Below are 288,358 nucleotides of genomic sequence, written 5' to 3'. Positions count from 1 at the left end.
CCGCGAATTGGGGCCCCGATGGTGGCTTTGCAGAGCGCACAGAGGACACAGGAGGCTGTATTCCCGAGCTAGCCAGAAGAGAGGGGCCGGGAGCTCCACTGACTCTCTGCCCCCGCCCCGCTCCATGCAGCCTGTATGCTTGGAACAGCAGCTGTAGTAAGAGCAGTGATAGAAGTGGGAGCGTCAGTGGAGCTCCCGGCCCCACCCCCTCTATACTGGCTGGGGAATACAGAGGTTCGGGGTTGGGGCCGGGAGCTCCACTGATGCTCCCACTCCGATCACTGCTCTTACTACAGCTGCTCTGTTCCGAGCATACAGGCTGCATGGGGCGGGGTCAGAGCATCAGTAGAGCTCCTGTAAGTAGTGGAGACTCAGGCAGAATATTAGGGTGAAACCCATAGTTTGCATAAAAAGGGGAATAGCGAGTAGAAGAACTAGTTGAATTATTGTAGGAAAATTCAGCGAGAGGAAGGAGGGTAGTCCAATTATCCTGAAGATGAGTGCAGTAACATCTGGGATATTGTTCAAGACATTGATTTACACGTTCTGTTTGCCCATTTGTTTGTGGATGATATGCACTGGAGTATCTATGGTCTATTTGAAGGATATGACATAGCGCTTTCCAGAATTTTGAAACAAATTGGGAACCTCTATCAGAAATCAGACGTGAAGGAACACCATGTAATTTAATGACATGATCAAGTAGGGTTTGCGCTGTTTCTTTAGAAGAAGGTGGTTTTTTAAGGGGGACAAAATTAGTCATTTTTGTAAACATATCAACTGTTACCATGATGGTATTATAACCATTGGAAGGAGGTAATTCAACAATAAAATCTAGAGATAATGCTTCCCATGGTTTAGTAGGAATAGGTAAAGACACCAATAAGCCATAGGGTGGTCTTCTTTCATGTTTGGATCTTATACAGACCTCACAGGTCGATACGTATTCTTTTATGGTGGTTGTCATATTGGGCCACCAGAAATAACGTTGGATAAGATCAGTGTTTTTTTCTATTCCAGGATGACCAGCTAGGGGAGCATCATGTAGAACTTTTAATATGTGAATAACCATAGAAAGAGGAATATAAATTTGAGTATGCTTGTAAAAAAAACGTCTTCATCTTGCGTCAAGCCCTGAGGAATGGTAGTATTTTGCGTATTCAAACTTTGTTTAAAGCGGGGGTTCACCCTTAGAGGGCACTTTTTCCCCTTAGATTCCTGCTCGTTTTTACTAGGGGAATCGGCTATTTGTATTAAAATATGTGCAGTACTTACCCGTTTACGAGCTGCATCTTCTTCCGTCGCTTCCGGGTATGGGCTTCGGGAATGGGCGTTCCTTCTTGATTGACAGTCTTCCGAGAGGCTTTCCGACGGTCGCATCCATCGCGTCACGATTTTCCGAAAGAAGCCGAACGTCGGTGCGCAGGCGCAGTATAGAGCCGCACCGACGTTCGGCTTCTTTCGGCTACGAGTGACGCGATGGATGCGACCGTCGGAAGCCTCTCGGAAGAATGTCAATCAAGAAGGAACGCCCGCTCCCGAAGACCCATACCCGGAAGCGACGGAAGAAGATGCAGCTCGAAAACGGGTAAGTACTGCACATATTTTAATACAAATAGCCGATTCCCCTAGACCGAACGAGCAGGAATCTAGGGGAAGAAAAAAAATTTTTTTAGAAATGGGTGAACTCCCGCTTTAAGTAACTGTTTTAGATTGAGGTTAGCAAGCATGAACTTATGAGAAGGAATGAGAGGAGATGGAGAGGAAAGTTCTTCAGTGGGTTTTGAAAGTCTAGAAAGAGAATCCGCTTTACCATTCTTTGCACCTGGCCTATAGGTGATCAAAAAATCGAATCTATCAAAAAAAAAGACTCCAGCATACTTGTCTTGAGGAGAGGGTTTTGTTAGACTTAAGATATTGCAAATTGCGATGACCAGTATAAATTATTATTGGATTGTTTGATCCTTCTAGTAAGTGCCGCCAGTTCTCTAAGGCACATTTAAAGGGGTGGTTCCCCCTAAAACACATTTCTAACAATAGATTTGTAAGACCCGTTACACTGCGGGTAGGCTGGCTTTTTTTTTTTTTTTTTTTTTTTTTTTTTTTTTTTTTTTTTTTTAGTACATACCGACATCTCGGCGTTTCGTCCCTTGTCAGTGGGCGTTCCTAGTTGATTGACGTTCCTCGGACGGGCGCATACGTGACGTCACGACTTTCCGAAAGAAGCCGAACGTCGCTGCGCAGGTGCCGTATAGAGCCGACTCTATACGGCGCCTGCGCAATGACGTTCGGCTTCTGTCGGAAAGTCGTGACGTCACGTATGCGCCCGTCCGAGGAACGTCAATCAACTAGGAACGCCCACCGCCAAGGGACGAGACGCCGAGATCTCGGTATGTACGAAAAGAAAAAAAAAAAAAGCCAGCCTACCCGCAGTGTAACGGGTCTTACGAATCTATTGTTAGAAATGTGTTTTAGGGGGAACCACCGCTTTAATTGCAAGCAATTCTTTTTCACCAATAGGGTAGTTACATTTGGCTGGATTTAAGGTCTTTGAGAAAAATGCAACATGATGAAGTGGTGAATCGGAAGCAGGGCGTTGAGAGAGTATTGCGCCTAGGGCAGTTTGTAAAACATCAACTTCCAATACAAAATGATAATTAGAATTGGGAAGCTGGAGAATAGGAGCAGTAGTAAAACAATGTTTTAATTGTTCGAAGGCCGTCTGGGCAGCATTTGACCAGGTAAAGTTTACAGAGGAACTGGTAAGTTGGGTGAGGAATTTCACGAGTAAGGAATTTTTTTTTTATAAACTTTCTGTAGAAGTTAGCGAACCCCAAAAAATGTTGTTACCTTGGACTGGTCCATATGTATGCCTTTTGGAGAGATAACATAGCCAAGGAAAGAAATAGTGGTTTGTTCAAAGATACATTTCTCAAGTTTGGCGTAGAGGGAATGAGCTCTGAGTCTTGCAAGCATCCATCTGGCATGTTTTCGATGTTGCGTTAAGTCGTCTGAGTAAATAAGTATGTCATCTAGATACACCACTACGCATATGTCCAGAAGGTCTCTGAAGATATCATTCACAAAGCTTTGAAAGGTTGCTGAAGCATTGCACAGGCCGAAAGGCATGACAGTATATTCGAAAAGTCCGTAACGTGTGCGGAAGGCGGTCTTCCATTCATCGCCAGATTTAATACCAATCAAATTGTAAGCGCCTCTGAGGTCGAGTTTAGTGAATATGGTAGAAACCTGCAGTCTTTCAATCAATTCGGGAATGAGTGGAAGAGGGTACCGATTCTTCACTGTGACTTTATTTAAGGCGCGGTAGTCTATTATAGGTCTGAGACTAGCATCTTTGTTCCTGACAAAAAACATTCCAGCACTGGCAGGGGAAGTAAAGGGTTTAATAAAACACTTTTTTAGGTTGTCCTGTAAATATTTCTTTAAGTGTTGCAGTTCAGGTTGGGAAAGTGAGCAGATCCTGCCCGTAGGTATAGGGCTACCTGGCAATATTTCAATAGGACAGTCATATATCCTATGAGGGGGCAATCTCTCCGCATTCTTCTCACTGAACACATCAGTAAATTCATGATACTGAGATGGTATCTCCTGTGGAGCAAGATGAAGCAGAGGAGCAACTTGGTAACAAGTCTGTTTACAGTAAGGTGAATGTAGGGCTACAGTTGCTTGGTCCCAGAGAATAGTAGGCATATGCAGCTTAAGCCATGGTAGGCCCAATACAACAGGGAAAAGAGGAGATGGAATAACGTCAAAAGACAAAAATTCACTGTGATTATCGCCACAAGTTGTCAATAGAGGTTGAGTTTGATATAAGATAGGCCCTGATGCAGAAGTTGTTCCATCAATGAAACTCACAGATAAAGGAGATGATTTCTTCAAGTGTGGAATTTTTTCTGAGGAGACAAGGCCTGAATCAAAAAGTTACCACAAGCGCCTGCTTTAACAGGAATTCTAACATGGTCCCACTGTAAAATAAGAAGTAGAAAAATGTAAGGGGTGTGCTTGGAAACAAAGCGTGTCAACTTGCAAAGGTGAATTGGCTTACGTTTGTCCTTTTTTACAAGAGGACAAGAGGAGATTGCATGGTTCGGTGAGGCACAATAAAGACAAAGATTCAATGAGCGTCAACGGGCCCTCTCGGGTGAGGTGTAGGGACAGGTGCTGTGGAACTTGATTGACGTTCAGCTCGTCTCTCTCTTAACCTACGATCTATAGTGATAGAACATTGTATGATGTCATTAGGAGATTGGGGGAGATCTGCTCTAGCCAACTTATCCTTAAATTGGTTTGGAAAGGCAGAGACAAAATTGGTTACGGAGAGTAACATCGTTCCACTCAGTCTCGAGAGCCCACCTCTGAAATTCCGCTATGAATTCCTCAACTGGTCGCCTACCTTGTTTGAGATTACTAATAGCATTTTTAGCAGTGAGTTGCTTATTGAAGTCATCATAGAGCAAAGACATAGTTGTCAGAAATTGTGGACAAGAATTTAGGATTGGATCCTCTTTTTCTAGATAGGTATTTGCCCAAGCACGTGGTTCTCCACTTAAATAGGATATAAGGGTAAGGACCTTGACCCTATCATTGGGGAAGGTGCGAGGGCATAATTCAAACATTAATTTACATGCATTAATGAATTCTCTGTAGGTCTTTCGATCACCAGTGAAAGGTACAGGAGGATTGACAATAGGTTCAGGAGCATCACAAAGCACATTTGGATTCTGAACAACTAAGTCTTGCTGGGTTTGGTTTTCCAGTTGCAGAGTTTGTACAGTTTGAGCAAGAGTGTCTACCTTTTGAGTAAGGGTGACAACATGGTTAGCAAGTTCTGCTGGGTTCATGATGAGGTTCTATTATTCTGTCACAAACTACGGTGAACGAGAGTGAACCACAACTGCAGTTAGGGAAAAGATTTCAATGCACTTCTCTATGTAATGTGATTTTCAGTACTGGACCCTGTGCGTCACTCTAATCAGGGAAAAAGAGTTTGGGGGTTCACTACATCATATCTCTCACATATAGGAATGTATTGAGCTACTAAGGGAAAAGGAAACATAACATACCTTCAACCCCTAGCGTTAAAAATGTATAGCGAACATGTTCAGTAATTACAGCCAGGAGGGTGTATACCTTAAAGAACAAATGTCAAGCACGTAGCATATGAAAATACTGTATGCAGATCACTTACACTTCAGAGAGGCAACTGTAGCTTAAATGGTTTAAGAGTGTATGTCCCTTTAAGATATTCCACAACTGTTACATGAAGGCACAATAAGTAATCCCAAGCAGCAAGGTAGTATAAACTAGAGCCAGATTCAAATACAGTACCTAGTAATTCCGGGTAATTCTAGAGTAATAAGGATAACGTAGTAATGGTACTTATCCGTTTGCAGAGGATGAGTTCTTCAGTAAGCAGAGTATTGTAGTAGCAATGGGATTCTGTCATGGAGGGTCTCCTGGTGGAGGGTGTCCCCGGCAACTGCAGTGAGGATGGCAGCGTGGATGCAGGTAGTGGATAACTAAGGCCCCATACACACGATAGAATCCATCCGCTGAAAAATCCCAGCGAATGGGTTTCAGCGGATAGATCCTATGGTGTGTACACTCCAGCGGATCTGTTTCCGCGGATATATCTTCCCTGGGATGGATTCCAGCAGATTGAATATTCGCTGACATGCTAAACAAATCCATCTGCTGGAATCCATCCCAACGGATGGATCCGTTGGTCTGTATAGACTCACCGGATCCATCCGTCCGAAGGGATCCCCCGCATGCGTCGTAATGATTCGACGCATGCGTGGAATTCCTTATATGACAGCGTCGCGCACGTCGCCGCGCCATAATCGCGGCGACGGCGCGACACGTCATCGCCAGAGGATTTCAGCGCGGATTTCAATGCGATGGTGAGTACACTCCATCGCAGAGAAATCTGCTGAAATCCTCGAGAAACATGTTTATAGGTAAGAGGCATGTGTGCCGAATAGAGAGTTAATTACGCTCGGCACCTCCGCGTTCCACTCTGAAACACACGCGGCGCCGGGGTATACAGAACTCTGCAGTGTGGACCTTTTTTCATTTATTTGCTGTTGGAACAGAAGAAACGTATTTCCTTAAATCACCCCCATGTCCGGCAATCTCTGTTCACCAGCAGCATGCGGAATGTGATGTGTCTGTGTCATTGGACCACACTCTTAGTGAAAAGGTACACAAAACTAGGACAATTTGATCAGGAATGCAAAATTTCCTACACCGTACACTGGGTTAATCTTCTGGCAATACTATCACATGCATGGTCACCTGTAATCCCTCCTCCTTACTTGTCCTATACTCTGACTCTTTGGAAAATGTAGTCCCCAAGTACCCAGAGCTGGAATTTTAAACTCCATATTGCATGGCCGAAAGGTCTTAATAAGGAATTTGGTTATCAATTTTTTCTCTTATAATCCCTTCCCCAACTCACCTTTTATTTTTGCTCTATTCACTTTTATATGTATTATTAACACAATTTCTTCTCAGTGTCTGACTATGGCCATACATGGATGGAAATGCAATTGATTCAGCAGCGGTAGTCGATCTTCCGATTGACTTCTGTACAATCAGCCTGTTGAGCTTTTCCCAAATGATCAGTGCTGTCGGCTATAGCTGGCAACATTGATCAGTGTGTTCACAAAGCAGGACAGGCTTCCCGCTGTCAGAATACAATAGCTCAGTGGGAATGATTCCTACATCCACATAGAGTGTGTGGGTAGGGGGATCGGGTTGAATAAAATTATTAATCTATGGCCAGCTTCACAATAGTGAAATATTTTCTAAAGACAAGAACAGGGGAGGGCTGGCAGGGGGGGCAGGGTGGAAATCTCCCCCCGGGCTGGTGACAATATGCACAGCCACCGGCCGCCACTACCAAATGCTGTTTTTGCAGAGCAGGAATATGCTTGCTGGAGCTCTGTTAACACAGGTCACGGCCACTGCTCACCTCCCACTGTGCAGCCGTGCCTGTGTCGGCTCCAAGGTAGATGGCTGCAGAGCTGAGCCATGTCTCGTCTCACACATAGCTCAGCCTCAGCGCACATCAGCGCTGACATCCCCTTCTCTCTCTGCACAGACACGAGGAGAGATAGAGCTCATCTGCTCCTCCTCTTTCTAAGTATGTAAGGGGGGCCTCTGTGCAGACTCTGATGTAAGGGGGGCCTCTGTGAAGACTCTGATGTAAGGGGGGCCTCTGTGCGGACTCTGATGTAAGGGGGGCCACTGTGCGGACTCTGATGTAAGGGGGGCCACTGTGCTGACTCTGATGTAAGGGGGGCCTCTGTGCGGACTCTGATGTAAGGGGGGCCTCTGTGCGGACTCTGATGTAAGGGGGGCCACTGTACGGACTCTGATGTAAGGGGGGCCACTGTGCGGACTCTGATGTAAGGGGGGCCACTGTGCGGACCCTGATGTAAGGGGGGCCTCTGTGCGGACTCTGATGTAAGGGGGGCCACTGTGCGGACTCTGATGTAAGGGGGGCCTCTGTGCGGACTCTTCTGATCATGAAAAATGTTTTCCTCGATCCATCAATTTTCCACGCTCTATGGGCCACTTGACTGGACTTGCCCCCCAGGCCTAAGGCTGCCAGCCCTCCCCTGGACAAGAAGACGATGCAGTGAAAGAGAGCATTGTTTATTAAAAATAAAAAGAAAGTGATACAAATTATCCAGCAGCACACAGGCAAAAATATAAAAATGCTTTATTTTTTTTATTTTTATTTTTTTCCAGCAAGGAAAATGAAATAAACAGAACTACCACACATGAACATGATTGCATATCTCTTCAGCACAGACATGGCCAAAGGATGAATTTAAAACATGACTTTTGTATAATTTTATATACAATGATAATCAAATGTACTTTGATGTAAAAAAAAATAAGTACCGTATTTATCGGCGTATAACACACACTTTTTTCCCCTTAAAATCAGGGAAAAATCGTGGATGCGCGTTATACGCCGATCCGCGCTGTCTGAGCACCGCCGCCGACATATACCGAGCGCAGTACACTCGGGTACACTCGGCTAGGATCGCCACGCTCGGCTTCGCTCGCGGTCACACCCTGTGCCGTCTCCTAGCCTTTATGCGAGAGGAGCCGAGCCTAGCCGAGTGTACCCGAGTGTACTGCGCTCGGTATATGTCGGTGGCGGCGCTCAGAGACAGTGCACAAGATTCAAATGAAGGATGATTCGGCTCAGTCGAGGGGAGGGAGTTCTGTGCAGTACTTTTATAAAATGTTGATAGGCCATGAGAAAAGGCAAATTTAAGAGCCGGTAATGGTCGTGGCTGAGCGCTACAACTCCGTCATAGTCATTAGTCTATAGAGAACTCGTCTTCATCTCCAACACCTATCAATAGCCAGAACACGCGGGCCTCTGGTAAGCGATGTGGCAGCAGTCATCCCAGTCACCTCCTGACACCTCCATCTGCCCACAGTCAATGACACCGGGCAAGACAACGGCGAGGCAAACTGTAAGTACGGTAATTCATTTTTTTCCTGAAATTTCCCTTCTAGACTTGGGGTGCGCGCTATACGCCAGAACGCTTTTATACCCAGATAAATACGGTACATTCTCTCATCTCAAATAATTTTAGACTGTAGGGATAATCCACAAGGTGCTGACCCAAAACAAGTGAGATTGATGTCCTACCTTTTTTAGTTGCAGAAGAGAGTTTTCTGAATAACATGGGAGTTGATGAAAAAGACTGTAGAAAAAGAGCGCAAGCAATTGGAAAAAGGTAGAAAGGAAAATAGAGATTAAAGAGAGAAAGAAAAAGCAGTGTCCTCATGGAAAACAATAAGCTAATCAATTGATCTCTATCTAGTGCATCTAAAAATTCTAGGGTTTGGTAAATGATCTTTATCACGTGTTATACTTTGTTGTGGGTCATAACCAAGTCCATTTTTTATTTCACCTCTCCCACAAAAATCTACTTTTCCCCCAAAAAATGTGGCTATATCTATGAATTATGTTTATTTATAGCCTAAGGGGGGTTTTACTATCTAGAATGAATTTCAAAGTTTTTTGGTTCAGCATAAAAAATTAATTGAAAAACTGAAGGAGCAGGACATACAATTGTCAGACAAATAGTGGCTGCATCATATCAGATGCAGCTGAAGTTTGGGTATTCTGGTAGCTAATACTGTTGGCTATCAGGATACAATAGGCCAACACATTTTGTAGGTAAATAGATGCACCCCCCTTATCGGGCTACAATAAAAAAGAATAGTGTATACATAATGAGTGTGCCTTTATAAACCACTGACTGAAAACCAAAGTAAAACAAATCAGAGGTGCCCAGAATAATCTTTTCAAGGTAATAAATGTGACAGAAGTCATATTTTTCCTTAGGCAGAACTTATACTTTAAATGGAGCACAGATTAAATTTAAGATACAAATCTCCATAATTTATACAATATCAACAATACGGAAAAGCAAGCTCCTAATAATTCATCACATAAAAATATATTTAAGGTTAATTTTACAGTAATAATTTAAACTATTGGCTAAAAATACAACAGGAGGAGGCCAGTGCTAGTTGGCCACAGGCATAGTTTTATTTGAAAATATTGGAGGAAATCCCCCAACTTTCTCGGTTCTAAAAGCTTGACATTTTAAAGTATTGCACATAGAGTATTTTTTTTATACTGTATGTATTTCGTCTAAGGTTGGTTTCCCAAAGTTTTGTTTCTAATTTAATTAAGGTCATAATTTTTCATAATTTTCAATGTGTCAGTGCAACAACCTAAAAGCCATTATCACCTTATATTTTAGATAGGAAACAAGTAAATTCTAAATTTGATTCCTCAGATTTTTAGTTGTTTACAGGCATACCCCGCTTTACGGACACTCACTTTACGTACATTCGCGAGTACGGACATTCCCGCGAGTGTACGTTAAGTGTCTCACAAGTACAAATATTCCCACGCCGTGCACCCGCATTCGACGGAACTGAAGTTCTGAGCACTTAGCCTGCCTAGTTCCAGTGTGCTCTTTCTGTATCCTGACTGCCTCCCCACCTCCGGTGACATCACATCCCCTCCGGCTTCCCTGTCAGCCACAGAATGCCATCCAGCCTCTCAATAGCACTGTCCTTTGTGCACAGCGCGATGTCCGGGGGATGGATTGGAGCGGCCCCCCCTTGCATCAGATGAGCTTATTTACATGTGAGTGTTCCCCTGATGCCCCCAATAAAGCCCCTGGCACCCCCACTACATCCTAGAAGTGAAAAAAGGCATTGCTTCACTTTAAGTACATTTTCGTTTTACATCCATGCTCTGGTCCCGTTGTGTACTTAAAAGTGGGGTATGCCTGTAATTAATTAAAATATTTCAAGCTTAAATGGGTTGTAAAGGTTTGTTTTTATTTTCTAAATAGGTTCCTTTAAGCTAGTGCATTGTTGGTTCACTTACCTTTTCCTTCGATTTCCCTTCTAAATGTTTTTTTTTCTTTGTTTTCTTTGTCTGAATTTCTCACTTCCTGTTCCTCCTCAGTAAGCTGTTCTGGCTGTCTAACCACCGATCGGATGATGGTGGAAAGCTTACTGAAGTGAAACAGGAAGTGAGAAATTCAGACAAAGAAAAAAAAGGAAAATCGAAGGATAAGGTAAGTGAATCAACAATGCACTAGATTAAAGGAACCTATTTAGGGAAAAAAAAAACGAACCTTTACAATCCCTTTAATGTAATGTTGGTTCTGGCTAAACAAACCTTTAAAATAGCTTTATTAAAGAAATATTATTAGAAATTTGAATAGGTAGGCATTATAGTTTTTAATGTTGATTTTTACTCAATAAAGGTCACGTTATTGCTTACGTTCTTTATTACACTCTGATGTTTGAACAGTAAATTAAAGTGTGCATAAAGTCAAACATTTTAGTTTTTGGAATAATTGGGGAAGGATTAAAACCTCTGTCAGGTTTGTATTGCTTTCTAAATCCCTTCTGAACAGATTCACCGTCACTATTTCCTGTATTAAAATGTTCTTCTTTACTCCTTTTAAACATATTTTGGTATAGGCTTATGCTCCCACCTCAATACACCCCCCCCCCATTTATCTCCCAGTGTATGCTTTATGTTTTTTTATTCAATTTACCGTATTTTCCGGCATATAAGACGACTTTTTGGATGCAAAAAAATGCATCCAAAGTCGGGGGTCGTCTTATACGCCGGGTAAGGTCTCCGTGCAGCTGCGATCGTTCATGATTTCAAAGCCGCGCCGTCTTCTCTCCATGCCTTCTCATCCTCGGACGAGATGAGAAGGCATCCGTGATTGACGGAACACAGAACAGAGGCGCTACTGGGAAAATTTGTGTTCCGCCAATCACAGGACACGCTGAGAAGACGGCGCGGCTTTGAAATCATGGATGCTCGCAGCAGACGGAGACTGTCACCGGCCTGCAAAATGTGAGTGATGGCACAGTGGGGGGGAAAGTGGGGGCAAGTGATGGCAATGTGGGGGCAAGTGATGGCACTGTGGGGGCAAGTGATGGCACTGTGTGGGCATGTGATGGCACTGTGGGGGCAAGTAATGTGATGGCACTGTGGGGGCATGTAATGTGATGGCACTGTGGGGGCATGTAATGTGATGGCACTGTGGGGGCATGTAATGTGATGGCACTGTGGGGGCATGTAATGTGATGGCACTGTGGGGCATGTAATGGCACAGTGGGGGCATGTAATGGCACAGTGGGGGCATGTAATGGCACAGTGGGGCATGTAATGGCATAGTGAGGCTTGAAAAAAGCCTGTTTCTGTCAGCGGTTGTTCTGGCTAACCCTCAGCTTCCAGAAAGACTAGTAGGAAGGGGGTAGTCTTATACGTCGAGTATATCCCAAAATTTTTCCTGGAAAATTAGGGGGTCGTCTTATACGCCGAGTCGTCTTATATGCCGGAAAATACAGTATTTTTACAGATATCTTTGGGCTAGTTATATGATACAAGGGGCTTGCTTCCTCAAGGATGACCCTAATGATATAGAGAGTGGTGCTGATGTGATGACAACAGTGCTGCTATCTACATCATCTTTGCAAACCATGGGTATCATTCGAACCAGAACCAATCTTTTGGCTGCTGTTGGAGACAGTACTGAAGAGGGAGTAAATATTGCAGCAAGAGCTGTATTTTTTTTAAATTTGCTTTATGACTTTAAAAAAAATAATAACCCTATATTTAGTTTTAACTAGGTGCTAACTGAATAAAAAAAATGATAAAGCAACTGAAACTTATTGGAACCTTCGCAAAAATATTAACACTTAGGGTTTGATTTACTAAAACTGTTCAAGGTAGCCAATCAGCTTCTAACTTCATCTTGTTCAATTTAGCTTTGACAGGAATCCTGGAAGCCGATTGGTTTCTTTGCAGAGCTGCACCAGATTTTGCACTCTCCAGTTTTAGTAAATCAATCTCAATAGGTCCAAATGTTCATTTCAATATTTACATTTATCATTTTTAACTTTGTCATGTTGACTCTGAAGTTAAAAGTTTAAAGTTGAAAACCTTAAAGAATTTCTAATCTAAAATGAAAAGTGAGGACTTCAAATGCTACTATCCAGTTTATAATTTTTTTGCAATGGTTCAAACAAAGGACTTTCAAGAACCTCCTGGTACCCGTACCCAGTGTTGCCAATAGCTTTTGGGTATTGACCTTCCTGACATCCACAAATATTGCTATTTGCTCATTTTTAATGGTATGCTTGATGCTTTGCTCTAATTATTATGTATAATATTTCATAGCAAAAGGCACAGAATGTTCTAATAACTGATACTCATCCGGAACACCAATGAAATATTGGTAATAGTTTCCCCAATAATTCCACTGACATGTATTATATTTCCTATGCATCCCTTGTAATGCATGAATACAGCAGAAAAATATATCTTATTAAACACAATGCTGCTGGAGACGTGGAGACCAAACACTGTGCATGATGGGTTTTACTAATGAGAATATCATTCCACTCAGTTCTCTTTATGTCTATTCACTTCACTAATTATAAATCCATTAAATTACTTGGCTCACAAGCACAGCATGAAAAATGATGTATTGTGTACGCTGTATCTGTCTGCCCTGTTCTGCTTTCTCCAAATGTATTTTAAATTGTTTCAATGTTTTGGAAAATAAAATGATAAGCTGCTGTCATACTAAATCTACTAAATTAGATTTTTAGGACCAAAAGAAAGATGTAGGTAACTGTTATTGTAACAGTCACTTATTAGTATGGGTCCTTACATATTATGCCAAATATACATGGAATACTCTATGCAGATTGTAGTCTTTTATTAATAGTAATATAATAAATGGCAGTACTTTATTAAAGCAGAATAGTCTTCATCTGCTCCTGAGAAAATTAATTGCCTATAATACATTTTACCCCTTCTTAAATAGTACATTCAGCTGTCATTTTAAAATCTACACGTCTGATTCTACAGATCTACAACCAACTCATGCAACCTGTACTCTCAAGCTTACCTGCAACTACAATTTAAATCCATCTGTATCGGAAATTGACAACTCAGTAACCACAACTCACTACATACTGTAGAAGAAGAATAAACTACTACGTATATTACAGATATACTGCAAAGCAATGCCCAAGTTATGGAGAAACTATTAATGTCACAGACTACCCACAGTACAAAGAGACTGTCAAAGACCGTGCCAGAGATATTGTGCCAAAGACACTGCCAGGCTTCCAAAGAACCTGTCCTATGTAAAGAGAGAGTGGTAAGATACTGCCTAATAAGGAATCAAAAACCATCACATAACCAGCACATTGAGAGTTATACGCCATCCAGTGTCAACCCAGAGACCCCTTCCCTGCAACTCTGCCAAAGGTGTTGGAACCTGTGTGGCAGGCTTTGGGCTTGTGCCAATTGCATAAATTTGACATCAGTTTGATATGCTTCCGAGATAATTCAGAATTCATTGACACATGTATTTGACCTGCAGTTGCCTGCTTCTGATTTGCAGGTAATCTGTTTTAAGCAGGTTTCGCAATCCCACAGATTTGTTTAGGAATGCAAAACCACGTAAAGAGAGCAAAAGTCAATCAACACAGGCCTTAATTCACAAGAATGGGGTTCGGGTCAAACATGGGTGCTTCTTGGTTTGTGGACCCAGCAAACTAAAGCAGCTGTTTACCATACTAGCAGTTTACCAAAAATTCACTTCCTGGCCTCTTACACTTAGGTCAGGTGGCCAAAAAAGGGGGCCTTCTTATGTGCCAGTCCTTTAATATAAAAATACATGGTTTCCAGCAGTTATATTGACAATGTGCCTACCTAGGATAGGGAAAAAGCACAGAAGTTCTGCTGATAAATTTTAAAGTCGAAAGGCATAGATAGAGTAGAACTTGTAAGGGCTGGCTGATCTCCTAAAGTAGACATAAACCCAGAGGGGTAGATTCACAAAGGAGATACGACGGTGTATCTCCAGATACGCCGTCGTATCTCTGAGTCTGGCCGGTCGTATCTATGCGCCTGATTCATAGAATCAGTTACGCATAGATTTCTATTAGATCCGACCGGCGTAAGTCTTTTACGCCGTAGGATCTTAACTGCATATTTACGCTGGCCGCTAGGGGCGTGTACGCTGATTTACGCCTAGAATATGTAAATCAGCTAGATACGCAAATTCACGAACGTACGCCCGGCCGACGCAGTACAGTTACACCATTTACGTTAGGCTTTTTCCGGCGTAAAGTTACCCCTTCTATATGAGGCGTATATGCGGCATACCAATGTTAAGTATGGCCGTCGTTCCCGTGACGAAATTTGAAAAATTTACGTCGTTTGCGTAAGTCGTCCGTGAATGGGGCTGGACGTCATTTACGTTCACGTCAAAACCAATACGTCCTTGCGGCGTACTTTGGAGCAATGCACACTGGGAAATTCCACGGACGGCGCATGCGCCGTTCGTGAAAAACGTCAATCACGTCGGGTCAGGGTTAATTTACATAACACACGCCCACCTCTTCACAATTTGAATTAGGCGGGCTTACGCCGGCCTATTTACGCTACGCCGCCGCAACTTTCTTTTGAGAATACGGCACTTGCCTGTAAAAGTTGCGGAGGCGTAACGTAAATACAGTAGGTGTTTGTGATATTGTGTTTTTAGCACGACAGCATCGCGCTGATTCTCGGCGACATGTTGCCGAGATCTCGCCGACATCTCGCACTCACTGGAATAGTGACAGCACATCCCAGCAAGCGCGTCATAGAAGCGACGGGAGATCCGACTTGGATTTCCGCCAATTCTACACGTGTGCGGCGTTTGTTATGAATCCTGAGGGGGAAGTCCCCGCCGGATTTTAAATAAAAATCCGGCATGGGTTCCCCCCTCAGGAGCATACCGGGCCCTTAGGTCTGTTATGGGTTGTAAGGAGAGCCCCCACTATGCCGAAAAAAACGGCGTGGGAGGTCCCCCGCCGCTCTCCGCTGTTGACTCGGCGCACCCCGGTTCTTCCTCTCGCTGTCCGGTGCCTTCTTCCGTGCTGTACGTCTTCTTCTCCTTCCGTGCTGTGAGTTCTTCTTCCGTGCTGTGACGTCATGTTCTTCACTTCTCTCCTTCTCCCGATGTTGACACGTCGCCTTTCCTCGCTGCAATGACGGGTGCGCAGCTTGCATCGGACCTATATAGGCCTCACAGTCCCATCATGCTCTGTACCTACCCATGTGATACCTACCCACGTGGGTAGGTATACCATGATGGGATTGTGAGGTCTATATAAATCCGATGCAAGCCACGCACTTGTCATTGCAGCGAGGAAAGGCGACGTCAACATCGGGAGAAGGAGAGAAGTGAAGAACATGACGTCACAGCACGGAAGAAGAACTCACAGCACGGAAGGAGAAGAAGACGTACAGCACGGAAGAAGGCACCGGACAGCGAGAGGAAGAACCGGGGTGCGCCGAGTCAACAGCGGAGAGCGGCGAACATAGAAGGAGACCCCCGGAGAGTTGAGAAGACCCCCCGGATAGCGGAGAAGACCCGTCGGGATAGCGGAAGAAGAAGCCCCCCCGCCGAAGACGCCGGAGGAAACCCGCCGGGGGGTGGGGGCTTTTTTAAAAGCGACCCCCCCGGCGGTGAAAGAGAACCCCACCCACCCGAAGACGTCAAAGAAGAAGCCCCCCCTGGTAAACAGAGCTAATAAAGAAGACAGGGGGAGCCTCCGGAGCAGAAAAATAAATTATTTTAAAAACCCTTGTGTGGTGTGTTAATAATAACTTTGACATTTTTCCTACAGGTGAATGGTTAGGGGTACGATGTACCCCATATCCATTCACTTAGGGTGGGGGGCCGGTATCTGGGGGCCCCCTTATTAAAGGGGGCTCCCAGATTCCGATAAGCCTCCCGCCCGCATACCCCGACAACCAACGGCCAGGGTTGTCGGGAAGGGGCCCTGTCCTCATCAACATGGGGACAGGGTGCTTTGAGGTGGGGGGGCCGCAGTGCGCCCCCCTGCCCCAGAGCACCCAACCCCCCCATGTTGAGGGCATGCAGCCTGGTATGGCTCAGGAGGGGGGGCGCTCGCTCGTCCCCACTCCCTTCCTGGCCGGCCGGGTAGCGTGCTTTGGATACGGGTCTAGTATGGATTGTAGGGGGACCCCCTACGCCGTTTTTTTCGGCGTAGGGGGGCTCTCCTTACAACCCATAACAGACCTAAGGGCCCGGTATGCTCCTGAGGGGGGAACCCATGCCGGATTTTTATTTAAAATCCGGCGGGGACTTCCCCCTCAGGATTCACAACAAACGCCGCACACGTGTAGAATTGGCGGGAATCCAAGTCGGATCTCCCGTCGCTTCTATGACGGCTCTGTCTCCATCGCGGCAAGCCAGCTCGGCGCTGGCTCCCGTGATGGGGCTCGTAGGTGGTCAATCTCGCCAACATTTCTCTATTAAAAAGTCTTTTTTTTTCATTGGTCTTATGTAATATACAAATTTTCTGAGATACTGAATTTTGTGTTTTCACTAACTGTAAGCAATAATCCTCAAAATTAAAAGAAAGAAATGCTTGAAATATATCACTCTGTATGTGATGCATCTAGTTAAAATATACAGTATCTACATTTTTGTAAATATTTTATTATATCTTTTCATGTGACAACACTTAAGAAATGACACTTTGCTACAATGTAAAGTAGTGGATGTACAGCTTGTATAACAGTGTCAATTTGCTGTCCCCTCAAAATAACTCAATATGCAGACATTAATGTCTAAACCACTGGGAACAAAAGCATGTACACCCCTAGGTGAAAATTTCCAAATTGGGCCCAAAGTGTCAATATTTTGTGTGGCACCATTATTTTCCAGCTCTGCCTTAACCCTCTTGGGCATTAAGGTTCACCAGAGCCTCACAGGTTGACACTGGAGTCCTCTTAAACTCCTCCTTGACGACATCATGGAGCTGGTGAATGTTAGACCTCGCACACACGACCGAACATGTCTGCTGAAACTAGTCCGCGGACCAGTTTCCGCGGACATGTTCGGTCGTCTGTACGGCCGACCGGACCGGATTCCCGGCCTAGTGGACAGGTTTCCAGCGGACAAATGTTTCATAGCATGCTATGAAACATGTCCGCTGGAAGCCTGTCCGTCGGACAAGTTTGGTTGTCTGTACCACTCGGCCGAAAGCCCTCGCATGCGTCGAAGTGATTCGACGCATGCGTGGAAGCATTGACCTCCCAGGGTCGTGCACGTCGCCGCGTCATCATCGCGGCCACGTCGCGACCACGTCACCGCGTTCGCTGTCCGCGGGGATTTTGGTCTGATGGTGTGTACACACATCAGACCAAAATCCGGCAGTGGACATGTCCGATGAAAACGGTCCGGCTGACCGTTTTCATCGGATTGTCCGTCCGTGTGTACGCGGCCTCAGAGACCCTGTGCTCCTCCATCTTCCGTTTGAGGATGCCCCACAGATGCTCAACAGGGTTTAGGTCTGGAGACATGCTTGGCCAGTCCATCACCTTTACCCTCAGCTTCTTTAGCAAGGCAGTGGTCGTCATGGAGGTGTGTTTGGGGTCATTATCATGTTGGAATACTGTCCTGTGGCCCAGTCTCTGAAGGGAGGGGATCATGCTCTGCTTCAGTATGTCACAGTACATGTTGCTATTCATGGTCTCTTCAATGAACTGAAGCTCCCCAGTACCGGAAGCACTAATGCAGCCCCAGACCATGAGACTCCCACCCCCAATGCTTGATTGTAGGCAAGACTGTAGGCAAGACACATTTGTCTTTGTACTTAGTTCCCGCCTCACACGCTTGACACTATCTGGACCAAATAAGTTAATCTTGGTCTCATCAGACCAAAGGACATGGTTCCAGTAATCCATGTCCTTAGTCTGCTTGTCTTTAGCAAACTGTTTGCAGGCTTTATTGTGCATCATCTTTTGAAGAGGCTTCCTTCTGGGATGACAGCCATGCAGACCGATTTGATGCAGGGTGCAGCATATGGTCTAAGCACTGACAGGCTGACCCCCACCCCTTCAACTTCTGCAGCAATGCTGGCAGCACTCATTCATCTATTCCCCAAAGACAACCTCTGGATATGCTGCTGAGCACATGCACTCAACTTTTTTGGTTGATCATGGCGAGGCCTGTTCTGAGTGGAACCTGTCCTATTAAACTGCTGTATGGTCTTGGCCACCATGCTGCAGCTCAGTTTTGAGGGGTGTACTCACTTTTGTGAGATACTCTACAAGTTTCACTTTTTGAATTGAATTACTGAAATAAATTAACTTATTAAAGATATTATAATTTTATAAGGTGCACCTATATGTTCTTTAAAGATAAAACGCTGTGTATCTTGGGGAATTTGGAGGTGGCGGGAGTGATTTTTTTACATGTTAATGCGGATTATGTGTTTCCTGCAGCTTCTTTTTCTGCTTGCTGCAATTTTCTTTACAGCCAGTCACTGTCCACATACATTTCACTGCTAAGTGGCTGCATGTGTATCATCAGGTGGCAAATTTCCTAATTGTTGCTGATTGCAACTAAACCTTTTACTTAATAAAGTGCAATATTCCTGGGCAATGTGCATTGACACATAAGCTTATTTTTCCTTTGGGAAGATATGTAACCATCCAACCATTCTGATGTTAGGTGCGTGACAAAAGTGTCGGGTGCCTATGACCGTCCAGACGAAGCTACGCACCCTACGTTGCGAAATGCGTTGACGTCACGCGGTGCCGGACGCCACTCTAACTACTCCCCGCTCTAGCTGGATAATATCTGCAATAGCACAGCAGCGGTGCATGTTATTCAAATACAGCCTGACTCGGTGGAAAACACAAAGGCGAATCTCATATCGGAACGCGAGGCTTGGTCATCAATCAATATGCTGTCTACCTAGGCGCATCTATATGTTAACAGACGCCGTCAGCAGGGGTAGTAATCCCAGGAAAATGGATATTTATTATAAAAATATATATGTAATCCTTCCAGCAGAGTAGTTAAAAGGTTGTGTAATATAAAAAATATAAGAAAATTTAAAACAGGCTTGCTACCGTGCAAGCTGCGGCCAGAGTCCTTTGCCAATGGGAAAACTTCAAAGATAAAGAGATCGAGCCAGGTATAGCAGGATACAAGTAAGGAGCGTGGAGCGTGGTGTCCATTTGCGTTCCACCGCTCAGCGTTTCCTTACCCGGAAGCTGTCTCTGGCGTGATGCGTGTGACGTAATGGCGGCTGGTCAACTGACGCGTTTCGTCGAATGGACGTTATCAAAGGTGATCAATTTGTTCAGATTTAATGGCTTTAGTTTAATTTTGTTTAAGAGTAATCCTTTCTAAAACTTTTAAGATGTGTTGTAGTACCTACTGAAGTAAACCACCGTTTACTTCAGGCCTATTACCACTGGATAAAAAACACACATTGCTGCTAAAACAGCCCAATCATAAAAACGAATTCCATAAAGAACTGACATGCATAAATTTAAGAATATGTATGATTTCATATTGTAGATATATGATGGCATAAATAAGCAAATACATGGTAGATTTAGGTGGAGAATCAAACTTTGGTGACAAGAAAACACTCTACTCGTTTCGAGGATTCATCAGGAGTGTGATGTCAATGATATCTACAAATGATGTATTAATTAGGATTCTCTGTAATAAGGAAAAAAATATATATATATTAATTTATTTGTTTAAAAATGAAAAACAAGAGATCTATAAACGTACATGTCAGCTAAGGTGAGGGCATGCACATTAAACCTGGGGAACAGCTGAAAAACGAGACCAGATACCATATTTGATGATGTAGGTGAAGAATTTAAGAGGAGGGAACAGATATTTGGGCCCGCCTTCATGGGCTTGCGGTAGCCCCACCCCCTTCCCGCTCAAAAATTGTATAGGTTAGTGTTGAGGTAATATAAATAAATGATTGACAAAAACTCAAAAAGGGTTGGGATTGTGGAGGCAACAAATCGAAGCTTCAAAAATTTACAAAAAATACTAATTTATTACAAAATACAAATATTACAAAATTAGTTGATACAAAAATATAAATATACAGTGAAATTGAATGATAAATGTGATATGGATACTGTCCGTCATAGAGTACCATCACCAGATGATTGATGGCAAGTTGGGGCGGTTAACCGACGCGTTACGAAATTAAAACATTCTTCATCAAGATATTTAACAGTATCACATCTAGAACAGATCGAAATATGATTAAATATTAAACATATATACAACAGAAAAGAATGAACAATGCGTATAGTGAAACTCAATTATCGGTATGTGTCTCCCGATGTCACAGGATGCAGGTGCCTCCCCTTGTATAGAGCGCTCAAAAATAACTTCTTATCCCTACAACCCATAGGGTGGACGGAATTAATGAATATATTCAATGAATGGCGTTGAAATTCCTCACAATATCACTATATCAGGAGAGATAAAGAAAGATAACCCCCCAAAAAATGTATCAATAAATAAAAGTTTAAAATAGACAAACCGCAGTCTATATGTATGTAAGGAATGGAGAAGTCCAAAAAATCATCAAACTCACCACAAAAGGAACAGGAGAAAAGTTGTTATTAAGAAACCCTCATTTGGCCACAGATGCATTGGCTGTGGCATTAAGAGATACCGCCTCAATCTCCAAGGAATGGAGAGGGAATGACTCCAAACATCCCCCTTGGCGTTCCTTTTATACTCACCTGTCCTCGTTCCAGATGATGGACCCCTCCCACCCCTCACTGTCATGGAGTGCAGCGAGGTACAGGTGTGTGCACGCAATGCGCAACACACTACAAACAGCAATACGCCGCGTCATTCAGATGCGACGTAGATGCACCGCCACCATTGGGTGGCTGTCCGGAGACGTCACTCCCACGACCGGAAGCTCCGCCACAGCCATCTTGCTGAAGGGCTTTAGCAATGACTAGCCGCGAACGTCATCCCCGGAACCGGAAGTTTCGCCGCGGCCATCTTGCTGAAGGGCTTCAGCAACACTGGAGACCTGGCAAGACTCCCCCGGTGGTGAGCCAGGGGAGGTTGCCAGGACAACAGTGAGTTAGCCGAGAACCCATCTGAAGGGGGGCCATGAGGCACAACAATGGGATGGATGTAAAAAAAAACTGTGCTAGGGAACAGAGAAACCATTCAGAGAGGGGCAAAAAGAAGAAACCTAACCTCTCCAAAGTAACAACCATTCTCATGTTGCCCCCTGGTGGAAAAAATGGGACAAATCGAGAATAAAAAAAGGAAACAAAAACCACCGCTGACAGGGTTTACCCTAAGGATGTAAATTACATCCCAATGGATCAGAGACAACTGGGCACTAAGCCTCAGGAGTCCCCCCTGGCAGCGGATGGGAGGAGGGACAAAAAAGATAGCGCATACAGGGGAAGCATCTGTCATAACTGATTCAATCATGGAAGTGGCACAACCCTCAAACACTCATCGGCACAGATTAACAAACAAAATGAGGAACAAACCATATTCATGAGTTGCTCAATAACAAGAATAATAATACACACTCTCGTAGTATTCACTTGCGAGGGTGTACATTTAAACAAAGAAGTGTGTTGCGTTGCAACAAATATACAGTATACAATCATAATATACAAGAAAAACAAAAAACCCTATCTATGTGTGTCCTATATTTGTAAACAGTTCTAAGAAGGATTCCCCTTGTTTGGTTATATTCGTGGGGTACAAAACAAGGAAGAAGATGTTATAATTAAAACGGAACATCGGAATGCCAAGAGCCACAGATGGTCAGCCAAAAGGATGTCCATCTAATAATGAGAGAGGATGAGTGGAAAAATCTGAGGATAAATCAAGGAAATCTACAGTCCCTATATTCACCGAAGAGGGGGAAGAAAAGGGGAAAGGGAATTATCAATTAATCCGTTTTCCCAGAGCTGAAACCCTCCAAGAAGGGTCTATAGCTCTCTCTTTCATTTAGGCCAGGAGGTGTCGTGGCCCTCAGGTACCTAACCCAACACTTTTTACGCTGAAGCAGGACCTTGTTCCAGTCACCCCCTCTAAGTGGAATATGGATACGATCCAATACAGTAAAATTAACTACCGGCATGTGGTAACCATGGCATCTGGCTATATGTCTACCAAGAGGGAGATATAAATTGCAAATTTGCATAGAATGCATATGCTTGTCAACCCGCTTATGGAATTCCTGTTTGGTTTTCCCTACATAGAACGAACCACACTGACACTGCATGAGGTATACCACTTCCTGAGTTTTGCAATTAGCAAAATGTTTCAGGGAGAAAGTATCCCCATTGGGCAGTGGCAGTGTGGTTCTCCTACCTATCACAGTACATTGGGCACATGACCCACATGGGTAGGTACCATATGTTGTACAGGGATCTTTTTAACAATTGCCCTTATATTCACTTTGAACTAACATAGGACCAATGGAATCCGCTCTTTTGAAGGTGATCTGGGGTTTGTCTGTGATCAAGTTTTTAAGGATGGGGTCATCAGTTAGAATGGGACAAAATTTCGAAATTACTTTTCTTATTTTGAGATGTTCATTTGAATAGCCTATGATAATCCTATTAATTTGTCCCTCACTTTTCTTCTTCATTTTTGGCTTAAAGATCAAAGTTCATCTATTGGTGATCTTTACACTATTGAAGGCTTTTTTGAGGCTGGTCTTAGTGTATCCTCTTGCAAGGAGGCGTATTGTTAAGGAGTCACTTTCTTTCTGGAAATCCGCATTAGTGGAGCAATTCCTTCTTAAGCGAAGGAATTGGCTGTATGGAATATACTTTTTTAGAGCTTCAGGATGGAAGCTCTCTGCATGAAGCAGAGTGTTGCCAGCCATCTCTTTCCTAAACAAGGAAGTACTGATTTTGCCATCTGAGTCTTTGATGATACAAGTAATCCAGAAAGCTGACCTCTCTATCATTAAATGACATGGTGAAAAATAGATTAAAGCTATTAACATTCATTATCCTCAGTATCTCAATTAGATCGCTTTCTAGGCCATCCCATACGATGAACATGTCGTCTATGTAACGCTGCCAAACGAGAATGTTGGCAGCGCACAGACGCATTTTCCCCCAACAAAAACTCCCGCTCCCACTTCCCCAGGTACAGGTTAGCATATGAGGGTGCGCAGCACGTCCCCATAGCCACACCCTGTACCTGGAGGTAGTGGGAGCCATGGAAGAGAAAGGTGTTATGCTGAAGGATAAATTCCAGCATGGTCAAAATAAATCCATTAAACTTCCAATCAGTGGTAGGTCTTTGTTTGAGTACACGATAAATGGCCTCCAATCCCAGAATATGTGGAAAACTGTTGTATAATGACTCCACATCAATAGTTACTAGGATCGCATCGGAGGGAATTGTCAAATCCTCCAGCATTTGGAGGAGATGGATCGTGTCCCTAGTGTAGGACGGTAAATCCAGGACATGGGGTCTAAGATACTGGTTAATCACCTGACTCACCCCTTCTGATATGGATCCATTGCCTGATATGAGGGGCCTTCCAGGTGGATCCTGGAGGTTTTTATGCACCTTGGGCAATGCATACATTGTCGGTTGCCGTGGATGTTGGGTTCGAATGAAATCCCAAACATCTTTGATGATAATACCATTACCATAAAAATCATCCACAAGCTGGTAGAATTCACTGTTGAATCTATCAACAATCGCCGGAGTGATCTTACGATAGCATTGTTTGCTGTTAAGAATTTTAAGGCACATTCTCTCGTAGTCACTGTTGTTCATCAGAACAACATTGCCACCTTTGTCAGATGCCTTTATTGTTACTTCAGAGTTATTTTTTTGAGTTTTCTGCATTCAAATTACAGCGATTATTATCAGTTTTTAGAACTTCTAGTTCTCTAGATGTTTGTTTGACAAATAGTGAGATTGCAGGATTTAAACTTAAGACAGGAAATTTGTTTGATTTCCGTTTAAAGTTTTTGATTTTCACTGCACCTACTTCATCTTTCTCAAAATCGGTCTCTTCCAAAACATCCTCCTCCCATGCTCCACCTAGGGAACATTTTCCTGTAGGAGGAGGTTTAGATCTCTTAGGGCTTTGAAGTCTGCAGGTTTTAAATTAGGGGCCAACTCAGTTTCCTGGTTGGTATGTTTGACATAAAGACTTTTATAGAATAGTCTTCGAGCAAACAAATTTATGTCTTTGATCGCTTCGAAAGAATCAATACTGGTGTTAGGGCAGAAGGATAGGCCAAAACAAAGGACCTCGTGTTCTACCACTGTTAGAGTATGTGAGGACAGATTTATGATGTTATTCCATCCTCCTCCTGTATTGTCTTGGTTGGAGGTTCTGTTATTGTCTGTATTTGAGGGAGTGGGGATACCAAAGGCACCCCCTTCTTGTCCAAAAAATCGTCCAAAGGAGTACGTGGAATCTTCAGAATAGCTCCAGTCTCCTTACGAGGAAAAAGTTTACCTCTGTTGGAAGGGGAGCCTCTAATGCTCTCATTGGACGCCCTTCTTGTGGAACCTCCGCCTCTATCGCCCTGCGAAAAGTATACCTGCGAGTCAGTGGTCGATCTTTTACTTATTTGTTGGACCTCCCCTTCCATGCCCTGCTTGGAAAAGGGACCCTATCTCTTTTTTGGAAATTCTACCTGTGTTGGAAGAGACCGATGAAGAGGAATTAGATGGTGTATCAGATAAATAATCATTGATTTTTGTATCTTTACCTTGATTTAGGTTGTTTTCCTAATGTTTTTGTTCTTAAATTGTTTATTATCCTGATTCCATTTATAGGCCCTGCCTTCACAAAAAGCATTTTTGTCTCTCCAGTATTTTTTCTCCTTTTTGATAAGGATTTGTCTACTGAAGTTCTCTAGATGTTCTTTCAATTTTTTCTCGTGTCCCACATATTCATCCAGAATTTTTAGAGGTGTGAGACGGGCATATAATGATTCAATCTCTTTGTCTAGAACTTTGAATTGTTGTTTATATTCATTCTTTAGTAGTTGCATAACATTTTTGGAACATTCATTTAGTTTACTTTCCCAGATACTTTGAATCTCTTTGGTAATGTTATCCAATATTGGAAAGATTTGGATCCTCAATCCAATCGGATTGATGTGTTCACAAATATATCTTTCCATTGATTGGATATGCCAATGCATGGCAGACTTTTTCTCCAACGTCTTCATCAGATTAAAAAATAAGGAAACCAAATCTGATGCTAATTGTTCTTTTTCTTGATAACTCCTCTCAATCTGAGCCATAAGTTCCTCCCAATGCCCTCCCTGTAGATCCCCCATTGTGAAAAATCAAGAAAACCCAATTCAGAACTGAAAAACACTGAAGAGAAAAATGAACATATGCCAGTAAATAAAAAAAGTTACAGACAGATTCTTTCAGATCCACAATCTCCTCTCACTAGGGATCCCCAATAGAGAGAAGAAGCAAAAAAGATCCCATGGATCCGGAATATTTTATACATAGAAAATAGAGTCCATGCCTCAATACATGAGTTGTGAAGAGGTTAATGGGTGTATTATTCACCCTAATATTGTAGAAAAGGATCAACTCATGTAGGGTGGCATGTGGTTGCTATCATCCCTTGATTGCTAAACAATTGAAAAAAACTCAAAAAGGGTTGGGATTGTGGAGGCAACAAATAGAAGCTTCAAAAATGTACAAAAAATACAAATTTATTACAAAATACAAAATTAGGTAATATAGATTAGTTTTTTAGGTAACTGTCTCTTTAAAAGTTGTGAGGAGAGATTTTAGCCAATTAAAAGCAGTGGAAAGTTCTGGAAAACTCAGGACCCCTATAAATACTTCTGTCTGACAGGAATTTTAGTTGTTCAAGCCTTTAGCAAAAGAGCTACCCTCCCTTGTCTTTGGCACTTATGTGGTATGATAGTCACCCTGGATTTCTAGGGGGGACTTTAATGTTATTTTAATATTTTATGGCTCGAGTTCTAAAAGCTGAGCTTCTGGATAGATTTAATTTTACTTGAATATTTATGATTGAATACAATTTTACATCTTATTATTAATTTATTGCAAACCAATAAAGTGACACGGCCATTATTTATGCCAAAAGTTGTTCTGTGTGTTTTTTCTTATTTAAGTAATATCTTTGGGGAATAATTAAATGTATTCTTTTTTTTTTCATTCTGATTTTATTAAATGTATTCTTATAATATGATTAATGTCTTAGGGCGTGGGCTGCATGCAATCCCATGGAAAACATGAAAATATAATGACATGTGTCATAATGTGTGTATATGTCCTTTGACATCCGATCCACTCCACTAAATTCAGACGGCTGGAAACTCTATTTTCCATCCATCTGGCAGATCTGATCAGATGAAAATGGACAGGCATTCCGTTTTCATCCGATCCCCCATAATAGAGAGCAGAGCTCTGACAGGTCCATCTCTGCACGGACATGTGCAGAGACGGACCTGTCATCCGTCTGCTCAGCCGGGATCAAGGGAGTGATCCCCGCTGAGCCAAGCAGAGTCCGTACATGGACACGCCCGTGTGAAAGAGGCCTAAAGGTCTGAAATAACGTTTGATTAAATCATTGCATTGCACATAGCTCGCTTGACAAATATTTTTTCAAGAAATCTGGAGATTGACATTGAATGCTTTACAAAATCGAAATATCCATTGTTTTCTAGCATGTTTATAGCATGTTTTGAGTTAATAAAAAGTGATCAAATTAGCGTATGTCAAGCACTACAAAACCTTATTTCTATTTTTCGATGAAGTGGGGAAGGATTAGAAGTTCTGTTGGGCTTTTAAATGTATCCAGGGTTTCATTAGAGATGTTTACATTAAATTCCTGTTCTGTTGAAAACAGTTTTACTAGACAGGAGGTGGGGAAGAATATATAACAGAAATATAAATCTGACAGGGGTCCCCATCACTACAAAGGTACAGCATTTTATATGTCTAAAAAAAAGCAAACTGCACTAATGAACTGTTAAACTAAATGATTTACACACTTTGAAGAGCCATTCACAAAAATATTTCATTTGTATTTAATTGTGATGGTTTCATTTGAGAAGACTCAGAAGAGTGGTTCACGCACTTAGAAGAGTGATTCACAGAATTGTTTTTCTCTTCATCATTTTTATTAATTTTCATTCATTTACATTATCCTTGAATATTGCACATGTTTATTTACCACTAACTTATTGTCCACTTGAGGACACTGTAAAGTGATTCACACACTTAGGAGAGTGATTCACAGATTTTCATTTTTGCAAATTTGGTGTTTGACTATTAGCGCAGCTCATATACACTCCATTTTATATGGTTGTCTGTGTTGTTAATAGAAAGCTCCCCTGAATATCTTTTTTAGTAAAACCCTGACAGCAGGACAGGAAGTGGGATTACATTTCTCTAACGGATCCCCTGATAGCAGTAAAAGGAGTTCTAATCTTTCTCCACTATATCTAAAATGAAAAAAGAAAAAGTGTTGTCTGGACATACTGTACACTTTACATTTCACCCATCTTTCATGAAACCATGCTGATTCCCTGTTGTTAGATTATTCTCTACTTTGTATTTTTGTAATTCATCTCTTAGAATACCTTCATAATATTTGCATACAACAGTAACCGGGCTTAATGATTGGAACCAATGCAGATTCGACAATCATGATTTCTTGATGTTGGTCCCTGAAAGCTTAACGATCCGAGCTCAGGATATTGATGTTGGTCCCTGAAAGCTTGATTGTCGAATCTGCACTGTTGTACAATCCACATGCTGGTTTCTGTGATGTTAAAGACCCCATCCGTTTTGCTTGTCTGGCTCTCTGCTGCTGGCAGGTAGCCCACACCATTTGGTAAGAGTATCCCATTGTCTTCACAAACAAACTGAAAAAAAACACATCAATTGTAGCTACTGTGCCATCCAACGCAGCCACTGTGCCCATCAAACGCTGCCACTGTGCCATCAAATGCAGCCACTGTGCCATCAAATGCAGCCACTGTGCCCATCAAATGCAGCCACTGTGCCCATCAAATGCAGCCACTGTGCCCATCTATTGCTGCCAGTGTTCTAATCAATTACCGCTACTGTGCCCCATCAAATGCTGCCAGTGTGCCCATCAATTTCCGCTACTGTGCCCCATCAGATGCTGCCAGTTTTCCCCATCAGATGCCGCTACTGAGCCCCATCAATTTCTCTACTGTGCTCCATCAGATGTTGCCTGCACTTACGTATCACAGGGCAGGTCAGCGGCGGTCTCCTGCACATCCTCCATGTCTTCTTCCATCCTCTCTCAGACGTTGTGATCACAACGCCTGATGTTTCAGCCAACCAGGTGACCAGTAACAGACTCGGCAACCTAATTGGCTGAGAGGTAGATTCAGTGTTATCAAAGCGGATTCCTTTGCTTTGCTAACACACAGCTGAGTGAACAGCGAACGCCCAGCATGGATATCTAATATATATGTTATACTCTAGCTACTGCTCATTGCCGTAATAATCACATCCCAAAGCTCCTATGTGGGGAGAGCTGGTGGGTGTAACTGTGCTAGTGTGGAGCGGGCACTGTGACTTGCTGAGAATGCGTTATACAATTTCTCGTAATAAATTTAAATGCAGCTGTTTTTTAAATATAATATTATTAAAGATTGCATCCAAGTAATTTGTATATGCTTAATGTACTTGTGAAGCCGAATGGTACTGTGGCTGCAATCCAATTGGTGTTTTCCCCATTCGGATCCAATGAGAAGTCTCAACAGACTACAAATCCCGTGATCCTTTGTGACCAGGCACGCCCCTAAAGACGTTAACCAGCGAAATGTACGTCGGCGGCGGTAGCTGGTCACATAACAGCCCAAAGTCCTCTCCGACGCTGAGGAGCTAGCAGTACCCGGTGACCTGCACGGTTACCACGGAGGTGGGAGCAGACACAGCCGCACAAAGTGAAACCGCTGTGAGCGGTGACATACCTGCAGCCCCAGTGGCTTTTTTACGGTCTTTTCATATATCCTGCTGAGACGCTAAGAATGAGGTTCACAAAAGGAATTTTCCTGTCAGCATGTGTGCAGGCACAATCCTGCTAAAGCCTTATCTGACTTTCTTTTTCACTAAAGAAGTCAGATACTTCTGGTAAGCGCATCCATATGTTTGAGCACGTTTTGGGTGAAAGAAGATTTTAAATGTTTGGTGGCGGAAAGATATCACCTAAGCAAGAATGCAGTTGATAAGAAGATTATAATATCAGATTCACTGTAATGCACGTTATTGGGACTATTTAACAAGAGACATTAATTCAGCACTATATTGTGTTAATGCACTATTGTCATATATATTTGTCTATATATTATTTAATATTGTTGATGATTCCAACTAGATATTAATTCATATAATTATAGGGGGTTGTAGTGAGTTACCATCCTATAGTTCAGCGCCCTCTATATTCACATTCACTTATTGAAAAAAATATTTTGTCACTGAGGAGCAGCTTTTTTTATTTTTATTTAATTTATTTACACTAATTAATTATTTGGCGCTGAATATTCTCTACACATAAGACAGTGATACAGGTAGACTGGTAGAGGGTCTTTAAGCTGAATGCAGCGCACTGTATTTTGTAGAACTGCTGTCTTCTATAGCAACTGAACTTTCAACAGTCAATATAGATCTGCACATGTAACTCCCAGTATCCCAATGTAGATCTTCTCTCACATCTCAAATCTCACAGTATCCCACTGTAGCCGCCACTGGATCCCCTGAGCTCTTCCACAGCTAACCCACTGTATACTTCTCAAGCTTCACCCAAGCTACCTGCTGGGTCCCTGACTTGACTCTGCTGAAGCTTTCCCACTTCTTCACTGTCCCTGGCTAGTGAAAAAGGTTGCTCTGGTACTTCTTCAGACATCATGCACTGGCCTCTGATAACAGGAGTGGTTATCCCTTGGTGGCAACTGCTTCCCCTTTACCTCTGACCTTGATCCTCATTTGCTTCTGGTAACAGCAGTGGTCATCCCTTATGGCAACTGCTTCTCCTTCACCTCTGACAACATTTGGTTTCCCGTCTGGCTGAACCTCTGCAGATTGGTTAGGCTCCCAACCTGAAGTCCTAACCCCGCACTGCTTCTCACTGTCCTGGATAGGCCTCAGACAGCATAGCAGCTAGATGCTCCTGGATAGACCACAGGCTTCTGGCCTAGCAACAGGGAGCAATACAACACACATCCACCCAGACAGTTGTTCGGGTGGCACAGAGCCTCGATCACCTGGCTCCTCCCGAATAAATAGGCTCTCCTAGCAGTCTATGGGGCCAAAGAGACTCCTACCAATTGGCTAGGACAACCTATCCACTCCTAACTCTAAATCACTATGCCCATGTCATTCTAAAGCCACAGATGGCAATGCCACCTAGTGATAGAAGATAGAGGTGCACCAAATTCAGGTTTAGGGCAAAAGTCAGTAGATCACTGTAATGGAATGACCCGGGACACCCAGAGACTTTGTGAGGATGGGGGATACTCCTGTGTCAGCGTCACTGATAACTCTTGGGTCTGAGTCCACCCTGTGCCCTTTGGGCATGGGGTGGCAAGTGAATCATAATTCATGTATTACATGAGATGGGACATCACTGATAGTTCGTATTGCAGGATTTTGAGATACTGCAAGATGTTGGCCCAACCAGTCAATAGTGACTCATTCTATGATTAGCCCGGACTAGTGACATGCTAATTGAGTCAGGGCCTGGAAGACATTTCATTGTCCTTGTGTAAAGGTGTTGTAACGGACAGGTGTTAATCCAGGTCTGCTCCCAGACCTCTAATTATATATGCTAAATACTGCTTATGTGTGGAATGTACTATGCGGAGACGGAACGTCTGCCTAGGGAACTCAGTGTGTGATGGTGTTTTGTTTGTTATGCTGTTAATGAAGGAATGTTTAGTAATTAGCTCAAAGAATGTGATTGAAGCCCCCCAAGGTGTGATGTGTGGGTGGGGACAGTTTGATTGTTTCTGTAACCTGTGTACTAGGGGTGCAACGGATCGTGCCCAATCCGCAATCCGAACGGGTCGACCTGTTCGGATCGGAACAGTATGCGATCCGCGGAACGCACCGCCGCCGCGGCCTTAGGAAAGACCGCGGCTTCGGCCTAGCTCCGGAGCGGTCGGCCATCTTGGTACACTCGGCGGCGGTGAGCGCTGACGTCATCACCCCTCCCTCTGCTCGTGGATTTTTTCTATTTTGCAAGAGCGCGCTGCGCCGCTGACTCTGCATGTAAGCTGGAGACGGACCGAGTACATCAGTACAGTGAGTTGGCTAATGGCTTAATAGCCATTAGCCAACTCACTGTACTGATGTACTCGGTCTAGTAAAACAGTAACACTGTAATTACCATTTTTGCCACTGTAATAATAGTCATAGCCAACATTGCCCCCACCATAGTAAACAGTAACACTGTGTGTATAGCCATTTTCCCCACTGTAATCAGTGGGGAAAATGGCTATACACACAGTGTTACTGTTTACTAGTGTGGGGGCAATGTTGGCTATGACTATTATTACAGTGGCAAAAATGACAATTACAGTGTTATTGTTTTACCAGTGTGGGGGCATTGTTTTACTAGTGTGGGGGCAATGTTGGCTATGGCTATTAATAATATCCATAGCCAACATTGCCCCCACACTAGTAAAACAGTAACACTGTAATTGCCATTTTTCCCACTGTAATGGTCCCAAAATTGTCCGATGTGTCTGCCATAATGTCGCGGTCACGAAAAAAATCGCTAATCGCCGCCATTAGTAGTAAAAAAAATATATATTAATAAAAATGTAAAAAGACAAAACTTTTACTGATCCGAAAATGATCCGATCCGTGACTCCTGATCCGAGGATTGATCCGATCCGTGAGTTTTTTGATCCGTTGCACCCCTACTGTGTACTGTATATAAGCTGAGAAGAAACCATTAAAATTGTCTTCATTTGAAACAAGTACAGAGCTGCGTGTCTCGTCTTGATTCTGGGGAAATGGGAGGCCTGCTGGTTTGTCTGTGTGTCAGAGGAGCTGTCGTAGTTGATGGAAGGTCGTAAACGGTGGTGACCGTTACAATCACCCTAACAATTAGCCAGGCTAGTTACCACCTAGCAGACTAAATTAATGAGTGTCCCTGTTTAGGATCAGGGTGCTACATATGTTTTAGGATTGTGCAAGGATTTTCACTCCCCCAAATTTTAATTTAGCAGCAATTAACCATACAAGAAATTAGTAAATTTGCTTATGACAAGGCTGCTGTTTGTTGAACCGTCGGCAGAATTCACCTTGCACTTGAACAATGGATTTACAAACTGCAGCACACAAAACTACTTCTCCTGTAGCGTTGCCATTTTCCTATGAACAAGAAACAGAGGCACTCTGTGGCATTGAATATAACTTCTAGTTGGGCTTTTAACTTTGAACCTTCCTCTATCCAGTGATGTGTGTAATGTGCTTCTATCCCTTTTGCCGCGTACACACGGTCGTTTTTCGGCATGAAAAAAAATGAAATTTTTCAGCATGTCCAAAAAACGAAGTTTTTCCAACTTCATCATTAAAAATGATGTTGCCCCATCGTTTTTGAAAAATGATGAACACAGGGCGGTGACGTACAACACGTACGACGGCACTCTGAAGGGGAAGTTCTATTCGCCTTTGAGCTGCTTTTAGCTGATTCCGTGTTAGTAAAAGACGATTTGCGCTTTTTTGTCTGTTATGCCGCATACAGACGGTCGTTTTTTGTGATGAAAAAAAACGACGTTTTTGAAAACGTCATTTAAAATGATCGTGTGTGGGGGAAAACGTCGGTTTATGTCTTCTGAAAAACGACCAAAAAAAATTCGAACATGCTCGAATTTCTTGTGTCGTTTTTCAAAACGTCGTTTTTTGTTTCACAGAAATTGACCGTGTGTACCAAAAAACGACGTTTAAAACAACGTTTTTAAACCCGCGCATGCCCAGAAGCTAGTTTCAATGGAAAAAAGTGGTGAAACGTAACCTCGCTTTGCTAGAGCATTGTGAAAAAACGATGGTGTGTAGGCAATGTCGTTTTTGAAAATTATGTTTCAAAAACGTCGTTTTATTTCATGATTTAAAACGTCGTTTTTTTTTCCTCACAAAAAACGACCGTCTGTACGCGGCATTACAGCGTGATGAATGTGCTTACTCCATTATGAATGGTAGTTTTACCAGAACGAGCGCTCCCGTCTCATAACTCGCTTCTGGGCATGGGCGGGTTTAAAACGTTGTTTTAGCCCACACACGATCATTTTTTACAACCCGAAATACTACATTTTAAAAAACGACATTAAAAAATGCAGCATGTTCAAAAAAAAATGTTGTCGTTTTTCAGAAGATGAAAAACGATGTGAAGCCCACACACGATCATTTTAAATTACGTTTTTAAAAAATTTATTTTTTTTCATGCCGAAAAAACGACCGTGTGTACGCAGCATTACAGTTTGTTTGAAATAAAATTGAAATCTGCTCTATCTTTTTAAATAACCCTGTATGTCTTTTCACCTGCAAGTGTAACACAATGTATTTCCTGCATATCCTGAAAAAATATCACGAGTATCTGACAGGTCATTGTATAGGCATTACCTGTAGAAAAGGTGTCACAAATTTTCCCTGCCTAAGATAGACTGTTTATTCACAATTAATCTCACAAATTAGTATCCTGTGCCAAGGTTGCATCAGCTAGAATATAATCAAAGTGAACAATCCTTCCGGTGGAAGTTTTCAAAGATGCTGAGTACAGTACTCCTCCTGCTGATGATTACACGGTGTCCAGTCAAGGATCTCAGTGACATACAATGTAATTAAGAAGGCATCGGTAGAGCTTGTCTGGTTTTTGCAAACATACAGGATCACTTTGTTGAATTTGAAGTTTTCTCAATGTCAGGTTAGTTGTATCCCAATGTATTTAGAGCTATGACCTGAAATGACTTCTTGCAAGGATTTTGTGAGAGTTATTTAAAAAATTATATATCTACATGTCTAGCCCTACTGTAGTACACCGTATTAATGGGGCAGCCTGATACATCAAACGTACTGAGCATACTGTGTCGGACCTTCAGAGCACCATGCCGTAACTGATTATATATATATATATATATATATATATATACTGTACTATACTCTTTTACTGCATATTTCTGTACTATATCCACTTACTGCATATTTCTGTACTATACCCACTTACTGCATATTTCTGTACTATACCCACTTACTGCATATTTCTGTACTATACCCACTTACTGCTATTTCTGTACTATAGCTGTGTCCAGCACCCCCCCTTTATCAGACCAGCACAGGGCTCCAGAAATGTACACTTCTCTCACAGGGGTGTAAGTGGGTGGTGTGGCGACACCATGGCAACCCCTCTCCCCCCTCACCTAAGGCTATCACACCTCACCTCAGGCTGAGATCAGAGGCGGACACCCCCTCATCGCAAGCCGACACCCTCTCACGCGTTAGCACAAGCTAAAAAAAAAAATTATAAAAATTACAGCGATTTCTTCAGGGGTGTTGCTAGGTGTGAAAAAGACCAAGGGCTAATAATGCTAATAGGGATTATCGAGACTCTGGGCTTTTCGGGGGCACATTCGGGGCACACTCCCCCAGCCACCCCCTCCTGACGTCACTGGATTTCCTCAACCTCGGCAGAGTCAGGATGGTGTCCCCCCTCAAGCGGGTGTCACCCGGAGGCTGACCGCACCCCCTTAGTGACGCCACTGATCAGAACCTATTAAAATGCTAAATGCTCCTTTCCCACATTTAAAAGACAAATTAGAATGTATGCTGCTTTCACAAGAGTTGTTTTCCTCTTAATTCAAGTTATCATATGATTTTTGGCGTACATACAGTGATGAGGAAGCTATGGGCATAATATAAAAATACCACGTAATGTTTTAAAAAGGGGGCGGTGCCAGTATAAAGCAGCTTAGACAAACACCTTGATGGGGGGGCGGTAAAAAATACCTGTCACCAGCAGGCAAACTAAAACTAAAAAAGTTTGTGTGCTCGCTGTTTAGTAGGCTGTTTAGTAGGCTGCTGTCACTGAGAGAGAGCGCAGTAGGCAGGCAGGGCGGGGGGCATTTCCAGCTGTATCCGTCATATGGGCACCTTTGGGTCCCTATGCCCCAGATCTTGAACTCCTCGTGTTTACACAAAGGGATGTGTCTCAAGTACTTGTGGTAAAAGTCTTGGTTCAGCAGCGTCACCTGGGCTCCAGCATAAAGTAGAGCTTGAGTGTAGATACCCTCTACTTGTCTTGAGACTATAGGGGAGGGCCTATAGTGAAGGGACTATAGGGGAGGGCCCCACAAAGTTCTTTGGCAGGTTCCCAGCAGGTGACTCTATAGTTTGTGCTCTAATAAGCCTCTATAAAGGCAGTGGAGTTGGCCTAACTATTCGCTCAGTAAGGTGTGAATTGATTTCTTGCCCCGTCTTTCCTTCCCTGAGGGTTTTGTTTCTTTTTATTTTTTCAGTAACTGAGGGAAAAGGGTAGCAGGTGGCTTTTTTTCTTAGATCTTCAATTGACTTTGGAGCGCATTTTTCCCTCGGGACTCTCAATTAGCTCCTTCACTGAGGTCCCCTGAAATTTCACGCTGACTTTAGGAAGAGTAACTTCTGTAAGGCTTACAGAACCTCCGTGAGTAATTGAGGGCAGATGCTGGTCTTGGGACACTCAGCCCAAAAGTGTCCACCTTTTCCACACCCGTAATATTTATTTTCTCGCCCTTGATAACGTTTTGATTCCCATTGACAAGAACCCTTCTTCTTGAACCTTCGCTTGGGTCTCCATCACTCGCTATAAACCATGATACATCTGGTATAAACAAAGTAGGTAAATGATAAGCGCTTCAAATGTGTGATGTAAATCACAACCTAGGTATATACATAAACGTAATGTGCACAGAAAAAATAAGTGACTATACTCAGATATGCAAAGTGAGTCCCAACTTTAAATAATGCACAGGTGTGAACCTCTATGCACCTAAATGCTTCTGTGAGCCCATAAATGTGCACAAAATGGGAATGAAAGACCAAAAATCAAAATAAAGTGATGATGTGACAGTCTATAAGAGGATGATGAAATGATGTTCAGAACTTCTGACTTCTTCACTCAGACAATGGTGATATATCCACACAGGTACCGTAGTACCCTTACCTTAAAGGTGCTATATACAGGCATATAGTGCTGTCTCTCCAGGGCTGAGATCTCGCTTGTCCCAGGAGTGATCACTTAGGCTGCTGACACTGCTGTGTGCCTCCGATGGATCCAGGCTCCAGAATCAGGGATGCAATATGGTAGGAGAGAGAAGAACATATGCCTCCAATAGTGTAGTAGGTTAGGATCCAAAAAAGGTTTATTGCTCCAAAAATGATATTACAGAAAAATAGGGATAAAAAACGTACAAACAGTCGGTTTTGCAACGCGGGGATGGGGCGATCGTAATATCGCCTTACGTCCGATGGCCTCCGGCTTGTGTGGGTATTGCTCGGTCTCGACTCCCTACGGCGTTACGTCACGTACCTCGTGACTTCATCAGGGGAACCCTATTGGCTGTCGAGCCGCTGGTTAAATACGCCCAAACCGGAAGTAAACAAACTTCCATTTTCTTGAAGTCCATACATCTGGACATAATGGTATTCAAAGTGGCTGTTATAGGACGCGATTAAAACAAAACAAAGCAGAGTGAATGTGTCAGTCTTACAGGATATTATATTCCATGTGACTACTGAATCTTGGATGCCTAAATACTGGACCAGTATTCACAGAGGACACTATTAGCATAATGAGTGTGTCTCTCATTACAATCAATTGGCTAGAAACCCGGTCATGGGTATACATAAAAATAGCAGTATTCTGATGCAGACAATCTTAAAAAATGATTATAAAAAATTATAATATTCAAACGGGTAAAAACAGATAAAAACTTATTATAGATAATGGAATAGTACTAAAATAAGTTAAAGTGCAATTATGCTTAAATGGGATATTTCCCTCAGACCAAGACGGTAGGTATAAGTGATGACCTATATCCTTATTTAATTATTGTCAATCTTAAGATCAAACATGTTGGTGTCTGAAATTGACATAAAATGGTCATGTATAGTATCTATACACAAATACGTGTGTGCATCCACCTACACTAACACATGAAAAACATGTAAAAATGTCATGTGTTAAATAAACCTAAGAAATGTTATATATGACACTGATCCAGGGAAAAAAATCATGAATCGGGATGAAGGTGTAGTGTCCATGGACATAAGAGGCTGGGGGGGGGGAAGGATGGTGTTATGGGTGATGTCCTATGCCAACACCCCCACAAACCCGAGGCCACCAGACCATTATATACAATATAATAAATGTATTAACAATGGACACTGGACAGTAACTGATTGAAAATGAGTTCTATATGATACTGTTATCTCTAAAATGTACCATCTAAATATTAAAAATTGTTTAAAAAACAGTTCAAATCCAGTGTATTAAGTGTATGAATCCAGCGTGATTATTTCTGACTAATTACACGTATTTTGTGGCTGCCTCTCCAGGATGCTTTGTATTTTTCGATGCCCCAAAATTGTAGTGTGGTGGGATCTTGATTATGTACCTTCGCAAAGTGCCGTGATACGCTATGTTTGGGATAGCCATTGGTTATGTTACGTACATGTTCTTCTATTCTCAATTTAAGTTTCCTTTTTGTCCTGCCCACATACTCCAGGTTGCAGCTGCATAGTAGCACATAAATGACTCCTTCCGTGTGGCATCCAATAAAGTCTCTTATTGGGTGTGTATGTCCTGTATTAGTACTAATAAAATTTAGCCGTTTGCCTTGAAATAGTTTGACATGTCTGCAGGCAAAACAATTCCTACACGGATAGAATCCCTTTCCATTGAAGAAAGAAAACATAGGTTTTGGGGGTGAAGCAATCACAGACTTCACTAGCATATCCCTTAAGGTGGGAGCTCGTTTATAGATAATTTTAGGCTTACTAGGGAGTATTGTATTAAGATCTTTGTCACTGAGTAACACATGCCAATGTCGTTGGATGAGTTTATTTATTTCTTTATGTTGCACATTATAGTCTAGTATAAGACTAGGCACCACATCTCCTTGAGGTTCTTTGTTTACTATCTTGTTTTCCAACATCGGTCTTCTGTCTTTTATCCAGGATGTGTCGTAGCCTTTTTCTTCGAACCTTTTCCCGATGAATTGGGCCTGCTCCCTGAAGTCATCCTCCCTGGTGCTTATCAGGTTGAAAAGAAACTGCACCAGGGAGGATGACTTCAGGGAGCAGGCCCAATTCATCGGGAAAAGGTTCGAAGAAAAAGGCTACGACACATCCTGGATAAAAGAACAAATACGGAATGTACAGGAACTGGACAGAAGACCCAAACCTGGAACCAAACCGTTACAGTTACAAATAAAAGTGTAAAAGAAAAATAAACACCCAAGAATTTTTTTTATTGTTCTCTCTTTCTCTCTATTGTTCTGCTCTTTTTTTTACTGTATTCTATGCTTAACAGCAATGTTTTATTGTTATTATGTTTTATCATGTTTGCTTTTAAGGTATGTAATTATTTTGTACTTTACTGTTTACTGTGTTTTATTGTTAACCATTTTTTTGTTTTCAGGTACACCATTCAGCTGCAGAGCAGATTTATTTATCTTGACAGCAACAACGTTTGCTCCCACGATACATAAAGCCATGACTCCAGCACTCTAGGAGGTGATTTCACCACCACAGTTAAAAAAAGAGCATATATGCAGAAGCATGGGGGCAAGCAGGGGTGGGGGAGCGATTTGCTACTAACTTTTGGGGCGGACTGCCCCAATACTTCGGCATATATATATTTTAGGCACAGATTGCGTTAAAAATGTTTTTATTTTTTACATATGTTTTTTTTTATTTGCTTTGCAGGTATGGTATGTCTAAGGCCCCGTACACACGACCGAACATGTCTGCTGAAACTGGTCCGCGGACCAGTTTCAGCAGACATGTTCGGTCGTGTGTACGGCCGATCGGACAGGTTTCCAGCGTACATTTGTCCGCCCGACCGTTTTCGAGCGGACAAATGTTTCTTAGCATGCTAAGAAACATGCCCGCTGGAATCCTGTCCGTCGGACATGTTCGGTCGTCTGTACAGACTTACCGTACATGTCCGAGCGGCCGCCATCCCTCGCATGCGTCGAATCACTTTGACGCATTCGTGGAAGCATTGAACTTCCAGGGCCACGCACGTCGCCGCGTCATCTGCGCGGCGACGGCGCGGCCTCGTCACCGCGTATCGTGTACGCGTGGATTTCTGTATGATGGTGTGTACAGCCATCATACAGAAATCTCCGGGCGGACATGTCTGCTGAAAACAGTCCGGCGGACCGTTTTCATTGGACATGTTTGCCCGTGTGTACGAGGCCTTACTGTTATACTGTAATGTTACTTTATTTTATTGTTAACCATCATTTGCTTAGCAGGTACGCCATTTAGTTGCAGCACAAATTTATTTATTTTGACAGCAACAGTATTTGCTCTCACAATACGTAAATCATCGACTCCATCGCTGTAGGAGGTGATTTCACCACCACAGTTAAAAACAAAATGGTGCATGTATGCCCATCATTAGAAGTGGGTGGATAAAGGGAGGTATTCTAATGATGGGCATACCCACCGATCAATCTCTTTTTTTCATTCAGCCCACAGGCTGCATGAAAAAAAAAGATTACAATATATGCCCAACAAGGACCAGCAACGTACTGGTATGTTGCTGGACTGAGTGGTTATACCAGGTATCATCTTGGTATCATTCTTTTCAGCCAGCTTTCGGCTTTCATGTAAAAGCAATCCTAGCAGCTAATTAGCCTCTAGACTACTTTTACAAGCAGTGGGATGGAATGTCCCCCCCTCCCACCTTCTTCAATGGATTTCTCTGGCTCTCCTGTCCCAACAGGGAACCTGAGAATTCGGCCGATAGTTCCCCCAGCTGACCATAGAGCTGATCAGAATGGCTCCAATCATCTCTATGGAATAAGAAACCGGAAGCTACAAGCATTTCATGACTTAGATTTCGCCAGATATAAACAGCGACATTGGGAAATTGGGAAAAGCATTTTATCACACCGATCTTGGTATGGTCAGATGCTTTGAGGGCAGAGAAGAAATCTAGGGTCTAATAGACCCCAATTTTTTTTCAAAAAAGAGTACCTGTCACTACCTATTGCTATCATAGGGGATATTTACATTCCCTGAGATAACAATAAAAATGATAAAAAAGAATTAAAGGAACAGTTTAAAAATAAAATAAAAAAGCTAAATAAATAATAATTAAAAAAAAAACACCCCTGCCCCCCCTGCTCTTGCGCAAAGGTGAACTCAAGCGTCGGTCTGGCATCATATGTAAACAGCAATTGCACATGCATGAGAGGTATCACCGAGAAGTTTATATCGAGGGCAGTCATTTTAGCAGTAGACCTCCTCTGTAAATCTAAGTTGTAGCCTGTAAAGGCTTTTAAAAATATATGTAGTTTGTCACCACTGCACGTTTGTGTGCAATTTTAAAGCATGTCGTGTTTGGTATCCATGTACTCAGCCTAAGATCATCTTTTTTATTTCATCAAACATTTGGGAAATATAGTGTGTTTTAGTGCATTAAAATTAAAAAAGATTGTGTTTTTTTCCCAAAAAATGTGTTTGAAAAATCGCTGCACAAATACTGTGTGAAAAACAATGCAACTCCCACCATTATAGGGCCTTTGCTTTAAAAAAATATATGTTTGGGGGGTTCAAAGTAATTTTCTTGCAAAAACAAATATTTTTTCATGTAAACAAAAAGTGTCAGAAAGGGCTTTGTCTTCGAGTGGTTAGAAGAGTGGGTGATGTGTGACATAAGCTTTTAGACACCCCAAGCTATTTGCTGAGAGGCCATGGAATATTTTATATTTTGATACAAGTTTCGGGAAAAATACAATTGTTATTTTATTTTTGGCACAAGGTTGTCATTAAATGATATATTGCTCAAACATGCCATGGGCATATGTGTAATTACACCCCAAAATACATTCTGTTGCTTCTCCTGACTACGGGGATACCACATGTGTGAGACTTTTTGAGAACCTAGCCGTGTACAGGATCCCAAAAAACAATCACTGCCTTCAGGCTTTCTTAAGCCTCGTACACACGCACGTTTTTTTCAGCCAGAAACAGCAAGAAAACTGCTGGCAGAGCTTTCTTGCCAAGTAAACCGTGCGTGTGTACAAGGCTTTGAGGTTTCTCATCGAGAAAACTGCCCAGAATCTAGATGAGAAAAATAGAGAACCTGCTCTCTATTTTCTCGCTGTGATTCTCGGTAGTGTTTTCCTGCCGAGAAACCCAAGCGTGTGTATACTTACCTGCCTCCATGGAAACCCGTGCATGCTCTAAAATGACTTTGACGCATTTGCGGTAGCTTCCAAGTCATAGGTAGGGTGAAGCAAGATGGCGGCGACGGCATCGAATGTGACAAGCGCATGCTCGTCGTAGTCAATGACGTCACCGCGTTTTCAAATGAATGGCGGTTCTTTTGAATCATATGTGTGTACACTCGGCTGGCAAGAATATCTTGCCAGGAATCTCATCAGGAAAGACAACGGTTTTTTTTCTGACGAGAATCCCGGCTGTGTGTGTAGAGGGCTTAACGGTGTAAAATGGTGACTTCACTTCCTCACTACCTATCACAGTTACGGAGGCCATGAAATGTCAAGATAGAAACCCCCCCCAAATGACCCAATTTTGGAAAGAAGACACTTCAAAATATTTTCTGAGAGGCATGTTGAGTCCATGGAATATTTTATATTTTGCCACAAATTTCTGGAAAATTATTATAATTTTTTGTATTATTATTTCTTTACAGAACGTTGTCACTATATGATATATTGCTCAAACATGCCATGGGTATATGTGAAATTACACCCCAAAATACATTCTGTTGCTTCTCCTGAGTACAGGGATACCACATGTGTGAGACATTTTCTTTTCTTTCTTCATTTTCAAAAACAAATGAGAGCTACAAAATACTTTTGGGGGTTTTTGTGCTATCTTGGCATTTTATGGTCTTTTGAAACTGTGATAGGTAGTAAGGAGTGAAATCCTAAAGGCTGTGATTGGTTTTGGGGCCCCGTACGCGGCTAGGCTCCCAAAAAGTCCCACACATGCGTATCCCCATACTCAGGAGAAGCAACAGAATGTATTTTGGGGTGTAATTCCACATATGCCCATGGCATGTTTGAGCAATATATTATTTAATGACAACTAGTGACAATCCTCCAGATGAAGCCACGTGGGATGTGGTGAAACTAGTAGAGGTGGAGCCTGGCGGTGGACTACAATTACTACTACTACTACTGAATGAGATTGTCATGTAATTTTAATGCTTTTAAAACTTCAATAAATGTGAGTTCAATGCTAGCTGGGGTGGAGTGGTTTCATTTTTAACACCTCGGATACTGCACTATAGGAGGCACTTTCTCTCATTTTTTTTCATGTGTTGCTGAACTTACCGGTAGTCATTGTGGATTTAAAGTTTGAAGCAGTGCAGTGGAAGGAGTACCTACTTGCTTTTGATTACTTTCATCCTTTGAGCCACCAAGATTCTCAGACGATCCCTGGGAGGGAATGTTTCCACAGGGTGAAAGGCGTGTTTGACCCCTTGCAGGGTCCTTTAACCTCCCTGGCGGTCTTCCCGAGACTGACACGGGGTTAGATTTTCTTGCTACTATCGGTAACCCCGAGTCAGTCTCGGGCTTGCCTCGCTAGATCCACAGGCACTTTTTACTTACCTTGTCCCTGGATCCAGCGATGCCACCGCGCTGTGTGAGCGAGCGGGACCTCGCTCGATTCACATAGTGCCTCCGTGTGACGCCGATCTCCGTTCCCTGCGACGTTACGACGCACGGGGACGGAGAACGGCGCCAAATTCAAAAACGTAAACAAACACTATACACACAGTATACTGTAATCTTATAGATTACAGTACTGTATGTAAAAAAAACACACCCCCCCCTGTCCCTAGTGGTCTGCCCAGTGTCCTGCATGTCATTTTATATAATAAAAACCTTTTTTTCTCCCTGCAAACTGTAGATTGTCCATAGCAACCAAAAGTGTCCCTTTATGTCAAAAATAGTTTTAGATCAGCTAAAAAACAGCGATAATAAATTATAATCACTTGCAGAATTGTGCGATAGCGATTTGTGGGGAAATTCGTCATAAAAAAATAAAAGTAATGACAGCGACAATTCTGCAACTGAGCAAATTTCAGTGATTTTGATTTGATTACATTATTGAATAATTTTTATTATAATTATATTATTATTTGTTATAATTATTTATAATTATTTATTATATTATAATTTATAATTTTGTTTTTAAAAAAATGTAATACACGGGATGCCTATTAGAATCTTGTTTGGTCAGATTTAAGTGAGTTATTTCTAAAAATTACAGACCTACAATATAAAACGCCAAATTTCCTTGCAAATAATGGTACCGCTTTTAGCATGTTTTTTCTGAAAGAATCATACCGCCAGGGAGGTTAAAGGAGGTGAGCAAGCATTGCATGAGGTGGTGGGAGAACTCTGTTAATGGAGGTTGTTTGAAGACATCACACAAGTTTGTTTTTGTTTTGTGTTTGTTTGCACAACGTGGATTCATTCATTTTATGTTTTTGGACTTTTTTCATATTATTGCAATATCAGTGTTTATCACCATAATTGTTTATTTCACTTTTATTTGTTTTTTGTCATTATTCAATCACTTGGGACAAAAAAAATATTCAGTGGGCTCAACATGCCTCTCAGCAATTTCCTTGGGGTGTCTACTTTCCAAAATGGGGTCATTAGGAGGGGGGGTTTGTACTGCCCTGCCATTTTAGCACCTCAAGAAATGAGATAGGCAGTCATAAACTAAAAGCTGCGTAAATTCCAGAAAATGTATCCTAGTTTGCTCTAACTTTTGCGCAAACCAATAAATATACGCGTATTGACATTTTTGTTACCAAAGACATGTGGCTTAATACATTTTGGCTTAAATGTATGACTAAAATTGAGTTTACTGGATTCTTCTTATAACAAAAAGTAGAAAATATAATTTGTTTTACAAATTTTCGGTAATTTTCCATTTATATAGCAAAAAATAAAAAGTCGCAGAGGCAATCAAATACCATCAAAAGAAAGCTCTATTTGTGGGGAAAAAAGGACGCAAATTTTGTTTGGGTACAACATTGCATGACAGCGCTATTACCAGTTAAAGCAGCGCAGTGCCAAATTGTAAAAAGTCCTCTGGTCTTTAGGCAGCCAAATGGTCCGGGGCTTAAGTGGTTAAGCATTATTCAAATCAATGCTCCCGAAAAAACGGTAGTTTTTAAAACTTTTTTTTGCATTGATACATGTCCCCTGGGGAAGGACCCAGGTCTCTAAACACTTTTTATGACAATACCATGCATATTAGCCTTTAAAATTAGCACTTTTGATTTCTCCCATAGACTTTTAAAAGGTGTTCGTCGGCTTTCAATTTGCCGCGAACACCCCAAATTGTTCGCTGTTCGGCGAACAGGCAAACACTCGATGTTCGAGTCAAACTTACATTTGACTCGAACATCGGGCTCATCCCTAACCACGTGTTAGGCCACGACCTCACCCTCTCTGAACAGAGACGTCCGTCACACACCAGGCCCAGGAGTAAGAGAGTGTAGCACGTGTCAACATATTTTTCTGGTTACCTGCCCCTATCCTGACTGTCTAGTTGACACACCCCCTCCCCGAAATGCCTAGTGATGGTGCTTGTTTCTGACAAGTGCCTGGTGCTATGTGCTGTCAATCCAAATGTATTAACCTAGTCATCTCCTTGAAAGCAGCATGGTGAAACAGTAGAGGGGGGGGGGGGGTGCACTGAAGACCTTACTGACTACATAGAAAAAAAAGGACAAAGTGCTACATGCAATTAGTACCATGAGGGGGGGGGGGGCAGGTTATAGAATTCTTTTTAACACTATCCATTATCCTTTCAAAGCACGTCACATGAAAGAAATAAAAATTGAATTACAATACACGTACTTATAATAATAACAAACAACATAATATATAGTTAAAATTTACATTCAACAAAACATAATGATTGAATGATCTGAATATACCATTCAAACTGAAAAAAAAAATTTGTGAAGAAAGCTGCACATTTTTCAATTCGTTTCTATTGTGTCTATTGTGCTTTAACTGAAATCAGTCCGACTAATAACCAGGTATATATTATGCTAAGGTTTATTTGAAGTTAAACTATGGGATCTCTACTAAAACAGAAACCTCAACTCTTTCTAATATGCATTATGGGTTTAAAATATACTGAAACCCACAGAAAGTTCATTAAAGTAAACCATACCTCAGCATTTTAAAATGAGCATATGAGAACAAAAAAAAAAAGGTAAAACGTTGCCTTCTGTAAAAATGTTAAAACAAATCATTTATTCCTGTTGTATTACGGTACATAGAAACCTCACCTTTTTCTGTAACACCACTGAAGCCTCCCTTCCTGTCATATAATATGAATGGGAAGCCTTGCTACATGAAAGGGAGGTTCACAATGTGGAAGAGGCAGGGCAAATGTTGGCTGTTACAGAAGTTATTTTGTATACTGTAAGGCTTCATATACACGAGACGTTGTGCGTTGTTCAACTTTTTCTGAACGATTTAACTAGACAGCTAGAAACTAGTGTCTAAAAACAGCCCTTTAGCCATGTTTTTGTCTAGAAGCATTTAAAAATTATTTAGATTTTTTAAATGAACAAAAATAAAAACTCCTGTAAACGAAACACTGCTAAACGCGGGATACCGTTTAGACGCGCTTGGCTTCGGAAACTTTGGCGTCTGAACTAATTGTTTTGCCTTCAAAAAAAGGCCTATAAATGCAACTGCCTAAAAACGACAGTAAACAAACCTGTGTACATGTACACATAAGATAACATTGAATGAGTTCAGGGGCAGTTGAAAAACATGTCCAACTGCCTCTGAACTTCCGTTTAGCAGCAGCAGGGACAAAGCCGACTCCTAATGTATCAGGAGCGAGCCATCAACCATGTACGGTCACATCTGGCGCTCCCAGGACGCCGGCCCATTGTTTCGGAGCGTGGGCTTTTTTTAACGTGTCTGCTGCAGACAATAGTGTTGCCATCTGCAGCCTTTGCAGTCAACGCAGAAGTCGCGGTAAGCCCAACAGTTACCTAGGGACAACCGCCTTAAGAAGGCACCTGGCCTCCCATCACCGAGCCCAGTGGGAGCAACACCATCAGAACCCACAAAGCCACACTCCAGGCTCTCACTGTCCAGCCTCTTCTCCTTCTCCTTCCCCTCTATGCTCACAATTGTCCTCCACTCCACCTTCCATCATGCCTTCCTCACATTTTTCTGCAAAAAGGCATGCTTCCGTGGCCCAAATGTTCGATCGTAAAAAAAAGATGACGCCGGATAACCCTCTTGCCCAAGGGTTGACCTCTGGCTTGTCGGAAGTGATAGCCCGCCAACTACTGCCATATAAACTGGTGGAGTCGGAGGCCTTTCGAAAAATTGTGCCCATTGGAACACCACAATGGAAGGTCCCAGGGAGGAATTTTTTTCAGCGGCAAGTGAATGTATCTCTGGCACACAGTGTCGGTGCCAAGATACATCTGACCACAGACACGTGGTCTAGCAAACACGGGCAGGGAAGGTATATAACTTTTACTGCCCACTGGGTGAAGCTTCTGACGGCCGTCAAGCATGTAACCTGTGGCACCCATGTAGATTTGGTTTTACCGCCACGGATTACATGCAGGCCTACCTCTTCTTCTCCTCCTACTCCATCCTCCCTCTCCTTCTCGGCTGACTCCTCATTTTCCGATGCTACTGTCTCTTCCGCTGCGCCGCCCAAGATCCCCAGAACCTATTTGACATGCCAGGTGAGAGGTTGCCATGCTGTGCTGCACCTGTTGTGCCTGGAAGACAAGAGCCACACTGGTCCTGCACTCCTTTCAGCTTTGCGTTCACAGGCAGATCAGTGGCTAACACCGCTCAATTTGACAGTTGGTTAAGTGGTGTGCGACAACGGTGCCAATCTGCTGAGCAGGCGGAAACAGGGCAAAATTACCCATGTGCCATGCATGGCACACGTCCTGAACTTGGTCGTGCAGCGATTCGTTGCCAAATACCCTGGGCTCCAGGACGTCTTGCGGCAGGCCAGGAAAATCTCCGCCCATTTCAGAAGATCTTACATGGACATGGCTCGCCTTGCTGACATTCAGCGGCGACACAACCTGCCCATCAGACGTCTTATTTGTGACTGCCCGACGCGATGGAACTCAACATTGTATATGCTTGATAGGCTGCTCCAGCATAAAAATACATGCAGTTAACGACTACCTGTACGAACTCTGCGGCAGGACAGGTTCTGGGGAGCTTGGTTTTTTCGCACCGCGCCAGTGGCTGCTCATGCGCAACTCATGCAGACTTCTGCGGCCATTTGATGAGATCACCAAACTGGTCAGTCGCAGCCAGGGCGCCATCAGTGACATCGTACCTTACGCCTTCTTTCTGGAGCCTGCATTGCGTTGTGTCATTGATCAAGCCGTCGAGGAGCAGGAGCAGGAAGATGAGGAAGTCGCAATGCTGGATGAATTTCCAATCACAGAGAAACAGTTTCGGGTACCAATCCAACAACGCCTGCAAGAAGAGGGCGGTTGGAAGATGTCTTAGTCACTAATGATATGAGATCATTCTTTCAGCCGACCCATCGACAGCTGTCCTCCGGATTCAGCATCAGGGAAAGCCTAGACCGACAGGTGTCCGACTACATCGGTTTAACGGTCGATGTGGACGCACTGAGAAGTGATGAACCCCTGGGTGGGCAGGCTTGACCTCTGGCCAGAGCTTGCACAATTTGCAATGGAACTGTTGGCTTGCCCCTCATCCAGTGTCCTGTCCGAAAGAACATTCAGCGCAGCAGGGGGGGTCGTGACCGATAAGCGCACTCGCCTAGCTCACAACAGTGTTGACTACCTCACATTTATAAAAATTAATGAAGCATGGATCTCGGAGGAATTCAACACATGTAGACCATGATTTATTCAAATTCTGGTGAACGCCTGTGGGCTAATTTTTTGGGCCTGTACTGGCCGACACTTTATTCTGTATCTGGTGAATGCCTAATGTACCACCAGCCACAGAATAAAAAGTTGTTTGCTGTCCGGTGAACGCCTGTGGCCGTGGGCAAATTTTTGGGGCCTGTAATGGCCAACACTACTTACTTCTGTATCCGGTGAATGCCTAATGTACCACCAGCCACAGAATACAAGGTTGTTTGCTGTCAGGTGAACGCCTGTCGGCTAATTTTTGGGGCTTGTAATGGCCGACACTTACTTATGTATCCGGTTTTTCACTTAATACTTCTGGTAGGTCAGTGTCCATGTTGTGGGACTATTTGTGCACAGCTAGTTAGTATTTTGTGGCTGCAAATATGACCTGAAGGTTTTTAATATTCGCCTGCCATTAAAGTCAATGGGGCCTGCCGCGAACTTGTGGTTCGCGGACATTTGCGAACCGTCCCGTCGGATGTTCGTCCATCACTAGTCATGGTTCCTATTTCCTTACACCCCCACCAGCATAACTGCAAGGTCTCCCTTTGGCATTTGTGTGCCTTATCTGGGGTTATGTACCAGCGGGCCAAGCACTTGTAGTTCAATTCGTATTGCTATCTACAGATGTAGTGTGTGCCATTCTCAGTATTTTCCTGACCTCTAAATCGTTTACCCGTGTTCCCAATTCTTCTTCCCACTTCCCAATAAATGGTGGAATTTCCAACCCCTTCATGCCTATCAAAATGTTGTATATCCTAGAGATCACCCTCTTTTTTCCTGTAGCTATACATAATTGCTCCAGCAGATACTACACTTAATCTTAGCTGGGCAGGGTGACAATTGTTGCAGATAACAGTGCTATACTAATGAGAACAACAGATTTACAGGCATACAGCTTACAGGTTGTTGTAATAGCACAGTGTCTGCATCATGGGGAGGCCTTAGAATGCCTACACAGATGCACTGCAGTACCCCTCAGTCCATGTTTATTTATTTATTACAGATATATAGCGCTGTCAATTTACATAACACTTCACACATATATTGTACATTTACATGATCCTGCCTCCAAGAAGCTTACAATCTAAGGTCCCTAACTCACATTCATACATACACATACTAGTGGCAATTCAGTCAGGAGCCAATTAACTTATCAGCATATCTTTGGAGTGTGAGAGGAACCAAAGTACCCGGAGAAAACCCACACAGGCACAGGGAAAACATGCAAACTCCAGGCAAATAGTGTCGTGTTTGGGATCCAAACTGGCAACCTAAGTGCCGCTAGGCGGAAGTGCTAACCACTTAGCCACTGTGTTGTTCCAAGTGGGATCTATGGTCACAAACAGAGCTCCTGTCAGATGAATCACCCTGGTGAAGGGAGGTGCCTACAGAACACGTTCTATGACACTGAATGGGCAATGGTGTGCATCAACCTGTCATTAGACTGACAGTCTTTCCATACAAGCAGTCAATCAATGACAGTCTTTCCATACATGTCAGCTGTTTCTGTCATTCAGAGTTGATACATGTGAACAGTCTTTGACAGTATTTTACAACATGTGAGCAGTTAAACAAGATTGCAGTTAAGGGTTGACGCTACTAAAACAATGAATGGTGGCTTTCTTGATCAGAAAACACTTTTTACAAATTGGTCCTCCCATTCTATGCCAAAATGTATCTTTTGATCTTAAACCACTGCGTATGTAACCCCATCAATTCAGACTTAAGCCACTCCCATGTTTAGCTATGGCACTGGCCCAGGGTACCTCAGTTTAATACTTTGGCCACCTGCTTCACAATGCCATTATGCCAAGGTATTAGGAAAGAAAGATATCACCTAGAGCAGAAGTTTCAAGTCATGGAGAACCCCTACAAGATGTTATTAAAACAACAGCTCATGGTACATTAGTATAATCACTGAGTTGTAAATGTTTTAAAATAGAAGAATATGGGCTGCCTACTGTATTTTACACCCAAGACATTTTTTTTATTACACACCTGCTATATACATCAAAATAATTTTCATAATATCATAATCTTGAAATGAAAAACATTTTTTGGTGCCCCTTTACATTAGAAGCGTAGATGTGATTGCTTATATTGGTGGTAATGGGAACCCTCGAGTTCCATGGAACCCTGGTTGAGAAAGGCTAATCTAGAGTGCGTGGATGAATCCCTATCCACAATCCCTGTTTGACATTAGCCATACTTACCATATTAAAAATGGGGGGGGGGTGTAATGGCGCTTGCAAATAATATTAAAACTAGATAACACTAATAACAATTACCGTTGATGAAAAAAACGTGCGATCAAATAATATTTTCTTTGAAAAGTAAATCCACCACTTCCTATGTGTCTAAATGTGTTCCACTCCAGATGTAATCAAAGAACCGCCCAACATCAATAATAATAATGTGGAGGGGGATAAGAGTGAAATAATAATCAAAATTACCTATTCAGGTAAACATACATGCCAATAAAAGCACAGTGTTGATGAGGTGAAACCAAATAAAATAATCCTGAAAATTTCAGATAATACTTGGCAATAATTTATTCATAAAGTATATAAGAATATAAGATGATTAAATGTGAATAAGAAAAAATTCATAAAGTGATCCATTCACTAAAAGTGCAATAATATGTGCAATACATAATGAATAATATTCAATAAAAATACAATAAAAAATAAATGTAAGAAAAAATTATTTAAAAGGAATGTTCAATAACATGCATGGGTGAACACAACCCAGTCAATAGAATGTTTGCAGTGCAGGTGTCCCATAAAATCCACCACGGGATAAACCATAAAGAAGTGTCATAAACAAATAATGAAAAACAAAGTGAAAAAATATAATAACGTGTCCAGTGCACAATCGTGCAGAATAAATCAAATCCAATAATTAGAAAGAAATAATGATCATGGATTCATCCTGCTTGCAACCACCAGGCTATCCACAGTGTAGAGATACAAATGTATGTTTCCACCAGCCCCTTACCTTTAAGGCCTTGTACTCACGACCGGATCTGTCCGCTGAAAACTGTCTGACGGACAGTTTCCGGCGAACAAGGCTGATTTTTGTTTTGTTCCGCTGGCTTGTACACACCAGCGGACCAAATTCCCGTTGTACCGGAACGCGTGCACGTAAACCACGTACGACGTCACTATAAAGGGGAAGACCAAAGTTAATGGTGCCGCCCTCTGTTCCTCTTTTGCTAGTTACGGGTTTGCTCGTGTTAGTGAAGGTTTGGTTAGAGCTGATTCGCGCTTTTCGGTCTCCACGCTTTGACAGCGTGTATTCACGGGTTCAGTGCGTGTGCTTGCGGGATCGTAGTTGTCATTCGGCTATAGGCTTGCAGGTTGTTTCTGCTTTTGCAGTTGCATCCTGTGCGCTCGTATCTGTTTGTCACGCGTTCGTCGCAGGTAGTGCTGGATTTGCGAGTGCTTTCTGTTGGAGTGTGTTCTTGACTGACCAGCTGGCCGGTTTGAAGCCATGATGGAGCAGCAGCGTCAATTTTCGCGAGTTGGTGCTGTTTATGGGATGGCTGCTGGATATGTTCATCATTCCAGTACTTTGGCCAGAAACAGGGGGCGGAGGCGTTTCTGGACCAAGAATTGGTTGCGCCAGCGTGACCAGTTCTCACATATGCCTCTGCTTAGGGAACTCCAGGAGAATAATCCTAATGACTTTAGGAATTTTTCTCCGCATGACGGACCCCGTATTCAACAGTCTGCTGGATCTTCTGTCCCCCTATATCACGAGGCAGGACACTGTGATGCGCCAAGCCATCACGGCCGAGCAGAGGCTTATTGCCACGTTGCGGTACCTGGCGACTGGGAGGAGCCTGCAGGACCTCAAGTTCTCGACAGGCATCTCTCCGCAGGCGCTTGGGGTCATCATACCGGACACGTGTGCTGCCATCATCAAAGTTCTGCAGGAGGAGTATATTAAGGTAAGTTTCCTCATTATAACCTCACAATCTGGCTGTAATAATGTGGGCAACTAACTTTTGTTTTAAATTCCCAGATATGCTGTGTGTTTAACTAACGTTCCCTTTTCTCCCTATGCATGTTGATATAAGCTTTCCATGTTTTATTCTTGGCCTACCTGCATATTTGTCCCTTACCCAATATTAACCTGTCCAGCATGCTATCCTAGGGACAAACCCACCTTCCCAATTTTTCAAACAGGACTTTTTGGTTTTTGTGTCCCCCCCCTTAAAACTTTTTTAGTCCCCATCAGAGGGCTGTGGAGTCTCTTAATTAAGTGGCCCTATATATTTCATTACCCAAATTCTCCCTGCACATTTTTGAAATGCAATTTTAATACTGTGAATAGCACAAAGGATGCTTGTAGTATTATGTTTTGAATGTTTATGTGCCAAAGTACTAAATCTCTTTATTTGTTTGTCCCCACAGCTACCCTCCACACCACAGGAATGGCAGTCTGTGGCTTCCCAATTTGCCCAGCGGTGGGATTTCCCGAACTGCGGTGGAGCAATAGATGGGAAACACGTCCGCATAGTGCCCCCACCCCACTCGGGGTCCTACTATTGTAACTACGAGGGTTATCATAGTATTGTGTTGATGGCGGTGGTGTCGGCACAGTATGAGTTTCTATATGTGGACGTGGGGAAGAACGGCCGGATGTCTGATGGGGGAGTGTTCACACGGACTGATTTCTATGATCGTCTCCAAGCTGGTGGTCTGGCATTGCCACCAGATGAAGATAATGTGGAAGGACTTCCGTTTGTGTTCCTAGCGGACGAGGCTTTCGGGCTTGGTCCTCACCTCATGCGGCCTTTTCCCCAGAGGACCCTCACCTCAGAGAGGAGTGTGTTTAATTTTCGGTTGGCCAGGGCTCGGAGGGTAGTCGAGAATGCCTTTGGGATACTCACCAACCGGTTCCGCCTGTTCAGGACATCGATACATCTGGCGGAATATAAATTGAACACCGTTGTATTTGCCTGCTGCATTTTGCACAACTTTTTACGCAGGCACTCCCAGACGTACCTACCCGACATCGGTTCTGAGGCAAGACTACCCTCAGATCCCCTTCCCGGGCTGGACACTGGTCGCGCTGGCTTGGCCCCCCAATCAGCTCGTGAGGTACGCGACAAATATGTTGAGTACTTCATGGGTCGGGGGGCCATTGCTATGCCAGATCATATTTCTTTCTAATTCGGCCCCCAAAAGAAAGGAATATTCGCAGAACTAATAAATAATTAGACCATTGGACTTTATACAGTTGTTTGTCATTAATGCTTTTTCTCTTTTTATCTGTCTTCCTGGTTCTCAAACTAACTTCTGCACTTATAGTGCAAAATTTAGTTCTCCACTTTTAGTAAATAACCACATTTGCACAGTATTCACTCATCTACAAACAGGGTATTGAGTCTAGAAATAAGAAGCCACTCCATTTTCAAATTTTGAGGTCAAGCTTTTTAATTTCTGCTTGTTCATGACCACAACAATTTTTTTTTTTTTTTTTTCAGTACTCCCTGCTTTTGTACTTAGGAGTCTACAATATTTCTGGTCCTTTTTGTAGTATTTTTTTTATGTAATTTAACAAAAAATATTCTCAAGAATATACATTTTTTAACAAGTTCACAGTTTTGGTTATCAAATATAGTTCTATTTATTTTTTACATATATATATATATATATATATATATATATATATATATATATATATATATATATATATATATAGAATATTTTTGGTGGGGTGTTTACCGCCTTTTTTGTTTTCTTTTCGGCATATTTTTTGGGCAAAAAAAACTCTATTTGTTAGTTTTTCCTTTTGTTTCACGAAAATCTAAAATATTTTTGTTAAATATTTACAAATTATTAAATCGGAATTTTTGCTTTTTATATTTTTTAACAAATATATCGAATTTTTCTCTTTTTTTTATTTTTCTTTTTTTCTTGTTGAATTTCTCCAATTTTTTTTAGGTTTTTTAAATTCGATTATTTTTTTGGGAGATTTTGGTGTCAAATCTCGACTTCACTAAATTTAGTAATTTTAGAGATATATAATTCTATATATATATATTTTCTTTTTTTGGGTGTTTATTCTTTGATTGTTTATGGTATAAACTTTATAGTATACAAAAATGTAAAAAATGGACAAACAAAAGAACTTAAACCTTATAAAAAATATAAGAATTCACAACAGCAGTCAGTCATGGTGTGCTTTCACACTGGAACACGCCAAAATTTGAAGATACACACATTCAGTGCAAAATCGCCAAATGTCATTGGTTCAACAGACAAATGGCCACATGTGCTATCTGACATCATGGGTGATCAATGTCTGTGTTTTGTGGGATCAAACCCTTCCTCTCAACTACTTGAGGAGCGAGGAGGGGGTTGGACCCACAAAGCACAGACACTAGATATTCTGTGATGGCAGATAGCACATGTTGGCACACTGTGTGTGCATCTTCAAATTTTGGCGTATTCATTATTAAAACAGTCAAAATGGTTGTGGGGGCGGGGGATGGGCGGGGGGTGTTTCAGTCTTTGACACGGCCCATCATGTCAATAATATTTTTAAAATTTGCTTCGATGACCATCATTCTTTGCCGCATATTGTCCATTTCCGTGCTGCATTCCAAAAGGACATTTGTTACATTCTGTTCCATGACAACCATCCTTTCACGCATATTGTGCATTTCAGTGCTGCACTCCATTACCTGTTGAATAATTATAGCAGCACTTGCACGCGAAAATATTGCCACACCATCTTCCTCCCCTAAAAAAAAAAAAAAAATGGGCATTAAAAAATTAAATATTTGATGAGGCCTATCTACATATGTTTTTCCTAATCAAGCTGGGGTGACACTGACCTGATGGGCTTCTCCTTTCCACCTCTTCGCCATCTTCTATCACTCCTCCTTCTTCCACCACCTCCCATCATCTTCTATCACTCCTCCTTCTTCAACCACTTCCCCATCATCTTCAACTCCTCCTTCATCCATCAATCCACCTTCTTTCAATTCGCCAAATTCTTCTTCCGCCACTTGCCCTTCATCTGCTATAAATTCTAAGTCCAAAATTACTTCTTCCTCCTCTCTTCCTTCCTCCTTTCTTACTTCCTCCTCTCCTTCCACATCCTCCTCTCCTTCCACATCCTCCTCTCCTTCCACATCCTCTTCTCCTTCCACATCCTCTTCTCCTTCCACATCCTCCTCCTCCTCCACATGGCGAGATGGAAGATTTTGGCCTTGTCTGGCCCTCTCTGCCTCCTCCAAATGCTGGCGACTTCTTTCCCCTAAATAACACAAAACAAAAGGTATACTCATCAGCACACAGATATTGGAGAGCAGAAATCGCATACATTGCTTACAAGAGACTTTCATTTATTTTCTTTTATCTTTCACCAAACCTACATTTTTGAACGACTTCTATGGCAAGCTCTGATCCTGCCCCTTTTTAGCAAAGTGACACACATGGATGTCCCCCCTAAACTGTATTTCTGGGAGACCCTACCAAAAACGTAAATTTATTTTGGGAGACACAGGTGCTCTGTATTGCAGATGTTAAAACATCTGCTTTCTTAGCACTGTTTTAGAATGAATCCTGTTTGCCTTTCCCATTCTCTTAATTCGATTTTTAGAAACTAGCTTTTACACAATGTTTACAAACAAAGTTTTTGGACAGTGAGCCATGTCCAGGTGTGTTGTTCCTGGAATAACCGAGCCTTTCTGAGAAACGATGTGATGTTACGTGGTTTACTAAGAACAATATTTTTAAATAGGTAGGTATTCATGTAAGAAAAAATAAATGACAACATGTCTTCAAAAGTACAAGCAGGCCAAGGAGGCAGATGGTGAAATATACATGGCAACACATTCTTGCAGACTATCCCCCCCCCCCCAACCCCCAAAAATATTTACTTACTTTTACGCAGAATTTTAAGGAAATTCTTCATCTGATGTGGCTCCCTCAATTTTAAGTCGGACCAGCGTTTCCTCAGCTGTTCCTTGGACCTGGTGATCCCAAACATCCTCTGCATTCTCCTCGCCACCTTGTCCATAATATGTGCCTTTCGGCGGTTAGGGGTCTTGTATGGCCCTAATTCACCATCATAGTCCTTCCCCTGCATGATGGAAACTAACTCCACCATTTCCTCGAACCGCATATTAGTGGCTTTGTATCTTCTTTGCCTGGATCTGGACGTCCCTGCCTCTGTCCCTTCACTTGCGGCCTTAGAGCATCGTGCCCGCTCGTGTGACTTCGCCATCTTTCCTTTCCCACAGAGATGATGGGCGGGGAAAAGAGGAAATGTTCTGCCATGGGCGGAGACGAGGGCAGCGTTTCATACATACGCGGAGTGTAGAGAATGCAAACAACGTGTTTACGTAGGTTACGCGGAGAATATTCGAGCGCATCCAGAACATACACAGTTAACGCCATATTTCAGAAACACATTGATTAGGGGCATGGCAAAGCTGACGAGGGCGGCGTTTCATACATACGCGGAGTGTTTAAAAGGCGCACGCCGTGATTACGCAGCTTACGCGGTAATTAGGCGAGCGTGAGAAACGAGGAGCGAGAGACAGGAAGGTAAGGAAATTCAAAATGGGATCAACAGAGGCCTAGAAAATGGAGAGCCATGGGATGGGGGTTTGGTCTGTTGGTTGCACCCTTTTTAAGCTATTCTGTCTCTTGAGTACCACAATGTTATTTTGGTCTCCAAATGCTTTTGGCCACCTCACAAAATAGAGATGTGAACAATGCTGTACCTCATTGACAAGTTTTAGAATGGTGTATTCAGATCATGCAAAGTATTGTTCAGTGTTGGTTGTACAGAGGTCATTAGGAAGTGTCTTTTATGTCATCCATTGTCAGGGGCAGGAGATCTACACATGAAAGAGTGCCTAGATGAATGCTCTCATTTGTAAGCATTGTTTAGGTTTCTAATTTTAAATTAGTTACTGCAATGTTAACAATGGCTCTGCATGTAGCAAATCAATGTTTGGTACAACCAATGCGGCCGAGCTGCCAATCATTTTTACAACAAGAGAGACTGTGTTTGTAATTAGATATAGGTCATAAATTTGGAGACACATATTATATCAAGGTCAACGATGATCCTTTTTAATATCTATTTTTCTTTGGTTTATGTTTTGCTAATCTAGACTCAAAAAACAAATTAGAAAATAAGGCCGGGAAATGGACCTCCTCCAAACGAAGGAAGCAATAGAGGCCTTACTCGAAAAATTTCAGGACACGCCCATCCTGTGGAATTCTAAAAACTCTTTATATTGTAATAAAGATGTACGAGCGGCAGCACTAGAGGAGCTAGCAAACTATATGCAAACATGGGTGCCAGGATGCACTGCCAACATGGTGAAGGATAAACTTGCCAACCTGAGAAGCACATATAGAAGAGCATACAAAGCTAATAAAACCAAAAAATCGGGAGCAGCAGCAACACAAGCAAAGGAACCCAAACTGTGGTATTACAAACAGATGGCTTTTTTGCGTAACGAAATGGAGGGCAGGAAATCGATGTCTAGTCTTGCTTCCAACCTTCCCTCCACGCTACATTCCAGTGGACATTCCCCAGATGACCACAGCCCTGCAGAGTCGGAAGAAGAGGGCCTGGCTGACAGAGATGCAGATCTGCCACCCTTCGATGAGGAGGTATAGTAGTTTCCTCTATATTTCTTGCGAAAATAATTATTGGTGGATTAATGAGTTGATATTGTAAAAGAAAAGCCAAGCTGGGAAAAAGCCACAAAAAAGGTGGCCAGACAAATAGGTGTCAGGGATGACAACTGCAGGGGTCAGAAGGAGAGTCTATTCAAGTAATAATGAACCCAAAATACTAAACAAAAAACAGGAAAAGGAGTGTGGTTTTATTTGGCGAAATAGTAAAAAATGTCCCTTTTTTTGCACACAGGAAGAAGAGATCAGCCAGGAGGTGGCAGATCCTCACGTGTCTGTCAGCCAGGAGGAGCCCGGGGTCAGTGGCAGCCAGGAGGAGGCCGGGGTCAGTGGCAGCCAGGAGGAGGCCGGGCCCAGTGGCCTGCAGCAGGTCCCCCCGCCCAGGACAACCACCACCAGCCAGTCTTCTCCCCCCCAGGTGAGGCCATCAGGCCGAAGGAGGCAGTTGAGGCCTGTGGAGGAGGCAAGCCTCCGCATGATCCAGGAGGCAAGCGCCATCATGAGGGCCCCCCTCAACCCCACAGAGGCCTTCAGTGCCTCCTTGGCACACGATTTAAATGAAGGGGAGGAGGAGCAGAGAAGACTGGCAAAGGCCCTGATGAACCAGGTCCTTTGGTGGATGCAGAAGGGCCTGCTGACCCCAGACACTGGGCTATGTGACCCGGCCCGGCTTGCTGAACACCATCCTCCTGCTGCCACATCGTCCCCACCTGCAAGGGCCCGTGTAAGATCCGCTGGAAGGCTGCCTGGAGGGAAGGCTGGAAAGAGGAGGAAACGGTGATTCCCTGCCTTCCATTTCCTTCCACACAAAGGACATCTTGTTTGGACTACCACAGTTTGGGTTCCTTTGGTTCGGTGCTGCTGCTTCATATTTTTTTTGTTGGCCTCCTGAGGCTTGGTAGTTTATCCTTCACCATGTTGGAAATGCAAGTTTGCATATAGTTTGCTATCTGTTCTAGTGCTGCCGTTCTTTTTTTGTTTGGATGACATTTGCATAAATAAATGTCTTTTTGCTATCATTTGAAAACATGTCTATTGTTTGTTATACTGTGGGGATTATTAGGCAGCAAACCGTTAATAAATATACAATGGGTCATTTACAAAGGACACACTCCTTGGGGGGGGGGGTACATTTGGTGTGCCAACATGGTTAAATATTCTCAAATGAAACCAAAAAAAAAAATAAAACAAAAAAAAAAAATGTAAGAACAAAATGAAGAAAATGGTGACATAACTAGAAACACACACAAAAATAGTAAGATGAACATTCCTTTCCAAAAATTAATTTAAAAAAATATGGAGGACCACCAACAAAAACACACGTCTGGCCTAGAAAACATTTTTTTCTGATTACATCACAAGCAAGAAATGTGACATTTCAGTATGGGACAACTCTATTGAAATTGCATCAGCAAGAGAACGGGGTTATTCTAGCAAGAGAAGAATTAATAAAACGAGGCAATAAACTGTGGTTTAGTGCGCCGTTTTAAGACAATGGCCCAGATTTAAGAAGTACTTGCGCGGGAGCAAGTGTGATTTGCGCCGCGCAAGTACTGATTTGCTCCCATGCAAATTTGCGGCTGATTCTGTAAACCAGTTAAGCCTGAAATGCGGCCATTTTCCCGCGCACGCAGCCTAGCTGCTCCTGCGCAATTTTCGCGCAATTTTGCGCGGGGTGTAAGTTGCGCCTTCATGGAATTCCCTCAGCGAATATGCAAATTAGGTACTGCCGATGATTCAGAAACATGCGCGTGTGATGCGCATCTTGCGCTGGAAGCGCGCAAGCTTTTTTCCCTGGGCAAACTTGCTCCTGCTAAAAGCAGGGGCAAGTTAGCAAAAGATGGCCAAATGTCATCTGAAGGAGCGCGCAACTTCAGCAGCACCTAGACAGACGAGCTGAACAAGCAGAGCACCCACATTTTCGGGACCTCACATCTGTGCACCAACATGCCAGGGGCAGCTATGGTTCTTGATATTATATTGACTGAGCCGACTCGTAGGAGGGCACGGGAGAGGATTTACAGAGGGCGCTACAACCTTTTTCAGATGACTGATACTGAGGTGTATCGCATGTTTCGCTTTAGCCCTGAGGTCATCCTTGAGTTGGTAACAATCCTGCAGGATGACATCAGCAGCCCGACCCATCGGGGACAGGCAGTGCAGCCACTGGTGAAGGTAGTGGCAACCCTTCATTTTTTGGCAAGTGGCTCATTTCAGCGCACAGGTGGAGTGGTGGCGGGGATGTCCCAATCCAGCATGAGCAGGTGTGTGCACCAAGTGATCCCTGCAATACTCAGACGAATGGGCACACAATTTATCAAACCAACCACGGCTGACCTGCGGCAGAAGGCAATCAGTGATTTTTATGCATTAGCCAGATTTCCACGCACTGTGGGTGCAATAGATTGTACCCATGTGGCACTACGCCCCCCCCCCGGCTCCTCGAGCATATCTACTGCAACAGGAAACATTGGCATTCGATAAATGTGCAGATGATTGTGGATGCACATGGCCTCATATGGCATGTCCGTGCCAAACACCCAGGGTCAAGCCATGACAGTTTTATTTACCGACACAGCCCCATCCCAACCGAGTTTGACCAGAACATGTATGGAGACAGCTGGCTGATTGGTGAGTGACATGGGTGTCAGGTATGACTGCCCCTCCCCCCATGATGCACACATCACAAGGGGCACATGCACGACTAACATTCTCCTGTCTTTTCCCTTCCAGGTGACTCTGCATATGCCCTGGAACCTCACATGATGACCCCATTTCGTAACCCTCAAACACCAGGAGAGGAAAGATATAACGAAGCCCATGCACGTACCCGTGCGGTGGTGGAGCGCACATTTGGCATTCTTAAATCTCGATTCAGATGTCTGGATAAATCAGGGGGGACCCTATTGTATTCACCCAACTTTGTATGCCAAATCGTAGGGGCATGTAGTATTCTCCACAATTTAGCTCTAAGAAGGGGCATGCACATTGAGCTACGCAATGACCTTACCCCCGAACCACGCAACCCCCCCCCCAAGAAACACTACCGGATCTTCTGAGGGAAGAGCAATCCGGAATGGTCTTGTGGAACGTCTCTTTGCACATTAAACACACCCTGATCTTGTCACAAGTATAATGCATGTATGTACACCACTGTAGTCCCTAGCACACACACGACACATGCACCCCAAATTGGATTAGACCCAACAATACCCCATGGTATTAGGGAGCAGCAACGCCGCGTCAAGGCTCCAATTATGTTGCTGTCCATTCATACACCTTTCACATGGCAGAGGGTGACACCCCTTTTCCAGCAGGAGTGCCACCCCCCCCCCCATTCACACACCAGTCACACTGTAGTATACACTCCTCACCGTGTGTAGGGACTACAAATAAATATAAAAACTCATATCCTGAGCATATAAAAAAAATAGAAACTCATATCCTGAGCATATATAAAAAAATAGAAACTCATATCCTGAGCATATATAAAAATAATAAAAAAAATCATATTCTGTGGGGAAAAAAATGTAGACATTAAATTATTTTTTTGTTTTTTTCTTTGGGCCAAGGGTGCCCCGGCTCCGGCTCCTCAATCTCCGTGGTGCAGAGGAGGCATGGGGTGGGGATGGAGGGGGGGGAGGAGGGGGGGAGGAGCATCAACCCCTACTTCCACACTCCTTGCAGGTGGTGGCTGCATGCCCTCCATGGCGTTGGCCAGGCGGGCAAGGATGGTGTTGGTCTGGGCCAACATCCGCATTTGGCGGGTGGTGGTATCCCGCTGATGCCGGCGGGTAACTCTCGCCTCCTCCTGCACTGCAGCGGTGTTGGCCTGCATAGCAGCGGTATTGGCCTCCACCGCAGCTGTCATCCTGCTTAATAAAGCTGGTGTGGTCTCCTGAGCCACCAAGCAGGTGACTATGGCCTTAGAGTTGCCACTAATTTCCCCCAGGCTCTGTGCGACATGTTTGTCCCGGTCCGCATGCAGGGTGAGGGCATGCTGCATAGAGGTGGAGGTGGATGCCATGCTGTCCGCCAGACGACGCACCTCTCCCACCATGGCCCCTATATGGCGGGTCTGTAGGGCCTGCTCCTCCAGCAGACCGTCACGGAGGGTGGAGGGTATATGCCTCGTTTTGGACAGAGCCTTCCTGGGAGGAGAGGCTCGGCCACGGACAGAGGGAGAAGGGGAGGGGTCCACAAGGGAGGGGCTTGCCCTGGAGGGGCTTGCCCTGGAGGGGGATGACGTGCTGGGCGGGGGGGTGGTGGGTTGGTCAGGGATGGTGGTCTCCTCCTGGAGGGAGCCAGAGTCCTCCTGGATGAGGAAAAAGGTATCCTCCTCCAATACCACTTCCTCCTCCATACTTGTCCCCGGTATGATCTCCTCCTGGACCAGCATAGCCAGAATGTCCATGGGGCCTGACTGGACCCCTGGCTCTGGTCTGGATGGGCTGGGTCGAGCCGCAGCCGAAGACGGCCCAGCTTCTTCTTCCTCATCACCACCTGTGGATGACACCAAAACGAAATATTTTGCTGGTGCAACACACTTCTCACATGTTCACTTGTACCCCCTCCCATGATGCACAGCAGATATGAAAGAAAAATAATACTTACATCTTCACTTCTACCCACAAATATGTTCACTTGTACCCCCTCCCATGATGCACAGCAGATATGAAAGAAAAATAACTTACCAGTCCCCAAGTTCCCAAAAGTGGAGTCGTACCCTTCAAGTCCCTCCACCTGCTCCTGCACGAACGTTTGTGCAATAAGCTGCTCCTCCTGATTGAGCCGGATCATACATCGCGGCCCACCTCCCGTGCCACCAGTATGTTTCCTGATAAGGGCCAGTTTATCCCGGACCCTGCGCCTCATATCATTTAATTTCTTCTGGATGTCATCCCAGGTACGCACTTCATTACCCAGGGCATTGATGTCCAGGGCAATGGCTTCATATATAGCCCTCCTTTGGGCAATGGTGGTGTTTGCCCGCTGGGCACCATATAGGACTTCCTTATGCTGCTGGAGTGCAGCAATCAGGATGTCCATCTCCGCAGCCACAAAGTTGGCCTTCCTTTTTTTGGTCCCTTTGGGAGGTGCCATGTCTTGCAAATGGGCTGAATTTCCTTGCTCAGGGGGGGTAGGAAAAAGCAGGATGAAATTCAGCAAAGAACCTGCGCAAGTCTGCTCCTATTTATTTGCTCAGTGCAAGCAGCTGAGCAGGATTTGCCCTGAAATTATGCTAGGCGCAGTTTGACGCATGCGCAGACGGCAGCGCTCTAACTGCGCATGCGCGCGCCCGGCGCAAACCTCTGCTGAGCTGAAAATTCCTCATTTACATAGGGGCACACCCACTTTGACTTGCACGGCCTTGCGCCCTCAGCTTTGCCTTAAACAGGAGCAAATTAACTGAACAAACGATTCCTGAATCAGGTGGCAATTTGGCAAAATTGCTCCAGTGCAGAGAAATTCAGCTGAGCGGCTCAGGTGTAAGTAATGGGCAAATCTACCTGAATCTGGGCCATTGTTCTCTTGCTAGAATAAAAGCTTTCAAATGACGAATGTGCCATATCCCAAACAAACGCGAGTTTTACCTGAACGAGCGCTCCCGTCTCCTCATTTTGACTGAGCATGCGCGGGGTTTTTGTACGCTGCTTTTGTGTACAGACGACCGAACATGTCCGAGCGGACACGATTCCAGCGGACTGTTTTAAAGCAAGACCAGGAAACAGTTGTTCGTTGGGAAACGGTCTGGCCGACGAATGTTTGCTGGAATCCTGTCCGTTACTGCCTACACACGATCGAACATGTCCGCTGAAACTGGTCCGCGGACCAGTTTCAGCAGACATGTTTGGTCGTGAGTACGGGGCCTTAGAGGCTTGTATAAAGCCTATAGTATTGCTGGTACCAGCATATCCCACAGCTACCCTGCTGTTCCAATTCCACACAAGAAGGCTCACAAGGGTCCCAGCGATGGCACTCAAACAAAGAATAAAGAAGCCTCCATAGTGTAAAATCATTGACAATTTATTATTAAAAAAGAAAGGTAACACTTACAAAACAAAGCTGTAACAACAGCATTTGCATGTGCATTAGACAGAGTGTCACCGCTCTGCGCCCGCGAGCGGATGACGTCACCAGCAACCCTCCTACTTCCTGACGCGTATCGTGACACCAGACGTCACTTAATCATAGGATCCTATGATTAAGTGACATGTGGTGTCACGATACGAGAATTGTACAAAAATAACAAAGATTAGTTAAAACAACACATGCTTTTTTTCCCACTACTATTCCTTTATATTGACTTTTGGAATTTACAAATGCAACCATTTAGAAGTCAGATGAAAGGTTTAGTGCTGGAAAACACTTGTTGATAGATAAAAAGTGCATTTTATATACAACTATATAAATCAGACCAAAATGAGGGACAAATGAGGAGGAACGAGGGACAGAGGGACATTGCTCCAAATCAGGGACAGTCCCTCAAAATCAGGGACAGTTGGGAGCTATGGTTTTACAGATAAAGTAGTTCTGTTTAGCATTTCTGGCAGAGAAAGCAGACCAATCTGAAATACTGTATGCACAATCTGTAATCTACAGCCTCTTTACAGTTATATATATGCAGGTTCCATTTTCTGAGATTCATCGCTGCATCATTCCCAAAGTAAGCTGTCACAGCATCTGTCGGGAATGTTGTGTGGCCTTTGAAGTTATCATATTTCAAGTCTCGTGTTCTGAAAGCGAGTAGGAATAATTGCAGAGCCAACAAAACAAGCAGCATAAATCCCAGCTTTCTATGAAGCAAACATGCCTAGGAGAATAAACATAATATAAGGAGCAGGATGGTGTGCTGAGCTCTCGACACTTACTCTATTGATGTGTTTGTTATTGTATTCTGTATGTCACTCTGCTGTTGTCCCAGTGTGCTGCAGTATAAAACATTCATGATAACAGTGCTAATAAAATAAACCATGCCTGCTAAAATATTTGGGTTTCTTTTGCCAAGAAATGACTAATGGCTTTTTCTAAAGGGAAATCTTTGAAGTGTAAGGCAATTTTTTAGGCATTTTTATAAACATTTGGAGTTATTGTAAGGTTGGAATCCTTAGGAAAACGATTTCTTCATTACGGTACATCTCTTTCAAAGAACGACAATCACCTATGCACAGCGTACAGCTATCAATCTGTCAAGAACCAAGGGTTCACAAACACAGCTTGTAAACTGGTTTGGTTATTCTCAAGCTCTTACTGCTTCTTCTCAATGAATAGATGCAAAGTTTTACAATTACAGAATATCTAAACCAAAGGGCAAACATTTTACACATGGCACTGGCCAACGTCTGGCACTGCCAAGCAGAATATTTCTCTATGGTGGCCACTGAAAATGTCCCTTTTGAGGACAGATCACTGGGAGTGGGGAGGACACTGGAAGGACTTGGTTGGCTGCCACTATAGCCAAGGACAGAAGCCTGCCCCTGGCAATAGGGCAGGCAGATTCTGATTGACTGCAACCAGGTGATAGGCCCACCCACTACCCAAACAGAGTAAATGGTAAGCCTATCAGCAGGACTGGGAACGGGTGTGTGTCCAGAGATACCTTAGAAGTCCAAGGAGAGGGGTCAGGACTAGGATTGTGAGTTCAGGGCAGCCAGAAGCCTGTGTACAGTGCTCAAGCTACTCCTGCCAACTGCTGGTATCCAGTGAGCGAAAACTGCTAGGCAAAGTGAGTGTAGCTTGTCTGCAGAGAACAAGACCAGTATGACAGAAACATGTGTAGCGCCTGGTTAGGTATTGGTGCTATTGAAATTTAGAGGGAGATCAGAGTGTAGTTAAACTCTGATCCCAATTGTTATGTGCAAAGCAGGGTCTCTGTCTCAGCTTGGCTGTGCTGTGGGCTCATTTTGTTGTGCTGGGGTGTCCTTCCCACCCCTGTGCAGTAGATGGCAGCAGTGGAGTCAAGGTTTGGGTGCTCTTCCCCAGCAGCCAATCAGGAGGGTTGAGCCTCGCTGTGCATGTTAGGGGAGGGTATTTATGGGGCAGAAGCCATTGGTTCTGGGTTCTCCTTCGTCCAGTGTGCCACCCACCTTTAGGGTGGCCACATCACGGCGCCCCGGCATTATGGCCTACCTGGCCAGGGAATGCGTGCCACGCGGTGTTCCTGGTTCCGGGACCACATTGGCCCGGAACATCTGAGCAACGACGGGGACCCAGTGAGCGACTGGGTTCCCACCTTTTGAGGATCCCAAACTGTATTGCTGTTCGGTGGGGAGTTTGTCTGAGGAGCGCCATTGAGAGGCTGGTGATCCAAAAGAGCCTCGACAAACCACCAGGGATCAAGGTAGCTGAACACTGAAGGATTGATCACCTGTCAGTCGGTTCCTGGGCGACATTAAGAAGGAGATCCAGGCATAATTCACCAAAGGAGGATTGCCTCCGTGACTGCAGTCAGAGAGAGGGCCTGTGGCAGAAGTGTCTCCCTGAAGTTCATTTTAAGGAGGGTCTGTGGCAGAGGTGTCTCCCTGAAGTTCATTTTAAGGAGGGTCTGTGGCAGAGACTTTATCCTACAAAGGTTTGAGTAATACTCTGGCTGCCAGGTCAGTGAGAGAGGCCTGTCTGGGTACACTAATTCCACTCAAGCAGGAGTGGCGCAGAGAAGACCTCTTAGACTCTGAGGATAAGGGGTGCGCCCCAGAAACGTTAGCTGTTCTGTCGCTAAAAGGGTACCATTGAATCCTCGTCATCATAATCGGTATCATCATATCTTGCTGGCAGGGACTAAGATGACTGGTCTGAACAATTGATTATTAAAATAAAAATCTCTTATGATAAATGCACTAGGTCGGTGCGCCCTCCCTCTTTTGTTTTTTACGCTTGGGAGCAGGACTGTTTCCCTATTATTACACCTGAATTTGCTATTCTCCTTTCTTCCTTCAACTTTACTTTCCTCACCACAAGTTTTATTGTTTTAACCCGGGTGGTTAATAAAGAGCACAGCAAAGAGCACCTCTTGCGGACATTCCTTTACTTCTACTAAATGCACCATGCACCCCTAGGAATTCGGAAGCCACGAGGTAAATGTGCCACCCAAAACAACCAGCAGCTCCTCCGGGGGTAGTGCTACACATGTATTTGAGATTCCCACTATGCTCCAAGGAAAAATGCCATGCTGCCATGTGCCCAGAGTGTGTGAAGGCACAGCCTATGGAGAGAGTTGCTGGGCAGGCTGTGCCAGGAGCCCAGAGCTTTGTGAGATGAGTTGCTGTGTGAGGACCACATGCTGTGGTGCTGTGCTGCAGGTAAGGAGAGGGCTACTGATTGACCATGAAACTGCAATATAGGGCAGAATAAATTCGAGCATCTGAAAGGAGATGCAGACTTGAGAGGAAGGACCTTCGTCTAACGGGCTGACTTTTGCCAGACTTCACTCAGATTTTGTCCAAAGGATCATCTAAAGAGTAACCATATATGCCCAGAGGGACATCATCATGCCACCCATGGTCCTCCTGCCAGTGATGTCATGCTCCAGGGTGGCAATGCTGTCACTGTACTGTATCTATGGAAGAGCAACATTGTCAATCTAGAACAGTAAAATTTGTTAGGACTACATTTCTCCTCTCCTCATCTTTATAACATAGGTGAGAGGTGTTTTGTTGTCCACAGAAAGAGCTGGGAACAATGATAATAACTGATAAGCTAGCAGAGAGCACAGGAAGTTTTTAGCTCACAAGTTTTCTGGCAGGATCAAAACACTTCAATTGGTATACTTAACAGACCAACGGATGCTAGTAAGAAAAGTTAATTGTTAGGATTTGAATACAGTTTAATACCAATGCAGTCTAAAATATACTACCTTGCTGTGTGTGAAGGTAACATGTGCATTATATTACGCAAGAAACCAGACAAAAAAACAAAGAAAAAAATTGATTAATGAATTAATGGGGAATTTGATATTTAAACTTTAAACAGACCAAAATGTGATTTGTTTTTTATTTCTGCAAAATTGCAACAAACCTGTTATAGGTTTTAATTGTTCACATTAGCCTAGGTTCACACTAGTGCTGCTGCATAAATATGTGTGTTTTAATGTGTTTATGTAGCATGCTTTTGATGCATTTTGTTCATTGAGTGCCCCCACGGAGAGCCGCATTTCATGGCTACACCCCCTGGGCCGATGCTACCACTAGGCAAACTAAGCAGCCGCATAGAGGGCACTGCTGCCTAGGGGCACCCGGCCGCTGGTTTCCCTCCATGCTCTGCAGGCTGCAGCATGTAACTAACTCAGTCTGAGGCAGCTGCTCCGTCTGGCCGGTAGTGTAATTAGAGGCGCAGTGCAGCACTGGAGCCAGCGTTTGAGGAAGAAGAGCCGATGCTTCCTGTATAGCGCCACCTTCTGTCACATGGGCATGGCAAAGGGGGTGGAGTCAGGGTGGAGCCAATGGGGGCGGCAAAATTAGGTTTTGCCTAGGGTGTCAAAAATCCTTGCACTAGCCCTGCGTGCGGGCATGCTCCCAAGTCCTGCTGCTGCATTCATTGACACAGACAGCAGGACTCCAGTTTAACTGGATTTGATTGACAGCAGCGGGAGCCAATAGCTCCTGCTGCTATCAATGTATCCAATGAGGACCTGAGACAGCTGAAGCTCCTGGGCTTGTGCTTGTCACTGGAATGATCGGGTTCAGGTAAGAAAAAGGAGGGGGGGCTCTGGGGGCCAGCTGCAGCACAGAAGGTTTTTCACCCTAATGAATAGAATGCATTAAGGTGAAAAACCACAAGACTTTACAACCCCTTTAACGTCATCTTGCAGCCAAAGTCCATATTCCTTCAGGAGGCCTCACAACAGAAGTGTTTTCTCTCCATCCAGTGACAATGCTTTATCCCTACCAGCCCTGACACTAAACTACAGAGACATTTTGAGGTCAAGAGAGCAGTACCCCAGCACAGCGCTGGAAAGCCTCCATACCACTGTGGCCCTAGGATTAGGTCCCTCTGTTAGGATGGGCATTTTTTTAGTCAAGCACCAAACCAACCTTCTGACTGGATTCTTAGATCACCGGCCACCACTATCCCCATCCGAAACTGGCTGTTCTTCCTTCTATATGTAGATTTCACACTCTTATGCCCCGTACACATGCTCGGGATTTCCGACGGGAAAAAGTCTGTCAGGAATCCCGACGGGAAAAAAGAGAGCAGGTTCTCTTTTTTTTGACGGCGGGTTTGGCAGTTTTCCCGCCTGAAAAACTGCGAGGGAGCACACACACGGCCGGGATTCCGACAACAAAAGTCTGATGTGAGCTTTTGGCTTGAAATTCGGACCGTGTGTAGGCTCCATCAGATTTTTTTTGTCTGAAATTCCTGCCAAGAAAAATTTGAGAGCTGGTTTTCAAATTTTCAGACAGGAAAAGTTCTTGACGGAAATTCCGATCGTATGTATGCATTTCTGACGTGCAAAAAAACATGCATGCTCGGAATCATTGAATTTCATTCTTCTCGGCTCGTTGTAGTGTTGTACGTCACCGAGTTCTTGACGGTTGGAATTTGGTGTGACCGTGTGTATGCAAGACAAAGCCAAAATTCAGTCGGAAAAAAATCCACGGTTTTCTTGTCAGAATTTCCAATCGTGTGTACTGTTCAATATTGAGTTGGGCCACCCTTTGAAGCTATAACAGCTTAAACACTTCTTTCAGAAGTGCATTTGTGAGGTCAGGCACTGATGTTGGACGAGGAGGCTCCACACTAATTCATCCCAAAGGTGTTCTATCGGGTTGAGGTCAGGACTCTGTGCAAGCAGATTAAGTTCCTCCACCCCAAACTCGCTCATTGATGGCAAAATCAGGCTCACTTCTACATAGAAACTAATACGCTTCTAACCTCAGCTTGTTTGTTCAATTAGGCTTTGGCAATAAAACCTGGAAGCTGATTGGTTTCTATGCAGAAGTGAGCCTGATTTTGCACTCTCTAGCTTTAGGCTGGGTTCACACTGGTACAACGCAACAGTCGTACTACTTTGGATCCGACTTTGCCCTGTGTCTTGAAATCCGACATGCGTCCGACTTCGATCCCCGACAATACCAGGCACTGTATCTGGTATGAATCTTCAGGGGGAACTCCACGCCAAATGTAAAAAAAAATAGCATGGGTTCCCCCTCCAAGAGCATATCAGGCCCTTCGGTCTGGTATGGATTTTAAGTGGAACTCCCTATGCCGAAAAAACAGCATGGGGGTCCCCCCCAAAATCCATACCAGACCCTTATCTGAGTATGCAGCCCGGTTGGTCAGGAAAGGGGGTGGGGAAGAGCGAGCACCCCTCTCCTGTACTGTACCAGGTCACATGCCCTCAAAATAAGGGGGTGGGTGCTTTGGAGCAGGGGGCCCTGCACCCACCCACCCAAAAGCACCTTGTCCCCATGTTGATGAGGACAAGGGCCTCTTCCCAACAACCCTGGCCATTGGTTGCCGGGGTCTGTGGGCAGGGGGCTTATCGAAATCTGGCAGCCCCCTTTAATAAGAGGGCCCCCAGATCCCGGCCCCCCACCCTATGTGAGTAAGTATGGGGTACATTGTACCCCTACTCATTCACCTGGGAAAAAAGTGTCAATAAAAAAAACACAGTACAAATGTTTTTTAAAGTAATTTATTAGGCAACTCCGGGGGGGGGGGTCTTTTCTGACTTTGATCGTCTCTCTTCTGCCTTCTCCACTCTCTCCGGCCTCTTAATGGCATTCTCTAGTTCTCCTCCCGCTGTCCGGTCGTCTTCTGCCAGGTTCTTCTGCTCTTTTGCTAGCTCTTGACCGGTCTTCTCTGTCATCTTCTTCCCTCTTCTCTTCTTCCGATGTTGACGCAACGCTCTCTCCCGCTGTAATGCCATGTGCGCAGTGCGCAGTGTTACCTAACTAGTTACATGGGAATTAAAAAAAAAAAAAATTAGTTACTTTCAGAGTTGCTTGTAGGGGAAATCTTTTTATCTTGTATAATGGTTATGGTGTGAAACTTAAGATGTACTAAAAAAAAAGCAGTGTATCTGTTCATCTTTGAAAGTAAATCTACTTAATTGAGAAGGGCTGTTAAAAAAAAAAAGAAAGAAAAAAATGACTCAAATATTAAGACCCCTTTCACACTGGGGCCGTGGCTCCGTTTGCGGTAAAGTGCTTCTATTTTTAGCGGTGCTTTTTGGCAGCTAGCGGGGTGCTTTTAACCCCCAAAAAGTAAAAACTCTCTTGTTGCAGTGCTTTAAAAGAGCTTTTTAGGTGCTTTGGGAGCGCTTCCTATTCATTTCAATGAGCAGGGCTTTATGGGAGCACTAAATACAGCGCCCCAAAGATGCTGCTTGCAGGACTTTTTTGAACATCCCGCAATCGCACCGCCCCAGTGTGGAAAGTCACACTCTAATGAATGGGAGGCGGTTTTCAGGCACTTAGCAGAGGCTATTTCCGGCACTAAAGCACCTGAAAACTGCCCCAGTGTGAAAGGTGTCTTCATAAGCTTGTTGTTAAAGATAAGACATTCATGGTTCAGCTGTTACATGACCCCCCTGGGTGAATATAGAAATCAAATATCCAAGGTCCACTTAACAAAGTTCACATCTCAATGTGGTTTGCTGCTCTGGGCCTCAAAAATGTGTTTCTGAAATGAAAATGGTCTCTGCGCCATAGCTAAACTGGAAAATGACAGTTTGAAACTGACTGGTTGTTATGGAAACTGCTAACAGTTCTCATTTCCACAATTTACTAAATGAGTTCCACCGTGCAACATCAAACTGAACATGAAATAAATCTGTATTCCCACCAAGTACATGGTGTACAGCTACACTGACTACATAAATGAAAGAAACATCTAGAATGGCTTGGGAAAAACAAACAAAACAAAGCTGCCTGAATAAGGATTAATAGTAAAAACATGAAAAGCTGATGAATATGGACTTTGGAAACACTTCCAGATATCAGGGCTTTATGATGAGGGACACAGTGGTCTGCATCCTATATTTTAATGTGTGACATGTGTTGGTCACATATGTGTTGGCCAATTGGATGGAATCATGGAAGCCATGAATGATTGGTTATATAATGTGGGGAAGGATCTTTAACCTAACCTTGGGATTGGAGAAAGAAAAGATGAACGAGTTGCCTGCGGCAGTTTTAAAACCCAACTTTGGTTTGAGTAAAAAGATTAACGTTTGATTATTTCCGGCAGCAGTTAAAGCTGAACTCTGGCCAAAAGCCAAAATAAATGACCACTAATGCAGTCTGTCCTATGTCTGGCTCCTGCTTTGTTGTTTAAAACATACTTTTATTAACAGAGCTGCAATAGTTGAATTTCTGGTGCTCAAACTAAAGACAGTCATAGATGGTTCGAATTGCGGCTTGTTCAGCACGGACTGGCCGAGATTCCAACCATGTATGGGAAGGCTGATTGTACTTGATCAATCAATTACCTTGGGCACAACCAACCTGTCAGGTTTTTTCATGTGATTATTGCCAGAGGCCATGGCTACTAGCAATATTCACTATTAGGTAGATTCAGGTAGAGTTAGGCCGGCTTATCAGTAGATAAGCCGACCTAACCCAGAATCTACGCCGACCTATGTTTAAGCGTATGCTCAAACAGAGATACGCTTAAACATATCTAAGATACGACGGCTTGCGCCGTCCTATCTTAGATTGCAATATTTTGGATGTCCGCTAGGTGACGCTTCCATTGTGGTCGGCGTAGAATATGTAAATGAGGGGATACGCCGATTCACGAACATATGCTCGGCCGCCGCAGTCGATTTACGCTGTTTCCGTAAGGCATTAGCAGGCCTAAAGTTATTCCACCTATTAGGTGGAATAACAATGTTAAAGTATGGCCGCCGCGAGATTCAAATTTTTTACGTCGTTTGCGTAAGTCGTCCGCATATCGGGATTTACGTCCACGTCGAAATCAATAGGCCCGTGCGGCGTCCGCAATGCACACTGGGAAATGTAGGTGCCCGGTGCATGCGCAGTTCGAAAAAAACGTAAAAAACGTGAGGTCAAGCTTCTTTACCATCAAACACGCCCCCCCTCCAACACATTTGAATTCGGCGCCCTTACGCCCGCCCGATTTAGGCTACGCTGCCATATATTAGCAGGCAAGTATATTGAGAATCATTACTAGCCTAGCTAATTTACGGCGGCGTAGCCCAAACAGGCTAAGCTACGCCGCCGCAAGTTTAGGCAGATGTACTTGAATCTACCTATATGTGTTCTCCTGGCCGGGACAGCTCCCCCTGCCAGGAGAACACAATAAGTCTGCGGGAGGGATTCCCCCATCAACACTGATTGGGTTGTTGAAGGAATTGAACGATTTTCTTTCTTTTAAATCCATGGTTGCAGGAAATAAATCTACTCCTTCTATGGCCCTCATTACAGTCCTGCTCGAAGTACTGAGATCACTGCAAGTCCCTCACTCAGCATCCCCACCATTCACAAAATTACATCCATTCTTTTCAATGAAATTAAGATGCTCTTTGATTGGAGGAGGATAGATTATTATCTTCATCCACATCTCCTCCAATCACACATTTCCTTGCATTCATAGACTGCAAAGTTTTTTGTAAATAGCAGGGATGCGGAGCTAGCAACATGCAAAAATGTTGGTACTCTGGGTACAGGGGGACTTTAGGTCTTACCCTGGAAATGTGGTGTTTACAGTTCTATGCAGGTTTAATGAACAAAATGTTTTTAAGCAATGAAGCAGCAGCCAAACATCGAACAAAGTGCATTATTGGTCATTCACTTCTTGAAGTGCAAATGAAGAAAAATAGGTTTTGGCCAGACTTAAGCTTTAAAAACAACAAAAAAAATCAACTGCTGTACTCACATCTGGAAAGGGTACAAGTGCTCCATATGGCAGATGGACTTTAGACCTGAGTTAGGCTTTAAGCTCAGTGATTTGCAGAAGAGGAATCAACTGTTGGTACAGAGCCAACCTTACAGCGATGCAAGCATTAACAAGCCTCCCTTCCCGCATCACAGGTTCCTATGTAATTGATATCTACTCCATTCTAAGCCACTAGTGCCAATTCCAATTCATTGTAGAGGCAGCAGTCCACTATGTTTTTGTGTTGTTATCTAAAAGCAAATCATTATGGAATACTCACTCATTCACCTCAGTTGAACAGCTGGCATGGTCTGGATGCTCTAAAACTGAGCCAAAAACTACACACCAGTGGCGGTGAGTCCATAGTGGGCGCAGGAGCGCCGCCCCCTCTCTCCTGCACCCGTCACTCAACAATACATAGATTCATGCAATCTGGCGGTATTTTGGGGCAATCTGGTGGCATTTTACTGGGAAAACTGGCGACATTTTACGGGGCAAACTGGCGGCATTTTATGGGGCAATCTGGCGGCATTTTATGGGGCAATCTGGCGGTATTTTATGGGGCAATCTGGTGCCATTTTACGGGGGAAAATTGGGGCATTTTACAGGGCAAACTGGCGGCATTTTACAGGGCAATCTGGCGGAATTTTACGGGGGGAAACTGGTGGTATTTGAGGAAGCAAACTGGCAGCAATTGATGGGCACAGTGGCGACAATTGATGGCACAGTGGCAACAATTGATGGCACAGTCGCGACAATTGATGGCACAGTCGCGACAATTGATGGGCACAGTGAGGCTGCAATTGATGGGTTTTTTTTTTTGTTTGTTTGCGCCCCCCGAAAAATTTTGAGCACCAGCCACCACTGCTACACACTCTGCCATTCCACATTTCAATAAAGCACCTATCTTTTGGCTTGAGCCATCTCATTGGTCAATGGGCCAGCAGGGGAGAAATTTGTGCTCCAGAGTTAAAACTACAGTAAGTGTAGGCAAATACTGTTGCACCCCACAACCTACTTCATGGCTTTATTTTGACACCTAGGTCCTGTGGCTATCGGAGAAAAACAAAGATGTCAAGGAGCTCCCCCTGAAACCAAAATCACTCCACATGGCACATTTTGGTCATGTTGCTAAACACTTTTTATTAAGTATGAACAGTAAAAACAGAAACACAAATGGTTCTGCTTGGTGAGTTATGATCATAAGAGTTATTTGCAGAATTGGTATCTATAAGGCAACTCAACAGAATTGATCGAAATTATAATTTTGACTTGAGAACAAGAATTATGCCTCGTACACACGACTGCCATGACAGCTTTTGGCCGGGAAAACCGGCCGTGTGTATGCTCCATTGCAGTTTTTCCGACGAGAAAACTGCGAGAAAAAAAGAACATGTTTTCTTTTTTCCCGCTCGGTTCATTCTTATCGGACCAAACCGACCGTGTGTATGGGGCCTTAGGAGAAGAATTTTGGAGGATGGCCTGGTGTCAGGAAGGGTAGCAAAGAAGCCACTTCTCTCCAGAAAAAAACATCAGAGACAGACTGATATTATGCAAAGGGTAGATTGGACTGCTGTGCTTAGGACTGGGGTAAAGTAATTTTCTCTTTGGGGCATCTGGGAAAAATTAGTGAGTGCTACCATCTGTCCTGTGTCATACCAACAGTAAAGCATCCTGAGACCATTCATGTGTGGGGTGCTTCTCAGCCAAGAGTGTGGGCTCATTCACAGTTTTGTCTAAGAACACAGCCATGAATAAAGAATGGTACAACAACATCCTCAGAGAACAACTTCTTCCAATCACCCAAGAACAGTTTGGTGATGAAAAATGCCTTTTCCGGCATGATGAAGCACCTTGCCATAAGGCAAAGTGATAACTAAGTGGCTTGGGGAATAAAACATCAACATTTTGGGTTCATGGCTAGGAAACTTCCCAGACCTTAATCCCATTGAGAACTTGTGGTAAATCCTTAAGAGGCAGGTGAACAAAAGAAAAATCCCCACAAACTGTCAAACTTTAAGCATTGATTATGCAAGAATGGGATGCCATTAGTCAGGATGTGCCCTAGATCTTGATTGACAGCATGCCAGGGCAAATACTCAGGTCTTTAAAAAGAAGGGTCAACACTGCAAATGTTTTTAGCGCTACCCCCGCAGGAGCCGCTGATTTGTTATTAGGATCGGCATATTGAGTTACCTTAGTGTGGCGTATGGGTGCAGTTGGAGAACAAAGCAGTGAGCGAAGGTCCAGACAGTGAATACAAGGTTTTCCAATGCTTTATTCCAGGCCAAACACGGCCAACATAAACATTAAGTGGGAAGAGCAGGTTGATGAAGAAAAGGGAGAACCTTGCAGTGTCAGGCCCGGATAGTAATTGAGCAGTCTTAGCTCAATAGAGTACCAAATTATTATTCGTCGCCACTCTAGTTGAAGTGGGTAAAGTGCCCCCGGACAGACCCCTCTCACAAGCCTGGCAGCTGAAGTGTCACTTAGGATTTGCTGGGAGGAACAGATCTCTCTCACAGACCTGGCTCTAGAGCCTCTGCCACAGGCCAATTACTTTAGGTGAGCTAGATGGATAAATGGAGCGAATCCTCCCAGTAGGTTTTAGCATAGGTCACCGGATGACAGCAAAACGTACCTGTCAACATTCCGGTCACCAGATCCCTGATTGGTTCGTTCAAGCCCTGTTGGACAACCTGCCTCCGGGTTCTCCTCAAGCCGACCCCCCAATTAAACGGCACCCAGCCTGGGATCCTTTCAATAGAACTGGGGACCCAGTAAGTCACTGGAGTCCCCTTTTACCTCCGGATGAGGGTTTGTGTAGACTGCAATTCTGGCCTGGTGGGCCGCGCTGGCGGGGTCAATGGATGCGCGCACCCTGAAGGTGGATGCCGCACCTGGAACCGGGACCCCGCGAAACTTGCTTAGCACATGACACCTGTCACAGATATACCCCTCCCCAGCATGCCTTGCGAGGGAGAAACTTCTCTAATTGGCTGCTGGGGAAAGTTGCTCTGCCAGAACCCCTCTGGTGCCAACTGCTGCCCAGGGATGGTATTGCATCACTGGAGCACAGAGTGACAGAAGTCCCAATTTTAGCAAATTGTGAATGGGAGCAAAATAACTCTCCCATTCCCCACTAACTTTAGCGTAGTGCAAATACTGAAAGTAAGGGGGCGCTACATGTCGACTCTGCATACACTTATGTACAGTAATTGTCAAAAAAAGCCTTTGACACTTATAAAATGCTTGTAACTATACTTCAGTATACCATAGTAACCTCTGACAAAAAGATCTAAAAACACTGAAGCAGCAGACTTTGTGGAAATTAATATTTGTGTTATTCTCAAAACTTTTGGCCATGGCTGTACATGAAAATTGGTGTGTGCAGAGGATGGACATTGAACCACCTTCATGTCCATTGATGCTTCTTGTGTGCATAAACTGTAACTTTATTTTTCCTTTTACTATCCCTTAAAGAGGATTTACAAGGTCGTTTTATGCAACAATACCCAAATGGCTCGTTGTGCCATTGAAGCTATGTTTAAATTGACCTGTTCGAAAATCTTTGTAATAATTGGCAGATCCTTTTTGAGTGAGAAAAAAAAAGACAAAAAGTGCATGAACTGCTTCTATTCATAGACTGAGTTGCAAGCCACAGAACAGTGGGTCCCAGCAAGTTATTCTCAGCGACATGTCTGCCTGTCCCTGGCCATCCTAAGGATACCACACAACATTAATTCATTCACAGAAATATTAAATTCCAAATTCTGTGATTACTTTAGAACACAGGTGTCAAACACCAGGCCCGTGGGCCGAATCCGGCCCTCCAGGCCATTTCAGGTGGCCCTCGCACCTCTCCTGCAACTGCAGGAGAGCTCCAGCCCTCCTCTGGTCCTCCTTCAGACACTTACTTTCAAGCAATGCATCCAGCTTCTTCCCAGCAGCAGCATAAGGAAAGGGGGGTGCACTGTGATGTAAGGGAGAGTGGGGGACTCAACTTCTGATGGTGGGGTGGCTCTTGACATTTAATGTAAAGGGGAGGGGATGCGCTGGACATCTAATCTTACAGATACAACCGGCCCTTTTGAGGGCAATCATAATGCTGATGTGGCCCACGATGAAATTGAGTTTGACACCCCTGCTTTAGAACATAATTTAATCTAAATTGGAGCTTTGTTCTTAAACATAGGATGATTCCAATCACCAAGATACAACCTTTTAAAATTAAAAAATTACCGCACGCTAACTACCGATCGCCCCTGTAACTGTAATTAGCACTGAACACTAAAATGTATTCCCTTGATCCCTTTTGCACTCCGGTGTGTAATGGTTTATAAACAGATATAATTAATCTCTACAGCACCAATGCTACAATATACTAACAGGATTACAAACTTCAGAAAGATAATAAACATTTCTAATCTTACATGACGGAATTGCAAAAACCCTATAAACCATAGCTGCCTGGACACACCAGCCAGATTTGAGCTATAAATGTATATTGATTTATTTTTAATGAAAATAACATCACTGTGTTTGCTGTGTGCATCACATGCACTTCTAATGTTATTCTCATATTGTCCGTTACATATGCATGATTGCACTTAGAGGGTAATAAATTAAACATAAGAGTACCCAGCAGTCACTATGGTACCTTAGTGACATGGCAAACTCTATCCATGCTCAGCTTGTGATTTATAACAACACAATTCTAGAATGATCACTGCACAAATGTTTGCTTAAAGGAATTTAAATATATATATATATATATATATATATATATATATATATATATATATATATATATATATTTATGTAGCGCCCCCTTACTTTCAGTATGGGCACTACGCTAAAGTTAGTGGGGAATGGGAGAGTTACTTTGCTCCCATTCACAATTTGCTAAAATTGGGACTTCTGTCACTCCAGAAACGTCTACTGGGTCAGTCTGTGCTCCAGGGATGCAATACCATCCCTGGCCAGCAGTTGGCACCAGATTGGTTCTGGCAGAGCAACTTTCCCCAGCAGCCAATTAGAGTAGTTTCTCCCTCGCAAGGCATGCTGGGGAGGGGTATACCTGTGACTGGTGTCATGTGCTAAGCAAGTTTCGCGGGGTCCCGGTTCCAGGTGCGGCATCCACCTTCAGGGTGCGCGCATCCATGGACCCCGCCAGCGCGGCCCACCAGGCCAGAATTGCAGTCTACAGAAACCCTAATCCGGACGTAAGAGGGGACTCCAGTGACTTACTGGGTCCCCAGTTCTATTGAAAGGATCCCAGGCTGGGTGCCGTTCGATTGGGGGGTCGGCTTGAGGAGAACCCGGAGACAGGGCTTGAATGAACCAATCGGGGATCTGGTGACCGTAATGTTGACAGGTACGTTTGCTGTCATCCGGTGACCTATGCTAAAACCTACTGGGAGGATTCGCTCCATTTATCCATCTAGCTCACCTAAAGTAATTGGCCTGTGGCAGAGGCCCTAGAGCAGGCATGTCCAAAGTCAGGCCCGAGGGCCAAATGCGGCCCCCCTGTTGATTTAATATGGCCCCCTGGGGATTTGGATATATATATATATATATATTGTTTGTGGCCCCCAGGGCCACAAAAGATATATACTGTATTTATTGGCGCTGCCTTGGAGGGGACAGGGAGGGGGCAGGACGAGCGCCGTCAGATTACATGAAGAGAATCTCCTGTTTACTCAGCAGCGTCTCTATTGGAAGTCCCGTTTCCTGGGATGCCATTGGACGACTGTTCTGTCTATCATAGGAGGCAGGACTTTGTATTAAAGAGGCCACAGGGTAAACAAGACATTCTCCTGTTTGTAATCTGTCGGCACTCGTCCCACCCCCTCCCTCTGCCCTCCGAGGCTGCAGATGGGCATCGTTCAGGCTGCACTGATGGCAATGGTAAGGCTGCATTTATGGCACATGTGAGGCTGCATATATGGCACATGTGAGGCTGCATTGGTTGCAATTGTGAGGTTGCAATGGCAAGGCTGCATTCATGGCAATTGTAAGACTGCATTCATGGCAATGGTGAGGCTGCATTTATGGCAATGGTAAGCCTGTGCGTGTTATACGCCGATAAATACGGTATATCCAAATAACACGCCCAAGCTCATCCTTAGTCTTAAAGCGGTGGTTCACCCTAATTTGACACTTTCTGTCAATGCAACAGCTAGGCATTGACAGTAAACAAACCATTTTTTTTTTTTTTTTTTTAATCGCTCCTTACCCCCTCTTCAGCAGCCGTTCCTGCGCTGTCAATCAGAATCCCCCGCGGGGAATGGGCGTGTAAGTCCACTCTCTCCCCCGTCCTGTCAATCTATCTCCTGACACTCCCCAGGAGACGCGCTCTGCTCTAATCGCGCGACAACGGGCGTGAGCTTGTTACGCCGCCGTTGTTATGGCAACCGTGTAGTGTTGACGGCGACGCTCGCCGTCAACACTACACATTAGTGGGATCGAGCGGTGAATGCTGGGAGGCCAGCATTCACCATATCCCGGAAGAAGACCCTGTCGGCTTCAAAGTGCCCACAGGAAAGATGGAAACGTCCATCGCATCAGAATCTAAAATATCCTTTCCACGATTACACGGATTATGCGGGCTAAAGGAGTGGGACACCCGGGCAGTGCATTAGTACAGGTAAGCCCTCACGATTCATGCAAAAAAAAAAAAAAGGATATCCCGCGGAACCCCCGCTTTAAGCAGCGCTCTTTGTTGGGGCCACAAATAAAATATATACAGTATATGCAAATAACACGCCCAAGCTCATCACTTCACCACACACAGCCACAAAGGCAAGATAATTCTTGTTGGGCAGTGTATTAGTGCTCAGACGAACACACTTAGGCAGAATTTTAATGGTTCAAAGAATGTCAGGCAAAATAGTCGGCCCTCACGCATGTTCACTTAATCAAATCTGGCCCTCTTTGAAAAAAGTTTGGACACCCCTGCCCTAGAGCCAGGTCTGTGAGAGAGATCTGTTCCTCCCAGAAAGACCTAAGTGACACTTCAGCTGCCAGGCTTGTATTTTTGTACTGCAATTGATTTTACGTTTCTACTGTATAGATTATCAAATGTCTTTAATAAACAATACCTTCTAAATACTCACCTGGTCTGTTCTAAAAATCCTGAGGGGTTATGCTGTGCCTATGAGCACTAGGTTTGTTTTTTTGTTACAACCAAAAACGTAAATATGTTTTATTGGGATTTTATGTGATAGACCAACACAAAGTGGCACATAATTGTGAAGTGGAAAGAAAATTATAAATGGTTTTCAATATTTTTTACAAAGAGTATGGCACAACTGCAAACCTACCAAGACATGGCCGTCCATCTAAACTGACATTCTGGGCAAGTAGAGCATTATCAGAGAAGCAGCCAGGAGGCCCATGGTAACTCTGAGGCCTTGTACACACGACCGGATCCGCGGACCGTTTTCATCAGACATGTCCGCTGGGATCATTTGGTCTGATGGCTGTACACACCATCAGACCAAATTCCCCGCGGACAGGATACGCGGTGACGTGGCCGCGACAATGACGCGGTGACGTGCGCGACTCTGGAAGGTCAATGCTTCCACGCATGCGTCGAATCACTTCGACGCATGCGAGGGCTTTCGGCCGAGCGGACATGTCCGGTGAGTCAAACAGACGACCGAACATGTCCGACAGACAGGCTTCCAGCGGACATGTTTCTTAGCATGCTAAGAAACATTTGTCCGCTGGAAACCTGTCCACTCGGCCGGGAATCCTGTCCGGTCGGCTGTATAGACGACCGAACATGTCCGCGGAAACAGTTTCCGCGGACCAGTTTCATCAAACATGTTCGGTCGTGTGTACGAGGCCTGAAGGAGCTGCAGAGATCCATAGCTCAGATTCGCTAGCGGCCGAATCCGACGGTAGAGCGGCGCTATACCGCCACCGTGGCTCCCGCCCCAGTGTGAAAGGGGCCTAAATCTGCATCTACGGTGAGGACGCTAGGTGTCCAAATTGATGAGGGCCTAACCCTGGGACGACACGTGAATGAATGAATAAATGAATGAATGAATGACTTGTATAGCGCAACGCATGCGAACTGAATCGCCTCTGGGCGCTTTTTCCAGCCAGTATCTGCTTGGCTGGTGCGGTCATTTTTACCCCGTAGGATAATGACACGCTAGGGACACACAGTCATACACACATATATACATTTATTCTGGGCCAATTTGGACGAGATCCAATTTACCTACCAGCATGTCTTTTGGTGTGTGGGAGGAAACCGGAGTACCCGGAGGAAACCCACGCAGACACAGGGAGAACATGCAAACTCCAGGCAGATGGTGTCGTGGTCAAAACTTGCCACTTTAAAATGCGGCTGCTTCACCGCTTTCTGTCCTATCTGACTGATCAGGCCATGATCGCTGTTGCGCCCCCCTAGTGGTTAACCCCTTGCACAAAGTCAGATACCAGGCATTCCCTGCATAAAGAATGTCATTTTTGGTGAGATACTCACAATAGGAAATCATGTCTAAAGGGATGCAGGCCCTGCAATTTTCCTCATTAGAGCTTTGCAGGTGCAGCAGCAGATTGATTATTAAGAAACCACTCCCATTAGTTTAATTTACCACATGGACACAGACAAACAAACAGTGATTTCCTCAGAATAACAAAAGGTAGGAAGCTTCAACAAAGTTGTAATGTAAATTTATCACCCAAAGGGAAATGGGTTTTTTTCTTAACAAAAGTGGGGTCACTCTTTAAAGATGAAAATATGGGAGGCCTGTCTGCAATGTAATGGTAAAGCAGAAGGTTAAATATTTAGATTAAAATGAATAGCATTAAAAGATGTAACTATGTAAGCTTTAATAAGGAGTTGTCGTCTGCAGTACTTATTTTCCACTATTAATTTTCCCTTGTCAATCTGGCTAAATGGCAGCCAACATCATTCAACCAACTTCTTGTGATCCCAGACTGTCATGGGTCTGCTCTTAGCCTGAGACTGTATGGTGAAGGAGAAGCAGCACAAGCTCTGTCACTTTGCTTTATCTTTCTATCAGCACATGAATTGATGGGCTCCTTGTGCCTCTTCCTCCTCTACCACTCTGAGCTCTGCTGTAAGGCTGGGCTCACACTATTGTGAATTGGATGCCAGATCTCGGGATCCAATTCGCAATAGTAGGAGATTGTGACCAGCTCTCTATGGAGCCGGTTCACATATCTCCAAAGCGTCTCTGATACGAATTTGCACGGCAGCATGTGGGTCTTTTGGTCCAAATTCACCCCAAAATTCGGGCTGAAATCAGACCTGAAACGGTGAACCAGGACGCAAAGGACCCCTGCTGTGAGCTGCATCGGCATGCAGTGTGAACCCAGCCTAAAGGATCTGCAGCGGGCACAATGCTACAGGTACAGACAATGCTTGCATAAAATAAATAACTAATTTAATAATGTTATACTATATACAGAACTGCATTACGTTGTATCTGTGTAGATTTCAGCATGCAAAATACACTATATTACCAAAAGTATTGGGACACCTGCCTTTACACTCACATGAGCTTTAATGGCATCCCAGTTTTAGTCCGTAGGGTTCAATATTGAGTTGGCACACCCTTAGCACCTTTAACAGCTTCAACTCCTCTTCTGGGAAGGCTGCCCACAAGGTTTAGGAGTGTGTCTATTTGACCAATCCTTCCAGAAGTGCATTTGTGAGGTCAGGCACTGATGTTGGACGGGAAGGCCTGGCTCGCAGTCTCCACTCTAATTCATCCCAAAGGAGTTCTATCAGGTTGAGGTCAGGACTATGTTCAGGCCAGTCAAGTTCCTCCACCCCAAACTCGCTCATCCATGTCTTTATGGACCATTCTTTGTGCACTGATCCAAATCATTTGGTGGAGGAGGATTATGGTGTGGGGTTGTGTTTCAGGGGTTGGGCTTGACCCCTTAGTTACAGTGAAGGGAACTCTAATGCCCTGTACACACGAGCGGAATTTCTGCTAATTTTTCTGTTCTCAATTTTTCATCTGTATGGAAATCACGCATGCTCGGAAGCATTGAACTTATTTTTCTCACCTCGTCGTAGTGTTGTACGTCACTGCGTTCTTAATGCTCGAAAGTTCAGAGAACTTTTGTGTGACCGTGTGTATGCAAGCCAAGCTTGAGCGGAATTCCGTCGGAAAAAACATCCAAATTCCGCTTGAGTGTACAAAGCATTAAGGCGTCAGCATACCAAGGCATTTTGGGCAATTTCATACTCCCAGTTTTGTGGGAACAGTTTGGGGATGGACTCTTCCTGTTCCAAAATGACTTTGCACCAGTGCACAAATCAAGGTCCATAAACATATGGATGAGCGAGTTTGGGGTGGAGGAACTTGACTGGCCTGCACCTCTACCCAACACCTCAACTGGCCTGCACCTCCAATAGACACACTCCTAAACCTTGTGGACAGCCTCCCCAAAAGAGTTAAAGCTGTTGTAGATGTCAACAGTGGCGGCCCGTCCATAGGGACGCACGGGCGCCGCCCCCCCTCCCACAGTCACAAAAAACAAAAAAAAACAAAAAAAAAAACGGGCCCTTTAAGAACTTTTATTCGGCTAAAATGTCATTTTGACATTTTAGCCGCAGTTCTGGCAACCGTCTATAGAGGGCGCTGCAGCGCCACCCCCTCTCGCAAATAACACACATTCGTGCATAAATGCACAAATGTATGTTATTGTTGGTTGCCAGCGCTGCCTGGTCTATTCAGATAACCGGATGCGGGACGCCGGTTACCCGAATAGTGGCAGCTGGTTGGCTGAGGGGAACTGCCTATCAAAGCCAGCGGCTCTGATAGGCTTTTCTCCGGCTCTCAGCTGTCTATACTCTGAGCGCAGGCAATCTGCGCTCATTGTATAAGACAAACGGCCGTTTCAGCCAATCAGGTTCCCGGATTCTGGTTATCAGGAACCTGATTGGCTGAAGCTTCACCACAGCGGCAGAAGACATCGAGGGAGCACATGGAATCCTCAGGTAAGTGCTTTTTACAGGGAAAGGGGCACAGTGACATCATGGGGCACAGTGGTGACAAAGGGCACAGAGGTGACAATTGGCACAGTGGCATCATGGGGCACAGTGGTGACAAAGGGCACAGAGGTGACAATTGGCACAGTGGCATCATGGGGCACAGTGGTGACAAAGGGCACAGAGGTGACAATTGGCACAGTGGCATCATGGGGCACAGTGGTGACAATGGGCACAGTGGCATCATGGGGCACAGTGGCATCATGGGGCACAGTGGTGACAATGGGCACAGTGGCATCATGGGGCACAGTGGTGACAATTAAAGGGCACAGTGGTGACAATTGGCACAGTGGCAACAGTTGAGGGGCACAGTGACTGCGTTTGATGGCATGGCACAGTGGTGAAAATTGATGGCACAGTGACTGCGTTTGATGGTATGGCACAGTGGTGACAATTGATGGCACAGTGGCTGCGTTTGATGGCATGGCACAGTGGTGACAATTGATGGCACAGTTGCTGTGTTGCATGGCACAGTGGTGACAATTGATGGCACAGTGGCTGCGTTTGATGGCATGGCACAGTGGTGACAATTGATGGCACAGTGGCTGCGTTTGATGGTATTGCACAGTGGTGACAATTGATGGCACAGTGGCTGCGTTTGATGGCATGGCACAGTGGTGACAATTGATGGCACAGTTGCTGTTTGATGGCATGGCACAGTGGTGACAATTGATGGCACAGTTGCTGTGTTTGATGGCATGGCACAGTGGTGACAATTGATGGCACAGTTGCTGTGTTTGATGGCATGGCAAAGTGGTGACAATTGATGGCACAGTGGCTGCGTTTGATGGCATGGCACAGTGGTGACAATTGATGGCACAGTGGCTGCGTTTGATGGCATGGCACAGTGGTGACAATTGATGGCACAGTTGCTGTGTTTGATGGCACAGTGACTGCATTTGGTGGCATGGCACAGTGGCTGCGTTTGATGGCACAGTGGCTGCATGTGATGGGCACAGTGAGGCTGCAATTTTTTTTTTTTTCGTTTGCGCCCCCCCAAAAATTTTGAGCACCAGCCGCCACTGGATGTCAAGGGTGGGCCAACCCAACATTGAACCCTACGGACTAAGACTAGGATGCCATTAAAGTTCATGAGTGAGTAAGTGAGAAACTTACATAGCGCAACAAATGCGAACTTAATCGCCTCAAGGCGCTGGCATCCAGAGTTGTACAGGTCTTTCAGAAGAGGTGGGTCTTCAGTTTTTTCCTAAAAACCAGATGGTTTTCTTCCAAGCGGATGGTCGTGGGTAGAGCATTCCAGAGCCGTGGTCCTTGGACCGAGAATCTACGTTCTCCCTTAGATTTGTAGCGAGATTTGGGGATTTGGAGAAGGTTTTGGTTGGTTGATCGGAGCACGCGCTTGGTGACGTAGGGTTTTATTTTCTTGCTTAAGTATTGAGGAGCTTTACCCTGTGTACATTTGTGGGTGAGGCAGAGAGTCTTGAATGTCACCCCGGTCCTGTACGGGCAGCCAGTGGAGGGACCTCAAGGCCGGGAGGATTGGTTCCCACGGCTTTTTACCAGTTACCAGTCTGGCTGCCGTGTTCTGGACGACTTGTAGACGTGAAATCTGGTATTTCGGTAGACCTAAGTAGAGGGAATTTGCGTAGTCGAGTTGATGATTGTTCATGTGCGTGTAAAGGCAGGAGTCCCAATATTTTTGGTTAGATATGGGACCCTGTGACCTTCCATGTTCCATTTTAACTACAAAGATCAGCATCATTCTAAAACAATAATTTAAACTGTAGTATTGAAATACCTACATATAACAGAATTCAGTCAGACTGCGAGTGACTTTGAGACATGGTTTTCTTTAGGGGGTTGGTCATCCTGTGCAGCTGGGCACTATGGTAGCTGCTGGGCCTGCTAAGGCTCTCATTACATCTATGTAAATAGTTACAAAACTGGCAGCTAAAGGAAGCAATGTTTACTTACTACAAATTGCCAAACAGGACAACCAAGAACTGCAGCTGAATAAATTAGTGTAGTCACCGAACCGATATACTTTCCACAGGGGAATACAAAGTATGTATGGGGGGGGGGATGGTGATTGCAATGTATTGATTGCATTCACCTCCATGCCCCCAGTTCTCTGATCAGCAGCGTCAGCATTGTTGTGTGTTCCTGGTAACTGCGTCCTGTTCTGTGATCTTCCCAGAATCAAATTCAATTTTTTGTCTGGTGGGAAGCTGCAATGTTAGTTCTGTATCCTATTTAGCACAGTAGAGTAGATGGTATAATAGAGATGCACTTGTTTCCTGCTTAGGGGCTTTCAAGGAAGCAAAGCAATAACTTTTAATATCCCCGTAACAAATCCCAAGAATGGGAAATCAAAATGAAAGCTCTTACCCAGTGGCAATACAGTGCAAAGATCATTAGAGATCTAAAGGTACGGACCAAAAAAATGGCATAAAAAGGTAACTTCTAAAAATAAATATACTTTGGTTAATTAACTGAAAATGTATTTAGTATACTGGTATTAGGTACATACTACAAAACAGTATAGATATTGTTCTCAGCACAATTACACGCATTGCAAGCTTCCAGCGTGGGTTGATATTATTCCAAATACTGAACTGTAGTTGCTCCAATGTCTTGCTGTGTTCTTTGAATTAATACTAAGATATCATAATCAGAAATTGTGCCTGAGGAAACTATTGCCCTTTTGTGGTGTATGTCTTCCTCTCGGAATTCCAAGTTCTAGCTTCTTACGTGCTACTGCGGAAAAAAGACCAGAAAGATAAACTGTCTTGGACTATTAAGCTATGACGGCCACTACTTGAATTTATTTCCAGGGACATTTTACTGCTGCAGAGGTTAAGCAGGCCAAATGATCAGACTTGCATACTTAACCACTTTTCAGCGGGACCATTTGTCAGCCTTAAGACCAGAGGTGTTTTTACAATTTTCCACTGCGCTGCTCTAACTGGTAATTGCGCGGCCATACAATGTTGTACCCAAACAAAATTTGCGTCCTTTTTTTCCCACAAATAGAGCTTTCTTTTGATGGTATTTGATTGCCTCTGCGATTTTTAATGTTTGCGATATAAACAGAAAAAGCGAAAATTTTGAGAAAAAATGATATTTTCTACTTTTTGTTATAAGAAAAATCGAACAAACTCAATTTTAGTCATACATTTTGGCCAAAATGTATTCAGCCACATGTCTTTAGTAAAAAAAATGCCAATAAGCGTATATTTATTGGTTTGCGCGAAAGTTATAGCGTCTACAAACTAGGGTACATTTTCTGGAATTTACACAGCTTTTATTTTATGACTGCCTATCTCAATTCTTGAGGTGCTAAAATAGCAGGGCAGTACAAAACCCCCCCAAATGACCCCATTTTGGAAAGTAGACACCCCAAGGAACCTGCTGAAAGGCATGTTGAGTCCATTGAATATTTTTTTTTTTTTGTACCAAGTGATTGAATAATGACAAAAAAAAAATAAAAAATTACAAAAAGTTGTCACTAAATGATATATTGCTCACACATGCCATGGGCATATGTGGAATTACATCCCAAAATACATTCTGCAGCTTCTCCTGAGTACGGGGATACCACATGTGTGGGACTTTTTGGGAGCCTAGCCGCGTACGGGACCCCGAAAACCAAGCACGGCCTTCAGGATTTCTAAGGGCATACATTTTTGATTTCACTCCTCACTACCGATCACTACCTATCACAGTATTGAAGGCCATAAAATGCCATGATGGCACACAACTCCCCCAAATGACCCCATTTTGGAAAGTAGACACCCCAAGCTATTTTCTGAGAGGCATTTTGAGTTCATGGAATATTTTATATCTTGCCACCAGTTGCTGGAATATGACAAACTTTTTTTTTTTTTTTTGCACAAAGTTGTTACTAAATGATATATTGCTCACACATGCCATGGTTATATGTGGAATTGCACCCCAAAATACATTCTGCTGCTTCTCCTGAGTACGGGGATACCACATGTGTGGGACTTTTCGGGAGCCTAGCCGCGTACGGGGCCCCGAAAACCAAGCACCGCCTTCAGGATTTCTAAGGGCGCAAATTTTTGATTTCACTCCTCGCTGCCTATCACAGTTTCGGAGGCCATGGAATTCCCAGATGGCACACAACCCCCCCAAATGACCCCATTTTGGAAAGTAGACACCCCAAGCTATTTGCTGAGAGGCATGGTGAGTATTTTACAGCGCTCATTTATTTTTGAAAATGAAGAAAGATATATATATATTTTTTTTTTTTTCAATTTTCAAATCTTTGTGACAAAAAGCAAGATCTGCAAAATACTCAACATACCTCTCAGCAAATAGCTTGGGGTGTCTACTTTCCAAAATGGGGTCATTTGGGGGGGGTTTTGTGCCATCTGGGCATTCCATGGCCTCCGAAACTGTGATAGGTAGTGAGGAGTGAAATCAAAAATTTACACCCTTAGAAAGCCTGAAGGTGGTGATTGGTTTTTGGGGTCCCGTACGCAGCTAGGCTCCCAAAAAGTCTCACACATGTGGTATCCCCGTACTCAGGAGAAGCAGCAGAATGTATTTTGGAGTGTAATTCCACATATGCCCATGGCATGTTTGAGCAATATATCATTTAGTGACAACTTTGTGCAAAAAAAATAAAATAAAATAATAATAATTCTCTTTCCTACAACTTTTGTCAAAATATAAAATATTCCATGGACTCGAGATGCCTCTCAGCAAATAGCTTGGGGTGTCTACTTTCCAAAATGGTGTCATTTGGGGGGGTTTTGAACTGTCCTGGCATTTTATGAACAACATTTAGAAGCTTATGTCACACATCACCCACTCTTCTAACCACTTGAAGAAAAAGCCCTTTCTGACACTGTTTGTTTACATAAAAACATATTATTTTTTTGCAAGAAAGTTAAGTTGAACCCCCAAACATTATATATTATTTTAAAGCAAAGGCCCTACAGATTAAAATGGTGGGTGTTGCATTTTTTTTTTACCACGCAGTATTTGCGCAGCGATTTTTCAAATGCATTTTTTTGGGCAAAAATACATATTTTTTTATTTTAATGCACTAAAACACACTATATTGCCCAAATGTTTGATGAAATAAAAAAGATGATCTTAGGCCGAGTACATAGATACCAAACACGACATGCTTTAAAATTGCGCACAAATGCGCAGTGGCGACAAAGTACATACATTTTTAAAAGCCTTTAAAAGCCTCTACGGGTTACCACATTAGATTTACAGAGGAGGTCTACTGCTAAAATTACTGCCCTCGATCTGACCTTCGCGGTGATACCTCACATGCATGGTACAATTGCTGTTTACATATGACGCCAGACTGACACTTATGTTTGCTTTTGCGCGAGAGCAGGGGGGGGACAGGGGTGCTTTTTTTTTTTTTTTATTATTATTATTATTATTATTATTATTTCATTTGCTTTTTTAATTTTATTTTAAACTGTTTCTTACTTTTTTTTATAATTTGTATAATTTTTATTGTTATCTTAGGGCATGTAAATATCCCCTATGATAGCAATAGTTAGTGACAGACCCCAATTTTTTCAAAAAAGAGTACCTATTAGACCCTAGATCTCTCCTCTGCCCTTAAAGCATCTGACCACACCAAGATCGGTGTGATAAAATGTTTTTCCACTTTCCCAATGGCGCGGTTTATATCCGGGGAGGGGACATTCCCTCCCACTGCTTGTAAAAGCAGTTTAGAGGCTAATTAGCCACTAGGATTGCTTTTACATGAAAGCCAACCGCTGGCTGAAAAGAATGATACCAAGATGATACCTAAACCCGCAGGCATCATTCTGGTATTACCATTCAAAGTCCAGCAACATATCATATGTTGATGGTTCTTGTTGGACATGTATTGTAATCTTTTTTTTTTTTCATGCAGCCTGTTGGCTGAACAAAAAAAAGAGATTGATCGGTGGGTATGCCCACCATTAGAATACCTCCCTTCATCCACCCACTTCTAATGATGGGCATACATGCACCATTTATATATGCCGAAGCATGGGGGCATCCTCCCACAAAAGTTATGCCGCTCACACACGTATGTACGCCGCATAAAAAGTTATGGCGCATACACACGGTCGGACTTTTCCACGGGCAAGCTTCCGATGGAATTTCGACCGTATGTACGCGGCATTAGGAGCAAAATCGCTCCTCCGCCCCTAATGCCCCCATGCTTCGGCATATATGCTCTTTTTTTAACTGTGGTGGTGAAATCACCTCCCACAGTGTTGGAGTCGCGGCTTTATGTATCGTGGGAGCAAACGCTGTTGCTGTCACGCTAAATAAATCTGTGCTGCAACTGAATGGCGTACCTGCTAAGCAAATGATGGTTAACATTATAACAAAGTAACATTACATTTTAACATTAAGATCTTACCATACCATACCTGCAAAGCAAATACCAAAAAAATAAAAACAGTAAAAAATAAAACATTTTTTAACGCAACCTGTGCCTAAAAAATTGACATGCCGAAGCATGGGGGCATCCTCCCGCATAAAAAGTTATGCCGCGTACACATGGTCGAACTTTTCCACGGGCAAGCCTCCGTCGGAATTTCGACCGTATGTACGCGGCATTAGGAGCAAAATCGCTCCTCCGCCCCTAATGCCCCCATGCTTCGGCATATATGCTTTTTTTTTAACTGTGGTGGTGAAATCACCTCCTACAGCGTTGGAGTCACAGCTTTATAAATCGTGGGAGCAAACGCTGTTGCTGTCACGCTAAATAAATCCGCGATGCATCTGAATGGCGTACCTGCTAAGCAAATGATGGTTAACAATAAAACAAACATTACAGTATAACATACCATACCTGCAAAGCAAATACAATAAAACATTGTAAAAATAGAGAGAATAGATATAGAACAATAGTGAGTGGACAGTAGAGAGTGAACATAAGAGAACAATAAAGAGAGGAGAAAAATACAACCACAACTATTTTTGGATTTTTTATTTTATATTTTTTTTGTGTTTTTGTGTGAGTTTTTTTAATTTTTTTTCCACTTTTTTTCACTTTTATAAAAACTGTAAGAAAACTGTAAACTGAACGTTGCAGATTATGGTCTCTCAAAATGTGATGGCCATCACATATTCCGAGACCCTGTGTTGGTGTGCCTAGGACTGTGTGGTGCTGTACCCTACGCTAAAACTCAATTAGTGTGTGGTAGCGTTTGAAACATACACCAATGCAGAGACCAGGTTGGTCAGGACAGTCGGGACAATAAAAGCGGGTGTCACGCCTAAATCCGAGTTTGCTGCAGACACGACATCTTTTTTGGCGGGTTCTTTGGGTAGGGGTACCAGGGAGGACAAAAGGAAAATGCCTCTCATACAGCCGGCTCACTGCATTTGCGTTGGGAAGGTGGGGCACAGCATCATCTGGAAACAGAAGGGCTTCGACGATCTCTTCCTGGAATTTTAGGAAGGATCCAGTCCGTCCTGAAGCTCTGGATAGCACATGAGCGTTCAGCAAAGCCAATTGAAACAAATAAACTGACACTTTTTTGTACCAGCGTTTGGACCTCCGGGCAATTAGGTACGGCGCCAACAACTGGTCATTGAGGTCCACCCCTCCCATGTTAAGGTTGTACTCGTGGATACAGAGGGGTTTCTCCACAACACCAGTCGCCGTAGGAATTTGGACTGCCGTGTCTGCGTGAAGCGTGGACAGAACGAAAACATTCCGTGAATCCCTCCACTTCACTGCTAACAAATTATTACACTGTAAGCAGGCTCTCTCCCCCCGACTAAGACGGGATTCTACAAGCCGATGGGGGATGCCCCGGCGATTCGGTCGCACGGTGCCACATGCGCCAATTCCATAATCAAAAAGATGACTAAAAAGTGGCACGCTTGTGTAATAATTGTCCACGTACAAGTGGTACCCCTTTCCGAATAAGGGTGACACCAATTCCCACACTATCTTACCAGCGCTCCCTATGTAATCAGGGCAATTCTCCGGCTCTACGTGACTGTCTTTTCCCTCGTAAACCATAAAGCTAGATGTATAGCCTGTTGCCCTGTCACAGAGCTTATACAACTTGACCCCGTATCTGGCACGCTTGCTGGGAAGGAATTGTTTGAATGACAAGCGGCCAGAAAACTTAACCAGGGACTCATCAACGCAGACAACTTGATGGGGATTATACAAGGCTGCAAACCGTTCGTTGAAGTGGTTTACGAGGGGCTGAATTTTGTAGAGCCGATCGAATCCAGGGTCTCCCCGAGGACGACAGAGTTCATTGTCACTAAAATGCATGAACCGCAAGATCTGCTCGTATCGTGTCCTGGTCATGGAGGCAGAGAAAATGGGCATATGGTGAACTGGGTGTGTGGACCAATACATCCGCAGCTCACTCTTTTTAGTAATGCCCATGATGAGGGAAAGGCCCAGAAAGATCTTAAATTCGGAAACCGTAATTGGCTTCCAATCTCTGGCAAGGGACAGCTGGGGATTAGCAGCGATGAATTGACCAGCGTACAAATTGCTTTGGTCCACAATAGATCTATAGAGATCTTCGGTGAAAAACAGCGAATAAAAATCCAGTGACGTAAAATCAACTGTATTCACCTGAATTCCGGGTTGGCCAGTGAATGGGGGAAGTACGGGTGCTGCAGAAGTGGTGGGTACCCAATCAGGATTGGCGAATGCAGCAGGAAGGGCACTATGGGGTCGGGCCTGTCTTTGTCGTCTTCTTCTTGGTGGCAGCGGGACACTACTCGTGCTTGCCACCTCTCCAGCTTGAACTGCACTTATGGGACTCGCCACGTCACCAAGTTACTGCAGTGCTGGATATATGACCAGGATGTACTAGGCCGCTGGTGCTTGCCAGGTTACCAGAAGGAATAGCGGCGCTAGTACTTCTCTCCTCCATACGAGAGCCCTGCGGTTCTTGCACCTCAGCGACAGCAGAAGATCGGGGTCTGGTACGCCTGACCCTAGCAGGGACCACAACTCCGTCGTCAGAGCTATCTGTCAGGGAGCCACTGTCGTCTACAGGATCGTATTCTGAGCAAGAATTTGACAGATGCGTGACCTCCTCATCACTATCTGTCAGGCTCATAAACAAGTAGGCCTCTTCATCACTGTACCATCGATTTGCCATTTTGGGCTCTAAATTTAGGGGTACAGTGGTGAGATTCACAGGCAAAAAAGCACCTGACCTGTTAGCGACTGAGTCAAGCGCTACCAAAAAAACTGTTAGCGATCGCAGAGATCAGGCCTGACTCTGCGAACGCTGCAGTTATGTGTTTTTGTGTTTTGTGTCAGTGATCGATCGATCGATACTGCACTTCGGTGGGCTGGGCGAAGGGGCTAAACGCAGGTGCTAGCAGGTATCTGGGCTGATCCCGCTAACCATGCATTTTTGGGAACCCTAAACTGCAGGGGACGCTAGTATAGATCTGATCAGATCAAGTATCGATCCGATCAGATACTATACCACTAAAGGGAGGCGTATGGTGCGTGCGTGGGTGTTAGCGCTATTGGCACTAATCGGACCCTGCCTGGGGCGACGCAGACCCTATCTGGCGCTAAAACCAAACTTTGATCACCCGCCGGGCGATCAGGGGGTTAAAACTTTATTGCAAAAAATATGGCGGGTGCCTTGATGCTATAAAAAATTAACTAGCTAAACTGCGTCACCCGTGACACTTATACTGTGATCACTGGTGACAGGGGGTAATGAAGGGGTTAAACCTTTATTGGGGGGGTTAGGGGGGGTCCCTAGACTTTTTAGGGCCTAAGACTAATTACCCTAACAATTATTGTTGTCACTAATGACACTAGTACAGCGATCAAAAAAAAATCTGATTGCTGTACTGGCTGACACAGTGACAGGCAGTGAATGGGTTAATTTGGGGGGTGATCAGGGGGTGAATTGTGTGCCTACGTGACCTGGTGTCAGTGTAGTATTGTGCAACTCACGGTTAGAGCAGTACTTCCCCTGCCAATGTTTACAAAACATTGCCAGGGGAAGACAACCATTGGTTAGAGCAGTGTTTCTCAATTCCAGTCCTCAGGCCCCCCCAACAGGTCAGGTTTTCAGGATTTCCCTCAGATGAAAAGGCTGTGGTGATTACTAAGGCAGTGAAACTGATCAAATCACCTGTGCAAAATAATGGAAATCCTGAAAACCTGACCTGTTGGGGGGGCCTGAGGACTGGAATTGAGAAACACTGGGTTAGAGTGATCACCAGGTCCAGGCCAGATTTTATTGGCCTGGACCTGGTGATTGATCAGTTCTGCAACGAATCTGATCATCGGAAACGGCGGGGGGCGCGCGCGCGCGCCCCCTTGCCGTTCACGCGCCGGACGTCATACTACGTGATCTCGCCCAGGAGAGCCACCTTGTGGACGTATTTCGACGGTGCGCGGTCGGCAAGTGGTTAAAGTGGACCTAGCATACTATATATTTCTTATCTTATGTGCTTGCATGCTAAGAAATAGGCAAGTGTAACACGTACAAGTACCGTATGTATTATCTTTCACAAATATCACAGCATGTCCCCAACAATGATGTCATTTGCTTTCATCTCCAGAAAGATGGAGCCATCTTTGTTCAGGCATCATCAAGGATCAACATCCTCTTCCTGAACCAAGATGCTAGCTGAACAATGAAAGAGGCATATAAATTTTGTTGCCTGTGTATGGCTGGGCTCACAATTGTCCCTATTCACACCTGTGCGACAATGCATGACAGGTGGAATCTCACTATTTTCTATGGGGCCTTTCACACCTATGCAAAGCGCTTCTATGTGACTTCAAAAAAGTTGCAGGCACTTCTTTTGGTGCACCCTAATGTATTTCTGGCCTCATGGACTTCAATAGGAGTGCATGAAAATGCATTCAAATGCAAAAAAAGAGCATGAAATATGCATGAAAATGCATACATAATGCACAGAAATATCATAATGCCTAACCTTAAGCCAGCCATAGTTCAAATCTTTGCCAATTCAGCAGGAACAAGCCGAGATTCGAACCATTAAAGCGGTTGTAAACCGCATATATATATTTTTTTTTTAAACCTGCAAGGCAAAAGGCATAATCAGCTAGTATGCACCGCATACTAGCTGATTATGAAATACTTACCTCGGAACGAGGTGAAGAACACTTACCTGGTCCACGCCGAGCGAGATGTCATCTTGCTCCGGTGTGTCTTCCGGGTATCGCCGCTCCAGTGCTGTGATTGGCTGGAGCGGCGATGACGTCACTCGTGCGCGTGGGAGATTTAAAATCGGCAAGGTCCGGCGGCTGCCGGTCCTTTCGCCGTGGATTCCCCCTGCGCATGCGCCGCATTGCGAGGGGAATATCTCTTAAACCGTACAGGTTTAGGAGATATTCTTTATACCTACAGGTAAGCCTTATTATAGGCTTACCTGTAGGTAAAAGTGAAAAATAAGGGTTCACAACCACTTTAACCGCTTCCCTACCAGCCACAGTATATATATATATATATATATATATATATATATATATATATATATATATATATATATATATATATATATATATATATATATATATATATATATATATATATATATATATATATATATATATATATTGCAGTTATTCCCGGGATCATGGTTGAGGCTACAACTATGATCTCATTATCAGTTTTTAGTGCCAGCAATTCTCTTTTATGCAAAAGTAATCTGAGTGTCAGGATCATTTAAGTGTTCCTAATTCCAGCATCCAGGTTTTGGCTATTGCATTCTCCCTGTCTGTGCCCACCTGCTAGGTGATTGATGTGGTCAGTCACCTGTTATAGGCAAGCCAAACGCTCTGTCCCTTGCTTGTGATAGTGAGTGATACCTGTGTTGTTCCTGATCAAGCTTCCTGTCTGTCTGTCCTGCTTTACTAGTTTGGATCTCCCTGTGTATGACTTCAGACCTGATTATTGAACTTTTCCTTGAACTCAGCCTGCCTTTTACCTGGACTGTCATAGAACCATGCTACCTGTCTGCTAACTGCAAGTATCTCTTGGCTTTGCTCCATTCGCATCTGCCCTGGTGTGGTGGCCAGGCACTTTAGCATTGTGTATAACCAAGGACCGGTAGGCCTACTTGCCTTAAGGGAAAGGGGGCTGCTTTAGGTGAAGCACACAGTAGCTAGCTATACTGTCTGACCACCTGCGTTGGGGTAGACTTGACACAGAGCGACCGGGAAGCCCAGTATTGATGCGGCCGACAGCATTCAGCTCCAGACTCAGTGAGAGGAACTGAAGATGTTCCCCCCCCCCACTGTCTGATGTAAGAACCTGGAAGCGACGATTATGTCGCCACTTCCGTTTCCGACTCTTTGTTTACTGGTGGCATAGTGGCCAGTGATGCAGCCGATCACATTGATCTATGTCTGATCTGCTGCAGTGGAGCCCAAAGGAGAGCAGTGAAAGGCATGTTTTACGGAGAGATGGGGGGTATAATAGAAACCCCCATCTCTCCATAAAACATACCTGTCACTGCTATTGCTGTCACAAGGGATGTTTACTTTCTGTTTGACAGCAATAAAAGTGATCAAAATGTTTTTTTTTTTTTAACGTCTTCCTGTACTCATACACAGTGGCGAACGCACATGTCCCACATGCATATGTAAACAGTGATCGCACCCCATGTGTGAGGTATCACCGCGATTATCGGAGAGCAATAATTCTAGCACCAGACATCCTGTGTAAATCTAAACTGGTAACCTGGAAAGGATTTTAATACGTCACCCAAGGATGATTTTAGGTACTGTAGTTTGTGGTTATTCCATGAGTGTGCACAATTTTAAAGCGTGACATGCTTGGTATCTATTTACTCGGTGTAACATCATCTTTTACAGTACAAGCAGCCTGCCGGATTCACTTTGCAAGCGGCTGTTGTAGCCACTAGCGATAATTACATGTTTTCTCCCACCCCCCTGCCGGGAGAAGACAATTGCTCAGCAGGAGGGATTCCCGCATTAACACTGTCTGTGTTAATGGGAGAATCTTGTGAATTTACGGGTTGCAGAAAAAAAATCTGCACTGTTTATGGGGTGCCTAAATTAGATCAGCCCCTGCCAGTTGCGGTTCGTCCATAGAGGGCGCTGGAGCGCCGCCCCCTCTGGCTCTCACCGCCACTGAAATAACATAGATTCATGCATTGCACGAATCTATGTTATTTTCGCCGCTGCCGCTGTTATTCAGATGGTCGGCGCTCATGTCCGGCCATCTGAATAACGCCAGCTGGTTGGCTGTACGGAAATGTCTATCAAAGCCAACAGCTCTGATAGGCTTTCCCAATACAGCCCTCGGGTCCCGGAAGCTTATTCTCGGAGCGCACAGACTGTACGCCCCTTCAATAAGATGACAGGCGTCTCAGCCAATCAGGTTGGCCGGTTCTGGCTACCAGTAACCTGATTGGCTGAGACGCCTGTCAGTCATCGAGGGCGGGAGAAGACATCGTGGGACGTGGATGCCTAAAACCAGTAAAGGTAAGTGCCGGGCGGGGGGGGAAAGCGGGGGGGGGGAAAGCAATTTACAGGGCACAGTGGGGACAATTGGCACAGCGGCGACCATTGGCACAGCGGCGACCATTAAAGGGCACAGTGGTGACAATTGATGGTACAGTGGCTGCGTTTAATGGCATGGCACAGTGGTGACAATGGATGGCACAGTGGCTGCGTTGCATGGCACAGTGGTGACAATGGATGGCACAGTGGCTGCGTTTAATGGCATGGCACAGTGGTGACAATGGATGGCACAGTGGCTGCGTTTAATGGCATGGCACAGTGGTGACAATGGATGGCACAGTGACTGCGTTTAATGGCATGGCACAGTGGTGCAAATTGATGGCACAGTGACTGCATTTGATGGCATGGCACAGTGACTGTGTTTAATGGCATGGCACAGTGGTGCGAATTGATGGCACAGTGGCTGCATTTGATGGCATGGCACAGTGGTGCAAATTGATGGCACAGTGGCTGCGTTTGATGGCATGTAACAGTGGCTGCGTTTGGGCACAGTGAGACTGCAATTTTTCCTTTGCGCCCCCCCAAAAATTTTGAGCCCCAGCCGCCACTGGCCCCTGCTGCAACTTCTCAACTTGTGGCTTGCTTCAAAAGCTACAATGTTACTCTGGGGGAGACGGGATTGTGGATATGCTTTCTCCTACCTGCAGCATTACTGATTAATTTCAGTTCAGCTCAAGGACTGCTTTTATAAAATAAAAACAAATTTAATTCTACAATATTTTGAAATTATGCTGTTGCTGTATTGCAACATTTCACAAAGGTATTCATGCAAACTTATTGAGGTCCACTATAATAAAATAATTATTGTGCACATAAATGTGTTAGATCTATTATGTCAGTATGGGTGTAACCTTACCTTTCCATTCCACCAGTAATAATACATGTGCTTGGACGGTACTGGAAATTCTCTTTAAATTCAGAGAGAACAGGACTGCATTCACATAGTCCTCCTGTGTTTAGTTTATTGATAGAGAAATGATCTGGGAACTGTAGACAAACATCTCCTACGTCCAAATGTACTTGTGTTTACATGCATTTACACACGTATACACGCGTTTAGACACCTACAGATCATCTGATCGACCCCAGATGCACAGAATTCGATGTTCCCTGAATATAGCCGAGTGCACTTAAAGGGTAACTCCACTTTCGTGGGGGAAAAAATAGCAAATTAAGAAAAAATAAAATAGCATATACAAGTCATAGTGTAAATGAGTGTTATTAAAAATTACTTTCCTTTTCAATCTGCAGCAGCTGTCATTTTTTGTAAAATGCAATATAGCTACCTGGAGGCATTCTGTACGCAGAATGTGTACAGAACGCCCCCCAGATATGTCATTTCCTGCTTGTGTGATTGGCTTACTGATTTTCCCAGTCTGCACTTATATACAAGTCAGATTTCAGGCCCCCCTGCAACAAAAATGTCTGGTTTTGGTAAGATACTGCCAATAGGGAACATGTCAAAAGGGATGCAGGCCCAGCAGCTGGTTGATAATTATGAAACCACTCCTATTAGACTCACTAAGCCATTGGGCACAGATGAACTAGCAGCGATTTCTTCAGAATAACAAAAGGAATCTGCCACAAAGTTTGTTAAAATCCTTGTAATGTATGTATCGCCCTGCTCCTGTTGACCAGGCGCTATTTTTTAAATTTAGTGGGATATCTGAACTGTATTCAGTTCAGATACAATGTTTATGGCTAAATTGGCCTCTGCTCCAGCTTTGGCTGAGTTGGTGTATTTCCCACGGTCACCAGCAGGTGTCGCTGTCACTTCTGGTTCGTGATGGAAGGTACAACAAGCCGAGGAGTATTGGGAGTTCTTTCTCAGAAGCTACCTAGTAGGAGATTTTTACCGCTGGGCATGCTGGGAGAGGGTACTTAAGGGGCGGACGCTATTCTTTTCGCTCTCTCACCTCGTGGCCACTCTGGCCTAAGGTATGTGACAGCTCCTCTTCTGCCTTGGGGCCTGCTGGCCCGAGGCTTCGTTACTGGAGGTAGGCCCAGAAGCTATTTGGGGCCTACTGGTTCGAGGGTGGTTCTGTGCTATCTGCCTTGCGGAAAGAAGCCGAGCAATTGAAGGAATCAGGGGAGGACTCCTCTTGGAGAGGACACAGCGGAAGGCTGGTATCTCAAGAGGAGCCTGATGCCTCAATTGGAGGATGCATCCTAAATAATCCACCTCACAGTATTGCCGGGTCGGCGTAAAGGACTTCATTATACTGTGCAGTTGTGTTCGCTTTGGGAAATTCTGACTACTGAATTCTGTGGCAGAGGATCGTTCAGTAAGTCGTGTACCGGGGTGGGCTCTCCAAGATACAGCGAAGTCACGAACGAGGAAAGCAACTTTGACACCAACTTTTGTGAAACCGTTCTTTTCTTTTACTGTAACAAGGTATTAAACCGAAACCCCAAAATGAACACCGAATAAAGTTACATACACCCAGCCGTAGCTGAGAACCCCTGTGCTGCACAGCAAGATGCCCCCGGGTGGATACAGAGGCAATTTGCCTATTGGAGGATACAACTAGGACTGTCCCTCCGTACCTTTTATTACCCTTATCAGAACGCTTGTATATATGCTTCATTTTGGGGTCATCTGCGGTACAGCACAGCAGCTTACAAACTTATCACTTCTATGCCATATTTACCCCCTCCCTTTTACATAACCGGTATGATAACACGTGTGTAAGTTTTACTTCCTTAATGAAGACACTAAACAGGTTTGTAGTTTAGAAGGCTGCTCTCCGTATGCAATGTCTCTTTAAGTAGCAGGGTCCTTGTACTAATGGTAGCAACACTCTTGGCCTGATACACTGTAATGACCCTGACTGACTAATCTTTAGGTGCCAAACATCACTAGGTGGTGCGTGCACGATATTACTGACCCGGGTCTTGAACTATAGCCGATGATGTCTTCCAACCGATTAACGAAAGTCCTTTCAGCAACCATGAGGTACTGCAGGTGAGGTAGTTCTCCGTTTCTCAGCTCCTATCAGCCTTCCTGAAAAACGATCCCTTTTTCCTCCGGACAGGCTCTGTACTGAACGGTGATTACTCAGCTGCCGTTCCTGAAGCTCTAGGATGTCCCCCCTGGATGCGAACAGATTCAATTTTCACACAGTCCCACAAAACATGTCTGCTCCAACGGCTTCCTGATTCCAGCTTCTCCAGCTCAGCTCCACCCATAAGCAAGAGCTTGCAGTCTGTAGAAACGGCGGCCTCTTGTGGTCAAAAGAATGGCAATTATACACAAAGAGTGAACAATAAAACTCAGAATGGCAATTATACACAAAGAGTGAACAATGGGAACTGCTTCACAATCTCACACACCAGTTACTATCACTACCAAGTCTGTGGCAGAGACTTATTTTCTTTTTTTTTTTGTCCATGAATCATCCTGGCTGCTAGGCTGGTGAGAGAGGCCTATCTGGGTGAGCAATATCCAGTGACAGCAAGTGTACCTGTCCCCAGGATCTCAAGTTCTTTAGTGATCTGCGCAAGGTACATGAATTTCACTAATCCTCCACCCCTCTTCTGCTAATGTTGTGTTTAATAAAAAGCATTGAAAAGACTCTGTGACTGGCCATGTGTTCTATGTATCTTCTTAACCCTAGACTTTGAGCCAACATGGTGAACAATGGGGTAGCGGCAGACCCAAAAACGAACCAGCAGCTCCTACGAGGGTAGTGCTACATGTACATAGATCACTCAGAGGGGAATGTATTTTTTTTTTTTCCCAACAAAAGTGGAATTACTCTTTAACCACTTGCCCACCGGCCCATAGTCAAAATACGTCCTGTTTTTAAAGATGGATATCTCGGTAACGGCAGCAGCTGCTGCCACAACCGAGGTATCCATCTTTAGTGGCAACGGTCCTGTAAACGATAACGGCGGTCTCCGCGGCGGATTCGCCGCAAGATCACCGTTATCGGTGGCGGGAGAGGGCTCCCGCCGCTCTCCCGCGCCCTTCGCTGCTTACCGGAGCCGTCGGTAGCGGCGGAGGCAATCGGGTCCTTCGGCAGCTGACTGGGGTTGCGAGTGAGGAAAAAATCACCCCCACCCGTCCCCATAGCTCTGCTGGGCGGAAGTGACGTCAAAACGTCAGTCCCGTCATTTGAAAAAATGACAGTTTCAATTTTTTTTTCTTTTTTTGCATTTAAGTCTAAATATGAGATCTGAGGTCTTTTTGACCACAGATCTCATATTTAAGAGGACCTGTCATGCTTTTTTCTATTACAAGGGATGTTTACATTCCTTGTAATAGGAATAAAAGTGATCAATTTTTTTTATTATTATTTCAGTGTAAAAAATTATAAACTAAAAATAAATAAAGAAAACAAAATTTTTTTTTTTTTAAAGCGCCCCGTCCCGACGAGCTCGCGCACAGAAGCGAACGCATACGCAAGTAGCGCCCGCATATGAAAACTGTGTTCAAACCACACAAGTGAGGTATCGCCGTGATTGTTAGAGCGAGAGCAATAATTCTAGCCCTAGACCTCCTCTGTAATTTAAAAAATGCAACCTGTAGAATTTTTTAAGCGTCGCCTATCGAGATTTTTAAGGGTAAAAGTTTGACGCCATGTCACGAGCGGGTGCAATTTTTAAGCGTGTCATGTTGGGTATCATTTTACTCGGCGTAACATTATCTTTCACAATATATAAAAAAATTGGGCAAAATGTATTGTTGTCTTATTTTTTAATTCAAAAAAGTGATTTTTTCCCCCAAAAAATGCGCTTGTAAGACCGCTGCGCAAATACGGTGTGACAAAAAGTATTGCAATGACTGCCATTTTATTCCCTAGGATGTCTGCTAAAAAAAATATATATAATGTTTGGGGGTTCTGATTAATTTTCTAGCAAAAAAATTGTGATTTTTACATGAAGGAGAGAAGTGCCAGAATAGGCCCAGTGGGCAAGTGGTTAAATACAGGCAAATACACTGTATGAATAATACCATTTACAATTATTACATGCATTTATATATATTTAGAAATGTCCTACTAATGCATATAAACATGTATGTTTTTGCGGGTGTGAATGAGACCTAACGGTTATGCAGCCATTCAGGAATTTGCAGCTGGTATAGTATTTGGATATTAAGATAACGTAACTAGATAATCTAATAAACATTTAATACATGTACAATAAATTGATAGACTGTTAAAAAAACAACAACACATAAAGCAGTAATAGCACAGCCACAGACAGGGCAGTGAGCAGATAAACAGACAAATGGCTTACATTTAGAAGAAGAGCCATGTGCTGTAGATTACTCTGTCTACATCTACTATCTACATTGAAAATTATTATCACCCAAGAGCAGAAAAACAGAGGATTTGTCAAATGTGTTTGTCAACCAGATGTCAGCCAGTCCATGGAATTTAGTGTGCATGTGCACAGAGCTTAGACAGTTACACTTGTCTATGTCTAATACAGCAGAACAAACCTATTTTGACAGAAAAGTGCTGGAAGAAGCAATCATTCTCCATTCTCTTCCCACTGCCTGTGGAAAATGCTGAGTGCAAATGCACACAATCTGTATTTTTATATGCAAATAGAACCGTGGGTATAGTATGTACACGGTGGCACTCCTGGTGGGGCACGCCATGTTGCGGCCTTCAGCTACATGCAGAGAAGTAGCAGTGTGACAGGTACTGAATAAAGCTGAAACTGTCAGATAAGGTGATCTTGACCAAACAGTAGACGCATAGTACATTATAAGTGCAGTCAGACTGGGGAGCGTGGAAGGGCGTGCTTAGGGAAGTAATCGCCAATGCTGAGAGGGCTATTATGATGTTTCAGACAACCATTGACCACCAATGCTGGGATGAAGGGGGGGGGGGGTATTGTTATTGCTTGCCTTTTCTTGGCTTCATAGTTTCTTAGTTACTAACCCAAACCAAGAAGCTGCAGTCTCCTGGGAGACTTGTGGATTGAGGGCGTTCCTTTCGATTACTACCTTAGGACTATCTGGTGCCTATCAGCCAATCGAGGCTATTATTTAGGCATACCGCCAGTCTTCCTCTATATATACATTTTAAATCAGGAATGCCATCCTCTGGTGTCTTTCTTCAGCTATACACCAATTGCTCTCCACTAAAGATTGCTCGCCCTATTTTAGGGCTTATTATACATTATTCTACGTCCAGCAGCCAGGACTTGGTCAACTAATCCTATATCAGGATTCTACCTTTCCTAATTCTTGCTATCCATGTTTGGATCAGTAATCTGCCTCCAATTCTATCTCTAACCACACTGAAACTCCGTGAGGAAGCGCTATAACAAGCGTGAAACCGGTCGAGTCAACCAAACTTTGCAAACTTCAACATCTCAGACAATCTTCTGTCTGTACCTCCATTACTACGCAGGACTAAGAAACTACACATGGGGTGCTCTTTATGTGAAAGTGTTTCACTCCATTTTCAAAATTTTGTTTGTTACTCTTGATTATTTACAATTTCCTGTCAACAGTTTGGAGGTTTTGCACTGTTCAGTTGGTTTGCTAGATGGTCTTGCTGTGTTTGGCAGATAATGCTTTTAACGTGTACTATACTTTATATGTCTTAATAAATTTGTAATATTTTTTTAGAAAATTTACTCTTTGTATGACTATACTTTGACCAGTTACTAGTGCCTGAAAAGTCCAATCAACTCGCCCCCAGTTATCTCTTTATTCAAACCAAGAAGCTATTGAAGTCAAAAGTTCCTATCTGAATACTAATTCTGGGTCAGACAGCATATTAGCGAAGTAGTCCTTAAAAGAATAAATAATAATTAAAAAACCTTCATCCTGTTGAAAGACTTTTGAAACATTGGGGTTTATTTATTAAAGGCAAACTGGATGTTCCGTTTGCAAGGGAATTTTTCTTTAACTTAGTGAATGTGGTAAAAATTCACTTTGCAAAGAATATGCAATCACGTGCAAGAACAAAAAAAAAAACTGTATGCATATAGCATATGAATATGAATGAATGTTGGAAATCAGCTAAGTTTTACCTCATTCACTAAATTCAGGAAAAATTCAATTGCAAAGCAAAAATTACCTTCCAAACTGAACAAGCTATATAGCACTAAAAAGACATAGCTTTTATATGTCTTTATTTTTTTTTTTTTACATTTGTTCCTTAGCCCACACCGGATTATCTCAAATGATACTAACATCCATTACATGACTTGTGAAAAATACATAGCATATAGCCAGCTTTACTGTATCCCATTTTTCAAGTAGCATAAGATTAGCTATACAGTCTAGAAGTACTGTAAGTCAATTTGAGTAGGACAAGCAACCAGTGAAGAGTAAAGTGTTGGCTGCCTCTGCAGAAAGTCAGATTGATGTACGAAGAAATTCTATCACACTTCGATCACTGAGAAATAAATTCACTTAAAGCCAACAAATAACAGATGGCAAACCCTCATACTGGAAGTCACATCTTACTTGTCATTAGACCTGGCCTCCAGGCCCTTGACCTTTAAGTAAAAAATACTATCTAAAAGGATGACATTTTTCAAATAATAGACAACAGAAATGCAATCCTGGCCCTCTGTGCAATGTGTAACACAACAATTTTGGATTGTCGTTTGGAAAATGACACAGTTGTTTTATTAGTAGTAATTACACACAAGAAAATGTGTCTTGTCCAGAATGTCTTTATTTGGATGTATACATATTAAGGTTCCGATATCGGACCTTGAATTAAACTGCAAAATGATGCTATTCATCTGGCAAAAATGGCTAGCCCTCACATTTATATTGCTCCAGATTTATGGGCCCCCTATCAGATAGCATTTCTGTCTGGGCTAGCTGATAGGCTATCTCTAAGTGGAAGTTACAGAATGAATCGATGTTAAGAACAATTTCATTGCTCCTGTCAGACCAGCTCCCTTCTCTGCCCCTGTAAAAATTATTTTACATCCATTGCTACTGTTTTCGCATCCCCCCTGACTATGGCTTTTCCCTTACCAGTAACTTTTTTGGGAAATTCCTTACTTTCCACTGGTATGCTGCCTTCTTATTTTAGATGGTGGACAGAAAATCGGTTTAACTATCTACTATGGTTGAAACAAAAATTTAATAAGTGGAGCTATCTAGATTTCTGAGTGACTGGATCCCAAAATGTGGTCTGACTTTCAATTAAGCCATACCAATAGGTAAACTTTCTGATTTTAACTAATAAAACATATCACATGAAACACTGTCGCATATGTCACATGAAACACCGTTTAAACATATACAAATCATTCAAGAAAAAGTTTGTGGACTGATAGAACCTCTTTCATCAGCAATGGTGTCCAACAAATGCTTTTTTGTAGGTTTTGATCAGACCAGTCCACCAGACAACTCCATCTTCACCCCCCATGAACCTTGCGCCCTGGTTCAGCCTCTCCGGGGGTTGAAAGTCCAGAAAAGATAGAGGTAAATCCTCTTGGCACACTGGGTGCCAGGGCTGTGGGCACTGAGGGTTTAAATACCACTAATCATCTCTGGCTGTGACGGGCTGAAGATGCTCTCCTTTCATAGGGATTCCCAGTTTTCTGGCGTGGTCAGAAACGTTCAGATCACTTCTGGAGGAGAGGCGAGACTCTGCAGGAGCGTACATGCATTGCTGGGCTACCGGTAAACCTAAAACTAGACTGTTTATTGTCAAATACGTTTTTTTATTTAACTTTTTCAAAAAATAGTTTACAACTGTTTGGTATTTAATATCAAGTGACATAGTAAAAATACATAGACAGTACAGATACCTCTTAAAGCAAAGATTTTCCAAGAAGAAAATAGAAAGCCAAATGCAAAGATAATCTGTACAGCTGAACAGGTTAAAGTGAGCCTTCAAGGACTCCCAGCGAGGCTTTGGAGAATGATTTTTTTTTTCTGACCATTGGACCTACGATGTTCCATCCATCAAATTCTGGGCCTCATGTTTTTGGTCTTGTTAGACTTGTGTGGATCAGTAAGTCATTTCTTTAATGGATTCATCTATTCATTTCTTAATGTTTATCCCCACCTATTTTGGGCTTTGTGTGTTTATATATGAGATATTGATTTAATCTTTACATACTAGGCTGCCTTCTCTTGAACGGCCTTCTTATTCCTGGATGTTTTGGAGCTGAAATTGTTGTTCACATATGATTCTTCTACCTATATTCTATAAGATATACTCACATTTTCAATGTTTGTACATGTTTGAACATGATTTTTGCAAAATGTGTTTCTGATTGACATTTGTCTTTCAGTGTCTATTCAATGTACTCCTCAACAAACCCCCCTTGAAGAAGATTGTTATGGTTGGGAAATGTGTAGGGAATTGTTGTGTTGCAGTATTGCTTTCTTGAGGAATGACAATCCCATCCTACTTACTCTTTTTTGTTTAGAGAAGAAAACTGTTTTTCCAATTGTCTTCTGAAAACGCAGAACCTAGGTATGTCTTCCACTTGGCAACAAAGGGAGGATCCATGGTGGAAGTCCCATCTCTCAACATGCTATACAATGTATCTCAAGTGGCGTGCCATTAAAGGAGGCCAGGGGGGTCTCTTTCCGGCATTTGTTAGTTGTGTTCTGACAAGACAGTGACCACTTTGCGGGCAGATGGGTTGGGGGAGTGACTCATCTTGGTGTGTAATGTGGCCAGGATAAATGCTAATTACTTGTGGCCAATCAAAATGGGACAGGCCTGAAACTGTGGTTGCATGACGCTCTGGGAAAAAGAGGGGGTTGTCAAAGATGAGTTCTGTTAGTCAGGCCTCGTGGGACTATGGCTCTGCCCCAAATGATGAGAGGGAGGGAGGTAGAAAGAGGGCAATAGTAAGGAGGTACCCAGAGAAATGCCCGAAGATCAAGTGGGGATAGGCCTTGTTTGACTTGTCACCCATTTGTCAGTTCTATGGTGAAACCAGTTCACCACTCGATTTAAGTAGTGACACTCTGTGATAAAGTTCAAAATCGGGAAGGCCAAGGCCCCTTGCTGGTTTAGGTTTAGTAAGGATTGTTGACTTCAGATGAGGGCAGTGAACTCAGCTGACGATAAAATATTTTAGGAGAATGTATAGGGATCGCATTGAAGATGTGTAGTAAGCACAGAAGTATATACATTTTTTAGCGTATTAACCCACCAAAATCAGGAGATCTTTTGGGGTTTCCAGCATAACAGATCTTTTGATATATTGGGGAAGGTAGTGCTGGGCTATTGGGTGATGGATGGACGGGTGAATGGACAGGTGGGGAAGGGGAATGGAAGATGGTATGACTGTGACAGTATAACCAAAATAGCATAAAAATGATCAGTGAACAATAACAGTGCTAATGCAAATCATATAACTCCACAGGTTCCTCTTGGTGCAATGAAATACACTATAAATAAAGTGATAAAAGGTGCAAAATAATATGTGTGACACAACATCCAAAAAAACTGTGATGTGTAATAAAAAATAGTGATAAACAGTCCATAAACAGGGTTTGAGAAAAATCAGCAAAAATATAAATCATATATTCAAAGTCCAAAAGTAAGACAAAGTGCTGGTGTAGGTCCGCAATGTGAAGTGAAGAGGGGATGGATATCCAGTGATTCTTTTACAGTGAATAAGGATGTCCCCTTACCTTACTGCTGTAAGGTAACAGCATATAAATCCAACCACATTGAATGGTTATCCAAATGGGCTCTGATCCAGAAAAGAAAGGTCCTCCTTGGAAGTCTTGTCCCAGATTGATCAGTGTCTCGCCCCAGAGAAATAAAGCATCGATAGTGTAATACCGTTTTCTAAAACTTTAATTCTCATAAGCAATAAACAAAGGTACTCACACAGTTTAAAATACAATTAGGCATGTAAAAAGAGGGGCAGTCTATCGCCAGCGTCACCTCCGGTACCTCTCAGTGGACTCATGCGCATTCGTCTCTAACTGATGAAGTCACATGATGGTGACGAATGCGCATGAGTCCACTGAGAGGTACCGGAGGTGACGCTGGCGATAAACTGCCCCTCTTTTTACATGCCTTGTTCGAGGATGAAAGAATGTCTGTGATTGGCGTAACACTGAACACCGTGTCTGCACGGACCTCCGTGATAGGCAGAACAGTGTCAAATGGCTATCGCGGAACAGAACACCAAGAATAAGCCGCGACTTTTAAAAAATGGACGCCTGTCAAGATTACAGGTACTTGGGAGGTATGACACAGTGAGACTGCAATGGGCGCAGTAAGGTATGGAACAGTGAGGCATGTAAATGGGCATTGTTGACCCTCTTTTCCTCTTACAGTAGCAGCTGCATTCTCACCCTCGGCTTATACTCAAGTCAATAAGTTTTCCCAGTTTTTTTATGGTAAAATTAGGTCCTGGGCTTATACTCGGGTCGGCTTATACTTGAGTATATACGGTATATGTCATATATGCCCATTTTTTACATATCTATGCAAACAAAATAGTGTTTTCATGTCTAGTATAATGATAAAATAAACTTTTTTAACTCAAAGAAGTAATTAATTGAAACAAAATATAAAGATACAGAAGGTATTCACATCAGAAGAGTACCACATAAAGATATGGCGATGCAATATCCCAACATTATCCCCACTGTACCCAATCACCTACACAGTCAATTTTTATTATCAACCTATACCCCTGACCAGCCAATAGTACATTTGTATCTACACCCCACATGAAATTGCATTAAAAATATTCTTATCTAAACTTAGATCAACAGGTGATAAACCAGGTGTGTCCAACCAGGGTGACCACACCACCTGGAATTTGTGCGGGCATTTCCTATGCTGGAAAATATATATTTTTAAATGTAATGTACCCCCCCCCATTGCTGCCACACACTCTTTCCAAGAGGGAGCATCAGCTGACTTCCAGTGTCGTAAATATTTGCTACCTGGCCTGGAACTTAGCCCGGGCCAACGCCTGTTTAGTCACCTCCTCCACCTGCAGATCATCCAAGACTCCCAAAAGACAGGTTTGGGGTCTCGTTTAATAGTGACCTGAAATACCCTATTTAGGCTATCCAGGACTTTACCCCCAATAGATGTGCAGTTTGGACATCTCCACAGCAAGTGGATGAGGTCGCCGTGGTCCCTAGAACAAATAGAATTCTCTCTCATCCCCATTTTAAAGAGTCTAGCTTGGGTAAGGTGGCCCGGAGAAGGATGTACAATTGTGATAATCATTTTGTACTACCTCAGACATATAATTAAAAATTGGTGTCAGGGACAGTACCCATGGTTTAGAGCCATTTTGCACCTTAATCGCATACCACAGCTGGATATAATAAAAATACATATTTCGTTTGTATTGCAGCGTAGGAAAAGGACACATTTTACCATTTTCAAAGATATGTGATAGATGCGCAATACCATAATGTTGCCATTTGAACCCATACTGCAACAACTTCAGCTCCTCATAGTAAGAATTATCCCATATCGGGCTATATCTGGTAAAACCCGCAACCTCTTGCATTTGCCTCACTTTATTCCAGATCGTCCAGGATGAGAGCATAAGTGGGAAAAAAGCTTATTAGATTTGCTCCAGTACCATTGCTACATCCTCCACCCCTATCACATGGTGTAAAATATGAATAGTTGCCTTAGGGCTGCTATTGGCTTGGGGCATGGCTCTAGTAATATGCTGTAGCTGGGCTGCAAGAGTTGGGCAATGCCAGACCACCACTCTGCTTTGGTCTCTGAAGTTGTTCTAACTTAATTCTCAGTGGTTTAGTGTGCCAAAAAAGAGCATGGAAGACAGAGAAGGGGAATAACCATTGGAGAGTTATGTAGTATGTAGAGTAGCTGTGACATAAAGATCATCTTTATAAGGTTAGTTCTCCCTACCACTGACAACTTTAAGTTTGGTCCATACTTTGACCTTGTCCCGCATACGTGTAAGAAGAGGTGACAGGTTTAAGAAGACATAATCAAGGGGTCTTGGGGTAACGTTAATGCCTAGGTTAGTAATGGCAAACCTTGGCACCCCAGATGCTTTGGAACTACATTTCCTATGATGCTCATGCACTCTGCAGTGTAGTTGAGCATCATGGGAAATGTAGCTCCAAAACATTTGGGGTGCCAAGGTTCGCCATTACTGGCCTAGGTATTTGAATTTCGAGGCTACCAGAATGTTATGGAGGGCAGGTCCTGAGTCACCCGATTGTGCATCCAACAACATAATGGCCAATTTTGATTTATATAAAGACCAGAGTAATTCCCAAAACTAGTTATAACCGACATGGCTTCTTGAAGGAATGTGTTGGTGTCCCCCAGAAGAAGCATAGTGTCATCTGCATAAAGGATAATCTTATCTTGCCTTTCCCCAAACTGAAACCCCCGGATAGAAGGCTTGGAACGAATCATGGCCACCAAGGGCGTTATGGCAAAGAGGAACGGGGACAGTGGACACCCCTGTCAAGTACCCATACCGACGGAGAAAGTAGGCGAGAGCTGACCCGCTAATCTGATTGCCACTTGGGGAGAGCAAGCAAAACCCGAAACAAAATTGTCTCACCAAAACTGAATTTCTCTATGGTTGCCCATAGGTATCTCCACTCTATACTGTCGAAGGCCTTATGGGCATCTAGGCACAGTAGGGCCCTATCCCTCATATTGTCCACCTTGGACTGAAGGTTAAGGAACAGCCTACACAAGTTAATTGCCATTGATTTTTGGGGGATGAAACCTGACTGGTCGGAGTGAATGATAGTTGAGATAACCATATTTAATCACAGGGACAACACTTTTTTATGTCGGACTGCAAGAGGGAAATGGGCCTATGGGAACCCGGATCTAGAAGGTCTTTCCCAGGCTTTAATAATATTCGTGTGACAGAACCCACTGTCACTCTGTGTTTTGGAGGGGGCTTTCCTCCTACCCACAGACTATGGCCCAGCAGAGAACAGGAGATTTGGAGCTCTATTTGCCATCTTCCACCATCTGGAGAAGATGCCACCTCCCAGATATTTGTGTCCACGGTCGCCGGTTCATCAGAACCGGGTGAATGCAGTATCTGTGGCTGGGCTCGTGGAGTCGTTTCCGGCTACCTAAACCTATTGGCCCGGCTGGGCTAAATATATACTTTTATTCCACAAACCATGTACTTTTAGCCAGCCGATAGGCATATATACAAGATGGCGGTATTCCCAAAGCGTGGGGCTACGAGACTTGGGGACAAAATGGCATTCAGATAATGTAATGCTACATCCCTTCTCCCCCACCCCCCCCTCTTGTTGCTGTGTTTAATTGTGTTGGGTCATGGGACAAAGGATGTGGAGACACATCCCAGCAGAAGATGTGTAAAGGGGGGCTGACTGCTTATCATTATCCCTTGGTGTGTTTTAACTGTAGTTTGTTTGAATGTACAAGTGTCAAGTTTCTATTGGTTCTTCATTATCCACTACCCTCTCTATGACAAGGCTAAGAGGAGTGTCCCTAACTGAAAAAGAAAATAGAGGTCTGGTGTGACCCCGCTAACACCTCCATCCCTAGTAATACACAAAAAGACAAAAGGGGGGCAGCCCTGGGACTTTGAATGAGGTGAGAGAACAATTGTTCACAGCGAACAATGTGACAAAATCTATTTATTATTTTCAAAGTGTTATGTAACGGAGCGGCAACAACAATGATTGTGAGTTACCCGGCATAATAGCCAATGTACACAGCACAGATGAAAGTAAATATGTAAAGATTTATTACAAATGTTATACATCAATGAGCAACAATAAAACTTGAAAGTTGCAGGGCCAGTGGATACACATATACAATAAACAAATACAATGTACAGACCAAAAGTTTGGACACACCTTCTCATTCAAAGAGTTTTCTTTATTTTCATGACTATGAAAATTGTAGATTCACACTGAAAGCATCAAAACTATGAATTAACACATGTGGAATTATACATAACAAAAAAGTGTGAAACAACTGAAAATATATTTCATATTCTATGTTCTTCAAAGTAGCCACCTTTTGCTTTGATTACTGCTTGGCACTCTCTTGATGAGCCTCAAGAGGTAGTCACCTGGCACAGCACCCCATCACTCTCCTTCTTGGTCAAATAGCCCTTACACAGCCTGGAGGTGTGTTTGGGGCCATTGCCCTGTTGAAAAATAAATGATGGTCCAACTAAATGCAAACCGGATGGAATAGCATGCCACTGCAAGATGCTGTGGTAGCCATGCTGGTTCAGTATGCCTTCAATTTTGATTAAATCCCCAACAGTGTCACCAGCAAAGCACCCCCACACCATCACACCTCCTCCTCCATGCTTCACGGTGGAAACCAGGCATGTAGAGTCCATCTGTTCACCTTTTCTGCGTCGCACAAAGACACGGGGGTTGGTACCAAAGATCTCAAGTTTGGACTCATCAGACCAAAGCACAGATTTCCACTGGTCTAATGTCCATTCCTTGTGTTCTTTAGCCCAAACAAGTCTCTTCTGCTTGTTAGCAGTGGTTTCCTATCAGATATTCTACCATGAAGGCCTGATTCACACAGTCTCCTCTTAACAGTTCTAGAGATGTGTCTGCTGCAAAAGGTGGCTACTTTGAAGAACCTAGAATATGAAATATATTTTCAGTTGTTTCACACTTTTTTTTGTTATGTATAATTCCACATGTGTTAATTCATAGTTTTGATGCCTTCAGTGTGAATCTACAATTTTCATAGTCATGAAAATAAAGAAAACACTTTGAATGAGAAGGTGTGTCCAAACTTTTGGTCTGTACTGTACATATAAACAGAAATATGTAGACATAATGCAGACATCAATAATATCCAGCATGTACAGGCATAAAACAAGCATCAATAAAGCCCTACTAGTTTCGCGAGACCCTGCTCGCTTCTTCAGGGGCGGATGCATGAATGTTGTATCTGCAATGTAGGTGATAGAATCAATAGATGTATGTTAATAAATGGGGGCAGGCGGAATGATTGGCAAGAGAGGTCTGAAGAGGGACCTCATACTTACCAATGGGCTGAAATGAATTGCCAAACGCTGGATATCAGGATGGCGGCCGTGTAGTGCATCCAGCTCGGGAGCTGAGGAGACGGAGCAAACAAAAGCCACAACAGGGGAACATCTGGAGGATCAGCATGGTCTGGATGGGGGTATTTCTCACTGCAGTCTCAAAGAGTCCCTAACTGTGTTTAAAAGTGTATGTTTTGTACTTAATAAACAGTTTATGCTCTGCATGTTTAACCCTCAACACCTGTACGGTTTGCCTTGTGATTGGTTTAAGGGCAGGTTTTGGCGAGTCTGCCGGCTGCAGGTGCGTTTGGAAAATAGGAGACACAGGTCTGGTGGAGGTGCCCAGCCGGGGGAACCGAGATCCGTCACAATTCACTTTAGTCATGGACCCAGGGAGATAACTGTTGCGGTCTGAAAAGGCGAGGAAGAATGTCCTCCCCATACTTTTTATATACCTCCATGGGAAGGATCTCATCCCCAGATGTCTTAGAATTGGGGAACCGACTGGTCGCCAGCTGCAGGTCTTTTAAATTTAAAGGCTCATCCAGAAAGCGTTCATGGGTATCTGACAGACAGGGTAAATCCACCCTCTGTAGAAAATTGCACAGAGTATTGTTTGGATTGATATAGATCGGAGTAAAACTCCACCAGTTCGGTCAAGATTTTATCCGGAGAGTTTACCACAGACTTGGTCTGTGTGCGTATGGCACCTATAGATGGGGAAGTTTGATGGGATTGGACAATCCTAGCCAGTAGTTGACGATTTTGCTCACCCTCCTTGTAGAAGGACAGTTTGCTAAAAAAACGTTTTCGCTCCGCCCCTGAGGTAATAATACAGACCATAGCATCCTGTGTAGAGATCCATGGCTCTCTAGATGAGTCGGAGGCATCAGCAATAAACTCAGCCTCCAATCGACTTACCAGCTGTCTCGCCTGTTCTTTATGTAAATCAGTGGCCTGTTTAATGTTTGCAGTCTCTGAGGCCTTCCTACGAGGTGTGTTTATCTCAAAGGCATCCCATGCAACTATGGGGTTCTGGTGATCAGCATGGATGCGCCAGAACTCAGATATTTGAGAGGGAGCGGTCTCTTTTTTTTTTTTTTTTTGCTAGGTTTAAAATGGCTTTACACAAGATTAGTTTAGGAGGGCTACAAGCAATACTGGTTACTAGACAATTGTCCTCTGCTTGCTTTTTTAGAGCATAGCTTTCATAGTTTGGTCTTCTTCAATACAGAATGCATCAATGACACTCAAAGCTTGTTATTTAGAAAGACCAGCGCAGCTTGCGTCATAGTTGGTAGCTTGAGTAAGCTAACTAATTTAAGTAGGTTGTGTCTCTACTAGGTGAAATGGAGAGGGGGGTGTCTGTCCTCTGAGTTATTTAGCTGTGTATAATCCTTTTCTCCTGCTATTCAGAGAAAATTCACATGATGATGTTAGAAATATTCAGAATAAAGTAGTAAATCGGCCTCAGTAAAGCCAGGACTCTTGCCTAGAGCTCATTGCTTGCTGGTTGCAAGAATAAAAAATATATTTAGATGAAATATTTCATTTCATACTGACCAATTTTTTTTTTACAAAGTAAAAATGTTTTCAGTCATGAACAAAATTAAGAAAATATCACATAATTATCCACTAAGAACAATAAGACTGTTTAATCTCCTTAGCAATGTGCTATGTTTAGCAGTTCATGTGATTTTGTTCAATACGCTCTATCAAAACAACAAAAGCATGGGGGAATTTGTGTCAACATCTCAATTAACATCAATCTTTTGAAACTACATTATTTGTTGTGGGACTTTTTAGGCACCATCATGTACTAAAATGTCTGATACACACTGTATATGAATAGCATCAATAAATAATTTTATTGTGCAAAAAACTTTTTTTTAAGAAACTAACTTTTGTATGAGGCATGAGCATATAAATTGTTAGCCTTGATCTTATGTGTACACTCTCCAAACCACCAAATGTCATAAAGATCATTTCAAGACATATGGCGTTGTCTTTGTGAATAACCCAACACATTTCGATGCATTTTTTTCTCTGATGGTAGAGTGAGCATAAACAAAAAATACTAGTTTATAGATTGTCAGCCAATCAATAAAACCACTGTATGTCATGTGGTAGGTCCCTATCAAAAAAAGACAGAGGTGTGACCAAAGGTTTACTCGAAGGATTCTCTGAAAGACAGTGTATTTATCAAACGGAATGTATGAAAAAAATGTGCATTCTTACAAAAAAAAAAAAGGGGGGACTGATGTTTCATTTGCCAAATAATGTGTTGTAATGTTTGGGGGTGGTTTAGCTCAGTGTAGATCTTACCAGTGTGCAGAGTCCATGCCAGTTTTGCCAACTGGGCCATAGTCAAAAGATGCCATAAAGTGATCAAAGATTTTTTTTGTTAAAGGGAAAGTGTAAAAAAAAAATATATATTTTTTTAAATAAACAAAATAATTACGCCTACGTGACCTACAGTACATATGTATCTAGAGTCTATGACCTTGGTCCTAAATAAAAGCTATGGGGCCAGATAGATGCCCAATGTTTCTGTCGCTTGTGGAGGGAGGGGGGGGGAGATACAGTAGTCCTGATGTAGAAATCTTGTGGCTTCAACTAGTTCAGTTGAGTGGACCCAGTATGATTTAATGAGTTTGAGTATGGCATTCAACCAGTGCAATTGTGATTGTGAGTGTCTCCTGGTAGAACTTTAAGGAAGGGAACAAATCAAGTGTAAAGAGGATGCACATGCGCCTGCTTACCAAGCTCAGGAGGGATGATATGAAGATCCTGTGCTCAAAGGATGGCTCTCAATCCCACCCCTCTCAGTGCCACAGCTCAACTGGATCTGTGATGCAGGTGATGAGGGTGCCCTCCTGACTGCCACCTGACAACTGGATACTGCCAACAGATGCGCCCACACTCGATCCCGGAGGCTCTCCCCTGCTGCTTAGACCACAGCATGACAGCGCTCTCCCCGACTTTCTGAGTCACTGCTCCCAGATGAAGGCCACGGTCTCATAAAACTGACGACTCCTCTCTACAGGCTATTTATTTCCTCTCCCAGATTACTCTATTATTTCTCCAGCTGGTTGGAACTTGTGTTCCACATCGGTCCGGCTACCATGTAAACTCGGCTTTCCGGATTACATGTCCCAACATCCGTTTCCCTTCACTTGCAAGTCCTCACTTGCTCTGCATTCAGGATGTTGCAACAGAGTCTGTGCTGGACACCAGGGGGAACAGTTTTCTGGTGACAAATGCTGTAAAGGGGCCTCTGTCACTGCAGGCAATTTAGCCAGCTCCTGGCTACATTTATGTGAATAATTTATCATAGCAATGGTAGAGTATTGTATTGTGATGGCCAAGGATAAATGCAGAAAGTTAGTAGTTGACATACCCTTTTTGAGTACCTTTTTTCAAGAAATATATACTGTAAGCCCGAAGAAGGAATCTGAGGCATCCCAAAAAGCTTGCATCTTTCATTTCTCAATTAGCAGCCAATACATTCTCTATATGTGAATAATCAATTTAATGTAATCATAAAATTGTTCTAATATTTAAAAAAAAAATCTGTTTTATTTCTGTTTCCAGTTTTTAATTACAAATGTACACAGGGAAGCTATATTTCTTTTATTACACATGTAGGCATTGAATGGTTAGATAATGATGGCTAAAAGAAGGTGCACACTAAAAACTAGGGAACCCAAAGTGCACTTCCCGGCGCCAAAGATAATAATTATCTGTTAATGAGGTTCCAAAAATGGAAAAAAAAAGAAATCGTCCAATAAATAAATCAATATCACAATCTGATCAGTATGATAGATGATGCAGCAGCTGTTTAAAATAAATGAAAAATTAATCTATCAAAGATTAAAAAATTATAACACATATACCCAAAACCCAAAGTCCAAAATCACATGTGCAAAAATAGAAATTAATAGAATGATGGAAAGTTCCAAAGTAGTTTCGTGGATCAAAAGTTCAGTAAGTGGTAAGTGCTTCTAGGGTTGAAATAGTAGTGTACCCTACACCAACTCCCAATCTTCACCACACAAGTGAGGTACACTTCCCCTCTGGGGTTCACACTCACCAGATAACAGAATAAGCTGAGCCTTGTAAACAATCCTCCTTATTAGACCTCCACCATCATTCCAGAAGCAGTAAGGGTAATTTCCACTCACGGTCCATGTAAAACACAAAGGCACTAACCTAGTGTAATTCTGCTTTAATGTAGAAAAACCCAATAATTTGTTAATCAGATGATGGCTGACAAAGACTTTGGGCCAGATCCAGAAAGAGAGCACGCCGGCGTATCTACTGATACGCCGGCGTACTTTCAAATTTGCCGCGTCATATCTTTAGTTTGAATCCTCAAACCAAGATACGACGACTTCTGGCTTCGATCCGACAGGCGTACGCCTTCGGATCGTAGGTGCAATACTTCGGCGCCCGCTGGGTGGAGTTTGCATCGTTTTCCGCGTCGGGTATGCAAATTCGCATTTTACGACGATCCACGAAGGTACGCGCGGCCGTCGCATTCTCTTACGTCGTCGCTAGTCGGCTTTTTCCGGGGTATAGTTAAAGCTGCTATTATCCGGCGTATAGATAGACTTGCCATGTTAAGTATGGCCGTCGTTCCCGCGTCAAAATTTTAATTTTTTTTTGCGTAAGTCGTCCGTGAATAGGGATGGACGTAACTCACGTCTAAGTTCAAAAAATTACGTTGTTGCAACGTCATTTCGCGCAAAGCACGGGGTGAAATTTCAGAACGACGCATGCGCAGTTCATTCGGCGCGGGGACGTGCTTCATTTAAATGAATCACGCCCCCCTACCCGCCGATTTGAATTCCGCTGCCAGAAATACACTGTAAAAACACTTTCGGCGCGCAACCTTTCTGGATTCGAACCAAAGCCGGAAAAGTTACGGCGGCGTAGCGTATCTCTGATACGCGGCGCAGGTGTAAAGGTATGTGGATCTGGCCCTTTGTCAGTGCATGTCAATCAGCCTTCTCAGACTGACTGAAAACAAATTTTTTAAAATGATTCATGTGTTAATTGTATAATAAAAAGGCCACCACCAAACATACGACAATACAAAAAAACAAGAAGTAGCATTAAAGGATTATTATAAAGGTATAAACCACAAGAAGGTGAAGTTACATCTTATAAATGTGCTCATACATGAAACAATGCAACAAATATAAGATCTAATACAGTGCATCAGTTCAAGAGTGCATTTAAATGCAGAGTAACATTTACTTTGTGCCATTAAATTATTCAAGTGTCTTTTCACTTTTGGATGTTATTTTTTTCTTAAAGGGTTAGTCAACCTTTACCAAAAAAAAGAGTCTATGCAGATAATGGACATCTCTAGATAAAAATAATTTTTGCAGTTTTAACAAACTTTAAATAATGCCCTTTCTATAGGTGTAAGCCATTTACAGTGCCTTGAAAAAGTATTCACACCCCTTGACATTTTCCACATGTTGTCATGTTACAACCAAAAAGGTAAATGTATTTAATTGGGATTTTATGTGATAGACCAAAACAAAATGGCACCTAATTGTGAAGTGGAAGAAAAATTGTGAATGGTTTTCCAATTTTTTTACAAATAAATAACTGAAAAGTATGGTGTGCATTTGTATTCAGCCCCCTTTACTCTGATACCCCTAACTAAAATCTAATGGAACCAATTGCCTTCAAAAGTCACCTAATTAGTAAATAGAGTCCACCTGTGTGTAATTTAATCTCAGACTAAATATAGCTGTTCTGTGAAGGTCAAGGAACACACCAGACAGGACAGGAATCAAGTTGTGGAGAAGTGTAAAGCAGAGTTAGGTTATACAAAAAATATCCCAAGCTTTATACATCTCATGAAGCAGTGTTCAATCCATCATCCAAAAATGGAGAGAGGTATGGCACAACTGCAAACCTACCAAGACATGGCCGTCCACCTAAACTAACAGACCGGGCAAGGAGAGCATTAATCAGAGAAGCAGCCAAGAGGCCCATGGTAACTCTGGAGGATCTGCAGAGATCCACAGCTCATGTGGGAGAATCTGTCCACTTTGTGCACTCCACAAATCTGGCCTTTATGGAAGAGTGGCAAGAAGAAAGCCATTGTTAAAAGAAAGTCATAAGAAGTATCGTTTGCAGTTTGCGAGAAGCCATGTGGGAGACACAGCAAATGTGGAAGAAGGTGCTCTGTGGTCAGATGAGACCAAAGTTGAACTTTTTGGCCTAGTAGCAACCAGCTATAGCCAGCAATACTAATCATTGTGTTCTGATGGTGGGAAATTCTCCCTGCTTGTCACAACTCTGCCACATTGCAATACAATTCACAATCATGGAGCTGGTTGTTTCTCCAGACTGTTAACCAGCTGCCTTCCAGCAGCCTCACCCACCCCAGCTCATCACAACTCCTGCCACTCTGCATGAAACTGTCAGAGCAACAGTCAGCCAAAAAGCAAAGGTTTTCCTTTCTTCATTTGTTCCAGCCCTCTGTACTTTTTTGTTCAGGGAAAAGTTGTGGACACAACATGTGCCACTTACTGAGCTAACCCATTGCTGTAATGATGATAGAGGAGCGGGATGGGGGCTGCTCTATGCAAAACCATTGCACAGAGCAAGTAATTGTGATCATTATTTTTAAAGAAAAACAATTGAGCATATAAATTGACCACTATAAAGGAAACCTTTACAGGTGTTTTGAGTTAATTAGCTGAATAGAGTGCGACACCATGAGTCTACAATATTGAACTTTTTCACAATATTCACATTTCCTGAGATACTAAATTTCGGGTTTTCACTAGCTGTAAGCCATAATCAACAGTAAAAAAAAAAAAAAGCAATGCTTGAAATATATCACTCTGTGTGTAAAGAAGCTATATAAAATATGAGTTTCACTTATTGAATTACTGAAATAAATTAAATTTAGATGCACCTGTATTTTTTTAATTTGGCTATAGTTATACATTAACATTTTATTTGAGACAAGCTAACAGGTTGGTGTTAATATTAGGCTAATCGGTTCATAGTCAACGATTTAATACATTAGATCCTGAATATATAGGAGAGTTACCTTACCCTAATTATTTATTTAGATTTATTGACTCGGGATTGCATTGCAGTATACACAGACATTACTTACCTTGTCCCTGGATCCTGCGATGCTTCCCCGCTGTGTGATCGAGCCGTCTCCTCACTCGATTCACACAGTGCCCGTATGCCGCCGAGCTCCGTTCCCTGCGACGTTACGACGCACGGGAGTGGAGATCGGCGCCAAATTCAAAAAACGAAATACACAGTACATATACAGTATAATGTAATCTTACAGATTACAGTACTGTATAAAATAAATACACACCCCCTTTGTCCCTAGTGGTCTGCCCAGTGTTCTGCATGCACTTTCATATAATAAATACTGTTTTTTCTGCCTGGAAACTGGAGATTGTCCATAGCAACCAAAAAGTGTCCCTTTACATCAAAATTGCTTTTAGACCAGCTAGAAAACAGCGATAATAAATTAGAATCACTTGCAGAATTGAGTGATAGTGATTTGTGGGGAAATTCATCATCAAACAATAAAAGTAATGACAGCGACAATTCTGCAACTGAGCAAATTTCAGTGTTTTTGATTTGATTACATTATTGAATAATTTATTATAATTACATTATTATTAAATTATTTATGTAGTTTAGCTACGGCTTCGGTAACGATGGATACCAAAGGCTCAATACATTCAAGTGTCTCCCTGACAGATGCAGACCGCAGTGCTTCATGTTTGACGAATTATTTTTGTTGAAAGGTCTGTTATTCAATTCACTCTGGTGAGTTTGGGGAGTGTGTTCACTTGTGGTCGATCTGGAGAATTTGGTGGAAGGTGCACACGGTAATCACTTTAGGACCACCGTCTGGACACTGCCTGAAGCACTCTGTGTGTCTTTTCTTCTGTCATAAACTTTATGGTGGTGTTGGCCACTGAATACTGTTACTCAACAACAACGCTGTTTATAATCTATGACTGAGACAGATTTTATATATGTTTTTTTGATCATTTCCCACATCGTGTTTTGTTTTAAATAGCTGCTATTCCACATTTCTTTCTTTGGGTTGTTAGAGTCATAGGGAAATTTTATCATTTATCTACTACTCATTTTTTGGAAGATCACAGTGTGGTCCCAATCTTTGGTACAGCAAATTAGTTATCTTATCCTTTTTTGGCGCTGAGTGGTGTATTGGAGGCCTTTATTTACTTTTTTTTTTTATACATAATTATTTGTTATTTATTATATTATAATTTATGATTTTGTGTTTTAAACTTTATCATACCCGGGATGTCTACTAGACTCTTGTTTGGACAGATTTAAGTGAGTTATTCCTAAGAATTACAGACTTACAATATAAAACGCCAAATTTCCATGCAAAATAATTGTACCGCTTTTAGCACCAAAACCAGAAAGAATCATACTGCCAGGGAGGTTAATTCTCACTATGGTCTAATTAAAATAATCTAATAATTTATTACTTCATCTAATAACTGATTCATTCATCAGGCTCCATTTGTAATTATTGATTTGGTAATTTTTTATCGATTAGGTCAGTTTGTTTGATGTTGGCTAAATTAACTAGGTGTTTTTTAATTGAGCTGTTAATCTTTTATAACGCAAACTTGTCATATATTTTTGGTTTATCTAGATTGATTGTTGCTGATTGATTGTTACTGATTTATATGTTATTTAATATTCTAGTCTGAATAACTACATACAGTATGCTGTTTTCACTTAAAGAAAAAGAAATCCGTAAATGTTATGCTTATATTAGGAAAGGAAGATTAAATAAAATAAAACCTGTACCGCATATACTCGAGTATAAGCCGAGGCACCTAATTTTACCACAAAAAAATGGGAAAACTTATTGACTCGAGTATACGCCTAGGGTGTCCATCTGCATGCCTCACTGTGTCCATGACTAGACTTACATTAACATTAGAGTATATAGAAGGGGTGCCCAACTTTGTTGTCCAGGGAGCACCGATTTTTCAAACGTTGCACACTTGTAGAAGAGTGGCGCTATATGTGTGGCAAATTTGGGGTCCAGGGGACCTACTGCCGGCCAGTACCAGGTCCCAAAAGTCCAGGTGATTAGGCGTAAAAAGGTGACTCAAGTATAAGCCGAGGGGGGCATTTTCAGCACAAAAAAAAATGTGCTGAAAAACTCGGCTTATACGGTATATTAGAAAAAAGTTGTTTGAGGTATAGGCACTTTAATACGGACAGCAATGAAAAAAGAAATGCTCAAGATGAACTTTTTGAAGGTTTTGTTGACAGCGGTGCTGAGGGCACCAGGAGCTGTGTTCAATTTGGTCAACAGAATAAATGCCACACAAGAAATAACTGCAGCGGTAATGCAACAAAATCGAAAAAATTTGGACCGGTTTTAAGAAGTCCAGTTCAAGCAATGCGATATAGAGAAATAAACATAAGCAACTATGATGTTCCATCTGAAACACATTTCAAGATATAGATCCCTGAACTACAAGCATACCTTTTAGTCCCCATTGTATGCTGTGCAATGTATTAAAAAAGAAATTAAAAAAAAAAAAAAAAAAACTATCCTTTTTCAGTGCATGTGGTAGGTGCAGACACACAAACGTCAAAAAACATTAGAAGATGTATGCTTCATTAAATTGAAGCTGAACTCCAGGCAGATGCACATTAAAGCAGCTTTTTTTACATGAATACATCAGGAAGTACCTCAATTTTGATTTATTATCAGGTGCTTGTAATCTCCTGTACAGCAGAGCTCAGACAAAAAGAGAATCAGCACAAGGAGTAAGTGTTAATGTGCTAACAAGGCAGGATGAGAGAGCAAAGTGACAGAGAGGTGAGTTCATAGGTCTGCTGCTTCTCCTATGACTATACAGCCACAGGAAGGACAAGACCTGTGTGTTACTAAAATATAGCTGAAATAATTAGGCCTCCTGCCCCGCTAGAGTCTGTCTGCCCTATCTGAACCATGGAAATGAAATGGAAGAAACAAATACTCTAGCATGTAAAACGGTTCCTTTATATGGGTTTCTTTGTGTTTTTAGCTGTTTGACAGGAGTTTAGATTTAAAATATTGTGTAGCTCCACTCAATACATTTCAGTATTGCTTGACTTCAAAAGGAAAAATTCCTATAGTTACATAGTTTGCAAGGTTGAATAAAGACACCAGTCCAACCTGTGGTAATATGTGTTTGAGGGGGCAGTGCAGCGTGATGTGACAGCAGTAATACAGAGTTTGTATTAATGTTAAGGTGCAGCAATACAAGCCGGGTGGGAAGGCACCCATCTGGGAACATAACAGAATGCAACAATGATGTGTAGGAGAGCAGGGCTTTGGTGTGTCAATAGTATTTGTCTTGAGAGGCAGAATGTGGCCTGGCCAGTCCGTGGCCAAATGCGGAAGTATCGCGTGTCCCTCTTCTTTCTCTACTCGTATGGAACCTCTCCCTGCCACTAATCATTGTCCCTGTCTGATGGGTGACCTGTGCCTACTGTACCCACATGCGAAATGCACACCAAGTCTGGGAGCCAGGGGCTTAAATAAGCACTGCCTGAAACAAGATTACTGTCCAGTTTAAGCAATGCGATATAGAGAAATAAACATAAGCAACTATGATGTTCCATCTGAAACAGTCACACTGGGCAGCAGCATCCAATTAAATCGCTTTCCCAGTGACCCAGGAAACCATAAAGAAACAATGTTTCTCTTGACTTCCCCTCCAAGTGCAATGCTGCTGTGGTCAAGCACCACATACAGTGGAAAAAATGGACTGCACCTGCCTACGTGTGTGTTTGTTTTATGTCATTACCTTTTCCCATACTCCAGAATATTGCATTCCGTATAGTAATATAGTTGGCAAGGTTGAATAAAGACATCAGTCCATCTAGTGCAACCTATGTTATCCAGTTAAACCGGTGGTGTCTGGTTGTATTGTGCATAGCCCCTTTCATGTGCACTTTTCTTCAAAAGCCAGTTATAAATGAAAGTGGTTGCCATTCTTGTATAGCTTGCTTGGAATGGTGACACATTGGATGCCGTCAGCTGCCATTGTGCTTTTGCTGGTGTTCTAATGTGTCCCTGTGCCTTTTAAGAAGGAATAGGCTCCCTCCAGGCGTACCTGCCCTAATTTATCTACGCTCCAACTTGGAGACTCTCAAATTATACAGTTAGGAGTACACTTTACAGAGGAGCCTTGGTGTGGCAGAGCAACTTCCACATATATTTGCAAAGATGTGCAACTAAAGCCTCTGTTTTTAATGTTAATTGTTAGTGTCAATTTGTTTTTAGCAGAATGTGCTGGGAAATTTTCTGTTTGTTTGTACTGACCAGCAGAGGTGGCCTAGAATAGCCTTCCCCGGTCAACAATTTGCATGTGGCTATTCAGACCACACGCTGAAAAAAGATCCTTTAATATACTTTTCAAATACCACAATTTGGATTTTTAGCTACCTTATTCTGTATATGTCTTAGGGCCTCATGTATATTTGGGCAAGCCATGTTAAATAGCTGGCATAGAGCACCCACTGAAAGATGTGGAGCATCTCCTACCATTACCATACCACCACAAGAAATTATAAAACGTTGCAAAAGATGAGCAGGCCTCTCATGTGGTAATAATGTGTACCAAACAAGAACAAGATACTGAGCTATACACAAACACATCAATTTTGGCCTCCTTTAATTTCTGCCTAGCCTCAACAGCAATTAATAAATTTTTTTGCATTAAAAGAAAAAATAAGAGAAAAGAATAGCTGGAGAGAATTAATTAACAAACATTCAGGAATATATATGAGTTTTTAAGGCCTTCAGAAGCTCATTGCCAGGTTACCTGAGGTAAGAGTAAACGACCACCTCAGGAGAACACAGGCTGATGATGTACACCTTGCTCTGCTTTGCATAGCACAGTATGTGCTGATCCTTACAACAAACTGTAAGATCAGTCCAGGCTTCTAAGGGCTGGTTTGAAGTTAATGTTGTTTGCAGCCTACAGTGCTATGCAAATCATGCGTCCTACATTTCTGTGTCATCTATTAATCTATTTTGATATTTTTCCCTGAAAGAAGAGATTCTGTGACACTTACAGGGTGGTAAAAAATATGCAAACTTTATGGGTGACTTGTGCAACAATGATAGAAACAGACATTTTGTGCTGGTGGCAATGGATGTGTCAGTCTGTAAGGAAGCAAAAATAGGAACTAAATGAAAGTGCTCTCCTTCCCTCCAAGAAAGACTATAGCTCATTGATGTATAATTTAGATGACAAATGAAGATCTGCAGTGGAACTACAAAATACATGTTTACCTGGTTTTAAAATGCTAACCTGAGACAGTGAAGCTCTAGAACGGACGCCTCGGCAGCAATACATGGCAATGTTTATTAACCACTTAAGCCCCGGACCAAAATGCTGCCTAAAGACCCAAGGGGTTTTTACAGTTCGGGACTGCGTCGCTTTAACAGACAATTGCGCGGTCGTGCGACGTGGCTCCCAAACAAAATTGGCGTCTTTTTTTCCCCACAAATAGAGCTTTCTTTTGGTGGTATTTGATCACCTCTGCGGTTTTTATTTTTTGCGCTATAAACAAAAATAGAGCGACAATTTTGAAAAAAATTCAATATTTTTTACTTTTTGCTGTAATAAATATCCCCCAAAAACATATATAAAAACATTTTTTCCCTCAGTTTAGGCCGATACGTATTCTTCTACCTATTTTTGGTAAAAAAACTCGCAATAATCGTTTATCGGTTGGTTTGCGCAAAATTTATAGCGTTTACAAAATAGGGGATAGTTTTTTTGCATTTTTATTTATTATTTTTTTTTTACTACTAATGGCGGCGATCAGCGATTTTTTTTCGTGACTGCGACATTATGGCGGACACTTCTGACACATTTTTGGGACAATTGTCATTTTCACAGCAAAAAATGCATTTAAATTGCATTGTTTATTGTGAAAATGACAGTTGCAGTTTGGGAGTTAAACACAGGGGGCGCTGTAGGAGTTAGGGATCACTGTGTATGTGTTTACTAGTGTAGGGGTGTGTGGCTGTAGGAATGACGTCATTGATCGTGTCTGCCCTATAAAGGGGATGACGCGATCGATGCGCCGACACAGTGAAGCATGGGGAAGCCGTGTTTACACACGGCTCTCCCCGTTCTTCAGCTCCGGGGAGCGATCGCGACGGAGCGGCTATAAACAAATAGCGGTGCCGTCGTCCCGGATCGCTCCCCGAGCGGACCCGACCTCCGCATGTACCGGGGGGCCCCCCACCCACGTCTAGCAGAGGACGTACAGGTACATGATTGTGCCTGTCCGTGCCATTCTGCCAACGTAAATGTACATGAGGAGGTCGGGAAGTGGTTAATGACAGAATAAATAATGCCGAGCCTAAGTGATCAATGAATATAGAAATTCACAATAAGTAATAATAATAAAATTTGTATTTGGCAATGTTTCAGTTCAAATACTTATAAATATAACTCAAACTACTTATTTGCAGAAGGGTTGGCTTCTCTTTCAGGTTTTTATTACTGTCAGTGGACCAAATTGGTAGATTATCCCTTGCTTCCTGCTTTGGTAACAATGTAGTGCCTAATGGTCCATATACACGATCAGAATATCAGATGAAAACGATCGTCCGAAGAAGAATCGTACGATTTTCAGAACGGTTGTACACTACTTTTGAGAGCTGATCACGACAGTTCATCCGATATTATTTGATCGGACAAGCACGAAAATTTTCTTCGTACGATTCCAGATCGTACGATTTTCGTTTAGTCAGTACAGTTGTCATCCGAAAATACACTACAAATACTTTACAACACATGACATCACTTCTGATTTTTTTTTTCTGTTGTACGAGAATTTTTGTGACTTTAATAACCTATTCAATTTCTACTTGCGACTATTAAGCGAAAAAAGTTATACAATCTGTCGTACAATATTCCGATCTTCCGACAAGAAGGTAGGGTGAATCTCCACCAAAGGCACAGACAGCAATAAAAACTTGGTGGAGGTTATATCCTTCTTTATTTCCAAAAAAAAAGTGGTTTTACTGACGTAGACTTTTCTTAGCCTCCTATGCTGGTGCAAATATTGTCAGGAGGAAGTGAAATGTAATCACTCCAGCACACACACAGTAGATAAAACCTCAGAGAGATTCTAACCCTACATATTTATCCAAAACTAGAAAAATTGGTTTTGGCTCAGGTTCAATTTTTTAAAACTATCAATAGATATAATATAAAGAATGGGATAAAATAAATATTGGTAGAATAATCCGTACAGAGATCTTACATAGAATTGGACCAGAGGACGTACAGGTACATGATTGTGCCTGTCCGTGCCATTCTGCCAACGTAAATGTACATGAGGAGGTCGGGAAGTGGTTAATGACAGAATAAATAATGCCGAGCCTAAGTGATCAATGAATATAGAAATTCACAATAAGTAATAATAATAAAATTTGTATTTGGCAATGTTTCAGTTCAAATACTTATAAATATAACTCAAACTACTTATTTGCAGAAGGGTTGGCTTCTCTTTCAGGTTTTTATTACTGGATATAATATAAAGAATGGGATAAAATAAATATTGGTAGAATAATCCGTACAGAGATCTTACATAGAATTGGACCAGGCTTATTACAATATCGGATGGTACTGTGACCTCTAGGCCTTCACTACAACATACCATAAAGCAACTTGCAATACAAACAGTAAATTCACAAAATAAGGTGCTCCAATCAAAGATTTTTTTTCTGCAAGAACTGCCGATTTCCGCTGTAGTGAAGAGAAAGCATCAGCTTAAAGAATCTTATAAACCAACACCTCTGGGAGTGCTGGACTCATGGTGCCCCACTACACACTCAGTAGTTGAACCTGCCAGCCCTAACTTTACTACTGTGTTCTGTAGTGCCATAGGGGATGGTGGGAAGGACCACAGTGTGTGACGGAGTACCAAGATATCCAGACTACCAAAAGTGTTGGATTCTGCAGGATCTTCAGCTGATGGCTTTCCCTCTATCCGGAAGAGATTGGTGTTACAGTTAGTGGAAGAGGTGAGTATTGGGGGGCTTTTGTTGTTGGACTTTTGTTTGCACCATATAACATTTTCTTTACCATTAAACACTATCTCAAACTGATGGCACCTACAAAAGCATGCACTGGGATGCCCCATGCATGCACAGACTGGCTGCAAATCTCCACCAGGGGAATGATGATGGGGTGAAGTTTTGCTTTAACTAATCAGTGAATATTTTACATAGCATTTTAAATATAGTTTTTAACAGAATTTAGAGAGAGCCTTCTAATATTAAGATTATTGTATACCTTTCTGACACACAAATATAAAATGCTGGGTAAAACTTTTTTCAGACTTATTTATTTAGTTTACAAATCCGAATGCTGAGCAAACCAGAAAACATGGAAAATTATTTCCTAGAAAACCACCATATTTCAACTAATATCTTGGAATCCTTTAGCAGAGGAGTATAGGAGTTGTTTGCAAGCTTGATCCTCATGAGATTTGGATTTGTCCAGCAGATGTGTAGTAGCCAGAGCTATCTGTAGAAAACCTCTGAGAAAGGTAAACCATGTCCAGCTCCACTTCTCCAAAACAGAATTTGTCAAAAATCTGCAAAAACAAAAATATTCCATGTAAGCAGTCACTGGGGATAGATTACAGTTACAGGGCAAAAGCTCAATAATATCACTTTATTTCATTATTTTCAATAGGCCACAGTGCTTTTCTGTCAAACAAGATTTCCATCTCACACTGCTGTCGAGGTTACACAGGATTCAGCATGAAGACTTCCCAGGGGCTTATTTTAGGTCTGTGCTCATCCAAAATTCACTTACATCAGGAGACCAAACATGTGAAAGGCATCAAAATATTTCCACAACTCCTTCACTGACAGAAGACTTCTAGCCTGAAAGTAGATTTAGCTAAGATGCCTGTTTTTCACTGCGGCTTCTAGTTTTCGGTATACAGAGGATTCTGGGAATTATGTTCCTGTGGGATAATTTAAATACTTTAAATACTAATTGGCTATTTGCATGTTAATCACCATGGTGCTTCCAGCTTCAATTATGAGATGGTTTTCAGATACATTTGGATGAAGATATAAGCTATTAGTGCTTGAATTAAGGTATGGTTAGTCAATGATCACATCTGCCACAGGGAAAGGCAAGTATCTTGCCTAAGGTGGCATTTTTAGGAAGCTGTTAAAGGGAGAGATGAACACATTTAGTTTTTATTAAAAAAACAGTAAAAGATATGTGAAATCTGTCAAGTGCTATTTCTAAAACCATGTAACATCAAGCTTTTAGGATTTGTTGATCCTTTTTTCAAGGATAACATATCATCCAATGAAGAATGCCACCTGAGACCCCTCCTGACTGCATACCCTGTCTCTATCAATCCATTATTAAGGCCTTGGTAATATTCTTATAGGTTTGCTACCTATTTATTTATGTGAGGATCCCTACACCAGGAACCAGACTATTTACCAGTCACACCAGTCTGGCCTGCCAGTGAATCTCTGATAAACCCATTTCCTATAGTTCCAGTGGGCAAGGTTACACAAAGATTGTATGAACAGTTCTAGGAACTAACAGTTTAAATAATTGTAAGGCTAACTCCCCACCACTCTTCTTCCTCATCTTCAAATTTGAGTGCTCAGATCAGTAGTAGTAGTAGTGCAAAGTGGATGTGCCTTTAGTAAATAACCCCTTAAATGTTGAGATCAGAGCTGTGTGGGGGCCAAACCATCACTTCCAGGACTCTGTGTTCTTCTTTATGCTGTAGATAGATCTTAATGATGTAAACACAGAGATCCACGTCCTGTCAGGGAGAGGAGACCGATGGTGTGTCCCTTGTACATAGGGACACCGAACGGTCACCTCCCCCAGTCAGTCTCCTCCCCCTACAGTTAGAATCACTCCTTAGGGTACACATTTAACTCCTTGATCGCCCCCTAGTGTTAACCCCTTCCCTGCCAGTCATATTTACACAGTAAACAGTGCATATTTATAGCACTGTTCGCTGTATAAATGTGAATGGTCCCAAAATAGTGAGCGATGTGTCTGCCGCAATATCGTAGTCACGATAAAAAGAAATCGCAGATCACCGCCATTACTAGTAAAAAAAAAAAAACAATGCTATAAATCTATCCCCTATTTTGTAGCCGCTATAACTTTTGCGCAAACCAATCAATATACGCTTATTGTAATTTTTTTTTTTTTTACCAAAAATATGTAGAAGAATACGTATCGACCAAAACTGAGGATTTTTTTTTATATATCGTTTCGGGGGATATTTATTATAGCAAAAAGTAAAAAATATTGCTTTTTTTTCAAAATCGTTGCTTTTCTTTTGTTTATAGCAGAAAAAACAAAAACCGCAGAGGTGATCAAATACCACCAAAAGAAAGCTCTATTTGTGGGGAAAAAAAATATTAATATTTCATTTGGGTACAGTGTTGCATGACCGCGTAATTGTCATTCAAAGTGTGAAAGCTAAAAAATGGCTTGGGCAGGAAAGGGGTGAGAGTGCCCAGTATTAAAGTGGTTAAAAGGTAGATGTTTAGATTCCTGATGGATTCAAAATTTCATGTTTTCATCTTAAAAGGAGCCCAATCTTTTTTCTGCATCTCTCAAAAAATTGGCGTATTGGCTTGTGGAAAGCACATTTCTAAATACAGCTCTTCAGAGTCTGGGCCGCTGTAGAGTAGAAATCAATCAATACTGGAACATATGACTCATTTTATAAAATATCTCGTCTTAAGATTAGGGTGCATCCTGTGGGGTAGTTCTGAACAGCATAAAACCAAGCGTACTTCTAATTCTATAGGTAACAATACTGTACATACTGACACCTTTATATATAATTATTTTTATAATCATCATTGTATGTTTGTTTACTTTATAACACATACATGACAATTGGTAGATTCAACATGAACACATCAAACAAGCACGAAGTAAGCCAGGGGTTTCTTTTAAAATATAATATACCTTTAACTGCCAAATCTACGATTTAATTGCTCTTTATTAAAGCTGTCAAATGGTAGTCACAAGCATCTACCACTGCTTTCAAAATAGACATTTCCATAGGCTTTATGATGCTTGTGTAGTGTTTTATGCTTTTCAATTCTCTAACAGCACTCAAATCAATGTCTGCCAGTTTCCTAATGAATTTCCCACTAAGAATTTATGAAATATTACTGTGACTGCATAATGCTTTGCAACGAAAATCAAACTGCAAAAAGCTTTCACTAATGAACAAAAAAGAACATACAATTATGACAATGGCCTTACTTCACTATGCTGCTTTGTTTGTCTTCATTCATATTCTAGATAGCAAAATATAACAGCAAAATAGCTCCAACAGCTACAATCACCTGTCAAGTGTAATAAACAATGTCAAATCACTGAATGACAGCAACCTCAAACAAACAGGAGGAAAAACATAATATACTCCCAGGGTTTTTGAGTCATCATTTCCACACAAAAAAAAAAAAGCAATATAACAAGGGAAATAAACAGTAACTAATATTATGGCATTACCTAGAACTCAACAGGTTTGAATTTCCAAAGATGGTTTGTTGTTATAAACCTGCAACTGATTTCTAAAGCCCTGTACACACGATCAGTCCATCCGATGACAACGGCCCGAAGGACAAATGACAGCTTAGACCACCGTGAAAAGCTCCCAGTACTGTGGTCATAAGGAGCCAGACAACCAGGAAGTGTGGAGATCACAGCAGAATTACAGCAACTTCAAAGCAAAAACGAACAATGAGAACATCAAACCAGTACTGCAGTAAGGTAAAGGAAGCTATTTAGCTAAAAAAAAAAAAAAAATTCCTTTAGTGATCCTTTAAGGAACGAGCGGTGAGCTATATAGTCTTGTTTTTCTATACCAGATGCTATGGACTGTTTTTTTTTTTTTTACTGTATGTTACTTATGCTGAAGAGAAGCTATTCTGTCTTGCCTAGCTTTTGAAAATAAAGACAGTTTTGCTTTTACAAAATCGACTTACTGGTGACTCTGGGCTCTCCCATATCACACTCATATATATATATATATATATATATATATATATATATATATATAATGGGTTAAAGTGTCTAAATTCTAAATCCTTGGGCCAGATTCACATAGGTTACGTGGATCTAAAGATCCGCTAACCTATCTGATTTAAGATCTGCCGCTGCAAGTTTTTGAGGCAAGTGGGTAATTCACAAAGCACTTGCCTCAAAACTTGCGGCGGCGTATCGTAAATCCCCCGGCGGAATTCAAATTCCGCGGCTAGGGGGAGTGTACTATTCAAATCAGGCGCGTTCCCGCGCCGATCGAATAGCACATGCGCCGTCTGCAAATTTACCCAGCGTGCATTGCGCTAAATGACGTTGCAAAGACATCATTGGTTTCGACGTGAACGTAAATGGCGTCCAGCCCCATTCACGGACGAGTTACGCAAACGACGTAAAAGTTTTATATCGCAACGCGGGAACGACGGCCATACTTAACATTTGTAAAACAGGGAGTGTAATGGCGCTTGCTAATGGGAAGTTGCAATAATAAATAATAGAGTGCAAAAGACAACGCACAGCAACGTATGAATACTAATCAATAATATTCAATAATATAAACGTGTTCCACTCTTGAAGGCCCTTAATAACATCCACATCTGGGATGTAAAGGGTGGAAAAAAGTGGGGATAATGGGTAAAATGAAAGCTACAATGAAATAATCATAATCATTGAACAGGTAGATGTTTAAGTCCAATCCTAATAAATTCCAGTGCTATCACCAAAACAAGCAAAAATTGGTGAAAAAAGTGAATAGTGATGACCTAGAAATGGTCCAAATGACACAAAAATGAAACTCCTCTGTGTTAGGAGGTAAAAATAATGTGCACCAAAAAATTTGTGTGCAAGATGAGCGTAAATATATAAATATTCAAGCATTTGATCAATAAATAAAAAATATAATATAAAAATAGTTCAAATTGATACAATGTTCAAAGTGAATAAACACTAAATATATATAGTTCAAAAAAATGTGTTCAAAGTGAATTCCAAAAACTTGCTGTAAAAAATATTCCAAACGTGCAAAAAAACAGTGTGTAAAGGGTGAAATTATTAAAGTGCTTAATTCCACAGTTTCCCAGAGGTGTAGAAAGTTGCTGTAATCACCACACTCTCCTCCAGTGTAGCTATGCAGGCACAAGATAGAAAATGCTAGCCTCTCACCTCAGAACAGGTCAAGCAAGCCTGTTAATATATGGATGCAGCCCAGCAGCACACACTCTGAGTCCAGGAGGGCTCTGTTATCTCCAATCCTCCAGACCTCTGTTTCGTCCAGATCCCTCTCAATAAAAGTAAAGAGCAGGCTCCATAGTGCAGTATATCAAAATAAATTTAATAGAACAAATAGTAGCACTCACATTTACAGTAGGCTGTGAACAGCATGCAGATTGTTCCAGCAAATGTTAAACGATAGGCAGCAGAACTCCGCTCTCGGCCGCAAGCGGAGATGACGTCACCAGCGGCACTTCCCGGTGAACATTTGCTGGAACAATCTGCATGCTGTTCACAGCCTACTGTAAATGTGAGTGCTACTATTTGTTCTATTAAATTTATTTTGATATACTGCACTATGGAGCCTGCTCTTTACTTTTATTGAGAGGGATCTGGACGAAACAGAGGTCTGGAGGATTGGAGCAAACAGAGCCCTCCTGGACTCAGAGTGTGTGCTGCTGGGCTGCATCCATATATTAACAGGCTTGCTTGACCTGTTCTGAGGTGAGAGGCTAGCATTTTCTATCTTGTGCCTGCATAGCTACACTGGAGGAGAGTGTGGTGATTACAGCAACTTTCTACACCTCTGGGAAACTGTGGAATTAAGCACTTTAATAATTTCACCCTTTACACACTGTTTTTTTGCACGTTTGGAATATTTTTTACAGCAAGTTTTTGGAATTCACTTTGAACACATTTTTTTGAACTATATATATTTAGTGTTTATTCACTTTGAACATTGTATCAATTTGAACTATTTTTATATTATATTTTTTATTTATTGATCAAATGCTTGAATATTTATATATTTACGCTCATCTTGCACACAAATTTTTTGGTGCACATTATTTTTACCTCCTAACACAGAGGAGTTTCATTTTTGTGTCATTTGGACCATTTCTAGGTCATCACTATTCACTTTTTTCACCAATTTTTGCTTGTTTTGGTGATAGCACTGGAATTTATTAGGATTGGACTTAAACATCTACCTGTTCAATGATTATGATTATTTCATTGTAGCTTTCATTTTACCCATTATCCCCACTTTTTTCCACCCTTTACATCCCAGATGTGGATGTTATTAAGGGCCTTCAAGAGTGGAACACGTTTATATTATTGAATATTATTGATTAGTATTCATACGTTGCTGTGCGTTGTCTTTTGCACTCTATTATTTATTATTGCAACTTCCCATTAGCAAGCGCCATTACACTCCCTGTTTTACATATGTCTTTGGGTGCGTGAGCACCGTTTTAGTAGTGGCTGCTGCTTCACACACATTTTATTTATTTTAATTTAGTATATTTGCCCATGGTCAGTTTGGTTGTGCGCATTAGTTCCCCCTTTTTTACATACTTAACATTGGCTGCGCCTCATAGACCCAGGGGTAAATATCCCCTGGAAAAACCTGAACGCAAACGACGTAAAAAAAAAGCGCCGGGCGGTCGTTCGTTTCTGAATCGGCGTATCTCCTTATTTGCATATTCGTCGCATAAATAAACCCAAACGCCACCTAGCGGCCGGCCTGGAATTGCAGCCTAAGATCCGACGGTGTAACAGTTACACCCGTCGGATCTTAGGCATATCTATGCGTAACTGATTCTATGAATCAGTCGCATAGATACGACCGACAAAACTCAGAGATACGACAGTGTATCAGGAGATACACCGCTGTATCTCTGTGAATCTGGCCCAGTATGTTTTAAAAAAAAGTATTTGTACATGAACTCTTTTAACAGATGTGATTAAGAGATTTTCCACTTAAGTTTAAAACATCAAATGCAATGGCACATGGGACGAATCTTCTAGTAACAAATGCTAAAGATACTACAAATGAGTGGTCCCCAGAATCTAGGGGATAGGATGCGCCCAAGTGCTCCAAGGTATAACAGATGGAGTTGTAGAAAATAGTACAATTATGGTTTCATTGAAAAGAAAGAATAAAATAAGGAAGAGAGGAGTGGAGGGAAGGAATGGGGCTGGGATCTCCCACAGTCTGGTCAATGCACACTAGTGTGGTAATGGGACTCGATCTGTAGGGCAAGACTAGCCTCAATTAGGGTTCTTTTCTTTTTTCTTTTAAGTTTGACATTACACGGGCAGGGGGTAAACAGACACCTATTGGATCATGTGGGTGAAGTTCTATTCCAGGATTAGGCTAAAGGGCAGCTTCCGGTTAAACTGGAACTCTATAATCTAAGCAAAAAGAGAGATAACTTCCAATGGGAACATTTGGTCCAGTGGCAACTGTCTAAGAAGGGACTTTTTATCACTTTGGAGAAATCTCTTATTATTTCTTGTGTTTCTAGGAAAATCTCCCCACTGAGAAACACACAGAAAAAACTCCCCATGTTTCATAAACTACTGGTGTATTTTTTTTCCCACCTATGGATGAATTTCAAAACTATCTTCTGCAGCCACTACCTATATATACACATGCCAATAAATTCACCTGGCTATCCAGAACCAAATTAATTACAGGATACTATGTGGGTAATCACAAGAGAGCTGTGTGTCAATTTCTCTACGCACAGAACCCACTAAGGCCCCGTACTCACGACCAAACATGTCTGCTGAAACTGGTCCGCGGGCCAGTTTCAGCAGACATGTTTGGTCGTGTGTGGGCGCGAGCGGGCCGAATTCCAGCAAACATTTGCCCGCCGGGCCTTTTCCCAGCGGACAAATATTCCTGGACTTGTTTTAAAACAGTCCGCTGGAATCCTGCCCGCTCGGACATGTACGGTCGTCAGTACAGACCTACCGTACATGTCCAGGCGCCCGCCGTCCCTCGCATGCGTCGAATGACTTCGACGCATGCGTGGAAGCATTTTAAAGGCGGGCCGCCCACGTCGCTGCGTCATTGTCGCGGCGACACCGCGTCATCGACGCGGCGACACCGCGGACACGCCCCGCGTATTGTTTACGCGCGGACTTCTGTACGATGGTGTGTACAACCATCGTACAGAAGCCCTCTGGCAGACATGTATGGTGAAAACGGTCCGACGGACCGCTTTCACCATACATGTTTGTTCGTGTGTACCCGGCCTAAGCCCTAAAACATATTCATACATGTTTCAAAATACATTTATTCACAGACAGCTAAAAATAATGTTGGCAAAAATTAAAAAATCACGAACCTGCAGGTGGCTGGTAAGAGTATTTAAAATGAGTTTTTGATGAAGAGAAACATTATCTTACTTATGTCCAAAAACTGGTCATGCTAATGAGGGACCCCCAGACCAAATTAGTCTAGTGATCTCTTCTTGTAAGTGGATGTCCACATAAATAATGGATTTTACTGCTGATTAAAAGTACTTGAATTACTATCTATCAGGTACTTCCTTTACCTGTTTGAGCAAGTATTGAAAGTTTTTGTTTTCTAAACACCTGTGGTAAGAGCGTGTCTCACACTAGACAGCAGCCTTTGTCATTATTAAACTCTACCATCTAAGTCTCTCCCTGAGTTGCATTTTACTCACACCAAGGTTAGGCCTGGTTCCATCATCATTATTTGTTTGTTTTGATTGCCATGGCAGTGGCTACCTCAGCGGATCTTTCATAGTGATCACACATCATTGACTGTTCTATTACATGGGACTATGTTTTTTTTTATTTTCTAAGTTAAAGGTCTTGAACGCTTCTTTCCTATTCCATACATTTTACAAAGATGCACATATAGTGCAATGTGTGATTTGAGGTGGGGGAGGAGAGTACCGTGAGCAGAAACTGGTAAAAATGAAAAGGGATGGTAATGGTGGTGTTTGTTTTTTAGCTTGCTATGTTAACTTCACAGGATGGACGTTCAGGAATTCTTGCACACCCTAACAATTATTGTATCGGGGGGGCCTGTGAAAACGGTTAGAGTGGCAGGAAAAGTGATCTATACAGTATGCTCCTCCATTGATTCTTAGATTTGCAATCTAAGGTAATGCCAGCAAGGATTTCATGATAAAGAAGGATAGTTGTTTACCCTCCCTGTGTTAGTAAAGCTTGGGGCTGGTTTTACTGGGAGTCTGATAGAGCTCTGGGAGAGACAGACTGCCAAATCCGTGGACCACGTGGACCACATTTTCTGCCTAGGTCTTGATTAAGAGAGGTAGAAAAAAAGAGTTTGGTCAGCAGGACTTTAAATGAGGCCAATCACCATGCAGAGTAAGCATTTCGGATATACAGTATTGCTTAATTGGGTTCCAACACAAAAGGGGGGAGTTAGTTCGGGACTTGTGAGAGACGTATAGTGTGAAGAAAATAGACTTTATTCTGTATTTTCTCATAGGTTCGGTTTTCTTTTAAGAACCCCTGGACCGATCTGGGTGAAATTTGGATATGTTGGTCCCCCAGATCGGGGCTATCAGGGGATATGTAATTGTAGGGCTACCTTGTGTGGAAAGGGGTGTTCAAACGTTTGGGGAAATTGTGTGCTCTCTGCCTGGAGATAATTGGTTTATTCCTTAACTGATCTCAATATCTCCCAGGCAGAGAGAGGGCCGGCGTACTATAAAAGCTTGCTGTGGTAATGTCATCTGCTACTGTCATGTAAATGAACCTTAGTCTGGCTCTCAAGACACTGTATTGTGTGAATTTCTATTGATGATAAATGTGTATTGGAGGCTCGTTGGTACCCATTGTATGCTGTTGTGGGTGGAGTGTATCATTGTCCATCCGATTACTGCAAGTATTCTTTTTGGTGTATACAAGAGCCTGCCTTCTCAATAAAGTTTTAACATATAGCAAAAAGCAGTCTTAGCAAAGAGCATTTTATTATGCCTTGTGTATCATGTAAAGCATACTGAATGACAAAAATTGCATCCACAAAATTGCATAAACATGCTACAAATTACATATGCATATTAACATCATGGTACTTGGCATATTGTGGAGTAAAGACAAGTCCTGCACAACATGAACCACTGGAGGAGCTTGATGGTATAATGAGAATCTAGGAATAAAAAACATAAAATCACCTATATGAACATCATGCATCTATGTATGCTTGACGCGTTTTGTTGGGGTATACCAACTCTTCAGGGGCGAATGCAATAGTGATGTCAACTGTATAGATGTGAGCACAGGACCAGAGCCATTGAAATTGTCTGGCATGGTAGCGGAGGTAGAGACACGTGGACAAACAGGGAGAACTGTGGATTCCCCAAAACCAATGTGTGAATGTAGAACACCTTGATGATGCCCTGGAGGAGGCAACGTATTTTTCGGCCTGCCTAGAACCAGTGACATTGCTTCCGGTTCCCGTGGAACGCACGCTATCGTCACAAAGCCGGAATACGCTGATGCTTGTTTTGCCTATTGTCTCGTGAGTGCTATAGCTAACAGCGCAGTGTTATTTATACTGGCGGTACTTCACATGCATATATTTTTTCTCTCCTTCTCCCCCGTCATGTTTTATTGCCCTCATTTTGGCTAAGATTTGTGGAATCACCTATGGGATTACCTCTGGAATCTGAATACCCTTGATCATAAAACAGAGTTTGTCCCTGCCCTGAGCCTGATTCCCTACATTAGCTATGATAACTTTTTTAGAGTTTGTAAAAAAAAGTTAAGAAACAGCAAAAATATTTAGCAATACATTTAGGAACCCACGCATGTGTACTCAATGATACTGTCGAGTGTTCTAATAATATCTTGGCTCTAATGTTTCTGCATTATTTTTTAACAAACTTTATTAAAATCACATACATTTTCTTTACCTATTCCATTTATCTTATTTTGCATGTAGTGTGCCTTTGTATTCGCTTTCATATATGTAGCAGCTTGAATAAAAATGATATGTTTTGACTATTGTGTTTTCAGATTCATCCTGCTGCTGCTTTTCATAAAAGTGAAAGCACAACAGGAAAAAAAGTAAGTGTTTCATGCTAAGTCATATTAGGATTGAAGCTGTGAGAAGTCGTGTTCTATGTTTTACAGTTACAATAAAATCGTGAGATAGTCACAGATTTTTATTTTTTTCTTATTTGCTTGAAATATTGACATATTACTGAAAAATTATTTGAGGCACTCCCTTTTACTGCATTGATCACCGTTCTTTAGGTCAGCAAGAAATGCATGTCAAGCACTATGGTGAATATAAACAGTAGAATACAAAATACCTCACCTGTCAAATATCTTTCTGATTAAAACCATACAGCTACCAACCACAACAATGTCCAAACAGCAGCTTGATTTAGCAATGTCACAGCTCCCCCCCCCCTCCTCCAACAGAGAATCAATATGTGACTCATTACTAGAATAATGTTCTACCAAGCAAAAAGTGCCTTTATTACTATGTATACTATGTATCGCAGAAACACTATTAAACGCTTCAGTACAATGTCTAAGACCACTTGGTACAGCCAGATGATGCAGTTTATCCACTGATCCAAGGAATGCCAGACTTCATTAACAAACTGAAACAAAATGGCAGAGGAAGCTTCTCTAGCTAACAAAGATAACCAAAAAACATCTTGCAATGTCTATTCTTAAAGCAGTGTTCTGCCCAAAAGAATAATAATTAAAAACCAGCAGCTACACATACTGCAGCTGCTGGCTTTTAATAAATGGACACTTACCTGTCCTGGAGTCCAGCGATGTAGGCAGCGCAGCTGATGATTCCATTAGCTGTTGGCTGCTGCCATTGCAGGGCACCCGGAAGTGTAGCCTTTCGGATTCACGCCGGGAACCCTACTGCGCATGCGCGAGGCCCGCTTCTCTCTCTCTCCTACTGGGCCGGAGGAGGAGGGAGTCCCGCACTGACGTCACAGGCCACGGCCCGAACTACTGGAAGTGGGAAAGGGTATCCTGTTCCCCCTTCCCCCCCAAAAGGTGCCAACTGTGGCACTAGAGGGGGAGGGATCCGATGAGCGCAAGTTCCACTTTTGGGAGAAACTCCGCTTTAAGAAGGGTTTCTATTTTTCTTTCAAAAATATGTATTTTCAATAGAAAGTGATACAAAACGTATAATGGATCCATAGAAAGTACCCAAAGACATAATAGTACAAGCAAAGGGAGAACATTTTCCCACAATTCTTTCCTGAGCCAATATGTAATACAATGGGGTTGATTAAAAAATTTGAGAGTGCAAAATCTGGTGCAGCTGTGCATGGTATTTTTCCAGTCATAACCCTCTTAGCTGGCAGCCCACATAAGGGAAGAGACCACAGAACCATTACCATTGTCCAGGTTTTCAGTAGTAGCTACTATTGTAACAAAGTTCAGGTGAGAGGGAAAATCTGAAAACACCCTGCATGCCAAAACTATTGTTGGGTGACCCCAACACTACAACCTTTAGAAGCAATCCTATCACCAAGAGCCAAGTTGCTCCAGAAAATAAATGTGCTAACAGCTTTGTGGCACCATAATGTAGATTCCAGCTTTACAAAAAAAAAAAAAATGTCTGTATAGAGAAAGCATAGTGGCAGAAGGTGCTTCTAGGTACAGAGTTCGATGCTCTCGCACAAAGTGTAGGCGCTTGCCTTAAACTGCCGCTGGGATATGTGAAATTGGCTATAACACAGCTGATGGAGGTTGGGCAAACTTTCAATGATGGCAGCAGAGACCGAAAAAAAAAAACTAGAAACACTCAAGGCTAGACAAGACAATAATTTATGCTGTCAACGTTTTGCGTTTTTAAAATTATGGTTTGTTTGCCATATGTCCTAATTTTTTTCTCTGCCATTCAAGCATTCATCTTTTGCCAGTAGTTTGAAAAAAAGTGAAGATTCTTTAAACCCTTTGTGACACTTATGTAATTTTAGTGCTTTATGAGCAATTACTGTAAAGTTTAACTCAACGTTTGTATTCATGGCATTGAGCATTCTAGTAAACACATACAAAAAATTTTTTGTCCGATTCACTCTGACTCACATGGTAAAACACAGTGTTCTACTGTTCAGGGCAGTGGTCAGCATGAGTTCCAGCATAAAGCAGAGAAACGCGCATTTCTGCACATCACACTGCCTACTTTTTTCCCACTCATGTCTTGCAATGCAGAGAAATGCACATGCGATGTAGATACCGCCGCACGGCTCTTTTGTAAATATCTCCTAAACCGTGGAGGTTTAGGAGATATTTCAAGCACCTACAGGTAAGCCTTAATCTAGACTTACCTGTAGGTAAAAGTGGTTGTACAGGGTGTACAACCACTTTAAGAAGGCATCTAAAGTGAGGACAGCCTGTGTGCCTCAAAGTAACCAATTGGCTATAAACTTGCAACATATGGGATTTAACATGAAATTCAACTTGCGTAGATGTTGAATCACCCTTATATCACCTTTTGAATCAATGTGCAAAAATTACCCACTTGATAAAGGAATGATATTTTCTCTCTATATACAACTTTTGACTAATTCAAAATCTGATAAATTAACATATGTCCAAAAATGGGAGGAAGATCTGGGACGAACACTGCACGATGCAGAATGGTCCAGAATATGGTTAACTACTAAATCTTCCTCTCCCAATGTTACGGTAATGGAAACAAATTATAAAGTCCTAACCCGCTGGTACCTTGTCCCTGTCAGAGTGGCCAAATACACTCTCGACCATTCAGTCCTCTGTTTCAGGGGCTGTAAAGATCCAAGTACATACCTGCATATATGGTGGACATGCCCAATAGCCCAATCTTTTTGGGGGAAAATCTTGGAACTAGCCTCCAAAATGTTCCAAACGCCACTATCACTAGACCCTTTCATAGCATTACTTAACCACTTAAGACCCGGACCAATATGCAGGTAAAGGATCAGGCCCCTTTTTGCGATTCAGCACTGCGTCGCTTTAACTGACAATTGCGCGGTCGTGCGACGTGGCTCCCAAACAAAATTGGCGTCCTTTTTTTCCCACAAATAGAGCTTTCTTTTGGTGGCATTTGATCACCTCTGCGGTTTTTATTTTTTGCGATATAAACAAAAATAGAGTGACAATTTTGAAAAAAATTCAATCTTTTTTTACATTTTGCTATAATAAATATCCCCCCCAAAAAAAAAAAAAAAAATAAATATATAAAAATGTTTTTTCCTCAATTTAGGCCGATACGTATTCTTCTACCTATTTTTGGTAAAAAAAAAAATCGCAATAAGCGTTTATCGATTGGTTTGCGCAAAACTTATAGCGTTTACAAAATAGGGGATAGTTTTATTGCATTTTTATTAATATATATATTTTTTTACTAATGGGGGTGATCAGCGATTTTTTGAGTGACTGCGACATTATGGTGGACACATCGGACAATTTTGACACATTTTTGGGACCATTGTCATTTTCACAGCAAAAAGTGCTATACAAATGCATTGTTTACTGTAAAAATGACAATTGCAGTTTGGGAGTTAACGACTAGGGGGCACTGTAGGGGTTAAGTGTGACTTCATATGTGTTTCTAAATGTAGGGGGAGGGGCTGGACATGTGATGTCATTGATCGCCTTTCCCTATATCAGGGAACAGACGATCAATGACAGTGCCACTGTGAAGAACGGGGAAGGTGTGTTTACACACTCATCTCCCCGTTCTTCAGCTCCTGTGACTGATCGCTGGACTCCGGCGGCGACCGGGTCCGCGGATCCCGCGGCCACGGAGCTTCAGACCAGGTCACAGGCGCACGCCCGCGACCCACGGCTGGGCATTTAACAATCACGTACAGGTACGTGATTGTGCCCAGCCGCGCCATTCTGCCGACGTATATCGGCGTTAGGCGGTCCTTAAGTGGTTAATCTGAAACCTGACCATTTAACATTCAACGTTCCCAATTTAAATTCAACTTTCAACCGCTGCTAAACAATGGAAACAGCATGGAAATCACCAACACTGGCATTGGCTGAAACAAAGAACAGAATGAATGCTGCAATGTCTATCATTGAAGGTAACCATATCCCGAAGTTCAAGAAAATATGGAACCCATGGATAAAAACTCGCCTACCCCCAAATTTTAATGATTTTGTTCTTTAGCCATGGTAACTGTTTATTAACAAAACCGAGAAACCACACTTTTATTCATACAGGTACCGTATTTATCGGCGTATAACACGCACCCTAATTTTAAGAGGAACGTTTCAGGAAAAAAAACTTTCCACAGCCCCCTGCGTATAACATGCAGGCACAGTTTACCCTCTATTTTCAGGGTAAAAAAGTGAGTGTTAAACGCCAATAAATACAGTAATTACTGTGCTGAACTGCGCTCTGATACATGGAGCGACCTTGTGAACTTACCCTCTATCTAATCTTTGCTTTACCCCCTTTCTCTTACCTTTCTTCTCTTTTTTTTCTATTATGAGTTAAAGGGGTTGTAAAGGTTTGTTTTTGTATTTTCTAAATAGGTTCCTTTTAAGCTAGTGCATTGTTGGTTCACTTACCTTTTCCTTCGATTTTCCTTCAAAATGTTTTTTTTCTTTGTCTGAATTTCTCACTTCCTGTTTCTCCTCAGTAAGCTTTCCCCCATCTGGCTAGGGGTTAGTCAGCCAGAACAGCTTACTGAGGAGGAACAGGAAGTGAGAAATTCAGACAAAGAAAACAAAGAAAAAATACATTTAGAAGGGAAATCGAAGGAAACGGTAAGTGAACCAACAATGCACTAGCTTAAAGGAACCTATTTATAAAATAAAAAACAAACCTTTACAACCCCTTTAATTTATAATATGTTATATAAGCTCAATATTAACAAATGTTTGACCTACACATGTACAATTTTTTAAAGGATTACTTTTATTAGGTATTAATAGTTACAATACTTATACTAACATGATAAAATAACGTAGAACAGTTAATTATATATATGCGTTGAAATATTTATCACTAACCGGAACATACTATGTTACCTACATAGACATTTGTTATTGTTTAACAAAAAGCTTGTGTATATATATATATATATATATATATATATATATATATATATATATATATATATATATATATATATACCGTATTTATCGCGGTATAGCGCGCTCCCGCGTATACCGCGCACCCCTAAAGTTGCCCCGAATCCTGTGGAAAAAAAGTTTTTTTGTACTTAGTTTTGGTGTCTTGCGCGGCGTCCATCGGCGGCCTCGTCGGGTCCGTCTGCGGCTTCGGGTGTCCTCTTCGTCGGGTCCGGCGTCCGTCTGCGGCTTCGGGTGTCCTCTTCGTCTGGTCCGGCGTCCTTCTGCGGCGTCCTCCCCAATCGTTTCCCGCGCCAAGTTTGAATACTGCGCCGACATATACAGAGCGCAGTACACTCGTGTATTGTTGGCAATGCTCGGCTACCCGCGCTGACGTCCTGTACGTCCAGGACGTCAGCGCGGGAGGAGCCGAGACTGCCCGACAATACACGAGTGTACTGCGCTCTGTATATGTCGGCGCAGTATTCAAACTCGGCGCAGGAAAGCGGGTATGATTTTTAGGGCAAAAAAGTGCGCGGTATACGCCGATAAATACGGTATATATATCCTTGTACAAGTAAAAACTGTACTTTCATTCTATTGTGCAATCAATAAACCTCTTTGACAAGGAAATTCAACTTGCGTTGCTCTGGTAAGGCAAAATATGATAGAATTTTGTTAGTTAGCTACTGGGCCTGGATGTAGCCAATATCCTCATTCCATTTGGCAAACATGCCTTTAGATCCAGGCAGGTTTTCATGTTTTCTTCACTAAGCCCCGAGCAGCCGAGACATTCCTACAACATCGCTGGATCTAGATGGGGCTCACGTAAGTATTAGGGGGCTGAGAGGAGCAGCTGCACAAAGCAGGCTTTTTATCTTAATGCATAGAATGCAATTCAAGAATTACAATCACTTCAATGTGAAATAGCAAAGTGCATAATGCTATATTCCAGCACATTCAATGAAAAATAATCTTGCATTGCTGCAGCCATACCAAACTACAAAAAGATATGAATGGCTGCTGTAGGTAACATGCCTCACTACAACATGTTATTCAAAAGTTGGGATTATGTCATTTAAAAGTAGGAAACTTATTTACAATATAAATATGATAAACATTGAGAAGACCAAATGCAACAAAAAACAATGTCTTCTAATCATCAAAAAAAGTTTGCAAAAAATAAGCTGGTCCAAAACAATAATGTGTGTTCAATAATACAATTTCAAGGGTTTACTTGGAAAAAATGGGATCGTCATTAAAAGATTAGGGAACGGATAGTGGGTGCCTGGTGATGCATAGCAGAAGCTGGCAGAAAGTGACTGAACTGTGATAAGCAGTTTTACCTTCCTTCCATTCATTTGAGGAAATGTGGATAGGTTGCAGCACGTGTGAGCTGTGTGTGTTTCATGCTGACTTCGTTGTATGGAACATATAGAACATATTGGCCTCTATTTATTTTAGAGGAAAATAGAAGTAATTCGCTGATTGAAATGGATTTGCAATATATGTGTTCATATCAGCTGTGTTTTCTGGGCTGAAAGTGCACTTGCTGCAAGCTTTAGGTACAGTGGCTGAATTGACGGCTCCGGTCTCTAGTTATGATTCAGCGGGATGGGCTCCTGATCATGTGACCACTGTGACAGCCAGTCACATTTGTCATGTGACCAGGAACTCAACCAGCCGGTCAGATTTGAATTGCAATTATCATTAGCTGCTGCTATAGCCACTAGCAATAATCACTGTCTTCTCCCGGTGGGGATGGCTTTCCCCGCCCCCCCGCAGGGAAAATACAGTGTCTCAGCAGGTGGGATTCCCTCATCTGTGTTGATAGGGAAATCATGCAAATTTGTTTGCAGGAAAGAAATTTGCACCGTCTACAGCCTGCCTAAGCTAAGTACACATTAAGTTTGCAAACAGAAAATGGAATTGGCTTAGTGAATAAAGTGAGGTTGTGTGGACATCAATAATCCAATTACGTGGAAGATTTTTTTTATTTTACTTGCCCATGTACTGAACATGCTGTGCTTCTTTTACATCAACATGTTAAGGATTATATGAGATTTTAATGATTTACTTTAACAACGAATTTTCGCCAAATTGTAACAGAGAGGTAAAAATAAATTCATCATAAGTTACACCAAAATTATCAACAAAAAACATTCCACCAAAATCTTGCCATCATTTATTCTTTTAACCACTTGCCGACCGCTAAACGACTATATACGGCAGCACTTTAAAGATGGATATCTCGGTAATGGCAGCAGCTGCTGCCACAACCGAGGTATCCATCTTTAGTGTGAGCGATCCTGTAAAAGATAACGGTGGTCTCCGTGGCTAATTCTCCGCGAGATCACTATCAGCGGCCCCCCTCCCGCGCCCTCCGCCGCTTACCGGAGCCGTCGGTAGCGGCGGAGGCGATCGGGTGCTTCAGCCTGCTCTGTGGAAATATGAGTGAGGGCAAGATGGCCCCCACCCGTCCCAATAGCATTGCTGGGCGGAAGTGACGTCAAAACGTCATTCCCGCCCAGCGTCTTAAAGAGAAATTTTTTTGTTGTCATTTTTTCAAATGACAAAATTTACATTTTTTTTTGCTTTTAAGTCTAAATATGGGATCCGAGGTCTTTTTGACCCCAGATCTCATATTTAAGAGGACCTGTCATGCTTTTTTCTATTACAAGGGATGTTTACATTCCTTGTAATAGGAATAAAAGTGATCAATTTTTTTTTCCAGTGTAAAAAATAATAAAATAAATAAAAATAAATAAGAAAAAAAAAATGTTTTAAAGCGCCCTGTCCCGATGAGCTCGCGCGCAGAAGCGAATGCATACGTGAGTAGCGTCCGCATATGAAAACGGTGTTCAAACCACACAAGTGAGGTATCGACGCGATCGTTAGAGCGAGAGCAATAATTCTAGCCCTAGACCTCCTCTGTAGCTCAAAATGCAACCTATAGAATTGTTTAAACGTCGCCTATCGAGATTTTTAAGGGTGACATGTTGGGTATCATTTTACTCGGCGTAACATTATCTTTCACAATATATAAAAAAAATTGGGCCAAATTTATTGCTGTCTTATTTTTTAATTCAAAAAAGTGAATTTTTTCCAAAAAAAGTGTGCTTGTAAGACCGCTGCGCAAATATGGTGCGACAAAAAGTATTGCAATGATCGCCATTTTATTCTCTAGGGTGTTAGAAAAAATATATATAATGTTTGGGGGTTTTAAGTAATTTTTTTGCAAAAAAAATGTTTTAGTCTTGTAAACACCAAATCTGAAAAACACCCAAAGTAGAGAAGTGGTTAAACAGAGAAGCAGGAAAATAAGAATTTTTCGGCATAAACTGCTATTTCATGTACTGGATTTTACTGTATAACACAGCAAAAGGACACATTGATTGGTAACAATAATATGAATTTGTCTGTATTCTATCCCTTTTTAAAAATGATTACAAGCTCTTTAGAGGATAGATTATCTGCTCACTTGGGATTAAACCTTGATTATCCTTAGCCTGAAGCACTTGGTCTGGCTTGAACACTGTCAGCTCTATAGCATGATTCCTTTTTTTTCTTGTGTAGCTGACAGTTCACCCAAGTGAGAAATTGTGATTCCCAGCAATAAAATAGTGCAAGATGCATTATTCATAGCTCACTGCTCAGCCAGTTAAAACTGCTAGGTGCCTGATAACAAAAGATTCTGGATATCATGAAAATACATTTTGCATTCTGAAATGTATCTTACCAGACCGGATTTTGCCCTGCTGGTACGTCTCACAAACTAAAATAAACACAAATGTCTGCTGCTCATTTCTTCCGACCAATACACCTATTTCCCTAGCAACTGATAATCATAGCCTGGAGTACCTACAGAAGAGCTACATGAGCCTTCTAGAAATCTGTTCTGTAAGTATCACTCATAATAGTCAGCAGCCAATGACAAACACCTCTTTACAGACACTCATGTCTCATTCCTTGTCCCTACTATTTGGAAAAGAGCATGTTTGTTACAGCACTGTAATGTCATGTTAAGCAGTAGTGGAAGTCAAGGGCCCAGATTCTCAAAGGAGATACGACAGCGTATCTCCAGATACGCCGTCGTATCTCAGAGTCTGAGCCGTCGTATCTATGCGCCTGATTCTTAGAATCAGTTACGCATAGATTTGTATTAGATCCGACCGGCGTAAGTCTCTTACGCCGTCGGATCTTAACTGCATATTTATGCTGGTCGCTAGGGGCGTGTACGCTGATTTACGCCTAAAAATATGTAAATCAGCTAGATACGCAAATTCACGAACGTACGCCCGGCCGACGCAATACAGATACGCCGTTTACGTTAGTCTTTTCCCGGCGTAAAGTTACCCCTGCTATATGAAGCGTACATGCGGCGTACCAATGTTTAAGTATGGACGTCGTTCCTGCGTCTAATTTTGAAAATGTTACGTCGTTTGTGTAAGTCGTTCACGAATAGGGCTGGGCGTCATTTACGTTCACGTCAAAAGCATTGGCTTCTTGCGGGTTAATTCGGAGCATGCGCACTGGGATACTTTCACAGACGGCGCATGCGCCGTTCATAAAAAGCGTCATTTACGTGGGGTCACATAAAATTAACATAACACACGCCCACATCTACCACATTTGAATTAGGCGGGCTTACGCCGGCCTATTTATGCTACGCTGCCGCAACTTTCGTTTGAGAATAGGGCACTTGCCTGTAAAAGTTGCGGAGGCGTAACGTAAATAGGATACGTTACGCCCGCACAAAGATACGCCGCTGTACGTGAATCTGGGCCAAGATTTGTATCTTATTGAACCTTATATGTCATGAATATATCACCTACTACACAACCAGTACCAGTGAATATTACAGCTGTCCTTACAGTGGCTTGAAAAAGTATTCATACACCTTGATATTTTCCACATTTTGTCATGTTACAATCAAACACGTAAATGTATTTTATTGGGATTTTATGTGATAGACCAACACAAAGTGGCACATAATTGAAAAGTGGAGGGGAAATGATAAATGGTTTTCAAGTATTTTTACAAATAAATATTTGAAAAGTGTGCCGTGCATTTTTATTCAGCCCCCTTTACTCTAATACCCCTAACTAAAATCTAGTGGAACCAATTGCCTTCAAAAATTACCAAATTAGTAAAATTGTGTAATTTAATCTCAGTATAAATACAGCTGTTCCGTGAAGCCCTCAAAGGTTTGTTAGAGAACCTTAGTGAACAATCAGCATCATGAAGGCCAAGGAACACACCAGACAAGTCAGGGATACATTTGTGGCGAGGTTTAAAGCAGGCTTAGGTTATAAAAAAATTATCCAAAGCTTTGCACATCTCATGCAGCATTGCTCAGTTCATTATCCGAAAATGGAAAGAGTATGGCACAACTGCAAACCTACCAAGACATGGCCATCCACCTAAACTGCCAAGAGGCCCATGTTAACTCTGGAGGAGCTTCAGCAATCCACAGTTCAGGTGGGAGAATCTGTCCAAACGACAACTATTAGTGCACTCCACAAATCTGGCCTTAATGGAAGAGTGGCAAGAAGAAAGTCATTGTCATTATCATCCCCACTAAACTGCTGAAAGAAAGTGCCGATATACTGGCACCAGCTATCACGCATCTCATAAACCAATCATTCAAGGAGGGCATGGTGCCCACCTTGCTGAAACAAGGTATAATAAAACCAATTCTAAAAAAACCTACCCTCGACCACAAAGACCAAAACAACCGGAGGCCCATAACAGGTCTAAATATTTTCTCCAAGGTAATGGAGAAAGTAGTTGTACAACAGCTGCAACTGCATTTAGACACCCTTAAATTACTCGACCCGTTTCAATCAGTCTTCCATTCGGGTCACGGAACAGAAACAGCGCTGCTCAAAATATGGGATGATGCTCTAGAGGCCGCAGACGAAGGAGAATCTTGTCTCCTGATAATGCTGGACCTAAGCGCGGCTTTTGACACTGTAGACACTGACTACTACTGGCTAGGCTAGCTGAAGTAGCCGGAGTCGCTGAAGGTGTTTTACCCTGGTTCTCCTCCTTCTTGGAAAACCGATCAAAAATAGTGAAACGGGGTCTTTCACTTCTGATTGTTTAATATCCATCTTCGCCCTCTCTTTAAATTCGTCAGTAACCAGAAGTTACTTTACCACTCCTATGCAGACGACGCACAACTGTATTTCCGCATCTGCAACAAAAAGGATCATTCTCTTGGACTAGAGAAATGCCTTACTCTAATAGATAACTGGATGACAAACAGTTATCTTAAACTCAACGGTTCGAAAACAGAACTTCTCCTGTTTCACGCCAACCGGAAAAATCACCTTGCGTCAACAAGGACTCCCCCAGCCATTCTGGGTAAAACTATCACCCCTAGCACCAAAGTCAAAAGTCTGAGTCATTTTCGATACCTACATGACAATGGATGCACAAATAGGGTCAGTAGTCAGCGGATCCCACCATCTGCGGGACCCTCTGAGGTGGCGGCCGCCCTCCCCGCTGGTTTCATATGTGGGGGGTTTTTTAGGTGAGCAGTAGAGTCTACCCTTCCCCTATGTATATTTACTGTATTGTTGTTTTCTTTATCATTGTCTGACCTTTGTTATTTTTAAACTTTAGACTCTTCTGATGAAGTGGCACATAGCCACGAAACTAGTTAAGATGTCGTGACATGACTTTCTACCCACTATGCTTCTCCCCCTCCTGGGGATTACTATACTGGCGATTTGTTGGTCATACATTATGTGTCTTTTAACTATGTATCCCCTTTGTGTCGTTATCGACATTTTATTTAATAAAATTGTTTTCTATTATTTTTTACTTGTTTTGTTGTACACTACTTGCATATACTACCAGTACCGTGATAGTCCAACAATGGCCCAATTGCTCCCCCCACTTGGCTCTCTGGTTTGGGGACCCTAGAACCAAGTTCTATATATTCCATGGATCTTTGGTCTAGCTACATGATGTCCTTGATCCTTTTCTTCCTCTGGTGGCTAGCGAGTCCTGAATACTACAGAACATGGCACTACATTCTCCTAAAATTCCAGGGTGGCCTAATTAAGTGTGTGTATTTGATATCTAGGGCTCACATGAAGTGGAATGAATGATGTTGGGCGTCATTAAATTCTGGAAGAGGACCAGCACTGGATTAAAAACCAGTGAATTTGTACAGTGCAGGCCCAGAGAGGAGAGTTGTATTTGAGACATAGCTGCTTTTTTATTTATTTTAACTTGGCAAGAGGAATCTTTTTTTAAAAGGTTTTATCGGCCTAAAGATGGGCTTGAAGTTATACATTTGTATATTATGAAGTCAGCAATTCAAACTGAATCTTTTTCATCTGTTTTGAAAAGCTGATGGTTTAGAGCCCAAAATGAGTCACAGAAATAACAAATGTATGCAGATTATAACACTGTTGGACAATGAATATATAGTATATCACATAAGAGACACAAAGTTAACAATATTAACCATACTAGGTACAATAATGGGCAATGCAATACTACAGATACAATCTGTACAAAAGACACAGTGATGTTAATGGACCCGGTTCCAAGGATGCTGATAATATTTCTGTACAAATTTGAGATAGAGTAAAGAATTAAGATGAATTTTACAGCAAATGTTTTATTTCTCTCTCTCTAAACTGAATGAGAACTGGTCATTACAGGCAGCACATCGGCAGCTTCAGTTTTCTGTGCACCACTATGTATTTCTCCACTAGGAGTAACTAAGCTTCTTGTAGAACATGATTCAGTATTGAGATAAAAACATTTGTGTTAGTCCATGGTCACATTTGGGACTGTGTTTTACATTGTAATATGTACAATGCTCTGGAAAAAAAATAAGAGTCTAGTTATTCTTGTTTTATGTTATACTCTTTTTACATTTGCTCTTCTAACAATCTCCTCTACTTCCCTTGACAGTTCAGTTATATGTCCAAGATTCTCTGTCATATGTCAGGGTCTAAGCAGAGAAAAGAATGAATGCTAAACTTTGAAAATATTGAGAGACAAAGCCAGCTACTTGCAAAATAAAGTCCTGACAAGTAGGTTGCAAAAATAAATCAAAATGTATCACATCTTGTCTGGCTATTTATGATTTTGCAGGACTTAGCAGGTGAAACCTAGGAGCTGCTATATATTTCACTTCTTCTGAAGAGATCTGGGCGCAAGTGACATGACCGGAAGCAATGTCCGACTTTTGGCCGAGCATGGTGGTGAGATCCAGGCGGTTTTCTGTGTGGTGTCAGGATTTAAATTAGTGGTCATGGTCTATATGTTTAGCATTATATGCTACATTACAAGATATTGTTTGGTGAGCTTTTTCTTATGGAAAAAAATCTATCTTGAGTTTTACTGCACTATTGGATGTGTTTTTTTCCTTTACATGATATGTGATCACTGGTCTATTTGGAGCGGAGCTGGGATGAAGAAGTGCTTGTAGAGGTGGAATTATATTACTTGGATGCTGTTCTAGTGCCATTATTAATGCCATTATTGCCTATTTGAAATATGACAGGCAATTTAATCTGGTGAGTTACACTAGATTGGGGTGAAGGAGTGGTGATTACTGGATTCACAGCGGTATTGTAGTTCAGTGAACGAGGATACAAAAATGGAATTGTCACTTAATTTTTAACAAGTTTTCTGGACTGGTTACACATACTTGCCGATCTTTCAAAAAAACTGGGAGTTATTCACCTTATAAAACACTTGGAGTATTTGAGGACACTTGTGCATTCATCTATTTTACCTACTAATTAACCGATTTTGTTTTATTTAAATTATGTGGATAAATTGTTTCACAGCGCCACTTGTGATTTGGCACCTTGTTGTTTAATTTCACTGTTATTTATAAAAGAAATCACTTAGTTTCAATCAGTCATTCTTAATTGTGACGGTTACCTTTATGCCACCTGACAGTTCTGGACTGTTCTCCTAAAAGTGCCAGTTGTATGGCTCTCTTTGGGTCCAATATTGCCAGAAACAAGTATGCAGATCTTGAGCTCTGACTTTACGGGCTACATACATCAGTCAGGCAAAGAGCATTTTCAGAAGGAGCTCAGCAATGGCTGTCTACATGTTTTTCTTAATACAAGCTTCTTCAAAATAATCTTTCTCTCTACTGTAGAGTATCTGAACATGTAAATGTATGTAAAAGAGCAAACAGCATCTATATTGAAAAACTCAAAATAGCTGATGTCGCCCTTCCTTCTAAATTACAGCCCTGCTCTGCGCTTAAGATGCAAACTGAGGTAATATTGGGCACAGGTATTAAGATAAACAAACAAGATAAAAGCTGCTGCTTAAAACTGGAAAACAATGTAAAATATACAGTAAATATAAAACTTCTAAAACCATAAAGGTCCAAAGTTCAAATAAAACACTGTAGCAGCGCTATTCCCAGACCAGCGTCTGAAACACTTCTATATGTCCATAATATATAGGAAATCAGATGATAGTGCTGATAGATAAGCAGAGAAAATCTTCAATTAGTGCTTCCTTCACCAAAGGGGGCGTTCACCACGTGAGGGGATAAACCCCTTAAGGGGATGCACTCACCACAAGTAAGTAAAAGTAAAGCCTTGAGCATATGTCTCTCTGTATCTCCTGGATGTTGCACTCTCCACCAGCCAATGTGTTTATGTTCAATCAAATCGCCATCACATGGAAACAGAGGGAACTCAAATAGTGTGATATTGTTTTAAATAAATGTAAGTTTTATTGAGCCCCAAACACATCCCTTAATACATTCAGCGTACCATAAATATAATAATGACAAGCATAGATAACAAATAGATGCCAGTACTGTGCCTGTGAGTCTTTCTGGCCGGACAGCGCAGTGTGCTAAGAGCAGACTTTTTTTCTCCTGTTCCTGGTTCCAAAAAAAGGCTGTACACAGTGTTAGGTCATTGGATTAGCGTCACGCCCTGACGTTTCGTCCTTAATTGACTTCTTCTGAGGGCGTGACTAGGCTAATCCATGACCCAGTATTAGTATCCCCCCGTGGAGCGCATCTCTGCTCTCATTGGCTCTTTAGCGGTCACGTGTGCGTGTCATGTTGCACATGCGCACACGCGATCCGTAACTGCAGCCTGGGAGGAGGAGTGGTTTGACCAGCAAGTGGAGCGTGTCTCCTCTCTTACTGGCCAACTACAATCACGTGCGCGCGTCATGTCGCACATGCGCCCTACGCGACCGGAGCCAACCCAGGGCGGAAGAGTAGCATCAACAAGTGAAGGACATCTCCTCGCCCATTGGTCGGAACGGGCCACGTGAGCGCATCACGCCGCGCATGCGCGCACTCGCTTAATTCTATAAATCATACAGTTGAGGGGCTAAAGCATTTATACAACCCACATTTTCAAGGATATACCTTAATATTGATAAAGCATAGCGGTACTCTAAACCTAATGCATTTACATCTAACACCATCTTGGTTATAATACCGTGGGTATATTTATACACAGCAACGTTTCAAGATATGATGATAAAATCAACTTATAAAATATGATGACATTATTTAAAATATATCATATTATTAAAAAAGAAAAAGAATAACACCGTTTAAGAAAGGATAAAATACACCATGAGAGTTACAATCAACACACATGACTAAAAAGTATACTTAAAATGGTGTATAAATGAAGGACCATGCATAGCATGCATCAAAAAATAATAAATATTATATATATTGTATATAAAATATATAAAATCAATAAGAAAATAAACCTGAGCCTGAGAAAACTTATTAAGCGTTACTAATAAAACAATTAATGTCCAATTCTATATTGAGGCCTTTGGGCGCTAAAACATCAGTAGAAAAAATCCAACGAGTTTCCCGTTTGGACAATTCACGTACCCTATGTGAGCCTCTCCAATTTTTTTCGAGGTGCTCCACACCCCAAAATTGAAGCCCAGAGGGATCTTGCTTGTGTTTAAGCTTAAAATGCCATGACACATTATGGTCCTTATAGCCTGACCGAATATTGTTAATGTGTTCTAAGATACGTACTTTCAGCTTTCTTTTGGTGCGACCAATATAAAGGAGGTCACATGGGCATTTTAAAGCATACACCACATAGTCTGTATTGCAGGTCATAAATTGTTCTATTTTAAATTCCTGGTTATTGGATGGAGACAGGAATCTATCTATTCCCCTTAATGGTCTTGATATGGACTGACATGCTTTACATCTTTTGCAGGCAAAGAAGCCATTCTGGTCCCAAAAGGACTTTGGTTTAGCAGGGGGATCCAGAACCTTTTTAACTATCCGGTCTCCATGGTTGGTTGATTTCCGGTAGATAAATTGAGGGTTTTGGGGAAGAACATTCCCTATTTTCTTATCCAACTTTAAGACATGCCAATGTTTATTGAATATCGCCTCTACTTCTTTATATTGCATATGATACTGTGATATAAACCCCCATTCTTTACTATTTGTAATACTAGTTTCAGAAATAGGTTTTGGTTGTAAACACTTATCCCTTGGTATAGCCAATATATCTTCAACCAATTTTTCCATCACTATCGGTTTATATCCTCTGGCTTCAAACCTATCTGTCAGAGTCTTTGATTGTATCAGGAAATTGGAATCTTCAGAGCAATTCCTTCTTACTCGCATAATTTGTCCTTTGGGAATATTTCGAATCCATGAAGGATGATGACCGCTGGAAATGGGCAAATAACTATTCCTATCGGTTGGCTTGAAGTAGACTTTCGTTTGTAGTTTCGTATTCTGGCGATATATTGTGACGTCCAAAAAATTTATTTCTGTTTCACTAAATTCCGATGATAATTTAATATTATTTTCATTGTTATTTAAAACAATTAAAAATTCTTCCAGAGAACTTTGGGGGCCAGTCCAAATAAAAAATATGTCATCGATAAAACGTTTATAAAATAGAAGCTCTGATCTTTGATTGTTAAAAATCACCTTATCCTCCCACTCGGCCATAAAAAGGTTGGCGATGCTGGGAGCAAATCTGGCTCCCATCGCAACGCCTCTTTTCTGTGAATAAAATTTACTATCATACCAGAAGTAATTATGTGATAAGCAAAAGTTCAATGCATGTCCTAAGAATACCTTCTGATTATGTGGCAGATCTTCTCTACCACTTAATGCCCAATTTAGGGCTAAAATCGCATCGTCATGCTGTATTACTGAATAGAGAGACGCCACATCTGCTGTTACTAGTATGATAGGTTGGTCAGTAGTAAAGACTAGATCTTGGAGACAAATTAAAAGATCTTTGGTGTCTTTAAGGTATGACTTAGTGGTTTTAACGCTTTTCTGTAAGAAGGTATCCAAATATTGTCCTAATCGTGACGAAATTGAATCAATGCTATTCACTATTGGCCTAGCTGGAGGATTCATGGGGTCCTTATGGATTTTTGGCAAAGTGTATATCGTTGGGACTTTGCTACTCGCAGGTATCAGGTATTTACGTTCTTTTGGAGTTAGTACTCCTGATCTAGAGCCAATGTTGATCACTGTTTCTAGTTGTCCTGTATACGCCGTTGTTGGGTCCTGTTTTAATGTTGCATATGTGTCTTTTTCTGCTAGCATTTCTGTGATCTGGTTGTGGTAAAATTCTTTGGTGAGAATTACCACACCTCCCCCTTTGTCCGCCGGTCTGATAATAATATCATTCCTCTCTTCGAGTTTATCAATCCCTTCTTTTATATGTTTAAAGTTCACATTTTTTGCAGGCTTCAGTTCATCTAAGTCGCGCAGTACTAGACTTTTAAAAACCTCTATTTGGTGATTCGGGTTGTTCAGCGGATTAAAGAGAGATTTGTTTTTCAGACCACTGTTCTGTATACCATTTGTTAGCGTTGGTTTATCATTTGTACACATGCTGTTCCCCGCAAAATATTTTTTTATATTCAACTTGCGAATATATTTATGCACGTCTATGAAAACGTCAAATTTATTTACAGGCCTTTTCATTCCACATTTTAAGCCTAGATTAAGAATGTTGATTTCTTTATGTGTCAACTCTACCGGGCTTAAATTAAAGATCCCCCCTATTCCTGATTTCTTCTTCTTTTGTTGAGTCTTCCTTCCGGCTCTACATCCTCTAGTACCTCGTGCCTTGGCTGGGGCACCTGCTCTCTCTCCCATTGGTTCAATGGTGGTAGTTCTCGTGGGTTCTGATCTCTGAATTGGGGTGCAGGGTAATACTGGGGTTTCCCCCTGCGAGGTGGATAGCCTCTCCCTCTCCTCGGTGCTCCTCCTCCTCCTCTCCCTAAAAAAGGACGCTGTGGGGGAGCATTTTCATAATAATTTTGTTGGTATGTCTGTAATGGTTGGAATTTATTGTATGTTGGTACCTGGTAAGGTCCATTTTGTTGCACTTGGCCCTGATTCCCTCTAGGGTTTGGGCCTCTTGTTTTTCCACGGCCCCTCTTAACTGGTGTAGAGAATCGTGTTGGTGTGCCATAGCTCGCATCTCCGACTGCGTATGTATTAGCCGGTTCTCTGATCTGGGGTTGAGGCGGTGCAATTTGTATTAATTCATTCTGCTGTGGTCGTACTTTTTCTACCATATTTACTGTGTCTGGTAGATTTTGTTGCCATGCAAAAATAGTGTTTGCTTTAAAGTCCCCCATATCTCTATGATACTTTTTTATTTTCTTTTTTTGTGTGTCCTTATCGACTTTTTCAAGCCGTTTATTCATTCTACTATTAAATTCAGTGATCTGTTGGCTTTCCTTTATTGGATCGCGTGTGCGCATGTGCAACATGACACGCACACGTGACCGCTAAAGAGCCAATGAGAGCAGAGATGCGCTCCACGGGGGGATACTAATACTGGGTCATGGATTAGCCTAGTCACGCCCTCAGAAGAAGTCAATTAAGGACGAAACGTCAGGGCGTGACGCTAATCCAATGACCTAACACTGTGTACAGCCTTTTTTTGGAACCAGGAACAGGAGAAAAAAAGTCTGCTCTTAGCACACTGCGCTGTCCGGCCAGAAAGACTCACAGGCACAGTACTGGCATCTATTTGTTATCTATGCTTGTCATTATTATATTTATGGTACGCTGAATGTATTAAGGGATGTGTTTGGGGCTCAATAAAACTTACATTTATTTAAAACAATATCACACTATTTGAGTTCCCTCTGTTTCCATGTGATGGCGATTTGATTGAACATAAACACATTGGCTGGTGGAGAGTGCAACATCCAGGAGATACAGAGAGACATATGCTCAAGGCTTTACTTTTACTTACTTGTGGTGAGTGCATCCCCTTAAGGGGTTTATCCCCTCACGTGGTGAACGCCCCCTTTGGTGAAGGAAGCACTAATTGAAGATTTTCTCTGCTTATCTATCAGCACTATCATCTGATTTCCTATATATTATGGACATATAGAAGTGTTTCAGACGCTGGTCTGGGAATAGCGCTGCTACAGTGTTTTATTTGAACTTTGGACCTTTATGGTTTTAGAAGTTTTATATTTACTGTATATTTTATATTGAAAAACTGTTGCAAGTTAAAGCGGGGGTTCACCCTAAAAAAAAACCAACATTTTTCTAACATGCCATCCAGCATACTAGCGTGAGCTACAGTATGCCTTTATTTTTTGCGCCGTACTCACAGTTTAATCCCGTAGTTAAGTTTCAGACTCCTGTAGTAGGCGTTCCTATGCAGAGGGGAACATGATTGACGACCGGCTATGGCACGTCACGCTTCCCGAAAATAGCAGAAATAGGACTTGGCTCTTCCTACTCCGGCTATTTTCGGGAAGCGTGACACGCCATAGCCGGCCGTCAATCATGTTCCCCTCTGCATAGGAACGCCCATTCCCCGCGGGGAGTCTGAAATTTAACTACGGGATTAAACTGAGTACGGCGCAAAAAAATAAAAAATAAAGGCATACTGTAGCTCACGCTAGTATGCTGCATTTCATGGTAGTAACTTGTTTTTAAGGGTGAACCACCGCTTTAATCAAATTACAAGATAGATCATTAAGGAAGAGCAGTTTTAAAGCCTAATGTCAGGACTCTATTAACAGGCTTGCAGTAAAATAAGAATGTAAATGTAAAATAATAAAATCTCTATAACTGGAACTCCTGCTGCTCAATTGTTTTATCACAGTGGGTAAGCACCTATGTCCTATCACAGGCTAGGGTGAGCAGGTTTATTAAGTGGGTAAAAGTTTTCTTTCAGTATATAAATCTATCAGATATTGATGTGTTGTCTATAGTCTTGAAAAAGTTGGTCTATGCCCTACTGAAACATGGGTCTCGATAAACAGCAGTTTCTCTCTCTTGATTTGCTAGAGCTGTAGCCAAGTCTAATATTGTTTGTTTACTGTGCGTGTATACATCTTACATTCTGCTACCCTCTCCAACAAAATTGTTATTTATTTTTTAATATAACCATTGTTATGGGAAAATTACCTATGAAATAATTTCTAGGTTTACGAATAGATTAAAAATATACTACTTGAAACGCAGAGAAATCAAGCAAAGTCTTGCTAATTTTAATGATGGTTTGGTCACTCTTCCTAATTACCACTAACTGCAGATTCTGCAGTTTTCTATTTTATTAGGACATTAGAAACAATCTCTAATTAATGTTCTGCTTTTGTTTTTGACCCTTTTACTTTTCCATATTATGCTCGTGCCATATCAAGTAGAACTTTTCCCCCTAATTTCATGGAATGGAACACATGAATACGTTTAAATGTTTACACTGCGGTTTGAATTTGTTAGGCTTGATGAGCAGGTGTAAAGTTCTATACACTCTGTTGCTTTGTATTATTCCTTACAATGCAAAAATAACACAGATGTGTTTGAGGTCTTAATGGAGGCCATTAGAACAATTTGCATTTAAAGCTGAAAATTAGGTAGGTTTTAAAAGACACAACATTATTGCAGCTTTAATTATCAATACATAATAAAAAGAATGTAACGGTCATTTTCTTTAAGTACCTGAATTTGATCTGGTATCAACCTCTTGCAACCCCTTTAAAGCAAGTGTGAGGCCGTGTACACACGGGCAAACATGTACGATGAAACCGGCCAGCCGGACCGTTTTCACCGTACATGTCTGCCCGGGGATTTCTGTACGATGGCTGTACTAACCATCGTACAGAAATCCGTGCGTAAACAATACGCGGGGCGTGTCCGCGGTGTCGCCGCGACGATGACGCGGCGACATGGGCGGGCCTGCCAGTTAAATGCTTCCACGCATGCGTCGAACTCATTCGACGCATGCGAGGGATGGCGGGCGCTCAGACATGTACGGTAGGTCTGTACAGACGACCGAACATGTCCGAGCAGGCAGGATTCCAGCGGACTGTTTTAAAACAAGTCCAGGAATATTTGTCCGCTGGGAAAAGGCCCGGCGGGCAAATGTTTGCTGGAATTCTGTCCGCTCGGTCCTACACACGACCGAACATGTCTGCTGAAACTGGCCCACGGACCAGTTTCAGCAGACATGTTTGGTCGTGTGTACGGGGCCTGAAGCGAAGAGGCAGTACAAGCAGAAAATCAAGGCGCATGTAAATAGAAAGTGAGATCAGAGTGACAGAGAGGTGGGTTCACGCTGTACAGTCACAGGCTGGGCTGGGTTCAGGGTTGAATAATGCTGGGCACCAGACTTAAGAGAAAAATGTACGGTGGAGGAAAAACGCTGGATTAAAATTTGTATATTTCATCATATGCTGGTTTTATTTGATCTTTTAATAAAATATTGATTTTTATTTTATTTTCAGAAGGAGTAATACTTATTATTTTTTTTTCATCGTCAAAGAATTTGCGCCGTAAGTTACGGTGGCGTAGTGTATCTTTGGCGGCGTAAGGGCGCGGAATTCAAATGGATGTGATGGGGGGCGTGTTTTATGTAAATACGTCGTGACCCGACGTAAACAACGTTTTTTTTTAACGGCGCATGCGCCGTCCATGGGGGTATCCCAGTGCGCATGCTCGAAATAAACCGGAACTAGCCAATGCTTACGACGGTAACGTCATTCTACGCAAATCCCTATTCGCGAACGACTTACGCAAACAACGTAAAAAATTCAAAAGGCAACGCGGGAACGACGGCCATACTTAACATTGAGTACGCCTCATAATAGCAGGGGTGACTATACGCCGGAAAAAGCCGAACGCAAACGACGTAAAAAAATGCGCCGGCCGGACGTACATTCGTGGATTGCCATAACAAGCGATTTTGCATACTCGACGCGGAATTCAACGGAAATGCCACCTAGCGGCCGCCGAAAAAATGCACCAAGATCCGACGGCGTACTAAGACGTACGCCTGTCGGATCGATCCGAGATGCCGTCGTATCTTGTTTTGTAGATACAAAACAAAGATACAACGCGCAAAATTTGAAATTACGCGGCGTATCAAGAGATACGCCGGCGTAATTCTTTTGTGGATCTGCCCCATCATCTGAACACTACTCCGCACGAGCAAGGCTGAACAGGCTTAAAGGCCAAGTTCACCTATCCAGCAACCACCTATCGGTAGCACTCCATACCAGAGATTGACTACTAACACCACTTTAGAACCATTAACCGACTTCAAAGTCGGCCCAACTCAACATGAAACCAAAACCCTCGGTCCTACACCAGTTCCTCAGCCATTTATTTACCTCTCTAAGCTCTTGCCTAGAGAGGTAAAGAAGTGGCTGAGGAACTGGTGTAGGACAGAGGGTTTTGGTTTCATGTTGAGTTGGGCCGACTTTGCAGTCGGTTAATGGTTCTATAGCAGAGAACTAGACAGGTACAGGCAGTGTTTATGAAAATATTACTTTATAGGTACTTTTCTTTAATATAGCAACTAAGTCCCTGAAATTCTTTTTAAGAATGCTCCATCTGCCTCTGACTTTGTCAGTTCTTCCCCAGGCACATTTAACAACATGTCCACCTGGTCTGCAATGTGCTAAACCCAAGCGCTCCCAGAAAACAACCGTGATCTTTGTGACAGATTGCTCTGACAGGTTGCTGTTGCTCTGCAGTGTCGCCAGGATCTGGGCTTCCAAACAAACAACTTGCTTACACTCACACAGCTGAATTGTCCCTTGAACAGTTGTTCAAACATGGAGAAAGATGTGCACTGGGTAACATCACCACTCATGTAGGACATGTTACTCACCGACAATGCGGATACCAAAAAAATAAAAAGTATTTGATTCATTTTTAATATTACAATTTAAATTTTATTCTGAGCACTATTTGATAATGTAACAAGAACTCCTCAGTACTCCCATGTGCCAAAATGATCACACACAGTGCCACTTAATTTACTCACGATGACCCCACCAGTACTCCTTGGTATTCGATACTCAGTCACCCATTAGTACTCCTTGGAACTCCCAGTATTCTTCAGTACTCCGTATTCACAGTGACCACTCAGTACTGCTTGGTACTCCCAGTGCTTTTCAGTAGTCTCCAGTACACCCCTCAGTACTCACAATGCTCTTCAATACTCTGTGACCCCTCATTACTCACAGCTCCCTCAACAGTTACAGTATCCTCAGTACTCACAGTGCCTGCAGTAAACCTCAGTACTCACAGTGTCTTCAGTACTCCAGTTGTCCTCAGTACTCCATGGTACTCACAGTGCCCTCAGTAGTCCATGGTATTCACAGTGCCCCTCAGTACTCACAATGTCCATCATTTTCCCACACAGCACTCCCACAGCAGCCTTCATATCTCAGGGTGTTCCAGCGTCTGCTCTGACAGTTCCCTGCACTGTTTAAGTGAACACAGCCTCCGGTATCTACACTGCACACACCTGCCACTCCTAAACCCAGCAGCTCTGTGGATTCCTCTACACCATTTCAGCCACTTTTAACGCAGGTGGCTGCTCCAGCACTCCAGTTATTCAGCCACTCTCCACTCATTCAGTGGCTGCTACACAGCAGTCCAGTGATTTTCCTTGTGGCAGCTCAATCTCCTGCTTTGCCATTCAGCTGATTCTGGTTCCCACAGCACACTGCAGCGGTGACAGCAGTAATATTATTTTTAATACTTTCATTGTACCTGACAATTACAGTGCTAAAAATATGTACACTGCCAACTTAAGACTGCAGGCTTAGTTTGTCAATAAAGACTCTTGCCTGAATGTGATTACTGCACTAATATGTCACAGCAGACATATTTCTTACATTATCGCAACTACTCTGATTTGTTCCATAGTTGAGACAGTCTATACTGTATTTTATGGAATGGCAGCCTAGTTTTATTTAAAAGCATGTCAAAGTTTATACAGACAAGTCTTCTCACGCAGGGGGTCCTCACCATCACTGTGAAAACATAACGTAAACATAACGTTCAGCCTCCTGTCTTTCTTGTGGCAGCTTTACTGCACCGATAACCTCTGCAGGGTTTTCCTGACTATGAAACTTGTCCCTCCTGGACTCTCTACAGCCTCCTGGCTGTTACAGTCCCACATGGACTTCCTCTGTCCTACCCTGAACACCTTGATGCAGGGCAGCATATCTCATATGGCTCCCCTCAGACACACTGATCTTCCTCAGGAGGGTGGGGGCCCTGAGCTCTAACTCTGACTCTATTATGAAGCCAGCACACACCTGCGCCATCAGTGAGCCAGCTTCTCTAAAAATCTAGCAAAAACCACCATTTTACCGAGTAGCATGGGGTCACTCTGCTACAGCTCTCAAAGGTAGGAAGACATTTATTCATGTATCCCCAACACATAGCATAGAGCCAAGGAACATTAATATAGACTGCTGGTGAATTCAATATGTATTTATAATGCTCCATCTGGTGATAATCTGTATATCATTAAAATGTGATTAGCATTTAACTATTGAAATAAGCCCATTTAGTAAAATGGGCCATTCACATTTGCAGAAGCCCTTGCTGCCCTCCTGAAAAGCGATCTGTGGTGAAGGTTGACAGGCGGCTAGGAGAGAGACATGTTGCCTCATTGTCACTTGTTTTAACCCTGAAAAGCCCACGCCACTGAGCCAAGCTGGAGATCAGGAGCAATTTGACCCAATTCACTTGAAGGAAGTGTTTGGTGGCGGTGCTGCCGGTCAAATGTGACATGGGGTATAAAATGTGCTGCAGCCAAGAAGTAAAGCATTGCGCCCATGGCATGTGTACAATCCTGTTTGGCACTGAAAACTTAAGGATAGCTTTTGGGATAAGTGTAAATGTGTTTAGGTGCTGTCTAGCTGCATTTAGGTGTGTCACTTGCTTGGGCATTCATTAATTTCATTGATCAGAATAATAATTTATTCCTGCCATTGAAATTAATTAATGCTCAAACACTTGATGCTCCTAGGGTTAATAGACGTTTAGACGAGTTTAGACATGTCAGGCGATTTTTCTGCCAAAACTCTGGTGCTCCCAGATGCGCTTGCAGTGTGTTTTTTTGTCTGCTTCTAAAAGCATATGTGTGCACGGAGACATAGGCTAGCATTGAGGAGCATTTAGAGGCAGAAAAAAATATACGCCAGACGCCCCTATAAGCAGCATTTTTAATGCTCAGTGTGCATGAGGCCTGATATTTATATGCTTGTCTACAATAAACAAACTGCATAAACACACGCACACATACAGTTAGGTCCATATACAGTATATTTGAACATAGGCAACATTTTAGTTTTTTCAGGTATTTACCAAAACATATTCAAGCTATAGGAATTACAGTTTTTAAAAATACACCCCCCCCCCTTTTTTTCAAGGGACCAAAAGTAATTGGACGATTGATTCAAAAGCTGTTTCATGGCCAGGTGTGGGCTACTCCTTCGTTATTTCTTCATCAATTAAGCAGGTAAAAGACCTGGAGTTGATTCTAAGTGTGGCATTTCCATTTGGAATCTACTGCTGTGAACCTACATCATGCATTCAAATGAGCTGTCCATGCAATTGAAACAGTCCTTTGTAAGGCTTCAAAAATGAAACAAATCCATCATGGAGATAGCAGCAGCACTAGGAGTGACAAAATGAACAGTACATTCTGAGAAAAGAAGAATGCACTGGTGAGTTCAGCAACATAAAAAGGCCTGGACCTCCACAGAAGACAACAGTAGTGGATGATCACAGGATCCTCTCTATGGTAAAGAAAACCCCATTCACAGCATCCAGGCAAGTGAAGGACACTCTCCAAGAGGTGGGCGTATCATTGTCAATGTCCACAATCTAGAGAAGACTTCACAAGAGCAAATACAGAGGATTCACCACAAGGTGCAAACTATTCATAAGCCTGAAGACTAGAAAGTGCAGATTAGACTTTGCCAAAAAACATCTAAAAAAGCCAGACCAGTTCTGGAAAAGCATTATTTTGACAAATGAAACTAAGACTAATCTGTACCAGAATGATGAGAAGAAAATAGTGTAGAGAAGGCTTGGAACAGCTCATGAGCCAAAGCACACATCATCATCATCTGTAAAACATGGTGGAGGCAGTGTGATTGCATGGCATGCATGGCTTCCAGTGGCACTGGGTCATTGGTGATTATTGAAGATGTGACAGAAAACAGAAGCAGCCGGATAAATTCTGCAGCATTTAGAGACATACTGTCAGCCCAGATTCAGCCAAATGCAGCAAAGTTGATTGGATGGCACTTCACAGTACAGAGGGACAATGATCCAAAACACACTGCAAAAGCAACCCAGGAGCTTTTGAAAGAAAGAAAAGAAGTGGAATATTCTGCAATGGCCGAGTCAAACACATTATCTCAACCCAATTGAGCATGCATTTAATTTTCTAAAAGGCAAAACTAGAGGCAGAAAGACCCCCCAAACAAAGAACAACTGAAGACCGCTGCAGTTAGAGCCTAGCAAAGCATTAGAAAGGAGGAAACCCAGTCTTTGGTCTATTGCCAGTAAAGGATTCTCAACAAAATATAAAAAAATATATTTTTTATTTATGATTATATTCATTTATCCAATTATATTTGAGCCCCTGAAAATGGGGAGACTGTGTATACAAATGGGTGCAGTTCCTAAAATTTGTACTTGACATTTATGTTCAATCCCTTTAATTAACCGCTTCAGCCCGGACCATTTTGCTGGCCAAAGACCAGGCCACTTTTTGCGATTTGGCACTGCGCCGCTTTAACGGACAATTGCACGGTCGAGTTCCCGGGACCCGCGAGCACACTCATGAGGCATGCAGCGGGCACGCGCCCACTGGGCAGCACATTTAAAGCGACATACAGGTACGCCCATTTGCCTGCCCGTGCCATTGTGTCAACGTACATCTGCGTGCGGCGGTAGGCAAGTGGTTAAAGCTAAAAGTCTGCACTTCAAATTCATTTGAATTGTTTTGTTTTAATTTTATTCTGGTGGCATGCAGAGCCAAAAGTATGACAATGGTGCCTATATATATATATATATATATATATATATATATATATATATATATATATATATATATATATATATATATATATATATATATATATATATATGGACCTAACTGTATATATAAAGGCTACAGTGCCCCTTTAATCATTATTACCACAACCAACACATCAAGGGCCAGCCCAAATATAGTTATTGTGGATATTTGACACACTTTCATAAAAAGGAAATTACAGTGTAATGGAAGCTATTAAACCCTGAATGGCTATTGAAGACAGTTATAAATAAATAATAACTGTGGCATGGAAAAAAACAAAAATGCACACTTGCAACTGCATCTGCACTAGGGCTTTTAAAGAAAAATAATCAGGGCAAAATCTGATAACCAAAAACATGGCGCTTTTAACAGAACAAGGCAAGAACAGACATTTGTAAGAATCTGATTTAAGTTGTTTTAACCACTTAAGGACCTTGCCTGTTTTTCAGACTCGATGTTTACAAGATTAAAACATTTTTTTTTGCTCGAAAATTACTTAGAACCCCCAAACATTATATATATATTTTTTTCTAACACCCTAGAGAATAAAATGGCGGTCATTGCAATACTTTTTGTCACACCGTATTTGCGCAGCGGTCTTACAAGCGCACTTTTTTGTGAACAAATTTACCTTTTTAAATTAAAAAATAAGACAGCAGTAAAGTTAGCCCAATTTTTTTTATATTGTGAAAGATAATGTTACGCCAAGTAAAATGATACCCAACATGTCACGCTTCAAAATTGCGCCCGCTCGTGGAATGGCGTCAAAGTTTTACCCTTAAAAATCTCCATAGGCTACGTTTAAAAAATTATTTTGAGTTACACAGAGAAGGGCTAGAATTATTGCTCTCGCTCTAACGATTGCAACGATGCCTCACTTGTGCGGTTTTGAACACTGTTTTCATATGTGGGCGCTACTCACGTATGCGTTCGCTTCTGCACGCGAGCTCGTCGGGACTGGGCGCTTTAAAAAATTTTTTTGGGGTTTTCCTATTTATTTTATTAATTTTTACACTGTTTAAAAAAAAAAATGGGTCACTTTTATTCCTATTACAAGGAATGTAAACATCCCTTGTAATAGGAAAAAAAGCATGACAGGTCCTCTTAAATATGAGATCTGGGGTCAAAAAGACCTCAGATCTTATATTTAGACTAAAATGCAATAAAAAATAAATAAAAAAATTGTCATTTGAAAAAATGTACCTTTAAGAGCATGGGCGGAAGTGACATTTTGACATCGCTTCCGCCCTGCTATGGAGACGGGTGGGGGCCATCTTACACTCACTCGCATCCACGGCAAGCAGGAGACAGGACCCGATCACCTCTGCCGACGGCTCCGGTAAGCGGCGAAGGGCGCGGGAGTGGGGGGCCCCTCTCCCGCCACCGATAACGGTGATCTCGCGGCGAATCCGCCGTGCAGACCACCATTATCATTTAAAGGACCGACGCGTGAAGAGATGGATATTTCGGATTGTGGCAGCTGCTGCGGTTACCGAGATATCCCTCTTCAAAAATAGGACGTATATAGTCGTGCGCGGGTCCTTAAGTACAGTGTATTCAGTAATTATGTTTCTGTTATTTTGATGTGTTCAATCCCTGTAAGAACAGTACTAGGCTGTGAATCAGCTACAGACCTTCTCCTGCCTAAGCACAGGGCTGACACCCTCTGAACTGCTAAAATAGGGTACAAACTGTCCATTAGCAAAGCCTTAAAGTGTTACTAAACCCAGGACCTTGCATCTGGCCTCCCACAGTACACAGAACATGAAAGGCAATAGTTTTTTTTTTCTTTTTTTTTTTTAAGGCAATAGTTTTAGTTAATATAAATTCCTAAAAAGCTTTTCTGATAAGAGCAGTCTTGTGACTTCTATCAGTGTCTAGTTAAAACTTGTAGGAGGCGTTTTCATTCTGCTGTGACTGTCCTATAAGGCTGCAGGACCCCTGAAGCTCTGGCTGGACAGTGCTGATCACATGCACCCCCCTATTCTAGCAATACACACCAAACTAAGCATGTGCAGCTTGTCGCCTAGCCTCTGTTCTATCAGCAGATAGATTGGGGACTGTGGAAGAAGGTGAGAAAGAGAGAAGCCAAAATCAAACAGCCTTTTTACACAATGCAGAGAAGTTACCCTTTAGGTTCCACAGTGAGTATAACAAGCATGCTTTACTGCATATACAGACTGACTTTACTGTTGTGGGTTTAGTAACACTTTAAGTTATCTTTTGTTTACTTCTAATAGATAATATATGATTTTGAGAGTCTGTTAACAGCACTGAGTTTAGGCAGGAGTTATGACAGCCCTACAGCCTGACACTCATCATAACTCTGGCAGGAGAAGCAAATATTAAAAATTCAAGTATCTTTGGAAAGATAATGGTGCAGTAATATAACAATTCAAGGGTGGAGATTTTTACAAATCTCCATAGATAACTGGTTACCTGCAAAGCTCCAGTGAGGCCCCGTACACACGTCCGAGAAACTCGACAGGCAAAACACATCGTTTTGCTCGTTGAGTTCCTTGTGAAGCCGCCGAGGATCTCGGCGAGCCAAGTTTCCTCATTGACTAACGAGGAAATAGAGAACATGTTCTCTATTTGGCCCGACGAGATCCTCGTCGGTTTCCTCTGCCAAAAGTGTACACACGACCGGGTTTCTTGGCAGAATACGGCTCCGATCGAGTTTCTGGCTGAATTCTGCCGAGAAACTCGGTCGTGTGTATGGGGCCTCACACGTGTACATTGTGTTGCAGAAAAATTGCATACAAAATATCTGTGTTCTCATAGTCAATAGCTCTGTTGACTCTGTGTTAAGTGTATGGGCTACAATTACATACAATGGTAAAAATGTCACAGTATTTTAGTTGATAAGATTTACATCAATTTATCAAATCATATGCCCATAGTAAACTTCAGATTGGATTATAATGGAACACATTTATGAACCAAACCTTTGTACCTACTACTGGTATAAGTGCCAGTTTCTGCACTTGCACATTCTGATGCTGTCAAAGGGTTAGACTTGGATATTTGTAGCAGAATGCCTAAATAAAGAAATAGGGGTAATAGGGGGATACGTTTGTGCAACACTGGTACATACCCGAAGTGTTGCCTAGTTCAATAGTGCTGCAGCAAGTTAGGATCCCTTGTCCACATCAGAAAAGTCCTGCAGAGGTGCAGATAAAATGTCCCACCACAATGTCATATTTGTGTGGCAGCAGAAGCCCCCTGAGGTTAAAGTTAATTTTTTTTTCACACAACACTCATTCCTAGCAGTATTTGGCCCCGTTGCAGGCAGTTCATACCCTTCCGACACCATACGGTACACTAATGAAGGATTTCACAGGACATTTGCTGTACATCACTCTATTCATAAAGCACTTTTCCATGTAAATGCACTTAAAATCTTCCTGGTAAGAAAAACAATTTACTAAAATTTGCCAACATTTGTTCTTTTATGGGAAAAGGTTCTCACTGTAACTTTTTTTCTGATTTAACTTTCCTTATCTATTCACCTGACATTTGAACAAATCTTTAAAATAATAAAATATTTGCCAGGGTTGCGATGTCCAATCAATGCATTTTATAATGAAAATGATTGGCTTACTATGGAAAGTACTGAACTGCTGTGTTTTTTTTTTAGCATGTTCAGCTCTTTCTTTTTTTATTAATTTAAACAAAAAAATAAATAAAAAAAACAGCATAGCCCCTTCCTACTAAAATGTATTGCCTAGCAAGCCAAGAATGCTGGTGGGTATACCCAGGGAAAAGGGACCATCAGGGGTCCTCTGGCGCCAGAATCTGATGATAGGGAGCACAGCTCCGCTTCTATCAACCTCACTGCTCAGCCAGTCATCGAAAATGAGAAGTGTTCATAACCAGGACAGTTTTGAATGTAGCAAAGAAACTAGGATGTTGACTATACATGCAACATCACTGTCTGGTAGTAGCCCATGAAGTGCAGAAGATAGCCGTATTTATTTTATATAGCTTCTTGCTAAAACAAATTGCATTGGATGTTCATTTGCCTTCAATACAATGTGAAAAAGGACTCATTTAGACTTGTCATCTCTGGAGAATTGTGCTAATGTATTATGTTGTGCGTGAATGTGTGCTGATTTAGATCAGGCTATTTAAAAAAAATGTGCTGTCAATGAACCAAAACAAAGAACAAAAATAAAATACATACATTGTTTTTTCAGATACAGCGCACCTCAACACATGGTATACGCACCACACATTCAATGTTAGTGCACCAGAGATGTCTCCGAAAATAAAAGGTACTGCATAATGACAACTCAAGTGCATTCGTAAATGTGTGTGGTGGTAGCATGAGTGTTCCCGCAGCGTAGACCTGTGCATAGGTCCTTAGGGTCCGATTAGCTCTTATTGCACAAAGAACACAGAGTGAAATTAATAAATCTTTCACAGGCTTACTTTAGATAATTTTAAAGCACGGTTTATAATTTCACAACGTTCATTATTTTTTTTGAACGTTCAAATTATTTTTAACTTTAAATATTCAGCAACATTTTATTGTTTTAACAAGGTGTAAAAACTACCCACGCATATTTTCGAAAATGTCCCCTGCGGTGTTTAATGTCTACTTTAGGTCACAATTCACACATAAAAGGTTGCGTCATTGGTGATCTTTTTGTTTTCCCGGTGGCCAAACCTTGGGCATAACATTAAAACCCTTTATTTATTTTTAGTTTTCAGTGCATTAAAAAAATAGAAAACCAATAGAAGTAAATAATTATTCACATATAGGATATATTTAACAGCATTCATTTTTTCCCCTTACTTTTAAAAGGAACCTATAATTGCCACCAACAACTGCGCCTGCAGTAGTATAAAAAAAAGCACTTTTAAAGCAGTTCATTTATGTTATCAGTAGGAAAAGACAGTGCCTGAATACATTTCATAATCATTATTCTTTGCCTGTCTTCTAAATGCATTCATGTTTGACAATCCATCGTATTCAGTGAAAATAATGAGCAAAGACTTTTGCTCACTGCAAAAGTGATTGCAAAACACATCCTACAAATAAACCCTTATTTATTTATGTTACTGAGAATTATGCTGAGCACTATTGATTTTGCGGTAATGTAGCTGATGCACTTTAAAAGCGCTAAAGCTTTTTTTCCACTGCAAATATAGCTAATTTCTATTTTCACATGGAAAGAACCAAGTCTCTTGAGACCAAAATACTCATGGGTTTGAAAAGGAAAAAAAAACATGCAGTTCATTCAGACCATTCAAATAGTATCAGTTCCACTATCATACTCTACGACATTACACTGCTGCTCATGACGAGGTGGAATATTGAGGTCATTAAGAAACAATGAGGACTTCCAGACAATTCTATTGATTGATGGCAGTGATACTCCCCGACTGCAATACAGGGCAGCTGCTGAAAGGAATCTGTGCTCTTATGAACATGCCATTTTCTTTACCTACGACTTTCATACTTTCAAAATGTATGTCTAGCCACTTGAGACACGCGCTGTAGACGAAAGACGTCCACAGCGCGGCTCTCAACTGCCGGGTGGTCCTTTTATGTGCATTCCCCGCGTGCGCCGCTGGGGGCGCGCAGCGGGGAAAAACTGTGCCCGGCGCATCACTGAGATACCAATGTGCGTGCCTGGCAGGCACGATGTCCGTTGGGTACCCGCGATCGGCGGTGACAGCAGGGACAAGGAGCTCTGTGTGTAAACCGAGAGAGACCGATGCTTTGTCCCTTGTACATAGGGACACCGCATCGGTCACCTCCCCCAGTCAGTCCCCTCCCCCCACAGTAAGAATCACACCCAGGGAATACATTTGACCCCTTCCTCACCCCCTAGTGTTAACCCCTTCCCTACCAGTCAAATTTATACAGTAATCAGTGCATTTTTATAGTACTAATCGCTGTATAAATGTGAATGGTCCCAAAATAGTGTCAAAAGTGTCCGATATGTCCGCCGCAATATCGCAGGCCTGACAAAAAAAAAATGCAGATCGCAGCCATTACTAGTAAAAAATAAATCATAAATATATCCCCTATTTTGTATGCGCTATAACTTTTTCGCAAACCAATCAATATACGCTTATTGTGAATTTTTTTTAAACAAAAATATGTAAAAAAATACGTATCAGCCTAAACAGAGGAAAAAAAATATTTTTTTTTAACAAAAATTGGGATATTATTATAACAAAAAGTAAAAGTGTTTTTTTTTCTTTTTTTGTTAATAGCGCAACAAATAAAAAACGCAGAGATGATCGAATACCACCAAAAGAAAGCTGTATTTGTGGGGAAAAAAAATTATAAAAATATAATTTGGGTACAGTGTTGTATGACCGCGCAATTGTCATTCAAAATGCGTCAGCGCTGAAAGCTGGAAATTGGTCTGGGCAGGAAGGGGGTTTAAGTGCCCAGTAATGGACATCTTAATCACGATCCATCAAGAAGAGTTAGTTGTGAGTTTTCCCATATGAAACAGTAATTTGTATTGCTTATTGTGTTTTCTTAGCCTTTCTCTTTGGGTTTTCAGTACGATTGCTGATGCAAAGTCATCGCACATACCGTATTTATCGGCGTATAACACGCACCTTAACTTTAAGAGGGAAGTTTCAGTTACACAGACCTCCTGCATAAAACACGGATCCTCTGCATAATACATGGAGCCCTGTACAACACACACCCCACTTTCTTTATCAAGACCCCCCTGCACTCCCAGGGGACCCTCAGTCTCCTGGGACAGCGCTGCCAGCATACTCTAAAGTTGAGAAAACCTCACACTGTCGGCCTCTTCTCATACACTGCTCTACCTGTGTCACTCTCATTGTAAACCAAAGCTTCTAAATACCGTCATTAACGCTGGACCCGGTCATGTGACCGCTCTTCTATCTTTCATTGATGGTCACGTGTCCTCCTCCAATCAAATTCTACACACGGGGAGGAGGCGGAGTGGGAGAAGGAAAGCAGCCACAATGAGCAGCTTTAATTGAGTGATTCAGAGGCTTCGATTTACCCTGAGAGGTAAACAGGAGGAGCGGTATATGACAAAGGGCTGGCAGTAATGTTTTCTGAGCTTCAAAGTTTGCTGGCAGTGCTGTCCCACGGCCAGGAGAGGTGGGCCGGCCGGCCTGACAGCCTCCCAATGGGTGGCACCCGGGGCAGACCGCCCGATCCCCGCCCTCTGTTGGTAAAATAAACAATATCGGCGTATAACACGTATTTTCAGGGTAAAAAAGTGTGTGTTATACGCCGATAAATACAGTAATTTAAAAAAGGTTGCTTTAACTGATGTCATATGCAGATCAAAGGTCACCCCTTTGATATACTGTACATATGAATGAAACATTTTGGGGTCTATGTATAAAAAATCATTCGCCCTATCTACTGGCCCTAATGCAATATTTTCCTAAAATACCTCAATCAAAACAAAATGCTGCATTATGGCCACTAGATAAACCTGACAATCATAGGAGATAACCGTATTACAAACAATACAGTGATCATTTGTGGCCTCTGTGTGAATGCTTAAGACATCAACAAAACTTTGATACTCAGACCCTATAGTGTTATATTGAATTTTTCAATAAAACCTTAATGTTCAAAAGCTACATTTTGCACAGAAACAGCTACAGTAGCTCTTGTGATACATTTGCAGGCAATAGCGAGCAGGACATCATGGTGGGAGAAGAAGGATGCTGGAAACTGTATATGCCCTATTAGTTTTGCTGGAGTCCAGAAGTGCTTGGATACATGTAATAACCCCTTCATGCCCTAGCCTTTTTCTGACACTTGTTGCTTACAAGTATTTGTTGCTAGAAAATTACTTAGAACCCCCAAATATTATATAAAATTACTTAGAACCCCCAAATATTATATATTTATTTAGCAGAGACCCTAGAGAATAAAATAGCGATTGTTGCAATATTTTATGTTACAATGTATTTGCGCAGCATTCTTTCAAATGCATTTTTTTTTTAACCACTTGCCTACAGGGCACTTTCACCCCCTTCCTGCCCAGACCAATTTTCAGCTTTTAGCGCTGTCACACTTTGAATGACAATTGCGCAGTCATGCAACACTGTACCCAAATTAAATTTTTATCATTTTTTCCCACAAATAGACCTTTTTTTTGGTGGTATTTGATCACCTCTGCGGTTTTTATTTCTTGCGCTATAAACAAAAGAAGAGGGACAAGTTTGAAATAAAAACACAATATTTTTTTATTTTTAGCTATAATAAATATCCATTTTTTTTTTTAAACAAATTTTTTCCTCAGTTTAAGCCGATACGTATTTTTCTACATATTTTTGGTTAAAAAAATTGCAATAAGCGTATATTGATTGGTTTGCGTAAAAGTTATAGCGTCTACAAAATAGGGGATAGATTGATAGCATTTTTATTATTATTATTTTTTTACTAGTAATGGCGGCGATCCTGCTTTAAGATCCTGCTTTAAGATCCTTCACAAATGATATATATATTCTGGGATTTTATATCAAAGACCCGATCAGAGACAAATCCAGCTTTATTCTGGTCCCAGCCTAGCTGGCGGACTCGCCGGCTGGTGGCTTGGGTCTTCCAGTGAGACAGGAGGCGCGAGAAGAGTGAAGGGAGGGGGTAACAGCCAAGCGCCTTTTATCCGCATTGGTTGTTATCACTAAAGAGCCAACCACTCGCTCTAAAAAAAAGCTGCAGGCATCATCCCGGTATAACCCCTTCAAGCCATGAGTGCAAAATTTGCGTACGATCGGCGTGAAGGGGTTAAGAAGTGTAAGATATTTGATACAACACACACCCTCCCTGGATGAAAGAGCCAGGAGGATACTGGTCAGAGAGGCTACCAAAAGGCCTACAGCAACTCTGAAGCAGTTGCAGGAATGTATAACAAAGAGTGGTCAGTGTGTGCATATAGGAGGGCTGTAAGAAAAAATCCACTCCTCAAGAAAGACCACATGCAGTCATGGCTGAGCTTTGCCAAAATGCACCTTGAAGATTCTGAGGCCAGGTGGAAAAAGGTTATGGTCAGATGAGACAAAACTGTAATCCTTTGGCCTCAACACCATACGATATGTATGGTGGAAATCCAATAGAGCTTACCATCCACATAACACTGTTCCTACAGTAAAGCGTGGAGGGGGTAATATCCTGTTATATGGGCGTTTCTCTGCAGCAGGGACTGAAGCACTTATCAGGATAGAAGGAAGAATGGATGGGGCTAAAATAGCATCAAATGCTTGAGGATAATCTGCTGCCCTCTGCCAGAAAGTTGTCAATGAGAAGAAGTTTTACCTTTCAACATGACAATGACCCAAAGCACACAGCAAAAATGACCAGACAGGGGTTGAAGGAGAAAAAGACGAATGTAGCCAGAGCTCAGACTTAAAGTGGTTGTACACTCTAGATTAAGGCTTACCTGTGGGTGTTCGAAATATCTCCTAAACCTCCACGGTTTAGAAGATATTTACAATAGAGATGGGTGCCGATGTCTATGGCGAATGTGCAGTAGAAAACGGCACAGGTGTACTTTAGAAATGGCAATCCTGCTGTTTCTAATGGAGGTCATGCCGTGACATGCGGCTCCTGTGCGTGACATCATCGCGGCTCCGGCCAATCACAGCACCGGAGCCGCGATACCCAGAAGTAACTCCGGGATAACATGTCGGCGGCTGGTGCTATGTCGGGCACTGCAGCGGGGGCTTCGATCCCAGGTGAGTATTACATAATGAGCTAGTATGCTATGCATACTAGCTCATTATGCCTTTGTCTTGCAGGTGTTAGTTTTTTTTATTTTATTTTTAAAAGTGGGTTTACAACCAATTTAAAACCCACTGCAAATCTGTGGAATGACCTGAAGACCACAGCTCATAAACGATCACCATCAAATTTAACTGATATTGAGCAGTTATGCAAAGAAGAGTGGGCAAATAATGCAAAGTCTAGATGTGCAAAGTTAGTAGAGACAAATCCCAACAAACTAAAGGCTTTAAATAAAGCAACAGTTTGTTCAACAAAATGCTGACACAAGGGGGTGATGCTTTTTCCAACTCAGTGACTGTTTTTGAATCCGTTTTATTTTTTTCTGACATGTTGGTGTTATATCTTTCACTTGGAGTAAATACAGCTGGATGAACCAAAACTGTGTGTCTTCATTTCTGGCTGCAAAGCAACAAAATGTGCGTATTTTAAAAGGGGAGTGATTATTTTCTATACCCACTTTAAACATACGTGATCCTCAGCATGAAACATGAAGCCATTTTTCAGCACCAGCTTGATGAGAGAAACCAGACGTTTCAGTAGAGGCAACCAACCTCATCAATGTTATCATCACACAACAAGCAATAAACACAAGCTTCATAAAGCAGCAGCCTTCAGTCCTCAGTGACAGGATTGCACAGATATGTTTCAGCAGTATACTGACAAGCAAGTGCTTTGCTGTCAAATAGAGCATCTTTACCCTGTCATAAAAGCTTATTTATTAGCCTAGGTGACTGAGAAGGAATTCCCTCAATCTAAAACACAATATCAAAAATAGGGAACTGGATAAATGATATACAGATTAGTTAAAAAAAAAATAATGAATGATATTAATGAACCTAGGCAATAAAAAAAATGTACCGTATTTATCGCAGTATAACGCGCTCCCGCGTATACCGCGCACCCCTAAAGTTGCCCCGAATCCTGTGGAAAAAGTTTTTTTTGTACTTACAGTTTTGGTGTCTTGCGCAGCGTCCATCGGCGGCCTCGTCGGGTCCGGCGTCCGTCTGCGGCTTCGGGTGTCCTCTTCGTCGGGTCCGGCGTCCTTCTGCGGCTTCGGGTGTCCTCTTCGTCGGGTCCGGCGTCCGTCTGCGGCTTCGGGTGTCCTGTTCGTCGGGTCCGGCGTCCGTCTGCGGCTTCGGGTGTCCTCTTCATTGGGACCGGCGTCCTTCTGCGGCGTCCTCCCCGCGCCGAGTTTGAATACTGCGCCGACATATACAGAGCGCAGTACACTTGTGTATTGTCGGGCAGGCTCGGCAACTCTTGCGCTGACGTCCTGTACGTCCATGACGTGAGCGTGGAAGGAGCCGAGACTGCCCGACTATACCCGAGTGTACTGCGCTTGGTATATGTCGGCGCAGTATTCAAACTCGGCGCGGGTATCGGCGTATACCGCGCACCCACGATTTTGTCCTGATTTTCAGGGCAAAAAAGTGCGCGGTATACGACGATAAATACGGTAACTGTCTTTTTGTACTAGCTCCTCTTCTGTTCTTCCAGCACTCAGTTCAATTAGTATTCCCCGTGCTATAAAAGGCAGCCACCCTGAAGGTTGACACTCTTATTTTTCTGCAGTTACTTCACTCTGAACCCAGTGCTGGCCTAAATGCATGAAAAAAGAGACCAACAGCGCTGTAGATAGGATTTTGTGTTAGCCACCCTTGCTCCATTTCTTTTTATATTAGTAGACAGTGCAGAAGCTGCACCTGTGAGCCTGATCTGTAATTTCAGCTGATGTGATGGAGAAAGGCAGGAATTTAATGCACTATAAAGGAAGATTAATAGTAACTTAAAGTGATACTACAGTATAAAGTATTGTGTTAAAAATAACATACATGTTAGTGCAGGGGTGCCCAACCTTTTGAAGAGTGAGGGCCACTTAAGCGACTTGGTAACCGGTCGTGGGCCACAGTGAGTGGAGCGAGTGGATGCCAGTCCACTCTACTCTATAGAGCCCACTCTACTCTTTTTTTTTAGTGGATCGGATTGGAGGCAAGTGAGGTAGTCCATTTACATCTGCCACTCCTTAGAGCTGAATGGAGGGTCCGATTGGGTCAGACTGACTGTGTGAAAGGGGCCTAAGGCTACTTTTACACTGAGGCACAGTTGTTTACCCACACCACGAGTGCAGCACAGTTTATCTGTGGCTTTCCTGCCGGTTAGCTGCACTTTTCCATAGACTTATATTATATCCTGTAGGTGTGGTGCACTTTCAGAAAGCACATCAAACACATAGGTAATATAAATCTATGGCTCAGTGCAGATAATCTGCAGGTGCACTGCTCTGCACCTGCAGATCAGTTTAAAAGCAGCCCAGTAACCACTGCAGAACAGATATGCCCATATATACACTGTGATTTTAGTAATAAACTTCCCTTTAATAACAGTATTCTATTGTATTACATCCCAGAGCAGGAGGTTGCAGGCCACTTCAAAGGGCTCCGCAGGCCAAATGTGGCCCCCGGTCCACTGTTTGGGCACCCCTGTGTTAGCAGAACGAATAGGACTGGGATGCTGCTGTCCCTTGACATCCATAAAGCTTTTGATTCCCTCTTATGGTCCTCTTTTTTCCGGGTGTTGTCAAGATGGAACTTTGGTTCCATGTTCTTGGCCTCGCTGCTCTAATTTATATAGCTCACCCACACCTCGGAAAGTTCTGCGAGGCCAGAGATCGGACCCGATACCCATCTCATCGGGCACTCGGCAAGGTTGTCCGTTGTCTCCCATACCGATTGTCATAGCAATTGAAACTCTAAAATAGCGATATGTCAGAACCCAGACATTTTGGGATAGAGAGTGGGGGGAGGAGCCAAAAGTGTGCTTTATTTGATATGATGATGTTCATCACCTCTCCCACACACTAATTTGTGAAACTTATTGTCTCTTGACGGTTTTGGGAAAATTCCGGGGCTCATAGTCAAGAGGCGTTGAATGTTAATTTGCCAACCTCTAGTCTCGATACTTATTTCAGTGGCTGCAGACATCCTTCTCTTTTTTAGGTTTCCAGCTGACCCCCAATGTTTCCTCTCTTTACAAGGCCAACTATCCAACTCTATTTGCTAAGCTATTCGAGGGCGTACAGGCATGGTCAGACGTGAGTTTGACATGAGTCATTTTCAGGGATTGCCTCCATGAAAATGACAGTCCTGTGCCCGACTTTAGGAAATACTATGTGGCAGCACAGCTCTCCCAACTATGCCAACTTTATAGTAAGCACTACCGACCAGATTGGGTTTCCATAGAGGTCCAGGCGCGTTTCCCACTTGCAATGGATCTCGTCTTTTGGATTACCCTGAAACATCGTAGGGCTTTACCGAGACCTACGCTCTCTCACTCACTTCAGGTACAGTATGGGACACAAGTTGCAGAAGATATCCTCTGCGTTCGACACATATCCCAGTAGCTCCCTTTTTCGGCAACCCCCTATTGCCACCAGGCATGCAACCTGACAGGTATGGCTGGTGGCTGAATAAGAGACTGTACAGTTTAGGCGACTGTTTCGCCCACTTTAGGGCACCCTCCCCATATTGAGGGCAAGCCGACTGGTATGGTTAATGGGGGGGCGCTCGCTCGTTTCCCCCCCCTTCCTGGCCTGCCAAGCTGCATGCTCGGATAAGGGTTTGGTATAGATTTTGGGGGGACCCCACATAATTTTATTTATTTTGGCATTGAGGTCACCTTTAAAATCTATATCCGACCCAAAGGGCCTGGTATGGATTTTGGATGGGATTCCATGCCGTTTTTTTGTAAAACTTTGGCGTGGAGTTCCACCTAAAATCTATACCAGACCAGAAGGTCTGCTGCACGCTCAATCCACTAACTAACCTGCCTAATCTATATCCACTAAAATACACTACATACAACTGCCATGTACGCATCATTATATAGTGTGGGGCTTGGACTTACATTTGACTCGAACATCGGGCCCATCTCTAATCAACAATCTTTTCACCAATACTTAAATGTTCACCAGATAGTAAGCCCCCTCTTGTATATAGGGTCAAATCACACTTGTGCTCAACTATCCAGTGTCACTCTGTTCTCTTCACTGCTTGCCACGCCTTCTGTGCAATAATTCATCATGGACATGTTTGAGGAATCCATGTCATTTTATAGCAAAAAATGCTGATTTTACCACATGTGAAGTGTCAAATTTGTCCAGGGGGTAAGGTGGCTAAAAATGGTTAGCTGGAGTTAGGCTTTAATTTGTTAGTCACCTACGTAGCGGCTACTCACAGTAGATCATCTAGTCTATCCAATGCTACCCTCTTCAGAGAGCTCAAGGGTGACTCCAATGCTCTTCCATAGTTAGAGTAGCCACTTTAAGACAGGAATTGTGTTACAGGCCACCATACCAGGTGAAAAAAAGGCAAAAAAGAAAACAAATGCAGCCATTATTTAAGGATTGTTAAGCTGCACTATAATATTTTTTAGCTTTGGGGTTTCTAAATGCTATATTTTTATTTTTTTACATTCCAACTCAGGAAATGTATCTTAGATCTTGCCATCTCATTCTGAACAACAGTTAATTGTTTGCTTTTTTTCTGCTCTGTGTGAGAAAAAAAAAATAATCATAGAGGAGAACAATATTTTATTGACCTTTTCATTGCCCTAGAGTAGGTCTGGTAAATGATCCACATTCTGATTCTTTATGAGATTGATTGCCAGTCCTCTTCCTTTTATGTTTCCTCAAAGATATAAAAACATTTCTCTGTCTTCACTGTAGAGAGTTTCTGCATTTGACATAACACTAAAAATAGTTAAAGGTCAAAAACAAGAATATCTACGTTTTAAACAACGTGTAATGTTCTCACGTTTATTTTAGCAACACTCTTCTCTATTCACTGTACCAGTAAATAACACCAAAACAGACAAAAGTGTCCGGTGAAGTTTTTATATAATTTTGTTACCTACAAGTAAGCCTAGATATATAATATACCCAAATCAAACTCTTTTTACCATATGGGCCACAGACCTCACCTGTAATTTTTTGGACTTGAAATAGGTTCCAGGTGAGAGGGTGAGTTTATATGTAATTGTAAAAGCCATTACATGCAATCAAAAAATATTTCAGATCAATGGATGAACAGAATCCAATGTCTGCTTTTATTTTTTTCTTTGCATTTCTTATAGGGCTTATTAGGAAAAACAACAGAAAGCCAGACAGATATGCTCAGATCCCCCTTTGTCTAACAAGGACTTATAATTCTCCTAGGGCATCCACAGTACATTTCAGAGCAGCTGGGAAACAGTATAATTTTGCTGAAAGCTTGGGTCAGCCTCAGGACGTGCTTTTAGTTGGACACGCATGAAATCTTCTCCAAATGAAGCCTCTGGGGGTATCTGTATGGGATTCTAAAACCAACTTACCTGATAACTCTTAATTGGAATATGCCAGGGATCTTATGAATTGCCAAACTCGGACTCCTTTCAAACAAACTAAAAATGACCATCACTGTAAAAGCTGTGTCCAATAAGGCAAACCGGGGGGGTGAAGGATTAGTCACCAGTATTGCCTGTAGAGGTCCTGCATCTGACCTTTTCCTTATTTCTGACTTATAATGCTATATTCCACACTTTGTTGGCACATGGATCTTGGTAGAGAATTTGTATCATAAATTAGCACTTCACTTATGAATCACCACATGCCCGACAAAGGGGTCCTGCGTGGCTATGAAACGTTGCGATTTTTCTACAATAAAAACCTTTGGACGATAATTGAGGATCCTTGGTGTGCTGACGAATATGTGCATTTATCTGTGATGTTTTCAGTAACCAGTTGGTAGTCACTACAGCCAGGGCCGATCCACCCTATAGACTCACTATGCAAGCCGCTTAGGGCCCCGCAAAGCTGCGGAGGGCCCTCCAAATTACTAAAGGCCACGCCTGGTGAGAAGTCATTTTCGGCCCCTCACCCCACTTCTTACCTCTTCTCCCATGCAGCCAGCGAGTTGGGAAGTCAGCACCCCCCGCTTCTCACTTTAATGTAAAATGCCACTTCCGACAGCCGAAAACACCCCCTCCCCCCGCTTCTCAACTGCAATCTTTAATGTGACATGTCACTGTCGGCAGCGCCCATCCCGCTCCTCAACTTTAATGTGACATGTCATTTTGCTTAGGGCCCCAGGGAGATCAGGATCGGCACTGACTACAGCACCCACTATCAATGAACCTTGTTTCAAGGAACATGTGCTATGGGAATATAGACAAGATTACTCATAAATTAGACTTGGTGGATTCTCACCAGATTTCTTGATTTCAAAAAAACGTATGCATCCTGTCTGCATTCCTATAGTCTCCATAGAACTAAACTGAAAAAACAACACAAATAGGCCAATATAGTTGTGGTATATTCAAACACACTTTCAATAATAAATCGATCATTTATTGTGCTCACGTATATCAGTGATTTTGTGCCAAACTTCACACAGTGTAATTTCCTTCACTCCCCTATCGCCATATACTCTTACCAGGTGCAAAAATGCTTCCAGTCATATATCAATTATCCTCACTACTTCAGGTTTTTCATGAACATATATGAATTCTCATGAAAATATATAAAAAAACTAAAAAAATACGCAATAGTGTAAAATTGTCTATACTACTTCCTAACTAATTTCATCCTTGGATATGCAGCCATAAGGTTATTTAGCATGTGGGATTGGCTGCATGACACCGTGAACAAAGTGGATTTATGGTTTGCACTGATATCCACAAATTTAATGGACGATTTGTGTTTTTGGTGGAATAGACAATATCACATTTATGTTGTTTTTTTTATATGTTTTCATGAGAATTGAAGACTTGGAAAAACCTGAAGGAGTGAGGATAATTGAAATATCGCTGAAAGAATGTTTGCACCTGGTAAGAGTATACGGAGTTGAGGAAATATAACTGGGTGAAGTTTGGCACAAAACCACTGATCTATGTGAGCACAATAAATTATTGAAAATGGGTGTGAATATACTAAACTATATTGGCATATTTTTTTTTTTTTCGATTTAATGCTGTGAAGATGACAGGAATAAAGACAAGAAACATACTTTTTTAGGAGTCATGGGCCAGATTCAGGTAGAATTACGTTACGCCGCGGCTGCGTAACGTATCCCATTTACGTTACACCGTCGTAGGTTTACAGCATAAGTGCCTGATTCACAAAGATCTTACCTGTAAACTTGCGGCGGTGTAATGTAAATCCGCTCGGCGCAAGCCCGCCTAATTCAAATGGGGCGGGCACCATTTAAATTAGGCGCGTTCCCGCGCCGAATGTTCTGCGCATGCTCCGTTAGGAAATTTCCTGACGTGCTTTGCGCCAAATTACGGCGCCCCAGCGTTTTTTTTTTTTAACGGCGAGTGCGTTACGTCGTTTCGTATTCCTGGACGTCTTACGCAAAAAAATTAAAAAATCGAAATTCGATGTGGGAACGACGGCCATACTTTAACATGGCTGTTCTAAAGATAAGCCATGATAAAGCAGGCCTAAGTTTGCGACGGGAAAAACCGACTAGCGACGACGTAAGAGATTGCGACGAACGCGCGTATCTTCGTGGATCGCCGTAAGTAGTCATTTGCATATTCTACGCCGACCGCAATGGAATCGGCACCTAGCGGCCGGCCTAGAATTGCATCCTAAGATCCGACAGTGTAAGTCAATTACACCTGTCGGATCTTACGGCTATCTATGCGTAACTGATTCTATGAATCAGCCGCATAGTTACGACGGGCGGATCACAGACATACGACGGCGTATCAGGAGATACGCTGTCGTATCTCTTTTGTGAATCTGGCCCCTTGTTGTTTTTTTTTTGCCCTACACTTGCTAGGGGTCAAGAAACCTGATAATCCATTGAGTCAAATTTATGAGGAAGATAAACCCATACGTGGTTTTTAAGAGCTCATTTATGAGACACATTTGTTATACGCCTGGGAGTGTTGTTGTTTTTCCAGAGAGACTTTATTTCATTTGCTCAGGAGGAGCAACTGTACTAACTATCCGATGTTAGTACCTCGATCTTCCCTGAGCTATTGTGTTATGACAGGGGACACTCGCCCTCCTCCGACAAAACACACCGGTCAGCGCTCTCAGCCTTGCTGTTTGGATGCCGATCAGCAGACCTTTTTCGGTCATGCCCTTTCAACAGAAGCCAGACGGCTGGCTTCTGTCAGCCTGGCTGTTGTACACATGGGCTGAATGTCACCCGGTTCAATAGATATTTTCACCCTGTGTGTACAGGGCTTTACTGTGCACTGATTATTGAGACTGTTATCTTGGTAAGGAATCAGGGTTTTCTTCTCTCATATCAAAAATGCTCCCTGATGATTGGTGATCTGATGACTGGTCGGGCAATATACAATAAACAGCATGAAATCTGTGAGGAAGCACAAATAAAGCAGAAACATAGGAGGTCCTTGGGTATAGCTTCCTCTTCAGTAAGGAGAACAGTGAGCAGCACAGAAGTGACATCACCAATTCAAATGAAACTAGCAGTCAGAGGCACAGTGCTTGGATGATCTCGTACAGCAGATGTACAGATTTGAGGCTCAATTCACATGAGTGTGGAGGCTCAATCACTTAAGGGGGGAGTACACTACTAATTTTTAGATGGCATTTAAGACAAAAGTGTAAGTATTTAACCACTTCAATACAGGGCATTTTCACCCCCTTCCTGCCCAGACCAATTTGTAGTTTTCAGCGCTGTCGCACTTTGAATGACAATTGCGCGGTCGTGCGACGTGGCTCCCAAACAAAATTGACGCCCTTTTTTTTCCACAAATAGTGATTTCTTTTGCTGGTATTTGATCACCTCTGTGGTTTTTATTTTTTGCGCTATAAACAGAAGAAAAGCGTCAATTTTGAAAAAAAAAACACTATCTTTTACTTTTTGATTTAATAAATATCATAATTAAAAAAAAAAAAAATTTTTTTTCCTCAGTTTAGACTGATACGTATTCTTCTACATATTTTTGGTAAAAAAAAGTTCTAGCGTCTACAAAATAGTATTTTTTTTTACTAGTAATGGCATTTTTATTGTGACCGTGACATTGCGGCGGACATATTGGACACTTTTGACACATTTTTGGGACCATTCACATTTACACAGCGATTAGTGCTATATAACTGCACTGATTACTGTGTAAATGTGACTAGCAGGGAAGGGGTTAACACTAGGGGGCGCTGAAGGGGTTAAATATGTACCCTAAAGTGTGTTCTAACTGTAGGGGGAGGGGGACTCACAAGGGGAGGAGATCAATGTGTGTTCCTCTGTACTGGGAACAAACATCAGTCTCCTCACCTCTGACAGGACATGGATCCGTGTGTTTACACACACAGATCCATGGTCTTGCCGTGATTGCGGGCCGGGTCCCAAGTAATGTGGCGAGGGCGTGCACGTGACGTCCAGTCTGAAGGACGAAAGGTCCCTGCCGACGTCATTTTACTATGACTCGGTAGGGAAGTGGTTAAGGTACAGATTAGGCCAAATGTAACTGGGACACAGACTAACTAGAAAAAAGGAGGTCTTATAAGGAAGCTCAAAAAAGCCTAAAATAGCTTCTACATGAAACAAATTAAAACACAGTCTGTGCTAATAGGTAATCAGGTAGCTAGCAAGGAATCAATATATGTAAATTCCTAACGATCAGGGGCCAATGCAGTGCCTACCAACAAAGTGAAATTAGAGTCAACACAAACCACATATATGATGAGAAGATTAAAGTGGTTCTAAAACCTATTTTCTTTTTTTACCGTAATGCATTCCTTTTATTAAGGTAAACAATTTTTATGCATTAGTATCCCCTCTCACCCCCCTTTTACTTACCTGAGTCCAGCGCTGTGCATGTCTGCAGCTCTTCTATTCCCTCACTGTGTGGTCTCACTGGCTTTGCTGAAGCAACAGGAGCCATTGGCTTCCACTGCTGTCAATCAAAGCCAGTGACCAGGGAGCAGAGAGGGGGGGTGGGGGCCGAGTCCCATTGTCTCTGTCTACATATTTAGACAGTGAGGCTCAAAAAAGTGCCCCCCATAGAGAGTTGCTTTCTATAGAGGCACTCAGAGAAAAGGAGGAGCCAGGAGCACCTCTGTTGGGGGACCCAAGAAGAGGAGTTTCGAGGCCGCTCGGTGCAATTCCATTGTACAGAGCAGGTAAATCTAATTCTGTTTTGTTATTTCTAGGGTTGTCCAGATACCGATACTAGTATCGGTATCGGGACCGATACCGAGTATTTGCGGGAGTACTCGTACTCGCGCAAATGCTCCCGATACCTAAATAGAATACTTTTTTTGTATTTATCAACATGTTCTATGAAAATTCTTTGAGTTTTTTACTACTGCGTGACAAGCAAATAAAACATTTTTATTCATTTTTACTCATTTTTATTCTTTTATAATGTCTTGAGTTAGAGTTCTTCATAATTCTAAAGAAAATATCCTTAGTCTGTATTGTGGTTTGAAAACTGTCACATGACATTTAAAAAAAGTATCGGTATTCGGTATCGGCGACTACATGAAAAAAAGTATCGGTACTTGTACTCGGTCCTAAAAAAGTGGTATCGGGACAACCCTAGTTATTTCTTTTTTTAATAATTTTACATTAACAGTCACTTTAAATAAACAAGCAATGTGTAACAAATGTCAAACTAATAGGAAAATAAAATAAAAAATAAAACCCAAAGGACACATGTCATAAATAAAATAAGTCCATAATCAGTTCATAATGTAACTCCACCCAGATGGAGCAAATCTTCCACAAAACCTGCAGTTTTTTTTTCTTATTAGCTATTAGAAATTTGTTACACGTTGCTTATTTTTGTTTATTTAATCTTCTGATCGTATATGTGATTTGCGGTTAGTGTAATTTCACTTTGTTGGTAGGCTCTGCATTTGCCCCTGAGCTTCTACATGACAGTAATCCATTTATCAGTCTCATATTCCCAGTTTCCATAACTCATTTATAAGTTCCTGATAAAACAGGAAAATCATTCATAAGCGGGTATCAAGGATTCTATTGATTCTAGCTAGCAGCAGCATCATACTGTACTTTGCCTGCTCTTTAACCACTTAACCACCAGCCGCCGTCATATAACGGCGGCAAGGTGGTTGCTTAACTGGGGGTCGCCGTTATTTAACGGCGCCCACCAGAAGCAGTAATGCGCGCCGCCTCGGGGCGCGCACACTGAAAATTCTGTGCGCGCCGGGTCTATGAGACCCGGCGCTACACAGATCTCGGTAACTGACCGACAACCGCGGTCTTTTACCATGTGATCGCGCCGTCCAATGACGGCGCGATCACAGGTAAACAAACCGGCGTCATTTGATGACGCCGGTTCCTCCCTCCTCTCGCTGTACCGATCGGTACAGTGTGAGAGGAGAGCGCGGATGGCAGCAGCAGTGTGGGATGGATCTGTGACTATTGCAGTCACAGATCCATCCATCCCTGCTCAGCCATCCCTGCATTAACCCCTGCAATACTCTGCCTTCCCTGTGCAATACTCTGCATTAACCCCCTGCAATACTCTGCCTTCCCTGTGCAATACTCTGCATTAACCCCCTGAGATACTCTTCCTTCCCTGTGCAATACTCTGCATTAACCCCCTGCAATACTCTTCCTTCCCTGTGCAATACTCTGCATTAACCCCTGCAATACTCTGCCTTCCCTGTGCAATACTCTGCATTAACCCCCTGCAATACTCTTCCTTCCCTGTGCAATACTCTGCATTAACCCCCTGAGATACTCTTCCTTCCCTGTGCAATACTCTGCATTAACCCCCTGCAATACTCTTCCTTCCCTGTGCAATTCTCTGCATTAACCCCTGCAATACTCTGCCTTCCCTGCGCAATACTCTGCAATGCTCTGCCTTCCCTGCGCAATTACTCTGCAATACCCCCTGCGCAATAATCTGCAATACCCCCCGCGCAATACTCTGCAATACCCCCCGCGCAATACTCTGCAAAACCCCCGCGCAATACTCTGCAAAACCCCCGCGCAATACTCTGCAAAACCCCCGCGCAATACTCTGCAAAACCCCCGCGCAATACTCTGCAAAACCCCCGCGCAATACTCTGCAAAACCCCCGCGCAATACTCTGCAAAACCCCCGCGCAATACTCTGCAATACCCCCCACACAATACTCTGCAATACCCCCCACACAATACTCTGCAATACCCCCCACACAATACTCTGCAATACCCCCCACACAATACTCTGCAATACCCCCGCACCATACTCTGCAATACCCCCGCACCAATACTTTGCAATACCCCCCGCACAATACTCTGCAATACCCCCCGCACAATACTCTGCAATACCCCCGCACAATACTCTGCAATACCCCCCGCACAATACTCTGCAATACCCCCCGCACAATACTCTGCAATACCCCCCACACAATACTCTGCAATACCCCCCACACAATACTCTGCAATACCCCCCACACAATACTCTGCAATACCCCCACACAATACTCTGCAATACCCCCGCACCATACTCTGCAATACCCCCGCACCAATACTTTGCAATACCCCGGCCAATACTTTGCAATACCCCGGCCAATACTTTGCAATACCCCCCGCACCATACTCTGCAATACCCCCGCACCATACTCTGCAATACCCCCGCACCAATACTTTGCAATACCCCGGCCAATACTTTGCAATACCACCGCACCAATACTTTGCAATACCCCAACACCAATACTCTGCAATACCCCAACACCAATACTCTGCAATACCCCAACACCAATACTCTGCAATACCCCAACACCAATACTTTGCAATACCCCGGCCAATACTCTGCAATACCCAGAAAAAAATGTGTTTTAACCACTTCCCGCCCACGTCATATGAGGTCCTTGACTTTGTGCAGGGATATCTAAATGATGCCTGCAGCTACAGGCATCATTCAGATATCATTTTTTTCAGCCAGCGATTCCCTACACCATAAGAACGATCATGGCGGCTGTTCCGCCTCTTGATCGTTCTTACGGGAGGCAAAAGTGGACGTCCCCACTCCCTTCGCCCTCCGGTGCTTCTTCTGACTCACCGCTGCGATCGAAGCCAGGATCGTTTTTTTTTTTTTTTTTTTTTTCAGGCTTCCCAGCCTAGAGGTGAGATGTGGGGTCTTATTGACCCCATATCTCACTGTAAAGAGGACCTGTCATGCTATATTCCTATTACAAGGGATGTTTACATTCCTTGTAATTGGAATAAAAGTGATCAAAACATTTATTTTTGGGGAAAAACGTGTCAAACTAAAATAAATAAAGTAAAATGAACAATAAAAATAAAATAAAAATATTTAAAGCGCCCCTGTTCCCGCGTGCTCGTATACAGAAGCGAATGTGTACGAAAGTCCCGCCCACATATGAAAACGGTGTTCAAACCACACATGTGGGGTATCGATGCGAACGTTAGAGCGAGAGCAATCATTTTGGCCCTAGACCTCCTCTGTAACTAAAAACATGTAACCAGTAAAAACATTTAAAACGTCGCCTATGGGGATTTTTAAGTAGCGAAGTTTGGCGCCATTCCACAAGCGTGTGCAATATTGAAGGGTGACATGTTGGGTATCTATTTACTCGGCGTAACTTCATCTTTCATATTATGCAAAAACATTGGGCTAACTTAAACAGTTTTGTGCTTTTTAAAAAAAAAAACATTAATTTCCCAAAAAAATGCGTTCGAAAAATTGCTGTGCAAATACCATGCGCGATAAAAAGTTGCAACGACCGCCATTGTATTCTCTAGGGTCTTTGCTAAAAAAGCATATATAATGTTTTGGGGTTCTATGTAATTTTCTAGCAAATAAATGATGATTTTTCCATGTAGGAGAGGAATGTCAGAATTGACCTGGGTGTTCCAGAACGCCTGATGGTGCTCCCTGCATGTTGGGCCTCTGTATGTGGCCACGCTGTGTAAAAGTCTCACACATGTGGTATCGCCATACTCGGGAGGAATAGCAGAATGTGTTTTGGGGTGTATTTTGTGGTATGAATATGCTGTGTGCGAGAAATAACCTGCTAATATGAAACTTTTGTGGAAAAAAAATAAAAATAAAAAAAAACTTGATTTTTGAAAAGAATTGTGGGAAAAAATTACAACTTCAAAAAACTCACCATGCCTCTTTCTAAATACCTTGGAATGTCTTCTTTCCAAAAAGGGGTCATTTAGGGGGTATTTGTACTTTTCTGGCATGTTAGGGTCTCAAGAAATGAGATAGGCCGTCAGTACTTCAGATGTGATCAAATTGATCAATTTTCAGTAATTGGTACCATAGCTTGTAGACCCTATAACTTTCACCCAGACTAAATAATAACCCATTTTTTTTTTTTTAACCAAAGATATGTAGCAGTATACATTTTAGGCCAAATTTATGAAGAAAAATTCATTTTTTGCAAAATGTTATAATAGAAATGAAAAAAAATTCATTTTTGTACAAAATTTTCGTTCTTTTTTCATTTATAGCGAAAAAAATAAAAACCGCAGAGGTGATCAAATACCACCAAAAGAAAGCTCTATTTGTGGGAAAAAAAGGACAAAAATTTCATTTGGGTACATTGTTGTATGACTGAGTTATTGTCATTTAAAATGTGAGAGCACCGAAAGCTGAAAATTGGTCTGGTTATTAAGGGTGTTTAAGTGCCCAGTTGTCAAGTGGTTAAATAAAAAGAGAAGAGCCTAATAACTCTCTGCAAAACACAAAAAAACAATTCACCCAATATAGGTAAACACCTTGGGTGAAGGGAGTGGCAAAAGTATTTCTACAGTTATGCTTCCACAGTATTTTTACCTAGAGGTGCTTACAGGGGTCAAGTCCTGGGGAAAAAAGTGTGGGAACTGCCACCCAAGATCCACTTCCCCACCCAAAAAAGAAAAAAATGATACGCCCATATGCATAATTAATTACTAAACCGCATGTTTTTTTTCTCGATCCACTGTACCTTAGTAAGTTCTTTCTAAATCCTGGGATAACTTGTGGCAGACCTCCGCAATGTCTCCTGGGATAAGGTGGCCAGATTTTTTAAATGAAATCCGGGGACATATTTTTTATTTATTTTTTTACTAGTAATGGTGGCAATCAGCGACTCTCTGCCCATCGCTGCCGCACAACTCACAGCCAGTCAAGCTTGGTACACCTGCTCCCCATATTGCTTTTATCTACATTTTTACAATTTTTTGTGATCACTTTTATGTCATATTTGGTTTTATTATAATAAAACCTATCCCTCTTTTACCTGCACCATCCGGAGCATTTTTTCTTTTTCCCTGCATGCTTTATCGGACTACGTTTTTAGCTTCAGTATCGTGCCCTTTCCATCCCTGTACGGGTCCTCCTCATCACGCAACATCGGCTGGAAATAAGAAGTTCTCATCTCTCCCCCTGGGCCTACCTGCCGGATCCAGATTGAATCATCTTTTGATCGAGAATCTTCAGTCTAAGATCATCGGATTGCATCCAGGTGTTGCGCGTGGCCTCATCATCAGACCTGTGGACAAGCCGAGTAGATTCCACCAAGGATTATTCAAGCTCGTATGATCTGTTGTCGCTGACAGTCAGATCTTCACCATCCGGTAAGGCCCCGTACACACGAGAGGATCCATCCGCTGGAATTGATCCGCGGACCTGCTCCAGCGGATAGATATCCTGGTGTGTACAATCCAGCGGATCTGTTTCCGCAGATTTTTATCCCCTGGGATGGATTTCAAGCGGATAAAAATTTGAAGACATGCTTTAAAATCTATCCGCTTGAATCCATCCCAACGGATTGATCCGCTGGTCTGTACAGACTCACCGGATCAATCCGTCCGAATGGATCCCCCGCATGCGTCGTAATGATTCGACATATGCGTGGAATTCCTTATATGATAGCGTCGCGCACGTCGCCGCGTCATCATCGCGGCGACGTCGCGACACGTCATCGCGATGGGATTTCGGCGAGGATTTCGATCCTATGGTGAGTACACTCCATCGGATCCAAATCCGCGGAAATCCTCGATAGGATTTATCCGCGGAAATGGTCCGGTGGACCGTATCCGCGGATAAATCCTCTCGTGTGTACTAGGCCCAAGAGTATTTTATTCACTCTGTCCAGTTGGGAAGAATGTCCGGTCCCTGGTGATTGGTGTGGCCATATGCGATTCAGCACTTCACTCACCTTTTGATGGACATTCATTTGCACATTAATCGTTGTGTTTTTCACATTTATATACATTTGTTACTCTAGGTGACATCATCATTATCAGCGCTACATTTTTTTCTTTATTACTTTCAATTCCTGTCACATTGCTGTGTAGCTGCTCACTATTTGCATTTTTGCACATGTTTGGATCAGCGCAATTCTTTTATATTCACAGGCCAAGAAATAGACTTACTAACCAAGGAAATAAATGAATATTTCAATTTCATCTGAAATATGCAAATAAGGAGAAGGATCTTTCCTGCACATCCAACCAAACCCATAGGTAGTGATGGTAACAACAGCCTCAGCTCAGACTCCATTCAGGCCTTGCCCGCTCTGACATGTTTCGCCCTGTCCACTGGACTCAGCCATGGAGGACCTCCATGACAAAGCCCCGTGGGCAGGCGAAACGAGTTGGTGGGCATGGCCTGGATGGAGTCTGGGCTGAGGCTGCTCTGACCATCACTACCTATAAATTTTGTTGGATGTGCGGCACCTAAAATGATCCTTCTTCTTGCTTGCATTCACTGAGCTGAGACAAGCCCCTTGATAGCCTGCACTCCCCATTGACTGTTCTCCAGACTTGGACCAACTGATTTGTTCCAAATTCTCTGATTTGGACCAAAGTCCCTCTTTCCTCCTCATTTTAGTCCAATCTATATAGTTGAATATAAAATGCTCAATTTAATTTTCACATAGTGTTTCCCAGTGCTAAACCTTTCATCCAATTTCTGAGCGGCTGTATCTGTAAATTTCAAAAGCCGGTATAAAAGGAATAGTATATAGTAATAGTAATAGAGAGCCAGGCTAGCCACCAATAGCAGAGTGCACCATGCCAGCTACTCACCCACTGGTCCACAGCAGGGAGTCAGGCAGCCACCCACAGAAGCAAGCTACTCACGGCGACCCACCCACAGCAGGGCCAGGGTTACAGCCACCCATAGTGACCCACCCACAGCAGAGCCAGGGTGCCAGCCAGCCACCCACGGTGACCCACCCACACCAGGAAACCAGACAGTCACAACAGGGTGTCAACCAGCCACTCACAGAAGCCAACCGGCCACGGTGACCTTCCACAGCAGGATGCCAGCCAGCCACCCATGGTGACTCACCCACACCAGGGAGCCAACCAGCCACAGCAGGGCGCCTGCCAGCCACCAACAGGAGCCAGCCAGCCACCCACCCACAGAGGACTCAGGAGCCAGTCACAGCTACAGTACCCAGTGAAAGTAAGAGGAGCGCTACACAGTGCCAATTTTATTTCTTTATTTGTGAGAGGTTGGGGCAGGGGGTTTTACTTATGTTTTTTTGCGCAATTGCGTATAGTTTATATACTGTTTTTGTGTGTGTTTGCAAAAACAAAAGTGGGCTGGTCTGGATGAAGTCCAGGGCCAAATTTTTGTCCCAGTCCATCCCTGCTGGAGGGGGCCTCAATCTAACAGAGTGTACAGTGATCACCTTCATTCATTCTGCTCCTCATGGGCCCCCCTTCTTGTACCATGACTCTCACCACTGTACATTACACACTACTGACCCCTGTACATTATTATGTAAGCATCAAAGTACGCACACAGGCCCCTTACATCAGAGTCTGCACAGAGGCCCCCTTACATCAGAGTCTGCACAGAGGCCCCCTTACATCAGAGTCTGCACAGAGGCCCCCTTACATCAGAGTCTGCACAGAGGCCCCCTTACATCAGAGTCTGCACAGAGGCCCCCCTTACATACAGAGTCTGCACAGAGGCCCCCTTACTTACATCAGAGTCTGCACAGAGGTCACCCTTACATCAGAGTCTGCGGCCCCCTTACATCAGAGTTTGCACAGAGGCCCCCTTACATCAGAGTCCGCACAGAATCCCCCTTACATCAGAGTCCGCACAGAGTCCCCCTTACATCAGAGTCCGCACAGAGGCCCCCTTACATCAGAGTCCGCACAGAGGCCCCCTTACATCAGAGTCCGCACAGAGGCCCCCTTACATCAGAGTCCGCACAGAGGCCCCCTTACATCAGAGTCCGCACAGAGGCCCCCCTCTTATATCAGAGTCTGCACAGTAACAAAAAATAAAAAACGCAGATGTGATCAAATACCACCAATAGAAAGCTCTATTTGTGGGAAAAAAATGATAAAAATGTCATTTGGGTACAGTGTTGTATGACCGCGCTGTGATGCAATTGCCTATATGCTTCAGTCTAATGCTCTCCCTGCTAACTTAATGCTGTGGGTTACAGGTAACAGGTGTTTTCATGTGTGATTCATCTCTCTCTGTGAACACTGTTCATATGTTAAATAAGGCTAGCTTTTGAAAGGCCTTTAATTGTGTGATAACCCTGTCTACAACCTAGTGATTCTCAGAGGTGTTAATAGGTGTCAAACTGGATACAGACGAAACGTCTGCTTAGGAAACTCAGTGTGTGAAGGTGGTTTGTTGTTTAAGGAATGTGCAGTGATTAGACATGATAATTGTCGGTCGGTGCCGACCTGTCTGGAATGTTTTAGTAATTAGCCTTAGTGTGTGATTAGGGGGGGTGGAGATTTCATTGTTGCTTCAATGTCTTGGACTGTATAAAAAGCTGAGAAGAAAAACCATTAAAGTCTGTGTTGTTCCAGCAGTAAGCTTGGCATGTGTGGCTTTCTGGGCGACTCCAGGGATATTCCTTCTCGTGGAATATTGGGGTGATTTTCGTTATGGGAAGAAGGGAACGTTGACGGGGATATCATACCAATACCGTCACAATTGGTTGGCAGCGGTGGGATTTTTCCCTTCTATTCCCCTTCACACCCGGATTCCAAGCAGACACTGGAAGAACTACTGGAAGTTCGTGGAAGGATTGCTAGCAACAAAACCAAGCGGGTCATCATAGCAGAATCAATGGAGATAGACCAGGATACACGGGATTGCAGCAACGCCAGCAGTACAAGAGATGGAGACACCAGTGATTCAGGAGGAGGAATCGCCAGCCAACAAGCTAATGAGAGAGAAGCTAGCGTGGTTCGGCCCGAACCCAACGGCAGATGTGGTGCTGAGAGTGATGGACCTGTTAGCGAAGGAGGCTAAAGAAATAAGGGACGCAGAACTACAGAAGGCTAAAGAAATAAGGGACGCAGAACTACAGTTAAAACTGGCAGCAGTCCAACAAGCAGCCGCACCTTCTCCGAACAGTGAGTACAGCACAGCAGACGCAAGGAAGATTCCGTTTAGCGCTTTTAAAGCTTTTGATGAAAAGGACTGTGAAATTGATAACTACCTGGCGGATTTTGAGCGACAATGTAACCTGCACCGAATAGCTAGAAGAGAGTGGGTTGCAATATTGTCAGGCAAACTGTCAGGCAAAGCTTCTGATGCTTTCCGGACCGTGCCAGATCAGGATATCCATAGCTACGCCAGGGTTAAAGAAGTGCTCCTGGCTCGTTATGCAGTAACCCCAGAGTCCCACCGACAGAAGTTCAGGGACTCACGCAAAACCACGAAAGACTCTTACGCGGAATGGGCATGCCAGTTGTCCCTGTCGGCCTCTAACTGGGTTAACAGCAGCCAGGCCACCACCGCAGAGGACATTTTGCAACTAATGCTCCTGGAGCAATTTTACAATCACATCCAGACGGACGTCAAGGATTGGGTGAGAGATCGCAGGCCCATGACTCTACCAGAGGCCGCGAAGTTGGCGGATGAATATGCGGATACTCGCAAGACAAACCAGGTCACACCACGGGTACAACCTCCACAACCAACGGCGCCCTCACACCCACCAGCCGCTAGATACCAACCGCCTAACAGACCGATGACATCTAGCCCTCGCTACCCACGCCAGGAGGACAACGAACAACGCTGCTTCCGGTGCAAACAGTTGGGTCACTTCAAGCAGAATTGCCCCATGAATGACAACACCAGGTCAAATTGGTCTCAACCTGGTTACCGCCCACCAGCAGCAGCCCATTGTGTAGACTCGGCTTGGGATCCCCAGGAGCTGGGTCAGGAAGAACCATTGGGCACCCCTTACGAAGCCCTCATGGTACAATCTGTTATTACGGACAACAGGGAACACCATTGTCAGCTGGTCATGGGCGACAGCCATGAGCCGGAGGGGCCTTGGAGGGAGCTGGGCAGAAAGAGGCACCGCCAGCTACCCTCCAAGAAGAAGAGGTCCTGGAAGTCATATAACCAGCGGACCTGGGAGGAGAAGAAGCGACTGGAGGAGATGGAATCGCAGCGGGCGCCCCAGATGCGGGCCGAGATGTTCGCCAAGGGCCCACCGGTGGCCCCTTACACCACCACCCAGTTCCTGATGATGAAGGACCACGTGGAAAGCCTGCAGGACATGAGCAAGCAGGATCTGATCCGTGAGTACATAGAGCTGGAGGAGTGCATAAGCCGCATGGAGGAGGAGAACAACCACCTGAGGTCACAGCGGGCTGACCCCCCCAGGCTCCATGAACTGGAGATGGAGCTGGAGAAGCTCAAAGAGGAGAACCGGCGGCTGCGGAGGGAGCAGGGGGTGGCTGACCTTATGGGGCTCTGAGTCCCCCCCCCCCCCCCCCCGGACTCTGAGCACCAGTGCTACAGCATTTCAACAAATATAACTTTTTCTTTTTATGAATCTCCTGTGACTGTCACTTCAGAGCCATAACCTGCCCCTCCCATAGCGGGACACCTAGATGGCGGCGCACAGACCCATTCGCCGTCTTCACACTGACTTCTGGTGACTCTGCAGATCACACAAAGACTTGGGGACTGACCGGCGTGTGATCTGACGACCCGGTGACATACCTGAGTCGGGAGCAGTTGCCAAGGGAGATCAGTTACGCCAAACGGAGTTAACCTCGGACTAAAAGCTCTGAACCCGTCAACCCTACTGGACCAGGGAAGGTCCAACCGGGTTTGCCGTAGCAGGGAGAAAAGGGGGGCCATTGTGATGCAATTGCCTATATGCTTCAGTCTAATGCTCTCCCTGCTAACTTAATGCTGTGGGTTACAGGTAACAGGTGTTTTCATGTGTGATTCATCTCTCTCTGTGAACACTGTTCATATGTTAAATAAGGCTAGCTTTTGAAAGGCCTTTAATTGTGTGATAACCCTGTCTACAACCTAGTGATTCTCAGAGGTGTTAATAGGTGTCAAACTGGATACAGACGAAACGTCTGCTTAGGAAACTCAGTGTGTGAAGGTGGTTTGTTGTTTAAGGAATGTGCAGTGATTAGACATGATAATTGTCGGTCGGTGCCGACCTGTCTGGAATGTTTTAGTAATTAGCCTTAGTGTGTGATTAGGGGGGGTGGAGATTTCATTGTTGCTTCAATGTCTTGGACTGTATAAAAAGCTGAGAAGAAAAACCATTAAAGTCTGTGTTGTTCCAGCAGTAAGCTTGGCATGTGTGGCTTTCTGGGCGACTCCAGGGATATTCCTTCTCGTGGAATATTGGGGTGATTTTCATTATGGGAAGAAGGGAACGTTGACGGGGATATCATACCAATACCGTCACACGCGCAGCTGCCATTCAAAGTGCATCAGCGCTGAAAGCTGAAAATTGTTCTGAGCAGGAGGGGGGTTTAAATGCCCAGTAAGCAAGTGGTTAAATGTAACCATATTGCTACACTAATGCCCCGTACACCTGATTAGAAGTTCCGATGGCCTAAAATCCGATGGAATTTTTGGTCTGAATTCCGTTTTACTATAAATTATGTATGTATGTAACCTAGGGAGACAAACTATAAACTCCCAAGTGTTTATTAATAATTAATGTGAATAATAAAAAAAAACAGTGATTGTATTGTATTAATGCTTGTGTTGTAGCCAAATTATTTCTTTCTTGGATCAGGGAAGGGACTCTGTCTAATGCCCTGTACACACGACTTGAATTTCCGATGGGGTAAAATCCAATGGAATTTTCCGCCGGAATTCCATTCAAGCTGTCTTGCATACACACTGTCAGACCAAATTCCGGCCGTCCAAAACGCGGTGACGTAAAACAATACGAGCCAAGAAAAATGAAGTTCAATGCTTCCGAGCATGCGTCGACTTGATTCTGAGCATGCGTGGGTTTTTTCTCCATCAGAGTTGCACACAGAAGATAGGAATTTCCTATCGCTTTTTTTTCCATCGGAAAAAAATAAAAAAAAATCTATTTCTAAAGACAGATGGAAAAAAGTCAGATGGGGCCCACACACGATCGAAATTTCCGCTGAAAAAAGTCCATCTGACTTTTTTCATCGGAAATTCCAATCGTGTGTACGCGGCATTAGAGGCACCTCTCTTCTCTTTTATACTCAAATGTGACGTGACGCTACTCTTATACAGGGCCGTCATCAGGAATTTTGGGGCCCCTTACACAGCTTCAGGCAGGGTGCCTCCTGAAATTGAGAAGCGGGGGGGCCTTTACAAAAAAAATAAGAAATAAAGAAAAATATATATATAAAAAAAAGGGGGTAGCCATCCGGGGCCCTGGGGACCTCTGGGCCCTTTAATAAAAAGAAAAAAGAAACCTCTGGACCCTTTAATAAAAAATAAATAAATATATATAAAAAAAAAAAATTAAAAAAAAATAAACATTTATAAAAAATACATAAAAAAAGGGGGGTTGCCATCTGGGGCCCTGGGGACCTCTGGGCCTTTTAATAAAAAATATATATAAACAAAAATAAAAAAATAAACATTTATAATAAAAAAAAAATAAAGGAGGGGTTGCCACATGGGGCCCTGGGGACCTCTGAGCCCTTTAATAAAAAAATAATATTTTTTTTTATAAAAGGGGGGGGGGGGGGTTGCCATCCGGGGGCCCTGGGCCCTTTAATAATAATAATAATAATAATAAATTATATATATATATATATATATATATATATATATATATATATATATATATATATATACCCCTCCTTTTTTTTTAAAGGGGGTTGCCATCCGGGCCCATTACAGGTGTACTGCCTGTACCCCCCTGATGGTGGCCCTGTATGTAATTCACTTCAATCATTCCCATAATAAGACCTGATTAGAGAATATCAGTATTGCTGACAGTCTCCTATATATTGACAATTAAGGTGCAAGAACTGGAAGGCAGCAATTTTCCTCTCCCTGTGCTCATTAATTAATCACTCACTCATTCTATCTAAATTATTGCATGCTTGCCAGAACTCTGTTCCATACCGAGGATTCCCAGGAAAAAAAGTCTCTCTGGTCCTAAAATCATATTACTTCCAATAAAACCGGATTGGTTAACACTGAAAGCTTTTAGTGAACAGACAACATATTGTGAGTAGTTGTGATGGAATGGCTTTCATTTCCATAGACCTATGGAAGCAATTGTCACAGAAGAGAATTGGATTAATGTATTAAGAGCTTCCTTTATTTCTTTCCATGTGTCCATTTAGCAGTAAAATGCTGCCCTGGATGTTAGAAAGGAGATTTGCCTTGTTTTTACAGCACATTTCTACTTCTTTGGATAACTAAGAAATCAAAATACACAGATACAGCAAGAAATAAATCTGTGGCATTGTATTTAATGCTACTGATTTTCTCTATGCATTTTTGCAGGTTGCCATGTAGCAAATTTTAACCTGTAGCTTTTTCCACTTAGTTTTCAGAAGATTTACCCTCTTTGGAGTTGATTTACTAAACACAAATAGGGTGTTCACTTTGCAAGGGAATTTTCCCTTAGTTTAGCATAATTTGTCAGATGTAGGATGCTGTTAGGCTGCATTCACACCTTTGCGTAGGCGATATGCGGCGACATAAAATAGGCATTTTGTCCCGCGATTTGCGGCGACAAAACGCGTAGTTTTTGAGCCTTGTTTTTTGCTGGAGGGGTGATTTTAACATTGTCGGCTATGCCTGAACGCCGAAGCCGCCCGAAAAAAGGGTCCGGGACTTGTTTTGAGCTTCAGGCGTTTCGGCGTTCGGCGTGGAGATGTGAACCATCTCCATAGCCGACAATGTAAAATCACCCCTCCAGCGTATTAGGGGCTGCTGCAGCGTCGCGCTTCAGGCGTATATACGCCTAGGTGTGAATGGAGCCTGCGTGTGGCCCAGGAAGGTCAAAAGGTTGGACACCCCTGATCTACAGCAATGCAGTAAACCAACTGCATGGAATTCATCATTGTCATGTTCGCCAGGTATTTATATACACAAACCTAAAATAATTAGTGTGGTATGACACTTTTTATAATTTGCTTATAGTTGTAGTTTAAAGCGGTAGTAAACCCTCCGGTACTATCCAAACTATTTACATATTCTTAAAGACCTTGTATTTCTACATCGATTGATCCCTATATAATAAATCTCAATACTAGTCTTACTGTATTAATCGTTGATTTTGTGAAGAGTAATTTCTGTAGTAAGCCCGCGCCATATCTGTTGTAGTCTTCCGCGTCTTATACAGTGATAATTTCCGCCCACGGTTCCTTCAGGTTTCAGAAATCCCGCGCATGCGCACTGCCGTCACAATATTTAAGCCTCTTGTACTGTGTGATGTTAAGGTCATGTGATGACCATCATACTCTAGGTGAAAAATGTGGCCGAAGCATCGCGGGATGTTGGGGCTGACGTCTACATGAGGAAATAACGCAGCCCCAACATAAACAAATAATTTTTCCGGCAGAGGCTCAGCTTGCCAGATTTAACGGGGATCCGGCGCATGCGCGGTTCACGTCCCCACTCGAGAATGCAGCCATAAACTAAAGAAGTATACAGGTAAAAAAAAAAAAAAAAAAAAAAAAGGCTACTTGCAAACCATTTAAAATGATGACATGGACAAATACAGTGGGGATCAAAAGTTTGGGAACCCCAGGTAAAAATTTGTATTAATGTGCATAACGAAGCCAAGGAAAGATGGAAAAATCTCCAAAAGGCATCAAATTACAGATTAGACATTCTTATAATATGTCAAAAAAAAAGTTAGATTTTATTTCCATCATTTACACTTTCAAAATTACAGAAAACAAAAAAATGGCATCTGCAAAAGTTTGGGCACCCTGCAGAATTTATAGCATGCACTGCCCCCTTTGCAAAGCCGAGACCTGCCAGTGTCATGGATTGTTCTCAATCATCGTCTGGGAAGACCAGGTGATGTCAATCTCAAAGGTTTTAAATGCTCAGACTCATCTGACCTTGCCCCAACAATCAGCACCATGGGTTCTTCTAAGCAGTTGTCTAGAAAACTGAAACTGAAAACAGTTGACGCTCACAAAGCTATAAGAAGATAGCAAAGCGTTTTCAGATGTCAATATCCTCTGTTCGAAATGTAATTAAGAAATGGCAGTCATCAGGAACAGTGGAAGTTGAAGCAAGATCTGGAAGACCAAGAAAAATATCAGACAGAACAGCTTGTAGGATTGTGAGAAAAGCAATTCAAAACCCACATTTGACTGCACGATCCCTCCAGAAAGATCTGGCAGACACTGGAGTTGTGGTACACTATTCCACTATAAAGAGATACTTGTACAAATATGGTCTTCATGGAAGAGTCATCAGAAGAAAACCTCTTCTACATCCTCACCACAAAAATCAGCATTTGAACTCTGCAAATGAACATAGAGACAAGCCTGATGCATTTTGGAAACAAGTTCTGTGGACCGATGAGGTTAAAATAGAACTTTTTGGCCGGAATACGCAAAGGTACGTTTGGAGAAGAAAGGGCACAGAATTTAATGAAAAGAACCTCTGTCCAACTGTGAAGCATGGGGGTGGATCAATCATGCTTTGGGGTTGTATTGCAGCCAGTGGCACAGGGAACATTTCACGAGTAGAAGGAAAAATGGATTCAATAAAATTTCAGCAAATTTTGGATGGTAACTTGATGCCATCTGTGAAAAAGCTGAAGTTAAAGAGTGGATGGCTTCTACAAATGGATAATGATGCTAAACACACCTCAAAATCCATGGGGGATTACATCAAGAGGCGTAAACTGAAGGTTTTGCCATGGCCTTTACAATCTCCTGACCTCAACATAATTGAAAATCTATGGATAGACCTTAAAAGAGCAGTGCGTGACAGACAGCCCAGAAATCTCAAAGAACTGGAAGACTTTTGTAAGGAAGAATGGGCAAAGATACCTCAAACAAGAATTGAAAGACTTTTGGCTGGCTACAAAAAGCGTTTACAAGCTGTGATACTTGCCAAAGGGGGCAGTACAAGATTTTAACTCTGCAGGGTGCCCAAACTTTTGCAGACACCATTTTTTTGTTTTCTGTAATTTTGAAAGTGTAAATGATGGAAATAAAATCTAACTTTTTTTGACATATAAGAATGTCTAATCTGTAATTTGATGCCTTTTGGAGATTTTTCCATCTTTCCTTGGCTTCGTTATGCACAGTAATACAATTTTTTACCTGGGGTGCCCAAACTTTCGATCCCACTGTATATATAAAGTGACATTTTTGACTATACAACTGCTTTAAAAGGTGCAAGTTTGTAGGCTGCCATCAATAACTTTGCTGCACATATTGTACCAGAACTTACATGGGAAAAAGGATGTTCTTTCTGGCCCCATGTAAACTTTTTGGGCCTGGAATTGGTTGTTCTAGCTCCGTGTATTGTACAAGAGGAAGGGGAGAAGGTCACATGCTGCCTGATACCTGAGTGGATCGTGTATTTCCAGAGAATGCAGCTGACAAAGGTCCGGGACTTTTTTTCAGGCGGCAGGCATACGGCGTGGAGATGTGAACCATCTCCATAGAGGGCAATGTGTTTTCATCCCTCCAGTGTCTCGGGGCTGGTGCGGCGTCACACTACAGGCGACAAAACGCCTAGGTGTGAATGGGGGCTCAAGCTCAAGAACAACTGAGCACAATTTAGGTGGACTCAAAATGAGGGCATTGCTGGAACCAAAGAACACTGGCCTGTATTTTCAAATGCTCAGATTCAAGGGATTCAGTAGATAAGCGAGCATCAAGGTTAATGGGGGGGGGGGGGTTTCTAAATACAGGCACAGCCATGTTTACCTGGAATGTTTTTCTAAAAGGATCATTGTGTCTAGTGTGCAGTCATCTGCACGCATTAACATGGATGTCTGGTACTACCAATCCCAATCATTCTTTATGGTTTTATCCCAATATTCTTAATGTGTACTCAAATCAAAATTCAGATATTCATCCACAAACTGCCACTGAGCATTCCATGCCTTTGTACTGGCAATCTGGTTATTTTGAGAACTCCTAAGCTTATGTATTTGTGATTCAAGAGAGGTAATCGCAAAAACCCTACTGCAGACTCTCATGCTATTACTCAGATATAGAAATCCAGGTGTATTAATGAGTCAGCACTAAGATGCTTCTTTTTTTATTTTAAGAACAAAATTCGTACAGCTACCAGTAAGAAAAAACAACTGTTCAGAAGTTTGAATAATAAAAAAAAAAACTTTGTGTGCTTATGCACACATGTTTTTGTTTGTGTAAGATCTCCTTTTATCCACATACTGTACAAGTCAAAGGGAATCCAAAAGAAGCTTTATGCAACTTATAAGATCAACTGCTGCATAAACTCACTTGAAAAACTCATGGATCAATCCCAGAAATGTGTCAAACTCATCCCAAATGCAAGCTGCATTTGCCCATCCACATAGGCTCATACAGTGTTATGTGGAGTCTATTTCCACTGGATTACATGATATTTAAAGTGATACTTAGTAACCGATCTGACATAAGGAGAACCTGTGCTTAGACTACAGGCATTGATTTTATTTTATTTTTCATTTTCTTAACAAGCAGCATAAGGGCTTTAAAACAAGCCATCCCTGACCCTTCTATCTGGTACTGTGCAGAAAAGTATTCTAATGCCGCAAACACATGGTCAAAATTTCAGACAACAAATGTTCGATGTGAGCTTTTGGTCGGATATTCCGATTGTGTGTATGCTCCATTGGACATTTGCTGTCAGAATTTCCAACAACAAATGTTTGAGAGCTGGTTCTCAATTTTGATGCTTGCTATTTGTGATGCTTGCTATTCCTAATATAGTCCTTTCTAACAGGACCTGTGCATAAAGGCGGGTTTTCAAGCTCTTTTTTTTCTCCTCTCTCAGGTCACTCTTTGCTAGCAATCCCTAGACAGCAGATGTGAAAACCCGTATAAAAAATAACTTTACAAGCCTGCCTAGATGCAATGATATTATCCTTGCTTTCCAGGCTGGCTGCAATATTGTTTTATTTTATGACAGCTCAGTGTGCTATTCAATAAGCGTGAACTATAAGCTAATAAAAAAGAAAAGAAATGACCGTTATGTTGGAAAGGAGGAATAAGTCACTGTATCTGGACAAACATACTACACAGGTACACTCTGCTGCTGTGAAAATAAGGTAAAATTATTTTTGCTGTATTTCCCCAAAAATAAGACCAGGTCTTATATTAACTTTGGCAACAAAAGGGCTTATTTTCAAGGTAGGTCTTATCATGTAATGTGCATTTGCCAGTTCCTGTGCCCCCCTGTCTTCTATCCCTCCCTGTCAGCGTAGGAGTCATTAGCATTTAGCATTATGAATTTAGGAATCCCCAGTGTGAACAGAGTTAAAGTGGTTGTGAAATCCTATAATTCACGCTATTACAGTATTATATAATGTACAATGTGTGTGTTTCTGTAATATTATTGTGCCAAATACCTGCATTATAGCAACGCTTATGTGACACACCAGAGCTCTCTTCCCCGCACAGAGCACTGCAGAGGGAGGGGCCAAAATCCCCCACTGACAGCAGGGAGAAGAGAGCAGTGGAAGGTCAGGTGAGGACCGAGCAGTGCTGTAACAAAGGTATTTGGCACAATGATATTACAGAAACACACACACATTGTACATTATATAATACTATAATAGAGTGGATTATAGGATTTTACAACCACTAGGGCTTATTTTCAGGGTAGGGCTTATATTGCAGCCATCCTGGAAAATCACAGTAGGTCTTATTTTTGGGCAAGCACGTATACTGAGTTTCACAGCTGCTATCCAGGGGGTGCTAGAGAGTTATAAGACCAAAGAATAAACATAAAAGGGCTTGCAACAGCCTCTATGCACAGGAACTGTTAGAAGGGATAAAAAAGAGATAGAAGAATAAATAGCCACAAGAGTCACCTCAAGCACAGGTGCAACATGCTTAGGAAAAGTTCACCTACTGGTTTCACATTTCCTGCAACAGATCTCCAATTTGAAAATGTAGTTTACAGTTTACAGTTTAAGCCTTGTGGCTCTGCTCTTGTTACAAGTCAAAAGTATGGCCTCCCAAAGTGTTGTAATTATAATGAACATTCTGTGCAAGGGGATAACCTACCTGTTAAAAAGGCAAAGGAAACACTAACAAGACAGCACCTCAAGCTGTCAATAAAATGTATAAGAGAACAAAAATGTATGCAGAGAGGAGCATAGGTATCTCAATTATTTTGCTTTCCCTTTCCTTCCTAACATAACTCATATTTGAAAGAGTTACCTTAAAAGCAATCTGACTCAGCAGTCTTTTTAAAATCAGAAATAAGAAAAAAAAAACACAGCCATGGGGAACAGACCTCAGAGATTAACAAGTACAAAACAGACCCTAGTGACTAGCACATTGAAGCAGGACAGATAAATTATCATGTCATTAGCCTGTGGCCTATCAACCCTGCAGAAACAGCACAATTACCAACACTTTCTAAAACACTTTCCCAGATCGCTTCTGTCTAACTGCCAGTCTGTTCAGAGTACAAGCATATGGAGAGAGAAAATTAATGAACCAGGCAATTTAATATTAAAGTATGGGCATTTTCCTGCACAAACACAAACTCAGAAAAAAAAAAACCTACAAAGTTCATGTTGCCAAGTGCACTAAAACCACAAAAATACTCAGTAAAATGCCAGGAAGAAATATTGCCGTTTCCTGCACATTTACTTTTATTGTACCAGTGGTAGCAGTCATATTGTTTTAGTGGTATGAAAAATAATACAATTCACAGATTTAATATAGAACCAGGATAGGCTAATCATGCGTTAAAGAAGTAGCGACATGGCAGCAGTTTTCTTTAACCACTTAAGACCCGGACCAAAATGCAGCTAAAGGACCTTGCCCCTTTTTGCGATTCGGCACTGCGTCGCTTTAACTGACAATTGCACGGTCGTGCGATGTGACTCCCAAACAAAATTGGCATCCTTTTTTTCCCACAAATAGAGCTTTCTTTTGGTGGTATTTGATCACCTCTGCGGTTTTTATTTTTTGCGCTAAAAACAAAAATAGAGCGACAATTTTGAAAAAAAAAAAAGCAATATTTTTAACTTTTTTCTATAATAAATATCCCCCAAAATTGATATAAAATAAAATAAAAAATTTTCCTCAGTTTAGGCGATACATATTCTTCTACCTATCTTTGGTAAAAAAAAAAATGCAATAAGCGTTTATCGGTTGGTTTGCGCAAAATTTATAGCGTTTTCAAAATAGGGGATAGTTTTATTGCATTTTTATAATTTTTTTTTTACTACTAATGGCGGCGATCAGCGATTTTTTTCGTGACAGCGACATTATGGCGGACACTTCGGACAATTTTGACACATTTTTGGGACCATTGTCATATTCACAGCAAAAAATGCATTTAAAATGCCTTGTTTATTGTGAAAATGACAGTTGCAGTTTGGGAGTTAACCACAAGGGGGCGATGATGGGGTTATGTGTGACCTGAAGTGTGTTTACAACTGTAGGGGTGTGTGGCTGTAGGTGTGACGTCATCGATTGTGTCCCCCTATAAAAGGGATGACATGATCGATGCTGAAGAACGGGGAGCGGCTCTCCCCGTTCCTCAGCTCCGGGGACCGATCGCGGGACTCCAGCGGCGATCGGGTCCGCGAGTCCCGTGGTCACAGAGCTTCGGACCGGGTCGCGGGACCCCACGGCTGGGCTTAAAGAGCAAGGTACCTATACGTTGATGTGCCCAGCCGTGACATTCTGCCAACATATATCGGCGTGAAGGGGTCCTTAAGTGGTTAAAATGACACCACAATAAATACATAATGTAAAGAAAAAGAAAAGAAAGAGCCTAATGCCATGTACACACGATCGGAATTTCCGATGAAAAAAGTCAAACGGAATTTTTCCATCGGATATTTTGACCGTGTGTGGGCCCCATCTGACTTTTTTTCCGTCGGAGTTTAGAAATAGAACATGTTTTATTTTTTTCCGATGGGAAATTCCGATGGAGAAAAAACCATGCATGCTCAGAATCAAGTCAACGCAAGCTTGGAAGCATTGAACTTAATTTTTCTCGGATCGTCGTAGTGTTTACGTCACCGCGTTTTGGACGGTCGGAATTTGGTGTGACTGTGTGTATGCAAGACAGCTTGAACGAAATTCCGAAGGAAAATTCCATCGGATTTTATCCCATCGGAAATTCCGATTGTGTGTACAAGGCATAAATGTCCCAGTATACCTTAGGATGTTGAGCAGCTAAGCAGCAGAACTGCAGAAAGAAAGTTACATCAACAAGTCTACCCCACCATTTCTTAATGATTCTGACACAGAGGAACACTTGAAATCATTTTCATGTTTTAGGGAACCTCTGCTTAATTACTACCACTACAGCTCACAGTGCATTAATAAGTTCTGGCTATAACAAATACAAAACACAGAAAACATGTCATACCTAACTTATTTTACACCCAGAGGAGATCATTTTTTTAAAACAAATTCTGTTCTAGAAGTCAAAATTATTTTCAGGAATAATCATTCCAATAAATAAATAAATGGCTAGAAAAGAAACCTGGCCAGCAAAAAATTGTAGCACCCACTCATTGGTATGCAATGTGGAAATTTCCCCTTATGTTGGTTGTCAGTGGAAAAAGTGCCCAATTAAACTGATGGTCTTTGTAGGTATTGGCCAGATGTGGGCAACTACTGTTCATATACACTCAGTCACTCAGACATTTACAATCCTCAAGAGGCGGGTGAACAACCCCCCCCCCAATTCTGACAAACGCCAAGCATTGATTATGCAAGAGTGGGCTGCCATCAGTCAGGATGTGACCCAGAAGTTGATTAACAGCATGCCAGGGCGAATCGCAGAGGTCTTGAAAAACAATGAAGAAGAAAAAACCCGGGCAAGGCTACCTGGGTAGGAAGTGACTACTATGGCGACAATGGGTAATACCGATAATTAAGGCTGATAAAAAATATAATTTTTTTTTTATTAAGCTTTAAAGTTGAAAGCTAAAAACATACACATTATTGAAGACAAAGGGGGTGCGGAGAAAAGACAACAGACACAAAGACACAGACCCCATGCAGACAAAGCTACCCTACTCTTCATAGCGAAAAGCGTTGACGTCACTGCAGTCACGTGACACCATCCAAATCATGCCCCGTCTCAACAGAGAAGCTACCAAGCCCTGACTCCCTGGTTCACATTGACACAGACTGCCTTGACGTGCTACGTCTATCCAGCGGAAACCTCATGTCAATCGCAGAAGACACATACATTGCGGGATGCAGTAAAGTACAAATGCCCACCTTCCAATGCCCTTCATAGGAACAGCTGAGTCTAGCTATCCTGCATAAAGGACTGCTTATGATATGTGTCACAAGATCTACTTGTATCTCTGCACATGCACCATTGTGATTCTCTCATGTAGATACATGCACCTGGCAATCAGTCCTGACCAATTCTTGCCATACTTACCTTGACAGTGAACAAAGGAACACAGGAAATACTGCACATTGAGGCATTATATAATTTGTCAAAGGCTATACATTTTCAAGCAGTGGCCCTTGGGCATGTATCTTTACTACTGAATACACTTTGAATTCATTAACTATGTATCTGCTGCATGTGGACAGCAAGCTACCATATTGGCTAAAAAAACTTTCACCCTTACTCAAAAACACACCCAGCAACCATTTTTGTGTACTACTTTAGCATTGGAAAACCATCAATGCACCTTCTTCCCTAGGGGGAATACACATACAGATTGTCTTTACCCTACTTGATCAAATTTTCACCCCCAAGCGGAGGCCTTTCCGCAGACAATCTCTAGGTGTATGGTGTTTGGCGTCTGGACTTTTGTTGTTTTTATGTGTCTAGGTGTTGTCTTTTCTCCACACCCCCTTCGTGTGGTGCGAGATCCCTTTGACTTTGTACAGGTGAAAGTGCTATGAAATTGTCTTCAATACTGTGTATGTTTTTAGCTTTCAACTTTGAAACTCAATAAAAAAAATTGTATATTTTTTATCAGCCTTAATTATTACCCATTGTTTCCATAGTAGACACTTCCTACCCAGGTAGCCTTACCTGGGTTTTTTCTTGTATGCTTATGCCCCGTACAGTTTTCCCGTCTGAAAAACTCAGCTGAGAGCTTTTGGCCCGGAATCCCGGCTGTGTGCTCCATCGGACTTTTTCCTACAGGAAAACTGCCGGGAAAAAAAAAAGCAGAATCTCTTTTTTTTCCATCAGGAAAAAATCCTTGTGGGAAACCCGTCTGTATGGAATTCCGACAGGAAAAAATAACATGCATGCTTGGAAACAATTCGATGCTTGGAAGCATTGAACTTCTTTTTCTCGCTTGGTCGCAGTGTTGTACATCACTGTGTTTTTAACGCTCGAAAGTTCAGAGAACTTTTGTGTGACTGTGTGTATGCAAGGCAGGCTTGAGAGGAATTCCGTCTGGAAAACCGATGGGAAAACCGCTCATGTGTACAGGGCATTAGACTGTTTGGCTATGGTATATATTCTTTGGCTATGGCAATGGATATACCTTAATAGGACCCGTTTTTTTTTTTGTATTTAGGTCTTGAAAAAGAAGGGTCATCGCTGCAAATATTGACTCTTTGCATAAATGTAAAGTAATTGTCAATAAAAGCCTTTGCCACTTATGGAGTGCTTGTAATTATACTTCAGTATATCATTGTAACATCTGATGAAAACATCGAAACACACTGAAGCAGCAGACTTTGTGAAAATTAATATTTGTGCAATTCTCAAAACTTTTGGCCATGGCTGTACTATAGACATGAGATTAGAACATAGTTCAGCTGATTTTACATAACTCCTGAACAAACAGACTGCTCATACATTATGTTTTGCTTTCCAATTCAGTTACACAAAGACATATGTCATACCAATGAGATTACCAGCTCCAACATAGCAAATTAAATTTACCGTATAGCCAACAAGCATGTATAGTGAGGAACTGTGAGAGTGTGATCTCTGACTAAACAAAAAGGAAAACTCTCCAGCAATATGGGGACTATTATAGGCACTTCAGACAAGGAAAGCTCTAGAAACAAACATTTTAACCACTTGCTTACTGGGCACATATACCCCCCTCCTGCCCAGGTGAAATTTCAGCTTCCGGCACTGCGTCACTTTAACTGACAATTGCACGGTCGTGCGATGTGCGATGTGGCTCCCAAACAAAATTGATGTCCTTTTTTTCCCCACAAGTAGAGCTTTCTTTTGGTGGTATTTGATCACCTCTGCGGTTTTTAGTTTTTTTGCTATAAACAAAAAAGAACGACAATTTTGAAAAAAAATACAATATTTGTTACTTGTTGCTATAATAAATAGCCAAATTAAAAAAAAAAATGTCAGTCTAGGCCGATACGTATTCTACATATTTTTGGTGAAAAAAAATAAAAATCGCAATAAGCGACTGGTTTGCCAGAAGTTATAGCGCCTACAAAATAAGAGACAGAATTATTATTTTTTATTATTTTTTTTTTACTAGTAATGGCGGCGATCTGCGATTTTTATTGCGACTGCGACATTATGGCGGACACATCGGACACTTTTGACACCTGTAAGGTTGGGGGTTGTTAGCTCAAGTGGGATATGCGATTTTTAAGCGATTCACTCCAGCCAGGAACTATGTTTAAGGGCATGGTAGCCCATTTTTATTAAAAAGGCAAAAATAAGTCCAAACAAACGTTTTCCCACGCAGGGGTTCTTCTCCATGGAATATACAACAGAAAAATGCTAGCGCACCTGTCTCTCTGTAGCAGTACTTCTGCTCGTTGTCCTGGTCACCCAGACCAGCAGACTCCTCAACACAGACCGCTTCCCTTCAGCGTCTACAGCTCTGCCTCTTGCAGTCACCGTTCTGGCTGTCTCCTACAGCCTCTCTGATTCCTGGAGACCTCCTGTCTCTTCCAGGAGCTGTCTCCAACTGGGAGCCATGAGGTCTTCCCACACACTCATTATAAAGGGCTGTGCTCACCTGAGCACACACACCCTGCTGGTAATGAACAAAGCCTGGATTACCAAAACCTGGAGAAAGCTGCAAAAGCAGTCTTCTCCAGTCCACAGCTATGTTCTGTAGTTTTGCACATCTCAAGTGTGCATACCCTGGGTCCATTTTACCATCACAGTAGCTCCTACTGTTACACACCATTCACATTTATACTGCAATCAGTGCTATAAATATGCACTAATTACTGTATAAATGTGACTGGCAGGGAAGGGGTTAACACTAGGGGGTGAGGAAGGGGTTAAATGTATACCCTACATAGTGTTCCAACTGTGGGGGAAGGGGGGTGACTGGGGGAGGTGACCGATCTGTGTCCCTATGTACAAGAGACACAGATCGGTCTCCTCTCTCCCTGACAGGACGCTGTCATTGTGAGAGCCGGCAATGAGAAATGATCTCATATGTTTACATATGAGATCATCTCTCATTGGCCGCACAGATCGCCTACCAAACGGCCACTCCGATTGGCCGTTCACGGCGATCTGTGATTGGCTGTGTCCAAGGGACACGGCCAGCACAGAAGTTCCCCGATGCGCGCTCGGGAGCGTGCGCAGGGAACTGGGAAAGGGGCGGCCGTAAAAAGACGGCGTCCCAGAGAAGTAAAATCACCCTGCGGCCGTATATAGTCGTACGGCCGTCGGGAAGTGGTTAAAACAGTATAAATGTTATTGTATATCAGTATAAAAACACTGTTTAAAAAGAGAGTTTGGCTTGTATATATGTGTATATTGGCAGCTCACACATAAGGCTGCCAAGACCTTAGACACACAACAAACAGAAGATGAGACAGACAACGCGTTTCAAAAATATAGGCTTACAATCTTCTTCAGGAAAGTCTGAAGTGCCTATAATAGTCTTCAAATTGCTGGAAGGTATTTCCCTTTTTTAAATTTACAGCCAAGCAATTATTCTAAAGAATATTAAATAGCAATTCCAGACAATCAATAAATGCAATTAACCATTGATCTGCTAATACCAGCAGTGCAACTGCAAAAATCAAATTGTTTCCTTTTACCTTTATCTAACTTGCATGCAATGAAATACAGTCAGATTCCAGGAAAATGCCAGTTTTGCTTCTAAAGCCTCGTACACACGGCCGTTTTTCCCAACGGGAAAACTGCCCAAAAACCGCCGGACAAAAAAAGAGAACCAGCTCTCTTTTTTCCCGCCGGCAAAACTGGTGGACTTTTGCCTGGCGGTTTTTGGCAGTTTTCCTGTGGGGAAAAACTGCGATGGAGCATACACACGGCTGGGATTCCTGACCAAAGCTCCATCGCAGTTTTCCTGTTAGAAAAAACCTCTCATGTCTAGGGGGAAAGACTGACCGAGCAGGTTCACGGCTTTTCCCTCTGGATTTCCGATGGGAACTTTTCAAGTCGGAATTCCTGCACTACGGGGGCATCACTGGACTGTGACCTCTACTCATGGGATTCTGCAACAGGAAACTTCCCATATCTCCCTGTGAGAAACAGCAAGGAGCATATATTGGCTGGAATTGAGTATACATAACCTGGACATTCATATGGCTTTGCAAGAGGTGTTTCCAGAAAACTGGATTACTGTTCATTACATTTTCTTTCCAATTATTTTTTATTAGTTATATTCCAGAAGAAAGAAAATCTAATACATATATCTCGGGGGAAAACAATGCCTGATGTAGGTACAGCCCAGACTGATAAACAGGTATTTCTTCCAGCAGTGTGCAATGAAAAGATTTCAAGTTAGTGGCAGATTATAATTAGCAAGAATTCTCAAGACAATATACATTATTTGCCAATCCGTCACCCCAACATTTACATGACAAATATGTTGCTTGTATTTAACTGTATGAATAAATAAACTAAATGCACCACCGAATATGCATCAGAAACAATTTTCTTGTCTTTTTGCTGTTGGTGAAAAGCTGATGTTTATTAATAAATGCTAGTCTTATTTAAATAGCTTAAAGGAAATTTTCTTTTTCAAAGAGAAGACATGCAGCAGTCTTAATTGCACATCAGAGACTTATAAAAGAACACAGACAAGCAGGAGAAGATCTGGACAGTCAATCAGATTTACTTTCAATTATGTGGAGAAAAGTGGGTCACTAATGAAATCCAGTTGTTGTGGAAACTACAGATGAGAAGGTTCAGTTTGTATTGCAGTACATGTCCATACATACGTACATCTAGTCCTTCCTTTATAACAGCAGCTAAAATTCGATATTATTGTGCCACTTGAATGAAGTATGTGTTCATAAATAAATATATGCCTTGCATCACTAGACTACCAAATTAATAGCCAATATATATATATTTAAAAAAAAAAAAAAACATCATTCAGGTTAAAATTAAGCAGATTAGAGGCACTGAAACTATCACTATCTATAGTCACATAGCCTTGCCGTGTCTAGTTCTTACCCCAATGTAACTATACCTAATGCATTTCCCCCTCATTGCATATAAAGGAAGCATTGTTATGACCTGTTGATTGCTCTACTTACAGTATAAATCTGTAAGGGTGCTTTCACACTGATGCAGTGCAGCTTTCTGAAGGCGCACCAAAACCGCAAAGTGCAGCTAGGGCCCCTTTCACATTGTGGCGGGAGCGGCGGTGGTGGTAAAGCACCGCTATTTTTAGTGGTGCTTTACCGCAAATTTCTCTGCGCTTTGCCAGCGGTACAGCCGCGGTGTCCCATTGCTTTCAATGGGAAGAAGCGGTGGAGGAGCGGTATACACACCGCTCCAAAGATGTGGCTAGGAGGACATTTTTTCACATCCTGCTAGCGCACTGCTCCAGTGTGAAAGCCCTCGGGCTGTTTCAGGTTGGTTTGCAGGCGCTATTTTTAGCGCAATGGTGCCTGCAAACCGCCCCAGTGTGAAAGGGGTCTAACTCATATCAAAACCGCGGGTGAACTGCCCTGCACCCTGGGTATAGGAAAACTGCACTGCAGCAGTATGAAAGCGCCCCTAGAGGCTAAATATTTTTGCCAAACCCCTGCCTGAATGCGTTAGCAGGTATCTGAGCATGTATTATTTGCATAGAGAAAAACAGAGTATCCCAGCTATAGACATGTTCGTACCAGACAAGAATGCTTGGGATTACCTATATTATAATGAACTATGTTATGTTTTTGTGAGAAACTGGAACACTCTGAAACTTTTTGCTACTTATATGAAGTAGCATGCAGAGATAATATAACTATACTGTACCCAGAATTCTAATATGGCAGCGACTAGTTTTATATTGATTGGTTATGGACTTTGGATTTATACTTTACGTTTGAATCCATCAACCCAAAGAAATTAGCAAAGAAACATAAGTAACAGAACATATTTGGCTTTAGTTGTTTAGTAGCCAGGGCATCTTTTAAAAGATATGTATATTGTACTTTTAAGGTTGTTTTGGTTTTAGCACATTTTTGATGGTGTGAGGATTTGTTATGTGTAGATGATTCGTCAGCTGGTTCCATTTACAGGTGCCTGAGTTTTTAGATGTTATTTGGGAAAAGATGGTAGAATGCCTCGTTGGCATTCTGTATTATAACTGCAAAGTTTGATTGGAAAAGGGGGTGAGATATACAAAACAATGAAAACCCCAAAAAAGGAAATGATACAAGTTTTATAGTCATGTACCTTCATGGCAGGTAATGCAGTCAGGGGAGGCAGGTGAGGCAGAGCCATTAACATGGTAAAAATGTGGGGCTCCTACGACCTATGGTTCCAGAGATACAGGGCTCCTTGCGCAGCCTGTCAGAAGCTACATACAGAACGGCCAGTTTAAATAAAAGCTGGCACACTCTGTTTGCAGCAGACTGATAGGTTGACAGCACAGTGCCTCTCCTCACTTCTTGTCAGAGGCACTGAGCTCAATAGACAGCTTGGAGTCTTGGACCAATGGTAAAGTACCATTAGCCCCAGCTGTCCAATAACATTTTTGCAATGGAGGCACGTCTCTCACTGCAGTGTCATAGAAGGGGGAGTGTGTCTAAAAGACAAAATGCTCCCTTTCAGCCAAGCCCTCTTAACCACTTAACCCCATATTGCTGGTCAAAGACCAGAGCACTTTTTGCGATTCAGCACTGCGTCGATTTAACTGACAATTGCGCGGTTGTGCGACGTGGCTCCCAAACAAAATTGGCGTCCTTTTTTTCCCACAAATAGAGCTTTCTTTTGGTGGTATTTGATTACCTCTGTGGTTTTTAGTTTTTGCACTATAAATAAAAATAGAGCGACAATTTTGAATTTTTTTTTTATTTTTTACTTTTTGCTATAATAAATATCCCCCAAAAATATATAAAAAAAACATTTTTTTTCCTGTTTAGGCCGATGCGTATTCTTCTACATATTTTTCATAAAAATAAAAAAAAATCGCAATAAGCGTTTATTGATTGGTTTGGGCAAAAGTTATAGCGTTTACAAAATGGGGGGTATTTTTATGGCATTTTTATTAATATATATTTTTTTACTAGTAATGGCGGCGATCAGCGTTTTTTTTCGGTACTGCGACATTATGGCGGACACTTCGGACACTTTTGACACATTTTTGGGACCATTGGCATTTTTATAGATCAGTGCTATAAAAATGCATTGGATTACTATAAAAATGCCACTGGCAGTGAAGGGGTTAACACTAGGGGGTTGGGGAAGGGGTTAAGTATGTTCCCTGTGTGTGTTCTAACTGTAGGGGGGGTGGCCTCACTAGGGGAAATTACCGATCTTCTGTTCATACATTGTATGAACAGAGGATCAGCATTTCTCTCCCCGACAGGACCGGGAGCTGTGCGTTTACACACACAGCTCCTGGTCCCCGCTCTGTAACGAGCAATCGCGTGTGTCGGGCGGCGATCGCGCCCACCAGGCACGCGCACAGGAGTTCAGGCGAGCAGGGGGCGCACGCACAAGCCTCCAGCAGCGTGTGCGCGCCCCTAGTGGCCTGCGCGAGAGCCGACGTATAGCTACGGGCTCTCGCGCAGGTAGTTAACTACAAAGAAAAAACATGGGTTTATGGGTATAAGATTTACTCACAATCCCATGTTTTTCTCACACAGTTAAGAGGGAGAACGAGAATCTGCTGCTGCTGAAAAGGTATTGTTATAATCAAGCTAAATCATATATTATTATGCTACATGTTATAGGACAATCATTTATTATATATCCATTTACTGTGAAATAACTGCTTGAGTATGTTTTTTGAAAATATAGTAGAATACCTCAAAAACAATATATAATAATTATTTGTATATTACTTATGGTAATTAACCCCTTGCCACCCAAGCCAATTGTGACACTTCTCTCTTACATGTAAAAATCATCCAATTTGCTTGTGTGAACCCAGCCTCACAGAAGTGGGCCTTTTTTCGTAGGGCCAAATATGTGTGTACCTGTGTTTGTGCAGGGAGCACGCTGTACAGTGCGCACCCAGTGCCAGGACAAAGCTGCCACCAACTGCTCGGGTCTTGCACTAATGATCAGGGGTCAGGAGGAACACAAGAAGTAAGAGCATTTATTTTAGGTTGTTTTTTGGTGCTGGGTTATGGTAATAACAAGAAATAAACATTTAAATAAATAAAAAAAATGTTTATTTTGACAGCTAGGATTCCTTTTTATTGCGCAATACTGTATTTTCTGGATGTAAGTGGTGCATTTTAAAGTTTTAATTAAAAATACGTATTGGATTTCACGCTCACATGTAGAGCGCTTGTTCCTTATCTTTCCTTTGAGTGTGCTGGGAAGGTTGGAGACTGACGCAGGATATATAGTGACATTGATATTTTGGGCCAATCCGCATACCTGGGAGAGTGTGTTGAAGATTCAGCTAATGTATGATCATCGATATCACATGCTTTCTATGACTTCTCTGTATTAGAGAGTAGCATAGGATTTCTGGTAAGCTTGCATTTATGCCCTGTGGTGGTGGAAATTATTTTCGGTGTCAGTCTACTATTCGAATTTTGAGCATGCTGGGCTCACAGTTGTTATTCTTTGGGACATGTTGATCTATTTATCTAACTTGTACACCAAAGCGGACTTTTTACACGAGTGGACTAGTGGGCTTTACATTACTATCTTTCTAATAAATGATTTTTATGTATTAGCGTATTTATGATAAATATATCATAGTGTGTTTGCAGCATTTTTTTGGATCATTTGTAACAGTAGTGCCGTTTATTTTTTACTTTATATATTACCTTAACTAATTGATGGTCCTGCTATTAGCGCTCTATAAACTGTAATAAAGTGGAGTTCCACCCAAAAGTGGAACGTCCGCTTATCTGATTCCTCTGGCACCTTTCGGGGGGGGGGGGGGTAGCGGATACCTGTCTGACAGGTATCCTGTCCCCACTTCCGGGAGACTGGGTTGCGGTGAAGTACGCCACAGCTTGGTCCCCCTCCTCCTTCCACCCTTTTTGCCGGGACAGTGAGAGAGCGCAGCTTGCTTCGCGCAGTAGGGACCTGGTCATGAAGCCGAAAGGCTACACTGCCGGGTTCCCTTACCAGCAATGATGGCGGTAGCACCCAATAGCTGCTGACTTTAAATTTTTAAATGGGTGGGGTGGGGTGGACCTCCATTTTAAGCATACAGGGTACAATGACCTCCCATCTGATGCTGGAATAAAATTGAGTCGATCTGAGCACTGCTCAGCCAACCACAGGAAGCCTTGTATTCTTATCAATAAATACAAGGCTTCCTCTGATTGGCTAAGTTGGTGACATAGGTGGATGACATCATAATCTCCACATCAGCCAATCGGAGGAAGCCTTGCATTCCTTATTAAAATACAAGGCTTCCTATGAATGGCTGAGAAGCAACTTTATGTTGTTCTGGCAGTAGAGTTCATACAAAGATTTTACTGTAATCATTTATCTAGTCTTGAAGTGTTTTCTTTTCCCGTTTTAAGTTTGACATTTCCTCTGCATTTTTTGGTGTAAAACTTTTATTAATAAAAATGTTTGATACAGAAAAATTGTTTTCAGGAAAATGTTACCCAAATAACTTAAAATGTGTACTTACTGACAATTCACTGTAGTTCTGTAAAGAAGTCTATTACCATTACTGTATAGTTCAACCAATAAAAATATTTTAGACTTGTTGAAAAAATGTACTCATTGGGTACAATTTAGTACATGAAAACTGTGTGAAAAAGCTGCCAGGGCAGGTGGAAATCATCAGCTTTATCATTCTGTACTTAGTGAGATGTAGCAATTACTCATGTCTCCTGGATGTTTTAAAAGGTCACAGGCAACTCAGAAATGTCACGTCAGTAGAAAATGACTTTTCATGCAAAGCTTTTTTCATTAAGTACCACCAAAATGACAGATGTTATCTGTATCTCAATGTTAAATGTAACAAGTCAAGCATACAAATTTTACTACAAAATCAAACACAAGGTAGTGAAGATGTCCACATGTGTCAGTAAAAAAGGTAGGTAAGGACATTTTAGACCTAACATATGATAATTTTTTTTAGGTGTAGTCAGTCAATGGCAGATCAGCAACTACTGAGGTCCAATTACAAGGATGGTAACGGTCACACAAAGACCACCTTTATAGAGTATTGGGGTCCCATATGGCCACTTCCAACATACTCTATGACATTTTGTATTATGGATATTTGTTTTGGCTGACTGACAAATGAAAATAGGACAGTTACCTGTTGTCTGTAACAAATTTGTTTTGTAACATTGATTGCACTGCTGTTGCCTTTCTATTTCTCATTTTTTTTTATAATAGCCAAGGCCAGCTCAAACCAAAAGGTCTACTTCTGTCGTAACCCTCTCCATGAAAAAAAAACTCAACTTAAAAGAAAAAAAAATACCTGCCTTATACTCGGCTTCTGAAGAGCCTGCCAAAGTAAAGGTGATGTCACTGTACCTTTGACCAAAATCCTGGGAAAGATAAGGAGCTGAAATCTAGCGAGAAGTCATTTCTGCACAATGCTGGAGGCCAGAGAGGTCTGCCTCGCCTATAGGAAGCAGTCTGAAGCCAGGGTCTACATTTTCTTTCATAAAAAGTGCAGCACTTACAGATCACTTAGTGAATGCAATAGTGTGAACATATAAACAACACACATAACCATAATCTACAACAGAGGACAAAGAGCAGTGAAGCAGTAGCTTTTTGTAAAACAGGCCATTGGAAAGGTTGATGCCTGGAGTTCATTATATGCTGCTGATGAACCACTGTGAGGAGGAGTGACCATCCCAGGGGCTGCGGATCTTTGAAGTTCACAGTTTAACAAGTGCTTTTTGTGACTTCTCTATTCGAGGGTCACATGCTCTCTGGTAAATCTCAGAGTGATTCTTGGTAAAGGACACGTGGTGTTTTTGGGTGATCCTTTTGCTGATGAAGTTCTGTCACTGAAGATCTTTACTGTACTCACCAGAAGATTAGTTCCTCTTCTTAAAGGACTTTCACACCATTTGTTTGTAAATTTATGAGTATGTTCACATTAATGCATTTACTAAGGCCCCTTTCACACTGGGGCAGTATGTGCGGTGGCGGTATAGCTATACCGTCGGAATTGCGGCCGTATTCGGCCGCTAGCATTGCGGTATTAACCCCCGCTAGCGGCTGAAAAAGGGTTAATACCGCCCGCAATGCATCTCCGCGATGTCCCAATGGGGAGGAGCGGTATACACACTGCTCATCTCACCGCTCCAAAGATGCTGCTTGCAGGAGATTTTTTTTTCTCCCGCCAGCGCATCGCCTCAGTGTGAAAGCCCTCGGGCTTTCACATTGAGAATGCTGGGGCAGTAGTATTTCAGGCGTTATTTATGCACTAAAAATATTATGCCTGAAATACGCCTCAGTGTGAAAGGGGCCTAAGGAATCTGTATGCGCTGCACTTTTTATGAGAGTTGTTTTGGTATAGTGTATCCTGTACTTGTGCTAGCTGTTACATACATCATTCACTTTATATGCAGGTTGAATTGCAAATTATATGCCTCTCCCCTCCTATACCCCACCCCAAATCCTCCCACTAGTTTCATATAAGCCTGCCATAGGTTCAAGTGTTGAAAAACAAAATTCTCCTTTTTTCCAAATTAAAAGTACCCTTTAAAGAAAACCCTACTAAATATAGGCAAACGTGGGCCTGCTGGATTCATTTTCGTGAGACGCAAATGTTTAGAGATTTACTCTTAATCTGATGCATACTTCGATTTCCCGCCTCGGTGGCGCCCATGCATGGTGGTTCCCAGGGAACCCTCGACACTTCCCCCCCCTTTTTCTCGACTTGACTGCCGATGTACCCTAGAGCGGCTACCCCACTCGTCGCGATCCCATCTCGAGGTCTTAAAGCGTCTGTCGGTCTGTCTATTGGTTCGTTCTTTTGTCTGTTCGTCCGTCTGTAGGTCCCTGTTGGTCCCTGTCTGTCCTTCCCTGTAGCCTCTCCTTGCCCCCAAGTGTTGGCCTCTGGGGAGTATTCCCTTTGGTAGTGACCCTGACAAAATTGTGTTCTACAAGTTAGTATTGAATAGTTTACACCCTTCACTGCTCCAGAGGCTAGATCTATGGTTTTCATATCTGTACACACTGTATATAGTGTACCAAATATATTTTGCAGTGTACTTTATTTTACATCGGTATGCTTCTAATGGACTGACCCACGTAAAGGGAATGTTTAATATTTTCTTTTGAGGCATTGTATTGCTGCATTGTTTATGCTGTATTGTACCTCATTTTATTTCCAATAAACATTGTTTAAAACTGGAAAAAAAAAAAGTACCCTTTGTTGCACTCGGCCTCCTCCAAATCTTCAATTTTTAGAAGGCGTCTACAACTGCTCTCCATGGTCCCATTGTATGTAGAAACCTAGCCACCATCTCTTGCTTGCTCTTGAGATGGACCAGGGACTATAGACCAGGGTATTTGTAGCATACATAGAGCAGTACATGTGAAAAATATGAATGTAGGGTGCCTGTTCCAAAAAAACTGAAGTGAGGGGGGAAAAAAAATTTGGAAAAGGGAACTCAGGAGCTCATGGAGGATTTTACAAGGAGGCAAAAAAAAATAAAAAAAAACACAGTAAGAAACGATTTAATGAAATACAGATTACAGGACCATCAAGTAGTGGATGTATATAATTTTTTTGAAGAATAGGAAAATTGTTTATTGTCACTAACCATTTTGTCAGTCCCTGTTTGACCTGGGATCAGATATGCAAACAGTGAGATAAGAACTCTTGTCCACTTGCCCTTCTTCGTTAACCAAGCAGAGAAGCAACCTCTGAAGCCTCGTGCACACGCTCGGTTTACTCGGCAAGAACCAGCAAGAAAACTGCTGGCAGAGCTTTCTTGCCGAGTATACAGAGCGTGTGTACGAGGCTTTCAGGTTTCTTGTCAAGAAAACTGCCTAAAATCTCGACGAGAAAAATAGAGAACCTACTCTCTATTTTCTCCCGAGAGTGTGTATACTTACCTGTCTCCGTGGAAACCCATGCATCCTCGAAATGACTGACGCACACGCGCGGTAGCTTCCTAGGCATAGGTAGGATGCAGCAAGATGGCGGCGACGGCATCGGATGTGACGAGCGCATGCTCGTTGTACACAATGACGTCACCGCGTTCTTGCCTTTCAAAAGAACCATGGTTCTTTTGAAAGGAGTGTCTGTACACTCAGGCAGTAAGAGATTCTTGCCAAGAATCTCGTCAGGAAAAATTTGGATTTTTTCCAGATGATATTCTGGCCCGTGTGTACAGGGCTTGGAAGAAAAATGCCATGTCCATGCAGGTATTTCATGCAGGGCAGATTGAATATAAAGTACAATAGCTCCCTCTAATGAACAGGTTGTCTTTTCCTTGAACCTTTCCTCTTGTTAAAAGTAACACTTTTTTAATTCTGTCAAAGGATGATCTGTTTTTTTGGCTGTACATAGTTACACAGCTGTGCCCAAGTGAAGTTCTGCTCAGCTTATTATACACTAATATTTATGAGTTATGATGTTAATTGGAAGGGACAAGCAGCAAGGCTTTCAATTTGTATTCCGCATAGTCATTATGGAAGCATTAAATACATAACTATTCATTTGGTCCACATTTACAAATTACCTGCCTTCATCTAGGTATTGCTTTTAATAGTTGTGCTCTTCTTCACAAACTTGCATGAATGTAATTCCTATCCAATTGACCAAGTTATATTTTAAAGAGTTCTTCCCAGCTTAATGGAATCTAAACAACCAAGATGCAATTAACATATACTGGCTATATACTCTGAGATACTCGCAATGCATACAACAGATCCAATAGAGGATCGGTCCAAGATCCATTAAATAAAAAAAAGACATAAGACGGAAATGGAGGAAAAACGTAAATTAAATACATTTTTAAAAAAGTTACATAAAATAAAAAAAAAGGTAATGTAACTAAAATGTGGGGATATTTTTTTGGTGGTCTCTGTGTTGTAATGGTTGGCATTGACAAAGGTTTTGAACACACAAATCTTTTAGCTTACTGATAAATGCATGTCACAAATTTAATCTTAAAAAAAATGCACAAAAAATAAGAATTGCCTGGAGTAAACTCAATACTTACTACCGATGTCCTGAGACTATTTCCAGAATATTCTCAGGTGTCTGAAAAGAAATACAATTTTTGTGAGCCTAACTTCTCAGGAGCACAAATCCTTATATCAAACAGGGGTGCACTGAAGTGCAGCAAACCCTGCCTGTGCCTCCCACTGTCCCCTCCCAAACACTTAGATCGATCCAGCACTGTCCCTGCCAGAAGCCCTGCTCTGTCCTCTTCCTGCTTTCACAGGCTTTACTGAGAGCAGTGGGGGCCAATTGCTGCTGTCAGTAAAATCCTGTGGGGAGTAAGCAGGGGGCAGGGCCAAGCCACACTGTGTGGGTCTATGGACACACATAGCTCAGCTCAGGAGCGCGCTCGCACAAGTTGGCACTAGAGCAAGTGGCTTACTATGGGGGGGCACCAAGAGAAGAGGAGAAGCAGACAATGCAGGCACGGGACCCCAGAAGAGGAGGTTCAGGCCCGTTCTCTTTAATACCATTTCACATAGCAGAGAAGTAGAACATGTTTATTATTTTAATAAAAAAAAAGCTTTACAATCACCTCAAATAAAGCAAACAAACTGACTCAATTGGTGAATGGTTAGGAAGATTGATAATGAACATTTAAGATAGCCAGGGGCATTTAATTTGCCACAGAGAGAATTTCCAACCTGTTAGCTATCAAGACTTTTGCATTTCAGTATCAATGCCAAAAAACACAAAAAGCCTTACACTGGGAGGGTGGTCAGCTCAATTCGTTACACTCTCCCTGAATTAAACGTAACAAACCAAAAAGCTATGTATAACATAAATATGACCTCAAATTATAAATGTAAATATAAATAAAGCAATCAAAAAATAATGTGAACTTATGCATGGGTAGCCCAAAACCCAGATAGATACACAACTACTGCTGCTGCTGTAATCAGGGAGAGGGAATTCCACCTGAGAAGACTAAAGCAAGGGAAGGGAGAAAACAGAGCAGACCAATGGTGTAGTAAAAGGATCAAAAGGCTTTATTAAAAACAACATAATATGTACAAAATAAATTGTGAAAGAGCGCATGTAATCCACGAGAAAGAGCCCACTCAACACACAAAACCGTCCCAAGTAAAGGATGGATGAGCAGTCACAGTGTAACTGTGTGGCCAGCTGACAGGTGAAGAGCTGGGCTGGATGTCAGAAATCTCTGCTGCTCCTGCTCGGCTCGCTCAATCCCAAAGACGGCTCTCAGTAGACGATGGTCTCCTGTAAAAATGGGGTCGCAGGATGCGTTTCAAGGACTCCTCCTTTTCTTTGGCTAACCCCCACAGGATACCTACTCTCATTTACATAGACCCCCACAAGCTTCAAAGCATGGGCTGGGTGGAAGGAAAACTAGGGATGGAATAACATCTCTCATACAAAGTGATTAGGGAAGCAAAAGAATCCAAATCCAAGAGTCCGCTGGCAGTCTGTGATGGCAGAATGGTTATATTGTAATCACATGTGCAAAAATCACAGAAATGTTGGTTCAAATGTGTTACTGATGGAAAAACCAAGCAATGTCAATGTCCAAGAAAGAAAACATTGAGGGGAAAAAAAGAGGATTAAATATAAAATAATAATAAAAAAAAAAGATAATAGAAAATAAACACAGCAAGCTATGTTAACATAAAAAAAAAAAAAAAAAAAAAATGTGTATTACTGGATTTGTAAAGGAATAAAATACAAATGCAATAGAAATCAAACAGAAAAGCGCAGGTAACAGGGAAAATATAGTAATTGTAAATGATAATTTTTGGATTTTATCCTTTTTATTACACACAAAGGAGTGGGGGCATTGTAGCACTACACCACAGACACCAGAAATCTGTATATATCCTATATTCTAGGTAATAATACCTGGTGACAACAGCTGCTTAGGAATTGCCTGGTGTTCCATAGTGCAGAAATTTACTATATTTAATAATCGTACTAATAAATCAATCAATCGAAAAACCATGGGGGACTAAACTCATATCCCCAAACCACAACTTAATTTGGAAATACAAAAAAAAAATCTTAACTGGATAAAAGGACATGTATAGACATGATGTGAGTCTCCTCAAACTAAAAACTACACATAATCCTATATATATATATATATATATATATATATATAGAGAGAGAGAGATGGAGAGAGAGAGAGAGAGAGAGAGAGAGAGAGAGAGAGAGAGAGAGAAAGGCCGAGCAGCGGCCTGGATTTATGGGTGGAGCCCGGCAGCCACTACTTGGATGACTTCTTGTTGATCGAGCAACCTAGCACGCCCCCAGGAGATCTCGACAAGTTAAGACTCATTTTCAGGAATCTCAACGTTCCCATTGCAGAACATAAAGTGGACGGTCCAGCACACTCCATCACCTGAACGCCATCTTGATTCAAGCCAACCTCCCCCCAACAAACTGACCCGCATCAGGGCAGTCCTGCAAAGTTTCACCCAGATGCAGGGATGCACCAGGAAGCAGTTGCAGTTCCTCCTGGGAATGCTCAATTTCGCTATAAAGATCATTTCTCAAGGCTGGCCCTTCGTTTCACGCCTCTTGGTTTTCCTTTCCCACTCACAGGACCCCGATCAGATCCTCAAACTAGATACTGCAGCTTTAGCGGACCTCTCAATGTGGGAAGAGTTTCTCACTAACTTGAACGGTATTTCTATGTTCATACCATCAATCTCGCCCCTCTCCCCACAAGTAGTGACCGACGCCGCAGCCTCTACAGGCTTTGCGGCAATTTTTGGCCACCACTGGTTCGCAGGACCATGGCCGCCGGAGATACTAGCAATCCCAGGCTTCACCCAGACTTCCTCCTTGTTTGAGCTATACCCGGTCGTAGCAGCCGCCCAACTCTGGGGCCACGAGTGGGCAGGACAAACAATAGCCTTCCCCACCGACAACCAGGCCACAGCCGACATCAACAAGGGCAGGTCCAGGTCCCTGGTAATAATGTCCTTCCTACGTCGCCTGGTGCAACTGTCCTTGCAACACCAATTTAATGCCCACTGTACCTTCCTCCCGACAAGTGTAATCTCGCCGCAGATGCCCTGTCCGGCTTTAACTATGCTTCCTTTTTTTCAGCAGAGACCCGGAGCCAATCAAAACGCCAGCTCCTATCACTCCTTGGTCTCAGCTGACCCTGGACTAAGACAGCACCTACAGCAAGCGACCCAGCTGATCAACCAGTCCCTCTCTCACAACACTCTTAAAGCCTACCGTGCAGCTTGGGATGCCTTTAGTAAGTTTCTGGCACACCACACCGCGAACACTACCACAGACGTCAAGCACATACTGGCCTTTGTTTCTTACTGCCACAAAGGATATTGGCAAATACCAGTGACTGGTAGCGCCAAAGCAGTTTATGTGGAAGCTGACAAGCTGTAGGCTTGCTCAGTCTGGTAGTTAGGGCCTGTATATATTGTGTAATTAGAGCCGAGACACGGCTAGGTTTTTGTTTAGCTATTTTTGTTCTGGTTGTTTTTCTGAACACTGTACAGCACCTGTATATAGACTTGTAAAAATCACCAATAAACACTTTACTTTTTGTCACTATCTCATTGGATCTGGTATCTGTGCCTGAAAGACTGCTTATCCCATAAAGCTTTGTGCCTGCTTCCTGTTCCCAGGTTACAATATTATATATAGAGATATATATCACGGAGCACTGTTCAATCCATCATGCAAACCTACCAAGACATGGCCTTCTACCCAAACTGACAGACCAGGCAAGGAGAGCATTATACCGCGTAGACACGATTGGAAATTCCGACAAGAAAAGTCCGATGTGAGCTGTTGGTGGAAAATTCCTACCGTGTGTATGCTACATCGGACTTTTGCTGTCGGAATTTCCGCCAACAAAAGATTGAGAGCAGGTTCTCTATTTTTCCAGCGGAAAAAGTTCATATCGGAAAATGCGCTCTACTGTATGCAATTCCGATGCACAAAAAAACATGCAAACTCAGAATCAAGCAGAAGAGACGAACTGCCTATTGAACTTCATTGAATCTTGGCTCGTCGTACGTCTTGTACGTCACCGCGTTCTTGGCGGTCAAAATTTCCGACAAGATTTGTGTGACCGTGTGTATGCAACACAAGTTTGAGCCAAGATTCCGTAAGAAAAAATCACGTGTACGCGGCATAGAAATCAGAGAAGCAGCCAAGAGGCCAATGGTAACTCTAGAGGATCTGCACAGCTCAGGTGGGAGAATCTGTCCACAGGACAACTACTAGTCGTGCACTCCACAAATATTGCCTTTATAGAAGAGTGGCAAGAAGAAAGCCAATGTTTAAAAAAAGCCATGAAAAGTCCCATTTGCAGTTTGTGCAAAGCCATGTGTAAAAATTGAACTATTTGGCCTAAAAGCAAAACTCTATGTGTGGCAGAAAACGAACACTGCACATCATCCCCACCATGAAACATGATGGTGGCAGCATCATGTTGTGGGGATGCTTTTCTTCAGCAGGGACAGGGAAGCTGTTTAGAGTTGATGGGAAGATGAATGGAGCCAAATACAGGGCAATCTTAGACGTAAACCTACTATAGTCTGTAAAAGACTTGAGACTAAGGCAGAGGTTCATCTTCTAGCAGGACAACCACCCTAAACATACAGCCTGAGCTACAATGAAATGGTTTAGATCAGGGATATGCAATTAGCGGACCTCCAGCTGTTGCAGAACTACAAGTCCCATAAGACATAGCAAGACAGCCACAAGCATGACACCCAGAGGCATGATGGGACTTAGTTTTGCAACAGCTAGAGGTCCGCTAATTGCATATCCCTGGGTTATATCAAAGCATATTCATGTGTTAGACTGGCCCAGTCAAAGTCCAGGCCTAAATCCAATTGAAAATCCGTGGCAAGACATGAAAATTGCTGTTCACAAACACTCTCCATCCAATCTGACAGAGCTTGAGCTTTTTTGCAAAGAATTGGCAAAAATGGCACTCTCTAGATGTGCTGGTAGAGACATCCCAAAAAGTGTTGCAGCTGTAATTGCAGCCATAGGTGGTTCTAAAAATGAATTGACTAAGGGGGTCTGAATACAGATGCATGCCACACTTTTCACATTTTTTTAAAAAAAATTGAAAATCATTTATCATTTTCCTTCCACTTCACAATTATGTGCCACTTACTTTGTGTTGGTCTATCACATAAAATCCTAATAAAATACATTTATGTTTTTGGTTACAACATGAAAATTGTGGAACATTTCAAGGGGCATGAATACTTTTTCAATTCACTGTAAATTAAAGGATAGTGGAGACATCTAGGTCCTTGTTCAGACCCTTCGGAGAAAGAGAATTCAACTTAAAGATCCAAAATGTCTCTCTAGAGCAAAACCAACCCAGCGCTTTACCAGTTAGCTGGCCACACTGTGATTCGGACACTGTAGCTGCTCATCCATCCTTTCCTTGCGTCTGTGTTGCATGTTAAGTGGGCTCTTTCTCGTGGACTATATGCTTTCTCTCACATTTTAATTTGCGAGTACATAATGGGGTTGATTTACTAAAGGCAAATTCATTCTGCGCTACAAGTGCACTGCAAGTGCACTTGAAAGTGCAGTCGCTGTAGAACCGAGGAGAACATGCAAGGAAAATAAAAAACAGCATTTTTGCTTGTGCATGATTGGATGATAAAATCAGCAGAGCTTCCCCTCATTTCAGATCTTCCCCCTCAGACCTTTCCCCCTTACAGCGACTGCACTTCCAAGTGCACTTTCAAGTGCATTTGCAGTGCAGAGTGGATTTCCCTTTAGTAAATCAACCCCAATATGTTGTTTTTAATAAAGCCCTTTTACTACACCAGAGGTCTGCGCTGTTTTCTCCCTTCCTTTGCCTTTGCATTTCAGTAACTCAGGTTACAACTCACCTTATAACACATGCACAGCACTGCATGGCAACATAAACAAGGATGTACTACAGCGCTACTAATTTATACATAAAAAAGGAAAAAACAACAAAAATCCCAAAAAACAAAAGTCCAAATAATATAGCTGCATACAAAAAGGGGGTGTACTAAACCAAATAAAGTGATATGAAAGTGATGATGCGCCAATACCAACTATTGCTGCTAACAGTGTACAGCGTGTACAAATTACCAATAATACCAATTATGCACACAAATTATGAGGTATCAAGAAGGTTGCAAATACGTGCAAAATAAACAGAGCCAATATAATGTGCCAATGCAAACAATACAAGGGGGAATCCCCACACACAGACAAACCAGTTTACAGTAGTGGCTTGAGGTGAGAAAAGAATCCTATGGTGTGCTGAGAGCTTCCACAGCGCTTCCTCTCACTGTCTGAGACTGACACTTAATGCTTCGGGACGGCACAGCTCATAGAAGGAAGAGAGAAGGAATATAGTGCAATATTGTGGGTCAGGAGGGGAAACACGGACTACAACGATTATATACACTCACGAATTCCCCGACAAAACACAGCCTCTAATGCCGCTCAGTGTGGCGATCTCCTTATACGGATGTGTATCCGTCGATCGCGTCAATTGGCTCCTCCCCCATGCATTGCGTCACTCGGCACGTGACTTAGGATAGGACTCACCATAGGATTCTTTTCTCACCCCAAGCCACTACTGTGAACTGGTTTGTCTGTGTGTGGGGATTCCCCCTTGTATTGTTTGCATTGGCACTTTATATTGGCTCTGTTTATTTTGCACTTATTTATTTGCAACCGTCTTAATACCCCATAATTTGTGTGCATAATTGTTATTATTGGTAATTTGTACATGCTGTACAATGTTAGCAGCAAGAGTTGGTATTAGCGCATCATCACTTTTATATCACTGCATGGTAACATGCGGTATATGCGTCGTGCCATTCATTCTGAACGCTACACCAAAATATACAGTAGACCTAAACATAACTGTGCTGTGCTATACAGATACCATAAATAGCGCAGGTTTTTTTTTCCGTACCTTGGGTTGAATGAGCTGCCCTAACACAACACAGGTAAAAGTGCATGAGTTAACACATGCAAGGGTGTGAAGGGGCCTTTTTTCGGAAAACATTGAGGTGAATATAATCAGCATTATCAGAGTCAAGAAAGTGAAAATGTAGAGTTATACCGCAAGACAGTTTAACACCTTTAAAATTGCAGTGGTTATTTGGATTATCATCAAGCACTGGTAAATTGACAGCGCTATACAAGTACCTGTAATAACTAAAAATGTATTATTAACTTGCAGTTAATATTTAAATATAAAAACAAATACGTCGATGAAGCTGGCTTTCCATTTTTTTAATACCTCAGATGACCTTTACAAAAAATGTATAGGCCTACTGTTACTATAACCGTAATACACATGATGAATGCAGTGAGCTTTCACAACTTACTAGTCACTGCTTATAAGTCAAAATATTAGCAGACAATCCCATTGAAAAATTATACACCTGAGATCCACGTTCAACTAAACAGTAAAAGAAAAAAAGAAAGCCTTAAAACTCAACCCTTGCTTGATGTCCGTCTGCATACCTAATGATTTCACACTTATAATACAAGTTGGAAAGAGCTAGTTCAACATTTCTCAACTGCAATTCAATACCAAATCTTTATTAAGCCCAACTGTGTCTTTGCTTCTGACATTTATTACATTTAAGATGCATTTCATTTTTATAACACTCATCCTGCCAGATGGTGAACTCCTTCAAGTTACTAAGTTGCTGAATAAAGTAAATAGGAAATGCAATCAAGTTAAATGAAGTGCATGCTCACCCATTCTGTGCCACCTACACTGCCGCCTAAAATGGCCAGAGAAAGATTAATCTTGCACTGGATATTTGTATTTAAATCAATGTGCTGATTCCAAATGCATGCGCTAAATGAAGATTACAGGAATAGGCTATATTATTATTACTAAAAGCTATTATACATTCATGAATTCTCATAAAAGCTTCACATGATAATGGGAGGATTATAAAATATTGAAATGGCCTATTCTATAGACACAGACTCATAAGTATATAGTTTATAAAAGACAAACCAAAAAGAAAAAAAAAGGCCTTTTCAAAATCTTAATAAGAAACTTTGCATAATCAGCAGATATGAAAAATTAACTGGTGTCCCTCCTTGAAAAATTCCAAGTGCTCTAGAACCTGCCAATGAGTGCTTCAATATCTGAACAGTATTATGTGACAATGTAATAAAATTATGAATTTGGTCTGCTCATACAGTAGATAGACAGATACATTCTAAAGCCTGGCAAGCACTGATGTATTTGTTGTTACTTAACCACTTCAATACAGGGCTTTTATACACCCATCCTTACCAGACCAATTGTTAGCTTTCAGAGCTCTCACACTTTGAATGACAATTGCGCGGTCATGCAACACTGTACCCAAGCCAAATTTGTATCGTTTTTTTCTCACAAACAGAGTTTTCTTTTGGTGGTATTTAATCACCGCTGGGTTTTTAATTTTTTGCAATATAAGCGAAAAAAGATAGATGTTTTTGAAAAAAAAAAACTTTTTTAGTTTGTATTGTCAAATTTTGCAAATAAGTCCTTTTTTCTTCATAAATGTGGGCCAAAATGTATACTACTACATATCTTTAGTAAAAATAACCAAAAAAAGTGTATATTATTTTGTCTCTGTGAAAGTTAGAGTCTACAAGCTATGGTGCAAATCATTGAAAAATTATCACATCTGATCACGCCTGATGTACTGAAGGCCCATCTCAATTCTTGAGACCCCAACAAGCCAGGAAAGTACAAATACCCCCCAAATGATCCCTTTTTGGAAAGCAGACATTCCAATGTATTTAGTAAGAGGCATGGTGAGTTTTTTAAGTTGTATTTTTTCCCATAAGTCTTGGGGGGAAAAAAATTTTTTTTTTTTTTTGCACACAATTGTCATAACAAGTTATTTCTCTCACACAGCACATGCATAGTTGCAGTGACACCCCAAAATACATTCTGCTACTCCTCCTCGTATAGTGATACCACATGTGTGAGACTTTTACACAGCCTGGCCACATAGAGGCCCAACATTGAAGTAGCACCATCAGGCGTTATAATCTCATTTCTCAACCACCTATTACAGTTAAAAAAACGGGTTCTCTGGTGGCGGGTACTCCTGATGGACAGGTACTCCTGATGGACTGGTGGCGGGTACTCTGGTGGCAGGTGCTCCTGATGGACTGGTGGTGGGTACTCTTGTGAGGTGTCGGGTACTCCTGATGGACAGGTACTCCTGATGGACTGGTGGCAGGTACTCTGGTGGCGTGGCGAGTACTCTGGTGACGTGGCGGGTACTCTGGTGACGTGGCGGGTACTCTGGTGATGTGGCGGGTACTCTGGTGACGTGGCGGGTACTCTGGTGACGTGGCGGGTACTTCTGATGACAGGTACTCTTTATTTGTAAACATCCCTTGTAATAGGAATGGTGTGCGACAGGTCCTCTTTATGGAGAGATGCAGGGTCAATAAGACCCCACATCTCTCCTCCAGGCTGGAAAGCATGAGACTGTGGAAAAAAAAATCACTGATCTTATGCTTACTAGCCGAAATCGCGGCTTTGTTTACTTCTGGGAACCCGGGTGTGACGTCATCACATCGCGCCTGGGCCTCCGACGGTCATAGAGATGACTGTTAAACATCTGGTCACCAGTCATCTCTATGCTCGTCATGTGACAAGACACCGGTGCAGGACGTTTTATTTTTCGGGCCTCCGATGGCACAGGAGAGCCCGGAGAAGCACTGGATGGCAGCAGGAGGGGGGATATCCCCTCCCGCTGCCTATAAGAAGATCAAGTGGTGGAATTGCCGCTATGATCGTTCTCATCGTGCGCAGAATCGCCGGCAGAAGAGAAGGATATCTGAATGATGCATGTAGCTGCAGGCATCATTCAGATATCCCCCCACAAAGCCCAGGATGTAATATGACGTCCACCCAGGATGGTAGATCGCATCTGTGGACATCATATGGCTGGGTATTGAAGTGGTTAAATAAACTGGAAGTGACGTGGTTGGAGTTCTGACGCGTTGAAGTATTTGACAGAACACAGGCATTGTGTAACGTGACCATAAAGGTCATATAGGGGTAATTAGAGAAGAATGATGCACTTTCCAACTAAGCTGAAAGATATGTAAAGGATTTGTGCCATCGGCACAAAAAAAAACAATGCCTTGTTTGCTGTAGATGCATACCACCCTTCCTGATGACGCAAATCCTTTTTGTGAAATGCGTAGAAGCTGCTTGGCTTCCTGATGCCGAAAATCCCTTTTGTGAAACGCGTAGAGGCTGCTGGGAAAAATTCACGTCACTTCCTGCTAAACGAGAGTGAAAAGCACAGGGGTATACACGCTGACACTTTACCCACTTACACGGCTGGATCAGCTTGATGCTGGCTTAGGGGCACATCTAAATGTGAGTCAAATAGTCTTTTTTAAACCTTTTGACAAAGAGTAGAGATATACTACACCATGATGGCGATCTATCTTTTATGAGAACTAATAGAGCAAGAGAGACCAAATTGCATTGATACACTGCTTGGGAAGGTTGCAGATTGATCGATTGTATGGAGTGGTTATGCAATTAATGAACCAAAGGCACATACAGATCTATATCTAGTGAGTGGCCATTTCACTAGGTGGTGGTGTAGTCACAAATAATCAGTGGATTTAGATGCACTTAACCACAAACAAGGAACAAATTCGTGGGAACATATATTTTTTCAGCTGCACTTTATTGATTGATGGACTTACTGATAAGTCGAACGACTTATCACATGATATATTAGCATTTTCACTTTGTTTATATGTGTTTACACTTGGCACCTGCACTTTATTTTGTCCAAATATTGATATATATATTTTTATATATTTGTTGGTTATTAGCACTGTATATTTGATTTGATTTACATGTATATTAGATTATTAATTCACACCTATACATATGCTTATTTATTCATATACAGTCATCAACACAATTCTAATCTTTTTGGCTCTATACACCACCACAATGGATTTGAAATTAAACGAACAAGATGTGCTTTAACTGCAGACTTTCAGCTTTAATTTGAGGGCATTTACATCCAAATCAGGTGAACGGTGTAGGAATTATAACAGTTTGTATATGTGCCTCCCACTTTTTATGGGACCAAAAGTAATGGGACAATTGGCTATTGAGCTGTTCCATGGCCAGGTGTGTGTTATGCCCTCATTATCCCATTTACAAGGAGCAGATAAAAGGTCCAGGAGTTCATTTCAAGTGTGCTATTTGCATTTTGAATCTGTTGCTGTCAACTCTCAATATGAGATCCAAAGAGCTGTCACGATCAGTGAAGCAAGCCATTATTAGGCTGAAAAAACAAAACAACCCCATCAGAGAGATAGCAAAAACATTAGGTGTGGCTAAATCAACTGTTTGGAACACCCTTAAAAAGAAAGAACGCACCAGTGAGCTCAGCAACACCAAAAGACTCGGAAGACCATGGAAAACAACTGTAGTGTATGACCTAAGAATTCTTTCCCTGGTGAAGAAAACCCCCCTTAACAACAGTTGGCCAGATCAAGAACACTCTCCAGGAGGTGGGTGTATGTGTGCCAAAGTCAACAATCAAGAGAAGACTTCACCAGAATGAATACAGAGGGTTCACCACAAGATGTAAACCATTGGTGAGCCTCAAAAACAGGAAGTTTGCCAAACATCTAAAAAAGCCTTCACAGTTTTGGAACAACATCTGTTGGGCAGATGAGACCAAGATCAACTTGTACTAATAAGAAAAAATTATTCAGCGCTGGAATAAAAAAGAAAAAAACTACAATATGCGAGCCAGCACTTAAGGTAAATTCAAATAAAACACCTCAACAGAGCATATAAAGAAAGTAGTGCAGCGCAAAACAGTGAAAAAAACTACTTAATCACATTAAATAAAATGACATTATATAAAATAAAATCATACAACACTCTAATATATCAGCTTAAAAATATTTTTAGCGTGAAAGCAGTAATAGATAAAGATCAACTTGTACCAGTGTGATGGGAAGATAATAGTATAGAGAAGGAAAGGAACTGCTCATGATCCAAAGCATACCACCTCATCAGTGAAGCATGGTGGTGGTAGTGTGATGGTATGGGCATGTATGGCTGCCAATGGAACTGGTTCTCTTGTATTTATTGATGATGTGACAGCTGACAAAAGCAGCAGGATGAATTCTGAAGTGTTTCGGGCAATATTATCTGCTCATATTCAGCCAAATGCTTCAAAACTCATTGGACAGCGCTTCACAGTGCAGATGGACAATGACCCGAAGCATACTGCCAAAGCAACCAAAGAGTTTTTTAAGGGAAAAAGTGAAATGTTATGCAATGGCCAAGTCAATCACCTGACCTGAATCCGATTTAGCATGCATTTTACTTGCTAAAGACAAAACTGAAGGGAAAATGCCACAAGAACAAGCAGGAACTAAAGACAGTTGCAGTAGAGGCCTGGCAGAGCATCACCAGGGATGAAACCCAGCGTCTGGTGATGTCTATGATTTCCAGACTTTAGGCTGTAATTGACTGCAAAGGATTTGCAACCAAGTATTAAAAAGTGAAAGTTTGATTTATGATTGTTAATCTGTCCCATTGATTTTGGTCCCTTTAAAAAGTGGGAGGCACATATACAAACTGTTGTAATTCCTACACCGTTCATCTGATTTGTTTCATTTCAAATCCATTTTGGTGGTATATAGAGACAAAAAGAATAGAATTGTGTCGATGTCTCAATATTTATGGACCTGACTGTATCTTTCCTTAAAAGCATGCTTTTAGATACAATAGTATGTTGAGCTTGGGTAAGCACATACAGTACATTGATCAACTAAACCACCTAGTGTAAACTTGGAGGTATACCCATAAGGAGCCCACATAGAAATAGGGAACATATCCATATATTTTTCATGGCAATAAATAGGAGTGGTAAAACACTTACTGAAATGTATTTATAAGTTATCGCAATCCACACATTGTTCAATAAGCTGAAAAATAGCTGTATGATGTTGCCATTTCTATAAAAAAAAATGCTTTGTTCACTGTAAAAGCATTAGCTGAATCATAAAAAGATTGCAGCAATTCTTAGTGTTCCTTGATCCAACCATCAATATTTTCACTGGCTGTTACATATACTGAGACAAAATTCTTATACAGTTACATAGTTACTCAGGTTGAAAAAAGACACAAGTCCATCCAGTTCAACCATAAAAAAAATAAAATAAAAAATATCTTACAATCCCATATACCCAATTCTATACCCACAGTTGATCCAGAGAAAGGCAAAAAAAAAACAGCAGAGCATGATCCAATTTGCTACAGCAGGGGAAAAAATTCCTTCCTGATCCCCCGAGAGGCAATCGGATTTTCCCTGTATCAACTTTACCTATAAATGTTAGTACCCAGTTATATTATGTACATTTAGGAAAGCATCCAGGCCTTTTCGTAAAGCAATCTACTGAGCTGGCCAGAACCACCTCTGGAGGGAGTCTATTCCACATTTTCACAGCTCTTAGGCCTTGTACACACAAGAGGATTTCCGCTGGAAACGGTCTGCCGGACCGTTTCCAGCGGATAAATCCGCTGGCGGATTTTGATCTGATGGCTGTACACACCATCAGATCAAAATCCCCGCCGAAAACATCCGCGGTGACGTGGCCGCATTGTCGCCGCGGCGACGTGCGCGACCCTGGAAGGTAAATACTTCCACGCATGCGTCAAATCATTACGACGCATGCGAGGGATGGGATCGGACGGCCTTATCCGGTGAGTCTGTACAGACGACCGGATAAGTCCGCTGGACAGGTTTCCAGCGGATAGATTTCTTAGCATGCTAAGAGATTTTTATCCGCTTGAAAACGGTCGGCTGGACAAATGTCTGCCTGAAAATGTCCGCTAGGTCGTACACACGACCGGATCTATCTGCTGGAACTGATCCGCGGATCAATCCCAGCGGATAGATCCGGTCGTGTGTACGGGGCCTTACTGTGAAGAAACCTTTCCGTATTTGGAGATGAAATCTTTTTTCCTCTAGACGTAAAGAGTGCCCCCTTGTCTTTTGTGTTGACCGAAAAGTGAATAACTCAACACCAAGTTCACTTTATGGACCCCTTATATATTTGTACATGTGGATCATATCCCCCTTAATCTCCTCTTTCAAGAGTGAATAAATTCAGTTAAGTAATCTTTCCTCATAGCCGAGTTCCTCCATGCCTCTTATCAGTTTGGTTGCCCTTCTCTGCACTTATTTCAGTTCCCCTATATCCTTTTTGAGAACTGGTGCCCAAAACTGAACTGCATATTCCAGATGAGGTCTTACTAATGATTTGAACAGGGGCAAAATGATATCTCTCTCTCTGGAGTCCATACCTCTCTTAATACAAGAAAGGACTTTGCCCGCTTTGGAAACCGCAGCTTGGCATTGCATGCCATTATTGAGCTTATGATCTACAAAACCCCCAGATGCTTCTCAACCACGGATTCCCCCAGTTGTACTCCCCCTAGTATGCATGATGCATGCATATTCTTAGCCCCCAAGTACATAACTTTACATTTATCTAAATTAAACCTCATCTGCCACAGTCACCCAATTAGACAGAGTATTGAGATCGGCTTGTAAATTGGAGACATCCTGTAAGGACGTTATTCCACTGCATAGCTTGGTGTCATCTGCAAAGACAGAAATGTTACTTTTCCTCCTAGACCCAATATCATTTATAAAGATATTAAAAAGTAAGGGTCCCAGCACTGAACCTTGGGGAACACCACTGATAACATTGGACCATTCAGAGTAAGAATCATTAACCACTACTCTCTGAATTCTGTCTTTCAGACAGTTTTCTATCCATTTACAAACTGATATTTCCGATCCTGTAGACTTTACCTTACACATGAGCCGTGTGTGGGGAACTGTATCGAACACTTTTGCAAAATCCAAGTATACCACGTTCACCGCCACCCCTCTGTCCAAGATTTTATTTACCTCTTCATAAAAGGAAATCAGGTTTGTCTGACAACTATTAAATTATAGGTATTGGAATGTCCTTTCAAATTTGTCTGTTAGTGAACATAACAAATACGAATTTATGCAAAGTTACAAATTATCCAAAATAACGAATGTCACATCTAAACGAAAGGAACGTAGCAAATTAATAATAAATTAAAACAATAATAAAAATAAAAAAGTTTTCTCATTATTAATTTGTTCCGTTCAATCAGTTTAGATGCGGCATTCGCTATTTGAGATCATTCGTAACTTCGGATAAATTTGTATTCATTATGTTCACTAACAGCCAAATTTGAAAAGAGATTCCAATACCTATAATTTAAAAGGTATGTTCACTTTTACAGAAAACTCTAAGGTAAACTTACTCAGGTCCCCCTCTACACCCCCCCCCCGGTCCCACTAACCTGCACCTCCGCAATTTTAGGTTCTATCTAAGCCCCGGTATAACCGCGCCAAGAGCCCGGGGCCTAGAAATCCTCTCTCCATTCTCGCGTCTTCTGCATAGATGACAAGACGGGATATGCGGCTGCTGATTGCGCCAACCAATTAGAATGCTTAAAAACGTCCCCCTGACGAGGGATGTTTTGGACATTCAGCTCAGAGGATTTCTAAGCCCCAAACACCAGGCACATTTATATACTGAGGCTTAGAACCGGAGATTGCAGCGGTCTAGGTCACTGGGGGAAAAGAGGGGGATCTGAGTGAGTTCACCTTACAGAGTTTTCTGTAATGGTGAACTTACCCTTTAAAAGTTAGGTTATTTATAGTTAGTAATTATTTTAGATTTTCGAATTTTGGGGTTTTCGAATTTGTGAATTTTAGATTTTTATCGAATTTCTAAATGTTCAATTTCTTTTGCATTTCAGATTTTTTTCAAATTGCCATTTTTCTTCGAATTTACGATTTTTTTTTAGAATTATAGATTTTTTACAAAATTTGCGCATTTTTTTTCTGCACGGACATGTCTGGATTCTGAGTCATGGGAAAAGCAAAATAATTGTCAAAGGATCTGCAGGAAAAGGTAGTTGAACTGTATAACACAGGAAAGGAATATAAAAAAATACCCAAGGAATTTGCCATCTCAGTCTCCTGACCTCAATATAATTGAGCCACTCTGGGGAGATCTGAAACATGCAGTTCATGCAAGACAGCCCAAGAATTTCCAGGAACTGGAGGCTTTTTTTGCCAAGAAGAATGGGCAGCTTTACCATCGGAGAAGATAAAGAGTCTCATCCACAAATACCACAAAATACTTCAAACTGTCATTGATGTTAAAGGGGGCAATACACGGTATTAAGAACTGGGGTATGTAAACTTTTGATCAGGGTCATGTGGGTAGTTTCTGTTGTGATTATGATTTAAAAAGAGTAAACACAGTTGATAATAAATGGCTTCAGCCAAACACAAACCATGAGTGAAAGAAAAGTTTTTGTGTTATCAATCATATTCTCTAAAAATGGCCAAGAAATCAAATTCTGCCAAGGTATGTAAACCTATGAGCACAACTGTATACTAAATGGCTACCCAAAAGCAGCAAACAATTGCATTTCATCACCAAGCTTCCTGCAACTTGTGTACACAGAGAAAACTGTAGAAAATACTTTTCAAATCTTTTCAAATCTTTTCAAATCTACAACTAAAATGCTATAAACATAGAATATTTACATGTACTGTATGTTCATGCATGACCCACAGCTTGGCTAAGCATATTTTGACACTGCTAAAATCCTTCCTTGCAAGCAGACCTCAAATCAGAAACAAACACCAAATACACCAGCTGTGCAATGCAAAAACCATCACATTCACATCAGAAATGTATACGTCAGTAGCACCAAAATGCAACATAGAAATAAAAAAGGAAAAATGTATATTTTATTAAAAATGGCAAATATTTACGACACACAGGCAGGAATTCTTAAAGGGTGTCCCATAGTGAATTCTGTTGGGCCACTGCATCAAAATTGTCAGTGTTTGCACCAGATTCATGCACCTGTCAAAAACAGGTACATGAATCTGTTAAGAGGCTGGCACTAAAGTTGGAATGTCCGTGCTGGACACTACTTACTCACACCCTGGCCACTGCAGCCATCACACCAGTGTTATTTCTTACGTTAAGTTTCAATTTAGCTTTAGTCAGTCTTTTGACTAAAATGTATTTAAGTAGTCTGAACTGTTTGTTTTAGTCATATTTTAGTCGACTAAAATAGTGTTAATGTAGTCGATGAAAAAAAAATGTTGTTGACGAAATTAGCACTGCATCACAAACAGTACTTTTGTAGTGGTATGGCCGGAACCTGATGGGGAAACTAGAGACTAGTTCCCCATCAGGTCTGCCTTGCTTTTTGACTGACAGTGGTGCACAACAATGGGAAGATCAATAGCCACTATTCATTCTAAATCCATCCACTGCCATCTGCTGTCAATCAAAAGAAAGGCTAACCTACTGAGAACTAGTCTGTCAGTTGCCCATAAGGCCCTGTCCACTCAAGAGGCACTAAGTTCCTTATCAGGTCTGCCTCTCCTGTGAGCTTGTCATTTCCCAAACATGGCAATTGCCATATCTGGGCATCTCTGGCCCCTATGTTTACATTTAGCTATTGGCCATGGAATCTACTAAGATACAGCTCTGTGCGAAAAGTGGTCGCATTCATGACAGCTTCCTAGCATAGACATGAGCCCCCTCTGAGCATTAATTACCACCGGTTAACTAATTTGCAAACTCTTTGAGAATCTTTAAAGGGGTTGTAAAGGTTTGTTTTTTAATTCCAAAATAGGTTCCTTTAAGCTAGTGCATTGTTGGTTCACTTACCCTTTCCTTGGATTTCCCTCCTAAATGTTTTTTTCTTTGTCTGAATTTCTCACTTCCTGTTCCTCCTCAGTAAGCTTTCCCCCATCATCCGAGCCGTTCTGGCTGGGGGTTAGTCAGCGTGCTCGCCCCCTCCCTTGGAACACAACGTCTCCCCACAGAGATGTATACCCAAGGGAGGGGGCGGGCATCCCGAGGAGGAACAGGAAGTGAGAAATTCAGACAAAGAAAAAAAAACATTTAGAAGGAAAATTGAAGGAAAGGGTAAGTGAAACAACAATGCACTAGCTTAAAGGAACCTATTTAAAAAATAAAAAACAAACCTTTACAACCCCTTTAAGAAGGACAGGTTGTAAAAGTGGCGGTAATAACAACAAAGTGGATTTGTTGCACATGTTGGTAATGTGACTTAAACTGGCACAAATACTTGTCTGAATTAGGTGCAGATAGTTTTAAAGGGAACTACTGCCAGAAAAGTGATGTAAATACTTTATTGGATCCCCTTGAAAGTGCTTTAGCAAACTAAAGGTTTTTCAGTTAGGAGTTACTTTGAGTACAAATTATTGGTTCTACTGCAGAAAAATGGGAGAGTGTTAATGACCCTAAGTCAGGAAAATGCTTATGGAAACAGAAGGAGGCACATAAAAACATGAAGCATATGTCACCGTGGAAGTAAAAACTATATTTGGGCTGAAATCCTGCATTTTAGTGTTCTTAAAAAGGCTCTTAATGAGTAGACTTCTGCGAAGTCATTAGCTTTGCCACAATCTGAAGTGTTTTTAAATTACAAAACTTGTTAGGTCATTTAGGTTGCCTAATTCTCAGAGTGTTTGGGCTGAAAATAAAAGCTGATCAACATTTCCATGTCAGTTACTGGGCGTCAAATGTCACAGGAAGAAAATCCAGTTTGATGACAATGACAGGGCTAGAAAATATATTACAAAAAAAAAAAAAAAAGATTTCTCTTCTGATCATCTTCAAAGCACCCTGTGAACCTGATAACTGCTTCATTAGACATACACTGACCTCAGCTCCCATGGTCAAGCACTGGCTTGAGATGGACCTAAACTTCCCAGCTGACGTTGTGGCTAAAATTTGTGTTATATCGCACCCCAGGTTTTGAGGATTTTGATGCTTTGAAGATAATCTGAGAATGCTGGGGCCATTGTACAAATGTAAGATGAGCCCACAGGTTTACTTTAACTCTCAACTAACTTGTTAAGGAAACATGCACATGAAGGATTTTCATGGCAACAAACAGCTGGTTAAAAATTGATTGACAATGTCACATACTAGGTTGTCTAATCAGTCTACATTCCAAAAAAACTTTGGTGACATGATCTTTTAGCCTATATTTTGTATGAAAGATGCTATTGTTGTATGACTGCGCTATATAACATGATGTTATTGGCTGCCATAAAAATAATTATTTGCTTAAAATGGATCCATCATAGCTTTATAGTTTTGTACACATCATCTGTGTTCAGCTTCGTTGATCAGCACAGATCAACGCAAGCTCAATGTTAGGGCACATAGAAAACATAGGCCCAGATTCACAAAGACTTACGACGGCGTATCTCCAGTATGGACGTCGGAACAAGCGTATCTTTTTACGTTGTTTGCGTAAGTCGTACGCGAATAGGGCTGTGCGTAAGTTACGTTCCCGTCACAGGCATTGAGCCGACGTATATTTGGGCGTAAATACGATGTGATACTGAGCATGCGCGCGCATGCGCCGTTCGTTCGGCCATGCATCTACATGGGGTCAAGCTTCATTTAAATACAACATGCCCCCTACCAGCCTACTTTGAATTACGCGCACTTATGCCGGACCATTTACGCTACGCCGCAACTTAGGACGCAAGTGCTTTGTGAATACAGCACTTGCCTCTCTAAGTTGCGGCGGCGTAGCGTAAATATGATACTCTACGCCCGCGCAACGTAGATCGGTCGTACGTGAATCTAGGCCGGATGTTCAGAGCCAGGAAGAGGACTGGTATCCCTGCAATAAAGATTTCTATGCAATCCAGCTGCCTGCACGACATGGGACATTTTTCATTACAGTAAGTTAGGGTACCATTGCCGTAGAGCTAGCTTTTTAGCTAGATTTTAGCCTTATGAACACTTTAAAAGATCAGTCCACCTTTGGGAACATGTTACATGTTCCACCCATTTTTAGGGTGGAACATGTAACATGTTCCCAATGCTGCAGTCGCTATCTGATCCCCCTGCCCCGTCCTTGTGACAGTAGTACGGGGATAAGGTCCCCGTACTAGCTGTCACTTTTTTCCACCCACACAGCTGGATCATTCATTCACACAGCTCTGTGTGTAAATGGATCACAAGCCCCAACATCCTTAGCGGATGTCGGCTTGCAGTTCTCAATGAACTACCATGGCACTGTGGAGAACTGTGGTAGTTCATTGATTCTTCCTGTCAGTGTATCTGCTTACTCATACGGGATGTACAGGCACACAGATCCACTGACAGATCTGTAGGAGACCTGCATAGCACCAGCGATGTGGTTTCAAAAAATAAACAAATGCACATTTTTTTACCTGCAAAAAAAATTGCCTCTCTTTTGTTTTTAGAAAAGTGAACTTATCCTTTAAATTGTTAAGGAAGCTCTACTTTTCAACATCATCACCAATAATGTGGAGGTTGAGCTATTTATGGCCACCCTTGAGTCAAAAGTGGTAATAAAGTTAGGAATTCAATATTTTTCTGAAATGTTTGGCCATATAATAATTAACATATCACCTATTGTACAGGACAAAATCAAAACCAAGAAAACCTATTTAGCATCTTACCAACATTTTTTCTCCGAAAGAGTCAGTCTACTAAAAACAAATCTTTCAAACGTCATGTAGATACCTGCTGGCTAAATCACTCATGTTGTGTTATCTCTTGGGACCTTTCTCAGCTGATGGACAGGAGCTTTACTTACTGTGTTTGGTAGAGAAGGACCTCTGGCAGAGTGGTCAGACTACTGGCTTTGCCAAAATGTATAAGAAAACAATGGACGATAAGGCCCTCCTCTAGGACAGTGGTTCTCAAGTACCTTCAATATGTTTCAGGTTTTCCTTTACTTTGCACAGCTGCTTTAAATCAATATCAAGGACATGGTATTGATAAGAGCCATTTTATCTACGAGAAGTTCCCAAAACATGGCCCGTTGGGGGTACTTGAAGACTGAGGTTGCGAACCGCTGCTCTAGGACCCAGACATAACCAAAACGAAAAGGTAGACTGACCTTTCAACAGATTTTTATGTGCACTTTCACATCCATCCATGTGCTCTGTTCTATCACACAGGATATAACAAAGCATGTCTTGAATGCAATGACTTCAGACAGTAAAATGCTTTCATGAGCAGGTAAGTACTGAACCATGGAATCATTTACTTTACTTACCAAGTTAGTATAAATACAAGTAAATACCAAAGTCTACAGCAGGACAGCAGAGAGAGGAATAGGATTATACAATGTCATTCATCGGTATTAAAGAGTAAAGCAATAGGTAGTGTTCTTTTATTATCATGTTATACAAAGAAGCAGCAAGCATTGCAGGATAAGAGCAAAATAAAAGCATAAAGATTCTGTCATTGACTGGTTTTGTTTTATTCATGGACTGGCTGGAAGCATTTTGTGCTCACATATTTCTCAAATGAAAAAAACATGTAAGCACCTGTATATATAATAAAGAGCAAACAATGGGGCTGTTCAGACACTCCCAGTGCAAATTTCACCTTACAAAACAATGCAGATACAGTGGTAAATGGTATGTTAATGATTTCATTTGCTCTGACTGCCATTGGAATTACTGAAGTATACATTTTCTGTGGCTGGTGTGTAACCTTGAGAAAGGTTTTCTTCAAAGTTAAAAACTATGAAAAACTATTTCTTCAATCACAGATATAATTCCAGGACTAACCTTTAACAGATTCTTAAAATACCTCTGCCTGAGAAAATATATTAAAAGAGCATAGATATCTAGGTACAGATTCCTCTTGCATGCAATCTCCTGGCTATAAAGCAGAGGTTCCCTTGGATTATCGATTTTTTTTCTTTCAGGCGCAATGCATAGTAACACTCACTGGCTAGCCGCATCCTAGAGAATTGCTTTGTTTTCAGCGATAAAGAACAAGTTATAACATTTCTTCCTGTCGGTTTCCATCTTGCTTGTGGGCATTGTGAAACCCACAAGCCAATAGTTCCTGGTAGCCGTGCTGCGATGCTCCCATCGTGCACCGCAGAATCCCGCGCATGCGCTGTGTTGACGGCAAGCAGCGCGAGCTACGCCATCAACACTTCGTCATTACCATGACAACGGGTGACGTCAGTTCACATACACGCCCCATTGTCATGAATTAAATGCTGGAAACAAAACCTGCCTATTTCTGCTGAAGACTATACAGAGGAGGACCAGAAGCAAAAAAAGCTTACTATTTCTCCAGCGATACAGGTACTTGTCTCCTGGGAGTCTCGACACATCACTCCCAGGAGACATTGCGCACAGTACCCACAAGACACTGGGCCGTCTGGGAAAACTAACGACACACCCACTACCGTGGAGAACGAAACCCGGAAGCTACATTGCAGGCAGCTGAATCAAGGTAAACATTGACGTACAGGGAAAAAAAAACATGGATTATACATGTATTAAGGCTGCTGCTCTGAGTCATACGAAGTTCCTATTTAGGGTGAACCTCCGCTTTAAAGGATGGATTTCAATTGTTGTGGTAATTGGTAGCAAGGCAAATAATATGGGACAGGCATGTCAAAACTGTTGTCCTTGGGCCACATGCAGCCCTCTCATCTTGTGGTCCTACCTGGTTTAACCACTTGAGCTCTGAAAGGTTTTATCCCTTCATGATCAGTGCATTTTTGCCTTTTCAGCTTTGCCTACTTTAACTGGTAATTGTGCGGTCATGCAACACTATACACAAATTAAATTATTGTAATTTTATTCACAAAAATAGAGCTTTCTTTGGGTGATCACCACTGTGTTTTTTATTTTATTTGAATGAAATAAAAAAAGAAAGATAAAAAAATATATATATTTATTTTTTACTTTCTGCTATAAAACATATCCAATACGAAAAATAATAATCAAATTTCTTCATAACTTTAGGCCAAAATGTATTATGTCTTTGGTAAATAAAAAATAACAAGTGTATATTGACTGGTTTGTGTGAAAGTTACAGCGTCAATAAACAATTTATCCTATGAATTCACTACTGATTACAAACTATATAGTTACAGCTCAATGGGGGTGGAGACAATTGGACAACCCTGACTTGTGCCTTAACTTCTGCTGAATCTTGAACTCTTTGCTCCTCCCATGAACCTCCTGATATAAACCATGTCTCTGCACTTCCTTTTTGCCAGATTAGAGTGCTCTCTTCAGCCAGTATCTCGCTCTAGTCTTCCCTGCTGCCATCCCATTTTGCTACCACTCATTATCGACCATTGACTTGTACCTCGATTACCATTCTGCCTGATCCCAACCTGCAACTACTCACTTACGAAAAAGTGCGTAGCACCAAAAGTAAATGAACAGCGATGAGATAAGAATACTGTGTTATAAATGGACAGCACATTGAAATAAAGGTCCAAAAAAGTGTAATGCCGCGTACACACGATCGGACATTCCAACAACAAAACCGTGGATTTTTTTCCGACGGATGTTGGCTCAAACTTGTCTTGCATACACACGATTGCACAAATGTTGTCTGAAATTCCGATCTCCAAAAACGCGGTCACATACAACATGTACGACGGCACTATAAAAGAGAAGTTCCACCCTTTGGGCTCTTTCTGCTAATCTCGTGTTAGTAGAAGTTTGGTGAGAGACGATTTGCGCTTTTCAGCCCGTTACTGCTCTTATAATAATAATAAAGAAATCAGAACTCTGTGTGAATATCAGCAGCAAAACAACTTCATAATTCTAGCATTATAAAGAAGAGAATGCACTGCATTTAAAGATTAAAACATTTGCAGCGTGACGAATGTGCTATCTCCATTATGAACGCTAGTTTTACCAGATCGAGCGCTTCCGTCTTGTACTTGATTCAGTGCACGTGTGGAATTTTGTGCGTCAGAATTGTCTGAATTTATGAGAACAAATTTTATTGTCGTAAAATTTGAGTACCAGGTCTCAAATTTTTGTTGTCGGAAATTCCGAAAGCAAATGTCCGATGGAGCCTACACATGGTCGAAATTTCCGACAACAAGCTCCCATCGAACATTTGTTGTCAGAAATACCGAGCGTGTGTATGCGGCATTAAAGTGAAAAAATGCTAAAGTGAAAAAAAAATGTATATATATATATATATATATATATATATATATATAATATATTGTAAGGGGTTAGCTTGGTAGCGGGGTGTGTGACCCCCTGGATGGGTTCACTACACACTGAATTTATACAGACAGGCAGTCGAAGACGGTTGAAAACAACGATTTTGGTCTATTCTTCCATCTTGCTGGAAACAAGTGCAAGCATTCAAACAGCATAAACAAAATCAAACATAAAAAAAACCCTGGCCACTTGGGGCGTCTATCTTCACCACACAGGAACCTATCTATGGAGTCTGGCACAGCCTGGTGCTGGGCAGACACTGCTGGTCATATAGCAGAAAAACAATAGTCTTGATTTTTATCACACAGAAAAATCAATCCTCTCCTCACCTCCTCAGAAGACTTTCAGTACACTGCTTCTCCTTACTCACAAAGCCTCAGGATGCAGCAATTCAGTGGTAATCCTCTGGATTACTTATAGAGGCCTCAATTGCCTCACTCTGAACAGCTGAAGTCTTCCAACACCCCCAGACCATTTCTGGCCACCTCTGCAGCTGACGCCTAATAACAATTGGTGTATTGTCTAAACAAGGCAGAAATGTATGTCCCGTCTGTGACAACACCCACAGTCTTACCTGACTTCCTGTCACTATATATATATATATATATATATATATATATATATATATATATATATATACACACACACACACACACACACACACACACACACACACACACACAAGTCAAATCTTGTGGATGGAAATCAACAATAAAAAAACAATGTAGTGAAAAAATATACATTTAAATGCACAGTCCCATAATAGTCAATATAAACTTATTGGTGAAAACACAATAGTTCAGTGCAAAGATTTGCACAAAAAATGGGTGGTGACTTTAAAAGTGAAGAGGTGATCCAGTACAGTGCTCCAGAATCATCCATGCACCTCTGTGAAATGGACACTCACCGGAAAAGGTGGCTGCCGTTACTGCAGCAAACACTCACTACTGACTTTTAGCTTGTTTACTGCTGAATCCCTACCTGCTTATCTGCTATTGGCCCCTATCTTGCTCACCTCCTGGTGGGGCGATCCTGAAGAACGTTGCCTGGTACCAACATGTAGCAAATTCCATTTCCACCAGCAGGAGCTCTGGAGAATACTTGTTAGTACTTAGACTCCACACCTCAGGTGAGCCTGCACCATCCACCAGAGTGACTGCCTGTGAACCTATCCTGCTGACTGATCAGTAGTAGTCCCGCTACTGCTATAGAAACTGGTCTTCGAGCCTGGTCCCTGACTGACGGGGTGAAGAAAGAGGCAACCAACTAGAAATTTTATGTCTCTATCTAATACCCTAGATGGCACTTTATATCCTACAGGAACTAACTGCCAGGACCCCTTTACATGGACACCCAACTGTAGGTAAAAGAAACTAAAAGTCGTCAGAGGGACAAATACAATTCCATGACCCTGTCTGTAATGAACATCCCACTGGAAGGTGATATTGATGGGCATGCTATAACAATGTATCTTCCTTTGATAAAATAAATATTATAAACACAACCCTCCATAAAGCAGTAGCATATAGGGAGGGGGAGGGAAGAAGAACCCAGGGCCCCCACTAATCTATATGCCCAAAACTTGGATGTAATATAATCCCAAGTTACTGTGGACATGAATTATATATAAAATACACAAGCTCATTAAAAGAGCCATACACAGATGATTAAGAATAACCAGTAGAATATTTAAGCCACTGGCACTAGCCAACCATTATTTTTTTTCCTTCATTATCTCCTTTTCCAGTTTTATCCTCCAGATGCAAATACAACTGTCACAAGAAAAATACATAAACATGAGGCCTCAAACATAATGCGCTGCCTGTTTTATTTTTTTCAGCAGAAGCATTACAGGCAAAGTAACAAAACTCTGAAGCAACTTTAACACAGTGATGCACTGTCTACATCTCAAGCTACACACTGCTCTTTGACTGCAAATTAGGCAGATATAACAACATGACTTGTGGCTGAGAACAAAAAGCTGCTCTTAGACACAAACAAATAAATAAAATAAACTGGAACTTTAGGGCTGGTCGATGGAAAGCCATAATAAGTTATAAATCATCACTTACAATACCTGCTCTCTGATGACTTTCTTTTTGCTAAGATATAGAGTATATGTGAATGTGGCCAGCTTAAATAAAAATATCACTGTGATTAAATGTTTTAAAGCCCACCTGTCACAAAGTCACACAAAGCCACCATGCAGCTGCACAGGAGACACCCCTCTGGTGCCACGCTGCAAATTAAGTGTGACTAAAATGTGGCCCCTATAGATGCTATGAAAATGTCAACTTTTCTGATCTGTGTGAAGACTAATATAGGAAAGTGTAAGTGTACTTATTGCCAAGTTTTCACAAACAGACCATGCCTCCCATCTGAAAAGCAATCCACAGTGGATCACTTTTCAGAGGCATTTGACAGGCAATGAGGAGGGAATATGTCACCTCCTCAGTGCCCCGCAAAGCCTGTACCGCAACCATGTGCACTGCATCGTCACTTGAATGGATCAGGTTCCACAGCGGTACTGCCCACCAAATGCAACATAGGGTATAATTTTTGACATGCCCACAAAGCAAAGCATCCCAGCCTTGGCATGGGTGCATTCTTATCCAGCTGCCTTTGCAGCGTAACTACTTCCCTACTGTGCCAATTCTGGCATTTCTCTCCTACATGTAAAAATATATTTTTTTTTTTGCTAGAAAATTACTCAGAACCCCCAAACATTATACATATTTTTTAAGTAGAGGTTCTAGAGAATAAAATACTGGGTGTTCCAGTTTTTGTATGTCACACGGTATTTGCGCAGCGTTTTTTCAAATGCATTTTTTTTAAATACACTTTAATGAATTTTAATGCACAAAAAAATATACATATAAACCAATTTTTGGGTAACAAATGTTTTTATTAGATGATGTTACGCCGAGTAAATAAATCTAAAATCTCCATAGGCAACGCTTACATTTTTTTTTACAGGTTACCAGTTTATAGTTACACAGGAGGTCTAGTGCTAAAATGATTGCGCTCAGAAAAATGGAAAAAAAGGGGGGAATGGGACATAGGTAAAAAAAAAAAAAAAAAAAAAAGGGGGAGGGGGGAGAAGGGAGGGTTAACCCCCACCCCCCCCCCTTTTTTACTTCTTACCCCCCCTTTCCCCTTTTTTTCTTTTTCCACCCATATACCTATTAACTGCTGCTTACCTTATGCTAAATAATATATATATATTTTAGTACCGTCCAACGCCCTCCCGTGTCCGCCCCCAGGGGGAACACCCATTTGGGTGTCCCATAATTGCCGCATACTGCCCACAGGGCCAACCTGGGTGAGTCATGTTTCTCGTTTTTTTACCATACTTTTCAAATAACTGTATTATCCGTAGCTTTGCTACAATGGAGTATATCTTGACTAATTGCCAGATTCACGTAGAGATACGACGGCGTATCTGTAGACACGCCGTCGTAACTCAGAATCTGCGCCGTCGTATATTTAAGTGTATTCTCAAATTGAGATACGTAGCTAAGATATGACCGCCGGCGCCGTCGTATATTAGCTGTCTGTTTACGCTGGCCGCTAGGGGCGTGTACACTGATTTATGCCTAGAATGCGTGAATCAGCAAGATACGCCTATTAACGAACGTACGCTTGCCCGTCGCAGTAAAGATACGCCGTTTATGTAAGGCGTTTTCTGGCGTAAAGATAAACCACCAAAAAGATGGCGCAGCCAATGTCAATTTGGAGCATGTGCACTGGGTTACGTCCACGGACGGCGCCGTAACTTAGGACGCAAGTGCTTTGTGAATACAGCACTTGCCTCTCTAACTTACAGCGGCGTAGCATATATGAGATGCACTACGCCCGCCTAAAGTTAGGCACATCTACATGAATCATCCAGCTATATATAATCATGAGACTATATATCGTTCCAGATGTCAGAGCTAGACGCCTCCTGAAGAAGTGACTTGCTCACGAAACATGTCGAGGATATATCACTAGCCACATCAATTTGTTCTCTACATACCTGTTGAGTCTGTAATGATTTAAATTTTCTGTGTCAAGTATTTATGCAATTTTCATTTTGTAAACCTTTGTAATAAATTGTTCATTTTTATCAACCAAGTGTTTCTTGTCTGGGTGCCGCAACAGTCCAACCACTACTAGCGATCAGGGCCTTATTTTGGAGTGACCCTTGATTTATCTCCTTTCCCCCATAGTTCATTAATGCTGACCACAGCAGAGACAAAAATAACTTATTTAAAACAGGAAAAATAATAAGACAGTACTCTAAATGAGTATAAAATTTCAATAGCATCGCCATTTTTTTTTAAACTTTAAGCTTCATTGGTTAATAACTCCTCAAGCTGTTTTAATTGCACGGTTGCTATCCTGGTCCTCATGAATGATAATTCTGCCAAGTGTTTTGGGATCATTATTATCTGTTTATTTTCATTACCTAATTTCATCTTGATTGAAATATTGTGGAGCAGTTTACGTTTTCTGCTATTCTTCCGTCTTGTAAATTGTAGCTTATTGTTTCTGTTCTTTGTAATTAAACAAGCTAATTGGCTAGAACAAAATAATATGCATTAAAAATACATGTTTAGAATTCAAAAATTCTTTGAGCATCACTATCTTGAGAACACTGGTAGAAAAAGGTGAGGAATGCTACCAATTAGTTCATTTTGTAGGGAAAATGTTTCTTTAGGGAATGGTATTGCCATTGTCATACAGCAAAATACTATTTTAATGCTTGTAGCTATGGATCACAAGATATTGTACCACTGTGTTTGCAATAATAACCAGCAGCTACTGACAGTGAATTATTACCCTGCCCCTTGGCAATAAGCTTACTCCTCTACCCCAAAATTAAAATGTGTTGATCCTGACATGCTGATCTATCTCTTATAATAGTAACATCACACAGTTTTATTGCAATGATATTTAACACAAGACATATGATTGATTGCAAAGCCATATTTCTTACTTTATAGGCTTTAAAAACAATATTCAGCACTTTGTATATATGTAAATTGAACATTTGAATTGCTGGAGTTCCTAACAGGAAGTGAATAATGACATGGCTGCAATATTCAGTAAATGTCATCATCCTTGTATGTCTAAGCATAGATCAATTCTGAGCGAATGCTGCATGATACTCTAACCCTGGGGGAGTTCTATACAGAATCTAAGAAAATCGAATTAGAACTGCTCTAAAAGAACATGGTTCCATATCTTCCATATTTTTAGTGATCACACAGTGTTAGTTATTGTTGTTCACTTAAAGCGGAGTTCCAGCCTTTTTTAAGTTTATTAAAAGTCAGCAGCTACAAAAAGTGTAGCTGCTGGCTTTTAATAAACAGACACTTACCTGCCCCACGGTCCAGCAACGCGGCCGCCAGGAGCTTCGCTCCTCTCCTCCCCCACCCCCCTCTCCGCTGGTGCCTTCATTCTGACTGTGGGCACCCGGCCGTGACAGCTTTCGGCTTCATGGCCGGGCACTCACTGTGCATGCGCAAGTAGTGCTGCGCTCCAGGAGTGTACAGGCGATCGCCTGGGACCTGTCACGTGTCCCCGTCTACAGGGAGGGGCCACCTAAAGCGATATGACGAGTCGCCTAAGCGGTCCCTGGGCAGAAGGAGGAAGTGGGACAGGAACTCCCACTCCTACCGAAGCCCCCACTCCCCCCCCAAAAGAAATTACATGCCAAATGTGGCATGTAAGGGGGCGAGGAGTGGTTTAAGCGGAAGTTCCACTTTTGGGTGGAACTCCACTTTAAAAGTATTTTGTACATTCATTTTTTTTATCTAAATAGGGTTTTAATAAAGAAGTTTACATGGCCTAAAACATTTTTAAGTAATCTCAGTGATACAGTTCAGGAACCACAGTACCTTTATTAGTCTTTAGTGTAAAAAAAAAAAATCTGAATTTTCATGTCTCAATGTATACAATTTTCTTAAAGGATGATTAAACCCAATAATCCCTGTGCCTGTGCGCATTTTTTCTGGGTACTCCAGATTCTAAAACTACAGACGCGCTAGCAGTGTGAAAGGGGTCTAAGCTCCTTGAGGGCAGAGACTGATGTGAATGTACAATATATATGTAAATTGCTGTGTAAATTGACAGCACTACATAAATTCCTGTAATAATAATAACAAAAAGTTTATATTTTGCTTACTAATGCTTAGATGTGGTGGTAGTACTAGATTTTTTTTTTTCAGGCTCAGAACATTTTCAACAAGTACAGAAAATACCAGCTTATCTTGCCAAAATTTTCTGTTTTTCTGTCACTTTCTGAGACACAAACACTGAAATTGAATTGAAAGAATAAACATGACATGAAAACTGAAAATGAATTGAAACTGTAAAACAATCTTATCATCTTTTTGCTAATCTCTCTATCTATATATCTAGCTTACTGAAGTGATTAGCCTCAGGAGATATACAGTGAAGAAGCAATTCCTTCTACATAAGTTTCACCTGTTTATCTGCCTTCTCTTCCAGAGCCTTATAAAGTAATCAGAAGCAGTGGCGGCTGGTGCTAAAACATTTTTGGGGGGTGCAAAAAAAAAAAACTGAAAAAATAAAAAAACATCAATTGCAGCCACTGTGCCCATCAATTGTCGCCACTGTGTCCATCAAGCACAACCACTGTGCCCATAAATTCCTGCCACTGTGCCATCAAACACAGCTATTGCACCCATCAATTTCTGCCAGTGTGCTCATCAATTGCTGACACTGTGCCCATCAATTGCCGCTACTGTGCCTATCAAGTGCTGCCAGTGTGCTCATCAATTGCCACTACTGTGCCCATCAATTGCTGCCAGTGTGCGCATCAATTTCTCCCAGTGTGCCCATCAACTGCCACCACTGTGCCAATCAACTGCCACCACTGTGCCAATCAACTGCCACCACTGTGCCAATTGCCGCCAGTGTGCCCATCAATTGCCGCCATTGTGCCCATCAACTACCGCTACTGTGCCCATAAATTACTGCTGCCAGTGTGCCCATCAACTGCTGCCAGTGTGCCCATCAACTGCTGCCAGTGTGCCCATCATTTGCTGCCAGTGTGCCCATCAACTGCCGCCAGTGTGCCCATCAAATGCTGCCAGTGTGCATCCCCTACAGTTCATCTTTTTGGATGCCTATTAGAGCCTATGGCTCTAATCAGGTGATTAAAAAAATACCTTGCCACTGTAATTCAGGTGCCCGGCGCCCAAAATGGGGTCAGAAGTGACTCCTGTAATTATTTGTTCTTGTCTTTTATTTTATAGGTTCACAACCACAAATTAATCTGTTAAAAAGTTTCTTACCTGGAGACCCCTTTTTCATGCTAACAAAGGCCTAGCTCTGTCAGTCAACTGTCAAATGTAAAAGCTTCTAATGATCTCTGAAAGTGGTTGTAAAGTCAAAAGGCTTTTTATCTTAAAAAAAAAAACTTGTGTGTAGCAACCTCCCCAGCACCCCATAATTACTTACCTGAGCCCAGTCTCTCTCCAGCAATATCTACTAGTGTCTTAGCCATCCAGGACTCTCCCTCCTGATTGGCTGAGACACAGAAGTGGTGCCATTTCAAAGTCAGTTAGCCAATCAGGGGAGAGGGGGGCAGGGCCAGGTCGGGGCTCCGATTTTGAATGGACACAGGGAGCTGTGACATGGCTTGGGTGCCCCCATAGCAAGTCGTTTGCTGTAGGTGCACTCGACAGGAGGAAGGGGCCAGGAGCAGCGAAGAGGAACCTGAGGAAAGGAGGATCCAGGCTGCTTTGTGCAAAACCAACTGCACAGAGGAGGTAATTAGAACATATTTGTTATTTTATTTTTATTTTAAACAAGACTTTACAATCACTTTAAGCCAGTTCTCTGTTCTGTGATGTTCTCCAAGAAATAGATTTTACAGATAAGACAAAATACAGTTTTTATCATGCACACCAAGATTACCGTCTACAACTAAAAGATTTCTGAGCATGGCAATAAATTACTCCACACAATCCCTGAAGACACATTTCCAAAGGAAATGATCTAACTGTAAGTGTCAGAAAATGGTAGCTACCTGCAGAACACAAATGCATCAAAGGTAGTAATATTTGAATCAATTCTCTGGAGAAAAATACCTCTAGACTGTGAATCAGTTCTCTAGTGAGACCATAGCTGTGGATAAACTATTGAAAATAATACACAGAGTATGAGGGAAATGTTTCCCTCTACTACATATACCGACATTCCTGACCAAAACTATATGCTATAATGTTTACATGTATGTTACTTGTCAATCTTGCTCTTGAAGGGTGGTTATATATTTCTTGATATTTGCAAGCAGTGCAACAGGTTAAATTATAATTAATTGGCCACACAATCATTAATTACCTTGTGATAACAAGCATTTTCAAGCACTGAAATTGCTTGTACTTACTTTTCAAAAAGGGAATGATCCTTTCACTTTACTTGTGCTGTAATTTCAAAGGCCAAGACAGGAAGAAAAACTACACCTGGTACCCTTTTAATATGCACAGTAGTACTGTATTCTGGTGTCATTAGACCTTACCAATAATAATATCATACAATACCAAAAGTGATAGGTTCAAACACTTTTGTTATCAACAAACATGCAAATACACAAGCCCATATGTTAGGCTCTGCTTTCACTATTGCAACCCTAAAGTCGCACGATTTTATCGCAAGTTTTTGCCGCGATTTTAATGCAACTTGAAGCAATGCCTGTATATTCTTGAGGTCAATGGACCTCAAGTTGAATCAAAGTTGAACCAAAGTAGTGCATGGAATACTTTGAAGTCGCTGCAACTTGAAGTCGTACAGATATGAACGGTACTCATTGAAAATCATGGGGTATGACGTGTCATGCGACTTTGCAGTCCCAAGTCACATGACCAGTCGCAATACTGGAAACCGAGCCTTACTTGGGAAGCACAATGGATGCATGGCAGTATTTGGTATCTGCTTTACAAAAGGCACTTCAGACTAGTATTTACAAGCTTATGCTTTGTTAACTATGCCCAAATGTAAATACAGTAGTTATTGTACTATTATTGATGGATTTATGTATTTGTTATGTGGATTAATCTATTGAGCATTATGCCGCGTACAGACGGTCGATTTTTGTGATGAAAAAAAACGACGTTTTAAATCATGAAATAAAACGAAGTTTTTGAAACTTCATTTTCAAAAACGACGTTGCCTACACACCATCGTTTTTTCACAATGCTCTAGCAAAGCGAGGTTACGTTTCACCACTTTTTTCCATTGAAGCTCGCTTCATAACTAGCTTCTGGGCATGCGCGGGTTTAAAAACGTTGTTTTAAACGTCGTTTTTTGCTACACGCGGTTAATTTCTGTGAAACAAAAAACGACGTTTTGAAAAACGACACAAAAAATTCAAGCATGTTCGAATTTTTTTTTGTAGTTTTTTTGAAGACATAAAACGACGTTTTGCCCACACACGATCATTTTAAATGACGTTTTTTTAAAACTTCGTTTTTTTTCATCACAAAAAACGACCGTCTGTACGCGGCATCAGTATTCAATTAGTATGGCCTTGTTGTACAATCTCAGTATCTTGGGTTAGCAGTTTAGATCACAAAACCTGTTCTTAAGAATGCTATTCATTAATTAAGTAACCCCAACATTTGAAGACCCGGAAGATAGAGAATTAACACTTAAATATTTATTAAACCACTTAAATACTGGACACGTTCACCCCCTTCCTGCCCAGGCAAATTTTCAGATTTCAGTGCTGCCACACTTTCAATGGCAATTACTCAGTCACGCAACAGTGTACCAAAATTTAAATTGTTATAATTTTTTTTTAAACAGATAGAGCTTTCTTTTGGTGCTATTTAATCACCACTGTTTTTTTTTTTTTTGCTAAATAGATGAAAAAAAATAACTTTCTGTTTTAACATTTTTGCAATCAAATCTTACTTGCAAACGTATTCTGCTACATTTCTTTGGTAAAAATAAGCATAGTATTTTATTTAGTCAGTGTGAAAGTTATCCAAACCCTGGCTCTCCATTATTCAAAGTGATACTAAATTTTTGTTAAAAATAACAAATATGTTATACTTACCGTCTCTGTGTAATGTTTTTGCACAGAGCAGCCCAGATCCTCCTCTTCTGTGCTCCTGGCCCCTCCCTTCTGCTGAGTGCCCCCAAAGCAAGCAGCTTGATATGGGGGCACCCAAGCTGAGCCGCAGTTCCCTGTGTCCATTCAGACATGAAACTGTGGCCCGCCCCCTCTCTCCTCGTTGGCTCCCGGACTTTGATTGACAGCAGCAGGAGCCAAAGGCACTTTGCTGCTGTCTCAGCCAATGAGGAGGAAGAGCTGGACAGCCGAGTCTCCTGTACAACATCGCTGGATCGAGATTGGGGCTCAGGTAAATATTAGGAGGCTGAGGGGGGTTGATGCACACAAAAACTTTTTTTTATCTTAATACATAGAATGCATTAAGATAAGAAAAGCTCTGCCTTTACAGCCACTTTACCTGTACCCAATGCACCCATCACCCTTCACCCTCTGGCAGCAGCCACAATCCACACAATTTAGTTTCCATTCCTCTTCTTCCCAAAACTAGCCTTACCTTCTCATGTGCCATCTGGAATGCCTGTTCTGTCTGCAACAAATTCACTTCGGCCCATGACCTCTTAGTCACTAACTCCTTTAATCTACTTGCTATCACCGAAACCTAGCTTCCTGAATCCAACACTGCTTCTCCTGCTTTCCTCTCCCATGGTAGCCTTCTCTGGACTCTCTCCTACAGATCCAGTGGGAGGATCTCCTACCTCACAGAGCATATTTCAGGTTCTTCACTCTCCTCCCTCTCTTTCCCTATTATTTGAAGCTCATGGTATATGTCTATTTTTCCAATTTCTTTAAGAATTTCTGTGAGCTATCGGCCCGTGGACTGGTATCAACTTTCCTTGATGACTTCTCTGCCTGGATTTCCTACTTTCTCTCTTCTGAAATTCCTACAACCATTCTCGGTGACTTCAACATCCCTATTAATACCAACTCTCCTGATACTTCTAAACATCTTAGTCCAACTTCCTATTTCAATCTAAAGCAATGGATACATGCTTATACTCACTCTGATGGCAACACCCTTGAACTTTTATTCTCCTACTTATGAACTCCGTACAATCTCTCCAACAATTATTTTCCTCTCTCTGACCACCACCTTATTAGTTCCACCTCTCCCTCCAAGCGTATAACAATTACACGTAGAAACCTTTGCCACTTTAACCCTTCTATTCTGCTACTGACCACCTTGATAACAAAATCTCACCCCTGTCCTGCCCGGAATATAGCCACAACTGTCTACAATAGATCCTCATCCTCTGGCCTGGAAACTTTTGCCCTCCTCACTACACACAGAATCAGGCCCTGACTCCTACAACCCTGGCAAACAGATGACACCAGAACTCTCAAAAATTGTAGCCACACTCTTGAGGGTCTGTGACGCAAGACTAAGTCTGAGAAAGACTTTAACCAGTATACAGTGCCTTTAAAAAGTATTCATACCCCTTGACATTTTCCACATGTTGTCATGTTACAACAAAAAACATAAAATTTATTTTATTGGGATGTGATAAACCAACACAAAGTGGCACATAATTGTGAAGTGGAAAAAAAAATGCTAAATGGTTTTCCAAATTTTTTACCAAATATGTGAAAAGTGTGGTGTGCATTTGTATTCATCCTCCTTTACTCTGATACCCCCAACTAAAATCTAGTGGAACCAATTGCCTTCAGAAGCGAAGATTATTTCTGGGGTTGTTGGTCAATATGGTTATATGTAATTTGTTTTCAATGCTCTTCTTCTGCTATATGAAAGCCAAGACAAGGTGTCAGAACAGCACATCCTGTGAGGATTCCTTATTAAAATGTTGAGCACCACTGGCCCTAGACCATCAATAATGCAAGAGCATATAGGCAGCTTCAGGATGATGCATGAACACAAGCTACTATTCTTTTATATACAGTATGCATGCTATAGTAAATTTAGCCATGATTGGGACTTTGATCTCATCAACAGCTTTCTGCTTTGTTCAGTATAAAAAATATCATGGTTATTAATATTTATAACCTATGTAGCTAGTAATTAGTCAAAAACAGTGACATGCATTTCACCAGCAATATATGTAAAAACTCTGTTAAAGAACAGTAGAAAAAAAAAGACCCTGTAAATTTCAACTTCCATTAGTTCACACCCTTCAACTATTCATTCTCCGCAATCACTTTCAATTGTCAAACTACAGCCAAAGATGTGCTGGGCAATCTTGACTCACTATTAATTTATTTCCAAGCACAATATATAAATCATATGCGAGAAAGTTCAAATGACACCAGCACTGTTTGCCCAGAAGCTCCAGTCATTTAGAAAATGAAAACTGAACATGTAGTGGAAATCTGCTGGGCTGCTGTGAATTAAAATATTCAGAACTGCATAGTGATATTGGCTAGATATTCAAAAAAATATATATTTTTTTTTACACTGTAACAGATCAACATTTTTTTCCCCCAACAATGATAAAGGAGAAGACACAATTCAATGTATTAATTTACATTACAAAACCTTGATCTGATTAACAGGTGTATGTTTTACTACCTGCTAAGAGGAAACACATTTTAATGCACCACTGAGCTAGCAAGCAGAGAAATATAATGTGCTGATACTGATTGGGTTAACAATGGGAGTAAATTTAACAGAATAAGAAATAAGCAGAACATGCAAAATGATGTGTACTGCACGCTGTGTAAAATACGGGACATGTTCTCCATCATAAAAACAAAAAGGGGAAAATTCTCAGCAGAAATCAGACACTGGGGTTGAGTGCAAAATCTGATGCAACTGTGCATGGTAGCCAATCAGCTTGTAACTTTAGCTTGCTCAATTAAGCTTGGACAAAAAAAAAACTGGAAGCGGAATGGTTTCTATGCAGAGCTGCATCAGATTTTGCACTCTCTAGTTTTAGTAAATCATCCCCACTATTTCTTTGCACTGCAATGATTTACACAATTTTACTTTTACACATTTATATACTATCTTTATAAAAGATAGGTATAGGATCAGGTGGACAGCAACCAGTTTAAGGTGAAGAATCGGGGTAATGCAAGAGGTAAGTCTCATTTAAAAGTCTAATTTTAGGATCTCTACTCTCCAATGAGGGCCTAGCACTGGGCTGTTGCACAGTGGGAATTAGCTTCATGTTGAAAAAACCCTCTGTGCTGTGTGAGCCTATGAAGAAAAATATCCCTAGCAGCACAGAAATTAGGATTATCAAATGTACAAAACTGTTTGCTCTAAGATAGCCTTGTTAGTTTGGACAAACAGGGTACCTGACAGGTTTACTTTAACATATATCAAAGTGAAATCTTACAAAGGGCTGAAACGTATACATGTTTTGTGCTGTAGAATACCATCAAACTATATATTGCAGGTCTCCACCTTTAATTTAATTTTATTTTATTATCCATTCGAGAATTGGCAATTCAAATTATACAAATTTCTCCAAAAAAACAAAATTGTTAATAGTTTATATATTGCTCTTATTGTAATTGAACACATTGCTACTTTGATCGAAGTGTAAAGTTTTCTCCAACAATGTTGTCTATGCCCCAGGTCTTTATAGCTAGATCACCTTGGAATGCAAACACAATGATATTGAAAGTCCATAGAGATTTTTTTTAGAGGACATTCGTCCCAATTGGGTCCATCAAACACACTTTAGTAGTGACTATTTTTGGACAATAAGGGGGTGATTTACTAAAACTGGTGCACACAGAATTTAGTGCAGCTGTGCATAGTAACCAATCAGCTTCTACGTGCATATAGACAGTATATAGATAAATGTAAACAGTATAATGGCACAGTTAACCCCCTCAGACCGACAGTTCCTTAAATACCAGGGACAAGGTCAATTAGAGATAACAGATTTTTGAAATAGTCAATAGATGAGAAAGAAGTTTGTAATGACCTGTTTTGGAAGCTACAGAAGTGCCAATTGCTCATGCTGCTGCCTCCGATTCCAGTGAGGAGAGAAAGATAGAGCAGCGCCACTCATGTAAGTATTTAGGGGGGGCTGAACAAAGAAGGTTTTTTATAGCTTAAATGCAGAAAATGCATTAGGGAAAAAACCTTAAAGTATAATTAAAGGCAACATTTTTGTTTTTGTTTCAGATGGAGTGGAGAGGGATTAGAACACCTGTCGTTTCTATTGCTGTCTGTGCTTCTGTTAGAGAGCTTCACTCTCTCTATTTGGAATGGTTACTGTTATTATTGAAAGTGAAAGTAAAAGAAGATCACAAATTTTGGGTTGTCCCCAGAAAAGTAAAGTGGGGAAATCTTCCAATGGGGTCACTAGTTCTGGTGATCTGGGAGTCCTCAGGAGATTTCCTTAATTTGCAGGGATTTTCTCTTACTTTCTGTTCTGTCTATGGGACAGGAAGTGAGGGGAAATCTCCCCAATGGGACACCGATGGCAAATATAAACCTTCAGGGGTTATAACCCTCCCTTGCTCTATCCAAAATGAAAAAAAATTGTTTTGCCTATAGTTCTACTTTAAGCCTTTACAGCCACTTTAGGGTGCCAGTTTATCAAGGCCCAATGGAATTGCTCCACTTTGGATTTAGACGTAGGGCTCTGCAGTGCAAGAGCGATTATTGGAGTGTGGCTAGATCCTACCAACTAAAAGAAAAGCATATGCTAATGCCCATAGGTGTGCACAGCCTATTGTATTAGGGTGTGCACCTCAAAGCTCAAACACACATGAACGCAACCTGCTGTCACAGAGAGGAGGCTCTGATGGTGGGAGACAGTTGATTGGGAGCATATTTTGTTACATCCTAAGTATAGGTGTAATGTGTTCCTACTGTTGAACCTAGCCTTTAATATAATGGGGGCATTTACACTGGCCACTGGGACCCCAACCACCCACCTGGTGCCACCCCTGGATAATGCTAATGCACATGGGGGTGATTAGGGTGTGCCCAGGCACACCCGGCACACCCTGTGAGCACACCTATGCTAATGCCAGACATACCCAAAGTGAAACTCTTTTAATAAGAATGTAAAACAAGATAGAAAAGAAAAAGAGTTACCAATGATTATATTTTCCATTTGTTATAGGTTACAATTTAATGAGATAACACATATTGTTCATAGATATTTACCCATAATACACAGTGGCAAGGGTTTAAGAGAGGGTTTATCTTCAGGAATCTAATTCGTAGTTAGAATAGCACTTATCATACAAAGCATAACTTCTACTACTTCTACTATCTCTCGCTAAAAATAGCTAAGGGGACATAGGCGAGTGCTTCAGGCATGTACAGATGTGGACACTATTAATACTCAAGTTGTGCCTATTTGGGAGATTCTCATTTTATCAGGTCATACTGCAATTTCAGAATGCATAGAGATACAAACATAATGAGACATTTTGTAGATTGTCATCAAGGAGATCTGACCTCATTTATGAAACAATTTATAAAGAGTGTAGATGAACCCATTTTAAATCTTCCATGTAAAGAGAACCTCCTTTTTATGTGTGTTTGTTCTTCCCCTTGTTTTTTTTTTCCTTTCTTCTTTCTCTCTGCACCCAAACCCCCCCCCCCCTTCTCCACCCCTTCCTAAAATTTGTAGTGTGTTTAATCGTATGCATAAATGTCTAACAGTCTATTATATATATTCTCCTTTAAGAGATGTCCAGTAATAAGCCGGCTATACAATATTCGATTTTTAAACAAAAATTTCTACAAATATTTTTACAATCATTTGTACAAGCAGTCTCACGATTTCATTTGATTTTGTAGTGAATGGACTTTTTGGAATTAAAACTGTATACACTTAGAAATTAGTTTGGGAACATTTTTCCATCCTGCTCCCTTGAATTTTCTCATCACTATGGTGGAAACTCAGCGTCGTTTTGACCATATTGACGATTAGAAAATCAAACTGTTTTTAAAAGAAAACATTTCAATGAAAATGAATGTTCTTCCTGATTCCCTCCTATCTGCACAACTAAGCCCTATTGGGTGAAACACATTAGGGGAGGCGGTCTCTGGGCAGACAGTATTTGTTGTGGAATAAACTGGTCAGCTTTGTGATGTGATCAGTGTGCAGGTGTCTTTCATTATCCAATGTTTGCCAGTTCAAATATGTTGAAAAAGTCAAATTCCAGTGACATATACTATATTATTAAGCCAGGCATTTAGGCGTTTTTCTGCCAGATCAATAAGCTGTGCCTGTATCATAGACCTAAAGGATATGTCACCTGTAGAAGAGTAGTCATACTCTAGTTTTTATAAATGTTAACAAGCTTAACAGCTGTTTTATTGGTTCATGTATAAATATAATTAAATCATAAAGCAGCATATGGATCTAAAGTATTTCTCACTAACCTTCAGTACATTTCTAGCATCAAACGATTCTCTTTCTCTTTGGCCAGGCCTTCCAGGAGATACAGTACTTCTTTCTTCAGCTATAATGAAAAAAAAAAAAAAAAACTTTACCAGTTATTTAATTTGTTTTTGTGAACTAGAATAAATAAAACTAGAGTACTCTCTGTTAAGAAAAAAAGTCCATAAAATAAGGGTAGAAATGCTAAAGCAGTTTATATATAAAGGTAATAAAACACTCCCACCAAATGCTCTGCCGAGTGTTTTGTTTTTGATTATATCAATCATACCTTCAAGAATATAGCACACACATATTACTGCATTTCAAGAGAACCTTACATTAAAATAATAACACAGGCTATTTAGAGTACAGAGTTGCATGCACTGAGAATGTCTTTAGTAGGGGTGAGGTTTAGGTTTGGGTCTACCATGGGTTGTTCGTGGTTATGCCTTATGCACTCCTGACCCAGGGACTTAAGCTTGAACTTAGTTTAACGGCTTGCCGACCAGCCGCCGCAGTTTTATGGCGGCAGGTCGGCTCTGCTGGGCTAGATCACGTAGCTATACGTCATCTCGCCGAGCACGCGTGCCCCCCTCTCGCCCCTGATGCCGACGCACGTGCCCGGCGGGCGCGATCACCGCCGGGCACCTGTGATCGCTCGGTACAGAGCGAGAACCGGGAGCTGTGTGTGTAAACACACAGCTCCCGGTCCTGTCAGGGGGAGAAATGCCTGATTGTCTGTTCATACAATGTATGAACAGCGATCAGTCATTTCCCCAAGTCAGTCCACCCCCCCTTCAGTTAGAACACACCCAGGGAACATACTTAACCCCTTCCTCGCCCCCTAGTGTTAACCCCTTCCCTGATTTTTATAGTATCAATGCATTTTTATAGCAATGATCACTATAAAAATGCCAATGGTCCCAAAAATGTGTCAAAAGTGTCCGCCATAATGTCGCAGTACCGATAAAAATCACTGATCGCCGCCATTACTAGTAAAAAAAAAAATATTAACCCCCTTAGCGGTATCCCCGAGTGTGACTCGGGGTGGTTTTTCAATGCTATTATCGGTATCCCCGAGTCACACTCGGGGTAGATGTGCAGAGCGTGCAGCGGCGCGGCTTACCTGCTCGCTGAATCTACAGACAAGTTACTCACCTTGTCCCTGGATCCTGCGATGCATCCCCGCTGTGTGAGCGAGTGGGAACTCGCTCGATTCACAGTGTCCCCGTGTGCCGCCGATCTCCGTTCCCTGCGACGTTACGACGCACGGGGGCGGAGAACGGCGCCAAATTCAAAAAAGTAAACAAACACATTACATACAGTATACTGTAATCTTATAGATTACAGTACTGTATGTAAAAAATACACACACCCCCTTGTCCCTAGTGGTCTGCCCAGTGCCCTACATGTTCTTTTATATAATAAAAACTGTTCTTTCTGCCTGGAAACTGTAGATTGTCCATAGCAACCAAAAGTGTCCCTTTATGTCGAAAATGGTTTTAGAGCAGCTAGAAAACAGCGATAATAAATTATAATCACTTGCAGAATTGCGCGATAGCGATTTGTGGGGAAATTCGTCATAAAAAAATAAAAGTAATGACAGCGACAATTCTGCAACTGAGCAAATTTCAGTGATTTTTTTGAGTTGATTACATTATTGAATAATTTTTATTATAATTATATTATTATTTGTTATAATGATTTATAATTATTTATTATATTATAATTTATAATTTTGTTTTTAAAAAACTAGACTACTAGACTCTTGTTTGGTCAGATTTAAATGAGTTATTCCTAAGAATTGCAGGCCTACAGTATAAAACGCCAAATTTCCTTGCAAAATAATTGTACCGCTTTTGGTACGTAATTCCAGACAGAATCATACCGCCAGGGAGGTTAATAAAAATGCCATAAAACTATCCCATTTTGTAAACGCTATAACCTTTGCACAAACCAATCAATAAACGCTTATTGCGATTTTTTTTTACGAAAAATATGTAGAAGAATACGTATTGGCATAAACTGAGGAAAATTGTTTTTTTTATACATTTTTGGGGGATATTTATTACAGCAAAAAGTAAAAAATATATATTTTTTTCAAAATTGTGGCTCTATTTTTGTTTATAGCGCAAAAACTAAAAACCGCAGAGGTGATCAAATACCACCAAAAGAAAGCTCTATTTATGGGGAAAAAAGGAAGCCAATTTTGTTTGGGAGCCACGTCGCACGACCGCGCAATGGTCGGTTAAAGTGACACAGTGACGAATCCCAAAAAGTGGTCTGGTCTTTGACCAGAAATATGGTTCGGGGCTGAAGTGGTTAACCAAAAAATGTGACTGCACTATGTGGTCAAAGAAATAATAAAAATATATAATAAGAAAGCTTCTAGCACAAAATATAGGATATATGCTATCCATATTCCTTTTCCAAAAAACGTGCCATGCCAATAAATCAAAACAAACAATTACATTTACCACATGATCCATAATAAAATAGAAAAAAATATGGTGAACAAATCAAAACCACTCAGTAAAATGTCACACAAATCAACATACACGATTAGCGACATTCAAAATTGACATTCCATACACATAAAGGTCCGATGCCAGGAATGTGATTAACAGTGTATTAAATATCCATCTTCGTGTGTAATTCATCAAGTGCCCCCTCCACCTCCACATAAATGCTTACCAGAGCGCAAGTGTGACCCCAAAATATGAGAAGTCAAACCAGCACTCAATGTACACCACCGTGCAGCTGCTACAGGGTAAGGTTCAACCTCTCCTTCAGCCCAATTCTACTCAGCAACAACTCGCAATAAGAGGAAAAAAGAAAGACCACCAGGCTTCAACAGTGTGAAATCTATGATAAAAAGTTTATTAAGTCAGTTAAAAATGCCTACATAGACATGCAACCATCGGCACCTAACAAAACAACATTTTCCAGAATTCTGCAAGTAATTGCACACATGCGTGATTATGTCACAACTTTCGGTTCTGTCCTATGCCAGAGCGGCCATCATCCGATACTCCCAGAATGATGCAAGTCCCCACTGTTAAATACTGGATGATTGTTAAGGGTACGGAGGTACCCCTGAGACCAGCACAAAGATAAGAAATAATGTCTCATAGGGATAAATGCACATAATGCCATCTAGTGATGGAAACACAATATTACACTTCAACGATTGCACCAAATAGATAGTAATATAGACAAATAGATAGGCAATAGTAATAGATAATGGAAATATAGACAGATATAGACAAACAATACCTACGTAGTAAAATGTAATATAAACAGAATGCAACGCAAAATGTATTTATTTTTTGATTTTCTTTCTCTATTAACCAAAAGTACAAGCCCCCAGCTTAGCCAATCGTTTTATTATGTTGGAAGATGTCATCTATGCCAATCCTAGAACTCAGTTGGTCTTATGGAAAAGGTATATTGATGACATTCTCCTCCTTTGGGATGGTGTCATTGCATCCTTAGAATTTACTATGTTGGAGCTTAATTGTAATGACTGGGGCGAGTGAACATCAAATACATTTTATGGACCTTTTGATTAAGTGGAAAATGCCAGCCATGTTATTAGTACCTACTTTAAATCAACTGACAGAAACTCCTTTCCTTTGAGTAGCTATCACCAGAGTCCTCGGCCTAAGGCCCCGTACACACGAGAGGATCCATCCGCTGGAATTGATCCGTGGACCGGCTCCAGCGGATAGATCCCCTGGTGTGTACAATCCAGCGTATCTGTTTCCACAGATTTTTATCCCCTGGGATGGATTTCAAGCGGATAAAAATTTGAAGACATGCTTTCAAATCTATCCGCTTGAATCCATCCCAACGGATTGATCCGCTGGTCTGTACAGACTCACCGGATCAATCCGTCCGAATGAATCCCCCGCATGCGTCGCAATGATTCGATGCATGCGTGGAATTCCTTATATGACAGTGTCGCGCACGTCGCGGCAACGGCGTGACACGTCATCGCAATGGGATTTCGGCGCGGATTTCGATCCGATGGTGAGTACACTCCATCGGATCAAAATCCTCGAGAGGATTTATCTGCGGAAACGGTCTGGTGGACCGTATCCGCGGATAAATCCTCTCGTGTGTACGGGGCCTAAGTCAATGCGTTGCAGTCAATTCCTCCCTTTGAGGAGGAATTTTTACATTACCAGGACTTCAACAATCATACAGTTGAAGGGTTATGATTAATTCATTTTGGATGCCATAATTTCCAAGGTACAACAGATAGAGAGGGAATTCCTTTTGGTGGACAGAAATAGAAATACTCAAAATAATTTCCAGGATTTTTTTCTGTCAATGATCACTACTTTTTCTGTCCAACATTATGTGATTAAAACATTTTAGGAAACGCTGGTCTCAAAAACGATAAAGTGTTCGATCCTTTTTCTGAATAAACCCCATATCCTGTTTAACCACTAGAGGGCCGCGCTATAGACGAAAGACGTCCACAGCACGGCTCTCAAGTGCCGAGTGGACGTCTTTAGACGTCCTGTTGTTGTGATTCCCCGTGCGCGCCGCTGGGGGCACGCAGTGGGGAAACAACGTGCCCGGCGCATCGCTCGGGAGCCGATGCGAGTGCCTGGCGGCCGCGATGTCCGCCAGGCACCCGCGATCGTCGGTGACACAGCAGGACGTGGAGCTCTTTGTGTAAATACAGAGCTCCACGTGCTGTCAGGGAGAGAGGAGACCGATCTGTGTCCCTTTACATAGGGACACAGCATCGGTCACCTCCCCCAGTAAGTCCCCTCCCCCCACACAGTAAGAACACAATGAGGGAATACATTTAACCCCTTCCTCACCCCCTAGTGTTAACCCCTTCACTGCCACATTTATACAGTAATTCGTGAATTTTTATAGCACTGATCGCTGTATAAATGTGAATGGTCCCAAAATTGTGTCAAAAGTGTCCGACATGTCCGTCGCAATATCGCAGGCCTGACAAAAAAAAAATCGCAAATCGCAGCCATTACTAGTAAAAAAAAAAAAATCATAAATCTATCCCCTATTTTGTAAGCGCTATAACTTTTGCGCAAACCAATCAATATACGCTTATTGCGATTTAAAAAAAAAAATATGTAGAAGAATATGTGTCGGCCTAAACCAAGGGAAATTTTTATTTTTTTTAAAAAAAAATTGGGATATTATTATAACAAAAAGTAAAAAATATTGTGTTTTTTTTCAAAATGTTCTGTTTTTTTATGCTTATAGCGCAAAAAATTTAAATCGCAGAGGTGATCAAATACCACCAAAAGAAAGCTCTATTTGTGGGAAAAAAATTATAAAAATATAATTTGGGTACAGTGTTGTATGACCGCGCAATTGTCATTCAAAATGCGTCAGCGCTGAAAGCTGAAAATTGGTCTGGGCACGAAGGGGGTTTAAGTGCCCAGTAATGAAGTGGTTAAAGTCGTTCCATCCTTTAGGGACAAGATTGCTCACAACAGAGTGGACCCTCTTTGCTTTTTTTCCCTCTTAACACAAGTTGTTGCTAAGTACAATTGGGCAGAAGGGGAGATGGAATCTTACCCTGCAGTAACTGCGGAGCAGGGTGTTTACACTGAGTGTTGGTTTGACTCCTCATATTTTGGGGGTCACACTTTCTCTGGTAAACCTTTATGTGGAGGTGGAGTGGCACTTGCTGGATTACACATGAAGATGGAAATTTAATAAATGGTTAATCACAGTCACGCATTGAGCTTTTATGTGTATGGAGCTTGCACTGTATAATGTCTCTTCTGATTGTCACTGTGTATGCTTGGTTTGTGTGACACAGTTAAGGATTTATAGAGCCCACCCCAGCCTATCAGAACTGTGTCCATCACCTCCATCCAGGGAAAGGGAAGGTACGATTTTGTATGGTTTTCTTGATTCTAGGGCCAAGCTGGGGATCCACCATACAAGAGAGACTTTTTCCTGGCTGGATAGCAGTAGTGGGTGATCCAGAAAAAAGATCAGCTTGACCCACATTGTGAGAATGTTGAATGCAAGGGTCTTGAATGGAACTGTGCAAAGGGGACCACTTTAAATGAGGCTACCGAGAGGCACAAAAACATCATATAGAAGCAAGTCCAGGGATGTCTGGTTGACCTGAGAGTCTGGCAATTGGACCTCAGAAGAGCAATCTTTTCCTGAGAAAATAATATTTCTGCTTGGGGCGTGTCCAAGGTCAATTTCAAATACTCCAGATGATGGAAAGGCTAGAGGGCAGACTTCTTAAATTGGATCACGCAACTTAAAGTTAAGAGGCACTGGACTGTCCTTTTAGTGTTACAAAATAGGGCTGTAGCTGAGAAATCTTTCAGCAGAAGGTCATCCAGGCACCCAATGATATGGAAGTATTGGGATCTTAGTGGATTTAATACTTTTGGGAAGACTCTTGGTGCAGAGTAGAGGCTAACAAATTGTAAATTTTGCTAGAAAGCGTTGGTGTGCTGGAAAGATGGGAAAAGGGGAAATTGGGCATCTTGGATGTTCACTGATGACTGTAATTCCCCTTATCCGACACAAGGAATGACAGATCTTGCCAACTCCTTGCGGAAATTGGGGAGAGTAAAGCCCTTTGAACCCTTCCTCTGCAGGAACTAGACTCCTTGTGCCTGTAGTTGATTCAGGACTGCTCACAACTCTGTCTGTGTTTGAGGTGAAGCTGGCAGATTGGAGGTATGGAATCGAGGAGGAGGCAAGCATAGAAATTCCAGGCCCTGGAAATGACAGATTGGAGCCAGAAGTCTGGAATGTTTCTGATACTGGCGCAAATGGCAACAGATGTCCCCCCACTCCGCACACTGAGGACATCCTTTCATCCTGAAGAAGGCTTCTGGGTAAGTTTGTGGTGTTTTGGGGGAACAAGGAATGCGACTAAAGGATGCTTCTTACATCAGAAGTGAAGCATGGCTGATGTGCAGAGTGTCCCACATCCCTTTTCCAGCAGGGGGGGTCACTGATAGAAATTGTATTTAAAAGTATTTTTTAATAGTATATATACACACATTTGCTTTATTACTACAAATGACTGTCTAAATGTATGTGTTGACCTTACATGGGCCTTAAATTAACCAAAATATTTCTAAAAAATCTTTACCTCTAACCTACTGTAACCCTTAACCACTTGCTTACTGTGCACATATACCCCCTTCCTGCCCAGGCGAAATTTCAGCTTCCGGCACTGCGTCGTTTTAACTGACAATTGTCGTGCGACGTGGCGACCAAACAAAATTGACGTCCTTTTTGTTCCCACTAGGGAAACACTAGGGGGAGAGGAAGGGGTTAAATGTGTAGCCTAGTGAGTGATTCTAACTGTAGGGGGAGGGGACCGACTGGGGGAGGTGACCGATCTGTGTCCCTATGTACAAGGGACACAGTATCTGTCTCCTCTCCCTGACAGGACGTGGATCTCTGTGTTTACGCGCATCGTGTTCCCAGTAACGCGGCGGCTCCCTCTAGCGGCTTTAAAATACGAGGACGTCATATGACGTCCTGTCAGAACAATTGAGCTACTGTGCCACTGTCAATTGAAGGCGGCTGGTAGGTGAGTGGTTAAACTAAATCTTGACCCCCAAATCTAACCATTACATTCAGCCTTTACTTTTAGTGTTACTTATGTAACCCTTGAACTTAAAGAGGAACTGCAGTCTGCTCACATAATTTGTAATACAAATATTTTTGCCATTCTGAAGCATCCCTCCAACCACTTGGCATATTATTTTATATATACTGTGATTCTGTACTTGCCAAATATGCTTCAGAAATCTCCCTCCACTAAGTCTGGCTGCATCCATTTTAACGGTGGGCAGCTGAAGCTGCTGCCTGTTTACTTCCTGGATTTACACAGACACAGAGGCACACCTCCAGCTCTTATTGGCCCTCTTATGACTCATTCCCTCTCCCTTCCTGGCAAACTCTCACAAGAGTGAGAAAGAGAGCTGTGCATGATGTCACAAGCCTAGGCTAATGACCAGACAAGAAACAGGAAGTGGGCTGTATAAGGTATTTACTGGCAGATTTATTTAAAAAAAACAAAGGCAGAAAATGTAATAGACGAAAAGATGAAAAAATGACTAAGGGTCCCATTTAAGATTAACCTCTGACTAAAAAAAAACATTGATTTAGGATTGACCTACAATTCTAAACGCAATTACAACTGACCAGATATAGGTGTATGCGAGAATTTAAAGGATTACTAAAGTCTTGTTTTTTTTTGTTTTAAAGTAACAAATATGTCACACTTACCTGCTCTGTGCACTGGTTTTGCACAGAGCAACCCAGATTCTCCTCTTCTTGGGTCCCTCGTCTGTGTTCCTGGCCCCTCCCTTCTGTCGAGTGCCCCCACAGCAAGCAGGTTCATTTAGACACAGAGCCATGGCTCGGCCCCGCCACCTCTCTCTCCTCATTGGCTCACCGACTTTGACCAACAACAGCGGGAGCCAAAGATGTCAGGACAGTACAAATACTCCCCAAATGACCCCTTTTTGGAAAGAAGACAGTCTGAGGTATTTAGTAAGAGGCACAGTGAATTTTTTCCCCACACGGCTTTGGAAAATTAAGAAATATATATATTTGGAAGTGCAGTCGCTATAGATCTGAGGGGGACATGCAAAGAAAATAAAAAAACAGCATTTTTGCTTGCACATGATTGGATAATAAAAATAAGCATAGTGTTCCCTAATTTCAGAGCTTCCCCTCAGATCTACAGCGACTGCACTTACAAGTGCACTTTCAAGGCATTCTAAAGGCATAAATTACACATTTCATTTCCTGAGTACCCATCACATTTTTAAATTACCCTCACAATTACCCCATTGTGGAAAGAAAACAACCCAAATGTATATTCCATGAGGCATAATGAGTGTTTTGAACATGTCATTTCTTTCCAAAAGTTTTTGGAAAATGTGGGGGAAAAAAATGAAAACTTATTTTTTTCTCACAAAGTTGTCAATTTAGAAGATCTTTCTAACACATAGCCCCTCAAAATACATTCTGCTACTCCTTCTGAGTATAGTGATACCCTATGTGTGAGACTTTTCCACAGCCTGGCCACATACAGAGGCCCAACATGCAAGTAGCACCTTCAGGATAATAACACATAGCATGTACACACCAAGAATTACACCCCAAAAAACTTTCTGCTGAGCAAAGGGTAATAAAAAAGGCTCACCTATGGTTTTACCCGGCAGGAATACCGTTCCAGAGCAGACAAAACATTGGTCCAGACAGCCAAAGGAAATGTCCAGGCACCAGACAGAGATATGGAAAAGTATAAACATGGTCCATGGTTTAGCAGGCAGTTCAGGTAACAGGCAGAGGCATGGCCAGTTCAGGTGGCAGGCAAAAGGCATGGCCAGTTCAGGTGGCAGGCAAAGGCATGGCCAGTTCAGGTGGCAGGCAAAGGCATGACCAGTTCAGGTGGCAGGCAAAGGCATGACCAGTTCAGGTGGCAGGCAAAGGCATGACCAGTTCAGGTGGCAGGCAAAGGCATGACCAGTTCAGGTGGCAACTGAACCAGGTAGAAACTTCTTCTCTCCACTCCACTCTCCACTCAGAAGATCTTTTCTGGAGCCCCTCAAATATGTGAGACCCCTGTACTGTACTCAAATGATCAGTTCAGGAGGCAGACAAAAAGCATGGTCATTTAACAGGCCAAGGTAAATTCACATTGAAGGCAGAAACATGGTTGGTAGAGGCATAGTCGTAAACAGCCCAGGTCATTCACAGAAATGGCAGATGGTGGAAACTGGAAAAAAAAATCATCTTCACTTTACTATAAGTGTAGTGAAGTATGATAGCTCCGATAGCACGTTCCAATACAGAGGCCTGGCTGGGAGGGACATTGGGGACAGTAGTATCGGGTGTCACAACGAATTCCTGTACTTGAACACACACATTTTTTTGGGGGGTTTGCGAACCTGTTTGGGTAAGAGGGAGGATTTCGGGAAAGTGCCTTACATCGAGTCTGGCTAATATATCGGAGCAAATTAGTTGAGGGGCTTGGTCATGGGGATAGAGAAGTTCTGTAATCACGTCTTCTTGTAATTTTAGATAGGATAGGGAACTTTGGGTGCACTTTTATATACAAATTGAACAGGGCTAGTTGCATCAAATAAATGGCAACTTTTTTGCACCAAAACATTGATTTCCTGGTGACCAAGTAGGGCTTCATCATCTGGTCATTCATATCCACCCCCCATGTAAAGATTATATTCATGCACACATTTTGGCTTCTGGAGGGGGCCTCCTCTTCTCTGCAGTTCCACCAAGGTGGCATCATGCATTGTGGAAAGGATGTAGATCCATCTCTTTTTTCATCTCTCCACTTCAGTGCTAGTACCTCTTCAGTCCACATACTGGCCATTTCCCCGCTTCAATTTCTTGGTAACCAATCTCTGTGGGAATCCTTTGCGTTTGGTCCGTGCTGTTCCACAGGCCACAAAAATTGTCTACGTATAGATGGTAACCTTTCCCAAGCAATGGTTCGATCAGCTGCCAGACAATTTTGCCACTTGTTCCCATGTAGGTAGGGCATCCAGGGGGGTTTAGCTGTCTGTGTCTTCCCTCACAAATTGTAAAATCATATGTGTAACCCTTGGCCCTGTCACATGCCTTATAAAATTTTACCCCACATCTGGCTCTTTTACAGGTATTGCTTTATGCCAAGTCTTCCGGTGAAGTGTACTAGCGATTCATCTACAGATATATTAAAATCAGGGGTAAACATCTGCTTGAAGCTGGCGCAAAAATAATTAGGGGTCGAATTTTGAATAGTTTATCATAATTGGGATGATTTTGAGGGAGGCATTGTTGTTGAAATGTAGAAACCTCATAATCATCTCGTAACGGGTTCTGAGCATAAAAGACGAATAGATTGGCAAGTGGTGGATAGGTTGGGTAGACCAGCAGGCATGGAGTTCATATTTTTTTTGTCAGCCCCATGTTGAGGGTTAGGCCAAGGAAAATTTTAAATTCTTCCACGGTGAGGGGTTTCCAAACAAAAGGACGGGCATATGAAGAATTTGGATTGTTGGCTATATGTTGGCTGGCGCATAGATTACACTGCTCCACAATGTAGGTTAGGAGATCATCGGTAAAAAATAAGTGAAAGTAATAAAATTGGGGTTACTGAGGGCCTGGTTGGGCTGTAAAAGGGGGAATTACAGGTTCTACTGACGTATCAGGCAGCCATGTTGGATACAGTAGAACATCTGGGAGGCTAGTATGGGCCCTGCCTCGTTGTTGATGGGACGCCCCATTGCTAGCATCTGGCCTATCCTTTAGGAAAGTTGCAGAACTGCTGGTGGATGCCTGCCTATCCCAGCGTGCTGCGCTGCTGGTGGATGCCTGCTGATGGATGCCCTGGAGTGCTGCACTGCTGGTGGATGCCTGCATATCATCATGGAGTGCTGCGCTGCTGGTGGATTCCCTGGAGTGCTGCTCTGCTGATGGATGTCTGCGCCTCCTCATATCTCCCGATCCCCCTTGTTAGGATTCTATCTGCCTCAGTTTCTATTTCAGAGCCACTACTTTCCACTGGCTCATATTCACAATCCGAGTCTGACAGAGAGAGTTCCTCGCTACTCTCGTCTGACATACTCTGGTGTATCTGGATAGCCTCCTCGCTGCTGTAGAATCAATCATTTAGCCATGTGGGCAGATGTGCCAGATGTTGGCAGGCAAATGTGCCTGATGTTGGCAGGCAGATGTTCACTGGGATAGCTGTATGACAGGTGTTTTCACTGTGTGGACATTGTGTTTTGGGGACACTAGCTGGGTGATTAGTGGGTAAACAGCAGACAAACAGCTAAAAACTCACTGATCTCACAGCTGCAGCACAGATTGTCTCTTCCTCTCCTCACTGACAGGCTTTGTGTGAGGAGAGGAAGAGATGAGAGCAGTTATAACTGATCTCTATTTACATTACATGATGGCTGTAATTGGACAGCCGTCATGTGATCAGGAGGGCCAATTACATGGCCCTCCTGTCGTGCACACATTTCCTGTCTCTGGGGTGCACAGGCAGATTGGGATCGCGCCGCTGTGCAGGCACATGGCGGCGCAATCCCCTGACTAACATATCCCCCCTCTCTGTTTACATCACGATGGCTGCGGATCAAAAGGGCAAATCACAGTGCCCTTCTGCCGTTCCGAGATGTGGCGTGTCCGCGGGACGCACACTCATCGGGATCATGCTCAGGAACATCCACTCAGAAGGAGAGAGCACCCACCCGGCCGTATATGTGCAGCGGCTGGGTGAGAAGTGGTTAAGATAGAAAAAATACTTCTGCCTTTAGAACCACTTTAACCAATCTGTATTATGATCGGTTCTTCAGCACTACTTCAGCAGTATTTGTTAGAGTAATTGAGAAACTTCTGAAATGGCCCATCGACATAGCAGGTTCAAATTTGATCAGGGGCTCTCTAAAATGATTGAACAGTTTGTGGCTTTAGATTTTATTAAATTTGGTCAGTTAAGTTGCATTAAATGATCAAAAAATTATCATATCAGTATGTGTGGGGAAACTACTAAAGTAGCTCTTAATTTTACCCCTAATCTAGCGTTTAAAGAATAAGTTCACATTTTACCCATTTTTAGGGTGAAACATGTGACATGTTCCCAGTGCTGCAGCCGCTGCCTGATCCTCCCCCTCCCTGTGACAGGAGTACAGGGAGAAGTTCCCCATACCAGCTGTCACTTTTTGAAATCGCAGCCACGTCATTCTTTCACACAGCTAAATGAACTACAAAGCCTTCACATCCTTTGTGGCTGTTGGTTGTAGTTCTCAATGAACTACCACAGCGCTGTGGAGCGCAGTGGTAGTTCATTGATTCTTCCTGTCAGTGTATCTGCTTGATCTTACGGGATTTACATACACACAGATACACTGACAGGTCTGCAGGAGACCTGCATGACATCAGCAATCTGCTGATCACATGTGTAATGCATTAAAGGCTCAAAATTTACCTACAAAAAAGTGCATTTTTTTTTTTTTGTCAACTTATCCTTGAAATTTAAACTGCAGTGATAAGAATTGTTCAATGAAAACTGTCGTACCACACTGATAAAAAAAAAATTCAAAACAGTTCCAAAAGAAATCTCAGAGCCAAATTCTCTGTGCCAAAAATTTTACATTAAAATCTATTGACTCCCTATTTTCCCCCAGCTGTGGAATCTTACCATCCTTACAATACAAAAGGTGAAAAGAAAACTGACAATTATTCAAACACTTCAGTGGACATACCAAATGGCTGGATATATAAAATTATTATTAAATGGCCACTTGGCATACTTGTCAAGTAAACAAATATTTAAGTTATGGTTTCCTGATGTGTCACATACATGATTTTAAGGAGTCTTTATTTAAATGTATAAATAATAAAAAATATTTCTTGCTAAAAGTGTACACGTTATTTCTAATTTCATGTCTAGTTCCTCCTCAATACACTTTAGTATAAACTGTATTACAGCACACAATAACCAAATCAGGCAGACAGGGATTGTTGATCATATGAACAATGCATGGATTCTCTTCTTGATATCAATACTTGTAAGACATATACACTTGCCTAGGGGGTCTCTCCGGAACAGTGTATTCATAACTGTTGCATGAAGTTTTACCCTGTCCCATTCTTTTAACATCAGCCCCGAGCCCAGAAATCGCTGCATAAGACGATCCGCTGTGAGCTGCAACCTGTGCAGGGAGAGAGAGAATACATATTATTTTATATCAGCTTAGTCTACAATTTACAAAGTGTAGCTTGACTGAAAAAAAGGTGTGAGTATCCTAATTACAGCAGCAAAGTAAAGCACAAACCATCAGAACAAGACAAGTGGAGTCCACTGAGATACAATGTAAGTGCGTGCCAGGGCATTTGGCAACTTTGTACATTTAGCAAGACTGCAGAGATGTAATTTCTGTATATTATTAGAAATATCCTACAAACTAACATGATCTTAATGTGAAATTACTTTGTCATTTATTCATGCTGCAAAAGAAAATAATTTTATCCTGGCAAAAAAAAAACAGGCTGGGAAAACCTAAACCGTCTATGAAAAGTGATTCTTCTTCCAAGGTTGGTTGATTAGGGGGTGAATGCAGAGGTAGCAGACTGCCCACAGCCAAATAATTATTTTCTGATGCTGATGGGGGGGGTCATCTAATGCCTTGATTATGTTATCCATCTGTTATAATCATTTCTTCTGGCATAATCTACCCAACAGAACTCTCATATATTTTCAAACCCGCCTAGTCCTGCAGCAAACCACTCCTGTAGAATGATATATGTGGTCATGTACCCTGTATTTACAAAATCAGTGCAAGCAAATGCAGGTTTTTGGCTATGACATACTTTAGTAGTTAATACTACATTTTAAACAGACCCTTTTCTTTACCCACCCAGGGCAGAGTAAAGGGTTCGCTAAGCTCTCTTCTTCCCAGAAGCGTTTACTCACCTTCCTTTGCTCCAGTGTGACTCTGACGGCTGGGACCAGTTAAAAGACAACTAATTGATTCCTTCCTTGGCCCCACATGGAAAAAAAACAATGTAAAACCTTACTTAACTGAACTACCACTCCAATTCAAGGAAGCCGATTTAATAAAGGATTTAAGAATGTTCACACATAAAATATGTGAAGGTTCAATTATCCACAAAAATGATATTTGCCAGCACATCATAGATCAGGGGTGCCCAACCAGTGGCCCGGGGGCTACATGTGGCCCGCGGAGCCCTCTGATGTGGCCCACGACCTCCTGCTCTGGAATGGAATAAAATAGAATACTGTTATTAAAAAGTCAGTTTATTACTAAAATCACAGAGTATTAATGGGCATACCTGTTCTGCAGTGGTTACTGGGCTGCTTTCAAACTAATCCACAGATGCAGATCAGTGCACCTGCGGGTTACCTGCACAGAGCCATAGACTTGTGATATTACCTGCGAGTTTGGTGAGCTTTCTGAACGTGCACCAAACCTGCAGAATATAATAGAAGTCTATTGCAAAGTGCAGAAAAGCCAAAAGGTACACTGTATTGCACCCGCGGTGCAGGTAAACCACAGCACATCCACCCGCTCCGCTGATTATGGCCGCGACCAGTTACCAAGTCGGTTAAGTGGCTCTCGGGCTTCAAATGGTTGGGCACCCCTGTCATAGATCATCAGGTAGAGTCCAAATGTTTTTTTAGTGATCACACCACAAAACGTTAGTGCAACGTTTCGGAAGTCACGCAGGACCCCTTCCCTAGAAACATTGCACTAACTTTTTGTGATGTGATCATGCTTCAATAAAAAAAAATTGGACTATACCTGATGATTTGTGGTATGCTGGCAAATATCCTTAGTGTGGCTTTCTGATCCAGTCTCCAGCTAGTGGTTGCTGCAACATCCAAAACTCTAGCTTTCTCGAGGACCATGTGCGATGGGAATATGGAGTACTAGGTTCAATTATTCAAACACGTCCAGATAAAATAAGTAAACAGGGATACTTTTGATAGGATCACTGAAGTGAATCCTCACATATTAACAACAGAGTTGTCTGAACCTTTTCCCACATCCTTTAGTAAATCAGTTTCTATGTGTCTCGCAGCTATACAAAAAAAAGAACAAGAGCAACAACACTTGTCAAAAAAAAAAATTTTTTTTTGTAATTCAAATCTTCAGACAGACAAATAAGTACAAAATAAACAATAAACTTTTTTCCTACTGGTACCAAAGACCACCTAAGATTCAAGTCATTTACCCTAATGCTTCATCTTTATGGTTGAGTGGATGTGAAACCCCTGGCAGTTTGGAAAATAAAACTGCAAAATATTTAAAGAGAATAACTGTTCTATACTGGCCTCCCGATGCGTGGTGTTACTTATTTCATTTGACAAGTCTTCTGCAAGCCAATACAAGCAAATCATTGTTCCCATCTTTACTAAATGCAAATATCCCAGTTTTTAGGAAATACCCTCCATTACCTTATTTAAAAAATCTCTTCCAGATGAAAAACGTAAACTGGTAGACTTCTCAGAGGTTTTGAGTCACATGACAATACTTGTTGACAAACGAATGATACATAAGTGTTCGATATGTTAGCACACCTGTTTTCTTTCTTGATATCTGTATTTACTCAGTTCCATTTACCTTAAATTCACGGACAGATTTTGATATGTTTTCTATTGGGCATTGTGTCCCCTTGGTTTCCCTGCTTTAGATCCTGTATTATATGCAAAGTTGTGTACATGCAGTCAGCGATCTTACACATAGTCCTCGTCTCTTTCCTGTTATCCTTATATGTCGAATATGTGTTGATCTATAACACGCTTATAGTGCTCTATTTTGATCAATACATCAACCTGATGATCAAAATGAGCAAAACACTAAACAATATTGTTATCCTTTCAAACCTTTTCCATACAAATCCACTTCATAATGGCCCTGTAATCTATATTTCATAAAATCCCTTCTTGCTGCTTCCTTGTACCATCCTCTCGCTTCTGTCTGTTTGGAATGAAAATTGTGGTTATGTGCACTGCTTCTTGCACACTGTAAATTCCACAGTCCATAATCCATCCACTCACTTTATCTCAGTAGGGTGTGAGAGAGGGTGGCTACTTTCCTACATACAGTGGGACCATGGAGAACATTAATAGCCACCTTCTAACAGGAAGTCAGATCACAGAAAAGGGGATTTGGAGAAGGCTGACAGCAATAGAAAGGATTTGTTCCTATTAACCACTTGCCTACTAGGGACTTAAACCCCCTTCCTAACCAAACCAATTTTCAGCTTTCGGTGCTCTCACATTTTGAATGACAATGACTCAGTCATGTATTACGGTATCTATATGAAATGTATTTCCCTTTTTTCACAAAAATAGAGCTTTCTTTTGTTGGTATTTGATCACCACTGGGTTTTTCATTTTTTGCTTTATAAATAAAAAAAGGACAGAAAATTTTGCAAAAATGTTGGCCAAAATTTATACTGCTACATATCTGGCAGGACAGTAAAACAAAGTTCTGCTAGCTGCATCTTTGAGGCAATGTAGGAGCGGTGAATACGCTGCTCCTAAAGCACCCCTGAAATCAATGGTTTTAACCCTATTTTGGCCACTAGCGACCGAATAGCGCTTTACTGCCGACACCCCCACTGCCCCAGTGTCAAAGGGCTCCTACAAGCCAGAAAAGTACAAATAACCCCCCCTAAAAATGACCTCTTTTTGGAAAAGTAGACATTCCAAGGTATTTAGTAAGAGGTATGGTGAGGTTTCTTGCAGTTGTAATTTTTTCCCACAATTCTTTGCAAAATGAAGATTTATTTTCGCAAATTGTCATATTAACAGGTCATTTCTCTCACACAGCTTATGCATACCACACATTACACCCCAAAACACATTCTGCTACTCCTCCTGAGTATGGCAATACCAGACTTTTACACAGTCTGGTCACATACAGAGGCCCAACATTGAAGTAGCACCTTCAGGCATTCTAGGAGCATAAATTACACATATCATTTCTAGACAATGGAAACCCCCAACAAATTACCCCATTTTGGAAAGTAAACACCCCAACTTATATTCTATGAGGCATAATGTGTGTTTTGAACATGTCATTTTTCTTTCCACAAACGCATTTTTTTTTTTAGTTGTCCATTTATAAGATAATTCTAACACACAGCATGTACATAGCAAAAATGACACCCCAAAACAAATTCTGCTGCTCCTCCTGAGTATGGCGATACCACGCGTGTGAGACTTTTACACAGCCTGGTCACATACAGAGGCTCAACAGGGAGCACAGTCAGGTGTTCTAGGGACATAAATTTAAAATCTAATTTGAGTACCTATAACACTTTTGTGAGGCACTGTAGTGGCACTGATGGGCACTGTAGTGGCATGGATGTGGCACAGATGAGCACTGATGTGGCACGGATGAGAACTAATGTGGCACAGATGAGAACTGATGCAGCATTGATGAGAACTGATGTGGCATGGATGTGGCACAGGTGATCATTGATACAACACGGATGATTACTGATGTGGCACAGATGAGCACTGATGTGGTATGGATGTGGCATGGATGAGCACTAATGTGGCATAGATGTGGCACGGATGAGCACTGATGTGGCATGGATGATAACTGATGTGGCATTAATGTGCACAGATGATCACTGATGTGGCATGGAAGAGCCATGGATGGGGATGGGTGAGCAGGAATGAGCCGTGGATGGGGATGGATGAGCATGAATGAGCCATGGATATGGATGAGTCATGGATGGAGCATGGTTGAGCTATGGATGGAGCATGGATGAGCTATGGATGGAGAATGGATGAGCTATGGATGGAGAATGGATGAGCCATGAATGGGGATGGATGGAGCATGGATAAGCCAGGGATAAATGCAGCAGGGATGAGCCAGGAATGGAGCTTGATGAGCCAGGGATGGATGCAGCATGGATGAGCCAGGGATAGGCACAGATCACCAATGTGGGCACTTCAGTACCAGCTCACAGCACTGCTGCACCCACTCCCTCATCTCCTCACACACTGTACCGAGAGCCGTAAGGCGTGATCACGTGGTTCACGTGGTATAGCGTGATAATGCGTTAAAGGGCCGCTGTCATTGGCCCTTTATCCTGATCCGCGATGCACCAGGTGTTGAAAACCCGGCGGCCACGGACATTCCCGGGCTCGCGATTCTGGGAGGACGTCATGTGAGAAACTGGTTAAAAATACATACTTAAATAGTATTTTCATTTTATTAACCAGTTTAGTGCCAGTTAAAGTGTTAGAACTATGTGATGTCTGGTATTGTTTAATCTAGAGGAAAACAAAATAGCTTTTTAAAAAAACTGAAAATTTCCTATCAAATACTTACCATAATTTTTCTTTCCTGATAAACTCCATGGCAGCACACACGGGTTAACCGACCCTACTACCATAAATCTTTGCTCTAAACCACAGGTCACGTTCCGTAACTAGCCTACTCAAGACACTGGAGGGGGGGGGGGGAGCTCTTGCTGCCATGGAGTCTATCAGGAAAGGAAAATTACAGTAAATATGTGATAGGACATTTTCAGTTTTCCTGACAGACTCCATGGCATCGTACGTATTGGAACTAACAAGCCTTACACCCAATGGGCGGGCAATGGTAACCCAAAGGCTTTAATTTGTACCGTCAACAGACAGGACCTGCAAGCCAAAATAAACAGAGGATAAGAAAGCAGACTCTACACAATAATGAGCTATAAACGTATTGATTAAGGACCACAAGGCCGCCCTACAGACTACCAGGAACAAGGCGAACTTGACAGAGAGGCCTTTAACGGAGACATGTATTGAACAAACTTTGACCAGATTCTTCCGTAAATGTTGCTTGTGTTCATTCTTCTGGTAATCAATAGAGTGGAAATAACTCTAGAGGAGCAGCCGAGGACCTCCCATCTTAAGAACCAGATTGTCAGACGCAAACGCTGAACATGAATGTAGCATTGCACCCAGTGGCAGAAAGTCTGGCTTGAGGAGAAGGTGCACTGGGTTCTGGTAGCTGAACTGTGCTAGCAAGGAGAACGATAGCCTAATTGGCCAACAAGACATTATTGCCACTACCTCCACAACCTCTGTTCGGAGTCTTTGTAGAAACCTGAGGTTGACCAGAACTGAAAACCTCCACATGTAGAGACCATTCGTTGTTGTCCAATTGGGCTCTGGAAAGAAAGTCTGTTAGAATATTTTGGACTCTGAGGACATAAGCCACTGTGATGCAGGCTCGATTATTCTGAGCCCAAGACATAATCAGCTCCGCTTCCTGGAATAGAGAACAGGCTGTGAGTCCCTCTTGTCTTAGCGTAAGAGACCGCCGTAGTGTTGACTAACCGAAGAGCACTGTATATGGTGAAGGCCTGTAGGGTGCAGAAGGCCCGTAGTATCAGAATGTTCCACACAATCTTGTGAAATTGACTGCCACTCCTGCCTTGAGCTATCCCCGACAGGCAGCAAGCCCCCTCATTCCGTATTGCTAGCATCGGACGTGGTTGTGAACCAGAAAATTGGGCAATGGAATGGCAAATGAGCCAGTTTCTCCATTGCAGCCACCAGGGGTATTTAGGGAAACTGCTGTAAGCTGCCCACAGAGAAATCCCAATATCAACAGTACTGACCACTAATTAAATTTCTCCAGCTACCGCCGCCCACAGTGCACATGCGCTGAGCCCCTGAGCAGGCGTATCCCAGGGACGCCAGGCCGGAAGAGAAAGCAGCGGCTCCCACTGCCATAGACTGGAGGACACTAGAGCCAGGAAAGAAAACAGACAAACAGAAAAACACACAAACTACTGGCATTACTTTATTTTTCACTTCTAATTTGGCTTGTCAAAGGACGATGACAATTCTCACACTCATAACAGCTGCAAGGGGGCATGGAGGGACAGAGTATCACAAAAATAATGTAAGGCATCATCAGTTCATACATCACAGAACTTTAAGAGACAGTTATCATACAAAACATTTCGTTTACATATTTATAATTGTATAGCGTGCTGCAACTGCGCAGAAGTAAGATACATAAACAGAATTCAGAAAGCAGTTTATCCAAACTACTACAGAGAAATTAGCTGTTTTTCTATAGAGGTATTTACCTTGCCAAAAGCAATACAGCCATTTAATTCAAAAGACTCAGTACCTCTACATTGGGGCCTTAACCATTACAAAATTACACCCTGCACCCTGCCTCCTTCCAGCTGGCAGCTGGTAATATTGCATCATAAGACTGTGAATGTTTTATGGCTTATACTTTATGAATTTAAATGAATGATTTTACAAGTTTATTACATAGTTGTACTCTTTAGCATCATAATAAAGATAAACAAAAACAAATGAATAAAACTGAAAAAGCCATATCTTTTCCTTCCTCCTACTCTCTTCCTTCATCTCAATCCTAAGGCCCCTTTCAGACGGACGGATAGAATGGTGCTTTTAGCTGCGGATTTTCTATTTTTCTACCGCAGCTAAAAGCACACAATGTTTTCCTATGGCCCCATTCACACACAGCGTTTGCGCGCGATTACGTTACATGCGGTTTGGTGCGAATAGAAAAAGTAGAATTGAATGCGTCCAGGTGCGATGTAGCGCAGCTATATGCACATAACCGCAGGTAATCGCAGTCTTTTTTGTCAACTGCGGATAGCAGCGTTTAAGAATTCAAGGGACCCAAACAAAAACAAAAAAAATAAAAATGGTTGCTATGGAAATGAATACCGCAGCTAAACGCGGCCGCAGTTAAACGCACGTAAACGCATGTAATCCCAAAGTGCAAATGCAGCTAATCGCAGTGCCTGGAGCCTTGAATTTCACAAAACATTTGTAGTGCTTTTAACTGCGGCAAAACAGTCGTCCGTTTGAAAGGGGCCTAAGCAAATATTCAGTTGAGGTATTATATTAATAAAGGATAAAATAAAAAAAAGCAGCTTTAACTGCAATACTCACCCAAAATACAGAGCTGGCACCTGCAGTCCTTTATTTTCTCCACAAGATGGCTTGGACATTCAGGAACCCTGTTACTCTTGAGCCCAGAATGTCATGTAATCGCATGAGTGGAAAAAACTGAATGAATTGCACAGCCGTCCTGTGCACTTCGCATGCAAAGTCTGTGCAGTGCGATTTGAAACATACATTTTGTATGGCTCAATTGCATCGCATCCGCACCAAAATGGCGCGAGATCCTTTTTTCCTCCACACCTAAATCGCATTGCATGGGTGTTCACACACATGTAATGTGATTCTGGCAATCGCACTACATTTTGCCATCTGTTTTGGGGTGTCGTCATACTAACATTGACACCCGCAGCAGATTTCATGGACGCTGTGCAATTGCCAGCATGCGGGGAAGAGCAGCGAATCCCGCATTGCATCAATGTGAACCCAGGGCTGAGGGCAGAAGAAGAAGCTGCACAGTGATAAACTCATCTCTCTGTCACTCTCCTTTCCGCTACTACCAGCACATGAACAGATTGACTCTTTGGGGTTGATTTACTAAAATTGGAGAGTGCAAAATCTGGTGCAGCTGTACATGGTAGCCAATCAGTTTCTAACTTCAGCTTGTTTCGTGAGGCTGCATTCACACCTGAGCGGTTTTGTTTTCAGGCAGAAAGTTACGCGTTTTGACCACGATTTTGTACAGGTCAAAAGGTCACCAATGTAAAAAGCGACAAAGTGACAAAACGCTCAGATGTGAGCAGGTGCCATTGAAATGAATGGGATTTTACTTGTTTGGTGTTTTTTTTTAGGGCGTTTTACAAGCTGAAAGCGCTCAGGTGTGAATGCAGCCTTAAACTTTGACAAGTTCATACAAATTGAATGTGTTTATGTTTGATCTCATATTACTGTATACGGTTTTGGTTAAATTAAAGGAAAATTGTACAAGAAAACTGTATAATATATGGGCAGCCTAATGCCGCGTACACACGCTCAGAATTTCTGACAACAAATGTTTGATGGGAGCCGCTTGACAGAAATTCCGACCGTGTGTAGGCTCCATCGGACATTTGCTGTCGGAATTTAAGGACAACAAAAATATGAGAGCTGGTTCTCAAATTTTCCGACAACAAAATCAGTTTTCGTCAATTCCAATCGTGTGTAGACAATTCTAACACACAAAATTCCACGCATGCTCTGAATCAAGTACGAGACGGCAGTGCTCGGTCTGGTAAAACTAGCGTTCGTAATGGAGATAGCACATTTGTCACGCTAAAAAAAACTGAAAAGCACGAGGCTGAAAAGCGTGAATCGTCTCTCACCAAACTTCTACTAACACGACTGGTATTGAACTTCTCTTTTCTAGTGCTGTCATACGTGTTGTACGTGACCGCGTTCTTGGCGATTGGATTTTCTGACAACATTTGTGCGACCGTTTGTATGCAAGACAAGTTTGAGCGAACATCCATCGGAAAAAAATCCACAGTTTTGTTGTCGG

General features: G+C 42.1%; 1 protein-coding gene across 1 annotated transcript; it reads right to left on the bottom strand.

Annotated features, from left to right (window-relative positions):
* Nucleotides 1-130,068: 130,068 nt before the first annotated feature.
* On the bottom strand, nucleotides 130,069-279,101 carry LOC120947196 (activating signal cointegrator 1 complex subunit 1-like). The gene is made up of 3 exons (XM_040362316.1): nucleotides 278,979-279,101; nucleotides 265,388-265,467; nucleotides 130,069-130,342 (listed from the first exon to the last, which is right to left on the bottom strand). Exons 1-3 carry the CDS (start codon nucleotides 279,076-279,078, stop codon nucleotides 130,226-130,228), a joined length of 297 nt encoding a protein of 98 aa, XP_040218250.1. The 5' UTR covers nucleotides 279,079-279,101; the 3' UTR covers nucleotides 130,069-130,225.
* Nucleotides 279,102-288,358: the final 9,257 nt, after the last annotated feature.

The sequence above is a fragment of the Rana temporaria genome, chromosome 8 (genome assembly GCF_905171775.1).
Source record: "Rana temporaria chromosome 8, aRanTem1.1, whole genome shotgun sequence".
Taxonomy (NCBI): Eukaryota; Metazoa; Chordata; class Amphibia; order Anura; family Ranidae; genus Rana; species Rana temporaria.
Note: the sequence above shows the minus strand (reverse complement) of the source record. Positions and strands in the feature narration are given on the sequence as shown.

What these genes read in the sequence shown, in the direction of transcription:
- LOC120947196 (XM_040362316.1), bottom strand. Translation starts at nt 279,078, where the DNA reads ATGCAGCGATTTCTGGGCTCGGGGCTGATGTTAAAAGAATGGGACAGG. An exon ending in GTTCCGGAGAGACCCCCTAG is followed by an intron (nt 265,468 to 278,978) that starts GCAAGTGTATAT and finishes TTTTCATTATAG; the next exon opens with CTGAAGAAAGAAGTACTGTA. An exon ending in ATGCTAGAAATGTACTGAAG is followed by an intron (nt 130,343 to 265,387) that starts GTTAGTGAGAAA and finishes TTGTTTTTGCAG; the next exon opens with ATTTTTGACAAATTCTGTTT.